Below are 264,655 nucleotides of genomic sequence, written 5' to 3' on the forward strand. Positions count from 1 at the left end.
CCAGCAGACCCTTTGCTTGGAAATTAAACAAAGGGTCTGCTGGTTTCTCTTTAAGGTTTCCAAACTCAAAAGAGAGCAGGGCAATTAAAGGCACAGAAGTCATGTCCTCTATTGAGTCTGGCAACCCTATGTGGGCACCCTATCAAATGACAGGGCAGGAGCTACACGGAGCAGGGCCTTTTCACTGGTGGTGCCCATTGTATGCCTCACTCTTCCCAGACCTGTTCTCTTTTGGCCTGTATTTTGGAGCTTTATAATTTAGGAAGACTTTAGAAGAACTGGTTGACAAGTCTTATCAGTCGCTGACGTATGAGTGGATTTTATTTGCTGCTATTCTGGGCTTCTGGTGCACCAGGGTTTACACCAGTGTGAAAGAGTTGACCAGGATGCCAGAAGGGATACAGTTTACGAGCTTTCTCCATCATCTGCACAGCAGGGGTGTTCAGTCAACAGTGCAAAGGCTGAGCTGAAGCGTTTCCTGCTGGTTACCTGCTTTCAGCAATAGGGGTCACTGTTTGGTAGTACCCAGTTGGTTAGCTGTCAGATTCTAGAGCTCCCTATTGGTGGCTCTTAGATAATTCACAAAATACAGAGTCCATTCATAAAACACAGTGTTCATTCCTAAAGCAGTAACATAAATCTCCATTGCTACATATTGGGTGTATATTTCAACGGTTGAACATACAGGTTTGTGGCCATGCTGTAGTGTAGTGCTTATGCGACTGTGAATAAAAAGTGACTGGGCTCATTGTCTCAGGGTTTGGGGGGGGGGGAAGGTGACAAAACTGATTTCCAATAAGTGTCCCCCTCCTTTATTTCCATAACAATTCCTTGAGTCCGTAGTCTGAATAGTGACACCAGTGACCTAGAAGGTGCAGGGTTTGTCAGTCCAACCCCTGCACAGTCTCATCAGGGCTGACCTTAAGGGAACTGGAGCAATTGGGCCAAATTGGGCCCCCGGGCTGCCCCTAAGGGGGCCCCCACACCAGGGCAATCTAGATGGATTTTATTTATATCTATAAGATTTTGCAGGCTTTGGGTGTGAACTGGGGTCCTGGGGGGATTCAAGTTGCGCCCCACTGCTTCAAATTGGGCCCTACTGGCTAGCCCTGAGTCTCATAGTTGCTGGGCCTGAGTTGCCCTGCCCTTGCATGAAGTCTTGGGTTTACAATTTTGGGAAAGGGCAGACAGCGGCACTGGGGAGAGGGCAGGCTGGGGAGGCCCCCTAGATGTAGAAGCCCAAGTTGTCCTGCCCTCACATGAAGTATTGGGTTTGTGATTTTGGGAGAGGGGAGGTTGCCTGCTGGGGAGTGGGCGGGCTGGCAAGGCCCTAGGCTTCAGCCTACTTAGCCTATACATAAATCCGGCACTGGGAGAGGGCATTCTCTGTGGTGGCTCCTGGGTTGTGGAATTCCTTCCCAACAGAGGTGAGTCTGCCACCTTCCTTATACAGCTTTTGTCATATGCTGTCATATGCTGAAGATGCACCTCTCTGTCCTTGTTGTGAGGGACATGCTCGTGAGGGGCAGGTAATAAATGTAATCATCATCACCTTCACATCTCTAGTCCAACTTTTCTCCGCAGAGCTCAGCGTGGGGTAGATGGTTATAGAAGATTGGTAGGATGAAGGACAGTGAGTGGCTGGAGGTCAGTCAGTGAGCTTTATGGATTTGATTGCTTATTTTAAGGCTATGTTTTATTATCATATTTTTGTATTGCATTAGATTGTTATAAGGTTGTTTTGTATTTCATTAGATTCTGTTTCTTCAGCTTGTAAACCGCTTTGAGTATTGTATGATAGAAAGGCGGTATACAAATTAAAAGTGATGATGATGATGATGGATGAGTAGAGATTTGAACCCTGGTGTCCTAGGTCTTAGTCCCAAACTCTAACCACTACACCACAAAGTCTCTCAGTTAAAATTCATTTATTCACTGTGCCGTTGAGTAGGTGAATTGTTTCTTTTAATGCTTCTTATGCAGCCTTTTCAGGTTATTTACGGTAAATGAACTTGTTGTTTATTTATTTAAAAGGTTCATACCCCACCTTTCTGTTTGTAAAACCTCGGTGCCTCTTGCAACACGATTAAAACATCAGGAAAAATAATAATGAGAACAAATTCAATAGACAAAAGCAAGTGAGAAGAGTCAATGAATAAAAATCAGAAGCTAATATGCTAGGAAGACTGAAACCATCAACAATTCAGCTGAAAAAAGGAAAGCTCTTCACATAGCAAAAGAAGGCCATCAAACAAGGGGCAATGCAAGCTTGTCCAGGTAAGGAGAACCGAAGCCCGGCATAGCCACCGAGAGGAACCTTTCTCCCAAATCCAAACCAATCACAATTTCCTTGGGCATGGGAAGTGAGGGAGAACTTCTCCAGAGGATTTTATGTATCATTATGAGATCAGGCTTGGACAGCAGAGGGTTAATGGACCTGAAACAGATTTGACTCAACATATTCTTTGTTAGGTAAAATATAGGCAATGTGTTGTCATGGAAACTAAAATTATTAGCCATCAGCAGGTGATATGTTGCCATGGGAGCTAAGAAGGCCCAAGAAGGCTAGGTGATGGTTGGAGAAGATGACTCTGGAAAATTCCCCCCTCTAGCCAGAGGGAGGGGGCAAAGCATCACTCTGTAATGGCGAGGGGAGGGGACAATAGTCTGCAGTCAGAGTTGAAGCAAGTCACAGAGAGCTGGAATTTTTGGGCACTGTAAATTGACAACCATATCGGCTGGCTGGCTCCCTCGAATCTGATGTCAGTGCAACGGATTGTGGGTATCTGTTGGAGTGTTGGAACTGTGTGTTTCCACCTACACTCAACCTGAACACTTGCAAATAAATGCAAGTATTACAAAATGCCAAGAAGGAAACAACATGGGAAGATACTGGAACCTCTCACTACTTGAAGAATTGGGATGAGCATAACAACATGTTGCTCTCTGATACTATTATATCTTGCTTTACTGAATTAAGCAGCATTGAGCATCACTATAAGAAAGAGGAGTAAGAAGTTTAAATATTGGGAGCATGTGACTTCTTGGTTTGTTTCTAAGAACAATTCAGAGTGCTGGGCCAGGTAACCCGAAATGCCATCCTCTCCAAAATGGAATCCTCTCCAGTGCCAGTGGGCAAACTCTGACAAACTACAGAACACCCAGCAGCTGCATCACCATGCAATAACCACCAGTGCTATTGCAGTTGAGTACATGGCTTAGGGCAATAGTATCCCAAGAGTCACCTTCTGCCGCAAGGATCTGCCCAAGAATTATGATCCACCTCTGAGGCCCTTTTCCAAGGCCCGCTTCTGTTGGATAGAGCAACTGAAAGTCTATGCCAGTGTTTCTCAACCTTTTTGGGCCACGGCACACTTGTTCCGTGAAAAAAATCACAAGGCACACCACCATTAAAAAAGTTAAAAAATTTAACTCTGTGCCGCCCTATATTATAATTATGACTGTAAGAAACACTTGCCAAATATTGCTTTCCGGCGGGTCAGTGTTGTTTATTGGCGGCCGCCAGGCACGTGACAATGCAAATCGCCCTTCTCGTCGCCGCACGTCGCGGCACACCAGCCAGCGTCTCGCGGCACACTAGTGTGCCGCGGAACAGTGGTTGAGAAACGCTGGTCTATGCAACCGAAGTTGTTATGAAACTGAAGTTGCCTTTCTATACTGTAGGTGTCCAACTGGCAACCAATTCTATCATTCTTTGGGGATGGTGTCGGTTACCAGTTGGGTACTTGTAATGTGAAATGATATATTCAGTTGCACAGATTGCACTATCCCACTGAACAGACAGGTCCACCCCTCTGTTACGGACAGCCATCCAGATTCAAAGGAGGGGTGAAGCTGCAAATAAACACAGGATAATATACTGTATCATATTAGTATTGCCTAAATATATTGCATCTCTTTTGGGTATGTCTATTAAGAGTTGCAATTTTCCAGCATTTTAGAGTTTGAGTGACCATGTTGTTGTTTAGTCGTTTAGTCGTGTCCGACTCTTCGTGACCCCATGGACCATAGCACGCCAGGCACTCCTGTCTTGCACTGCCTCCCGTAGTTTGGTCAAACTCATGTTCGTAGCTTCGAGAACACTGTCCAACCATCTTGTCCTCTGTCGTCCCCTTCTCCTAGTGCCCTCAATCTTTCCCAACATCAGGGTCTTTTCCAAGGATTCTTCTCTTCTCATGAGGTGGCCAAAGTATTGGAGCCTCAGCTTCACGATCTGTCCTTCCAGGGAGCACTCAGGGCTGATTTCCTTAAGAATGGATAGGTTTGATCTTCTAGCAGTCCATGGGACTCTCAAGAGTCTCCTCCAGCACCATAATTCAAAAGCATCAATTCTTCGGCGATCAGCCTTCTTTATGGTCCAGCTCTCACTTCCATACATCACTACTGGGAAAACCATAGCTTTAACTATACGGACCTTTGTCGGCAAGGTGATATCTCTGCTTTTTAAGATGCTGTCTAGGTTTGTCATTGCTTTTCTCCCAAGAAGCAGGCGTCTTTTAATTTCGTGACTGCTGTCACCATCTGCAGTGATCAAGGAGCCCAAGAAAGTAAAATCTCTCACTGCCTCCATTTCTTCCCCTTCTATTTGCCAGGAGGTGATGGGACCAGTGGCCATGATCTTGGTTTTTTGATGTTGAGCTTCAGACCATATTTTGCGCTCTCCTCTTTCACCCTCATTAAAAGGTTCTTTAATTCCTCCTCGCTTTCTGCCATCAAGGTTGTGTCATCTGCATATCTGAGGTTGTTGATATTTCAACAATATCAGTGAGTGACCAAGGAACCCCTTAATGCAACCAAGGTTTTTGTTGTTGTTAATTAATTATAAAGTTGCATTGTTTGGAGAAAGTGGGCATTAAATGAAGCTGGGAGTTAGAAGATTTAGGACAGACCAAAAGACATGTAAACAATGGAATTGGTTCCCACAAGATGTAGTGATGGCACCAACTAGAATGGGTTCAGACAAAATCATGGGTGATCAGACTATGGCTACAAGCCATAGTGGCTGTGCTCCATTTTTTTTGTCTGAGGCGGTATGCCTTTGAGTACCAGCTGATGGGTATCGCAAGTAGGAAGGGTGCTGTTCCACTCAGGTTCGCAGTATGGGTTTCCCGTAGGCATTTAGATGACCACATTGAGAACAGGATGCTGGACTAGCCTAGCCTTTAGCCTCATCCAAATATAGAAAGGTGGATGGGGGTTTTTTTAGAAAAAGAAAAAGAAAAACCAAAGAAATAAACTAACAAATAATTGTGAGTACACACAACAAAGAGGAGAGGACTCATAAAAGCACAATAATTCTATACTGAGTGCATTCAAAGTGAAGCAAAGCTAAATCCCATGGAATTGCTTTTAGACTCTTGCAGATCTTTTGGAGAGTTCCATGTTCTCTGGGCTTTTGAAATATTGAACAAACAAACAAACAAAATAAGACAGAGCAAAAGCATTCCTGCTAAATCACCTTAGCGACATCCCACCAATCTGGCACCCCTGCCATGGAAGCGAGGTGGCCACTCACTCCATACTCACGTACTGCATGAGTAGGTTTATGGTTTGAGGAACAAAGCTGTGTGGAATTTGAATGAAATGTTTAGCGCTTTGGGGGAGTGTTGTGGAAACCAAACACCACACATATTTGAGCAAGCTGCCACCTGCCGGTCAGCTCTGGCATTTTATGAGGGGTGGCAGAGAAAAACAAAGCAGCAGACCAGAGCTAAAACGTTTGCTAGGCAGATTTGTGGAAAACCTTTCCCACCGGAACTACCGAAAGCCAAAACTAAATGTGCAACTTGATCAGCTTGGATCATGCTCCTATCAAATGGGATTCAAACAACAGTGGTGGCTACTTTAAAAGTGACTTGACAGATTTGTGGAGGATGAGGCATCCATCAGGGCTTTTAGGGGCTCTGTGCCACAGAAGTGTGAGTGAGCACTGTGGCCAATATCAGACTACGTGGACTTTTGGTTTGTCCCAGCAGGGCTCTTCTTAGGATCTAGGTCAGGGATGGGGAACCTGTGACTCTCCAGGTGTTGATGGACACCAGCTTCTATCAGCTCCGGAGAGCATGGCCAATGGCCAGGAGTGATGGGGGTTGGAGTGCAGGCCTTTTGCTAATTAAACAATTTATGGCCTTTTAAACCGGGGGGGGTGGGGTGGGAGTGGCTATTGTTTTTGTTGGTTACTATGTTGCGTATTTTTGTGTTTTTATATTGTCATCTGCCCTGTGATCTTCAGGTGAAGGGCAGTATAGAAATTTAATAAACAAATCAATACAATGGGTGGGGTGGGGTGCAGGACATCCCCATCCCTGATCTGCAGCCAGACATGAGCTGTGGATCAGAAAGATGTTGTGCTGCAGGAATGAGTTATGGACATTTAGCAATTTCTGGCTGCCCATGAGAACAGGCAAAAGCCCACCCTTTAATATTTTGCCATGGCTAAACCCAAAAAAGGAAAAGGAAAGAAAGTGGTGAGCAGATTTTTTGAATCATAGCAATTATACTTTTGCAGCTCCTGAACTGGAGCGTGTTCTTGGCGCAAGACCTAAGGATATTGCTATTTCTAGCTACATATGAGAGTTCTGTATGTGTACCTTATATTGCTTTGCTATGCCTGAAATGGAGAAAAACGGAGCAGACACATCTGAGATCTGTAGAAATCTGGGTTTTTAGAAAGGTAAACAATTATCATATTTTGCAATGCCTGGGGTACAAAGGCAGATAGTGTTCCAGCTATGAGATCCTGACCTGTCTCTTGTTGGCATCTGTCTGTCTCAGAAGACAATGGAGTGCGCCTCCAGGGGGAAAGCCAAATTGCTGCATTAGCAGCACGAAAGTGACCTTCCCAGGGCACAAGCCTGGGCAATGCACATGGGGGTGGGGGGTCCTGAGCTGCCCAGACAAGAAGACCCCCCCCTCTTGGCCGCACTGATGTGGTCCAAAGGAAAGCAGAGCAATATGTCTGGCACCAGCTTGGCTGTAGGAGTTGCTGGAAGGAGGCATACAAGGCACCATCCAACTGTCTTAGGGACTCCACTCCAGATTTGTGTAGGATTTACTCCTTAGCATTTTCTTCTCCCAATGATATCTCCCAAGGCAGCAGAGGTTTAGGATCAGTTTTCCTTCCCCATGTGCCCCTCACTTCCTTCTACAGCATGCACAGAAACCACCTTCTCGAAGCATGGACACACTATTGGTCTCATCCACTCAACCTACATGGGCCTGTTTTTGCATGCAGTGGAAGTCTGTAACTCACCGAGGGTTTAAGACCCATGGGCTATTTTCACCTGGTTTAGCCAGCCGGTTAAAACCATTTCCTAGGGTGTGGCCACTGTTTCATGCTGACAACTTCTAGGAGCTGAGTATGGCTTGGGGACCAGAAGGTGGACAAGCTGCTCTAGACGGAGCACAACCTTTATCAATCTCTAACTGTCCATGAGACTGTCATAAGCCCACCATGCATCATTTTGTCCCTCCAGAAGAGGAGAATGAGTTTGTGTCCATTGTCATCCCTTCCACAGGTACTGATTCTCTATTACCTCCAGCAAAGATATTGCTAGCCTGCTACTAGGAATTGTTCACCTGCACATACAGGAGACAGAATCTGCAATGCCACACATATAACATGAGTGCTGTAGTCCTTCCACCCCCATCGTTGCTCACCAACTCACTTCAAGAGATCGATAATGCTGAAGAGTTCCATGTTCAGATCCTCCCATGTCTCAGCTAAACTCTTGAGTGCTTTTCAGCAATTGTCTGAAAAGATCGTTAGCGTTCACCCAACATAGACCTTTCCTATTTGTTCAATTTTTCGATCCACTACATCTTCAAAAGCAGCTGCCTCAAATAGATTCCCTTTTAACCTCAGAATCCATACACTTGCCTGTAAAGCAAATAAGTGGTAAACTGTTCAATGTCCACATTAAATGGAGCCTGGCCTTTACTACTTCTCTCTCTCTCTCTCTCTCTCTCTCTCTCTCTCTCTCTCTCTCTCTCTCTCTCTCTCTCTCTCTATATATATATATATATATATATATATATATATGCCACCCCCTTTAGGCTTATTTTCCTACTCACCACCAGGATAATTCAGAACATTTATCACAAGGTTTACATTGTAATTTAGGCTCACAGAACTGCACTATTTCAGAGTGGTTTAGTGGTTTAATGGTTCTTCCTGGGAAACTCTGGGAATTGTAGGCTCTCAAGGGGGGAAAGAGGCATCCTAATAACTCTCAGAACCCCCAATAAACTACAGTTTCCAGGATTCTTGGGGGGAAGCCATGACTTCTTAAAGTGGTATAATAGTGCTTTAAATGTATGGTGTGTAGAGTGTAGAACATACGAGTATGGTGCAGTAAAACAGCTAAGCTGCACAATGGAAGATGGAAATGGAAAAACAGACTTGTAAAATATGCTGTTCCCCAGTGATCTGTTGGTAGGGTGACACTGGCTGGATCTACACTGACCTGCTTAACGTTATTAGAATGATATTAGATATATTGTTCTAAAATGTCATCACAGGGCATACTTATAAAATAAAGTATTTCTTACCTCTGTTTGTTGTTGTTGTTTGTTAAAATGGCTATCTCCTTACTGCTGGCCGCCCTGTGGTGTCACATTTCAATAACGCATTATGAACATTAAAAGTAGAACATCATGCGTCTCTCCATGTTATGAAAACCATTCCTTAACCCTTCCTTAACCCTTCCTTACTGTTAAATGCCATGAGTGCAGATCTGCCCCAAATTTCCTAATTTGCAGAGGGCAGTCCTATACTTTGGTCAAGCAGAGATCATTCCTCTGTTTTTTGTTGGGAATATGCAACCTAGTATGCCCACAGTCAGCAGAGGACAGGGTTGAGACTAATAGACAGGGGAAATGACACTTCCTTGTTTCCTACTAACCTCTTAAGCTCCGCCCCCTCCTCCAGCTTTTGTTCCTTTATCTCTCTCCTGCATGAGGCAGCCATAATAAATTTGCTTCCATCATGTAGGCTTAGACTCCAAAACCCATAGCTGCCAAGTTTTCCCTTTTCTCGCGAGGAAGCCTATTCAGCATAAGGGAAAATCCCTTAAAATAAGGGATAACTTGGCAGCTATGCAAAACCATCATTGTAAATATGAAGAAATTATAACTAGAGAACCTTTATTTTTCTTCACCAATGGGACATGTGTGTGTTTTGTTTACCTTTATTTAAGCAATGCTAGTGATGTGTGAATGAGACAGAGTGGGTAATGGGACCACAATAGTTATGGAGGTCAATTTTTCATCACCATGAGCCATTTCATTTGGTATCCGTGAAACCTTCTGTTTAGCAGCATCCTTCTTGAGTTAGCAAACAGGATGGGGTTTTTCTCCTACCTTTTGACGATCTCTGGGAGTGTTGAGGCATTGGAGGCAGAGTGGATTGCCTCAAACTGCACACTCAGGATTCTCTTAAGAATTACAGCATAATCATCTTCTGACAGATGCTCACGAAACCTGCAGCCATTATCACCCATGAGCAAGGGCCCATTAAATTTGTAGCAAACTTCAGCAAAGAAAAAGAAAAGCACAAATGGAAGGACTTTAAAAAAAAAAAAGCCAACTCAATAGAATCAGTGCACAAAACCTCAGCCATGCATACTGAGGTCATATATCACAGGACAAAATTAAGTGGCATTATAGTTTTGCAGTCATATAGCTTTATGAAGCACTGGTGTAATTCTTCTTTAAAAGTAAGTCATCCATGACAATAGAGGAAATCGTCCTGATCCCAGTCAACTCGTCGGTGTTCTCTCTGATAACTTTAGGGAAACAATGTGGACAAGGCAGGATTTGATTCTAGCAATTATCTCCCTTCAGACTTGTGCAAAGGAGATATTCAGACTTCTAAAACTGGCTTCAGTCTGCCTAGAGCAGCCTTATAAATGTCCTCCAGATGTTTTGGACTACAACTCCCGCCATCCCTGGCTCAGGCTATGGCTATGGCTGGCTATAGCTAAATGAAGTTGGAGCCCAAAACATCTGAAAGGTACCAAACTGGGATAAGATGACTGAGTGAGAATAGGAACCCCTAAATGACTTGGAAGCAGCTCATCTTGGGCCAGGTGAAGTGAAGATCTCAATGTTTTATTTGGAATGTCAGGGCTTTGGTTTTCTTTTTCAGTTCTCTGTAAGGCACAATTTCCCCAACCTGGTGGCCTCCAGATGTTTGCTGAACTATGGCCATGCTGGCAGTCAGACTCCAACAATATCTAGAGGGCATCAGGTTGGGGAAGGCTGATTAAATGAGTTATCTTAGGGCTTAGGCCAAGTGGCTTGATGTAAGAGAGCAGATTTTCTGGTTCAGGGATTTTGTTTTGTTCTTTTCTGTTAATAGGGCCAGCCTACATCCATCAGGCAGAGCCAAGGTCTTCCCATTGTCTTAACAGATGTTAAGAACACAAGAGGACCCCTGATGGATCAGGGCAAAGGCCCATCTAGTCCTCCATTCTCAAAACAGCCAACCAGATGTCTGTTGGAAGCTTGCAAGCAGGACCTGATTGCAACAGCACTCTGCCCACTTGTGATTCCCCGCAATGGGCGTCCAAGACACACGGCGACCAGAAGGGGAAGGAGAACATTGTTGCAACATGCTAGTATGTGCTACTAAGCTCCACCCCTGACTCGCTCCAAGCCCAAAGGGCAATTTTGCAGCCAGCCTACCCAAGCACATGGTGGTCAGGGGCTCACATGGCAAACACAGGATAATCCCCCATTCCAGGTTTGTTGATTTCCTGGGTTGTGTTTGTGAAGTGACTCTCCTATGTAGAAAAGTTGCAGCGTCGGGGACTTTTCAGTTTAGAGAAAAGGTGGTTAAGAGCTGGCATGATAGAAGTTTATAAAATGGTGCATGGCAGGGTGAAAATGGGTGGAGTTTTCCTCCCTCTCATAACACTAGAACTTGGGAACATCCAATGAAGCTGAACTTTGGAAGAATCAGGACGGGGTAAAGAAAGCACTTCTTCATGCACTGACATAAGTTAAACTGTGGAACTCGGTGCCACAGGAAGCAGTGATGGCCACCATTATGTATGACTATGAAAGGGAATTGGACAAATTCATGGAGGACGAGGCTATCATGGTGAAGGATATGCTCTCCCTGCATGGTCAGAGGCAGCAATGCTTCTGAAGGCCAGTTGCTGGAAACCACAGGAGGAGAAAGGGCTCTTGTGCTTGGGTCCTGCTTATGAGTTCCCACAGGCATCTGATTGGCCACTGGGAGAACAAAATGCTGGAGCAGGTGGGCCATTGGCCTGATCCAGCAGGATCTTCTTCTGTCCTTGTGTTTGCACTACAATATGCAGGTTGTTTGTTGTACCAAGCATACCAAGATCCTTGTATATTGCAGTACTACACCCACACTAGAGCCCAGGATGTTGGGCGTCATTGATAAAGTTTCTAAGGCAAGAAGGATACCAGTTGTGTCAATATTTCCCAAGGTGCTGTAACACATATTCATCTTGTCATATCACTGAATAAATAGATGGGGAGCTGAAGCAACATGAGAAGCACCGAGTAGGTAAAGGTGATACATGGCATTTCTTGTACTTCAATTACCTTCTTTGTATAATGTCAGGAGGTAAAAGCTAACAAACCATAACTTTTCCTGACATTTCCTCCCTCTGGTGACCAGTGATGGATTTGCCTTGAGAAGCATTCATCATTTTGCAGTGTTGGGAAGCCTTTTATGAAAAAAAGAATGAAAGAAAGAAGATGAAGAGGAGGAGGAGGAGAGAAAATGAGGTTTAAAATTTGACATCTCACTTTTAATCTACAAAAATATCAAACATGCCTTTAAAAGTCATTTAATGTGTGTTCAAGGCAGGGCTAGCTAACATGCTGGCCTCTTTGTTTTGTTGAACTACATTTCCCATCACCCCTGAATATTGGCTGTGGGGGTAATGAAAGTTGGAAGCCCAACAACATCTAAAGGGCACCAGTTTGTTTGTTTTCATCACACACATCTGATTGGCTGCTGTCAATTCCCATAGTTCCCTGGGAAGGGAGATTGACTGTTAAACCACCCTGGAAACTGAGCTTTGGGAGGAAATTTGGAATCTGCTAACAACTCTCAGCACCCTTGAAAAACTTCCATTCCTAGGGTTCTTTGAGGGAAGCCATGGCTGTTTAAAGTGGTATCACAGTGCTCTAAATGCATAGTACAAATGGGATCTACAATTCAACTACTAGGCTGGTTGGCTTCTGTATGTGGAATTGGCCGGGGGGGGGGGGACGTACCTGCACTTCACTTCAGACAGTAAACTCTCCTGGGCCAATCCTGGGATTAGTGTGTGACAAGGAGGGATAGTGTTTATTTGTTTCATGTCTGATCATTCCAGCCTACGTTTCAACATAATCTACAACAGTGGTTCCCAAACTCCACCCCCCCAATGAACCACTTGAAAATTACCAGTGGTCTTAAAGGTAAAGGGACCCCTGACCATTAGGTCCAGTCGTGACCGACTCTGGGGTTGCGCGCTCATCTCGCATTATTGGCCGAGGGAGCCAGCATACAGCTTCCAGGTCATATGGCCAGCATGACAAAGCCACTTCTGGCGAACCAGAGCAGCCCACAGAAATGCCGTTTACCTTCCCGCTGTAGCGGTTCCTATTTATCTACTTGCATTTTGACACGCTTTTGAACTGCTAGGTTGGCAGGAACTGGGACTGAGCAACGGGAGCTCACCCCGTCACAGGGATTCGAACCGCTGACCTTCTGATCAGCAAGCCCTAGGCTCAGTGGTTTAACCCACAGCGCCACCTGGGTCCCACCAGTGGTCTTAGTAGACCACCTAAAGAGTCTTTTGCCCATTGTAGCAGTTGCAATGCACCATGATAGATGCTGTATGGTTTCAAGTTGCATTTTCACTGCTTCTTTCATTTCTCATGCTGTATTTTATTGTATTACAGTTTGCATTCCATAGAATTCAAATAGCAATAGAATAAAGTATAATAAATAAAAGAGTCAATCGTATTTTAATTAAAGATTGATATAAATATTCTATGTGGACATGCTGTGGACCACCTGGATAAAGCTCATGGACCAAGGGGACTGCAGTTTGGGAATCCCAACAATTAAAATCCTTCAACTCAGCTCTTGCTGGCTTTCCTCATCCTGGTGCCCTCCAGATATTCTGGAATCTAACTCCTATCAACTCTGACAATTGACCATGCTAGCTGGGGCTGGTGGACGTTGTATTCTGGAGAGTACCAGGTTCGGAAAGGCTGTTGTAGGCTACTGTGTGAATTCTGAGACACAAGGCGCTTTAAATATTCTGTGCTTGCAAGAGATCATTAGTAAAGGTGTTAGAGAAGGAACGTCTATTTCCTTTGCAATCTGACAGATCTACAAAAGGACTCCATGGAGAGTTGGGAGTTACACAGAAAGTGAACTGAGGTGCCAATTCAGTGTTCTGTACTCTCACTTCTGAAAAGTCCATTAGAGGTGTCCCAGAGCTTTCTAGGGGATTTCCTATGGTTTAATGCATCATAACATCTCGCTCAAAGTTTCAACTCTCATGTAAATTTCACAAGATGGAAGTCTGGAAATTAACAAGAAGTTACAAAGCCTGCCCACTGATACACAGACGTCTCCTCTCTGCCTTCAGAAGGAACAGGACAGGGCTGGCTTCTTGAAAGCCTGGAGCAAGAAAGTCTCCTGAGAGGATAGACTGGAAATAGATGAGGGGTTGAATGTGCTGTGGAGAGAAATGTTCAGATCTCTAATGCAGAAACGGGAAATGGTTCAACTCCCTGCCTTCTCACCATGGTCCTGATCCTTACACACACACACACACACACACACACACACACACACCATGCCCCTGCTGTTTAGTAAGGTAAAGGTAAAGGGACCCCTGACCATTAGGTCTAGTCATGACTGACTGGGGTTGCGGCGCTCATCTCGCGTTATTGGCCGAGGGAGCCGGCGTACAGCTTCCAGGTCATGTGGTCAGCATGACTAAGGCTGTTTAGTAGATATGTAGAAAAATAATCAAGTGTGGAAAACTTATGGCCCTTCAGATGCTGCTGAACTAAAACTCCCATCAGTCCTAACCATTGACCATGCTTCCTGGGGATGATGGGAGTTGCAGTTTCAGCAACATTTGCAGGGCCAAAGCTTTCCCATACCTGATGTATACGAACATATATACTAACATATATGGTGGGGGCTTCCCATAGGCATCCCATTGGCTGCTGGGAGATCAGGTTGTGGGACTAGTCAGGTCATTGGCCTGACCCAGCACTATATTCTTATGTTTAATTTCACATGTATAATTTGGCCTTAAATCTGACCTCCACAAGCCATGCTGCAAATTCTACATGTAAGGCGTTTGTTTTATGCACCAAGCATGACATTTAAATCAGGACTCCGTTTCGAAAGCAGTTTGCCCTGTGGAATGGAGGCCTTAGGCTTGACATTAAATTGACATTAAAACAACAGTGCAGTCCCATGTGTATGTACTCAGAAGTGAGTGCCATTGAACTAAATGGGGCTTCTCTCCAGCTGTAATAAGTCTAACCATTGCTGGCTAGATAGGTGTTGCTGTTGTCCAGGGTGCTGAATAAAGATGGTTGCTGGTTCCTGCCTTCTTGTGGAAGATGCAGTTTAGTATTTAGGATGCAGTTTAGTATTTAGGATGCCAGAGGTCCAATCCTTAGCATATCTATTTTAAAAAGTCTTCGGGTGAAAGGTAAAACACTTTATGCTTGTGAACTTTGGGAGCTGCTGCCCAACAGCATAGACCAAGGATGGGGAACTTGTGGCTTCCAGATGTTGTTGGACTGCAGCTCCCATCATCCCTGATCCATGGCCATGCTGGATGAGAGTCTGTTCCACTCAGAGAGATTAAATTCCCAGAGTTCCCTGGGGAAAGGGACTGTTTGTTAAACCACTCTGAGAATGGTAGCTTCTGTGAGGGTGAAATGGGTCTCCTAAGAACTCTCAGCACCCTTAACAAATAACAGTCCCCAGGATTTGTTGGGGGATGCCATAACTGTTTAAAGTGTTATGGTACTGCTTTAAATGTATAGCACATATAGGCCTAAGCAAAGCTTTGCAACCAGCCACTTTTAATTAATAAAAAGATAAGGGTGATTAATAAAAAAAGATAAGTATTTGGGGAGAAGAGTCCCAGAAATGTTGGCAATTTTATGAAGCATTATGGGTTTTTTTTAATCATTATTATAATCCCTCCCACCCACAACTGGATTTAGAATTAATGCTCTTTTGGAAAGAAAAATCCAAACAGGGGAGCCAGGAGAAAATTAGATCTTAGATCTACAGACTGCAATACACTTCTGCAGAATCTGGTATTGAAGAAACATTTTTACTCTTGCCTCTGCCGCCTCTTTTCATGTCTCCAGAAAGGACTCTGCCTACCACAAGTATCAGTTAGATAAAAATACAGACTTAGAAAATAGTTTAAAACTCTTCTCGGAGGCAGAAGTGCCAGAGAAATGATATATTTGAATTTCACCAGCTGAAAACAAGACTGGAGTTCTCTATATTGATAATTGTGGGATAAACTTAGACATTTCATTAGCGGTTGCTTGTTCCCAAATATTGTGTATGTGTGAATTATTATTATTATTATTATTATTATTATTATTATTATTATTATTTGTACTCTTTTCATCTGACAGGGTTGCCCCAGCCACTCTGGGCAGCTTCCAACTGCCTTCAGATGTCTACGGAAGGCCATATAATTGTTTGTCTCTTTGACATCTGATGGGAGGGCATTCCCACAAGGAGGGCACCACTGCCAAGAAGGCCCTCTGCCTGGTTCCCTGTAACTTCACTTCTTGCAATGAGGGAACCACCAGAAGGCCCTCGGACCTGGACCTCAGTGTCCAAGCTGAATGATACGTATAGAGACGCTCCTTCAGGTATACAGGGCTGAAGCCCTTTAGGGCTTTAAAGGTCAACACCAACACTTTGAATTGTGCTCGGAATATTATTGTCCTTGAGAATACTGAAAGGAGAAATGCCCAGGATGGTTTGGGACAAATTTTCCTGTCCCAACAAAATGAATAATCCTCCTATTCTCTTAAACAGGGATTTCTGAAAAAAGCAATGCAGGACAGAAAACAAGTGATAATGCTTGGTGCCACCATTTCCGGTGTTATTAACATTTTTTCTGCAGAAAACAACACTCTTACCTAAGCTGCAGAAAACCATTTCAGATTCTATCTGTGCCCAACGCAGGAGGACACAGTTAAGATGTACATGTTTTTCTATAAGGTTTGTTTGTGCCTGGAGATAAATAGGGGGCACTGGGGCACTGAAGCTTGAGCTCCTGTACACCCCTTTTGCTTTCATGTGAGACGTGAGAAGCCAATTGCTTCTGAATGTCGGAATCCAGCAAAATGTGTTTTAGGAATTTAGCAAGTGCTATGATGCAGGCCCATCACTACAGCTGCCCTTTGTTTCTTCCTGCATAAAAGCTAGCCATGACATTCCCACAAATGCCCCCTCCTCTCAATTTGGCAGTTTTTAAAAAGCAGTTTCCACAGCAATGCTTGCTTCTTCTTCTTCTTCTTAAAAAGAAAAAAAGAAAAACTCTCCACATGTCTCTTCAACTCGCCATGCCGTAAGCATAACCAATCACAAAAGGTTTAGTTCCCATGACAGTTTGAGAGAGGCAGACCTCTACTCTATCTTTCTTGGATTTAATTAAGCCTGCTGGAGTGGAAAAAGCCAATAGAAAAGGGGGCCAAATTCTCTTTTCTCCCTCCCCCCACTCCTTTGCAATAAAAGTTGCCCTGGATTTATACCAGACAAACTGAAGCCCACGAGGAAAAAAAGTAGGGGGGGGGGAGATTATTGGGGAATGGCAGGAGAGGAGAGGAGAGGAGCTTCGAAGACAGTGTTATTTAGTAATAAAGTGCTGCTTTATTTTAATTAATCCCCAGGAAGCAGTACTGTTTTGTAAAATAAGTAAATGAAAACAATAAATACACCAGATATTATTTATTTAGTTATTTTGTAAGATTTATAAGGCGCTCAATTGCAATAAAGAATTTTATATACCGCTTAATAAACAGAAATAAGAAAACCATAAAATTATCAGTAAAAATATAAATATAAATTTGAAACCACTATTTGAAACATTTGAAAAATTGTTATAATCAACAATAAGCTAAAAACCAGGTTAAAACACATCTCAACATTTTACATGCCTGGAAAGGTTTTTAGCAGGTTCTGAAAAGTGTATAGTAAAGCTGCCTAACGCCAATAGGCAAGGAAGTCTAAGAGATCACAATGTAATAGCACATTCAGCCACATACTAATTAGGAGAGGGATTTCCACTAAAAGCAGATGTTAGGACTGGGTCTTTTAAAGGGTATTGGTGTTGAATGGACAACATACTTGGCAATAGGTATGCCTCTGATAAGGCCACTGTAATGAGATGCATTGCATTTCTATTTAAATTGTTGCCATTTTAATTCTTGTTATCTATACGTGAAAATTAGCATATGAAAATTTTATGAAATTGGATGATCTATTTGTTTTAGTTTTGGGAGAATAGTTTCCTCTTTCTTTCTTTCTTTCTTTCTTTCTTTCTTTCTTTTGGCAAAATAAGTGGTTACTTTAACTGCATAGGCAGCTGTGCAGTGTAAAGAAAGTGAGTTGGCCTGTAATTTCTCAGAAAACAGTATTAGCATATTTTTGGGAGGCTCCACCCAAGCTGTTGGGCAATTCTAGTGCCCATCCCTGAATACATTATGGAAAAACCACCTAGAGAATTTGGGGAGGTCATTTTTTTTTTGCTCAGCTCTAAAAGACAGTGACATCATAAGGTACAAGCACTCTCCAGCCCGCCCCGAGCATTCTAATGCCAAGTGTTAGTCGAGGCATAAATGCTGCTCCTTTACCTTCTGATTGTCTTCGGCGCAGGTGTATTCGCGTGTGCATGAGTGCACTTGAATTCAAATTGCATTGTGATAACATTAAACACTTCTATGTTGTGATAAGATTAAACATTTGGCAAAACAAGCATAAGCTGTAATGATTTAACCAAGGCTTTGTTGGAGAACATGAAACAGGGAAAAAAAAGTCTCACTGGGTGATCATCCCCAGGCACGCTCGCTTATAATAATGCGGCAGTTAACGCTGTGCAAACATCATTGGGGGAGGACAGCATCCCTGCAAAATCCTGCTTTCAGGGTATACAGGACCATTATTATACCTCCCCCTCTGTGATTGTTCTTAATTGAAAATGTGTGCTGTCGTCACCCCTTGCTCTGAAAACTTGGGGCACCAGACGCCTGTGGGAAACCAGTAAGCAGGACAGAAGCACAAGAGCACTCTCTCCTCCTGTGGTTTTCAGAAACTGGCATTCAGAAGCATTGCTGCCTCTGACTCTAGAGGCAGAACGTAGCCATCATGGCTAGCAGCCCTAAGTAGCTGTCTCCTTCATGAACTTTTCAATCCATCCAGGTTGGTGGCCATCACTGCCTCACCTGGGAGCAAGTTCCATAGTTTGACTATGGCCTATGCCCTGCGTGAAGGAGTGCTTTCTTTTACCTGTCCTGAATCTTCCAGCGTTCAGCTTCATTGGAAGTCCATGAGTTCCTTCTTGCCTGTTGCCTGACCCCACAAGATCAATGTCTCTGCTCCACAGCTGTTGAGCAGAGGCATCGATCCTGTGAAGGACGGGTGAAGCTACACAAGTGACTTGCCTGCAGGAGAGCTGCTTGCAAAGCAGCGCCATGCAATACTGGATCCTCCCATTTAACAGCTGGTAAGCAGTACGGTCCGATCCTGCATGGTTCCAGTCGCTGCTCCTTTGTGAGTGGATCCAATTTTGGAGGGTACGGTGCACACACACTCTACACACTTTTTAAAGACTCAGTTTGAACTATATGCTAAAATAGGCTCCCAAAACCCTTAGCCCTAACCCTAAATTCTTTCAGGGACAGATCTCGGATGGGGTGAGTGGTCCCAAAGAAGGCAGCAGGTGAACCACCCTGATCTGGGGGCCACAGATTGGGACCACGGGGCAGATCAAGGGGTCTGTGTGCAACCCTCTCAATTACCTCCCATGTTGGGAATTAGCTCTTTTCTCTGTTTTTCTTTAGCTATTTCATATACTCCCCGCCCCCCCAAAAAGCAGCCCTGTGTAATTTCTATTTGTCTGCCTTTTGAATCCTCATGGTCTAAAAAGACTCCAGCCAGGAATGTTTAACGTTCAGTTTCTCCTTTCATTATGGCTGACAGTTCTCTTGCAATGCTATTTTAAGTTTCTGCCTATGCTTTCATTAAGTTTTAAAGAAGTGTTTCTTTTAAAAAAACCCAACAAAAAACAGTACATGCATTTGCTTTTTGTTCTGAAATGGAAAATGAGTCTGGAGCATAGCTTTCTGGAAAACATGGTCAATGTTTTGTCTGTTGTGCTGAAATGCCATCATATTGCCATGGGAGGCTTTATATCGTTCTAGTTTACTTCATAAAAGTTAGTGAGGGGTGAATGACTTTGGCTCAACTCATACTGAAGTTCCAGCTCAACATTAGCGGCATATCTGGAGAGCGTTTTATTCCACGCATTATTGCTTCAGGCCAACACATTATTGCTTCCGTTTGGCATATATCCTTTCATAAATGTGCCACGTTTCTTTTAGTGGGGACCTGAATGTATTGTGCATGCAATATAGTACAAGATTGCACATGTCCCCAAAGGCTGGATAGATTTTAATATATATAAATGACTATGTTTATGCGGCTGGTCCCTTTTACTATTATTATGTGGTGACTAAGGATGGGCTCAGTGGTCAATTTCAGTTTCTCTCTGTTTCTTGTTTCTCCAGTTGTAAATTCCATTCTCCACATTTCAACATCTGTTCATGATTTTCTTTTTCATTCAAAGATCCTCCTGCAAGCCCACCAACATTTTCGTGCAAATTTCTCCTAAAATGCAAATGTTTGCATGCAATGTTGCCTCTGCCTAATGTACACATTTTGGCAAAGCAATTTTCCTGGATGTGATGCATTTTGTTTGCTATTTTCACTAACGTATGCATTTTATGTGCACTTAACCCGCATTATGTACATTTTTGTATACTGTACATTACTTTGCTGGAGAACAGCAAGGCTAAATGCATGGCTGTGTTTTAGAAAGTGAAAATTAGGTAGGTTTGTGTTTAAATGCCAACCACATTGAACTTCTCCCCCAATCCTGAATAGCAGTAGCCAGGAAGAAAAGATAATTGAGAGGTGACATTTGAAGCGCCATCACATAGATTATCAGGCAAGTTTATTCTCTGTTGCTCCAGAGTGTAGGATCTGAACCAGTGGGGGCAAGTTAGAAGAAATGGGATTCCCAACTCAGCTTTAGGAAGTACTCCTGGTGGTTGTGCTGAACCAAAGGTGAACTGTTCCAGAAGCTCTGCAAACGTCATCTTGGTAATCAGGATAACCCCACAATTAATTGGTAATTGTTACAGCAATGAGATATTCACTTGCTTTGATATAGGCTAATTGGCTTGCTTTGACACTATCTTTATCTGTGGGCTTGGGGTGCTGGGCTCTGAGCCCAGAAAGGGGGTCTATCTGTAAGATTTGGGTAATTGCCACCTATAGTGGACTGCAGAAATTTTATATTTATTTATTGCATTTAAATCCCACCTTTTTTTCTTCAAGGAGCTCAATGTGGCAAACATGGTCCCCCCCCCTCATTTAATCACCACAACAACCCTGTGAGGTAGGCCAGGCTTAGAGGCAGTGACTGGCCAAGGTCACCAAGGCTGGATCTATATTCACTCTAACCATTCTTAGAATGGTGTTTTTGATATCGTTCTAAAACATAAAAGCATTTGGTTTATCCCTTTCTGTTTTACATGGGCTACCCACTTATTTGATGGGGAGAGCTCTACAGTGCCCTCTGGTGTCACATTTTAATAACACATTATTAACGTTTAAAAAAACGTCATATGCCTGTATGATTATCATAGCCCTTTTAAAACTGATTTTTAGCGTTAAAAACCATGAGTGTAGATGAGTTCCCAGGCCCTAGTCTGACACACTACATCACACTGGCTCTGAAGCCTTAAGAAGAGAAATGTCGAAACCGCCGTCCACCTGCCCATTTGTTTGTGTCTCTTGTTACTGAGCATTAAATTAACTTCCATTTGATCCAAGTATACCAGTAGCTTTATGGAAATGGTTGCTCCAAAACTTCCAAACAAAAGAAGTCGCACAAGCACACACAAACTTTGCATAAGCTAAGATCCTGTATCATAAAGGAAAACAGCTGGTTCCTTTTACTTTACAGCATTTAGCTAGGTTTATGGAGTGCTGTTCTGGTTCCACCCCTCCCTCCATTTCTATAATCATTTTTAGGCACATTTTCCTCCAATTATTGCAACAAAAGCACCTTTCAGGCTCTAGAAAATGATGCTATTTTCTTACAGGAGCTAGCACCTTTCTGTCGGAAAAGGGGGGAAAGTAACAGTGATGCTAAACATTGTCGACGATTGTTATGGAAATCCATTCCTCCGTATGCTGTTGTCATGGCAGCTGAAGATCAAGACGACGCATGTCACATACAGTAATTTATACTGATTTGAAAGAATGTTTTGGGGAAAACATTTAAATACACTACCAATTTTATTTCAAAGCCTTATCCCGATTCATCTTAATGTTGTTGTTGTTTTTAAATAAAGTAAGATGCATCATCTGGTTTGATCCAGGTGTACTCTATTATTGATGCTCATTGAATTGCTTTAATGGCCAATGTACTGGGCAATTTTATTACTTAGACATTCAGAATCTGCTTGTAGGAGGAGTTGTTTTTGTTCTTTTCCTGCTGCCCCCAGTTTAATTTTAGCCATGTTCCTGTCCACATCAAAGGATGGCATGATGTCACATAGTTTTCCCCCCAAGTAGTACAGATTACAGGGATGCAAAATTACTTTCTTGTACTGAATCCCCTTTGATTCATAACAGGGATGGGGTAGAAGATTAGATTCTCCCCGTCAAGGCACATGGAACCCATCTTTAAGCTCTGAGCAAATTAAATGCATTTTGTCAGCAATCTCTGTTTACATAACCACCATTGACAGCAAAGCAAATGCTATGTTTAAAAAATATTTTCAGGCAACATTGCCTTGTAGTGGTGTGGGGGTGGGTGGGTGGGTGTGTTTGCATTGCTTTTCTAATTGTAGCAGAGTTTTATCCATCTCTATGCTCAGCTGTTGTTGGAGCAATGGATGTTGTTGTGGGGAGCACCCAACACTGTTCAGCATTCTGGAAATTTCAAAATTAGGATCCTATCCTATGCTCTCTGCTTGGTGCCTGCATAAAGATGCTGCAGAAGATAAAAATGCAGAATTTTGGCTGTTTCATGCTTCAGGGTTTGTTTGTGTTTACTTGAGAGGTGGAGTGGTTTTTAACAGAGGTTTTAACATTTAGTCAATTTGTCGGTTAGATGACTCCATGATTTAAAACATTTTTTAATTCACCCTTTAAATGCTCAGCATTTATAATAATGTATTGTGGATGTGGCAGTCCAGCAGCAGCAGCAGCAATAAGTAAGTAAGTAAGAACTGGGCTGAGGTCTGAGCTGTGGCTCAACCCCAGCAAATCATGAGCTCTGGAACTTCGACCCCCAAAGCAGGACCTCCAAATCTGTGCCTTCTGAATGTGGGCCCCCTAAGGAATCCCCAGACTGACCCCCCTCCATGTTAGAGACCCACATCCCTAAGTTGCCATGTTAAGAGAGGGAGTATGCAGGGCCGGCCCTAAGGCAAGGCTGGGTGGCGCAATGCGCCAGGGCGCCGGGCCGCCAGGGGGCGCCGCGCTGTGCCCGCCAGACAGCCCGGCCGCCCTCCCTACTCCTTGCCTCCCGCCCGCCGCGGGTTCGAGTCCCGGCCTCAGCCTGGCAGGTCGGGTCAGGGGAATGAGGAGGACAAGAGGCCAGGTGCTGTGCGGCACCGCCCCCCCCCCAGCAGAGGCCTCCACACAGGAGGAGCCGGCACCGGTGCCCCGGAGGACAACCAGGCAGCCCGGCCCACCCGCTGCGGTGCCCCTGAGCCCAGCCCACCCTCAGCATCCAGCTCGCACATACCATGTCCCTCCTCTGCGTCCGCGGTGAGTTGGGGGGGGCAGTGGCAGAGGGACCTTTGTGCCACGGCACTCGATGTGGTTAAGAAGGGCCTGGGAGTATGCACTCCCACAGGCAACCTGCAATCTCTGCCCTTGGTGAGGCCCTCAGTGCTGATTTCAGCCACACTTGTGTACATTTGGGGTGAGATCTCACCCGAAATTGTCATGATCTTGCTTGAAATCACCACCATTCAGCAGCAATGACAGACCATGCAACGGAAGTAGCAGGTCTAGTGGTGGCAGCAGCAGCAGGGTAGGCAAAATGGGATGCGCCGCCTCGCCATTACTATAGAAACTGGGAAGGGTGGGCAAGGGAAACTGGGGGCACTGTGGCATCAACATGCCAGCATCGCTTCCTGACAGAGGATGTGGGATGCAGGGTTCAAGGGAAGGATATGGGACGTGGTCCCAAAGCTCCCCCTATAAGGCACTGAGAAACTCTGCACACTGATGGGAGTGGCAGGCAATGCTTGGTTATACCTCAGAGTAGCACGTCAAAATCAGTCATTGGCATCACTTAAAACTGTGGTTACTCCAATAGAGGCTTATCCAGAACTTGTCTTCGAACAGCATATCCCAAAGAGGAGAATTAAAACGGAGAGGTTACTGTAACCTCAAACAATAATGGTATCTTAATAGCATTCTAATGAGGAGATCATAAATGAACATTAACATCATTTTGGCATTTTCTAATTCAGGCTGTAATGGCTTGCAAATGATAATTCAATGGGTGCCACTCTGCCCACCATTTAGCTGAAATTGTTTTGGCATTGTGATATCATAGCCTAAATGCACAGTAATTGGATCATATTATATTCTCCATAATCCTTTGCTGAGATTCTTCTGCTATTATGATTTCACATAGAGGGGGACATCCTCAAGTGGCTTCCTTGGGAAGAAAAGGCACACAGCCCAGTTAAGAAAGTGGTCAGAAGACATCCATAGTAAAATGCTGGGGATGGGGGAGAAAATCAGTTTGGTTAACGAGCCCTGCCTAACTTGTGCTTCCTGACCCAGGCCATGAACCATAACACAGCTGCCCTTCAAAACTGACATACCTCTGAATTTTGCAATGTGGTTCTCCCACAAACAAATATAGAATCATACAATCATAGGAACCATAGAGCAGGGGTCATTTGCCCAATGTGGAGCTTGAACCCATGACCCTGAGATTGAGAGTTGCATGCTCTACTGACTGAGCTATCCCAGATGTGTATATCAGGAGGAAGCATGCATAAAAAGGCACAAGACCAGATTCAGCACCCTTTCCCATTCTGGCGTGCCTTCTTATGACTCTGGACTAGGTGATCCTTGTGGTCACTACCAGGTCTGCAATTCTATGTATCCACCCAGGTGGCGCTGTGGGTTAAACCACAGAGTCTAGGGCTTGCTGATCAGAAGGTCAGCGGTTCGAATCCCTGCAACGGGGTGAGCTCCCGTTGCTCGGTCCCAGCTCCTGCCCACCTAGCAGTTCAAAAGCACATCACAGTGCAAGTAGATAAATAGGGACCGCTCCAGCGGGAAGGTAAACGGCGTTTCCGTGCGCTGCTCTGGTTCGCCAGAAGCAGCTTTGTCATGCTGGCCACATGACCCGGAAGCTGTCTGCGGACAAACGCCAGCTCCCTCGGCCTACAGAGCGAGATGAGCGCCGCAACCCCAGAGTCGGACACGACTGGACCTGATGGTCAGGGGCCCCTTTACCTTTACCTTTTACCCTTACCCTGATAGCAGCCATTTCTCCATTCAGTCTGCACACTTAGTCTCCTATGCACACTTAGCTGGGAGTAAGTGCTATTGAATTCGATGGAGCTTTCTTCTAAGTAGACACTACTAAGATTGCCCTAGAAACACCCTTTCCCTGGAGCTTGTGATTGCATGAGGTTTCATTGCAAAGTGCATGGGGAAGGATAAAGGAAACATAATTATTAGTGGTGAAACACAAGTCATAAATGAGAATAGTGATGTGTTCTGCATCTTTCAAAGACAGTAACATTACTTTGGGGAGTGGGGAGGTTCATTCCCCAAAGTATTGATTAAATAACTATATGCATTTATTAAATTATTGAATGAGCTCCATTAGAGTTTTTTCCCTGGGTTTGATGTCAGTCCCCACCACCACCACCTTCATCCCAATTAACTCAAGCGTTCAGATTAATTTTGTTTGGTTAGTCAAAGGGAAGATCTGCAGCACCTTCATTTATATAACAGCAGACGGTTGTTGAAATTGTTCCATTTAACAGCAGGGATACCAATTCACTTATGTCAATATTATAACAGGTATGACTGATGCAGCACATTAAGAGGATTGTTTTAGAAAGAAATGAGTTTTGTGGGGAAGCCCTAACCTGGTCATCACATACTAACACTTTCTAAACTCACAGAAGCTTTACATGGGGTGGAGGACTGGATGCCATTTCAGACATTCTCCTAACCCTTGGCAACTTATGCCAAAGTATGCCTTTCCATGATAAAGAACTTTGAACAATTTAATTCAGTAGCCAAATCTGGGAACTATAGGAAGCAAACAGCCTTATGCAATGACAGACCAGTGTCAGATCTTGCTCAGGAATGTCTTCAATCCACTGTAGGCTCTTCAGGTTTCAGCCTGGAGTTTTCCCTGCACCTGGAGAAGCCAGTGATTGAACCCGGGACTTTCTGCAGGCAAAGCAGGGGCTGTCCCACAGAGCTGCAGCCCTTCCCCTAACAGTTCAATCTGTTTTTTTTTTCATCCAGTGCTACACACTTCACATACAGGAGGTACCGTCTGAAATATGTTGTGATGAAGCCCAGATTAGATCTGACCTTCATGCAGGTTCCTCAAATTAAATAAGCCTCTTCAGCAGAATATGTGCTCTGGCAGACTCCATCCATATGCATATTGGAGATAAATGTTATTATTGCTCTGAGATTGCCTATTATACACATATCCAAGCTGTATACCTCCTTCATCCCTTATCTGCTAAAATGAATTATTACCCTTGGTTCCTCTTGTTTGAATAGGTAGCCACCTGTTGTCAACAAAATAATTCAAGTGAGAACTGGAAAATTAAGCTGCTTTCCCCCTTCCAAACATGATCAGCCCTCTCCATTCATGAAGTTACTGGAAATAATGCATTGTGGGGTGTTATTTTTTTGCTTGCCACTTCATGCTCTTTGATGGTTACTGGGCCCTTGGGTGACTGAGAAGATGCAAATTAATACCGTGCCACATCCTTGCTTTGAGTATAATGCCAGGTGGGCAACAGAATAGTCTCTCCTTATCGTTTAAATGGCAGAAATGTTAAGGACTTAACAGAAATATGAAATCTAAAGCTTTGCTAAGTCACCCTGTACATGCTGACAATCCCACTGTTCCAACACAGAAAACCTGTGGCTTTCCATGTTCTTGGAAGTGTCTGTCTGTCTGTCTGTCTGTATGTCTGTTTCCAAGAATCATAAAATCAAATGGTCCTGAGGGGTAGCTCAGCTGGTAGAGCATGGAACTCTTCATCTCAGGGTTGTGAGTTCAAGCCCCATGTTGGGCAAAAGAGTCCTGCATTTCAGGGACTTGTACTAGATGATCCTCATGGCCCTTTCCAATTCCTACAAATCTATGATTCTATAAAATGCCATTTTTGTAAGCGATCAGACCCAGCATAATATATAGCTTCTGGGATCCTTCAAAGGTCCACCACTGATTCCTGTCTTGACCATAGACATTGCTAAGTACTTGGGACACAGGCCCAGGACACAACTCTGCATAAAATTTCCATATGCTAATTTATATTTCTATCTCTACATATTTCTGAGCAAATCAAGAAAGCAGTTAGCTTGGGTCTCTCCACCGCTGCATATTGCTGTCCTGTAAACCGGGGACAGGGAGCCCATGGCATTCCTGGCATTGTTAGATTCCAACTCCCATCTGTGCCTTCCAGTGGGAAGGAAATAACAACAACAACAACAACAACAACAACAACACAACAACAGCTAGTTCACAAGGAACTGCTAGCTCTGCTGCTGCCCCCAGCCAGGCTCAAAATCACAAAATATTTGAAGTCTGCATTGCATCTCTCTAAGGATGGATGGTTTGAGAGGATATAGAGAATTGCCTTCTCTGAGCATTTAAGAGAGGCTACAAAACAAGGCCATTTTGATGCTGCATGGTTTTCGTTTATATGCTTTATGAATAAAAATAGAGCACTGTATAGGCCCCCAACAACACATGTCTCTATGTGGCAGAGCAACCTTGTCAATATATATGACTCTGGCTTCCAAAATGTCCCTTTGAGGAAGCTATTTTATTATGATGCCTGTAAGCATGTCCTGAGCCTTCTGTTTATTTTAATCCAACTGCAGTATTGCGCACACGAGCCATTGTTCTTTGTTTCTTTATTGTTTGAATATCTTTTTTATTTTTAAAAAAGTGTATTTGCTGGACACTTTATGCAAAAGAAGTCTCAAAAGTGGCTTAACTGGATAAAATACAAACACATAAGATCAATTAAAAGCCAAAGGAAAAGGAAAAGCAACAATATGCAAAACAAAAAATTCTAAAGTGCGCATAGAACCAAAGGCAGATTTGAGGGAGTGCAGCTATGACATCCAAGGGAAGGTGAAAGGGAGAGAAGGGAGTCGGATTTTGGCATCACACAGGGCACGACTGAGACGTCAAGGTCCGCCACTGCCTAGAACCAATACAGGCTGTCCTAGCTGAGGCTGATGGGAGTTGTAGTCCAAAATGTCTGGAGGGCACCCAGCTGCCGAAGACTGTTTCAGCATAGGAGGCAACAGATTATTGCTGTTGCTGTCTTACAAGTTTTTCTTTCTATTTTAGTTGCTTTCATTCAGTCCTGGAAGGACTGTCTTCATGTTACGCTCTTCTTCTTCTTCTCTGATCCAAATAAGACTATTACAGATGCTGCAGCTAAATTCCTGTTGAGAGCCATGAAGACACGAGCTGAAATCTTATCCAAATAAATGTAACAGCATTTTCCTACCTGCCAATAGATTTATTTGATCTAGTGTCTCGTTTTAAAATGCGAACAGGAGTCTCATTGTGAGACCTGTCGCCTAGTGTGATAAAGCAATTGAACTGGATAGTGTTTAAGAAGAGTTGTCATACACATTTTTTTATTTAAAAAAAAGCATTTATTTCTCAATATCAGGAAAACGTTTATTTTTATTTTATTCTATACACTCCACAATTTATGCTACTGAGGTTGAATTGCCCACAAGGAGTCTTGTGATGCTGAAGCTAAAATATACATGAAACTGAGGACCATAGCTTCCCTCTCAGGCTTAACATTCAGCCTAGGGCTGCTTGCTCTCTCCTGTTGGGAGCTGCCCAGAGTGGCTGGGGCAACCCATTCCAAAGGGCAGCATATCAGCAATGAAACTATTATTACTGAAATTATTATTACAGACGTGGTTCACCAGGTAAGGCAGAGCCACTACGCTACCTTCTTGGCAAGTAGGTCACTGACCTCCCTGTGAACTTGCCTCTACCTTTCTTGCTCCTGCCAATCCAGGAAGCCAGCGTATTGTCTGCGCCTCACCTAGTAAGCCGCCTTGCAGGATTGTTGTGTTCTTTTGTCTGTTGTTGTTGTTGAGTCGTTTAGTCATGTCCGACTCTTCGTGACCCCATGGACCAGAGCAGGCCAGGCACTCCTGTCTTCCACTGCCTCCCGCAGTTTGGACAGACTCATGTTCGTAGCTTCTTCAAGAACACTGTCCAACCATCTCGTCCTCTGTCGTCCCCTTCTCCTTGTGCCCTCAATCTTTCCCAACATCAGGGTCTTTTCCAGGGATTCTTCTCTTCTCATGAGGTGGCCAAAGTATTGGAGCCTCAGCTTCACGATCTGTCCTTCCAGTGAGCACTCAGGGCTGATTTCTTTTGTCTAGTGAACATCTTATACTACTATTATGTAAACTACTTAGAGGTTTGTTTATTTCTTGTTAAGCAGTATATTTTATAACCCTTGCTAAATTTAAATTAATACCTTCTCTTGTAGGGAGAAATTTGAAATTCACAAATAAGGAGTAATACTTGCATTTGTATTATTATTATTTTTTTACACGCAGCTTCAACTATTTTTAAGCATGGCCAATGTGTGAACCTGCAACCATGATATGGTCCAGGCAGGGAAGGAGTGGCTGTGTGAATATTAGCCTTAGACCAATTTATAAGTCCAGTGGGGGGTGTCTCTTTCAAAATGCTAACATTCAGAAGGTTTGTAAAAAAATAAAACATTGACAGCCATTATATATTTTTTCACTGCAATTGTCATGCAGCCTAATAAATCATTATGCAAAGTATTACACATCCGCTTGTATTCCTGAAGCTAGCTGATCTGAAGGACTGCTAAATTAAGCAGCCCCAATTCATCTCTGCTCTTTAGAGAACCAAATAAAGGGCAGCCTCAAAAGGGAGGGGCACAGAGGCCAGACAGAGGCAGATGATAAATTATTGTCGAATAAAGCTGTCCCCTCCAGGATTCAAAGTTCCCAAGATGTTTTGAAGGTTTGTGTGATTTTTCTCAACATGCTGAGACCTGATCCACAAAGGAGGTGGTCGCTAGGAGGCACTATAAATGGAGAGAAAGTGAGATGGATCAGGCCAGTGGCCCATCTAGTCCAGCATCCTCTTCTCACAGTGGCCACCCAGACTCCTTAATAGGAAGCCTGCAAGCAGCAGCTTAGTGCAACAGCCCTCTGCTGTTCTGTGGTTCTGATATTCAGAAGCAGAGGTGGAACACAGCTATCACAGTTCGTAGCCATGAGAAAAGTTGCTTGGATGGGCCAGGAAGTTGCTTCACATCTTCATGATACATTTTGAATTCACTTCTTCTTACATTGCTCAGATGCATCTAGACATCTAGCTCAGTGGTAGAGTTCATCCTTTGCATGCAAAAGGTTCCAGGATGGACCAGGTCAAACTCTTTGACTGCTTATCCCAGAACCTTCTGTTGATGGGGAAGGGTCACAGCTCAGTGGTAGAACGCAAGCTTTGTATGCAGAAGGTCTGCATTCTTGAACTTTGAGGTGGCGCGGCTCAGAGCACCCTCAAGTGGACCACCTCCTCCATCAAAAAATGCCCAGGTCTTCATGTTAAGGCTGAATTCTCTACAGTTAGACAATGGCAGGAATCTCCAGCTCAGTCTGGATTTTATATGGCCACTTTAAGGCTAACAGCAGCAAGCAAAGGATAACAGGGGGCTGTTTAAATGGTCAAGTCTTATTGTCTCTAGAGATGGTAAGAAGAAGAACTAATAAGTTTACACCAACTCATTGGTGGGGGGAGAAAAAAATCTGTTAATGATCATTTGCCATCTTTGCCATAGTTTAGCATCTTAAGCCTCACTAGAGTAGATAAATGAGATCATTGGGGCTGGGGGAATCTTGCTAATGACCGAAGAAGTTGAATGTGCTTTTAATTCATGGCCTCAGCCTTTGCGTGTTTAGACCTTTAAACCTCCCCCTTAAATAAATTCACATAAGCCCCAAATTTTGGTTTGGTTTTTGGCAGAATTTAGGCCACAACTTTATTGATTACAGCAAGTGAGTGGTTGCAAAGGCTCTGGTTCGACTAGCTTCCTGCACCATTGCAAGTAGCGCTAACCCAGAGCTCCATCATAGGTCAGCCTAGGGTGAACACCTGGAATGGCAGAAAGCCGGGGACATGCTATGTCCACCACCGAGATGTCCCCCTAGACTCAGGCATGGGCACAACCCCTTGCAGGGTTGTCCAAACCATTGAGTCCCTGGATTCCTTTAACGGAATACCCTTCACATAGGGATGGCGAGAGCGTTCCCCCATCCCTATCACCTGAACTAGAGCCTATCCGCAACCTTACAAGTTGTGACGATTTGCTACACGGCAGGCGAAACCCAAATGGCACCAGCCAATTAGCCAAGTGGGGACAATTCCTGCCTTGCCCCTGTCCCAACGACACACGACAGCATAGCAAGGTCAAGCATGCAAGCCCTAAATATCGGGAGAGGTGGGCGGGTATTCTGGTGCACTGACCAAGAAAGAAAGCTCAGGGTCATGTGCATTGGCATATATAGGTCCCTTGATCCATTTTGACTAGTGTCCCATTGGTCAGTTTAAACCCGGCATCAAGGGACCTACCAATCGGGTGTTGTGGCTATTCGATCGTACCCCCCCCCCCCAGAACACAAGGGTTTAGTTGCCAGGTCTCACCGCAACACGTGCCCTCTTTGAGGGAGGACACGATCTAACAGTATTGAGCACATGTCATTTTAAATGATGTTCCCTCGGCACATGTGGACATGCTACAATCATAGGAGGCTCAAGGATTCTGCTGGATCAGGCCCAAGGAGGCTCATCTAGTCCAGCATCCTGTTCTCACATTGCCCCCCGCCAGGTGCCTGTTGGAAACCCACAAGCAGGACCTGAGCACAAGAGCCCTCTCCCCTGCGGTGGTTCCCATCAACTGGTATTGTCAGTTACTGTCTCTAACTGTGGAGGCAGAGCATAACCTTTGTGGCTAGTAGCCATTGATGGCTTTATACGCCATGAATTTGTTGGTCGCCATCACTGCCTCCTCTGGGAGTGAGTTCCAAAGTTTATGCACTGTGTGAAGAAGTGCTTTCTTCAATGGATGTCAAGGTAATTAACCAAAGACTGCATTAAAACTAGTCTATTTGAGGAATCCCAAAACCCTTCTATTCCTTGTGGCTTTTGGAGCAGCAGAAGTAACCTGAAACAGTAAGGGTCATTTCTCATGTTTGTGTTTGTGTGTTTACACATACGGAATCAAGACGTTAGGAGGTTGTAAAAATACTTATTTGTTCAGTGCCTTGCCTGTGCAATGGTCATCTGACCAGCTTGCTTGAAGAAACAGCATCTTGCATAAACCAAACCTCTTCTAGTCAGTCTATCAGTCCACATCCTTCTGAATCATGACCGGGAAAAGTATTGTCAGAAACTTAAAAGTACCGTAATACATGATTGTGTTGCAAGGCCTACAATCTTTCACTTCGTAGTGAGCTCTCCCCAGGTTCCAAAACACACATAGGAACTGCATAGGAATAGGTTGGCCTACTCATGCTGTAGAGAGTGATCAGTGCCCCTGTGACATCAGCAGCCATTACTGAAATCCCCATCCTCACTTCAGATCTATTTGCATGCTTAGCAACCAACAAACTTCATGCTAAATAAAGACGCAAAACGGTTGGCAGGTTTGAAAACAAAGCACAAAAGGGTGAATGTGGCATACAATTACCAGCACAGTTGCTTTCTAGAAACACAATTGTGTGACAGCAGGGGAAACAAGGGACACAGCTGACAGTGTCAGTGAATAAAGAGAGAGAGGAAAAGAAGAGAAGGGGAGAGAAAAGAAGAGAAAGCGGAGCATAGTCACCTGGGAAGAGCAACTATGGTTTGCTCTCATCTACCAAGTTCCGCTTCCATAAACATCCCCACATTTGATGGGCATTCTAACAGGTGTTTCTCATAGCTACACATAATCCACACTTCCATTTGTTAAACACCTATACGCAGAGCCGGCCTGCCCCTGACACAGAGTAAAGCACCCACCTCAGGCGGCAAAAGTGCAAGAGTTGGTACTCTGCCCACCACACCACTTCTGCCGCTGAGAGGGAGGCATTTCAATGTATGGCGTTGGCACTCATCTTACCCGCTCCCAGGTAGAGAAGCTGGGTGAGCAGCAACAATGAGGAGTGCCCTACCTCCCACTGAGTTTGACAAGAGAATGTGGTTTTCAATGCTGCCTTACAAAAAACACCCTGGAAGTAGAAAACTAGCTTGGCAGACAGAGGACTGGGCTACATCCTTTCTCCCTGATGTCCTAGATGTCTACTAACAGAGATTTTACTATGCATTCCTTTAAAAACTTGTCCACTGACTTGCAGCCTGAAGTGGTCCTATCCACAACCATGTGAAGGACTTCACCATCTCATTCTGCTACATGTGTAGATCTGGCCCACTGCAAGTGGGGGGGGGAACCACAGCAAAAGTTTGTGTTGCATTCTTATTTTTACCTTCCACCAAGTTTTCTGTAATTCCTGCCCCTCGGTGACCTCATTTAGCAAGGTGGAAGTCAAATTTTCCTGGTCTATTAAGACTTCAATAAAACCACCCATTCACAGTTAACCAAAATTGTACTCACATTTAGAGCAGAATATTAATTGTCTGATAATGAGAAGATAAAGCTGCTTCTCTCTGCAGGTGCACCAATCAATTGTAGTAAAAATGGGGAAAGTTGGGGGGGTGAATTTTTTTCTCTTATTGCATGTGAAATTAAAAAGTGATTTATATTTTCTAATAAAGTGCTTTTTCATTGATCCCCTTCTGAAAATGTATGGTTTCATTTGCACTCTTTTAAATTACAACAGTTTCGGATTGTATAAGAATGATTTTTCCAGTATAATTTTTTTGGCCTCCAATTGATTATTAGCTCTAATGTGACTTCAGAAGATGTTAGGGGGGGGGGGGACACGGAAGAATTCTTTACTTTTAATAAACTTTGAAATACACGATCAGCAGAATGATTCAGCTAATACACAAATCAGCCCAGATGGCTCTTTTGAAGAAAAGTCTTTATTGACTCCATAGACTTTTTCATTGGCGTACAGTGGTACCTCTGGTTATGAACTTAATTCGTTCCGGAGGTCCGTTCATAACCTGAAACCGTTCTTAACCTGAGACACCACTTTAGCTAATGAGGCCTCCTGCTGCCACCGCATCGCTGGGGTGCAATTTCTGTTCTCATCTTGAGGTAAAGTTCTCAACCCAAGGCACTACTTCTGGGTTAGCAGAGTCTGTAACCCAAAGTGTTTGTAACCCAAGGTACCACTATACAGTTTTACTTTGCTATGACTCTTCCTCAAGAAAATAAATTATTTGCTTGAATACAAAGAAATACATAAACTTTCTTAAGATTTTTAAATTAGGTAAAACAAATGTAATAGACTGCAAGAGGTTCCCGGTGATTCCATTTGATGCTGGCTTGTTTTGTAACGGCCTGGGTTTTGTCAGCTGCAGATCTCAGTCTGAAGTGCTAATTAGAAGAATAAATCTATTCTGTAGTTCAGATTAACTCCGAAAGTTGTCCAAGCAACTTTGAAAGCGACTTCAGCAGGCTGTACTACGCAAAAATGCTGTCACTACTTCTCCTTCCAGCTCTGCCTCAAACCCCAGGTTTTTGTGCTGTTTAGTACGGGACAGTGAAAAATACAATGGTACCTCTGGTTATGAACTTAATTCGCTCAGGAGGTCCGTTCTTAACCTGAAACTGTTCTTAACCTGAGGTACCACTTTGGCTAAAGGGGCCTCCCGCTGCCGCCGCCGCACCACCGCGCCATTTCTGTTCTCATCCTGAGGTAAAGTTCTTAACCCGAGGTACTACAGGTTACCGGAGTCTGTAACCCGAAGTGTTTGTAACCCAAGGTGTTTGTAACCCGAGGTGTTTGTAACCCAAGCACTGTAAAACAAAGTAAATATCATAATATTAAATTAAAATATTGCAGGACAGCAAAGCATATTTCTAATATATTTTATGTCCTATAATCCAGAGCTTCCAGTCCAAGCCATGGGCTCCAGACAGAAGCACACAGTTTTAGGACAGAGCTGCCTCCTACATGAAACTGAGTCAAACCACCAAGTATAGCAATGAACACATATCACAATGAACATGCGTATCATAATGGCATCAGAACACTGGTCAAACTTAACTAGACCAAGGGTAGCCAATGCAATGCAATGCAGATGTTGTGGACCTCAACTATCATCATCCCTGACCATTGACCATGCTGGCTGGGGCTGGTGGAAGTCCAATCCCATCTTTAGGGCACCATGCTGTCTACCATTGAATTAGATGCTGCAGAGGAGCGGAATGGGGGATGGAAGTGAAACCTGTTAGGTTTTTCCTTCAAGACTGATGTGGTCAATGGTGCTACACAGAGATGTGTGTTTGTAACCTTCTTCTGAATGTTTAACACACCTGTGAGCTTTTGCTAATTTGAATAATTGAAGGTAGAGTTTGCCTACTGTAATGTGATTGGGTAATTGACTATTTTGAATTCTGTATTTAAGCTACCCAAATGGTTCATGGGTGTGGTGGTGGTGGTGATGTATTGTGAAATGAGAGGAAAGGAGTAGAGGAGTGTGGTGTATATAATTGTAAATAAAAGCAAGCAAAGATACTGAAGACGACTTTGTTATTTCGTCGACCCTGCCGCTGTTGCCACTCGGTTGGTGCGTATTTTGCCCAACATCCGGTTATGGGCCCAGAAACTGCGCATGGGTGTTTGAACTGCTTGCTAAGAGGGCTGCGAAGCTGAGCTGTCTGCCAGTCGAAAAGGAGCCAGAAGTATATCCAGGATGGATGACGGCGAAAAGACGGCGCTTACCTTTCCTCAACTAACTGATGGTAATTATAGTCTTTGGTCCTTTAGAATGAGGGGATTACTCGAATGTAAGGACCTGTTTAACTACGCCACAGACACCCCTCTTCAGCCACTTACCCCTGAATGGATACGGGGGGATAACAAAGCCAAAGAGAGTTTGGCTGCGGCCCATTTGAGAAAAGAGTCCGCATCAGCCTTGGCTTTTTACCGCCAGCTTTATCAGGCAAAGCTGCAACCTGGCGGTGACTTGGCAGCTCACCTGAGACATTTACAGGAAATCAGGTTGGAGCTTTTGAGAAGAGACGTTGTGGTTCCTGTTAATCAATTTTGTTTTATAATCCTCTGCTCATTAAACAAAGAGTATGACGCAGTCGCAAGCCAGCTCGCTTTGGTCCCTCCTGACCAGCTGAGTATTGAAGGCGTGACTGCAAAACTGATGGCGGAGCTGGACAGGCGAGATGCCTCTGTTATGCCAGTTCCCAAAGAGCAGAATGTTCATTCAAATGACAATAGGGATGTTGTAGCTTTAAGAGCCAACAAGAAATGTTTTGCCTGTGGCCTTTTGGGACATTTTGCTTCGGAATGCAGAGCAAAGAGTAAAAAGACTTCCTCTAGGTCGCAAAAGGGACACACAGCCACTCAGGCGTGGAAGCCTTCACAGCGACCGCAGCGAGGTAGTCGACCCGAGCCGAAAGCATTCTTTGCAGAACCACAGCCTTGTGAGGTTAAAAGAGGTAATTGGGACTCTTTCATCATCGATAGTGGCGCATCGCAGCATTTGAGCAGCAATCGCAGTCTCTTCATAACTTACACACCAGAGACTGGAAATGTGCATTTAGCGAATGGAATAGTTTTGCCCTCACTTGGAAAGGGTACTATAAAACTGCATAGTTTGAATATTACTATATCAGATGTTGTTTATTGCCCTGAACTGTGTGGGAACTTATTATCGGTTTATCAGTTTGCACGTCAAGGTGTTAGAGCTAAATTTACTGAAAAAATGTGCCGGTTTTATCGGTCCAACAAGCAGGTTCTCTATGCAAAACAGACTCATGGGCTTTACAGGCTCAAGTTTCACTCCTCTTCAGGAGGAAGCAATAGCTGTTGTGGTGTAGCCAATAGGAGCAGGCAGGGGTTGGCAAATTGCCAGCCACATAAAAACTGCTTACATGAAGCTCACCGCAAGCTTTGTCATAAAAACTTTGCAGATGTTTTGAAAACACGGGATATAGTGCATGGTCTAGAGATTAAACCGTGTAAATTTTACATGAACTGTCTGTCATGCTGCAAACATAAAATTAAGGTGGCACGAAAGGGCAAAAGCACTATGAGAGAAGTAGCAGAGCCTTTTGAAAGGGTTCACTGTGATCTAGTAGGACCATTGCCAGAATCACTTGGAGGGTCCCGATTCTGGCTAACACTTGTGGACCAGAAAACCAGATATGTTTGGACATATGCAATCTCTAAGAAGTCTCAAGCACTAGAAATGTATAAAAAGTTTTGCAATTGGGTTAAGACTCATTTTGGTAAAAATATACAAAATCTGTACTCTGATCTTGGAGGTGAATTTATGTCGCAGGATTTTGAAGAGTTCCTAAATGCGCAGGGAACAGTACACCAAGTGTCCTCACCCAGGAGTCCCTGGCAGAATGGGATTGCTGAGGTTGTTAACAAAAACCTACAATCTGGGATAAAAACAATGCTCCATGATGCTCAACTTCCTGATAGCTTCTGGGCTGAATGTTTGAGCTGTTACACGCATACAAAGAATCGATCCTATCATTCTGCATTAACAGTAACACCTTATGAAATGCTTTTTGGAAAGCGTCCCAATCTAAAGTATTTGTGTGTTTGGGGCAGTGATGTTATGATGCATTACCCAGCTAAAGGGAAGCTGCAGGAAAGAGGTGTCCCAGGTAAATTTATGGGATATCAACAAGGGAATTATCGCATTTATTTACCAGACACAAAAAAGTTTCACCTTACCCGTAGCATTATACCATCAGTACACTGGGATGGTGTAGCTGAGTTTCAAGATAGTGATGGTCTTAAAGAAATATCCCCAAAGAGTACAGCTGATGCTAACGAGCAGCCAGTTGATACCGATCCTGACAGTAATCAGTCAGAGATTGGAGAATGTGAGTTTAAGGGGAACAAGAGGCAATGGACAACTCAGACCATACTTTAAGTCCAAAGCCCTCTACTAGCCATATTTCTGAAGTTTCAGAAGGAAATTTAAAAGCTGACAGTGAAAGTTTACCAGAGCTTAGGCGCTCCAGTAGGATAACTAGACAGCCTCAACGTTACATCAATGAACAACAGCTACAAAGGCAGAAACGACAGGAGCAGTTGTTTAAACGTAGAAATATTGCTACTGTTGATGAGGAAAGAGAGGAAGTTGCAAACAATGTATATTGTAACCAAGTTAATTTTGAACCAAAAAGTTTTAAAGAGATACACACCATGCCAAAGTCACAAGCTCAACAATGGATGAAAGCGATAGACTCTGAGCTTGCGTCTCTAAATCAAAATAACACCTGGACTTTTGTGAAGCAAACACCTGATATGCGGGTCATAGACTCAAGATGGGTGTTCAAAGTAAAACTTAATGATAAAAATAAAGTAATGAGATATAAAGCTAGGTTAGTAGCAAGGGGTTACCAACAATTGGAAGGCATTGATTATGAGAATGTGTTTTCTCCGAGTGTGAAGTTTGAAAGTATAAAGTTGATGATGCTAGATGCTGTTAAAAATGGGTGTGAATTGTACCATTGTGATATTTCCACAGCTTATCTTAATGCTGATTTGCATGAAGACATATACATGAAAGTTCCGGATGGTGTAGATGCTGCACCTGGAGTAGTTTGTAAATTAAACAAATCTCTGTATGGCCTGCATCAAAGTGGCAGGAATTGGCACGAAACTTTAAAACAAACCTTGATTGAATTTGGGTTTGTGCAGGGGAAAGCTGATAATTGCATTTTTACCAAACAATGTGATAATTCTGTTGTCAAATTGGCCGTTTATGTTGATGATTTATTATTTTCATGTAAACATTTAAAGGAATACCAGTTGTTTATTTCTCAACTTGGTAAACGTTTTGATGTAAAAGATTTGGGGAAAGTTAAGAATTACCTGTCCATGCAAATAGACAGGGCTGCAGATGGTTTTTTTGCTGTACATCAAACTGCAAAAATTAAGGATTTAATAGAAGTGCTAAATTTGGAGAATGCAAAAGGAAAAGAAACCCCATTAACATGTGGATTTACTTTTACTAAAGAGGATGCACCTTTTCATGACAAAACACTTTACCGGTCGATATTAGGAAAGCTGAACTTTATTCAGCGCGTGTCCAGACCAGACATATCTTTCAGTTTTAATTTTCTTTCCACATTTGTGGAGAATCCAACCAAGCAGTGTTTTCGAGCGTTAAAAAGAGTGGTGCTTTATCTTAAACACACGCTGCATTACAGGTTACATTTTAAGGCGCATAATGATACAGGGTTCGATATTTTTTGTGATGCATCTCATGCGTCTGAACATTTCAAATATAAAGGTGTGTCTGGTTTTGTTTACAGATACAATGAATGTCCATTTGAATGGAGAACGCGCAGACAGCATATAATTTGTATGTCAACCACAGAAAGTGAACTTTGTGCATGTTCTGAAGCCATAAGGGACATTGAATGGTTTTTGCAGTTGTTTGCAGACCTAAAAATACAAGTAAAATTACCAATACCTGTGCACATTGATTCCCAAAGTGGAATAGCCATTTTGATGTCAGAAGGCAATACCCAACGTACCAGAACGTTACGATTACGTTTGGAGTTTGAAAAACAAATGATTAATGAAAAAATTATTACTTTTGAATACGTAGCTGGACTAGAGCAAATAGCAGATATTTTCACAAAAGCTTTGCCAACAGCTACGCATCTTAAACATACACAGAAGATGCTGAATGTTACTGCTACGCATCATTGACCAGCAGGGGGTTGTTAGGTTTTTCCTTCAAGACTGATGTGGTCAATGGTGCTACACAGAGATGTGTGTTTGTAACCTTCTTCTGAATGTTTAACACACCTGTGAGCTTTTGCTAATTTGAATAATTGAAGGTAGAGTTTGCCTACTGTAATGTGATTGGGTAATTGACTATTTTGAATTCTGTATTTAAGCTACCCAAATGGTTCATGGGTGTGGTGGTGGTGGTGATGTATTGTGAAATGAGAGGAAAGGAGTAGAGGAGTGTGGTGTATATAATTGTAAATAAAAGCAAGCAAAGATACTGAAGACGACTTTGTTATTTCGTCGACCCTGCCGCTGTTGCCACTCGGTTGGTGCGTATTTTGCCCAACAAAACCTACCTGTATCGAATCAAACCACAGAGTCCAGTTTCTACTCCAGAGATGAAGAACCCATGGTCCTCCAGTTGCTGTTGGTCATGCTGCCTGGGGCTGATGGAAGTTAGAGTCCAACAACATCTAGAGGACCACAGGCTCCCCACCTCTGGTTTACACCAACTAGAAGTTGGTCTGCAAGAAACCTTGCCCAGTCTTACAATCTGGTAGCTTTTTAACTGAAGGACCAGCGACCCTTTGCTTGCATTTATTTTATTTATTTTTTGCTATAGGCCCCCACCTTGACACTGTGTGTGTGTGTGTGTAATCAGAGAGAGAGAGAGAGACCGAGAGACATAGAAAGGGAGAGATAGGACTTTCTTTTTTAATTCAATATGCTTGAAAATGATTAAAACTTCTTTTCTTATGGCCAAAATATACCTCTGTCTTTGAAGGTTAGTGACTTTGCTAGAGATCTCTAACTGTGCTTTAAAAATACTTATGAATAAGTCATCAGCATTTTTTCCCCTCCTCTGTGGTATAAATCTATTTCATACGAGGAATTTTTAGCTTCTTAATGATATAGTCTAGCCATACCATATTATTGCACATTTAGAAGTAATTAGTTTTCCAACTGCAGTAGAGGAGAGTAATGCATTTAAATTAAAATTGATTTTTTAAAAACGTACTCAATGTTTCTAATGGTGGGGAGGGCATCAAGCTTTATTTTACAAGCTAAAAAGAGAAAGTATCTTTTTTCCATACTAATCTTTTTGAGCCATATGCCATACCCTCCCTTCCCCCTCCCATTAACGGGTGCAGGGGCACAAAATTTCATGAAGCTGCTTATGTACCTGTCCCATCATTTTAATTAAGTAGCCCATCCCTTGTCTGTGATTGTACCCAGATCTAAGGTATACTGTACTTGGCTTTCATGATAAGCAATCCTTGCACATCTTTTAGCAGGTATAGAAATGAGCTGTACTGTGCTGGTGGAATGGCTAATGAATCCCCTAAATGTTCAGCCTAGGACGAGATGGGTAAAATATATAAGAAGCAGGGAAATGCTTGACCAACAATGACTAGCACACATCCAGTATCTGCAGAAGCACCAACAAAACCCACCATAATGGATTTCTTTAAGAACTGAAAAAGCCTGTCACTATGACAGAGTAATGTTATCTGTGCAAGAGTTGCAAATAAGTATGTGGAACTCACATAGGTGCAAAAACTACCACAAAAGCACAAGTGCATGTAAGAATGAGGTGTCTCCATTGTAGCTAATGGGTAGCCTGTGTGTGCCTGCAGAGCTCTGCATTGGAGACACAGACTTCATGAGCATAGATTCCATTCTGTTGAAACCATTGTCAATGCCTCTTTGATGTGCTGAAGCATTAGTAAGACATTATCCAGGCTCAGCTACTGAAACTGTTGCATTGTTAATGAAATTGGTTTTTATTTAAGCTCCTTTAATTCACTGCTTCTTCTCACATTTCTGCCTGAAGGAGGGAGAAATCTTCGGTTTTAGAACTTGTGTTCTATCGTTGCAAACAGACGTTGAACCTTTTGCTGTATGCATGTGTACCGAAACCTAGAGGTGCACTATTTATTTGGCAGATTGGTTAGATTAATTGATTAAAAACAATGGGTTGAACTGAAAATATGCCTCGGATAGTAAGGAGGGCCCATAATAGAGGCTCTTGGGATGGGTGGCTTTCATGTTAAGGAGAAAGACAAGTTAACCAGTTCTGGATGGGAGTGGACTCCCTCTGAAGGAGCAAGTGCATGGCTTGGGGGTACTCTTGGCATGGAAGTATCCTCTGTGCCTTTTACCAGCTACATCAGGTTCACCAGCTACAGCCACTCCTGGACATGTATCTTAAGCACCAACTTGAGCAAGGTAGGGGGGGCACCCACCGCTCCTGCACACACTCCCCCCTTCTGTAGAGTGCATCTTGCTCTGCCACACACAACTGGGTACAGGCCTTCCCTTCTACCCCGCCCGCTTGCCTGTTGCTCCCCTTCCCCCTGCCCACACACAAGAAGTTTCTGCCCACTCATCCACTTCTCCCACCCCGCCCTTTCACCTGCCCGCCTCTCCTACCAGTCTACCTGCCCATCTGCCTCTCCCCAGCTGCTATAGCTCAGATGCACTTGGAAATGGTACCTAAAGCTGGGCAGCAAGCCGGGAAAAGAGGGTGTTGCCTGGCTGGGGGGCGGGGGAGGTGGCTGCCCAAGGGAAGTAAGTACCACTGAACCCAAGTTTAGGATTTCACCCTTGTTTTTATTTAATTTCCTGAAACGATAGTGATACACATATTGTTTTTCATTGAGAGATGTATTTGTTTGTATAGGGGGGGGGAGTGTCGAGGGGGTAGATGAAGAGGGAACTACCCCAGACTGGGATTTTTACATTACCCTTTTAGTTGCAGTAATGGGTAATGTTAGAGTTAAATATTGACTCTGATTATTATTATTATTGGATGGAGCTAAAACTCCTCCCTTTAGCTTGTTCTTGTAGTCGCTTTCATTTTGTTATGCAGTTGTGAATTAACCTGTTTTTCAGCAAACAACCTCTTGTTCTTGGCCTGCAAAGTGACTGACCCCCTGTCTTGTAGTAAATAAGCGCTTAACGCCAGTGAATTCTAAGGGAGCCATGGATGCAGTTCTGAAAAATCGCCCATCTTTTTTGCAGCAGGGCGAGGGGTTGGTTGATAACGCAGGAGAATGATCCTGCTGTATTGCATCAGTGCATAGACATCTCTCTCACTGGAGGGCTCTTAATTCCTTTTACACCAGTGCCATCTAGTGTCTCCTCATTCAAAAGTGCCAAGGACCATATTTGAGAGCAGACGGCGCGTCGTTTAGCTCCAGTGAGTTAGAACATTGCCAATGGACTTTCAAGTCTTTGATAGCTTTGCATTCAACAGATATTCCATGGCTGGGGGGTGGGGGGGGAGATAAAGAGTGTTCAGATGGTTAGCTGCCTGCACGTAACAACATGTTTACTTGGCAGATTAGCTAATTATGATCTTAAAAAACCACACAAAACAGATTATTGAGATGTGGCACGTTGACTTTGCCTCACAATCCAAACGTGTTATTTTTTTTAGATTGATTGGTTTCACTCGTTAATCACATGAACCTCAGGTGTAAGTCGAAGAGGGATTCTAGTTTTACATTAAACCCCCCTCCTCGTTTCTGAAGCTGGAACTAAAAAGCAGGATGCTATCCCAGGCCTTTGGTCTGATCTAGCAGGGCTCTTATATTTTGCTTCTACTGTGATTCAGCACATTAAACCTGACCTGGCCTAATCCTCCTTGGTACCGTTCTTTCTCCACTCAATCTTGCAGGATCCACATCTGACACAATGAACCATAGGTGCCAACTCCCAGATTGAAAAATCCGGGACCGGCACTGGAAGTCGCGCTGCGGCCATTTTGGAACTGGGCAGAGCAGCACTGGAAAGTTGCTTCTACGCATGCTCTGCCCATTTCCAAAATGGCCGCAGCGCCAGAAATCGCTTCTGCGCATGTCCAGAGACTCCAGACATGTGCAGAAGGAGCCTCCCCGGGCCGGTAAGAATCCGGGGGATTTACGGGGGGGGAGGTTTAAATCCGGGCTGCCAGTGGGAAATGGCTGGAAAAACGGGGGTTTCCCGGGGAATACGGGAGACTTGGCAGCTATGCAATGAACATAAAAAGAGCCTTGCTGGATCAGGCCAATGGCCCATCTAGTCCAGCATCCTTATCTCACAGTGGCCAACCGGATGCCTGTGGGAAACCCACAAGCAGGAACTGAGCCCAAGAGCCCTCTCCCGTCCTGCAGTTTCCAGCAACTCCTATTTAGAAGTGTGGCTGCCTCTTATCATGGAAGCAGAGCACCCAAGGGTCTTATTGTGCAGCGCGTAAGCCCCTCCACCCCCTGTGCACCATAGATGCAATACCAAGTTTAACTCTTAAGTTTCTACCTTGTGTATGCTGTCATGCAAAGAGTTAATAACGCCTTTCTACAGTCCCTGGCATGAGTAAGCATTCAGTGTTTTAGTTACAATGCAAAACTAATGTTGGAGGCAAGTTAAAACTTGCACAGTTGGCACAAGGAGAGGCCTGACAAAGGAGTTGAAATTAAGAGCTTGGAAGGTCTAGGTGCATCCTTGTGCCATTTTAATTAGTCAGCCAACTTACCCCCTGCTAAGCACATTGTTAAAAAGGAACTCTGGCGTGGGTAGACTTTGAAACAAATTGCGCATGATGTGCTCACTCTCATTTCTTGGGCTGTGTGCACACCCTACATCCAGAGCACAGTCAATTCACATTTAGTGCACATGACTTCTCCCAAAGACTCCTGGGAACTGTAATTCGTTAAGGGTGTTGGGAGTTGTAGCCTTGTGAAAAGTAAACTAGGGTTGCCAGGATTCTTGGGGGAGAGTCATGTGATTTAATTGCATTGTGTGTAAAGGTAAAGGACCCCTGGACCAGGGCCATCTTAAACATATCGGTCACCCTGGCGCCGTGGTGCGAAGATCACTCCGGCGGCCCCCCCCCCCTGCCCCATTTCCCACTGCAGCTGTCTGGTGGGCGCAGCTGCGTGGCGCCCCCTGGCAGCCCAGCGCCCTGGTGCCCTGCGCCCCCCCCAGCCTTGCCTTAGAGCCAGCCCTGCCCTGGACAGTTAAGTCCAGTCGAATTCAACTATGGGGTGTGGTGCTCATCTCTGCTTTCAGGCCAAGGGAGCTGGTGTTTGTCTGCAGACAGATTTTCCAGGTCATGTGAGTAGCATAACTAAACGCCACACAGAACACTGTGAGGAGTACCATAGCGCACAGAAACACCATTTACCTTCCTGCCGCAGTGGTACCTGTTTATCTACTCGCGCTGGTATGCTTTCGAACTGCTAGGTTGGCAGGACCTGGGACAAAGCAATGGGAGTTCACCTCGTTGCGCGGATTCGAACTGCCAACCTTCTGATCGGCAAGCCCAAGAGGCTCAATGGTTTGTGGGTTTGTGTGTACACAGCCTTGGTCACATATAAAGCAGGGAATGGGGAGATCTATTTTTTACATTAAAAGACGCACGTTTTACATCAAAAGTTTGTGTTCTAACAACAAACAGCCTCTTGTTCTAAGTGAAAAGATGCTCAGGGTGGTATTCAACTCAGAGTAGAGCTGTTGAAATGAATGAACATGGCTAAGTTAGATCCATTCATTTCAGTGGACGCACTGAAACTTGAATATCACCCTTGGTGTGAAATGCATGGAGACAGTTCCAGGTTCAATCCTTCAGTTGAGAAGAATGTAGCTGACAGGGCCGGCTCTAAGGCAAGGCTTGGTGGCGCAATGTGCCAGGGCGCCGGGCCACCAGGGGGCATCGCGTGGCTGTGCCTGCGGCAGCCACGCTACACACTGCACCCACCAGACAGCCGCGCTGGGAAACAGGGCAGGGGGCGCCGGAGGGATCTTCGCACCAGGGCGCCAGATACGCTTAAGACGGCCCTGGTAGCCAACACACAGTTTGGAAAGCTCTGCCTCACAGAATTTGGAGCCTAATCCCTAGTATGCCTACCAATGAATTCTTAGGGATAGCTGTTGGTTCAGGGGCATATACCAGTTTGCACAGGGTGCCTGAGCAGGCTTGGTGAGTCTTGAGGCCACATTATGTGAACTCAATCAATTTATTACAATCAATAGACCAAGAATAAAAAGCATGCAGTACACAAGAATCTCAGAGCAAAACAGATGGTGAAATACAGCATGAAAACAATCATACAAAACTACAATCATCTCAGGTTAGTTCCTGAATATAGTTCTTCCAGTTTTAAGTGGCGAGTTGTTGTCTTGTTAACTCTGCTGCCAATAGAAACTTAGCCACTACCAATGACACATTTGAGGGTTTTTATCTTCCATTAGATAGTCAAGATAATAGTAGTTATCTGGTAGTTTGGTCAGCAAAGGGCCAATTGTAATGCTGCCAAACTCCAGACTCCAGCAAAGAAATTACAGACCAGAAGGACATTTTCTATAGATTCTACTGCCTGGTGGCAAACCTTAAGGAAAGAGAGTTGCCAGCACACCTGCCCCAAAATGCTTGAGATGGAAGAATGTTAAATCTAGCCAGAATAAAAACTCTGCAATGTTTTTATTTTTAACCACTTGCAGTTTCCTAAAGTAGGCAGCTAACTAGAATGTATCATCATAAGAGATATCCTTGTGTGAACTGAGCATACTCTCTCAATGAAGCCTATGGCTAAGTGCTCTTCCAGAAGACCTACTTATTAAGCATTCGTTCTGATTTCTTTCTGCAAAGCTTACATGGAGGTTATATTATATCTGATCTTTACTGAGCATTCATTCTGATTTGTCTGCAGGGAGGTTATACAACTGTGAGCATTAATCCTGAATTCATCCTGACTTGCTTGTGCAATAGTTACACATTTCTCCATCCCTTCCCTAAAAAGTCAATTTGTTTGTTTGTTTGTTTGTTTGTTTGTTTTTCAAAAGTGGCTTTGTTGCACTAGGGTGACAAAATGCTTTAATCCACTTTAATTGCCCAGACCTACATTTCCCAGTATACCCTTCAGTCCCTCCCACAAAGTACTGACCGTCAGAAGTGTCCTAAGACATGGTGAAGAAAGCTGTTGTTCGCTACTACAGCAGTTCTTACCGAGAAGATTCTGAAAAGCCCCAGGGTTACCCAGAGCACAGTTTGAAAACCACAGAAAACCAATATAAGAATAGCCCTCGTCAGACATTTGGTATGCATGGGTACAGATTGCATGAAGTGACTGTTGAAAAGGTGCAAGCTAGTCCTGTCCCTCTAGAAGCTGGTACATGAACTGACAACAGGGGAGATTATGCATCTAGGGCTTCCTCCAAGGAATCAGAAACTTTGATTGACTGTTTCCATGAATGAACTTGTCCTAAGTGTACTCACACTTAGGTTGACCCTGACCAGACAACGACCAAGAGTCGTGGCTAAGGTGTACATTGGTTTCTAGATACCCATGGGTACCAAATGTGAACAGAGCAAACATCATATGCAGTTGTTTTTAAATGCAAAAACATTACAGTACATAATACCGAGGAAGCTATATTAAAGAGAAAAAGAGAGATCAGGTATAACAAATGTTGATCACAACTCATAACCTGAATCCCTTCAACCGTTTGCCATTTAGATCCAAGATCTTGAGCAATCAAGTCCAATTCATGGCTGTTAATTTGAACATAGGGTTGGAATTTCATCGACTGTATTCACACATGATACTGAAGATTAGAAGACGTGATCATATACAACTCTACTGCAAGGTAAGCCCTATTAAGCCCAAAGAGACTTACTCAGAGGTAAGAATGTATACGATTGAACCCATCATGACTATCTGGCCTTCAGCAGTCATGTAAACCTAAATATAGAAAATAAGATGGATAGTATGGTGATTTATATTTATATTTCATTTGCTTTCCTTGAAGTTAATTGTCTCACTTCAAACCTGGCCCAAAATGTTCAGAGAAAGTACTTTAAAGGTATGCAGTGCCTTCCCTTTCCTGAGCATTTTTGCTACTTGTGTTAAAACTACTTCTCTTGAAGTTCCTTAGATTCTTTTTAATTTCATGTGAAATCCTGTGGCAAACAAAACCATGGATAGTTTTAATTCTCTTGCACGAGATTTTGATTCTCGTGGACGTCCTTCAATCTTCTGGCCAAGTAGGAACCTTCAGAATCATTTAGAATTTTACTTTTGGCGAAAAAAAATCAGTGGCAACTCAAGTGGAATTGCAGCAAAAATGAGTCTGCCCGTAGGAGCAGCCAAATCACCTTTGGATTTCAATGTGGAGGAACCCCCAGTCTGACATCCAGGTGGAATATGAAATTGCTCCTTCCAGAAGGATCCCTTGAGCAGTCTTTAAGGAATGTGTAATTCATGAAAGAGTTTCTCCTTTCTTCCCACAGTCCTGATTGGGCAAGTAATGAAAATGAACCTCTTTGTTCATCTCACAGGCAAAGAAGAAAGACCAAATTGATTAAGTTCATTTGCTCAATCATAACAGGCTATTTTGGGAGGGGGCACCTCCTTTGCTTCAGCTTTTGCAGGTACCTTCTTTGGCAGAGGAGTTCTGTATGGAATCTGCCTTTGTTTCGGAGTTGGCATCCTGGTTATCTTCTTCTCCCTGAGGTGGGTCACCAGGCTTTTCAGCTACCTCCACGACTGTCGTTCTCTTACTGGCGGTGCAGCCCATCGTGGTCGTCAGTGGCAAAATCAGCCAAGGCCAAGGCTTCACGAAGGAGAGAATCTGAAGGCTGTGAGCATCTGAGTGGTTTCCGTACGTGTTCAGAGCTAAATAGCTCTTCCCACTAGAAAACACAGAACTAAAAGATGTTTGGGTTCCTTTGACAACCTATAGATGCTGCCACTCAAATCCTCCTTCATAAAGGCCAATAGTTCATTCTTTCACCTCTCCCACAAAGCAGCCTTGCAAACTAAGAAAAGAAGCTGACTTTCTGACAGCGCAGTGTTCTAGCCCACTGACTCACAAAGATCACACCCCAAAGAATTCTGTTTAATTTTAACTCTGAAAAAGCCCTGAAGCCTAGCTACCCAACAAACACTTCTGGTTACGGTAAAGGAGCCCTTGTTGTTATGGCAACACATTGTCTGGCCTGGTAAATATTTGCTGTATTCTACCCTGATACGATCTCTAGCATGACAGAGATATTTCTGTTATAAAAGCACACATATAATCAGGCAAGGGCTTGTAGTTTAGCAGGATTAGTCCCCCACAAGGGGCAAAGAATATACCACTATTGAATCTTATATTTATTTATTTATTGCATTTTTTGCTCTGTCGTTCCTTCAAGGAGCTCAGAGTTGCATGTAAGGTTCCCTATTTCATATTATCCTCAAAGGGACCCTGTGATGTAGGACAAGTTGAGAGGCAGAGTCTGGTCCCCCAGTGAGTGGGCCTGAATCAGGACTTGAATCCAAAATCCTCCAGTCCTGGTCTAGCATTCTAACCACTACAACACACTAGCTTACTATATAGTGATAATTACTTATACAGAAGTATTCTACCCCCAAATGGAGTTGACACTCTTTCATGGGGTTGTAGCCAACTAACTTTTATTCAGAGCTGGTCCACTGAAATTAATAAACGTGTTTGCTTTTTTAAGATTTCTTACCCACCCTTGACCCTAAAGTCAGTGCTTTTTTTCTATTAAAAAAAATGTTGAGGGGTACTCTCATTTTCCTACTCAAATTGAAGTACTGCCCCTCAGTGAGGCGAAACTTAGATTCACAAAATGTTTAGGGGTATGCGTACCCCTGCGTCCCTCCAGAAAAAAGCACTGCCTACAGTTATAACAATAGAAAGCATAATAATAATAATAATAATAATAATAATAATAATAATAATAATAATTTATTATTTATACCCAGCCCATCTGGCTGGGTTTCCCCAGCCACTCTGGGCGGCTTCCAACAGAAAAACGAAACAAAATAATCCATTAAACATCAAAAGCCTCCCTAAACAGGGCTGCCTTCAGAGGTCTTCTTTCTCTTTGACATCTGATGGGAGGGCGTTCGACAGGGCGGGCGCCACCACCGAGAAGACCCTCTGCTTGGTTCCCTGCAACTTGGCTTCTTGCAACGAGGGAACCGGCAGAAGGCCCTCGGTACTGGACCTCAGTGTCCGGGCAGAACGATGGGGGTGGAGACGCTCCTTCAGGTATACTGGACCGAGGTCAATGATGAAAACAAGGTAAGATAGAGTTGCCATACGTCCGGGATTTCCTGGATATACCGGTATCCAGACATATCGGCAGCAGAGTCTGGGCGGAAATCTCAAAAATGTCTGGGAAAATCTGGACGTATAGCAGCCCATGTTGGCCGTTTTTGCCGATTTCCCATAAAAATAGCTTTACAACGGCCAAACGACTTTGCCTTCAAAAAAATAGCAACCCTAAGATAAGATCACTCCAATACATAAAACTATTCCAATTGGAACAGAAGAAGAAAAATATGTTAATCATGCCCATAAATTTCAATGGGTCTAAAATGCAGGTTGTTTCATTGGTAGAACACATAGACCGTTTTCACACCATACATTTAATGCAGCGTCATACCGCTTTAAACAGTCAAGGCTTCCACCAAAGTATTATGGGAGCTGTAGTTTGATAGAGGTGCAGAGAGTGGTTAGGAGACCCCCACACACACACTTCCTCTCCCGGAGCTGCAGTTCCCAGGGCAGCTTAACACAATCAATCTGTCTCCCCAGAGAACTTTGGGAATTCTAGTCCCATAAGGATTCTGCTTTAAATGTATACTGCGGGGGGGGGGGCTGAGTTGTATCCAGCCCCGTGGTAACCTTAATAAAGTCTGTCCTTAATTTTCCAGGGACGATCTCCCAACCACACAATTGGATACAATCCTTTGTGTCACATTTCCTCTTCTCCCACCCTGCCCCGCTCCCCACACTCTACTGCTCTTGCTATGTCTTATTTATGTTTATACCTGAGAAACAGCCTTTTGTGTACTGATGTGTTACAAACATTTCGCATAGCATCAGCACCGGTGCGGGCTGGCTCCAGCCAACCCCGTCTCCATAGCAACACAACTCGTTCTCCCTACCCCGCCCCCCATCCTGAGTTTCCAGTTCTCAAAGGAGAGACGCATAATAGTCCAACAAATGAGAATGTATGTTGCATGGTCAGTCAACTTTTATTTTTTTATTTTTTTTTAGCAAAAAAAGAAATAAGGAACCTCTTCACTCCTGTGTGAATACAGAAAATAATAAAAATAAATAAATTCTGACACAAACATATTGTCTGTGCTTTATAAGAACCAAAGGAGACAAGAGTATGCATGGATGCATCTGATATTTTTCAGTTACTCTCATTTTTTCAATCTTAAGTTTGCCACATTAGCTTGCTTTTCTTTCTTTCTTTTTTTAAAAAAATAGCTCCTCATGAAAATTCAGCAGCAGCTTAGGGCGGGTTTTTTTCTTGTAAACAAATTTTTGTAAAGCAATTTCCCCGAATATAACACAATTCATCGCTGTTGTTTTTACTGGTGTATGCATTTTTTTTTACTCATTACTTGGCTGGAGAACTGCACTGCAAAGTCTAGAGGACCACACATTTCAAAGGATAGCTGTCTTTCAGTCTGCATATTGTTTTGGAAAGGGGAAATTTGGAAACTTTGCTTTTAAATGCAAACCGAATAGAATTTTGCTCCCAGTCCATTTTAGATTTACCACAGTTTGTGGTGGAATTTTAAACCTAGGCTGTGGTTAATTTTAACTGTATTTTGTTGCAAACCAGTGGTTGGTTGGTTGGTTTGTTTTTAATTTTAAAAAGGTGCCAGTACGCACTATGAAGTTGCTACAATAAGTGCCACACTTTTAACATGGGGGAGGGAAAGGTGCCGGTACTGTTTTCCCTTGAGTACTCCCAGAAAAAGCACTGGCTAAGGTTAACCACAGTTTATTGGGTTTGGACAACATGGCAAGCTGTAGTTGGTTGATGTTAAAAAAATATTATTATTATTATTATTATTATTATTATTATTATTATTATTATTAATTTAATTTCTATACCACCCTATGGAACGCGGGTGGTGCTGTGGGTTAAACCACAGAGCCTAGGGCTTGCCGATCAGAAGGTCGGCGGTTCGAATCCCGGCAACGGAGTGAGCTCCCGTTGCTCAGTCCCAGCTCCTGCCAACCTAGCAGTTTGAAGGCACATCAAAGTGCAAGTAGATAAATAGGTACGGCTCCAGCATCTTTGAAGAGGGGAAATAATACCGTCTTTAATTACTCTGCTAACTTTTATGAATTTTTATTGGTTTACTATTTTTTAAACCACTTTTATGGACCTGAATGTAAATAAATGCATTGTTTAATGCGGATTATATGGCTGTAGCACCTTCACTTTTATGGATATGCAGTTCTCATTTTCTGCCGTTTTCAAAGGCAGAATATTAAAACCACCAGACACAAATCCTGTGTCTCCTTTATTAAATTCTCTCCACTATCTCTCAGAGGTCATATGGTTTCCATCTTTTTTAAACAAGCAACTTTTGACAAGTTTTATTCACCTTCTCAATAATCCCCTTTTCTCATTATATATTTTGGGCTTCTTAATTAGTTTTTACACTTTTCAAGCTCAGAATCTTCTTAATCCTTATTTATTTTCCCTGTGTTTTATAATGTTTCGCTCTACATGTAATATACCATCTCCGCTTAATAGCTTTCACAGTTTCTTTTAACAACTCACCTGCTTTGGTGTGTCACCCTCCTTTCTGATATTTTTTGCACAGTCTGAGCTTCATAGGAACTTCTATACCAGTAGAGGAGCCCATAACCCAATTTTGTTGTTGTTTAGTCGTTTAGTCGTGTCCGACTCTTCGTGACCCCATGGACCATAGCAGGCCAGCCACTCCTGTCTTCCACTGCCTCCCGCAGTTTGGTCAAACTCATGTTTGTAGCTTCGATAACACTGTCCAACCATCTCATCCTTTGTCATCCCCTGCTCCTTGTGCCCTCAATCTTTCCCAACATCAGGGTCTTTTCCAGGGAGTCTTCTCTTCTCATGAGGTGGCCAAAGTATTGGAGCCTCAGCTTCACGATCTGTCCTTCCAGTGAGCACTCAGGGCTGATTTCCTTAAGAATGGATAGGTTTGATCTTCTTGCAGTCCATGGTACTCTCAAGAGTCTCCTCCAGCACCATAATTCAAAAGCATCAATTCATCGGCGACCAGCTTTCTTTATGGTCCAGCTCTCACTTCCATACATCACTACTGGGAAAATCATAGCTTTAACTGTACGGACCTTTGTCGGCAAGGTGATGTCTCTGCTTTTTAAGATGCTGTCTAGGTTTGTCCTTGCTTTTCTCCCAAGAAGCAGGCGTCTTTTAATTTCGTGACTGCTGTCACCATCTGCAGTGATCAAGGAGCCCAAAAAAGTAAAATCTCTCACTGCCTCCATTTCTTCCCCTTCTGTTTGCCAGGAGGTGATGGGACCAGTGGCCATGATCTTGGTTTTTTTGATGTTGAGCTTCAGACCATATTTTGCGCTCTCCTCTTTCACCCTCATTAAAAGGTTCTTTAATTCGTCCTCACTTTCTGCCATCAAGGTTGTGTCATCTGCATACTATCTCAGGGCATTGACCAATGGAAAGTCCTTTAGGAGGTAATGTAAACGCTCCCGCTGGTGGTCAACAAGGGCATGGCTCGTGTACACAAGGAAACCATTTTTATTGCAATCCTGCTGATTTATGTAAATTCCATAAATAATGCAGATTCTGTTTGTATAATCATATGAGTGTGGATACAAAATATTTTTAGCACCAGCAGAAATAGTAGCAATTTCTCAGAGCCATCACAGAGACTGCAATCTTTTTCTCACTTTCCCAGGAGTAAGTCATCTCAACAAGTCTTACTTCTGAGTAAAGGTGCACAGGGCTGCACTGTTAAATACTGAGCCCCACCACCACTTAATATTTTAGATTTCCCATCCAGGTCCTTTGACCGAGCAATTTTGATTCATGCCAATTATTCCTTGCTTGGTGGTATAGAGAAATCCTACCTAATATCAGCCCATCTCATCAGTTACTCATAAGTCAAGCCTCAAGGCAGAAGAATGCTATTGAACGCAAAGCCAAACATGCCCCACAGCTGTTTACCATCCTTATTGGACACAAGAAAATGGTCACCCTAGAGGCTCACATTATTCTCAGCTTCATCCACCCTCCTATTCTGATGAACTGTCTGATGAATAGATGTATTGACTCTAATGGTGAATAGATTGATTGAAGATAAGGCTGGGGAAGAAATTCAAATCAGTTACATTTCACAGCGAGCTTATAAAGTTTGCACTTTCCAGAACGTGAACTGAAGCACAGCCATTCTTTGAACTTTGCACTTCTGTGAATTTTGCAAAGCAGTTAGTTCTCCACCCAAATATTGCAGATTGTAAAAGGTAAAGTTTGCATATATGTATGTGCATATATTAGTGTGAAGAACAAGAATATTGCCTTGCAGCAAATGTGTAATTAGGCCATATTGCATATCAAAATATGTATATTAGGAGAAATTCACACAAAAATGCTGATAAATTTTCACAGGGACTTACAAAAAACAATGCAAACTGATGTGGAAATTTGAAGAACAGAAGGAAGGAAGAATTGGAAACTGAGAGAAGCCAAAATTGGTTTCACATATACCTAACTGAAGATGGATGATAGATAGATAGATAGAGATAGATAAGATTAGATAAGAGACAGACAGACAGATCTATTGCCAAATCATGATCTTAATTTCATCTTCAGAAACACACATTAAGCATGTTAAAGTGCTTTGTATTAGAGGAGATACTTATTCACTGTACTGTGGATTATCAAGTTGGCTGATTATGATACTATTCAGTTACAAATAATAAATTCTGCAACTATCCCCTTGGTCAATTAAATTAGGCCAGACTGCAATTCAGATTACTGTTTCTTCCTGTGCCAATGTGCACCTGTGTTGTTTTGACTAATCCCAAAGAGGTATGGGGAACTTGTGGCACTCCAAATGTTGTTCAACCCCAACTTCTATCAGCCCCGACAAGGATGACCAGTGACCAAGGATAAAGGGATATGTAGTCCAGGGGCACAGGTTTCCCATCCCTGCTCTAGAGAACAGGATTTCTTTGATTTCAACATGTGAGAATTCAGAGGAAAAGGCAGTTTACTAAAGGACTTGTAGGAAGTTTTAGCAAGTTAGACTGTCTAGCTCCAAAGTGTCTACAGCAGAGGTGGGCAACCTTAAGCCGGGGGACAACTGTGGACCTTCAGGCCTTTATATCTGGCCCTCATAACTTTCCCTAGACATAACACCTCTCACTGGCCCAGCCCTGAATGTGTCTTGGCTGGAATGTGCCTGTCAGCTCTGATATCAGAACTATTCCATTTTAGTTTGAAGCTGGGGCTCCTCAGATCCAAGAAACTACTTTGCTCGCTTGACTGCACAAGCCTTTGTTGAGTTCAGATGCAAGGATCCAGCATTTTCACAGACAGAGTAGGCTGGTTTCAGAAGACTTCCTTTCCAGATTACTTGTGCTAGTGCAAATCATGAACTGTAGGATTGCCTTGGCAGCTAACGGCAGCTTCTCCCCTTGAAATGTGCACTGTGCAAATAGTAACAAACTTCTAACAGCAAAGTGCTTGCACTGGTCTAAAGTACACTTTAAAGGCATTCTGATAGCAAGTAAATTTCCATCGTTATCCAGGCGACATATTGTGCAGGGGAAATGTGCAGATGTCGGTGAAGATGTCATGCCAAGTTTTAAAAATATACAGACATACCACAAGGGGGCATCAAGACCTCAGAGCTGAGAGCTTTCCCAGCAAACTGGACTTGGTTTCATTTTGAGGCACACAGACATCACAGCTTCTCCATGGAACACGATGGGCTTGTGCTATAGCTTTGTTCAAGCAGAAACCAGGGGGGAATACCACTTACAGCAAACAAGTTTTGACCAACAATGGCATTAGCAACATTTAACTTACAGTTGCGGGTCGTTTCACATTTTTACATGCACAGTACGTTGGAGGATGGCTGTTGTATTTAAAATATAAATTGTGAATGAATTCAATAGGAGTTTGCATGTACCTTATATGTGGAAATACTGGGCTGGCAACCAGGATTAGCTGAATAGCAAGTATACATACCTGGTTGGTGGTTGTGTCATGTGGGAAGGAGCAAGGTGACACTACTGCAACGTGGTCCTGTTAGTGCCACTTACACTGGTGCCACTACTCTTGTGCCGGGGTACCCTGAGCCCATCTAGCCATAGAAGCAGTGCCGGATTTATGTATAAGCTAAGCAAGCTACAGCTTAGGGCCCCACTCTCGGGGGGGGGCTAAAAAGTTTAAAGGGGGGGAAACTGGATGTACATTTCCAAAATATAAGATAAAAAAACAAATAAAATAAAACCTACATACAGTTGGAGCTTGATAATGATTTCACTATTAATATACTTCTTCTTAATTGTATTTCACTATTAATGAAGCTGAGGCTCCAATACTTTGGCTACCTCATGAGAAGAGAAGACTCCCTGGAAAAGACCCTGATGTTGGGAAAGATGGAGGGCACAAGGAGAAGGGGATGACAGAGGACGAGATGGTTGGACAGTGTTCTCGAAGCTACGAACATGAGTCTGACCAAACTGCGGGAGGCAGTGGAAGACAGGAGTGCCTGGCGTGCTCTGGTCCATGGGGTCACGAAGAGTCGGACACGACTAAAGAACAAAGTAATATACTTCTTCTTAATTGTATTTCAGTTCAACAATTACTTTGTTAAAATACATATTTTGTTAGTGCAAATGCTTTAGATACCTATTAGGTCCATAAATTACCATGTAGCATATATTCAACACAGAAAAGAGCGACAATTTGTTGTTGACAAAGGACAGCTGGACATATAAAGGGCCCCATTACCTTCAGTAGCTTAGGGCCTCATCAAACCTAAATCTGGCCCTGCATAGAAGGCAGGTGTTGGATAGTTAATTCTTTATTGACAAAACTGCACATATACAGCAGCTCCTAATGTGCCAGGATACACACCCCAAACACATGCTTCTAGCATCAAGGCAGCTATTCCCAGGTCCATGCCATGTGGAGCAGTTGCAGCAACAGTAGGAACACACACACACACGCACACACACACACACACACCAGCTTATGTACCATCCTCTGACAGGGTGTGCTTATACAACCTGAGGCTTCTTCTACCCAGAAGCCATCATTGTTCTTCCCTCTCCAAGCCTCTTTTGGTCCTAGAAGACATCAGGTCAGGGGATGGTGGGGATTTGACTAATTCTGCCACCGCCACCCTCACCTGGAGAGCCTCTTCCTCTGCTTCTGACACATCCTGCACCCTCCGCTCTGCCTCTGACCCATCCTCGTTCCTGCTCTCTGGCTCCTGCCTTACGAGAGGCACCAAACCCCATCATGGCGAATAGTCATTGACAGACTTATTCTCCATGAATTTCCCCGATCCTTTTTTAAAGCCATTCAAAAGAGAAAATGTGCCCTCGAGGTGCTTTATTTATTTATTTATAATTAAGCAGTGTGTGTTTTTTTAATGAAATACAAAAAATACAAAAAAAATAAATGTGCCTTGAGAAAAAAATCACAACCATATTTTTAAACATACAAAAGTTTAAAATACTAAAAGGGATTAAAAAGCATGTAAAAATGCATCTTGTTTCCCAGGATGGAGAGATGTGTGGATAGAAACCTCTTGACTTTTGCATGGCTGGACTGTAGCCTACTGTACAAAGGAAGGTGCCGTTTGTGTTGCGCCGCCCACTTTTGCCTCTGGACCCGCCCGCCACTGACATGTCTCCCCTCCCTTTCGCTCACCCTGGAAGGGAAGGTTACCCATGAGGCAATGCGGCTCTCCGGCTGAAAATGTTTGGAGCACGTTATAATATATATGCGAAGCACTGGATAGTGAACATTTAAAATTTGCTTTTGTTTGAACACATAGTTTCCCACCCCACCTGCCAATCCTGGTCTTTTGAACTTGCTGTACCAAGAATCAGTGCAGGAAGATTATGAGGCAAATGTCATATGTTTCTAGGAAGCTAAACGGCCATGGGTTGCCCATCCCTAACCAGGTCAGAATGTGATGTTGTACTTAAGGTTCATGAAACTACCGGTAGGGAGGAAAGGATCTGCCCTTTTCGGTCCTCTCAGTTTCACATTTATTGAATCTTAAATTCAGCTCTCTGTATTTCTGCTGCAATTTGCTTTAAAAAAAAGAAGAAGAAATAAACCTTATTAAAATTCTTCAGCATCTTAGTGTGAATTTCTCCTAACACATTTTTGTTTATAGTTTTAAATAATATGCAGGTTTTTCTTGCAATTTCTCCTAATACATATAATGCATTTTGCATGTTGTTTTCAGTAGCGTATTTTATGCATATTTTCACCTATATATGAACTTTCGTAAACATCGTTTGGTTCAAGAATTGTATCACAAAATTGAGAAAAGTGTGCAATTTCGAAGGATGGCCATGTTTTAAATCTCATATTGTTTCAGAAATATGAAACAATAGGTGATAAACTCAGTTTTATGTAATGTGAGGCCCTTCTCTATGTCCCCTCTCCCTGAGAGGTTTGGACAGTGACAACAACATGAGAATTTTCTATTGTGGCTCCCCATATGTGGAATGCTTTCCCCAGAGAGGCTTGCCATTAAGTAATCTATGGCCTGTTAAAAATGGGGGGCCTGTTATTATGATTATTTTTGATTGTTTTTGTTGTTTAGTCATTTAGTCATATCCGACTCTTCGTGACCCCATGGACCAGAGCACACCAGGTACTCCTGTCTTCCACTGCCTTCCGCAGTTTGGTCAGACTTATGTTGGTAGCTTCAAGAACACTATCCAACCATCTCGTCCTCTGTCGTCCCCTTCTTCTTGTGCCCTCAATCTTTCCCAGTAGAGGAGCCCATAACCCAATTTTGTTGTTGTTTAGTCGTTTAGTCATGTCCGACTCTTCGTGACCCCATGGACCATAGCACGCCAGGCACTCCTGTCTTCCACTGCCTCCCACAGTTTGGTCAAACTCATGTTTGTAGCTTCGAGAACACTGTCCAACCATCTCATCCTCTGTCGTCCCCTTCTCCTTGTGCCCTCAATCTTTCCCAACATCAGGGTCTTTTCCAGGGAGTCTTTTCTTCTCACAAGGTGGCCAAAGTACTGGAGCCTCAGCTTCAGGATCTGTCCTTCCAGTGAGCACTCAGGGCTGATTTCCTTCAGAATGGATAGATCTTCTTGCAGTCCATGGGACTCTCAAGAGTCTCCTCCAGCACCATAATTCAAAAGCATCAATTCTTCGGCGACCAGCCTTCTTTATGGTCCAGCTCTCACCTCCATACATCACTACTGGGAAAACCATAGCTTTAACTGTACGGACCTTTGTCAGCAAGGTGATGTCTCTGCTTTTTAAGATGCTGTCTAGGTTTGTCATTGCTTTTCTCCCAAGAAGCAGGCGTCTTTTAATTTCGTGACTGCTGTCACCATCTGCAGTGATCAAGGAGCCCAAGAAAGGAAAATCTCTCACTGCCTCCATTTCTTCCCCTTCTATTTGCCAGGAGGTGACGGGACCAGTGGCCATGATCTTGGTTTTTTTGATGTTGAGCTTCAGAGCATATTTTGCGCTCTCCTCTTTCACCCTCATTAAAAGGTTCTTTAATTCCTCCTCACTTTCTGCCATCAAGGTTGTGTCATCAGCATATCTGAGGTTGTTGATATATCTTCCGGCAATATCAATTCCGGCTTGGGATTCATCATACCTGCCAAGTTCCTCTCTGAAAAATAAGGGACTGGACCGAAAGTAGCATACCGGAAGTAGCGCGACGACCATTTTGGAACTGGGCGGAGCATGCTCAGAAGTGACTTTTGATACTGCTGTGCCCAGTTCCAAAATGGCCGCCGCACCAGAAGTCGTGCTGCAGCCATTTTGGAACTGGGCAAAGCAGCATCTAAAGTCGCTTCTGAGCATGCTCTACCCAGTTCCAAAATGGCCACCACGCCAGAATAAACCGGGGAAAACAAAAAAATCCGTTTTTTCGGCTGGGGATAGCTGGAAAAACAGGGGTTTCCCGGGGAAAACGGGAGACTTGGCAGCTATGGGATTCATCCAGTCCAGCCTTTCACATGATGAATTCTGCATATAAGTTAAATAAGCAGGGAGACAATATACAGCCTTGTTGTACTCCTTTCCCAATTTTGAACCAACCAGTAATCCCATATCCAGTTCTAAGTGTAGCTTCTTGTTCCACATAGAGATTTCTCAGGAGACAGATGAGGTGATCAGGCACTCCCATTTATTTACGAACTGGCCATAGTTTGCTGTGGTTCACATACTATTCTTTATTTTATGTTTTTATTATTATGTTCCATAAAATGCATTTTTAATGTTGTACACCTCCCTGAGATCTTTTGATAAAGGGCAAAACAAACAAACAAACAAACTGAACTTCTCCCCCACCCTTGCATGAGATACAAAATGGTAACTCTGTCTAGGTATACTCACCATCCAAAACAATGGCTTTTGTGTATCAAGTCACTAAGCCCATGATATGCATGCATTTGAGTGTTACACCAGAAGTGATCTCATTTCAGTCCAGACAATTGAATTAAATCCATATAATCTGCTCCTCAGTATTTACGCTTCAGGAAGCAAAAACATTCCTGAACTGGCTCTGTGCTAAATTATTTCCTGCCTAGTTTGAGCCATCTTTTCTGTGATTCATGGAACAATTACTGCAAAATGAAAAAAAAAAATCAGGTTTGGGACTGATAAGCAAAAGAACCATATGCTTATTGGTCCAAAAACAAAAGAAAGTGAAAACTGAAACAACAGAAAAATGGGTTCTTGTAGTGTGAGTTGGCTAAGTTTGAAGTGAATCCTACAATGTTCAAGGGGACTTACCCCAAATTAAGTATGGATAGGGAAACCACCTTCAGCTAATTATGCTAGTCTCCTGGAAAGAGGTAATTTAGATAATTACTTTAGGTTACAATCCTACACCAATTTACTTGGGAGTAAACCTCATTGAACTCAATCAGACTTTATTTATGGGCTACATAGTGAGTGAATTAATCAGCCCAATGACTGGAAGTATTATGATGTGTTTTAAGTGTTATCTCAATTAACTGGTCAGCATATTTATTAAAAACACATGTGCTTTTAAAAATGTCACCATCTTAAGAAGCATTCTCCCCCATAGAAAGAGGCAACTGGGCTCTTGCCACATTCCAGGGTCAAGAGGCATGAGTGAATGGGCAGTAAAATGGCAAATGCAATTCAACGAAAAAAAGTGTAAAGTTGGGGCAAAAATCCCTTAATTTCACATATGCACTCATGGGGTTTGAACTGGCAGTGTCTGATCAAACAGGAGTGGGCAACTGGATCTGGCCAGGTTTGGTACCCACCTGTCAGCCATCTGATATCACAATGATCACCAGGTGACTTTTTATATCCCTGAGGATAACATACCCGAAATTCAGTACATTACAGAAAATGGCTACTCTGGCTGGAGCTGATGGAAGTTACAGACTAAAACGTCTGTTGCTGAAAGCTGTCCTAAGCGTTTAGCCAGCACTAAGCAAACAGTTGAATGGGAAGTTCAGTGTCCACAAACAAAACTAGCTGTACTCTCGATTGCCTTCAAAGTGTCAAATGAAGAGTCATCTGCACTGAAGAGTTTGTTGCCTTTATGAACATGGCTGCAGCCATTATATCAGGCTGTATCATGGGAACGAAGACCCAGGGCCTCTCCCATCAACACAGCTGAGAGGCCAGCAACTTTTGCTTGCATTAGAGGACGTTGGACTAAATGACCCTTTGGGATCCCTCCCAACTCCACAAGTCTGATTCTTCTCGATTTCCCTCCATCCCGGCGGGCTATTATAACAACTTGTAGCTAAGAGCTTGAACCTAATTTTGCTTATTTCCTCCTCCTTTCCACCCCATTCTCCTTTTGAGTCCTTTATTTTTAGATTGCAAACCTGAGGGCACGGACTGTCTGTTTTAATTATTTGTAAGCTGCTCTGGGAACCTTTCTTTTTTTTTGCTGAAGAGTGGGATTAAACAATTCTGTACAGAAATAAAGTAAAAATAGAATTTCCTCTGCGTGGGAGACACAGCAATTTGCTTAGCGCTCAACACATGATTTTCGCATATTTCACAGTGGAGGTGTGGCTGTGGGTACTTGAGTGCTGTTCACCCTCAATTGTGAAGATGGAGTCAGACTTTTGAGATGTGAGCTCCTCTTCTCTGGTGAGATTATCCCATTGCTTACCTGAGAGGGGCAACTTCTCCATGCAGCCCCACCTGTTGCAGTGGAATTGAGGTGGGTGTTTGTGCCAGAAGTCCTGAAGCAGGTTACCTGTGTGTACTCTTAAGAAGAGACACCCATTTGCCCTGCCTGCTGCTAGCCTTGGCTGTTGGCTGATTGTGCAAAGTGTTCCCTTTGGACAAAGTATGTTTTTATCAAGTTCTCCTTCAGCAAAGTCCACATGTGTGTCCAGGTTTACAAACCCGGGGACAAAGTGATGTTGCCCCGAGTTGTGTGTGTTGTTGTATGAGCTTTGTTCTTTGGCTGGAGCTTATATGCCTCTGTTGGTGTGCCATGATTGGCTCTATAGTCAGAATCCTATCTTCTGATCTGGCTGTGGGACAGAGGAAGTGAAGGCCATCCACTACAATGGGACCGTTTTTACTTAGTCATAAGAACATAAGAGCCGTCTGGACCAGGCCAATGGCCCCTCTAGTCCAGCATCCTGTTCTCACAGTGGCCGACTAGATGCCTGTGGAGAAACCTACAAGTACCACCCAGGAACAAGAGCATTCTCCCTTCCTGTGATTTCTGGCAACTGGGATTCAAAAACATTACTGACTCCAGCTGTGGAGGCACAGCATAGTCATCATGGCTGGTAGCCATTGATAGCCTTTTCATCCATGAATTTGTCCAATCCAGTTCCGGTTTCCGCCTGCAGGAATGGCTGACCTGTTTTCCATCCCTCCGACCTTCATAAGGAATTTGGCGGTTGCAAGGGGAGTAAATGGCAACCCCCCTACCTCTCCGGGGGTTACGGAGAGGGGCTGCTGGCCCGCGATGCTCTCTAACCCACTCCGACTGTTAAAGGAGTGGGGGGGGCTTGGGCTGAAGCACTTATGAGGAATGTCGGAACTCCCGGACGCTAACCTGCATGGCGGGGATTTCCATGATTAAAGAAGATAATTAGGCTTAAATCCATGGACATACTTCAGAAGGAGGGGCAGAAGCTCTGTTTACTGCCGAGGAATTTACGCTGCTGAGGGTGAGGAGTTAAAGGCTGTATTTTATCTGGAAGGAAGATTGATGGGGACGGAATGCAAGGGAAGTGAGTCTTTTTTTAATTTTTTGCATATGAGTTACTTCGTACCTTCCCAGACGTGATGTCCTGGCTTGTTTGGAACGAAAGAGAAATAAAAGATATCTGCGTGAGTTGAACTTTATAAACTGTTGATACTGAGTATATTTTTTGAAGATGTGGAGTTGCTGACGAGAGAAGCCCCCCTCTAGCTGGATGGGAGGAGTGCCTGGAAAGCGTTCGGAGGATTTATGAGATGTGACGCACTTTGAATTTGAACAGCGACCTGAAGCTAAGTTCAGCTATAGGGCAAGGAGAGCCACTAATTTATCAAGAGTCTATGCATAATGTGATGGCTGGATCTTCTGCCTGGAAAAGCTGTAAATTTCATAAAGATCGTTAATCTACATAGTTATGAGAAGAAAACGAAACTGATTTGAGTTTTCTAAGATGGCGCTGCTTCGTGTTGAAAGACCGACGCAACAGGGACGCTCCGGACCAAGAAGATTTATGGGGAGGCTGGACTGATTAACTCACACAGGAGAAAGAACATATGTAAAACCTTGTTTGATATTTATCTCAGCAGCTGGGAAAAAATCAGTGAAAGAGGAAAACATCTATGTGACTGTAAGGGAAAGATCGGGATTATTATAGACTTTGAGTGATGATTTGGACTTTAGAAAAAAGACGGCAGTGGGCAGTTGCGAGGAATCCCCAATTTCTTGAAGCATGGGAACCCCGAAAATTTTAGATGATTTGGCATAATATTCGGTTTGATTGATATGTATTTGTATAATTTGAAATAATGGATGTGATATAATTGTTTTTAATTGGAAAATTAATAAAAATATATTATAAAAAAAAGAATTTGTCCAATCCTCTTTTAAAGCCATCCAAGTTGGTGGCCATCACTGCCTCCTGTGGGAGAGAGTTCCACAGTTTAACTATGTGCTGCATGAAGTCTCTTTTTTCCCCTCGCACTGGGGACAGGACTGACCTCCAATCCTCAGTCTACAGGAATCCACACCGTAACATTTCCAGTCCTCTTCATCCTCCTCTATAGTCCCAACTTCACCCAGTAAATCCACTATGTAATGTTTTGTTCCTCTGGCACAAAGATATTTGAGACCCTATCTCTGTCCAGTTGGCATAATACAGGGATATCCGATAACCAGTAAATCACTAACAAAACTATAGACACAGAATTAGGGTTGCCATATTTTGAAGAGGAAAAAAGAGGGCACATTTGCCAACTTCTACTTTTAACTATGGATCACTAAGATGAATCTACCCATGAAAAAGAGGGTGTGTCCTGCAAAAAGAGGACATATGACAAACCTACACAGAATTCTGTTGTTCCTTTAGGAGATTCTTTGCTTGCTGGTATCAGGGAACAGTCTTTCCCACCCCACCCCCCTCAAATAAGGTTTGGATTTTCCTTTGGAAAATTCCCGAGTTAAGTTCTGCCTCCTGGCAGAGTTTCAGCATGTGGTCTCTATTTTAGCTTACAGTCTCCACACCTCTCACTGTCATAAAGTTGCACTGCACTGGAAAACACACACACACACACACACACACACACACACACACACACACACACCTCCCCCCCCTTTACCGTATTTGTGCTAGGCAAACTCTGGTTCTGTAGCAGGTTGTAGATCCCTATTTGCCCCTCACCCAACTTGAAGCTCTCCAAAAAGTCCTCCTGTTCCTACCTTCTAACAACACACTGAGCAGAAAATAGTGACAAGCAGTTTAAAGTAGGATTTTCTGGGGGAGGTGGTGTTCCCCTCCCCACAACGCAGCCACTGCCAGCACCTTCATCAGTTCCTGTTGCAGCACCTTCTTCCACCATAACACCAAGGCAGCTTTTTAGCTGCAAGCAACATGAATTAATCTCTGCAAACAATACTGAAACATCAGCAGAATGAACCAGGGACTAGTAGAGAAAATGTATTACTAATACATCCTGCAGCTCTTTTAAGCATCAGAGTGTTATGCAATATCTCTCTCTCATTTACCTACACAGCAGCCATGCTATAAATTGAGTCATTAATACTGCAATCTTGTGCACGTTTTCTTGGCAGAAAATCCCCCTGGACTTTGGAGGACTTACTTCTTAGTAAGCATAGGCAGGATTGGCCTGTAAGCCTGTCTTCTCTAACAAAGAGACGGGGGTTTCCTTACAACTAAGGAACTGTAACTTTGCTGGTTTATACATGCCTTGTCCTTTGCAGAATGCACGGTCTAAAGACAAATATCACATAGGGCTTAGAAATGGGGGAAGATCAAGGGACAGGGGAACCACTAGGACCTGGATAACTTACACAGGGACCCTGTGCTGATGTGGAAGACAGATCCGAATGCTGGTTCAAAATAAGAAGGCCTAACCTACCTCACCTGGTTGTTGCAAGGATAAAAATGGAGAACCAAGTACACCACCTTGAGCTCCTTGGAAGAAAGGTAGAGTATCAATGTAATAATGATGGCACCCCCACCCCCCATCTTGTAGTGCAATAGAAGACCACAATGGATGCTTAAGCTTCCTCTCTGGGCATGAATCATGCCCATTGTGCATCCAACCTTCCTGGGTTTCTCAAACCAGTGAGAGAATGTGCACTTTGGAGGTACTTCTGCACAGTCATCTCCTTTGCCAGATGATGAGGGCATCCGTTCTTACAAGAAATCACAAACAGTATTTTGCATGTTAGCTAAACCATTTATTTTTCATTCTGGCAGCTCAATTATGTGGAAATAAGCTCTAATTAAGCTAATTGAGCTTTACTTCCAAATAAATTAGTTTCAGATTGGGAGGTGCCAGTGGTGGTTTTTTTTTTGTTATTTTTGCCAAGCTTGTTATGTATTGCAGCACAATCCTATTTGTTACTTGTAAGTAAGTCCCATTGAGCTCAATAGGGCTTACTTCCAAGTAAGTACTGTACACATAGAATGAAACCATGCAGGGTGACTTAAGTCTAATTAAGTTTAATGGAATTACCAAGTCTGGTTTGGTGCAGCCATGAAGTGCAACCAAATGCAGGTCTGCTGGAAAGTAAGCCCCACCGAGTTCACTGAGACTTACCCCAAGTAAACACATGTAAAACTGCAGCCCTTTTCAGGGATTGTTACTCCGGGATTGATCTACCCACCTTCGTGTCTTTGTACGGCGTGTAAACATGTGCATATTAAATGTCAGGTGGCTCACAGGTTACACATTAAAACTTACTCATTCAAATACAATTAGGCAGATTGCAAACTTTTTTATTCCAAGCAAAATTCAGTTGGGTTGGTTCCATTGTATGTAAGCACATGGCTGCAGTAGCACTGCAATCTTAACCATATTTATTGGAAATCATGACCCACTGTTCAGTGGGGCTTCAGAGTACACATATTTAGAATCGGGCTGTAAGGGGATATCATCACTAACAACTTAAAGTGGTTCAACAGTCTTCTCACCTTCCCAGAGGACCCTGAGAATTGTTGATTTGAGGCTTCAGATGTCTGACAGAATTCTGAGCATCTCATAAAAATAAAATTCCCACATTAGGCTAAGACAAATGAAGGCTGACAGGCTAAATATTTCAGTCTGATATTCTGAACTTACTGATGATGGTATCATTCATTTCCATGTTTATCATTTTTTCCTTTGAGGCAGCAACTGGGAGCCTGGACTCCTCCAGATGGCACTGGACTCCAACTTCCATCAGCCCTGGTCAGAATGGACAGGAATGACAGGCCCAGCAACATCTGGTTTGTAGACTGACCTTAAATTGAAGGCTGTTAGCTGGGGCAAGAGGCACCACACAGCTGCTGTTTTATTATTAAAGCAAGAAAGGACGTCAGATAAGTATGCAAAACTCTGTAATAATTTTGCTAACATGAAAGGCAGGCCTTTTGATTTTTTTTTTAAGTGAGGGGCAATTGTATAACAGGGAGATGAGAAGGCGACAGCTATCTCCCCTCAAACCCGGGGCACATGCAGAGGATCAACATATTTCCCTTCAAGAGAGAACCTAGAAGGTGATCTCTTTACTCGCCCTCCCACTAAGCTGTCACAGCTGGAAATGCATCCTGCGAGAGGAAGAGCATCCACCATAGCTAATAAGGCAGCAGGAATTGTAGTCTGTGTCAGTATGAGAAAAAGAAGGAATGCTGTCGTTGGTGTGTTTGTCAGGAAGCAGGGAGGGAGCGAGCAGCAGGGCTGCCAATTGTCTGCTAGAGGGAGCCACAGGCAACCAGAGCCTGATCTCTCCACCAGCATCAGTACAATTTTGCCATAGCACGCCTGTATAAACTTTCCCATCTGAAGCTCTCAGCCACCGCTGGAACACACACATACCTTACATACCGTGTTTCTCCAAAAATAAGACACCGTCTTATATTTATTTTTCCTCCAAAACAAAACACGGTGGCTTATTTTCAGGGGATGTCTTATTTTTTACTACATGTCCAGCCTAGCCTCTTCCTTGGTGCCCTCCAGAACTGCGCCTATCACTATGTCTTATTTTCGGGGTATGGCTTATATTGCGCAAATGCTTAGAAATCCTGCTACGGCTTATTTTATGGGTATGTCTTATTTTCAGAGAAACAGGGTAGCTAATTATAAATACTCTAGTTCTGGCCTTGGTTACACTTCTTTTCAGATTTGAGACGTTATTTGTATTGTCCTCGTTAGTTCTTCATTCTCTTAGAACAGAGCTATGTTCTTATAAAAGGGAATTAGATGATTTCATGGAGGAAGATAGATCATTTCCAGACCCTCCAAGTGTTCCTATCTTCCAGGGAAAGTCCTGGATTTACAGAAGCCGTCCCAGTTTCTGATTTGATCCTGATATGTTCCACTTTTCCTTAGGATGTATCTATTTTCAGCAGAGAAATTTTGGAGGCTATGGAGTTATGCGACCCCTGAGATAAGTAACTATACAACCTTTAGAAGACATCTGAAGGCAACTCTGTATAGGGAAGTTCTTTTTTATGTTTAATTCTTTATTGTGTTTTTATATATGTTGGAAGCTGCCCAGAGTAGCTGGGGAAACCCAGTCAGATGAGTGGGGTATAAACAAGAAAAGAAAATAATAAAAGGGGGGTTGGACTAGATGACCCTCAGGGTCACTTCCAACTCAACAATTCTATGATTCTAAGCGCAAGGGAAGCCCCATAGAGAGTTTTGTTTTTGTTACCATGTTGTGTATTTTTGTGTTTTTATATTGTAAACTACCCTGTGATTCTCTGGTGAAGGGCAGTGTAGAAATTTAATGGACAAATAAAAATAATACAAGTAACCAATGCATGAATTACCAAAATGTAAACATATACATAGATGTATAAGCTCCCCCACCCAGGCTCATTTCTCCCACAGATGTCTATGCTCCCTCCCCCGCCTATTCATTTAAATTAAAATGATATTAATAAAAATATTTTTTTTCTTATATTTATATTATTAATGCATTATTTCTTGAGTTGTAGCAGCACTAGCAGGATTTCCTGAGCCTCTCCTGCCAAGTCCCCTGCCCCGCCCACTCCCCCCCACGCAAAAAAATGGGGCGGGCAAAAGTCTTCCCCTTTTTCAACTCTCCCCCCGCTGCCAACCACCCACTGACTCCACCGCTCACCCTGTCTTCTGACCAATCAGCGAGCGCGTGACAAATATGCAAATACAACCTCCCTCCTCTCTTACCTTATACCACCCGTAACCAACCACCACCTCCCAACCGCCAACAGACATACACGCGAGCCCTCCTTCTCCTCCCTCCCCCGAAAAAAAAGAAGAAGAAAAAGAATTAAGTGTCCCCTCCCCGGGTTGGCTGGGGTCACAGAGCAGGCGGTTGGCGGCGCGCGCGCGGCTTCCCTCTCCCTCTCTGCCCCTGTCACTTCCCCTAGTGAGAGGGAAGGCGCTCGCGAACTAGAGAGAGAGTCCGTGAGGAGAGAGGAGAGGGAGGGAGGGGGGGAGAGGGAGGCGAGGGCGGCTCCTCCAATAGGCTATTGGCGGACGACGACGGGAAAGGGAAAGGGGAGGGGACGGGGGAGTCTCGGGGTGAGCAGGGAGAGGGCGGGGGCAGGGAGCGAATCACGCCGCGTCGCGCCCCGCCCCCCTTCCCCTCAGCCGCCGCCGCCGCGCCACCTCCTTGCCTCAGGCAGGGCCTTTGCCAGCCTGCCAGCCACCCGCCCTCCTCCTCAGGCTCAGCCACCGCCACCGGGTAAGCACTTCCTTCTCTTGCCCTCCCTCAGGCAAGGAGGCGCTGAGGGAAGGAGAAAGCCCGGGTGGGCGGGAAAAATTAGGCGGGGTGGGGTGGGGGGTTGGTGGTGGGGTGTGTGGGGGAGAGAGAAACGGGGGGATTCCCTGAGGAAGAGGGGAGTGGCCGCCTCCTCGCCCACTGCTGCTGCTGCTGCCGCCGCCTTCTTCTCCCTTATGCCACCCTTAACCACATGGAGGAGGAGGACCGCGAGTCCTCTCAGGCGGTGGCCGCCGCCGGGGTCGAACTGTCATGCCGAGGCGGGCGTGGGGCATCGCCTCAGACGCCACCTCTTCCACACACACACACGCGCGCGCAAAAGGGAGGGAGAGGGCGAGGGAGGCTGCCCTGGCGGGCTTGGTGAGTACGTGAGAAGCCGAGGCCCTGTCGTGCCTTGCCCTTCCCACACGCTCACCCTCACCCATCTCCAGGGACGCTGCCAGCCTGAGCTCCCACTCTGCGTTCACACGAGGAGAAGGAAAGGCGCAGCTTGGGCCTTGCTGCTGCTGCCGCCGCCGCCGCCGCCTCTCTGTCACACCTTCTCTAAGCTGTCTTTCCCTCACTCTCTCTTCCACCTTTTTCTTTTTTCCCCCTTTCCCCGCGTCCTTTCTTTGCTCCTCCCTCCTACCAACCCCCTTTTGCCTTCAGTGCTTTCTTCCTTCACCAGTTTTTAGCCCAAGACGGTTTAGGGAAGGAAGTCCTTTTACTTGTTTGAAGGGGGGGATTAATGAGCAATGATTGCAACCCTCTTATGCCACACATACACTCCATTCTTCTTTGAGTTATCCCTGGCTTTACCTCCCCATATATATATGAGAGAGTCAGGTGTATATTGCCTACAGCAGGAATCAGCAACCTTTTTCAGCTGGGGGCCGGTCCACCATCCCTCAGACCATGTGGTGGGCCGGACTATATTGGGGGGGGGGGGTGAACAAATTCCTATACTCCACAAATAACCCAGAGATGCATTTTAAATAAAAAGGCACAATCTACCCATGTAAAAATATGCTGATTGTCGAACCGTCCGCGGGCCGGATTGAGAAGGCGATTGGGCCACATCCGGCCCACGGGCCTTAGGTTGCCTACTCCTGGCCTACAGCATAATATAGAGGCTGCATACCTATCTAGTGCTATATAGTGCTATTGTAGCAGTATCCCTCCCGAATACCAGTTGCTGGGGATCAGGAGCTAGAAAATGTTATTGCCCTTATGTGCTGCTTGTGAACTTCCTGTGGCCACCATGAGAACAGAGTGCTGGTCTAGATGCAAGGCTAAATAAGGCCTCTGGTCTGATCCAGCAGGGTACTTTTTACCTGTGTATGAGGTGTATAGGGTAGTAATGAGCACCACCTCCCACCCAATATGCGTGTGTCACACACACAGAGAGGTGGTGTAATAAATGGTGGACATGTGCTTCACATCAAATTTGGTGAGGACACAGAACGTCCAAGTTAAAAGGTAGAATGCCGCTATATCACAGCTGCTGGGAGGAAGAGAGGGCTGTTACTTTAATGCCCTGTTTGTGGGCTTCTTGGAGGAATCTGATTAGCCACTGTGGGAAACAGGTGCTGGTCTAGATGGGCTACTTTAATGTTTCTGCAGGGATATGTTTTGCATGTTGAGGAGGTCATTAGAGTGGTTTGAAGTAGCTTCCTAATCACCACCCCACTTTACAACAGGTTTGGGGGCAAGGTATACTTCTTCTCTGGTGGCGTGGATGTAGTTGGCTGCCTGCTACATTGGTTGGCAAAAATTATCCTCTGGTCATATCTCCAGATCAGAAACTCACATATGCATTTTACATACTCTCACATGGTCTTTGGTGCCTTCTTCTACTACTGGTAAATTGGCAACTCTTCTCCATAAAATGTATTTACTATCTTCCACTTGTCAGGAACTGGGAGTCACCTGGTACTCCAGTCTGTAGCACAAGACCCACTTCCAAGTACCCATGCAGTCAAGAGGAGGGGCTGACTGATAAAGGGGCAGAGCTCATACTTAAGGGTTGAAGCCATGCACCCCAGGAGGAAATGGAATGTTAAGGGAAATGCTGTGTTTAAGGTGTGCTTTTGAATCCTCTGCCACCAAGCAGTTGGAAGAACTCATCCCAGCAGCTTCACTTTACACATTGTGCTCCATGACCTGTTCACCTACCTTCTTCCTTGCCAACCCAGCACTTTGATGTCAGTGTACAAAGGAGGAGACAAGCACCTGGAGAGTCTCTGCCTAGTACTGGTGGGCTGTGCAGCTATTGCTACCCCCATTCTCCTTTCTCTCATGGCTTGGAGCCAAGCATAGGAATATGGGGATACAGCCTCAGAACAAATGGGAAGAGCCCTTTGGACATGTACATTGTGTCACACTCAGGCTTGCAATGTGTGAAGGGACAGTAGAGCTGCATAGGGAGACACAGCTACCAAATATACTCATTGGAGTTACATTTTAGCTTAAAAGTGGTCACTCCCTCTTACGTCTCTTTTCCTTCTGAGTGTGTGCTGTTCCATCCACTGTATTCTCTCCCTGCAGACAAATAATTGAAGGAGGAACAGCTTTTCAGTAGCGCATGCTCCAATTTCAAGTAGGAGGAGGCTGCTTCTCTTCACAAAACAAAACAGCAGTGGCATCTCTGCCAGGACCACCCTGTGATTGGACCTCTAGCCCTGAGCCACCTGTTGAAGACCAGAGCACTGTTGTAATAGAAAGGTGGTCAAAAGGTGGAAAAGTTACTTACAGCTTGCTGGAAAGTTGGGATAAATACATGTTGATTTCAGTTGTTGGGAAAACAGAAGTGTAGAAATTTAGTATTGGATCACAATATAGCAAGTAGGGTTGAGACCAGTGTGGTTGGGAATGTTAACAGAAAGTTATAAGAAACTTCTCAAAATGAAAGTAGCAGCCCTAGTGCTCATTTTTATTTTGAAAATTGTACTGGAATTGCTTTAGCACTAGATGGTAGATGTAGTGCAAGTAGATGAGTGCATAATAACTTTTGGATAAAATCATGTACAGTACTGTAAAAACATGTTAATTTATATATTTAACAGTGCTTTATCATATTTTTATTCAATATGACCATAGTCTGATAAGATTGGATCATTATTTTTACAGATGGGAAAAGCTGGTGTGACCTGGCATTTCTGAACTGAAATTTGAATTCAGGCCTAGGTGCAGCACATTGCTCCATGGATCATCTAATCAGATAAAAAGTTGAAGGAGTATGTGGGAGTAAAGAGTAATAACATATTGTAAACTGTTTGGATGACACTGTCTTCTGCTAATGAGGAAGTAGGGATAATGAAGTTGCTTATGTCATTTGATAAAGGTCTGTTATGTAGACCAAATAAAAGGATGAGGTATAGACTCTTCATCATATAGACATTTCTGTTGATGGAGGTTATTTAATTGGAGTAATGTAGGGATTCCAAGCTGTAATCCTCATGTGCTAGATACTGACTAAATTTAAAGGGCTTGGAATATGAGTGGTTTTCCATCAGTAGTATTAGTGTAGTGAAAGTAAAAGTAGTTGGCTGGTATTTATTGGCCAATATTTGAAAAGTCTGAAAGGTGATTGTCCTTGAGAAAGGTTGGTGACTATTGAATACATTTTCTAGAGTTTCAAAATTCATGGCAGTCATGTTTATCTTTCTCAAGAGCCTTCTTGTATTGCTGCTTTGTAGCTCCACTTGTTGCCTCATGTGTCTTTTTCTTCATTATCTTAGGTTATAGGGTTTACAGACAGTTAAACATTGATATTTCTGATGCTATGTCTTGTGTATTTTCTGTAAGTGGTAGATTAAACTTTTGCATGTGATTACAATATCACAAATAATATCTCAATCAGATGCATCCATCCAAAAGAGGGACTGGAATTTTCTTTCTGGTCAACATGTAATAACCTTCCAGTAATAACCACATTGATACTGATACTCTTTCTCATTTTAAATATGTGGAAAGTACAGAAATGATCATTCTCATGAAATTAATAGGAAATGAAAATACACATTGACAAAAACTCTGTTTAGAAACTTAGTTTGTGACTATTGGCCTGCCATTTGTACTGATATCTCATAAATGAAAGAACTATCAGTAGTGTACAGTGGTACCTCGACAACCGAACGCTTCGACTTCCGAAGGTTTCTACTTCCGAAGTCGACAACCCCGGAAGTCTTTTTGACGTGCGCGCCCCGCGCCTGTGCAAAGCGGCATGCGCAATCGGCGCATGCGCAGAAGCGGCGCTTCGACAACCAAAGACTTCAACTTACGAAGACGGCCGCGGAACAGATCGTCTTCGTAAGTCGAGGTACCACTGTATATTGCATGTTGTTACATTAATGCTTGGTATAAAGAGGAAAACTAGACAGATTCACACATTTTTGAAATATAGTATTCAGTAACTTTTTTGTACAAAATAGTGTAATAGACTGTTTTATTGCTGTTAATCAACATAGAAGTGAGACCTTGCAACTAAAGGGCCTCCCTGTGCTGTCTTCCGTTCAGTGTGCCATTGAACCTCAAATAGGAACCTTGTAGTTCAGGTCTCTCAAGGGTGGATGATTTTCTTTCAGTCAAACTTCAGCATTTCATTGCTATATAGGTGGTAGGGTTTTGTAGAGTGGAAAAGGGAATAAATGCCATTTCCCTATTTCCTGCCCTCTCCAAGATACGTGCAATAAGCTGTCAGGGGCTTGAGCAGGCTAGTTTCTTCTCCTGCCCTTCAGTCCATCTGTCCATTCCCCCTGCCCCACCCCCCACCTGGCCCATATTCAACTGAAACCCTAATACTTAAGTGTCTCAACTGCTATCTGCCATAGACTTTACTGAAACTCACATTTTTGCTTGGCCTCTGGTTTCTGGCCCCTGGACAGAAATAAAAGCTGCCTATAGAAAGCAGTGGTGAAATCTACGATTTTGGGGCAGCACTATGTGTCTGCTTTCTCCAAACAAATAAAATGTGGTAGCCAAGACAGGAATTCCTATGTTTGCCATATAGTGTGAATCTGCAGACAAGGTATTGACTTACTCTAGTATTTCTAACATATATAGGCCAAGCTATCATCAACATACAGTGGTACCTCAGGTTACAGACGCTTCGGGTTACAAACTCCGCTAACCAGGAAGTGGTTGCTCCAGGTTAAGAACTGTGCCCCAGGATAAGAATGGAAATTGTGTGCCAGAGGCGCAGCGGCAGCAAGAGGCCCCATTAGCAAAAGCACGCCTCATGTTAAGAACCGTTTCAGGTTAAGAACAGACCTCTGGAATGAATTAAGTTCTTAACCCGAGGTACCACTGTACCTGAAAGCTCATGGGTTCTTGCTGGTCAGGTTTGGGTAGTTGTTGATGATTTAAAGCATTTTAATTTATATTTGCAAATTTTCAGACTTTGGTGATGGTAGAGAGATCACCAAGAACCCCATTACCTTATTACTGAGTGGCCATGCTTGATTTCAAACGGATAACACTCAGCAACCCAAGTTCACTATTAGTGGGAATGATACACATACAGAACTCTGCATAAACCAGGAAATGCTGGGTCTACAGTAAAATTTATAGTTCACTATACTTCCTTTTTGTTGCTTTTGTGGCACTGACCTGGTTCTTACATTGTAAACCAAACAATTGCTGAACATGAATGTGCAGGCTTCTGGACTGCTTTGCTTCTCACTAGTTGTTTTGCTGCTGTGTTGTACTGAACTAAGCCAAACCATGGTATCTTAGCTTGTTATCCAAATCTGGACTCCTGATTTAGCTCTCTCCAGACTAACCACAAGCTGTAACCAAGGTTTGTTCTTTGTTTACAGCTCTTGATTACTCTGGAGAGAGCTAAACTACAAACTTGGGTTCAGACAAGATGATAGGCCAATCCATGTCTTAGTTCAGTGTGGTGCAGCAGCAAAACCATCAGGGGAAGCAAAGTGGTGGCAATCTCCTCCCTGGGAGCTGCAATGTTCTCATGTTTATGCTAATCCATGGGTCTAAATGAATAGCCTACTTCTTATTGTCAGTTTAAGTTTTAAGTTCTTTTAGATGTTTAAATGTTTTAATTTTTGTATGGATAAATGTTTATTTCTGACTGACGGTCGAATAAAATCTGATTGATTGATTGATTGATTATGCTAATTCATGGTTTGGCTTAGCATGACTTGCAAACCATGCCATTGTAATGTAGATAAAACCACTGATTTGAAGTCAAAGGAATGTATGTGTAATTTAACTCTCATTATTGTCAAGGACTTTTGTTGTTTCTGAAAATTGCATCAAGTTACTTAATGGATGAGGTTTAAAAAGGTAAAGGTAAAGGACCCCTGACAGCTAAGTCAAGTCACAGACGACTCTGGGGTTGCAGCGCTCATGTCACTTTACAGGCGGAGGGAGTTGGCGTTTGTCCACAGAGTTTTTCAGGGTCATGTGGCCAGCATGACTAAGCTGCTTCTGGAGCAATGGAACACCGAAACCAGAGCATCGCACGGAAACAAAGTTTACCTTCCCGCCAGAGTGGTACCTATTTATCTACTTGCACTTTTTGGCGTGCTTTCAAACTGCTAGGTTGGCAGGAGCTAGGACCAAGCAACGGAAGCTCACCCCGCCGCGGGGATTCGAACTGTTGACCTTCTGATCGGCAAGTCCAAAAGTCTCAGTGGTTTAGACCACAGTGCTAATTAGGAGGGGAAGGCTATTGCTTGAACTTGAGTTTGTAGAATATTTATCTTTCTGATACCTGAAAAACTGAAGAAAGAAAACTTGGAGTGATGTATTTCTGTGATGTAATTATGTTCAAGTCTTAGGATTGCACCCTTAGTGAATCTGCCCTTTGATATGAGGGTGGTTCTTAATAAAAGTCTGTTCATGTTTTGTAAAGTAAGTAGCACACTGCACATGCTATTTTAAATACACAAATTTTCAATGACTTACTTTTCGTTGCTTGTTATGAAATACTTCCATCTCTATATCCCTGTTTTTGTAAAAGGTCTTAAGAAAACATATCTGTTTTTTTAGACCTTGGGTCAGATTGTATAGAAGACAGGTGGGTGCCATCAATTTCTCAGTCTTTTAGGAGTTGGATTGCATTATGTTTTCCTCTTTTTAAAAACGCTTTTTATTCTCAATTGACATATGTTTGAATACAGTACGAGAATTCTGAGTGATTTCTTAAGGGTTTATCAACTGCCTTGGTTTTGGAATCAAAGTTGAAGTGAGTGTAGAGCCTGCCATTTCCCCCCATCCAGGAGTCATTAAAATCTCCTGACTTTCCACAACAGAAGCCTAATTTTTCTGTTGGTGGCAGTAATGCTAGGATACTTTGCTAATGGTCAGTTCATGTGCACTTGAAATAATACTTGGTAGGTGGAAATAATTTGAACCATTGGAAACCTTTACCTAGCATTCTTATTGTGTGCTAGAATATTAGTCTGCAACTTGTTTAGCTTTTCTGTAGCTAATTTTGCATTGGAGGTAACATTCATGTTGAAGAACCAGTACTCACTGGCTTACAATGTAAATTGTAACTAATTATACCATAAGCAACATGTTAAATAAATGCATCTCCTATTCCGCTTGGAAGCTTTACATTTAAGTGTGGTAAGAAAATGATTTTATAACCTGTATGTAATTAGCATGTAGTATATGAATTATTAGGGACCCAGGTGGCACTGTGGTTAAACCACTGAGCCTAGGACTTGCTGATCAGAAGGTCGGCGGTTCGAATCCCTGTGACGGGGTGAGCTCCCGTTGCTTGGTCCCAGCTCCTGCCAACCTAGCAGTTCGAAAGCACGTCAAAATGCAAGTAGATAAATAGGAACCGCTACAGCGGGAAGGTAAACAGCGTTTCCATGTGCTGCTCTGGTTTGCCAGAAGCGGCTTTGTCATGCCGGCCACATGACCTGGAAGCTATACGCTGGCTCCCTCGGCCAATAATGCGAGATGAGCGCGCAACCCCAGAGTCGGTCACGACTGGACCTAATGGTCAGGGGTCCCTTTACCTTTACCTTTATATGAATTATTATAATGAGTGAATGTGCCTGGTTTGGAAGTACCCTAATAGAGAGGAAACATACATGAGGAATAGCTCAGTTGGTAGATTGTGAGACTCTTAATCTCAGTGTCATATGTTAAAGCCCCACATTGGGAGAAAATTCTTGCATTACAGGGGGTTGGACTACAAGATCCTCATGGAACCAAGGTCTAGGATTCTCAAATGGATTACAGGGCTAAACTGCCCACCCAGCAGATTCCATGGGGGTCAATTATAATTTCCCCCAAGTATTCCAATTGTAAAATCATCATTTTAGTCCACAATTAGTGTTATGTCCTATTAAAAGTGAATATTGATGTGTTTCCTTTTTTTCATATTTTGGGAAAAGTTGACCAGAAAAAAATGTAGACTCTCTTACTGTTTATCTGACTTAACTGCCAGATAATTGGAATGTGAGTGAAGCAGGAAGAATGTTTCTTTGCTACAACAGCTTCCAAACTGGCACAGTAAAAGCTGATGGGATGGGCCTGTTGTTGTCACATGATGACAGGAAGGCTAGCTCTGGGTCCAATGGATTTTGCACTGGCCCAGGTCCATCTGTCTGCTCTGGAGGATACCTCTACTGTATCTGCCAGCAGAAGCTTCCCACTAGCCAGGTGCACTGGAGCATTCTGATATAGCCAGACAGAGGGGAACCTCTATCTCATTCAAACCCCCTTCAGCATGGTAGATCCAGGGTTTAGAATGCTAAGTAAGAACCTTCCAAAATTACTAGAAAATAAAAGTTTGTATGAAAACTTTTAGCCACAGCTTGTGGAAATAAAGGAAGAAAGCTGGCTCTTTACATTTTAGAACACCATATGTGTTTACAAGCCTTTCTGTTTTATTCTGGAAATGCTACAAACAATATTTCATGCAATAACAAATGAGGTAACAATATTTCTTTACCAGTAAGCGTGCAAGTATAATGTTATAGAAACCCTTGTTGTCTTGGTTTCTGAAAATATGTAATTTAAGAAAATACCTTCTGGGTCAGATCTCTGGTCAGTTTGTTTCTACTTGTAGCTGTAGCCTTAGATTAAGTTTCTAACATTGCAAGACACTTTGAATATTTTTATCTCAACTGACAGCTAATGTTGGGAGAGTCATTGAGGTTCCTTTCATCAGTTAATTTCTTAAAGTTTTAAACATCTAATGTTGTCAATGTATCAGCAGAGTGAGTCTCACATTCCTGTATTTTCCACTGGAGGTGGAAATAGAAGCAATGTTGATTTACGAAACTGCCTTAGGAATCAGAAACCTTACAAAATTTGGGTGAAAAAATAATTATAAAAATACTACCAATATAATCATTAAACTTAGTAAAACAGTAAAAAAGCCTATATCCAGTTGTTATTCATTTAAAGCTTGAACCAATAAAAAACAGTTAAGCAAAGCAGAAGAAAGCATTCCAGGACCAGGGTACTGCTCCAGAAAATGCTGTTTTGTCGGTTTTGAAGGCACAAGAATCTCTCTCTCTCTCTCTCTCTCTCTCTCTCTCTCTCTCTCTCTCTCTCTGCCTTTATTCAGTAAATACTTAACATTGCAAAATATTGATTTCACAGAATTGAAAAATATTGTTAACACCAGAAACTAATAGCCAGTTTTATTTTCTTGCTATCGTATGTAGACAGTACATCCTGAGTATTTTGAGGACTAAGCATTTGACTTAGTATTACTAAGTATGGTGTGTGTCTTGGAGAAATTTTGTTCAAAGCACTTGTATTCATGCATGTAATTATTATGTATCTCTTGTATTTTGTGGAGGGAAGAGGAGAGGAAAATTTGGCCTCTGAATTTCCAAATATTTTATAATTTCTTGTTTTTTTAAAGAAGTGTTCATATTGGTTATTATTTCTGAGTGTGTTCAAATAATTGTCTATGATCCTTGCTTAGTTAAGAAACGTTTCTCACTCTTCTCAGACACAAATGGGGGAAATAATGGGTCCTAATTAAAGAGCTTGAAATTAGAGGACAGCTTGAGGCATATAATGAATGTCATGTTAAAATATTTACAGATAAATATAGATCATAGTATAAGCAGGAATGAAAATTGTATATATATTTTTGTGAGAACTTGAAATAAATATTCCTGAGGTTGTTATGCATGATCAATGTTTGTTATTAAATATATGTGTATACACACACATTTATCTGACTACCATGTTATGTATTTTGCATACCACCTCAGAAATACTTATTTAAAAGGCTACAAAGTTATTTGCAGACTGTTAGCTGTTTTTGTCTTGCAGTTTGGTTATGTGATGGCTCTATCTTAACCTTCATAATAATCTGGGTTTTCCCCTTTTTTCTTTCCCAGTTCTTCTGCTGTACTGACAGTATTGCTACAAGGAAGTATTTGTGATTGACCACAATGTGACACAGTGTGACCCACCAAAGGGAACCAATTTTTACAGTACTTCAAATGGTATGGTGATTGTTCTGAAGCTAGAATGTATTTATCAAGCATCTGTCTTAGAATCATTCAACAAAATGTATTAATTGCTGAGGTGATTGCAGATCTATATTTTAACTCTAGTAATGTTGAATAGCGTGTGCCACATCTAGGTGGTTATTTTTATTTGCTAAATGACAAGAGGGAGTAGTTTTGAACTGACTGTCTTGGAGATTTATGGGTTTAGTTGCCTCTGCCTAAGCAGGTAACTAAACAGGGTCTCACAGGAACATATATGATAGAACATATAAATACTGCATCCCTGACATAAACCAAGGCTTATGCACATGAGGTCATCTTGTGAACCTTGCAGCTGAAATGACATGTCTTCCTTGATTACAAGAAGAGGCTCTGGGACAGTATTTCCCTGTAATTTCTGATAAAGGTATGAGTTGGACAGAATATATGCTAAAAAATTGTAGTTTGATTAATTCATATTTTATTATTTTATATGTTATATTGGCTTAACAACAAATCTGTTATTGTGCATGTTACTACTATGGAAATTCCAAATCTGTGGTTCTACAGCTCCTACAGTATTTTGGAAATAAGTTGTTTGCTGTCAATATTGTTTAAAAATAAATAAATAAATAATTTAAAAAAAATAAAAACAAAGTAGTTTAATTAGTTGCTACTTTGTATGACCCTGCTGCATGAGGACAGCCAAGATCCCTAAGTGTTTCTATTAAAATAAATTGTCATCAAGGCTGTGAAACATAGGGCTTAGAAGGAAGGATGAATCCTGAGAAGTGCAAGCAGGGCCTTTACTCTTGCAGTGTGGCTTCCCAACTCCCTCTTCTCCACTGTAGTTATCTGCAACTCTGAAAATTCATTCATGAGGTTTGGGAGACTCTCTTCACTCTCCCCACCCACCCTGGCTCCAATCCCTTTACAGAAGGGGAATCTGTAGTGCTCCATATATTGTTGGACTCCAGTGTCCTTACTGGCTGGAACTGATGGAAGTTCAGCAACATATGGAGGGTCAGATGTTTCTCCTCCCTGGTTTACAGCATTGACCATGGTATAGTGTTATTTGGCATTAATGCTAACCATGATTAATTTTAACCAGAACGTGCAAACTTTAATCTTTCTTTAAAATTCACGGGAGGAAGTTCATAAAACCAAAGGGTACTCTCAATCTCATAAACACTCCTATTTTTTATTTTATTTAAATATTGGTTAATTTTGTAACCTCATTGTTACAAATACAGTGGAACCTCTACTTACAGACATAATCAGTTCCAGAAGTCTGTCTATAAGTCGATCCGGGTCGCTGGTAGAAGCACCATTGTGCGCAGGTGCATTTGGCGGCAGCACACTTCTGCACATGTGCAGCCGCTTCTGCCCAGGCACAAACGGCAGGAGCCACTTCTGTGCATGCACGAACCACGGCAAACCTGGTATTTACTTCCGGGTTTGCCATGGTCACAACTTGGATCGGGCCCAAGTAGAGGCGGTCGTAAGTAGAGGTTCTACTGTATGGATTTTTCAGGAGACTGCATTTTTTAAAATTAAAATTTAAGTACAGTGGGACCTCGACTTACGAACTACTGTACTCAACATCCGACGTTTTTGACTTACGAGCGGAAAAAGTGGCCGCGCGCTTACGATTTTTTCGACATCCGAACGTAAAACCCATTCACAGCTAGATGCGGTTTCCTCGACTTGCGAATTTTTAGATGTGGTTTCCTCGACTTACAAATTTTTCCATTTCCAATGCATTCCTATAGGAAACCGCTTTTCCTATGGGAAACTCGACTTACGAAGTTGTCAACTTTTGAGTGTGCATTCGGAACAGATTAAATTTGTAAGTCGAGGTCCCACTGTATTTACTTATTTGAGGTTTGTGGTGACAGGACATGTGCCATGAATGAGACCGACTGAAGTACAGCTGTTCAACCAGTGCAATAATGATAAAATGTGATGATGCACTAGCACACAAGTTCTTGTTTTGTTTTGTTTTGATCTGAGTGAGTCTGTTGTCAGTTCCAGTTTATATTTGTACTTGTGGAATGTTTAGTTTGGGCATCCAATTTTTCTACTTTTAGGCTGTGAAGCATTTCAGATAGCATTCCTAAGCAAATATATGGTATTTGAAGTCAACTGAAGCAAGCAATTATTTTGAAATTTTGTGGTTTTCTTCAATACAGTACTGTAATTTGTCTTTCAGATCACTAATACTAATGAATTATCTTTTGGGGATCAAGGATTTCCTAGGATTATGTAAGACATTTGCAATGGAAATGCACTTCATATTAATGGGTAAGGATTATTTTGATTATTTTACCAAATTTAACAGCAAATGAAAGACCAACAAATTCTAACCTATCTGAGCTCTAAGCATTGTATACAACTTATGTCCAGTTATATTGTGGTTCTGCCAGTTTAATTGTCATCTAAACAGATGGTTTCGAATTACCTATTTTTCTACCATGTCATTGAATTACAAAGATGACATATATAGATTCCCCTGGGTAATAGATAATTTGTGTTCCTGGCCTTCATTATTTTCCAGGGACGATTGGCAAGAATAGGAGTCGATGTTGTATGGTCTCTTTTATGCAGTTCAGTTCACCAGGAATTCCAGAATGGAGTAAACTAAGGAACTGACTTTTTATCTTGCATTCTTTGCACTGAAAGGTGTGGATATTTTCTCAAATTTCTTGTTTCAGGAAACTTTCAGATCTGTCAGTGCAGTGGATGTAAGTTGAATGAATTGATGCTAATACACTTACCAAATGAAAACATGATTTTTTAAAAAGGCGTAATCATACTTCCTGAATTTCAATGCCTTTTGGGAAATACGCATGCTCAAGCAATTATTATCACTGTTGGACATTAAAAGAGTGTATATGGTTAACTGATAATCCTCAGAATAGTATGGTTTACACTGTCTTCTTAAAATTCAGGTTTCTAAGACTCCTGTGCAGATGCTCAGGCAGTTCCAGTCTCTCTTTCTTACACACACACACACACACACACACACACACACACACACACACACTCTGCAGATTTTCCATGGCTTTTCATGCTGCATGTGTTGTGAAAAGGGGCACAATGGCTGCAGTGGGAAGGAGTAGCCCCTGAACTCCATTGAATTTGCAGAAAATCTTCCTGCATCTCATTGAAGTTTCAGCTGAAGTAAATGTCAGTGATTTTAAATAAAACTTGATTCTTAAAGTTTGTTCTGTGTTACTTGGAAGTAAGCTACATTTGAAATTCCAGGAAAGTTATTTAGGATAATAATGCATACTTGTGTAGACTGAAATGTTAAGCAATTTAATCTTGGATAGAATTCTCAGGGATGTTGGAGCAGATGACACTGATAAACCTTTAGTAATTTGGATTTTGTGGATCATTTTGTTGGTGGTGATTTAGCATTTTAAGTGGAGTTTCCAATCTGGACCTTGTATAAATCCTTGTAACATAGGAACTTCAATGATAAATTGTGTTAGCATTGATCTATATTTCTTGGAACAGTTTCATTGTTTTACATCTCTGCAAACAAAGTAGTATTTTCAGATAGTAAGTCCATACTGATATGCATGCCCAGTTTGCAGGTAGAGAAAAAATATAAACAGTGAGGTCAGATAGAAATGAAATGTAAAAAATACAGTGTTGTATTCCGTAAACTCGTTCAGTTAGTGCAAGGACATCTGAAGTTCCTCTCTGTCTCCTTTCCCCATGTGCCCCCTAAATCTGTTCCTGGGGCTCCCCCAAATCTCTGGAATAGATTTGGGTAGGGTGCTAGCAGGGAGGAAGGGGTACAGAGCCATTGTGCAAGTGGAAACTTCGTGTTAACAGAACAAATGCATTGGATACTATCCACAATTGGTGACAGTTATGTTAAAACTTAATTTTATTCAGTATAACTACAGTGGCAAGTCACAACAGCAGTAGCTTCCATTGGCTAGATATTTCTGGATTAAGCAGAAGTTGGATGACCATCTGTCATGGATGCCTTAACTGAGATTCCTGCCTTGCAGGGGGTTGGACTAGAGGACCCTTGGGGTTCCTTCCAACTCTAGAATTATATGATTCTATGATCTTGGACTTGCTTATTTGCTTTTTTACATATGGTTAACTGAAATGCCTTAAGTGACTGTACTGAAGTTAAGAGGTATTACTTTAGTCAAGAGCTATGGAATGGATATGCTGATATAGTTTGTGGTGGGTTTATGTAGGAACTACCATGGTAGCTAAATTAATTGATATGGTCAGTTTTTGTGTTGCTGCAACATAAATTATAATGCAGAAATGTTAGATAATGTGTAGAATGTATTATGACTCTACCTGAGGTGGAAGATTGAACAATAATAATGTTAAATGAGAGTATACATCCTCAAAATGTGAGTAGATGAACCTGATAAATTTTGAAGACCCCCCCCCCCCGGTAAAACTGCTTGAAAGTTCAGCAGCTTGGTAGGGATTAAACCCTCCACTTAAGATCAAAACAATGTCACAAAAATGTATCAAACCATAGTTTTCACAGTGCCAGCTCAACACCTATGGGAAGCCTGCAAGAACAGCATTCTGTATTTCCTTGTGATTTCCCACAACTGCCTTCAACAGTGATGGTAGTACATAGCCAGCCAGCCATGAATTTGTCTAATCCCCTTCTAATACTGAACTGAGTCATAACAGTAATGTCACTGACAAACAAAAACATAAATAGTAAAAATCCAGTATTGATCCACATTATCTTGGAGGTTTCATATCATTGCAAATAAAATAGATCAGGAATCCCTAAACTCGGCCCTCCAGATGTTTTGAGACTACAGTTCCCATCATCCCTTACCACTGGCCCTGTTAGCTAGGGATGATGGGAGTTGTGGTCCCAAAACACCTGGAGGGCCGAGTTTGGGGGTGCCTGAAATAGATTTACAGAAATTTGTTATAGCCCTTTTGATGACAAATCAACAAATTCCTTGAAAGAATACATTTTTAAAAAGTAAGAAGTTGTAATAAATCTTATTTTAAAAAGTAGCATGAGCTTCCTGAGCTAGGATTGTCATGACATTTACTGAGATGATGGGAGGGGACAGCCTGGAAATATAAATAAACTATGGTTGTAAGTATGATGTACCAAGGAGGAAATCAACAGATAGACACTTACATTCAGACATCATATTAAACCATAGTGTAACATAATAAAAAAAATTCCTTCCAGCAGCACCTTAGATACCAACTAAGTTTTTCATAGGTATGAGCTTTCGTGTGCATGCACACTTCTTCAGATACACACTTCTTCAGATAAACTGAAGTGTATCTGAAGAAGTGTGCATGCACATGAAAGCTCATACCTATGACAAACTTAGTTGGTCTCTAAGGTGCTGCTGGAAGGAATTTTTTATTTTATTTCGACTACGTCAGACCAACATGGCTACCTACCTGTAACTAGAATCATAGTGTAACATGATGTTAGTGATCCTATGCAAGCCCTTGGGTTCACATTTTCTCCCATCTGGTAGGAATTATGGGTTCCGGTCGGTTTAGCTTTTGCTTAACAAGTAGTTTTATCAGACCTGAAAAACTAGGTTTACAAACAAGCCACATGGTTAATTTGGCATCATTGTTTAGAAAGCTAGTTCAGATTAACCAAATGTTAGAATTCTGATCTAATGCTAAACTGTGGTTAAGTCAAATCAGAAGAGAAAACTTACAATCATGCAAATGCACTTAAAGAGGAGGGGGAGTGGCAGGGATGGTGATGGTGTGGGGGGGGGGGCATTTGAACCTTAAGTTCTTTCCCATCATGCTAAACCACATACAGTGGAACCTCTGTTTATGAACATCTTGGTTTATGAATTTTCAGTTTACGAACGCCGCGGACCCATTTGGAACAGATTAATTCACTTTCCATTACTTTCAATGGGAAAGTTCTCTTCAGTTTATGAACGCTTCAGTTTATGAACAGACTTCCGGAACCAATTACACCCATGCTTCGGGTTAAGTACGCTTCAGGTTGAGTACTCCGTAGACCCGTCTGGAACGGATTAATCCACTTTCCATTACTTTCAATGGGAAAGTTCGCTTCAGTTTATGAATGCTTCAGTTTAAGTACTCCACGGACCATCTGGAACAGATTAATCCACTTTCCATTACTTTCAGTGGGAAAGTTCGCTTCAGTTTATGAACAGACTTCCGGAACCAATTGTGTTCATAAACCGAGGTACCACTGTACTTCACATATATTGGTGCAATTTACAGCTCATTTATTTTAGAGCAGTCTTTTAAAAATCCATATTGACATGGTTGAAGATTGTTTTGCAATCACTGTGGAAGCCCTTATATGAAACTTATTATAACATAGCACTACATTCTATCAACTTGTGTCCCAATAAACCATGGTGAATAAAAATCAATATTTTTGAAGCTAGTTTTTTTAAAAAAATTGACAGATTTATTCAAATATAATCAAACATCAAAATCTACAACCATCTCTTAAAATTGAATCCATGATTGTTTGTCAAACATTTAATTAAAGACTCCTTTTCTATGTAAAAGAATGAAGTGGGGGCAAAATAAAGCTATGAAATCAAGTGTTATAGATATGACACAATTGATTGTTAACTGCATGTATTACCGTGTTTCTCCAAAAATAAGCCATACTCCGAAAATAAGCCATACCCCGAAAATAACAACAAAAAGGAGGCAACACGTCGACCAATTCCACGGGCGAAATATATCTGTTTTTATCTTTGCAAAATATAACAACATGCGAGACAGTGATCCAAGGTAATCATACTGTTTCGGTTTTTTAACTTAGCGTTTGTAAGCAATCTGCGGAACAGGGGTCATACACATATTTAACCCCTGCTGGGGTAAAAACAGATATATTTCGCCCATGGAATTGGTCGACATGTTGCCTCCTTTTTGTTGGTATTTTACTCAAGTCTGCAACACAGGGGTTGTTTCATTAGCATACCCCGAAAATAAGCCATAGTGATAGGCAGTTTAACCTTGTAGGTTAAACTGTACCATACATAAGAAGAAGAAGAAGAAGAAGAAGAAGAAGAAGAAGAAGAAGAAGAAGAAGAAGAAGAAGAAGAAGAAGAAGAAGAAGAAGAAGACATCCCCTGAAAATAAGCCACTGTGGTTGTTTTTTTAAGGAAAAATAAATATAAGACGGTGTCTTATTTTTTGAGAAACACGGTATTAGGCATACAAAGGGTAGTTACACTCTATTAACCAGATAGTTACTTTCAGTGTCATGGACAAACACAGGTTTTCCCAGTTTGATTGTTAACCAACCCTTCCTTCTGAAATGTTCTGGGCATTTAATTGAAGATTAAGTTATCCTGCTTAATGTCTTTGCTTTTGTATATGGAGGTGACTAGAACTCCTTTGCTCTAAGCAGATAAGATTACTGTGTAAAAGGCATGACCTGAGATTTCAGCTTGTGTTCCTATATAGTAAAAAGATTACGTGTCTAATGCAAACATATGTATTTTATAGCAATTGATTAGTGGCATGCATATTCAGGAAATATATCAGAAAGTTGGATATTTGGGTTCACATCAGTCCATCTGCAACAACATTTCTGTATTTTAAGTGCCACATGACAGGAGACCAAAACATGATTTGGGGGGCGGTGGTAATTTAAAATACAGCCCCAGACATTAACATTTTAAAGTAACTGCTTAATTGCTTTTTTCCCTCTTGCCTAGGGTATTTTAAACACTTCAAGACATTATTTCTTCAAATGTGCTAATGGATGTGGACATGGCTTAGATAAGGTGTTGACCACTGCAAATTCTCTGTTGCTGTGTGCTGCCGAAAGGCTAGCTGACTCCATTTGGAGTAGTGTCAAACTAGCACAGATATATCAAGATGACAGATCCTATGATGGACTTTTTTGATGATGCCAACCTCTTTAGTGATACCTTAGAAGGTTTGTCTGATGATGCTTTTGTACAAACTGGACCTGTTTCACTTGTTGATGAATTGAACTTGGGTGCAGAGTTTGAACCTTTACACATCGACTCGTTAAACCATGTGCAGGAAACTCAAACTCAACAAAAGATAAATGAATTTGGGCAGCTAAATCAGTATGATTCATTGAAACTTCAAGTAAACCAGTCCTTCAGCAGCCCAGCTGAAAATGTTTTATCACCACACACTGAGTTTAATTGCTCACCCATCCATCCCCAAAGCCAAACCAATGGGATGTTTCCTGATGTGGCAGATGGAAGCCCAATGTGGGGACACCAAACTTCTAGCAGTGTTTCAAATCAGAATGGATCCCCTTTTCACCAAGGTCGTTCACAATCTATGCAGCAGAACAAAAGCTTTGTAGCGCACCATGATTTTGCCTTATTTCAGGCCAGCGAACAGCACCATCCGTGTGCCTCATTGCAGTCGAAGCAAAACAGAAATGGCATCAATGCAGGAGAGGACACTCAAAGTCAGTCAGAAAACTTCATGGAGGTTAATGCGTCTGTTCCACATAGAACCAGTGTTTCTCATGCACCTCAAGGTGCTACTCTTTCAGACTCACAACAGTGTATCTCTGCTCAGCAATTTTCTCAGACTACAAGTAACTCACCTCACTTTTGTGGGAATCAAGAAGGAAACTTTGATGGACACTCTTCTACTATAACTCCATGCTCTGTTGTTAATACACAGTTTTCACCTCCTTATTCCTACTCTAGTAACCATGTCTCTCCTACCAGTCTTCTACAGTCTTCGACAGCTCTTTCTGTTAGTCAACAAACTCATTCTCTATCTGATTTTCCAGAGAGTGATGCCTTTGTTCCTCAGATAGGGACCAAGCAAGAAAATACAGATAACCTCCTTAACTCAAGTCCATCTTTAAATTCAAATAATTTCCATGTGTTGCATTCAGCACATCCTCGGGGCAGCTTCAGTAGTTCAAAGCTGTCTGCAGTGAACATTAACTTTTCTGCCCCTGCTGGCTCTGGTCCTCAGCTGAGCTATTTCAGTGATCCTATAGAAGGCAATGGTTTTTCGTCTTTGGATGAGAACTTGCTTCATCAAGTTGAATCTCAAGCTGAATCATTTACGGAACTTGATCCAGAAACTCTTCTTCAGGAAGATCTCCTTCCCCAGTTCAATGAATCTACATTCGTGCAGGACAGCTCAAGTAATGAGTTAGAACACCACCTAGAACATCATGTTACCCCACAAGTGACAGAGCCCTCCCACCTTGTTCGGACTCAGTCTCAAAATTGCAATCATCCCTGGTATCCTCCTAGTTCTAATCAACACCTGCAAGAGCGAAAGCGTGTAAATGTTCAAGGGCAGGTAGGTAATGCTTTTCTGGGAGGGTTATATTTTGCTATAGCTAGTACATTTTTACCTTGCTATTAGTCAAAAGTAGTTAGTAGTTCAACCAATATAAGGAGGCAGAACCATAATCCATTAGTAAGAAGAACTATCCTGAAGTATAGGATCCTGTTTAAAGGAGGGGGGTTGGAGAGGTTTTGATAACTTTTCAGCTGTTTGAGATGGAATACTAAATAGCATTTAAATCTTAGCTCTAAATGCGTTTTGCACACTTCACTTTAGAGTGTCTTCCATCTCAAAAAATACAGCATTCTGCCATATCTTCCAAAATTGAATACACATTTTCAGTTTGTTTCTGTGCGAATTGGCAGACTGTTATTTTTGCTTTCGTTACTGCCAACTGTTGAGTTTTGTGGTATAAACTGGAAGAAAAAAATACAAAAAAGTGTTGAGAAATAAGCTTTATAATGCTGCTTGCTTTGTTTTTCCCCCATCTCAAATTCATTGAAGTTATGAAACAACTTTATTGTCTTTTTAATAACCCATATAGGTATGACTCTAGCTTTGAACATTGTTGCCATGAAGAGTTGTATACATAACTATTAATGTTTAAATTAATAAGCAGAATTAAATATAAATACGGTAAATAACCAAAAATGTAACAATATTAGCTGTATATAATACATAGCTGCCAAGTTATCCCTTTTTTTAAGGGATTTTCCCTTATGCTGAATAGGCTTCCTCGCGAGAAAAGGGAAAACTTGGCAGCTATGATATAATATTGATGGAAATGCTGCATTCTGGTTTTTCTATTTATGTAGGTGGCTGTGGATTTTAATATTTTATTATGAGAACCTAGTATTTACTTTCAAAACATTTTGGAGTAAATTATGGTGTAATTTATAGTAAAGGTAAAGGTAAAGGGACCCCTGACCATTAGGTCCAGTCGTGACCGACTCTGGGGTTGCGCGCTCATCTCGCATTATTGGCCGAGGGAGCCGGCGCACAGCCTCCAGGTCATGTGGCCAGCATGACAAAGCCACTTCTGGCAAACCAGAGCAGCACATGGAAACGCTGTTTACCTTCCCGCTGTAGCAGTTCCTATTTATCTACTTGCATTTTGACGTGCTTTCGAACTGCTAGGTTGGCAGGAGCTGGGACCAAGCAACGGGAGCTCACCCCGTCACAGGGATTCGAACCGCCGACCTTCTGATCAGCAAGCCCTAGTCTCAGTGGTTTAGCCCACAGCACCACCTGGGTCCCTTGTAATTTATAGTAGTGAGCATAAAACACCCCTTTGATTTTAAATTTGTTATTAATAGTGACTGCTATTTGAGCATAAATTTTCCAAGAGAGTATACTTTTTGACATTTTGGCGTGACCAAATACTAGTGTAATATATTCTTTATATTTCATTTGACTTTCCTTTTGGGCTGTAAAATACTTTTTTCTTGCATGTTAAGCATAGCATGAATCTAGGAGAATGCATCTTTCTTTTCTTTGAAAGAGCAGGTCTTGCTTAACAGTAGTTAACTACATAACAGTTAGATGGCAGAGGTTCTTGATGTTGTCAAATCACGGAGTCTTTAAGGTCACAATGATTAATATGGTAGAATGTCTAGGGAACATAAATGATATTGCTTCTCATGAGCCCTAAATATGAGATCACTGAACATCTGAAATTTTGCACAATGGGTGACAAGATAATCATTTGTATGAACTGAAGTGATATGTCAAACACTAATTATTATGCTGGCCATCCTAATCTTCAATTTAAGCCAGGGTGTCTTAACTCACAGGCCATTTATTTTCATTTACAAATTTATAAACCACTTCATACCCTGAAGCCACTGACCATTTTTAGTAGCCAGCTAAGCATCAAGACTTCAGGTGCCTGCCTAATTTCAGCTGGTAATTGATTCTAGAGGGCTAGAGTCGCTACACAAAAGCCCAGTTTCAGGTGAACATCTGGGGCATGCAGAATTCTCAGCCATGCCCCTTCTGAGGAGCGCAATGGCTGGGCAGGGATATATGGGACGAGGCCATCCCTTGGGTAACCTGGCCCCAAGCTCTTGACCTTCAAAAGTCAACATGCAGAAACATGCACACCAGTTTTGTGAGGTCATGTTTAACTCTCTTTGCACTTCCCAGATGGCCCCTGTTGTGTCCATTCCATTCCCTGGCTGTTTTTGTCCCAAAACTGCATCCCTAAGCTGTTTGATCTTGCTGATATTTTGCACTTCGACATACTGGTAAACTTCCTGCTAATGTCAGGTGAACTGTGTTTTGCTGATTATGTTCTGGGGATAGCACGTAAATCAAATTTCATATGGTAAAAACACATTGTGTTCAATGGCAGGTGGGATTGCCAAAGTCTTTTTTCCTGGATGCCCGCCCCTTTTAAAAATGTTTTTATTTTTTATTGCCAAACATATAGCTGAATCCGCATGAATAAAATGTGTGTAAGTTGCTAGTTACCTGTACTGTATTACTAAAAAGATAATATCTAGCGTGCAGCTGAAGCATCTGCTCTTAGGGACAATCATGAGGTATTGTCACAGTGGCCGGAGCAGGCTACTTCAGAGAAACAACGCTACGCAGCTCTGCATTTTATTACTTTATTGGTGCTGCGTATTTACAGTGCTGAAGTCATTGCTATTTACACAGAACGATGGGGTCATTATGTTGCAGAACCTCCGAATGGCTTTTGGCGCGTCTTTCCCCAACACAAAAGCCTTGGAAGACCCATCCTCTTTCCCCTCCTCTTTCTGCGTAATTCCGGAGTTGGGGGGATGGGTCTCCCCCCCTTATTTGCCCCTTCCTGTCCCACCTGGGACCCTGGCTCCGCTACCTTGCCTGAGCCTCGGACACGACTTCCTGCTTCCTCACTGGAATCGGAGCTCCCTCTGCTTTCCCCTGTGCTCGGGGATGGGCTTGAACTCAGGAGGGGAGGGACTTCGCGATATCCCCTGTCCCTCACATCCACCCCCCTCCCAAGCTCTCCTTCTCCCCTCCCCAAGTCCCCTCCAGGTGTCGGTGACGACTCGAAGCCTAAGAACTCAGTACTTTCCGAACCCGTTGGTGTGAACACCTCCCCCCAGTCCTGCGAGCCCCCCCCTTCCGCCTGGGAGGACTGGAATCCCAAAAAGTCCGTGGCGTCCGAGCTAGTGCGGGTAAAAATGTGCTGCCAATCGGCTTCTTCCTCTGACTGGGTGGATCTCGGTGACACCCATACCTCGTCTTCTGGTTCCTCAAACTCCGCTTCCCAGCGCCATGGTGAACTGCTCTCCCGTGCTTCCCCCTCCTCCCCCTCCCTTTCCATGTGCCAGGGCTTGGGTCTGTGGGGAAAGAGGGCGTGAAATTCTTCCACCAAGAATTCCTCCTGTATCTGAGTGGCTGGGACCCATTCATTCTGAGACGGTGGAGCGTCCTCCCATGCCATGAGGTACTCCAGGCCCCCCACCCCTCTCCGTGAATCAAGGATGGCCGTGGCCTCATTGAGTTGCTCCCTGCCTCCCCTCTCCTCCCCTCCCTCGGGGGTTTGTTCGCTGCCTCTGAGCCTGCTGCTTTCCCTGTACGGCGACAGCAGCGATCTATGAAACACTGGGTGCACCCTCATTTCCTCTGGCAGTGCCAGTCTGAAGGCCACTGGGTTGACCTGTTGCGTGACCGTGAAGGGGCCCAACCGTCTGGGCGCCAGCTTTTTGCACCTCCCTCTGATGGGAAGGCCCTCCGAGGACAACCAAACCTTGTCCCCCACCCTGATGACCTCCCCTTGTCGCCTGTGGCGATCTGCCCCCTTCTTGTACGCTTCCTTGGCTCTCTCCAAGTGTTCTCTGAGCTGCTGGTGCACCGTCTCCAGTTCCTCTGCCCAATCCTCAGCCTGCGGGCCCCCCTCCTCCTCCTCCCCCTCCCTCTCTGGGAAAGATCGGAGGTCCCGCCCATAATTGGCCTTAAAGGGCGACACCCCTGTGGAGACGTGCACTGCATTATTGTAGGCAAATTCTGCCAGTGGCAGGCGATCCACCCAGTCTGTTTGCCTCTGGCTGACGTAGCATCTCAGGTACTGCTGCAGAATGGCGTTGACCCTCTCCGCCTGTCCATTGGTCTGCGGGTGTCTAGCCGTCGACAAGCTGACCTCCACCTGCAGGAGGTTCATGAGCCGCCGCCAGAACCTGGAAACAAATTGGCGGCCTCTATCCGAAATAACTCGTAAAGGTAATCCATGCAGTCTGAAGACGTGGTCAACAAACAGTTTGGCTGTCTCTTCTGCAGAGACCGCTCTGGCACACGGTATAAAGTGGCACATTTTGGACATAAGGTCCACCACCACCAACACTGCGGTCTTGCCTCTGGAAGAAGGCAGATCTGTGATGAAGTCCATGGACACCACTTCCCACGGCCTGTGTGGTGTGGCTAAGGGCTCCAGCAATCCTGCTGGCGCTGCTCTGACCACCTTTGCCCGCTGGCAGGTGTCACAGCCCCGTACATAGTCTCGAACATCTTCCCGCACCCCTGGCCACCAGAAGTGTCTCATGACCAGGTGAGCGGTTTTGTCCCTTCCAAAATGACCCGCCGTTGGGTTGTCGTGCAGCTGCTGGAGGACCTTACGTCTAAGCTGGGTGGTGGGCAGGTACAGTGCACCCTTGTAGAAAAGCAGCCCCCTGCGTTCTGCAAAGTCTTTTGCCTGCTCCCTCCCCCCTCTCAGTTCTCTGAAGATGCGGTTGGCAAATTCATCCGCTGCCGTTAGTGCTGTGAGTTCTGCCTCGCTCACCACTGCTGCTCCGCAGGACCATGCTGACGGGGGGAAAATGTGCCTGGGTGCCGGTGGCGCCTCCTCCTCCATGTACTCCGGTTTGCGGGAGAGGGCATCCGCCCTGACATTCTGCTCCCCCGGGATGTAGTGGATGGAGAAGTTGAAGTTCGAGAAGAACTCTGCCCACCGTATCTGCCGCTGGTTGAGCACCCTGGCAGTTCTCCAGAACTCCAGGTTCTTGTGGTCTGTGCACACCTGGATGGGGTGCTTGGCGCCCACCAGGAAGTGTCTCCAATGCTGGAACGCAGCGTGGATCGCAAGAAGTTCCCTATGAAACACCGTGTAGTTGCGCTCTGGCTGGGTCAGCTTCCTGGAGAAGAAGGCACAGGGTCTCCACTCTCTGTTGGCGTCCAGTTGCAACAAAATGGCGCCCACAGCTCTATCTGAAGCATCTGTCTCAACGCGTAGGGGCGCATCCTGTACCACGTGGAACAGGTTCTGGTCTGAGGCGAACACCCTCTTGAGGCTTTCAAACGCTGCTTGCGCCTCAGGTGTCCACCTGAACTTCTGCTTGCCTCTCAGGCAGTCAGTGATGGGAGCCGTAACGCGAGAGAAGTTCTTGATGAACTTCCTGTAGAAGTTGGCGAAGCCTAGTAGGCGTTGGGCATCTTTGCGCGTCCTGGGGCTGTGCCAGTCCAGGATGGCCTGCACCTTGTCCTTGTCCATCGCCAGCCCCTTGTCTGACAGCTTGTAGCCCAGGAAGTCCACCTCTTTGGTGTGAAACTTGCACTTCTCCAGCTTCACATACAGGTGGTTCTCCTTCAGGCGCTGCAACACCTCCCTGACATCTTTCACATGCTGCACTGGGTCATTGGAATAGATAAGGATGTCATCTAGGAAGACCAAGCAGTTCTTGAAGAGGAGGGACCCCAGGACGTGGTGCATGAAGGCCTGGAAGCATGCTGAGCCCCCTTGCAACCCGAAGGGCATCACCAGATATTCAAAAGAGCCCAGAGGCGTGAACATCGTGGTTTTCCATTCATCGCCTTCCCGGATCCTGATCAAGTTGTACGCCCCCCTCAGGTCTAGCTTGGTGAAAACCTTGCCCCTGCGCGCCGCTGTCAGTAGATCATCCACTCTGGGCATGGGGAAAGCCACTGGCTCTGTTACTGAATTCAGCTGTCTAAAATCCACCACAAGACGGCGCTGTTGCGTGTCTTTCTTGTCCACCCAGAAGACCGGGCTGCCCCCTGCTGCCTTGCTTTCTCTGAGGAACCCCCGCTTGAGGTTCTTGTCGATGAAAGCGCGCAGATCCTCCAGTTCCTGATCTGACATGGCGTACAGCTTGGCTGGGGGTATAGTTGCCCCTGGCACCAGGTTGATCTGGCAGTCAAAAGGCCTGTGAGGGGGTAGGTGGTCGGACTCCGCTTCGCTGAAGACCTCCTGCAGGTCCCAGTACGGCTTGGGGATCGCCTCACCCCCTTTGACGTGCATGGTGGCCACCGTGGCTATCGGAGGCCCCTCCCCTGGTTGGTGCTGCATGCAGTGTTCTAGACAAAAGTCTGATCCAAACGTGATGCATCTCTGGTGCCAACTGATGGAGGGGTCGTGGCGCGCCAGCCAGCTCATGCCCAAGACGATGGGGGGGGGTCTGAGATGGTGGTGACGTTGAATGCCAGTGTCTCTGAGTGCCTTCCCACCGTCATTCTCATGGGGGGGGGTTTTTGATGAGTGATGGCCCCTCCCAGCAACTCTCTGCCGTCAATGGTGGCTACGTGCAGGGGAAAATCCAGCTGCAGAAGCTGGATCTGGTGCTCTTCTGCAAAGTTTCTCGAGAAGAAGTTGGCTGAGGCACCACTGTCAATTAGGGCGAGGACCGTCAGGGGATAGCCATTTGGGAGCGTTAGCGTCACTTCTAGAACCACTCCTGCTCTGGGAGGGGTGGGCTGGCTCTGCTCCTCGCTGCGCGGGTGGGTGGGCTGGGGCTGTTGTCTGCTGACTGCGCCTGGCTGCTGCCCCTTGTCTCCTGCAGCCAGGCTTTCTCGTTTCCCTGTTGTGGTGCTGCGTCAGTGGGGGAGGGCACTACCGTTCCCGCCTTTCCTTGCCACTCCCTGCGATGTGGGCAGTCTCTGACGAGATGCTGGGGGGAGTTGCAGAGAAAGCAATTCCCGCCCCTTCCCTCCTTGCGTCTTGGCGCCGCTGGGGTTTGAAAAGCCCCCCCGCGCGCGCTATCAATCTGCATGGGTTCCTGGTCCTGGCTGGCCCCAGGCGTGGCTTGAAAGGGTTGTTGGGGGAGTGGCTTCTCCTGCGACCGTGGGAACCAAGCCCGCTTTGCGCGCGTTGCTTGCTTGTCGCTCCACCGGGATTCCTGTCTCACCCCCACCGCCAGAGCCGCTTTGCTCAGCTGATCCATATTACTGGGCTTTGGACCTCTCGAGAGCTCATCCTTCACCTCCTCATGCAAGCCCAAGTAGAACGCCGCTTGCATTGGGGCTGACTCAAGTTCCCACCCCAGTCTGTGCACCAGCATGGTGAATTTCGCCCAATATTCGTGAACTGTCATTTTTCCTTGGCGTAAATTATGAAGTTCCTCCTTAGTCTGGTCCATATGACTATCGGACGAATACATAGTTTGCAAAGCTTCTAGAAATAGTTTGACATTTTTCATGCAAGGATTCTTTGTTGCGATTAACGGTCTTAGCCACTCCCTGGCTGCCCCGGTAAGGTGCTCCACAATAAACGCTACCCTGTGCTCATCATCCGGGAAGTCAGCATGGTGCAGCTCAAGAGCATACACAATCTCAGTCTCAAAGCCCTGATATTCCCTCGGGTCTCCATTGAACTTGCTTACTAGGGTCCCTGCTCTCCTTCCTGGCAGCACTTGGACTTGGGGGGCCCCTCCCGCCTTGTTTTTCTCTGCATCCAGCTTGTTTTGGAGGTCTACCGCCACCGCCCTTAATTGCTGCTCTCTTTCCTGAAGCGCTCTCACCTGTTCCGCAAGTTGTAGCCGGTCGTCCTGGACCTTCTTGGTTTCTTCTTTAGCTGCCTTTAGTTCCCCCTGCGCCTGCTGCGCCAGCTGCTGCAGGTCTTGCTGGGCTTTCTCCGCGATCTGCCGCCATTTCTCCGCCTCTGACACACTCATCCCGGCAACTCCAAAGTAGCCCAAAAAAAAGATTCGGAGGTTGCTGTCACAGTGGCCGGAGCAGGCTACTTCAGAGAAACGACGCTACGCAGCTCTGCATTTTATTACTTTATTGGTGCTGCGTATTTACAGTGCTGAAGTCATTGCTATTTACACGGAACGATGGGGTCATTATGTTGCAGAACCTCCGAATGGCTTTTGGCGCGTCTTTCCCCAACACAAAAGCCTTGGAAGACCCATCCTCTTTCCCCTCCTCTTTCTGCGTAATTCCGGAGTTGGGGGGATGGGTCTCCCCCCCTTATTTGCCCCTTCCTGTCCCACCTGGGACCCTGGCTCCGCTACCTTGCCTGAGCCTCGGACACGACTTCCTGCTTCCTCACTGGAACCGGAGCTCCCTCTGCTTTCCCCTGTGCTCGGGGATGGGCTTGAACTCAGGAGGGGAGGGAGTTCGCGATATCCCCTGTCCCTCACAGGTATCATCTCTTCAGAAGACCTCAGTGGGAGCCAAAAGAAGCAAGCATCTCAAAGTAACTGAGATTTGTGATAAGGGCTGAATGAAGCCAGCTGAGCTGAATGATAGTGTATTTTATCGTCAGGGAAATCCTGGTGTAGGATATCCTCCACTACCAGTGCTGCCCTGAGAAAGAAAAATGCTGAATGAGTATGTGTCTACTGAAACAATCCCCCACCCCCCACCCCGTTCTGACTGCTTGCTTGCATGTTTGCAGACTGCTCATCCACCCCCCTTCTCTGATGAGCATGTGGATTGGTGTGTGGCATGTGGCAGTTTAGGTGTGGTCAATCCTCACTGTATCCCTCAGGCCCAAAAAAGTTCGTGCGCCTAAGTTAAACCCCTGATTTAGTTGCTTACGTCCTAAATAGTTTTACTTTCCCACCTGCAAACACATATCTACATTTGTTTATGTTTTACCTGAAAGACAAGAAAAAGCAACTCTTCCAAAAAACTTCCCTGGATGTAATTCTTAATTGTCAGTGCTGACCAGGTGAGTACTGGTAGTTATTTTAGAAGTTTTGAGTTGCAGAGCTTGCTGTTCCTAGAAAGTCTGTTAGGAAGTACAGTACACCATTAGGAGAGGTGAAATCAGTGTTTTGCCAGTAACCTCATCAGCCTTGAAAATAAATTATTAGCCTGCAAAAAAACCCAAAAAAGGTACTCTGCCTGCTAGAGGATGACAGAGTGAATAGTGGAGAGCCCTGTTGGGTTCAGAGGAAGGAACTTCCTTTCTCTAGTAGCCCTTTTGGTTTCTGTGCTTGGTGCAGAAGAGAGATGAAGCATTTCATTCACTTGCATGGAAACCTGTGCACTCACCTGTATGCTATTTTTTTCAGCTATGACTACCAAGCTAGTGCTAAAATGCAAAGCTAAAGCTGGTGAAGGCTGCTAGTGAAGCAAATTTTAGCATAGAGAAATTAAAATGTGGTGACATTGACATTGCTTGAAATATTACTGACTTAGTGCTTTTAGATGTTGGCTTATGTTATAAAGCTCTGATGAAAAATTAAGCAAGATACATTTCCAGTTATGTGGATGCATCTATGGGTGCTACAAAATGACATGGATATGTAAATGAGACCTTATGAAGAAGGTTGATGGGTGCTACGATGGTTAATAGGTGTCAGTTAAAAGTCAGAAATTGCTAACAATATTTTGAAAGTTATAAATGCAGGTGCAAGTTTCAAAAAAGCCTACAGTTTTTCATAAGCTGCACCTAAAATGTCAACACCTAATTTTTCTCATTAATATCAGTGCAGAGAGGATGATAACATTTGCTAAATATGTTAAGAAATCAGTGACATTTAATTTGTCCTCTTTTATTATTCAAAATAATAAAATTACTCCATGACACCATGTACTGTTGCCCATTTTTTTATTTGTTGCTTTAAATTTCGGTCTGCACAAATTAAATCCTGCATATAATAATTTAACATACTTAAAAGCAAGCAGATACAAATTCTTCCTATTAATGTTCTTTACAAATTGGGGTATGGGGTATGGACAAATTTTTAAGTTGTCAGGTCAGCTTTTACACTGTAAGTATATTACAAAAATGTTTTATCCATTTTTAATAATATAATGTTTCTAAAGTCACAGGTTAGACCTTGGTGGTTGTTTGTTGTCTTTTTTGTCAATTCTTTCTTAGTATGAGTCCTCCGTGTCCTGGATTTGCATGGAATGACTGCCAGCAGTGAAATACGATCCTAGCTATTGCTTGGTGTACTGCACTGCACAGGCTGACTAGCACTCTGCCAGGAAACTAAGTAACAGAAAGCAGAGTTGTTAACAGTAGCTTTCATCCTATTGGCCTCCTCTGTGCATACTCAAAGCAGAGTACAAACAGGAAGTGGATTCCAGGAAGGAGAGGGTAGGCTGGAATTTATGGATCATTCCAGTGTATAAGGAGGATGTGGGTAGGATCAAAGCCAAACTAAACCGTATGTTTAATTTCTCTGGAACTGGAAGATATTAAACACTGTACTCAAATCTTTTGCAAAGTTTAAGATTTAAAATAATCCAGTAAAAAATAATATTCAGAAACAACTGTAAAATAAACACTCATTTTGGGGATCATGATAAATCATGGTTTACTGTAATGGGAACAAGCCACAATGAGTCTTACGCACACTTGTGTTTTGCTCCCCTTATGTCTAAATCACCTTTATAACCCATGGTTTGAAGTTGATTTGTTAGAAACAAACCGAAGTTAAGATTAATCACAATTCATCAATGACAAGTTGAAATTAATTGGGGGGGGGGGGAATAGATGTAAAAGCTTCCAATATCCTCATGGCTATGCTGGAGCAATAGAAGAGAGGGGGAATACACAAGCTCAAGGTTCACTGCCAGTTTATTCAACCAACTCACAATCATATGTCTCTTACTTAGCAAAGTAGAACTGATTCTTGACCGTTCTTCCTGTTAATATTCCTGAGAAGTGAAACTTAACTGAAGTGTTTCAAAATGCATAGCTTATGTTATCTGAAGGAATATACGGTAGCAGAAGTTTTCAAACTGTGGTTTTTTGAAAGGTGGATCAAACTCAATATCTGCACTTGACCCTAAAATTAATTTATTTTCTTTCTTCTGGAAATAAAGATAAAAGCACTTTTGACCAAGGCCAGATTAAGGAGTATGCTAACAAGGCCCTGGTTTAGAGCCTGTAATTTTCATAATATGGTGTTGGTGTGAGCTGAGATTTTCACCTCTTGCTGCTCTGAAATCCAAATGCAGAAGCAGGTTGAATGCCAAACTTGACTTGAGGGTAAAGTAAATTTAACATCCAATTTTTCAGAAATTTGTGGTTACAAAAACAGGCACATCCATCACATTAGAGAAGCCAGATTGCGGTTTATAAAATACAGTCATACCTTGGGTTAAGAATGCTTCAGGTTGAGTACTTTCAAATTAAGTACTCTGCTGACCCATCTGGAACAGATTAATCCACTTTCCATTACTTTCAATGGGAAAGTTCGCTTCAGGTTAAGTACTCTTCAGGTTAAGTACGGACTTCCGGAACCAATTAAGTACAGTGGTACCTCGACTTACGAACGACACGACAACCGAATTTTTCGACTTACGAGTGGGGCAAATGGCCGCATGCTTACGAATTTCTTGACATCCGAACGGAAACAGCGGCGGTTTTACGAATTTTTAGATGGGATTGCTTCGACTTATGGATTTTTCCGTTTCCAATGCATTCCTATGGGAAATCGCGTTTCCAATGGCGCTTTTTGACTTACGAATTTTTCGGCCTACGAAGGTGCCTTCGGAATGGATTAAATTCGTAAGTCGAGGCACCACTGTACTTAACCTGAGGTACCACTGTATCACTTATTTTATCACGTGCTTTGATTTTTAAACATAAAATAAGTGGTCCAAGACCCCAGCAATGTTTAATTGGTCTGCAGAGGGAGAAATTAAAGAACTTCTTGTATCTAGTATATAACATACATATATGACTTAATTTTCTTCCAAATAATTTTCTTCCAAATAATTTTCTTCCAAAATAAATTTAACAGATGTAATAAGAGGAAAAACAAAGCTTTATATTATGACTACAATCCAAAATACAGTCATAAAGGAGTAAGTCTCATTAAATTAAGTAGGAATTGCTTCTGAGTAAAGAGGCTTGTGATTGCATTGCATGTGTTTAATTGCAGATTTATCAAGAAAGCTGTGAAATAATATAAAATCCATATTTTGAGTATAGGTGGGATAATAAAGATATTTTCTGGTAGTTTTTTTATTTTAACAATATACAAGTTTAAATTTCAAACACAATGTTTCACCCAAATCTGACATGAAATGGCACATGTAAAGTTCTTTAAATGGTCATGTGATTCATGCCAATTCAGGTAACATTAGTTGCTCTTGTTAAGAACAATGTAAATTTTGCAGACAATAAATTGCTCTGATATAACTGAAATCCCATCACATTTTTGTCTCTTGAACCCTGTAGTGAAAATGCATTCTATTGCAGTGTTAGAAATTAGCCAGGCAGCAGGCGCATTTTGCGACTGGCGCAGGTCCAATTGTGATCACATGGAGATCTATGGACACCAGGTTGGCAACTGGGGAAAGCAAAATGTCACTTAGAGAAGGATTGAAATATTTTCATTGAAGATTGAATTTGCTTTATTCTAGATTGTTTTATTTGATGTTTGTTGTAATTTGTTGTAAACCACTTTGATATTTGTTATTTAATATATAAAGCAGTATAGAAATGAAATGAATAATAATGACAATAATAATTATCACCTCCCCCAGTGGCACCTAGACATTCCATTGTGGCGACCGTAACCTAGGTTTAAGGTGCCATTTGATGATTAGATTATATATTTGAATTTCTAACACTGTGCTGACAGTTTAGGAATCCTTAACAATCTGTTTTGTGTGTTTTGCAGAAGTTCATTCTTTGCATTAGATTATGGTATCCTCTCTTTTGTAGCACTACTGTTCATTGTTTTTCTTTCACAACTCTCATGATTTTATATTTGATCTATGTGTTTTTTTCTAATGTAGGATACTGTGAACATGCATTTTTTTGTGAGAAAGTATCCTGGAAAATGAGTGGTGGTAGTGATGATGATTTCATTTATTGAATTTGTATACTGCCCTCCATCCTTAGCTCCCAGGGCAGTTCACAACATAAAATTACAAAATAAGAACCACAAAAAATAGTAAAAATAAGATCAACAGCAAACCAAAAATGTGAAAGATATGCATTGAGGAAATCTATCCAGTGTTTTAAGCAAGTACATGCCCTGGTACAGCTGTTATGGCATGAATGTGAGAGCTTTGATGCATGCTGGGAGTTCTGCATGATCAGAGGTTTTCCTATTCACTTCAGTAGTCTAATAATGCTCCATCCTCATAATCCTTTTATGGAGAGCATCCTCTAACAGTAAAGTCTGTGGGGAACTCCTTGTTATATGAGCTCTATACTGACAATGAAGTTCTGTATAGATTTGAATTGAAACTAAACCTCGATATTCTCTTGTATTGTTTATACGATATAAAAATATAGTTTAGCATTTGAAATTTATACTATAGTTTCTTATATCGTGTTTATCGTGGGACTCCCATTTGTTTAATTACATGTGGCCTACACTTCTTGAAACTACAGCATCTTCCAACGATTACAACAGAAATAATAAAAATAGTTTATTATTTTAAAATAATAAAACCACACATCTAACCAGTCAGAATCTTGCAACATTTAGTTAAAAACTTGCATATACAAAAATGAGTTCACTTTCATGTGTTACAAGGAATTGGAATCAACCCATTAAAGTTCCCAGCTAGTAGGAGATTGGATCAGGGGCTCTCTTCCCTGATCTTATCAGGTTTAAGCCCAAGTTTTTATTGTACCAGGAAGGTAGTTGGAAGCCAGTGCCATTAGCTATAAGTTTGCCTATCTGGCATACCATTCCAGTTAAAAGATGGGCAGCTGTATTTTTGCACATTTTTACATTAACTTCGTAGTAACAAAAGCATTGGCAGTGAATGAAATCTATTCCCAGACTGTCCATGGGCCGGATTGAGAAGGTGATTGGGCCACATCCGGCCCACGAGCCTTAGGTTGTCTACCCCTGACTTAGGACCTCTGAGGTTAGTGAGTCTGAGCAGCTGAATCTTACTCAGTGAATGATGATGCCAAATGTGCTGGAAGTTAGCAGTTCACATCCAACAGCTCTCACTGAGCACCTCTGAGGCAAGGGAGTGAAGCTGAGTTGCTGGAAGTCACTTAGCCCATTATGAAAGAAAGAGCTCCCACTGAGGACCTCTGAAGCCAAGTCTTGATAATAATGTAAGAACTGTGTCCATCCTGGTACATGCAGGAAATACACAGGCAGGATATGAGGCAGCAGCCCTCTCCTCTATGGGTTCCCCAATCTGGTGTTCAGATTATATCATAGAATCTTAGAACTGGAAGGGACCCCAGGGTCATCTACTCTAACCCCCTGCAATGCAGGAATATCAACTAAAGGATCCATGACAGATGGCCATCCAACCTCTGCTTAAAAACCTCCAAGGAAGGAGAGTCCACAACCTCCCGAGGGAGACTGTTCCACTATCAAAAATTTCTTACAAAATAAAAAAAATTCCTTCCAGTAGCACCTTAGAGACCAACTAAGTTTGTCATTGGTATGAGCTTTTGTGTGCATGCACACTTCTTCAGATACACTGAAACAGAAGTCACCAGACCCTTATATATAGTGAGAGGGTGGGGAGGGGTATTACTCGGAAGCCTGGTGGGAATGGGTGATTGGCTGATAGGTGTGGTAAACCTGTGGATGACTGTTAACTACTGTAACTGGTCTTACAGGAAAAAGCAAGGGGTGAGATGGCTAAAAATAGCTTTATCATGTATAATGAAATAAGAATCCAATGTCTCTATTCAGACCAGGTCTCTCCATTGTTTTAAGTTTGGTAATAGGTTGCAATTCAGCAACTTCTCTTTCCGGTCTATTTCTGAAATTCTTTTGTAATAGGACAGTTACTTTGATATCTTGAATAGAATATCCTGGCAGATTGAAGTGTTCTCCTACCGGTTTCTCTGTCTTGTGATTCCTGATGTCAGATTTATGTCCATTTATCCTTTGGTGTAGCGTTTGGCCTGTTTGTCCAATATAGAGAGCTGAAGGGCACAAAAAATAAAAGGCACAAAATGTGTAGAAAATATATATATATACAGTATAAGAAAAAAACATCCTCACCCATACATTCTTTTCAGCAAGTACCTGCTTGAGACACCAGCTCAAAGACTGAATTGTAGGATCCAAATTGAAATGATTATTAGTATATTAAAACTATTTTTCAAACTCATTATTGTGTGTAGCACTTTGACATCTGGTTGTGATCTTTAGGTGCTTGACCCATGAGTAGGGTTAGGTATATTCCAATCCAATTATCAGTGAACTAATTTCACTGGACACATTTCTTCACCATTCTGGGACAATCTTCTGCCATGCACGCTTAAGTTGTCTCCCCTGTTCTCTTAGCTCTTTCAATCGTCCAGTAAATCCAGGCATGCAGCCCTGCTATGACATGGAAAGAATGCATGGTGCTGCTGTATTTATGCCCAAGGTCAGTCTTCATTGCAGAGGCGAGTAAGACCAACTGCACATAAGTTTATTAAATCTCTCAGAATTTTGGAAAACAATTAGATATATAGGTCTCCAGGGATAGGCAAACCTAGCTCACTTCCCACTCGGGGACCACAAATTCTGTGTGGCCTTGGTATCTACCGGTAATCATTTTCTACAAGTCAGCCGTGAAGTACCGTATATTCCTTCTGTGAATGATATGGTGCACATTTTCAAAACAGATACAGTTTTCATCAGATTGAATAAAGCTGTATATTAATAACTTTGACTTTTATAAAGATTAATACTTCTTAAACTTTTATTTTCAGTCTGTTATCCATTTTATGGCTTTTGACCATTTCCTCTATTTATAATATTTAAGGCTGGCCTCCTCCTCCTCCTCCTCCTCCTCCTCCTCCTCATGCAACTGTATTACAGAATTATTATTATAATAAACAATAATACTTTTTGTGGTGTGGATGTCAGATTTCGGTGTGTTACTTGAGTGTGGTGTGGAATGCATAGGTATTATTTTCAACTACTGTAGCAGCTGGAAGAGTAAGAGTTAACTACTGTACCACATGTAGGGAAGAGCAGTCTATTGAGGGTTAAATTACAGAGTCTAATGGAATAATAACTGGTAGCACCATCTGCTGGCCTACTTCCGCAGAAGGAGTCAGTATTTTTAACGACATCTCTAATATTCATGCTGATGCATTTTGATGCTTTGTGCATTCATTTCTTACTGTGTTTTGTTGGAACCTGGATATCTACTTACAGCTATTGTTGAAATTCTGCCGTTCCATGGAGGTTGACGGTTTCTCATACGGTAGATAAACAGAGGACTCTTGCTTGTCAAGGAAGGAATATGTTGATAAATCACAATGTGTATTTGTGGAAGGTTGTGTCTATCCTGGCTTTCGGCTTACTAAATAGGCCATTTAGCAATCTTCTTTCAATGCTTTTCTCTTGAGCACTACCTCGGGTGGTGAAAAATCAGAGGGCAAGCCTTTGTCTAATGCCAAAAATGTCTTCAGTGAAGAGGCCAAGAGGAAGGGTAAGTGAAAGCTTGAATGAGTGGGAGGAGGAGGGGTTCTTTGGGCTAAAAGGCTAATGGGATTGAATAACCTTCCTTATTACTGGCTGCTGCTGCGGGAGTCGTGCTGCATCGCCATCTTGAGCTTGTTGCTGTTTTCTCGAGTCTTGGTGATTTGTTGTAGCCTGCAGGCCTTGAGGTGGCATTTTACTTAGCTATCATAAACCCTGCTTTCTTCTTCGTGCTGCAGCACTGCTGTTAAGCTTTGATGAGGCACGTATAGAAAAATGTATCCAGTAAAGCGAACTGGATCTGGCCTGAAAATGTGTTTGGAAATTCCTGGCTTTCCCCTATGCTGTAGTCAGAGGCACATTTATGGGTGAGAACATAGCAGAATTGTTATCTGCTTTTTTTGTCTGTTTGGATAGGAAATTCTTTCCATTCCTTTCTTACGTTTGTTTTTTTAAAAGCTGTCCTCCATCAGATCTTCGAGAGGCTGCTATAATTACCGTATTTGTGCTAGAAACAGGAGTTTCTGTGTGCGTACATTTAGAAACAACAACCAAACAAAGGAGCTGTTTAACTGTTTCCTGTGATCAGTTCTACATGAATTTCTAAACAAAGGGTATTTTTTTTAACTAATTGACTGAAATTGTTTTAGCATTATATGCCTAGTTTACCTGTGAAAGCTAATTCGGCTTAAATATATTGCAACTGAATGTTGAACATTGTATTATGTACAGATTTTGTTATGACGTTAACTTTTATGTTATGTAAGTTTTTATAAATTTGCTTTTGCTTCATCAGTATGTGGTTTCTGTATCTGGCTAGACATTCAAGATTCGTAAAACAGTATTTTTCATGTATAAACATTATTTTTACATGGGAGTTGTATTTGGCTTATCCTGAATATTTTTTTAATCAGTGTGCCATAAATAAAATGTTTTATTACATTTAAAATACAACTTAAATGGCCACCAAAAATGGTAAATGTATGATGAAAATTCTTTTAAATTATGTTTATATTTTTATTCACACTGGTGTGAGGGTGAGTAGGTTGTGAATGTAGATTAATTTTCAACTGAAATGAGATGCCACAGAAAATATGGACGTAAAAAAGATGGTAAACAGTAAAATGGAGAATGTGAATAAATACAGTTGGAACAGGAGTTGTATTACAGCCCACCCTCATCAGTGCATGAAGACTATAAACTGGACCTTCCCCAGGCACAGATGCTAATTTAGTGGACACCCCCTTTTTTACAAGGTTGTGAACAATTCAGCCTATGAATAGAGAACAATTCAGCTTATGAATAGAGAATTTTCACACTAGACAAAAGTTTCTAGAATTTAGAAGTTACAATTTTTAAAGATTTATAACTTCAAACTACACCATTTTTACCTTTTACTTTTCTATAGTACAGCTGCCAGCTCTATTAAAATGAGAGAGAAAACTTAGAATACTTCTTTGAGTTTAACATTTAGATGTCGGTTTCCCACATGCAAAGACCTGGTCTAATACACAGTAATGTAGTAATTTTACTTAACTTAAAGCTACAGTATCCCCTCGATTTTTCTTAATACAGGTATTGGCTGTGACAAATAATGCAGATAAAAAGTTGGATAGCTCCCACCCACCCACCCACTCAGGAATACTATAGCTTTAACAGATGGTGTTTTTATACTGACTTCTGTATGATTTTATGATAGAATTTAAATGTTTTATTTTTATTGCATTTGCATGAAATATCTAAGTATATTATATGTGATTAGGGTTGCAATCTGCAGCCCACTTATCAGTAAGCCTTAAAGAACACAGTAAGTCTTATTTTAAGTAAACATGTGTAGGATTGTGCTGCATGACTGCAGTTAGAACAAGCACTGGGACCTTCTCCTGACTAAACATGTATAAGCCTGCACTGCAAATGTACAGTATAAGACAACACATTTGTCTTAGATGAATAACCTATATATTTTTTTTCTTGCAGCCTCCTTCCTCCAAGAAAACAGATGGTTCTGGGACATATGCTAAGTTGCAGAATACCCAGGTGAAATCTATGTCTGAGAAAAAACAGAAAAAAAAGGTGGAATCTGAAAGTAAGCAGGAGAAAGCTAATCGCATAATATCGGAGGCAATAGCAAAAGCAAAAGAGAGAGGGGAGCGAAACATTCCACGAGTAATGAGTCCAGAAAACTTCCCAAGTGTTTCAGCAGAAGTAAGAGAGGAAAAGAAGGGCAGGAAAGTTAAATCAAAACCAAAAGACAAAGAAAGCAAAAAACCCAAAACTGGCTCTTCATCCAAAACTAAAGAGAGAGCAAAAATTGGGTAAGTGGGCTAACATTCTGTTGTCTGACAGTTTAACATCCCAACCATAGCCAACATTTATGTGGAACTTTATTTCAGCAGGGCTTATATAAAATAAAACATGCATAATATTGCAGCCTGGGGGTATTTGAAAGAGTTGAGATAGCACAGAGTGGATTTTTTTTACAAGGGTTGAGGAAGTAGTTAGATAAGTTGTGAGAGTCTAGTTTTTCCTGGGTCATTGTATATCAGTGCATGAAAGCAAAATGCGCCAGGAACTCTTAAGCTACTGCAGAAAGTGTTGCAACTGCTAAATGGCATATCTGCTGCTGATTTTTAGTCCAGTTCCAGTCCTTATCCTTAGTATGAGAGATAATACAATATTTGATGTATGTATTCATTCTTAAGTGAAGTTTGCATGAAGCAGAATCCTAGGCTCTGTGGTATTTGCAGTCTCTGCAACTCAGACTGGGCAGGAAGATACCCTGCCAACAATTTATTTCAGGTCCCCTTTGTTTTCATACATAAAATCCTAGCCTTAATCAAAACCAATTTTGGGCTGGCTGGCTTTGTATATAATATGCAGGATGTCTCTCTGTGTGTCCCTTACTGCTAAGAGCTTTTGTTACTACAGTATGTTGAATTCAATTGTTAGAACTAGGGTATTCTAATATAGTGTATTAATTTTAAAACTTTCTCTTATTTAATAATTGTGCTGTGGGATAATTTTGTAAGCATTTTGGCCATGTGTTATGATCAAGTGCTATAGTTCTTAGCATTTCTCATAGCAGTATTCTTGTAACAATTGGCTTCTACACCAAATATGTATTGTACTTTGCAGTCCTTTTTCCATTGCTGTTGTGCACCTATGTGTGCAGATACTGTATAGATATATACTGTATAATGTACAGTGGTGCCTCTACTTACGAATAACTCTACTTATGAATGTTTCTACTTACGAATGGCGCTCCGTCCGCCATCTTGGATGTGGTTTAGATAGGATTTTTTCTACTTATGAATTTTTAGATAGGGTTGCTTCGACTTACGAATTTTTTCTCCCAATGCATTCCTATGAGATTCGACTTACAATTTTTTTCAACTTGCAAATGTGTGTTTGGAACACATTAAATTCATAAGTAGAGGTACCACTGTATTTGGGTTTTGTGAGGTTACCTGCACAGCTTGGAATGACTGTTGATGCAGAACTTTTAAACAATCAGATGGGTTGATGTTTGTCTTCTCCCTGGGACCTGCAGGGTTCCATTTCATCAGTGCTTGTGTTCAAAATGGAATTGAGGATGCTACATAAACTCTTGGAATGAGGGGCCACAATGTCATTGATGGGTTTCATCCTCAGATCAAGCTTCCACGTTTGAGTGCTTATGTATTTTTTGCATTGACTGAAATGTCATATAGCAGAAGTGGACAGATATGCTTTCCATCTGGTATGAATTCCGCAGTCCTTTCATTTACATTCCTTTTCAACAGACATAGCTGTTTTTTTTGTAACTACACTGAAAGAAAGAATATAGTGAAATAATTTTTTAACCAAATAGATTTAAATTTGAAGTGTTTATAATATTATGTATGTTTTTTTAAAAAAAAATCAACATTGAGCATTGAATTTTAGAATAGTGTAAGCGTTTTAATATATACTTTGTTGCATAGTTCTACACAGGTTATCCTTAGGGAGAGTAATATTTCTGACTTTTAACAGGGAAATACTTATTGTTACTATTTAGTGTGTATTTAAGTATATTGAGTTGTATCCAACTAAATCACACTCAGGTAGTACTCCTGAAAGCATTGGACTTGATTTAGCCATGACTTGAACTCACCATGTTGTCTTCAAAATTGTACATACTAATACAATGTTAGGAAGAATGAAAGTCTAGACATTTTAATTGGTTGTGGAATATCCAATGTATAGTCCTGCCTTTGTCTTCTTCCATTCTACTTGTATATATTTTGCCATATTTCTTATTTTGCCTGGATTAGCCTTCTCATCTGCTTTTATCAAGCACACCCCTCTTATTTAAGTTTATTTATACAGTGCCATCTATGTACATGGTACTTTTCAAAGAACAGGTTTGACAGATAACAATCTCAAAGGGCTTACAGTTTAAAAATAGATAAGAGGGAAATGGAGACAGGGTAAACAGGGAAAATACGTAACTATTTGGGTTAGACTTTGTTAAAGTACATAAGATAGTATGCCTAAATTCTTTGTCATGACCTGCTTATGCAGCAAAGCTTTCTTTTAACTAATCTGAAGTCCCTTAACTATATATTCATTGCATTTCCAGAACCCACTAACACATAGCTGTTGCCAGATAGTTCTCTCCTTTCACTTATAAATTGTTGATCTAATGCAGGTTGGAAGCTTTTCCTTCCATTTTGTATTAACCATTGTTTTAGCATTTCATATGAATTTGGACAAAGCGGTTTGCTAAAACCAACTTCAAACTTTGATCTGTGAAGCACAATTCTTTTCAATACATTTATTTGATAAACTTCATCCAAAAATGGATTTCAGGGTGGTATGCACTGAATTTAAAATCTACAAATACAATATAAAATGTAACCAATAATCCATCAAAATTTAAAGTAATAAAAGCTATCTAGTTGGCAAAAAAAAAACTCTATTTAAAAATGCCTGGGGAAATAGAAATGTTTTCCCCTGACATTGGAAAGAAAGCAGCATCTGTGCCAGGAAGGCATTCCACACTCAGGGTACAAATAAGGACCCCTTCTGATTATCTTAATGCATCTGTAGGTTGGTTCCAGAGGAGGCCCTCCTTCAAATATTTGCACCCCAAGTTGTTTAGGGCTTTAAAGGTAAGCACCAGTACCTTTAATTGGGTTTTGTAGTGAAAATGGAAGAAATGAGAGTTCTTTTAGAATTGATTTAACTTGCCTCTGCATAAATCAACCAGAACCCTAGTAGCCAAATTTTTTTATAGTTGAAGCGTCTGAACTGTGTTCAAGGACAGCCCTACATATAATGCATTACAGTAATCAAACTTGGAATTTAACAGAGCATGGATCAGCATGGTCAGGTTGTTTTAGTCTAGGAAAGGCCAAAGCAGATGAACTTATCACATTTTAGGATTTAGACAAAACACCAACCTGTGGTTAATTGAAAATAGAAGCAAAAGTTTCTGCTTTACTATGACACAGGCAGGCCTGCCCACACACCTCTCCAGAAAAAAGGGGGAAATGGTAACTTATTTCAAAATTCCCCATAGGAGAATCTTGTTCCATTGAAACTGGAAACACCTAATCAATAAGGGGAAATTATTTACTGCAATTTGTATGAAGTGATTTGTTCCAGACTGATGCCTGCACCCAATTCACTGCAAGAACTTAATACCATTTCCCTCACCATAGTGGTGTCCCTAGACCAATCAGAATTCAGTCAGGATGCTTTCAACAATAATGTTGTTGCTGCAGTACTGTTCTGAGAGAGAAGCTTAGCTAACACATCGTTTTGGAGACTGGATTGAAGTAGCAGAAGGAACAGGCAGATTGTGTTGTGTTGGTTGAAAGCAGAGGCAGAGAACTACTACAAGATAGGAGGACTGCACTTTCTGTAGAATAGAAAGTTCTCCCCCTACACCTTTGTTTTCCATTCCCCCCCCCCTCCAATCCCTAGACATGCTCTCTCTTCACCCTACTTCATCCTCACTGTTTCTTGCCACTCCTGGACTCTTCCCCTACTTCAAACTCTCTCCCTCTCTCCCAGCCCCCTTAAACTCTCTCGTGTTTTTGTCTCTATTCCGACTGTTCTCTGTTGTGGCCTTCACCTTCACCAGCTGTTTGCTGACTTGCCCTGCCTTTTGCTCCATAAGCCGCCATGAGTAGTTGTATGAACAGAGAGAAATTAAAGATAATACTAGAATGGGAGATTGAAGTGTGGAGTATGACTATGTCTGCTTCAAGAAAGTCATTCTTATCATTACACACACACACGGCACTCCTTACTCAATATAGTCTTAGGCAAACTGTGCAGTGTTGGGGCAGGTGCTTCATTGTGAAGTTGAGATAGCAAACATTAGTGAGCAGCCTCATAGTACTAACAACTGAGCTAATTTACAGGGCATATAACCCAAATGACATGCTGGGACAGATACAGGAATTAGAAGGGTGAGGAAGCCAAAGGGAATCCTGGATAGAGCCATAGGCAAGGTAAGGCACAAGCAAACAGACAGGTGTGAAGAATAGTGTTATTGGAAGCAACACAGAGTTGTACAGAGCTTGTAACAAGAGGAAGTTTATATATGGACAAGGGTAAACCTTGGTTAACTAATATAATGAGATAGAGCAAGATAGGGGTTCTGATAAGAGGTTACAGTGGTGCCTCGCTAGACGAATTTAATTCGTTCCACGGGTCTTTTCTTATAACGAAAAATTCGTCTAGCGAATCCCATAGGAATGCATTGAAATTTTTTTGCCCATAGGAACGCATTCATTGAATTTCAATGCATTCCTATGGGAAACCGCGATTTGCTAGACAAATTTTTCGTAAAATGAATTCGTCTAGCGAGGCAACCTCCACTAGAATAAACCTTTCATTAAGCGAAAATTTCGTTAAGCAGGGCATTCGTTAAGCGAGGCACCACTGTACATCAGTGAAGTAACTGCTGTGGTGGGAAGGTAAATGGTGTTTCTGTGCGCTCTGGTTTCTGTCACGGTGTTCCATTGTGCTAGAAGCAGTTTAGTCATGCTGGCCACATGACCCGGAAAGCTGGCTGTGGACAAATGCTGGCTCCCTCGGCCTCAAAGCGAAATGAGCGCTGCAACCCCATAGTCGCCTTTGACTGGACTTAACCATCCAGGGGTCCTTTACATTTTTTTACCCTTACTTCAGTGATGTAGGCCATTGAGGAGGAACAGATTTCCTTGTCCCCAGAACTCATTGAAACCTTTGTTGTCAAAGACCTTGTAGAGAACAAAACTGATTTACCAAGTTTCCAAAAGAAAATATTGATAGTGTGCAGATCCCCACTTCATAATACTCATGTCTATAGTTATAATTTGTGTTGCTGTGGGAGAAAGGATGCATTCCACATGTCTAAGGCACCACAAAAAAACAAGATTCTTTATGTATTCTTATTTATTTATTTATTGACTTTCTTTTGCACCTTTCCTCCCCAAATGAGCTTGGGGCAGCAGTCACCAATGTGGTAATGCAATACAAAATTCAATAGTATCTTTCAGCCATCAATTGCCTGGGAAATAGGAATATTTTTAAATACCACATCCACCAGAAAGTTAATAATGAGGTAAACAATGAGGGCATTCCACGAACAGAGAATCACCCTTGAAGAGACCCTGTCAGGGGTCAACACCAACTTGACAGCTTCCACTTTTAGTTGTTACCCCTACACAGCCTACCTAATATTTACTGCTTCTGATGTACAGCCTTAACATATTCATGATTAACCCTGAAAAAGATGTGTAATGGTGTAGTTAAAATCAATAGTAACTGTGAAGGGAAATGTTAGTACTAATGGCTTATCATATGCAGTGCCCTGTGCTCTGTTGTCCTTAATGAAGCATACCTTTGGACATTTAGAGATTGGTTTGGATTTTATGGTCTTCAGGTACATTTCAGAATTATGAGTCATAAAGTTGGAAAGATGAATCATGTGCAAGGTCTGTCTGCAGCAGCTGTGTAATGAGAAAAGGAAAAAATTCTTTTTAAATGGGGGTTGGGGAGTACAGAGGATGATGGGGCTATCTGCTGTTTGGTGCATATTTTCAAGTTGGGGTTGTTTGCTGCTTACCTGTTTGCTTTGTTACTTAATGGATTTTGTGGTATGATTATTAATGCAACTTAGTGTGAGTACGGATTTTTACGGTTTATTATTTATATGCATGCCTTGGAAAGGGTGTGTGTGTGTGTGTGTGTGTTCTCAAATGCCAGGCTTTTGACTTGTTTTTTTATGTGTATAATGTTTTGATTTGATGTTCAGTAGCAGTGGTGTCCAAAATATTTTTCTCCTGAGGGACCTTGTCTGGCTCAGGATAGGAGCTAGATTATAGTTCTTGAGTGAATTCATCAAAGGCTAGGAACAAACATAAAAGTATGTTCTGTATGTAGTCATTGTACTGCTAATTGTCATTTTAAAAATAATAATAAAATATCCTGCAATCTGAGTTTATATACTGTGGATATGAATTCAAGCAGAGGTAGAGAAGCAAGGTGGTCTTAATGTGCCATGTTGCACATTTAAATTTTGGTTTTATGGAGTTGCATAATTTTACAGTAGTAAGTTGGTGACATTAGCAAACAATTTTCTTCAAGGCTTTTATGATCACATTAATCAGAGATCTAATTAGGTTTTCCATGGCTTTTGCCTAGAGTTGTCATACATCTGCTATGATTCCTTCAGAACAAAAATTAATTTTTTTTTGTTTAATTTGAAGAAAAGCACTAAATTAGTCAATCAGATTCTTTTCAGTAACCTTGGGGCTGCTATTTGGGTTAAAGGGACTGTTATCACAAAAAACTTTACTGTGGGTTTCCTTAACTGAATAACATTAATACAATAGTAAGTCTTCAGACTCATTGGTAACAAAAACTAGGCTTCTGTCATAAAAAGAAATGTAATGGGCTTCCTGGATTGCTATTCATTCTTAAAAATGATTTGACGTTTATAAGTGATCAATCATCTCAGCCATATGTGACTTGTAATGTAAAAAGCTAATGAAAACTAGTGGCGTTGCTCTGCTGAAATAAGATCAGGGTGCTTTTGCTAAGAACCTGAATGTTTAAAGGGATCCAGATATTCTTCCTTATTTCTGTAATTGCTTCTAGCAAATTAGATGTTTTGTACATGCGCCATCTACAAATAAGATTTTATGTTATTAACTTTTAAATTTCATAAGCTCAGTAAATTGCTGAGTAATTATAATGGGTGCCATCTGATCTAAATTGTCCCCAAAGTAGAATGTAACTTGGGCAGGTACCACTATTTGCATATATAGGGATTGGTGAACCATTTGTTTAAACCAGCTTCATTTATTCAATTCTTTCTTTTAAATATGATACAGTTGAAAATGATTGAGTTGCCCCATTTTCACTGCTTTGAATTATCTTCCAGTGGCCAGTCATGTTTACTGTTTTTGATGAATAGTAACTGCAGCAAATTAATAAAGGCCAATGCTTTTTTATAAAAGGGATGGGAAAAGTTCTGTGAAGCAGCGTAAATTTCTATAGTAAAACAATTATGTCATTGCTACATAGTATGTAATTATCAAATCTACATTATGTAAAGCGTGCATCTAAGGACATCTCTTTATCTGAATTTGGGTTTGATTGTAATCACATTGTGATTATTTTGAGAATGCATTGAAAAGCAGCACTTGTCAGATTTTAAATATGGAAAATTATATGTATTTGCAGCCCTCTGATTAAAACCAGATGGAATGATATTAATATTGTTCCTTTTTCTGTAACCCTTTGAATGTAAACTCAGAAATAATTAGCACTGTTGCATTAGGGCTATAATTTCCCCTGCAATTCTGTAGTCATTATCAGTTGTTGCTAATGAAATGGTTTCTGTACTTACAATGTTTCAAAATTTCAAACTGTCAACTTGAATATATTTTTTAGTGTGCTTACTCTGGATTATGTATGAAAATACTTTAGACTGATGCATTGTGTACCTTTTATATCAATAACTTTTTTGTTTTATGTGTTAATAATAAGCACTTCCAGGCAATATGTATAGATATTACTCTACAGTTGTCCATTCTTCTTTTTTTCTGGAGAGAAAAATTGAAATCTCCTCCTCCGGCTAGCACCACATCAGGATTAGGAGGAAATATGTTGCAGCTTGACAGTGCATCTTTGATGTTAAATAAAGAAAACATTTAGTATCTTAAATTTTATGACCAGGCTTAACTTTGTATTTTGTTTCAAAACAGCAAGATTATTATTACTTTGGGGAAAAAGCAAAAGAGAAAAAATGAGTCTTCAGATGAAATGTCTGATGCTAAGCAGACAACTCAGCAGTCATTCAAAGACGAGATTTCTCAGGTATTCAAAAATTAGCACTTTTATTTTGAAAATATGCTTAAAACATTAACTCAGTCCCCAACCCCTAACAGTTTGGTCAAAACTGTTTGGTCAATATTTGCAATTCCATTGTAGAAGAGAAGATCAAATCGACAAATTAAAAGGAAGAAGTATGCAGAAGAAGGTGAAGGAAAACAATCTGAGGAAGAAACCAAAGTTTCTGTCAAAATAAAAAAGAATTCTGTCCCTTTACCTGCTGAGCAGCCTTTACAATTATTTGTAGTAAGTGAAACTCATTATTTATGGGGTTTACCTCTTGCAGTTCTGTAGTTATTTTCAAAGGCTGCATACACTCAAACATGTTCATTGCACAAAATTTTTTCTTAATCCAGAATATTTCATACTAATTCTCAACATGCTGCTTTCAGTCTAGATTGATTATAGATCCTGCAGTCTACAAGAGTGGGTGTGATTACTTTATATGCATTTGAAAACCCACTCCTTGCTTAGGTTTTCCAAACCTTTTCTTCCCTGCACATGCCCCAGGTGAGGGAAGAAAGAAGTAATGATTTGAATCTTTGTATATGCCCACCCCACAACATAATTGGGCAGGTGTAAATACCCCTCCCCCCCAAAAAAAATATATATCCTGTGCTGCACAGTACAGCCAATCTATGATGTGGAAGACCAATCAACCCCTGTTGTCTTACAATAGGCAGAGCAATATAAACAGTGTGTATTTTAGGAGTGGGACCACTGCCACCTTTGCCACCATGAGCCCAGCAGAGAAAACAAGTCTTTAAAATACTTTGATTTATACTACCCATTTTGCCAGTATAACGTTTACCAGGTTGCTAGGCCACATGACAAATCACATGACTGAACCAGAATGGAGGGAGACTTTGAGACTTTGCCTGAGCCAGGGTGAGGGAATGCAACCAGTAGCCCAGAGTCAGACAGTGATCCACCTATTCCAAACTTGGGGTTTGGATTGCTCCTAGAAATGTGAACTAATAAAGCAGCAGTCCATCAAATTATGTTGCTTGTATTCCTTACTGAAACAGTAGCTACATGGGAATAGTGCATTATGCATTGCACCATATACTCCCTCTCAGATAAGTTTGCCTCTGTGGAGAGATTCCTTGTATGGGTGGGAACTCCTATGCATGCGTATAGGTCTTACACCCATAAGAAATTTCAATGGAATCGGTACTATTTTTGTGTGCCCAGAATAGTGCATGGGCAAAGCTACCCACTTTGTGGAATGAAAGGGTCTATTTACCCTAAAGTGCACATGGGATCTGCATCAATTAGCTTATGTGCACTATGTACTGAATAATACTAATAATATATATCGGTGCTATTAGTAAATCTAAATGTGTTTGTTTGTTTTGTGAAATATTAGTCCTAAGAACAAAGTAGTTTCTGTTCTAAAATTGTAAGAATTAATAGATCCATAATAATAACAACTGTAGAGAGAGATTGAATATATTGAGTTTTATTCATTTGATTTTTTTACACATTTATGTATAATCCTTCTCTGCTAATATCTGCACTCAGGACTGCTTTTAAATGGAATATAGCCTGTTTTGTTTTTGTTTCTTTGCACCTGATTAGGAGAATCCAAGTGAAGAAGATGCAGCAATTGTAGATAAAATTTTATCTTCCAGAATCATAAAGAAAGAAGTGAGTACATATGGGGATATGGGTTTTGGTTCATAGTTTTTAAAATACTTTTATATAAATGAATCTTAAACAGAACACTGTGTACTCTTTCAGATTCCTGGGGGAGCGACAGTGGAAGCCGAGGAATTTTTTGTTAAATACAAAAACTAGTAAGTATTGCAGTTATGTTATTTAAGTTAAATTACAAGTTTGAGACCATCAGGCTGGCTGACAGTTTCAAGGGCTAGGTGGAAGAGATCTGCACATAGTGTTTATTCCCCCCCCCCTCATTTTCCATTATAGCAGCATGGGTTCCTTGCAAAGCAGGGACCCCCTTCTACAAAGAGTAAATATTAATTAGAACTAGGTAGTTACACCCCTGCTTGTAAATTAAGACTGTATTCTGCTTTTTGCTTAAATTTTTTTTACTGTTGAATATGGTTCTAAAATAAGAGAATGCAATTGTATGCAGGTACTTTGACACTGTGGTTTTATTTTAAAGTTCAGGCACAGAGAAATAATCATGGAGCATAGTGTATTAAAAATATGACCATCATTTCTCTTCGAAGGATTTATCTAATATTGCTAAGGGCATGTGTTGGAAGAAATATAACAAACTGCTTGCAGCAGTGTGCTAACATACTGTTATGCCATTCTAGCTCCTACCTCCATTGTGAATGGGCTACTGAACAACAGCTTTTAAAAGATAAAAGAATCCAGCAGAAAATCAAACGTTTCAAGCTGAGGCAAGCACAAAGAGCCCATTTTTTTGCAGATGTGAGTATGCGGGAGGGAAACAAAAAACTACAAAGCTAATTAAATACTTGATTATCAGAAGCCTACACATATTTTGCTGTTTAGTATTTTGTTACATTCATGTGTGTGTGTGTTCTCCTAATTTTAATTATAGACATTAAACAGTATAAATGGGTTTTATATTAAAAATAATGAAAATGCAATATTTTCTTGGGTAATTTTAGCACATAATGCTGATCAATAACTTTTCTGTACTTTATAGTTGGATATTAACAGCAAACCTCAAGCCACTATTTATATACTTCAGTGCAATTTACAGTGTTCTGGAATTGAACCATGCTATGCTGTTAACTAGATCAATTAATTCATTATAAAATATACTCAATTTCAGATGGAGGAAGAACCTTTTAATCCTGATTATATTGAAGTAGATCGTGTGTTAGAAGTGTCCTTTTGTGAAGATAAGGACACTGGAGAGGTATGGATATAACCAAAAAGAATCGTATATAATCTAGGGCACACATTTCACAGCATCTATCATGATAATTTTTAGAGTAGTGTGTGCACTCACATATATATGTATGACCTGTGCTGTATGTATCTGTGAACATGTTCAAATCGTAAGCATCCTTAAGCCATAACAATAGGATAGAGTAAAAAGATAAAAGGGAATAATTAAATAACCTCTATAATATAGGCATGGTGAACCTCTGACCTGCATGCCAAATTTGGCCTGATACAAACTCCTATTTGGCTACAAGGCCATTTCCCCAAATCACACACATGTGCCCCGAATCAAAGCCCCCACACAGGGAACTTTGAGACATGGGTTATCTGGCTGACATTCTGACACCAATTGATTGGCCTATGGAGATGGGGACAGATAAAAATCTGGCAAAAAAAATGTTCCCCATCTGTTGTCTAATGTTTATTCAAGCTTACAGTGTGGAAGGCATATAAAAATAATTAACCAGGGGGGGGGGGACAAGGGGAAAGCAAATATGTGAAATGTGTTGAAACATCTTACTAAATTGAGGCAGCATATATTCTTCTCTAGTATTTTGTTAAGTCCGACTAATCATTTTCACCACTACAGCCTGTTACTTACTACTTGGTAAAATGGTGCTCATTGCCATATGAGGACAGCACATGGGAGCTGAAAGAAGATGTAGACCAAGGAAAAATAGAAGAGTTTGAACAGCTGCAAGCTTTAAGACCTGATTCAAGGCGGTTGGTAAGGATAAATCATTTATCTCAGGTGTGGTTTGTTGTTGGTAAGCAGAGGTGTCAACTTGCACAGAAGGTGATGAGGAGCAAGGGATGGAGCCCAACGCAGCAGTGTGGCTTCAATGGCCAGCGGATCCTCCTCTCTCATGCTCGGCCTCCTCCTCATCTTGCTGCTGCCACCACCACTGGCCAGGGGCTCCTTCACCTCTGCGGCATGAGGAGGAAGAGCTGGCCCCCGAACTGCACTGCGCTCTGCTCCACACTCAGCCTCCTTCACCCCCTGATTGTTCTGAACATTGGGGGAGGCCCCCACCAAAAAATTATTGCGGCCCAAAAGAGCTGGGCACCTACGTAGGAGTTGGCGCCTATGTCAGGAAGAATTTCCACTCCCATTTGCATGTTTTGAGCCAATCCATCCTCAACTCTTTCAGTCTGTGCAATATACGGGACTGTGTGCATAACCCCTGAAAGAATGTTTCACTCCAGTTTCTTTTTTCAGGTGAATAGAGAGACAAAAATGTCATTTATGCTATGCTTTATTCCTAAGGATCGACCTCCTTCTAATTCATGGAAGAAGATAGAGCTGTCCAGGGAATATAAAAATGGCAACCAACTCAGGGAATACCAGTTAGAAGGGCTCAACTGGCTACTTTTCAACTGGTATAATAGGTATGTGTTCTGAATTAATCGAATCAATTTTTATGTTAGTATTGCTTCAAAAGAGGCATATTTAAATAGAAACAATGAAGCTAGGAAACATTTGTATTTGAAATTTGTGTCAATTAGCAGTCTAGTTTTCGTTCCTTTTGGCATGTGTTACTTATTTAATGAACTTCTATTTATGTGTGACTTGGAGCATTTGTACCCCACTCTTCAGCCAAAAAAGGCTCCCACAGTGGCTTACATACCGTCAGTTTAAAAACACAGTCCCCACTGCACAGGCTTACAATCTAAAAAACAGCACGCAAAGAAAAATGACAGAGAAGAAATGCAATGGTAATGTATTACTAGCATATTGTTTTTAAGTGAATACAAGTCTTTCTTGCTGGAAGCGTAATAACACAATAATAATAGATGTGGAAGAGAGATAAGAGTAAGACAATATTTAATCTATTCCCATGCAGAAATACAGTACCTATAGGCAGCATACAAAATTCAAGGAATCAGGTGCTAAATCACTACTCATTCTTTGCCCTGGGAAACAATGCAAAGAGACGCTTCAAATCTTTCTTATACTTAAACATTGACAGCCATCCTGAATGTGTGTTCTTCTAACCCTGCTAACAATGTTCTTGTGTTTTCAGACAAAACTGCATTTTAGCAGATGAAATGGGTCTTGGTAAAACCATCCAGTCAATAACATTCCTCTATGAAATCCTCCGGACTGGTATAAGAGGGCCTTTCTTGATCATAGCTCCACTTTCCACCATAGCCAACTGGGAAAGAGAGTTCCGCACGTGGACAGATCTTAATGTTGTGGTATATCATGGAAGTATGGTTAGCAGGCAGATGATACAACAGTATGAGATGTATTTCAGAGATTCACAGGTAACATTCTATTTTGCCTTATAGCTAGTAAACCAGTTTGATTTCTGTACATAGTGTTATCATTTATTTTTTTGATTTATGTGGTTTTTATTTAATTGAGAATCTGTTTAGACCATCAACTTAATGTACTAAAAATGTTAGTGGTATATGTAGGCATAAAATTATTCTGTTTCTGTATATCCTGTCATAGCAAAATATGTGGATGGTAATTTGGCAACCTGAGACTGCCATTATGATGGTTGTGCATGGGTGGAGATAATTGTGGCCTTATATTCACCCTTTGAATTATTGTTTCGCTAGTTTATTATATATTGTTTCAGAATGTGCAGCTTTGGCTTTTCTTTTCTTTTTAGGCTTGGACACCCAGCTTTCCCCCACATTTTAAAGAACATCCCAGTTATGCAAGCACAATTTCCCCCTCCAGAAGCAATGGAAAGGTTCTAGATAATATCATAATTGTATTCTGTTCATTCACTCTTCCTAGGGTCGCATCATTAGAGGTACATACAAGTTCCAGGCTATCATTACCACATTTGAAATGATTCTTGGTGGCTGTCCAGAACTCAATGCCATTGAATGGCGCTGTGTTATTATTGATGAGGCACACAGATTGAAGAATAAAAACTGCAAACTTCTAGAGGGGCTCAAACTCATGAATCTTGTGAGTGTTTACTTTTCATTTGCGCGCGCGCGCACACACACACAATCTATATCTGAATGTTAAACAGGAAAACTGTTTTCCAAAATTACAGATTTGATCATTGGTTTGAGTAAATGTGTTACACATGTTCAGTCTGCAGTTCACCCCTTTCCCTTAAATCTGTAGGGCTTATGGAGGCCAAGTTCTCAATAGTTTCTCCAACTTCTTGACCTTCAAAAGATGTATAAATATTTTATTCTTCTAAATCAGGGAGTTGTATGCTCCTACTTTCACAAAGTTAATGTTGTTTTACTACTGTTTCTGCATGACTGTAATCATGATTGGGCATGGAATCATGTGTTTGCAAATACAAGCTAGTTTCCCCAGCGCTATAAACCCTTCAAGCTATCTACCTTGTATATAGCATGTCATTTGTTTTATTGTTTATTCTTACCTTGTTGCACTACGATGTAAATGTCTTTTTTTAAATGTAATTTGTATTGCTGAAAAATATAAATAAAAATTATAAAATAAATCACACTTACAATAACATACCATATTTTCACTAGATCATCTGCTATTTTTAAAATGTGAAATTCAGTTGCAAGCATTAAATCACTGAAAGTTTGAAAATTCCTTATAGCAGGAAAATTTCAAAGCAATTTATAAAATGTGCACAGACTTAAAATACATTTACCTACATGCTAAAAAAAACCCATATTTTTGGTATAATATTGACAGTGCATCTTCTCTACACTAAGTACCAGGGGTGGGGAGAAATACTTCAGTTTAAAAGAATGGTTGATTAAATTACGTAGCTTACAAGTTTTGAATAAAATTACATAGGGTGGAATTTAGTGCCACACTCTTCCCATCGTTCTGCCTGCAAAGCATTTCAGTTTGCCACACAAAATGACTCTCCATCTCCTCCTGTGCACTGTTCTGGAGATTCTCCCCACCGCTGCTGCCAATTGTGGGGGGTGGGGAGAACCGAGGAAAGCCTTGCTGCACAAGTAGAAGTCCTTGTTCAAGGTTTCCATTGACTAGATTTGTTAGGTGACTCCCACCCATAGATTTTCTGGGTGAAGCAGGAAAATAAAAGACCAAACAATTCGAGGGAGAATGGAAGACATTTAGGAAATAACAAAATTATTTACAGTGTGTGACAGACAAGAATCCCTTTCCATAATGATCTAATTCAAATAATGTAAATATTGTAATAAAGCTTAGTGTGTATGTGTTATTATTTTTCCTTTGTACTGCATGCTTTAAATAATAGTTCTATTTTGGGGTCAAAAGGAATAGAATATTGTAACAGCTTACTAATATTAAGATATTCATTAAAATCCACAATGCATGAAAACAGCTCTGACTAGTCCAGTTTCACCAGCAATCCTTACAATCTTTATAAATGATGTAATGTATTAAAGGCAGAAAAGTTATTACAATGCTTGTTTATCATAGGTTATTTTATTTATAAATTAACGTATGTGTATTGGCTGTATACTTCCTCTCAAAGATTCAAGATTATGCATAACATACCCAGCTATATTTTAGACATTCATGCAAAATATGCATCTTCTATAGGAGCACAAGGTGCTATTGACAGGCACACCACTGCAAAACACAGTAGAAGAACTTTTCAGCCTTCTTCACTTCCTTGAGCCTTTGCGCTTCCCAGCAGAATCAACATTCATGCAAGAGTTTGGAGACCTTAAAACAGAGGAGCAGGTATTTAAAACTTTTTATTATGTTACAATCACACACAGGCCTTGTTCACATGTCACAGTAAGTAATACTTTGTCTTAAATCTTGGTTTAATCATGAATGTGTCTTGCCCTTTTTGCGTGCATGCATGCACAGCTTCTCTTCCCTCTAATGACTCAAACAAGCCATAGTATGATTTGTTGGATCACAACTCCAGAATGTCATTTGTTCCATGGTCTAGGTTTGGATGGAACATTGGCAGGGGGGGGGGGTTATATGTTAGGGGAGCAGCTGGGCAGTGACACAGTGGGGAGGCACATTGATGTGGTTTGTTGTGATGTATGAACCAGAATACATTCAAAAATTAGAATTTAATGGGCTGTTTGTCCAGTAATGACTATCAGCTCAACCGTAACAGTAAATCCACCTCTCCCATCTTTATCACCATTTGAACTAATGATAAGTAAATTGAAAAATATTGTGATCAGCCATAGTATTGCTACAATTCATGGTGGGTGCAAGAAAATATGCAGAAATAATATGAATTTGAATCTATACATTGTGTGCATTCTTACATGTGTAGAATCTGCATTCTTAGCTAATTAATGGAGGATAAAAACAGGAAATCACATTTTATTAGAATTCAAACCCAGAGCATAAGGCAAAAATCATATACTGTATAGCCTAAATTACCTCCCCAGTCTGGCTGCAAGGTACCACTACTTGTGTGCAGCACCTTCTGCAGTCCCTGCAGGAATTGGATCAATGGAGGAGGGAAAGAGGCTTTCCTGCCTTCTCAGTGCTAGTTACTGGCTACTGGGTGGCAAGGGTAGGGAAGTCTTTCCTGTGTCTCCACTGCCTCCCCCCACTTCTCCATGAGTGGAACTGACCAGCGGAAGAGATGGATACAGAGCTAAATGAAGGCTGAGAAGAGAGAAAGCTAGAATGTAGCCACTTTTGCAGGTGCTGCAGCTAAGCACCTATAATCGAGTCTCTGTAACTTAAATGGGTGTGTGATGTGATTGGCTATATATTAGTTAGGCTCTGAAGTGCTACTTAGTTGCCCAAAATAATTTGAGCAAGGCTAGAAGAATTTTTTTTACTGTAATTCTTTTGATGTAAAACATGATCAAAGTTAGAAAAGAGTTTTAGAATTTTTCTGCTTGCCAATCACCTTGTGGAACTGTTGATAAGAACTGTAGGACTGAAGACTCCTTTAGTGGAAACCATGTTCTGTGCTTCAAATACAGCTCCTTGGATTATTATAAAGAGAGCTAGTTAGGAATCTGGCAAAATGCAATGATAATGTTAAAATGAAATTAAGCTGCTTTCTTAGCTATGAATCACACCACCACTTCAACAACTCAATCCATGTGTCTTGTTTAGGACTAAGCTGGTTCACATTTATACATACGGAACAATCCTAAAGCTGGCCAATGTCAGGTGAGAAGGCACTGGCAACAGTGTAAGTGCTGCTCCCTTGGCAGAGAGGAAGTCCCCCATATACCTGTGGAAAGCGTTTGAAAGGGGCACGTTGGGGGCAGATTGTGGGAGACTTTCGATCCATGGGATCCACAGCCCCTTCATTCTCCCAACCAATGTGCCCCAGAATAATGCAGAAAAAACTGCTAGCTCTGGAACTGCTGTAATGATTTTCGCTCACTTTATAAGCTTATGGAATGTAGCAATTTATATAGGGTTTCCGCTAATTTTTATTTCATATAGGTGCAAAAGTTGCAAGCTATCCTGAAACCAATGATGCTAAGAAGACTGAAGGAAGATGTAGAGAAGAAGCTGGCACCAAAGCAGGAAACTATTATTGAAGTGGAATTAACGAATATCCAAAAGAAATATTATCGAGCCATTTTAGAGAAAAACTTCGCATTTTTGTCAAAAGGTGCAGGCCAAGCCAATGTACCCAACTTGGTTAACACTATGATGGAACTCAGGAAATGCTGCAATCATCCATATCTTATCAAAGGTAAATGTAAAAACGTTAAATTTTACTTACTTTAGGCATTTTTCTTGTGATGTAAAGTAATGTTTCCCTTGGAGTTATAATTTGGATATGTTGCCATATTTCAAACAGTGAAAATCCGGACTTCTCTGCTGAGCTTTTTTTTGACAAAGTGGTTGAACTTTGTTGGCAAATTTTCCATAAAATTAGAGCTATTTTTAAGGGAAATGACACTGCTGACATGGGTTGCCATACGTCTGGATTTTCCCAGGCATTTTAGTGATTTCTGCCTGGACACTGCTTTCGAATGCAATATTCCAGTTGTGTCCAGGAAATTCCGGACATATGGTAACCCTGAATTAGGATGAGTGCTATAAGGGTGGCCATAGTGAACTGCCTTGAGACCTGTAGGTATAGGGCGGTATACAAATTATAATTAGAACAACAGTAACAATTCAATTATTAATCTGTTGTATCATATTTTACTGGAGGAACAGGGGAACTTTGTATTTTTAAAAATTGTGTATAAGTGCTTTTGAATTTAGTTGCATATGCTATAGTTTTGAAGGTGAAATGTAAATAGCTACTATGAGAATCAAGTGTTACTGTGAGCAGTGTCAAGGGATGGGGACTGAAAAATGAAAGACAATGTGATCATAAATACTGTTATGAAATGTGTGGAGTATGCACTCACAGTATTATGATGTACACTTTGTATCAAAGCTATATGAAAATGTCAATATCTTTTAGAAGAAGCAAATCATACCTACTTTATGTGACAGGTGCTGAGGAAAAAATCTTAGGAGAGTTTAGGGAGACCTATAATCCAACTGCTCCTGATTTCCACCTGCAAGCAATGATCCAGTCTGCTGGAAAACTGGTCCTCATTGACAAACTTCTTCCAAAAATGAAAGCAGGGGGCCATAAGGTGCTTATTTTCTCTCAGATGGTTCGCTGTCTTGATATCCTTGAAGATTATCTGATACATAAAAGGTATGATACTATTCATAGTGCAAATAGCCATACTAATGGTATATTAAACAGTTTTGAATGGACTTGGTTCATTCATCTTTGAGTCATCATACTGAGATATCAAATGATAATTTGCCTTTAAATTACCAGTCATGCACTTCCTTGCACTACAGTTTCTGGCCTGATCTTGCACAGCAGGAGAGGGAAACTTTTTTCCTGTTGATGACCACGTGGGACTAATCTGTTGGGGACCATATGCCTATGGTGGCATGAATATGGTATTAATGGTGTATCTATAAGTGACTGTGGAGGCCAATTCTGGATCCACATGTCCTTTCACAGTGGGGACATAGGTTTCTGGGCAGGAGTTGATCACGGTGAGGATTTGCCTTCCTCTTAGCTCGCTTCTCCTTTTGGTCCTGAGTTCGTGCTTCTTCAAAATCCATGACACCTTTGGTAGAGGCTATTCCAATTGGAGTGCTGTCCCTGCTATACCCCAAGGCACCAGCACAACAGAGCCATAGGTTTATGTATTAGATAATACATATAATTACCTGATTTTTATTTTATATAGAAGACAAATATAAACACAATGTTATGTCAGCTTCTCATAAGAAAGAGGCTAAAAATAACCTCTCTTTTTGCTCCAGCAGAGGTTCCTTTCATCATAGAGAATTTTAGAACTCCAAGTCAGTGTGGTTCAGACTCTACAATTTAATGGCATGTCCCAGATTTCCTCCACCTAGCCCCCATAGGCAAAGGGACCAGAGAACAGTTCTGACTCAAGGCCTCCTCTGGTTCTTTTTTCTTACTTGGACAGTCTTGGCCAAGGATGCCTAGGAACATAATACCCTTAAGAACAACCTAGTCATAGAATTTCTGTTTCCGTCCCCCAATTCTGAGTCTTGAAGTCTACTGAAAAACTATTATTTGGCAGACTATTCACTACTTATTAGAAATAGGGAACAGAGATTCAGTTCCCCAGAAAAGAAATTATCCGCTGTCTGCTCTGTGTTCTTCATTGTCTTCAGTAAAGGATGGAAATTAAATTCTGGATTTGAAATATGAAAACAAGCATATAACAAGAGGATAAGGAGAAGGGGACGACAGAGGACGAGATGGTTGGACAGTGTTCTTGAAGCTATGAACATGAGTTTGACCAAGCTGCAGGAGGCAGTGGAAGACAGGAGTGCCTGGTGTGCTCTGGTCCATGGGGTCACGAAGAGTCGGACACGACTAAACAACAACAACAATATAACATAGGTTCAGGATGGAATCCTCCACCAAGGCAATTAAAATTGGGAACACTGCCAAATGCAGCCATGACTGAACTTTAGGGTTACCTCATGCCATTGAATTTTCAACAAACACTGCTTTCAAGGCACCTTATTTGGATGACCTCTTTGGGTCCTCATCTGGAGACAGAACAAACAAAGATTTGTTCCAAGCTAACCTCCCTCCAAGACTATGGCTTTTTTATCAATTGGCAAAGGAACAATCAAGTTCCTTCAAGGAGGCTCCAATGCCTTGAAGTAGTGTTCTTATCTTATGATATCTGAATAAAGTTTTTCAAGTTTCTATAATGAAAATACCATATTTTTCAGTGTATAAGGTGCTCCCATATATAAGACTATTTGGGGGGACTCCAAATTAAGAAAACACCTCAGCACTACCCGTGTATAAGACGAGACCCAATTTTAAACCTATTTTTTTGGTAAAAAAAACAAAAACCCTAGTCTTATACAAGGAAAAATACGGTATATGTGAATATATATTAAATGCCCCAAGAAAATTATTGTTGAATGCTTATGGGGATGGAAGTTCACATACTTGTTAAGAATTCTATTATTCAAAGCATCTGATGAGTGAAAATAACATTATTATGTTTTACTGGTTCACCTGAATATGGATCGGATGCATTTTAACACACTTTCAAGATGGTGTGTAATAAAAAACCTGACCAAAAAAATTACAGCTTCTGCTTGCAGTGTAGGCTCATTTGATTAGGACAGTAGGACAGTAGTATTCAGAAGTGCATATGGTTATACTTGTATTCTGATTTGCAATTACAGCCTTTCTTTAATGGCTTTTTCCTCCTTCACTTCAAAGGTACCTGTATGAGCGAATCGATGGAAGAGTAAGAGGGAACTTACGTCAGGCTGCCATTGATCGATTTAGCAAGCCAGACTCTGATCGGTTTGTTTTCCTTCTCTGTACCAGAGCTGGTGGATTAGGCATTAATTTAACTGCAGCGGATACTTGCATAATTTTTGATTCTGACTGGAATCCTCAGAATGATTTGCAGGTAAATATATTTGGGCAGCTTAGCCTTCTGCCATAGGGCTAAATACCTAAGAAACACCTACAAATGAACCTACTTCATCTGATCCACAAAGAGAGCAAGTGTGAACAAGCAGGATTGCTTGCAGGTGCTTGCTAACTAGCTAGGTCATATGAGGAGAGACATTCTTAAATCTGCAGTGCGTTCAGACCATTGTATGTACTCTCAAATATATTTAAGCAAACCATCTATCAGCAGGATCTAGGCAGCCCTTGTTGGCTGCCAATACCATATACCTTCTTCAAGGAAGGGAGTCTTGTCCTGAACTTGGCATTGTGCCTCTAAAACACAAATTGGAGGTAAGAGGATGTGAAAACAAGCCGTTTCCCCCTCTAGGTCTTAGCTAGTCATAAGGAGTCAGAAGCTTTCAGTCTTGTCTCTGCACTTGCTGGATTCTTCAAATACCTAGCAACAGCAGAGACAAAAGAAGCTTCCAGTTCCAAGCTGCAAGGTATGGATGGTATGGTGAGGGCTTTTCTCTGGTTGTTAGGTGCTCCAAACTCCTGAAAAGTCCAAACTGAAACAAGTCCTAAGCTTTCTCTGAATTTTAGAATGTGGGTCAGAGGGATCATCCCACCTCCTCTGTAGCTCCAGGTTTCAGTGGCAACTTGAGCCATGCCAAACTAGTCAGACACTATCTGAGCACTTGCGATGGGGAGCAAACTTGTGAATCCCTGCCACACAAGGTAGAGAAAAAATTCTATAATACACAAAGCTAAAGTCTGTTTGTATTGACCTTAATTTTATTTTTTATTGTTTTCATTTACAGCTTCAATTTAATTGTATTTTGTTTTAACAATGTCAATTCAAGTAATTTTATATTTAAGTAATAATATATCGTTATATTACATTTCTACTTGACAATGCGTACCTTTTTCTCAGGCCCAAGCTCGTTGTCATAGGATTGGTCAGAACAAAGCAGTGAAGGTCTACAGACTAATAACTCGGAACTCTTACGAAAGAGAGATGTTTGACAGAGCAAGTCTGAAGCTTGGCCTGGATAAGGCTGTCTTACAGAGCATGAGTGGAAGAGAAAATAGTGTTGGTGGTGTATGTACCCATTTCCCCCTCTTTCCTCTCCCCCCCCCCAAAAGGAATTTGAAATGGGTTTTTATTTTTGTAACTGTATCATTTACTCAAGAGAACAGGGGAACAGTTCAAAACTTAGTCTGAATGAGATCTTAAAGCTTTGCACCATTTCCTAGCTCTCTTCTTTTCTATTACCCCCACATAAAGTCCTGTTGCTTTTGTAACCAATATATAACCAAAGATTGGCCATGTTGGAGAGAGAATTCTATTGTTTGACACTTTAGACTCTGTTGTTGGATGGACGACCTTAAGGAACAAGTAGGCAAAGTATAGGTTGGGAATCCTTGAAATAGTTTACAGTGTATACAATAATAAGATTTTGATGCTGTAAGAGACTTTTAAAAAGATAACAAAAATAATACACATAAGGTAATTATGTATTGGCTGTAGTTACATACTTTGGAAAGGACAACCAATTTCTGTCAGTAACAGGCAAGATTTACTGTAAAACTATTTTTTTAGATATCCAGTGGAACTATTTCAAAATATAACAATTATAATATTTGAGCATTTTTATGTATCCAGCTGCATTAATATCATAAGACTTACCAGTTTCTCTTTTACATAGATCCAACAACTTTCTAAAAAAGAAATTGAGGATTTGCTTCGAAGAGGTGCATATGGTGCCATTATGGATGAAGAGGATGAGGGTTCTAAATTCTGTGAAGAAGATATTGATCAAATCTTGCAGCGTCGCACGAAAACAATTACAATTGAATCTGAAGGGAGGGGCTCCACATTTGCTAAGGTAGTTACAAGCTCTTCTGGTGTCCTTTTCACAGAACACAGAGAAAAGTATAAGCATTCAGAACAGTCCTCTTAGAAGTTAACAGATTGTGACTGACTTAACTGTTAGGTTAAAATACCTAATTGGTAGGCTTCACTTGAACGTAGCTGGTGTTTTTCCTTCCTTGAGAGTATGTGATACCTAATCTGTGATACTTGAAATTGAACAAATATGCTGGTGACATTTTATCTTGTGCCATTACAGGCTAGCTTTGTTGCATCTGGAAATAGGACAGATATTTCATTAGATGATCCCAACTTCTGGCAGAAGTGGGCCAAAAAAGCAGAAATAGACATAGACACCATCAGTGGTAGAGTAAGTATTTATTTATTTATTTATTTATTCATTCATTCATTCATTCATTTTTGCACTGAACTTACAAGCTTGAGTGTTCTTTTAATTGTCCTATTCAGTTACTTTGCTTTTTAAGTTGAGGCTTATTGTAGCAGTTTTGATTAAATCACTATTGGAGAACTAAGTTAAGTTCTTTGGACGGCAGTATCCTAACTAAAAACATTTCCTACACTAAAATAGTATATGTAGACCTACAGTATGCTTAGAACCGTATATTCCGCATATAAGACAACCCCCAACTTTTCCAGTTAAAATATAGAGTTTGGGATATACTCGCCATATAAGACTACCCCTCTTCCAACGCACACCAAATAAAAATTAAAAAAACATCAGATTTGATTTCAATATGGTAATCCCTGGAGCGCTGCTGCCAGTCAGTGCAGACAGCACTAAGTGAGATGGAACAATGGCCTTGCTTGGTCTTTAAGGCAACTCCATATTCTCCTGTGGGGAGAACTGGGTTTCATTGAAACTTAATGGCCTTTTCTCCACATCCTTTCCTGGGAGAGTTGCCCTTTCGCTATGGCTTCTCCTCACCCCCCCCCCAAAAAAATCACTAGGGAAAGTCTAAAATGCAATGAATATAAAACCATAAAAACACACACGGGCAGAAGGGGTTCAGATCTGAAGCTACAGTGGGAGAAAAATTAAAGCCTAATTCATGGAGTTGTGTATTGGGGATTGAAGATTAAAAACAACTCAACCCAGAGTAGTCTCTTCTACTCCAGTTCCTTCCACACTTTTGGTCAGTTTATATGCCATAGAATTAAATTGCAAAGCTTGTCTTGGACTATATTACATGTTTAAATACCACCTCATCTTTTTTTAAAAAAACAAACCTCTCATCATACAAAGCGAGTGCATCAAGGAAAACAGTTCAGCCCAGCCTTCCTCCTCAATGTCCTTTTTTATGTTCAGGGAGATTTTCTTGTGGGATAGCATTCAAACATTCAATTTATCCAACTGCAGCCTGAAATGATACTGTCCAGGTAGAGTTTTACAGCTTATATGACTGAATGAATAAACTGACTCTTTTTGAGGCTTTCTCTGGAACAACAAACACTGAAATAATGGCTAATGCTGCCAATTTCTACAAAAGTCCAATACAATACAAGCAGCACGCAAGATTCAATCAAGTTCCAATCAAGTATTATTAGTACAAAAAGAAAACAATAAGAGAACCATGTACAAGTGCTGACACAGAAACCAAAACCAAACGTCAAACAGATAGCATATACAAATAAATACTGAAAGGCAAACCAGTCTTTATGGTCTTTGAGGTTATATAACGGTCAGCTAGGTGGCAGCAGGTCGAACGAGGTGTCAATGGTAGACAGGCTGCCGGCGTTTTTCGCCTCTTTCGCCCATATGACGGGCTTCTTCAGTAGTTTCTCCTTCTGCTTTCAGTTATGTTTAAAGCATTCAAAATCGTATGAAACCACTTATCTTGGCTTAGGCCACAATGCTCAAGTTCTTTTACACAAGGTTCTCTCATGCGGCTTTGATACATTTACATATTCAATTTCTTATATTCAGAGTTTTCTTAGTTTGAGCATGTATTGACTAAGCCATGTCAGGAGGGGGCAATTTGCAGTAAAAAGGGGTAGGTAGAGAGTATGTTTCCCCACCCAGTTAGGGTTTCAGGTGCATGCTTATAATAAGATACTTTTGTTTTTGTAAAGTGAATGCAAGAGTTATGGAAGCACTACTTAGAGTCAACTGTATATAAACTACAGTACCGGTATATGTTTAATGCCCATACTAGAGGCTACTGCCCTGCCCTGACTGAAGCATTTGGTAAACAGTGCTCTTCATTCACTTTGTGGAAGAGGGAGTAAAAAAGCTTCTCACCCCCATTGTTTTGGGGGCATTTCCACTCACCCCAGTGACCCCACAGTTCCTTTTCCCTGGTAGGATTCCAGAGGGCTGAATTGCTCCTTCCGCCCACCTACACAGGAGCGCTCGCTCGTGCAGGCGCTCCTCGACCGTGGCTGTCAAAGCAGCAACGCGCGGGGAGAGAGAGAGAGACGGAGAGATCAGGCAGGGAGAGTCAGCGATCAAAGCAGCAATGCGGGGGGAGAGAGACATGGAGAGATCAGGCAGGGAGAGTCAGCGATCGAAGCAGCAACGCGGGGATAGAGAGACACGGAGAAATCAGGCAGGGAGAGTCAGCAATCGAAGCAGCAACGCGGGGAGAGAGAGAGAGACACGGAGAGATCAGGCAGGGAGAGTCAGCGATCGAAGCAGCAACGTGGGGGGAGAGAGAGAGAGATCAAGGCAGGCAGAGGCAGCAAGAAGGAAAAGGAGCCAGAGAGAGGAGAGTGGGGACACCAGCGAAGAGGCTCCACTCGTTCCCTGGGCGTTCATACGGTCACCGTATACGGCGGGGATGCGGCCACGGCCGTTTTTGAGCTCTCCTGACCATACGCGACGACCACAGATTCTCCTGTCCGGTCTTATATCCGGCGTATAAGATGACCCCCGAGTTTTGAGATGATTTTCTGGGGTTAAAAAGTCGTCTTATATGCCAGAATATACAGTATTTTGTTTACTCGAAGAACTAAACCCCCCCCCCCCAATCAAACTTGCCTTATTTTGATCCTTGGAGATAATCTGGAACTAGATTCTGTCAAAAGGAAAATGTATGTTTAAATAGACCACAAACTTGATCTATGAAAGCTTCATTACCACAAGGATACAAATTTTGTACTATAATTAAAATATCTGTTTTTCTTGTTGTGTCATGAGCTTTAAGTGTACTTTTCATTACTTGAGAGAAAATATTTTCGAAAAGGGCAGTAATGTGTCCTGTCTACCTGATCTTTGCTGGATGTTTCCTTACCAATTCACAGAATTGGGAGTGGGAAGCGACAGAAATGTTCTCTCTAACTCAGCAATTATTGACTATTCTTTTTTTCTTTTTCTTTTAAAATCATTTTTATTGATTTTTCAATAAAAACAGCCAATTAACATATCCATCAAATCATAATCATAATCCAATTAAAAACAATAAAATAAAATAAAAAAGAACCAAATTACAATCCAATTTTTAATTATTAATTTTCCCAGGCTTCCCATAGTATGGACCTCTGAAGTATATCTCCAATATCTTCATTCCTGCCTTCATCTTCTTGTTCTCATATTTTCCACATTCCGATCTTAACGCTTTAAAGTTATCCGTCCATGGCTATGTGATTCTCAATCATGTCAGAAATCATATATCCTATCATCCATCAAGTACAGCTTTATTTGTGTACTATATAGAAGGGGGGTTGCTAGACATCCATTTAGCCTTCTCTCTCGCTCATAATGAAGAAATTCTGCAAACAGATGCACTGTCTGTTATCCCAAATCATTGTCTTAAATCATTATAAAGTCAGCTAGCAAGTATTTCCCACTTACCTAAAAAATGGGAGGAATTCTCATTTTTCCGTGCTGCATCATATTAACAAGTGCCATCTTGTTTCTTCTTTTATCTTTATCAAGTCTTTCAGATCTAAGTAAAGCTGCGCAATTGAATACTTAATTATAAATAGAAGTCCATCTGTACTTTTAAAAAAAAGGTTTCTTAAAGAGGCTTGGGATAGAAAAGCAATTGTAGGTATTGAGAAGAAGAAAAAATAACGTACCAATCACCTCTGTAATCCAAACACCATGATGAGTATCTGTTTGAAGTCCGAGCTTAAATACCAGGGACTGTGCAGTTCTGCAGGTTTTTTCTCAGTCTTCTTCGGTCCAGACTATGTCTCTTTATTGTCCAAATTTAATAATTTTATCAAACAAATATTTCCAGCTATGAGAATGACTTCGGAGAGTGCCAGCTGTGTCGTGCTCAGGGACCCAGCGTCCTGCCGCTTGCACCTTGATGCAAGCTGGCAATATTGGACGGTCTACGGGTCTACGAGACAGCCCTCCCCCACCCTGGCAAGTCTGCCAGGGCTAATTACCCCCATATCAGTCCTGAATTACCGGCACGGCTGAGGTCCGATCATGTGGGAGTCAGTCAGCCATTTCTCACTGCCAGAAACAGGAAGCAATTATTGACTATTCTGATCATGAATCAGGAATACCATATCATCCTATGCTGTATTTGAGTGTTCGTAGTATTATTGAAATGCTACCCATACCTAGTTCAACATGCTTTTGTTGATATAGTCAGTTGAAGCCAGTATTAATTCTACTCAGAATAGATCCATTGAAATTAATGGACATGGTTAATGTTGGTTGATTAATTTTAGTGGGTCTTCTCTCAGTATAATTATGTTTGATGTAGTGAAGACACCCTTTTGACAGTGTCACATTTGCCAGGGATTTTATATATGGCAACCTCAGAGAGGATATTCTCGATAGACACTCAGATTGTGGAACTGTCTTGCCCCTCAAATATGGTTGAACCATGTCTTACAAGCTCTAGACACCAAGCGAAGACCTACTTGTTCACCCAGGCTGTTAGTTGAATATCTTGATATTGCACTATGTAAATGGTTATTTGTCAGTGTACATGCTGATTTTCTATCTTACTGTTTATTGGGAAATAGATGCTAAGATTTGTTGTGTTTTAAAATCTTGTGTTTGGAATATTTTAAAATGAAAAGCTGATTGCAAAGTTTATAAAAACAAGTAAAATAATAAATAAAATATCAGACAAGGATGTTTTGATGAATTTTTATCATTTTGTATTTTGAAAATGCTCACTTCTGTTGACTCAGAATATTGTTACATTTTACAGAATAGCTTGGTTATTGACACGCCTAGAATTAGGAAGCAAACAAGGCCTTTCAGTTCTACAAAGGATGAACTTGCTGAGCTATCTGACATTGAAAGTGAAGGGGATGATAAACCAAAACTTCGGAGGCCTTGTGACCGCTCCAATGGATATGGAAGAACAGAATGTTTTAGGGTGGAAAAAAACCTGCTAGTTTATGGGTAAGAATGTTTTTTGTTTCTTTGGTGTAAAGAGAGGCAAAAATATACAATAATAAAATTATTATTGTTGTTGTTTCTTAAATTTCTTTTTCTGTATGGATGGTGTCCCACTTTACACTTGTTATTGTACCAGATTCCAGCAGTGTAGTAGTGATGCTGCAGTACAGTTACAGTGTAGTATGTTGTGGCAATAGACATAATGACTAAAATGCTTACTTATTGATTCAGCAGACCTTAGGATCAGGCCATGTTGCTTTTTTCTATTGCAGAGTGTAACACACACACACATAATGTTACTATAGTTCTTCTCATAAAGAACTGTAGTAACAAAATGTGCCATAATATTTGGGTAATAGAATAGTAGTTATAATAAGCAAAGAGAAAATCTACCTGTGGATATGTTTAAATTATTTATAGATGCAGAAAAAGCTGTGAGAGACCAAACTAATGCTCACAGTCTCACAGATTTGCATAAAACTAGTAGCTTTCCCTATTAGTTTGCAGGATGATAAGGGGAGAAAACCTTAGATTCTCAAAGCAACACCAAAGGGGAAAGTGTTAATGTGTTAGAAATATAAAATTTATCTTTACCTCTTTGCAGCAAAACATTCTACAAGTACAGTAGTCTTAAAGATGCCATTTTTGTTTAAAATATTGATCCAGTGTTAAACTCTAAACAGGTGGGGCCGTTGGAGAGAGATTTTGTCACATGGGCGATTCAAGAGACAATTGAACGAACAGGATGTAGAGATAATCTGCCGAGCCCTTCTAGCATATTGCCTTGTCCATTACAGAGGAGATGAAAAAATAAAAAGTTTTATATGGGACCTTATTACACCAACAGAGGATGGGCAAACTCGAGAGCTACAGAATCACTTAGGTAAGAATCTGTAAGGGTACTATTTTTTGACATGCTTGTGATGAAATTAAAGACTCCTCAAAAGTACTGAAGCATGATACACCTTGTGAAATAAAATGGGGAAAGATGTATTAGAAGATGCGTGTATTCTTCTAATTTCCTATTTTGTGGCTTTGGGGAGAAAAACAGCTGGTGGAGACCATTCTGAATGCACTAATGTATGGGGAGGGTTAAATGACCCCTTCCACTCCATCTGAAACCGCAGCTGCTTTACCTCGGGGAATGTTGAGAGTAATCATGGTATTTTATTACATGTAGGTCTACCCTCTTTTGACGTTTAGCATTACTGTTTGAATTGTCTACACTTGCAATGTTAAGGGAAAACAGGTAGTATTCTCGCTCTTCCTGAAACAAGCAAGTTCTGTCATACCATGCAGTTGTTACATTGTATTTTTCTATGTTGCATAGGTTTGTCAGCTCCTGTACCCAGGGGCAGAAAAGGAAAAAAAGTTAAAACTCAGGCCAGCACTTTTGATATTCATAAAGCAGAATGGCTTCGAAAGTATAATCCAGAGCATTTGTTGCAAGATGATGGATATAAAAAACATATAAAACACCACTGCAACAAGTAAGTAGCAATATAAACACATGATTTAAAGTTTGTCTCCTTGATGTACAAGTAAAACCTTCATACTAAATGCTAATAATCTTTATTAATGTTAACAAGTGAGTTGCTATGGATTACAAAACTAGCATAATTGTAGTAGCCATGTTGTAAACTAGTCTCTATATTTGTACAGTGGTTACACCTTGTGCAGATGCCAAAAGTTGGAAGGGAGGAGGAGCAGACAGGAGGAGAGAACCTGTACATTTTGGCAGGAACTCTCCCTACTCCTGCAAAACAAAAAGTTGTGTGGCATTTGCAGGGAATGTCACCCTCCAAATCACAAATAGTGTGAGCCTGACAGATGTGCATACGAATTGTTCTCATGTTGCCAGAAACTGTTGGCAGCAAACAAGCTTAGTTAGCTGGGACTAAGCATTAGGCCCAAAGCATCAAGGTCATTAGGTATGGAGAAGGTGTGGGGGACTACTTTTATGGACTCATAACCATTAAAATGTTACAGGTGTGTGGAGTGATGAAACTGGCCTCAAAATACACTTGGGAAATTTAAGGTTTTGTCTTAAATTTGTTGATAATATTGCTGAGCATGTTTCCTATATATTTCAAAATAGTAGCTTGTTGAACTAAAATACACTCTGCCCGTGGCTGAAGAATTAATTGTCTTCTATGTGTTTATGTTTAGGGTCTTACTTCGAGTAAGAATGTTGTATTACTTGAAGCAAGAAGTCATTGGTAATGAGTGCTCAAAAGTTTTTGATGGAGTTGAAGCCAGGTACACCATGTTGAGGCTCTTTCCTTTTTCCTCCTTAACTGTAAATAAAGTTGTTTCTCAGAATTCTTTAATTGAGTTGACTTAACACCAGCTTTCTGGGTAACTATTTCAGTGAAATTGACATTTGGGTCCCTGAGCCAGATCATTCTGAAGTGCCAGCGGAATGGTGGGATACAGAAGCAGATAAATCTCTCTTAATAGGAGTTTTTAAGCATGGTAAGTGATAGGGATACTACTTGTTTCTTTTTCACATACAGGTTGCTTGTCTTTTGAATTAATATTAATAAATATCTGTTTCTCAGGTTATGAAAAGTATAACACAATTAGAGCAGATGCAGCTCTCTGCTTCTTGGAAAGAGTGGGAAAACCTGATGACAAGGCAGTCGCTGCAGAACAGAGAGCCAATGACTATATTGATGGGTATGATTTTTTTAAAAAATCACTATTTAAAGTGAATCACCCTCCTTCATTGAGCATGCAAACAAGATAAAGGGTGAGAATCAGCCAGAGCTAAGCCCTTTTAGCGGTGACTTTAAATGCAATTAACAATCGTAAAAAGAAAGCTACGCACTTCTCATTGAATTGAGTATGAGAGAGTTAAATGTATTTTACAGTCCCATTGGTTTTAGTAGGAAAATAAAATGCTTTGTTGTCTGGATTGCGTCCAAAGGTTATACTAGGGTTTGTTTGTTTGTTTGTTTGTTTTACAATAAATGTACAAAATGCTTTTACCCCAAACCAGTCAAATGTGGTCATAGCCCCAAAGGGTCATAGGGCATAGCTGTCATATTTTCCCTTTTCTCGTGAGGAAGCCTATTCAGCATAAGGGAATTTCCCTTAATAAAAAAAAAGGGAGAACTTGACAGCTATGTCAGAGGGCATGAGCTTACAGGCCATGGGAATGAGAGAACTCTTTGTATGCCTCTCATATGCCCATATGGTCCTTTCTCTGAGCATAACATACATGTAACAACAGTGATTCTGCAGTACAGAAATTTGAGGTTATTAGAACACTTGCAAGGTTAAATCTGGGATGAGGAACCTGTTGCCCTACAACTCCCATGAACCCCTGCCAGTACGGCCAGTGATCAGGCATGATGGGAATTGCAGGCCTGCAACATTTGGAGGGCCAGATTGTCCTCCAGATGATAATTATCAGGATACATAGAACAAAACTTTAAATAAAAATGTCCAAGTAGTTAAAACCATAATATATATTCTTTGTAGCAGGTTTTCCCCCCACAAAATAATTTAAAGTTTTCCAGTAGTTAAAACAATTGTATGAAAAAACACATACTTTACAAGCCTGTGCTGAATGTGTATTTTTCAGAGATGTAGAAGACCCAGAATATAAACCAGCCCCAGCAATGTTTAAAGATGACATGGAGGTAATGTGTTGTCAGTATTCTTTTTTCAGTTACACCAAAACTTAAGAGCTGATGAGACACTCATATTTGCTATTGATTGTAAAAATTTATATTGGTTAAAACAGTAATTTTTTAAATTAGTTTCTTGGCAACCTTTCAGTTAAACTATATGCAGATATTTTTGTTTTCTATGGAGAGATTTTGAGCCTCTTAATTTAAAAATGAAGTTAAAATAATCCATATTAAGATGAGTTATTACTATTCTTAGTCAGTCATCTGCAAGATGTGTGACTTGTGCTGTGTCTGAATCATGCCTCTGTTCATTCTGCTTTTTTAATTTAAAAAATCTTTTTTAGGATGATATATCATCACCGGGGGATCTTATAATAACAGATGGAGGTAAAAAAAACACCTCATGATCTTAATATACTACAGTGAATTATTATTTGTATTACATTAGAGCAAAAAACAGAGAATTACCAGCAAATTCTTATGTTCCTTAATTATAGATGGTCAGATGATTGAAGGGGACAAGCTTTATTGGCCAACTCAGTCTGCCTTAACTACACGCTTGCGCCGCCTAATAACAGCATACCAGCGTACTAGTAAGAACAGGCAAACCCAACAGATACAACCTGCATTTCCAGTCCAGGCCTGTGTGATGCAGAATCCATATGAAGAAGCTGCTCTAAATCCAAAAATGGCTGCCAAAATTGAAAGACAACAAAGGTCTGTACATGCTAGGTTTACCAGGTTTAAAAAGCTGATCACAAAAAACATTTTGACTACTTTCTAGTCTATCTTTCTTTGTGCTTTTGGGGGAAAGTTGTTGTTGTTGTTTAGTCGTTTAGTCGTGTCCGACTCTTTGTGACCCCATGGACCAGAGCACGCCAGGCACGCAGGGAAAGTTACTTAATTGGAATTATATTTCTTCTTGCTTTTCAATCTAGATGGACAAGAAGAGAAGAAGCTGATTTCTACAGAGTAGTTTCAACTTTTGGTGTAGTGTTTGATCCTGACAGAGGCCAATTTGACTGGACGAAGTTTCGAGCCATGGCTAGACTACATAAGAAAACGGATGAAAGTTTAGAAAAATACTTGTATGCATTTATGGCTATGTGCAGGAGAGTCTGTCGCCTGCCTTCAAAAGATGGTGGGTTACTTGCTTATTTTTTTCCTTTATGAAAAATAAACAGGCAGCAAAGGCTACAACAACTGTTTTATTGAAAAATGCTAAACCAAACTGTTCTTTGCATGAAGCAGGAGCAACAATATATATAAACAGTTTCCCCCAGCATGTAAGAATAGCAGTCTTTATGTGGACAGAACTCTATTGTATAAGGTGATATTGACTAGACAAAAATCCATCAGACTACAGTATTTTTATTGCATTTTTATATTAGGTAGTCAAAATGCTCAGCACAATTTCCTCAAGCAGAAGGCAGCATATACATGTCTGTGGAGAAGGAATTCTGCAGCTTAGTGACTGCCACAGAAAATGCCTTCTCCTGGTGCTGAAGGTATTTACGATTTTAAATGTTAATGTGAGTACCTTGAATTGATCCTGGAAACTAACTGGCAACTAGTGACACTGTTTTAGAACAGGGGTTATGTGAGTTCTAAATGGACCCTCAGTCAGTATTTCGGCTGCAACTCTTTGAACCAGTTGAAGTTTCCCAGTCATCTTCAAGGTCAGACCCAATTAGAGTATGTTACAATAATCAAATCTGGTAGTGAACAGAGCATGGGATATAGTTTCCAAGTCATCTCTGACCTAAAAAGGTAGTAGCTGATCAACCAAAATTTAAATTAACACTTAATATTACGTTAGACGTTCTAACCTCCTAATCATTACCTTAATTTATCAAGAGAAGAGGAAAGAGTGCTGTTATTTTAAAAGTTAAATTATAATTCCTGTTCTGAGAGTTGTTGATTCTTGTGTGTGTTTCCTGTGCAGAACTTGTGGATCCCAATATTTTTATCCAGCCAATTACAGAAGAGCGTGCCTCTCGAACCTTGTATCGCATTGAACTTCTCAGGAAGGTGCGAGAACAAGCTGTCCGTCATCCACAGATATTTGAGCGATTAAAACTTTGTCAGCTTAATCCAGATTTGCCAGTTTGGTGGGAATGTGGGACTCATGACTGGGATTTACTGATTGGAGCTGCAAAGCATGGGGTTAGCCGAACAGACTACCACATCCTTCGTGATCCTGAACTTTCATTTATGTCAGCCCAGAGGAACTACAGTCAAAGTAAAGTAGCACTTCCAATAACTCCTACACCACTTTTGCATCAGTATCAGATGGTGGTGTCTGCATCTCCTCTTGCACCTCAGGCAAGGCTGCTAGATATCAAAGGGAACACACTTGAGGATACAAAAGTTAAGAATGAAAACCATAAAGAAGATCCACATTCTTCTGGAGAGGAGTCCATATATACTGAGGATATGCGAACAGGAGTAAAGACTGAACCTTTGAGCCCAAATAATGGCACACCATCTCATGCCACAGACCAGAAACCTGTTGTAAAGGCAGACAGTGACAGGCGTATGGTTGCTGCAAGGACAGAGCCCCTAACTCCTAACATTGCTTCCAAAAAACAGAGACCTAACAAGAGGGGATCAGAATCCAGCTCCGATTCAGACTCTGATTCAGATAGATCAACCTGTTCTTCCAGATCATCTTCATCTTCATCCTCCTCTTCATCCTCTTGCTCACGTTCCAGATCAGGATCCAGTTCCTCATCTTCTTCATCTTGTTCTTCAGCGTCATCGTCATCTTCATCATCCTCTTCATCCTCATCGTCATCCTCATCCTCTTCGTCAGAAGAAAGCGACAGTGATGAAGAAGAATCACAAAAGAGGCGTAAGTGCTGTTTCGCTCATTTTCACACTCAGAAGGCTAATTAAGGGCTAATTTGCTTTAAACTTTTGCTGGGAGAAGGTTGACATAAGCCCCTTTCCCCTTAATATAGCATGTAAAGAAATATTTTGAATTGTAGGAAACTCGGGACTATGGGGGTGCCATATAATTCTGTAATCACAAACAGGCTGGAAAAAATATTGTTCTTGCTTTGTGAAAAGTAGAAATGTGGCTTCATGAATTGCAACAGCTGTTGCTGAAAGTTAAATTAGAACTTATTTTTTGCTTTTTCCCCATATTTGATTTCTTTTTTAAAAAAAATTAGGAATGCAACGACAAGAATGCTGCCTAGCCATTCATATTTGATTTTATGTAAATACATAATATGTATTTGATATGTTAACTTCCTTTGCTGTGCATAAAATTAATTTGCAAGAGAGTCTTTTTTGGGGGGGGGAAATACTTAATATTGGTATAAGAGCTCAGTAAAAGTATGGTTTATGCTTTTCTAAAGAGGATATATAGTATATACACTTTGGGCTTTATGATTGAATTATTACACTAAACCTCTAAAGTATTTTGGCAAAGTCAGACTTCTCAGCTCTTCAAAGTAAAATTCCCCATGTATTTTTTAAACAACATCAAGATTATGGATGTAGTTGCTGTTATAGGAATTCTAAGGTCTCATATATATAAATCATATATTCATAAATTTACAAGGCAAACACATACGGTACATAAGTATATAAACCACGTGTCTGAAATAGTACAGGAGAACAATCCTGAAACCATTTTGACTCTCCCAAATTAACCTCAAATATTTCTCTGCAGTGAGGAAGGAAATGGGAAAGCCCTCCCCATTCTCTCTTTGCTCAAATCCTGTTTTAAGGGCATATTTGTGTATGAATAGGGTGAGCCTGTGACCTGTATTTAGGAACTAAGTATTTACCATCACAAAAGAATGGCCAAGCTGTCCAGGTAGAAGAATCAGTGGCCATTATCAAGTATCCTTACAAACAGGAATTTTGTTGGAGACCGCCTCCTTCTGTGATGTATGTATGATGTTTTAGGGGTGGTCTCAGGCTACAGGGTGGGCAACTTCAAAAGTTTATATAAGGGCTTGAGCCCCATTGTTCTGGCTCCCTCCTCCTCCTGCATGTGGTAGTGAACACCCTGTTGCAATAGTTAATAAAGATCAAGCTTACTTGCTGCCTTGCTTCTCAATATTCTCTGGTTGGCCTCTGTTATTTTCTCCTTCCAATAGGACTTTATACTTAAAGACTCTATATGGGCTCTTGGATACCCCATAAGGGAAAAGGAGGAGTTTTTATTTCTTATAACACTGCATTTGCCATGTTCTGGAGTGGTGAATGAAACCAACTTTTGCTAGCATTCACTACTACAGTGTTGAGGCTAAAAAATGTAAGACAGGATTCAGAGACTATAAGGCCTATTCAGAAATTATTTCTTCCTATGGTTATCTCCAGAGAAGGGCTGGACTTAGAAATTCAGGCCAAGCAGTTATTAGCTTGATATCATGCTTTGCAGCCTAGAATGAAGCACTAGGTAACTGATAGAATCAGTTTATTTTGTTCTCTTGGGTTTCTAGCTTTCCATTGTTCCTGTGCTAGTTGCTGTGCACTTGGTTTATCAATTTCTCAGGGGTTAAAATTATTACCCATCAAATTTACCTAGTTATGATATTTTCTGTCTAAGGTTATAGCAGTAAATTGTTCATACCATGATAATCTCATGTCTTGATTTTCAGTGGAATGGCACTTGAGGACTGTTTTGGAACTACTGCCGTAGCAGTTCTCAGCAGTTCTGTTCCTCAGTCTTGAAATGATGGTTTGTAAAGAGCAACTTGTACACCAGTCCTCCTGTGTCTCATGCACAGTTGTCCCACAATGGCATCTGATTCATGCTGTACTGTTTGTGTACAATCCAAAATGTGAGAGCAGTGGGCAATGGTGGTGCTAAGAAGTAATTTCTATTAGAAGATACGATCTAGAATGTTTGATTTTTTTATTAAAAAATCTTTATTTTACTATTTTAGATGTTTGCATACTTGCATAGTATTCAAGGCTCCTGATTAAGATGTCTCAGTTTCCTTCCTTTTTGACATCCAGAAGGACTGGCTGATAAAATACCCTCTTTTGTCCATAGAAGCAATCCAAATTTTATCGGGATAAAAGCTATCAAGTGATATCAAATGTTAGTCATACGGAGAGTAGACCTATCGAAATCACTTGGGTCTACCCTGAATATGACTAACGTTTAATATCACCATTCGTATATCAAATCATTCTGTGTTGCAGAAATAGGGTATCCATTATTGGAAGTTTTATGTTCTAATAACTAAAATTGTTTCCCTCAGCAGAAGGAACGCCTCTTTTGAAAGCATATGATGAAGAGAGTGTAGCTTCCCTAAGCACTGTGCAGGATGAAACCCAGGACAGTTTTCAAATGAATAATGGAACACCAAATTCTAACTGTATCTTACAAGGTGGATATATGTTGGCTGCTTCCTACTGGCCAAAGGTAAGTTAGTAAGCCTGGATCTAAACACATCAAAGAAGTGTTTCAGTTTAAAACGTAAATTTAAACAGGGAAAAAGTGGGCTCCACATCGCCATCTGGTGGACAACATTATATTGCATAGACATGGCATATAAATCACTTTTTCTTTACCAGTCTAGCTGAGTCCTAAGACTGCATGTGTATAAATCTAGATAAATTTCCTTCCAAAAAATATTGAACTTGCTAATTCATTTTCTTCAAACTTCTGAATTTGAGAAGTATATAAATTTGGGCTTCAGTTGCTTCCTGACATGGCTGGGAAGAAGAATTAGTTATTTTATCATTCAGTGTCAGAGATGCCCACTGTACTCCTTTCACTGGCACTACTGCATTTTTTCTATAATTGGAAGCATTAGTACTACTGTGTTCTTGCCTCTTGAACTGGCCACCTCATCTATAATTTCTCCAGCATATGGTGATTCTTTTAGAAGATATGTGATATGGGAATAAATATTCCCCTCAGTCACATGCTGGTGACACCCTGCTCTTTGCCCAGCCACTCAGTTATGCCAGAGATCCCGTTGTCTGCCACCAAATGTTCACTTTCACTATCCATATTACTTCATTTTAGAAGCTACAGTCAATTTTCCTTCCTAAAAGGAAAGGGGTAAGGAGACACAAGAATCTGTTATTGCATCCTGTTCAGAAAAACCCTTCTGACTATTGGCCTGTTCAGACCTGTTTTTTCCCCCCAAGCACTGCCCCCAGCATTTCTGTTCTCTGGAAGTAACTATTAACACTTGGCTGTGGACAAGCTTCCATCCCCGTAACCCCCGTCCCCAAACAGTCACACCAATCCTAAACAGTGATGCTAGCCTGAGTGGAATTTAAAACACAGTTTGTGCATCAGTAGAGAAGGAAGGAAGTATTATTACCCTTCTTATGTACAATGGTACCTCGGTTTATGACAACGAGCCGGTCGCTCCCCGAGTTTGTCGCTCGCCGAAGGCACGCTTCTGCGCATGTGAAAAACATCGATAGAGCACTTCTGCACGCGCACTGCACAGATTGCTTCTGCGCATCTGTGCGCGGGGAACCTGGATGTAAATACTTTGGGTCTGCGGCGGTCGCTCTCCGAGTTCGTCGTAAATGGAGGCAGTCACAAACTGAGGTTCCACTGTACAAAGCAAGAGAAGTCATAATGCCAAATTATGTCCACAATCAGAAGAAAATATTTGTTAAGTGATAGATCAAAACTCTCCTGATGATCCTGCAGCCTTGCCACATTTTGTTGGTTGTTTATTAATTACTCAGATTAATTTAGCAAGTTGTTTAACTGTTGAGATAGAAAAGTAGGCTATTAACTGCCTTCTTTCTATTCCTTCTAGGATCGGGTTATGATTAACCGTCTGGATAGTATTTGTCAAACAATATTGAAAGGTAAATGGCCTTCAGCACGGAGAAGTTACGACAGCAATACCGTGGCTTCATTTTATACCACCAAGCTTTTAGACAGCCCGGGTGCCGCTGCAGAGCCCAGTGAGCCCAGTGTACCAGCACCTCCAAGTGCAGATGTTAAAGAAGAAAATGATCAGTCACCACAGATGTCAAAGGTGAAGAAGCATGTACGGGAAAAGGAGTTTACAGTGAAAATCAATGACGTATGTTTATTTTTATCGCCCTAGGACCTGATTGCGATTGCGGTGTGCAGCATGCTTTACCTACAAGTGGCTGCCTGCTCTCAATCTTATTTCCTTCACACACACATTTATGGGTGTTTTTGGATAAATTTCTATGGGGCATCCCCCCTTTAAAAAAAAAAGAATTCAGAATTGATCAACAAATGACAACAATTCTTGGACTTTTGAAGCCTTGCTGGTGGGATGCTTTCTCATATAGCCTTTTTTTTTTGCTGTCTTTAGTACTGAAGGTGCTTTCCAGAGTGTCTAGCTCTTCTGAACTCAGTCTTGAATGTCTGAAAACAGGAACTTCCAGATATCCAGTTTTTAAATGCCCTTGGTGAACAAATCAGAACAATTATTCACATACTCAGAATTCCTTAGGCTCATATGCTAAAGGTCAATAGTAATGCATACTAATGAATACAAATCATTTATAATAATTAACTTGATATTCACAAATTTATGTTTTAATACATACTTATTTATAAAAGTATTCAGTTGCAGTCATTACTGACTAAAGGCTGCCAGTTACTTAGATGTGTGTGAGAGAGAAGATCAATTCTTCCTGAAAGAAATTGCAAATGAAGATCTTCAGCTATTTCATTGGTTTGTTCTTCCCAAAGAAATGTGCTAACCCTCATGTTTGTTTAACAGGAAGGAGGTTTGAAATTAATTTTTCAGAAGCAGGGGCTTTCTCAGAAAAGACCATTTGAAAGTGAAGATGGTACATTAGGACAGCAGCAATACCTTGCCAGGCTACAGGAACTCCAGAATGCTTCAGAGACCAGCCTTGCCAATTTCCCAAAGTCTTTGCCAGAGTTGGGTAAGCATTGTGTGAAAGCCAGTGTTTAATGCCAAAAGGTTTGCTACTTAGATATTGTATTAATAAATTTTTGGATTGCCATTCCAAGCTGTTTAACTGTCTGTCACCTAGTTTTACTAATGTGATAAGCTTGGTTCTGTGCTGTGACACTTCATACTGCAGGTGGGTGCTCAGCTGGATGCTATGTCGTACACAAAAGTGTTCCCTGCACATATTAAACTGGTATGTCAGAGAGAGAGAGAAGACCAGACTAGAATCTCTCTCCATGGCTCGCTAACAAGGAATGTTATGAAGTACCATTCAATCGCATCCCCGTTTGCAGTATGATGTGGTACAGTTTGAAGAGATTGTTTTGTAGCTCCTTACAACCATTTCTGTTCTTAACTTCCCTGAACAATTTAGTGTTATCAGTAAATGTGGCCACCTCACTTGCTTGTCCCTAACTCTGGAACATTTATGAACAAGTGTATTCTATTACTGCCATTGATGATTGCGTAAGTGAAAAAATGCATACACTTCAAATAATTTGGATAATGTTCTAGCTAGAACCTAACTGGAATAAGTAAGAATGTTACAGCTTTACAGGCTGAATGGCAACTCTTTTTGAAGGAAGAGCTGTAGCATAAAGTAATGGTGATAAGTGAGCTGAGAAAATGCTGAGGTTTTCTTTGGCCTTGACAAGATACACTAGGCTACAATCTGTATGTTTGCATGCCAGTTATTCCCCTGGTGTCAGGTTGTAATTGTGGAGAGAAAATAATATAGAGCCTATTGAAGTTGGGTACTTTGACATCAATATTGATAAGTATGCCACATAATCCTGGAGTAGTACAGCGGCGGGGCATATGCCCGCGCTGCCCAGGGTGGACGCGCTTCCGAGGGGGGGCGGGGCACGAAGGGTGCCCTCCCAGGTACTGGATAGCCACTCACGTGCACAGAGTGGTGCGCACACCCTGCAGCCAGGGGCGGAGCGAGCTGCCCATGGCAGACATTCGGCCCATCACCCGCCCATGACTCCCAACCCTCCCCCAAGCTGTCAAAGGGAAGGGGGAAGGGGAGAATGCCGCCAGCAAAGTGGTGCAGCTCCCCCCTTCCCCCGACGGCTCAGGGTAGGCTTGGGAGTCGCAGGCGGGCGGCGCTCCAAATGTCACCTCCCTCAGCAAAGACACCCGGGGCAGTCCGCCTCCACCGCACACCCCTTCCTCCTCCCTTGGGATGGTATTCAACTAACTTTTCTTCAGTGCATACCCAGATAAATTAATGAACCTTAGTCATGTTCTTAATTTGAATGGGCCTACTCAGATTAAAACTCTGTCTCATAGATACGCTAGAACCTTTTTCTATAAATTCATTCTACTTTCAATGACTTTTTTTGTTGCTGCTTTTTCAGTTGTTCATATTTATTTGGGGGGGAGTCTTTTGTTGCTAATTTTATGCAACTGATAATTTGATTAGGAACTTCCAGTCAATCAACAGCTACTGCAAATGGAATAATAGTTGATGACCAGCCTGTAATGAAAAAGAGGAGAGGAAGGAGGAAGAATGTGGAAGGAGTAGATATCCTGTTTATAAATAGAAACAAAGCACCTAACCACGTAAGCCAATGTGAATTGATATTTTAAGTATACATGCTGTTCTGATGTAAATGTTATTAATTTTGAAAGCTTTCATGTCTTTATATTGGCCAAATAGAAGCTGTCCTGCCAGCCTGCGTCAGTAGATTTCCTGTATTGTACTACTGGTATTAGCTTTGACATTGATATTACAAAAGGCATTGACATTCCCATCCAGCATCTTATTTAATCAGGTTCATGTATTTTTGCAAGACAAAACTTTTTTTAGCAGGGTTGACATCTTGAATATGTAAATGTGATGTTTGCTTTCCATTAAATATCTATCTCTAGGTTTTCTTAATAGAATTATAGAATTGTAGGGTTGGAAGGGACCCCAAGGGCCATGCAGTCCAACGCTTTGTAATGTAGGAATCTCAACTAGATTGTACATGACAGGTGGTCATCCAAACTCTGCTTAAAAACTTCCAGTGAAGGAGAGTCCACTACCTTCTGAGAGAGTTCATTCCACTGTCAAACAGGTCTTACTGTCAGAAAGTTCTTCCTCATGTTTAATCAGAATGTAGTTTCTTGTAACTTAAAGCCATTGGTTCAAGTCCTATCCTCTGGAGCAGGAGAAAACAAGCTTGCTCAATCTTCCTTTAGATCAGGCACCCCCAAACTTCGGCCCTCCAGATGTTTTAGACTACAATTCCCATCTTCCCCGACCACTGGTCCTGTTAGCTAGGGATCATGGGAGTTGTAGGCCAAAACATCTGGAGGACCGCAGTTTGGGGATGCCTGCTTTAGATACTTGAAGGTCACTATCATCTCTTCTCTCAGTCTCCTTTTATCCAAGCCAAACATACTCAACCATTCCTCATAAGGCTTGGTTTCCAGATAGTTTATAATTCTGGTTGCCCTCCTCTGCACTTGTTCCAGCTTGTCAATATCATTCTTAAATGGTGGTGCCCGGAACAGGACACATTACCCCTGGTGTGGTCTGACCAAGGCAGAATAGAGTAGTGCTATTACTTCCTTTGATTTGGACACTATACTTCTGTGATGCAGCTCAAGAGAGAGCTCTCAGACTGCAATCGGCAATCTCCAATCAACTAAGTCAGGCATAGGCAAACTCAGCCCTCCAGATGTTTTGAGACTACAATTCCCATCATCCCTGACCACTGGGCCTGTTAGCTAGGGAACATGGGAGTTGTAGTTCCAAAACATCTGGAGGGCCGAGTTTGCCTATGCCTGAACTAAGTAGAACAGTACTCATAACACTTTGTATTTCTGCAGGTTTGCCATAGCATTAATGTCCCTCAGGTTGCTCCAGGAATAAACCCAGCACTTCCATATGTACCATCCCACGGCGTGTGTGATGCAGAAAGCCCAGTTCCAGTTATTAACTTGAAAGATGGAACAAGACTTGCGGGTGATGATGCCCCTAAAAGAAAAGATTTGGAGAAATGGTTTAATGAACATCCTGGCTATGTTGAAGATTTAGGAGCTTTTATTCCTGTAAGTATTTCCATTCATTCCAACTGTGCTGTGATATTTGAATATAGCAAGCAAATTCTGTGTAATATTCATCTTTTAAAAAAGGATTGTAATTTTGAACACACTATGAGTACATATATGATAATTTAAGCATGGTTTGAGGCCAATTTAAAAAGTTGTGCTTAATATAAAACTCACTGTGCAGCATATTTAAGAAGTAGAACCTTTGTTAAGTAGGTCCTTAAGCATAAATATGTTATTCATAAGCAGCTTGAATAGTAGTGAGGACTCATATATATATAAATATATATATATATTTTTAATTCTGCTACCACAGAAAATGCAGCTTCATGAAGGAAGACCCAAACAAAAAAGGCACCGTTGTCGCAATCCTAATAAGCTGGATATTAATAGCCTTACTGGGGAAGAACGTGTTCAACTAATCAATAGAAGGAATGCTAGAAAGGTATTTCTTTAATTTTTGTCATCCAGACATTCCAGCTTGGTGCCCTACCTCAAGGACCGCCTCTCCCTATATAAACCGTCACAGACTTGCTTTCATCATCAGAGGCCCTTCTTTGTGTGCCTCCTCCAGAGGGTGGCAACACGAGAACGGGCCTTTTCTTTAGTGGCTCCCCGTTTGTGGAATGCTCTCCCAAGGTAAAAACATTCCTCTTCAACCAGGCCTTTGGCTGATTAATATTCTACTGCCTTTAAATGTGTCTGTGGGAAGGAAAGGTTATTATTTTGCTGTTTTGTTTCAGTTATTTACTTGTTTTTATCCTGTATTTTATTCTGTGAACTGCCCTTAGATCTTATGATGAAGGGTGGTGTATTATTATTATTATTATTATTATTGTTATTATTAATAATAATAATAATGTGTCACCATAACTATTCTAGAACAGACAGAAACAAAATAGCTTGTTAAGCTATGAGTGCAAACTGAGTGTTGGATCCATGAAGTATACTGATAAATGTTTGATCCATTTTTGATCCTTACATTTCAGGTAGGAGGTGCTTTTGCTCCACCACTGAAGGACCTGTGCAGATTCCTGAAAGAGAATTCTGAATATGGAGTAGCTCCTGAATGGGCAGATGTTGTAAAACAATCTGTGAGTACTGGAGGGGGTGTCATAATTTTGTAGCTTTACTTACCAAAGAAAGCAGGTTAGCCTTAAAGCAGTGTGATCCCTGTTTTAAGCAGTTTGGAAACAACTAGGAAAATTTTCAATCTTGAGACCACTCTTGCTTATTTGTATTGTTATGTGCCATGTACATTGAAGGCACTATATGAAGTAAAGTTCAAAAGCTGTAAAAGGCAGCTTTTGCAAATGACTTCATTTAAATTATTTTTCTGGCTTCCAGCTAACATTCGTAACTATGCTATATCTATTCTACCATATTATCGGCAGATTGCTATGTTTGAAATTGATTTTAATACTTATTTTCTCAATTTAGCTACACCATATTTTTAAGATGCAGAAATAGGTAGCTGCGTTAAAGAATGCAATAACACAAGTTTCATTTTTCCCCTCTTAGGGATTTCTTCCTGAAAGCATGTTTGACCGTATTCTCACAGGGCCTGTTGTGCGAGAGGAAGTAAGCAGGAGAGGGAGAAGACCTAAAAGCGAGATTGCTAAGGCAGCTGCTGCTGCAGCAACAGCAACAGCAAGCATACCGGTCAACCCTTTGTTAGCCAATGGGCTGCTGCCAGGGGTGGATCTATCTACTCTCCATGCCTTACAGCAAAATCTGCAAAATTTTCAGTCACTGCAAGTGACAGCAGGCTTAATGGGAATGCCAACTAGTTTGAACACTGCTGGGGAGGCGAAAAACATGGCTGCTGTGTTTCCTATGCTGCTTTCAGGAATGGCTGGCTTACCAAATTTGCTAGGAATGGGAGGACTCCTCACAAAATCTACAGAATCTGTTTCCGAGGAAAAAAAGGGAAATGACTCAAGAGAGCCCGACGGGAAAAAAGAAAGGACAGAGAGCCAAAATGCACATAATGGTGGAGAAAACTCTGTGTCGGGTTCTCCTTCCACATCATCTGCTGCTGCTGCAGCCGCCAGCCCCCTTGCTCTTAACCCCTTACTGTTGTCCAATATACTTTATCCAGGGATGCTTCTCACTCCAGGCCTTAATCTCCATATCCCAGCTTTGTCCCAATCTAATATTTTTGATGTACAGAACAATGAAAACAATGGCACAGGCACAGCCAAGCAAACAGAAGAAAAGGAGGAAAATTCTAGGGTTAAAGATCAAGAGGACAAAAGGGGAGCAGAGCCTAGCTCTCGCAATGAAAACAGCACAGATGAGGGTTCAGAGAAAGCCGATGCTTCCTCTGGGTCAGACAGTACATCGTCCTCGTCTGAGGATTCAGATTCTAGTGATGAAGACTGACCCCAAACTCTGCACTTAAATTATAAACTGATTTTGAATTTATTCTTGAATTATTTTGTTGTAAATAACCAGTGTTGAGTGAGTGCATCAATAATTTAATGAACGAACATTTCAGTATTTGTTTAGAAGTGCAAACTGCTTTCAAAGACGTTTTGCATGTAATATTTCTTGAAGTTCATAAGTTTCTGAACTTGTATGTACTATCAAATACACAATTGTGTAAAAAAAAGAATTACAGCAAAAGGCATTATAATTTTGTTTGGGGGGTTAATTTTTAAAAAAATGCTTAGTAAGAGCTGTATATTTAATATATTTGTAGTGAACACAAAATTCTTTATGCGCATTATTGATTTAATTTGAATATAGTTTTACAGCCTCCTTGACACCTATAATTTACAGATCAAAACTCAGCAATAATTTGGGCAGCTAATGAATGTCATGAAAGCTGTAGAAACTACATCACCATCCATTGTTTTAATTACAAGAAAATGCTCTAGTGTTGTGATGCACTGCTGATGTTTCCGATTCAGGTACAACTCTGTTTTAAAAGAAAAGTTTCCCATTCAGCCAATTAGATTGGCTACTTGTTACCTCAGCTGAGTTAGTTTAGGAAGTTTACATTGGTTTCTCTACTTGTTTTCATATTCTGCTTTGCTTTTTAAAGGCATCCTGTGTATGTTAATTTTGCAAGGGAAATTACCATTACCATTTGCACTCTTGTAATAATAGTCACAAAAATCCCTTTCTTACTTTCTTCGACACCATGGATACCTTTTTAATGTTAAGATTTTGCTCCTTCTACAGCCTTCATGTTGTTGAGGAGCTGTATCCACAAGCTGAAATAATTCAAAGTGCCACTTCAACACTGCATACTTCATGTTATAAGGATAAGGATTAGATCCTTGTGAAAATGGCTTGTTTGTTTTGTTTGTTTTTCTTTTGTGTATGTTTGTCATGTAAACTCCTGTAGTTACCAGTTAATAATGGTAAGAGGAAATGTAGTCATGTTTAAAAATACTCATATTTCTCTACAGGTTTGAATTTGACTATGTAGAATAATGTTACCCAAAATCAAAATTTAGGGTATCATCTATCTGTTAGTTGTAATAATGCTTAGTTGCCCAATAACCTAACTTTAAAAAAGCACTTTCAACAATGATGTGAGAAATGTGTTCCATGAAACCATGGTATGACAGTGCTTATAAAGCATCTGTTTGAATACAGATCCTTAGAACCTTACTGCATAAAATCAGATATGTGATAGGATTCCTTGTTCTGCTGAAGCTGCTATTACTCTGACATGGTAGAACCACAGATTCACACCATACAGTAGAACTGAGGTGAAAAGGTGTGAGCTTGTATTAATTTCACTTGTGGTCCAAGAATAGGCAAGTTGAGTGAATGGGTAAAAAAATACTGATGATATAGTAAGTGAGAAATCTTTTCAAAAGGAAATAATTTAGTATTTTGATAGTTCTGTTGCTTGCTTGTACAGTAAACAAGACTGTGTTGTTTTTTACCAAGATCTTTACCAATAAAAAATAAAGTTTGTACATGCAAAATTATTAACCCCTTTGACTAGAAAGCAGTATTACATGTAATTACAGTTATAAAAGTATCATTTGGATTGTGCTGGTTTACTGTATTTTCCCTCCCCAGAATAGTATGACTTGTTTGGCCCTTCAGTGTCTTAGCAATAGTCAAAACATGCCACAAGAAAAGGGGTAGCAATTATTCATCATGAAAGGATGTATTACATATTTAATATTTTGCCCTTTGTAATATAGCACTTTTATTTATCTTGTATGTATCCATGATATAGCCAAAGTTTTCCAAACACGGTTGTTGACTTAGTCAATGGAGTATTTCAACAATATCACTTTGCACCATACCCCTACGTACCTCCCCCCAAAAGAAATCCTAAACATAATTTTTAATAAATTTATGAAAGAAAGTATTTTCCTAATTATGGTCAAGTGAATTTTACTTACCATTCTAGTGATATCTCTCTGTAATAAGGCAATTTTACAGTTTCAATGTGTGACTGAAAGATTTGAATATGAAGTAAAGGTGTGGTTTTTTTAATCAGCATCAGTTGAAAGGTGAGAAATATGTAGCTCTGTCGGCTAAACAATATGCAAGTGTGACTGCATAAAGTCAAGGGTTGTAAAGGAGCCTTTTATTAGAATTACATTAATACTGAAATTTCAGTACAAAAGATATCCAATATGGTGAAGAAGTGTATGTTGGTAGTGACTAAAAAGAAATTTAGCTCTTATTGCCTTGTATTTCTATCCCTTGTTTCAGGCTTCATGATCCGTCTTAGTCCTGTTTTTCTTTTGGACATTTTGCAATATTTGCCAGTTGTGTTCTGTGTAGTCTGAATTTGCTTTCTTGTAGTTGAAAAAGCGTCTTAAAGTCATTTGTAATTTATTGATTTACTTTCTATGATGTTCTATAGAGCAAATGGAAGTTTAATTATTTTTTATTAAACATATTCTTTGACAACCCATGATGTTGGCCTCAATACATTAAAAATGCCTTTTAGTTATCACACAATGTAGTTAAGCTTGAGCAAAAAGTAAACAGTTATTACAGCAATATTGGAGGAGCTAAATATCTGAAGCTATTCAGTTTACAGAATTTGTGGTATCAATTTTCTGCAATTCATATGAGCGGCTTATACTGAATGTGCCGGTAATATGAGTTGTCAAAATAGTTTTGTCTTGCCAGAGGTATTATATGGTAAGGTTTTGTATTAAAACATCAAGAAATACTTTAAAGGCTATAGTTTAGAGACCAGGTGAATGCTGAATACTAGAAAATGTTCTGCATCCTGCACTTGTCTTGGCAATTAGTGGTGGAATGTGCTTCCCTAAGATTCATTCAGTTATACTTCATCATTAGAGTATAATTTGAAAAACATTGTAGGATTGATGCAATACACAACTGCACCTTGGCATTTGCCAGTTACCTGAAAATGCATAATCAAACTGATTTCATGGAACTAAAATGTGTGCATTAGGTCCTATCTGTGTTACGGCACATCATTAATTTTGGAACCTCATAAATTGGAGGACAATGTTAGCTAATTTAAAATGGTTCTTAGGTTTATATGATTAAAATATAAGAGAGTTAATCCAGCAGGTTGGGAATTGTTTGCATATAAATTTTCCATACTTTCATCTGCACTACATCAAACTGGTTTTGGGATTACCCTAAATTTCAGAAGCAACTTGGTGTAGGTGAAAAGAACTGATATCAACTAAAAGTATAACGCTGTATGGCTAGATGCTTCCTTGAGATCTTTGCCAACATACTGAGGCATCTAACTTAGACTCATGGCATGCATTTTTGTGATAATAGCAGCGTGAAGCATCTAACTTAGACTCATGGCATGCATTTTTGTGATAATAGCAGCGTGAAGTTCTTTCCTTCAGCCAACGCTGGTTTTGCTACAATACCATGTTAGAAATGTCATATGGATGGTTACTGCATGCTTTCAACCTCTGGAGTGAACTTTGTTTTGTTACCATATCAGATAGTGAATAATTTTATATGAAATATATTCTGCCATTTTCTATGGAAGTTATAAAAATACAAATTAAGTAGTGCAGTGGGGATTCTGGTAGTATGTATGCTAACACCCATGGTAGATTACTTTTAGCTAGGGGGTGCAATGCAAAAAGAATCTCATAACTGCAGAGTTGAAAGCGATCCCAGAGGTCATCTTCAAACCTCTTGCAATGCAGGAATTGCAGCCAAATAATCCCTGGCGGAGGTCATCCAACAACTGTTTAAAAACCTCAGATGAAGGAGAATTCACCACCTTCCATGGTAATCTGTTCCACTATTGAACAGCTCTTACCATCAGAAAGTTTTTTATCGTTTAGTCAGAATTTCCTTCCTTGCAATTTGAATCCTTCGGTTCAGGTCCTATCCTCCGGAGCTGCAGAAAATAAGCTTGAGTCAAGCCTTTCAGATATTTACAAACCATGGATACAGTTGGTAGGCATGTGCTTATAGAATTGTATAACATTTCTCATTTGTCTGAATGTAAACATGGCAAATACTTTTAAATTTATAAACAAGGGCTTTTGTTGATTATGGGCATGCTACAGATTAGAAAACATGACAAGAATGGAAACAACACTATGAGCCTGGTTCGAACTGTATGCTGATCAGTGGTTCTAGAGGGGGACCCTGTATCGCAAACCAATTTTTCTGTGGATGCATTTCAGTCCAAATTTTAATTGCTACTCGGCTTCTTGCAGTCCACACCAGCATACAATACTTGGTGTATCTGGGGTGTGTTTTTCTATCCCATTCCCTTGAATCGCTGCTCCCACTCACCACACTACTACCTTTATCCATGATGGGCATCCGCACCATTTTTATTTTTAAAAAAACAGGAAATATGAAAAAGCAAACCACCGGTTTTATCCAGTCATTTTCTATATTTTTTACAGGGGACAAAATTGAGGCCTGTGTCTTGTTGAGTGTGGGTGTGTCGATTTCGTTTTTTAAAAGACCTCACCGTGAAACTTAGAAAGAAAAAGCCTCATGTGATGTAATTAAACAAAGTTCGTGTCGAATGTGTAAGATCCTATCATTTCTGAGGCAGTTGGCGATCAGTGCTTTCTTTCCTTTGGTATTGATAGGGAGGAGGAAAATGACACATTACAGTATACGTTTCCCGCTTCGCCCCGCCCCTCACTGAGGCTGACGCTTTATGGGAATTGTAGTTCCCAGAAGAACTGAACCCTGCCACTTCCGCTCCGCTCCCCGCCGCTCTTGACTTTTAAATCTCTTACGCAGACGGCAGCACGCTGATTGGCTCCGCGTGGGCGCGCCCTTACCCAATGAGCAGAGCGGTGAGGGGCGGGGCCGTGGGGGCGGGGAGACGAGGTGTTTAGATTCGAACGCCGCGGCAGTGGAAAAGGAAAGGTCCAGCTCGGCATCGGCCTCTCTTTCCACCCAACCTCTTCAAACGCACGAAAACAATCCGCTGCGCAGGCGCAGTCTGCCCCTGTGCGCGAGCCGCGGCGCTCGAGTTCGCCGGCGTTGTTGCGCGCGATCCTCGCCGCCGCCGCCTTCCGCTCTCCTCATCCTCTCCACGCCCGTCAGTGGCGATGCTGAGCGGAGACGAAGGAGAAGAGGAAGCAGCCGCATCTGCGTCTGCCTCCGCCTCCGCAGGCGGGGGTGCTCCTTCGCCGACCCCCGTCGCCTCACCCCGAGCGACGACAGCGGCCGCAGAGGAAGCGGGGGCCGCCATAACCGACGTCCCCGTCCAAGAAGAAGGAGCAGCGGACGGCGATGAGGAGAAAAAGGACGACGACGAAGAGGAGGAGGAGGAGGAAGCGGCGGCGGCGGCGGCGGCAGCTGAGGCGGAGCGAGACACCCGGCAGCGCTACGAGGACCTGTGCAGCAGTCTCAACATGGACGAGCGCGCCCGAGCTGAGGCCTGGCTGAGCTACCAGAGCATGAGGCGGAATTACACCCTGGAGGTAGGGGGAGGGGCGCCGCGAAGGGGCGCTGCTTGGTGGGAGGGGCTTCGGTGAAAGGCCTTTGCGGGAGGAGCGTGGTCACAAAGTAGAACTTCATCTTGGCAGCAGGGGGCGTTTTGAGCAGGAACGCGGGGGAACTGAATCCCCTTACCTTTATTAAATTAAATAACTTGGGGGTGAGGGGGCTAGAACGGATATACACCCAATGCCTGAGCCAAAAATCCACCGATAGCTACAATCAGTTGTTGCCGTTTCCAGTCCAGATCATTGTCTGCTTGAGTTTGTCTTACATTTAGCCACTGCCCTGGATGGCGGGTGGGGAGTGGCACTGTGACTGGGCCCACAATAAACTAACTTCCCCCACCTTATTTTCCAAGAAAAAAGCACTGCTTGGCAGAAAGAGCTTTGGCAGTGGGCGGGGCTTGTGGTGGAGAGGATTGGCCTTGACTTTGTAGAGGGGCAGAGTCATGAGGCAGAAGTAAATCTAGATAGGCTAAGCTTAGACAGAGTTGGTGGGGCTTATGGTAGAGGCAGTGAATTAGAAATAAACCTTGATTGGAGGGGCTTTGAGGGAAGGGTGTGTGTGTCCTTAGCTTGGATAGTGGGGTGGAGGCAACGAGGAACAATTATATATCCCACCAGAAAGGGGCTTTGACAGAGGTAGAAGTTACCAAACGGTGTGGACACTATGGCCCTCCAACTTTGATCAGATCCAGCCAAAATGGCAGATGATTAGGGATGGTGAAATTTATAGCTCGCCAGTATCTCAAGGGCTGCAGGTTGTCTATTCCTGTTCCATTTACCACATGGCTGTATGCCTGCTGTAATAATTTACCAGTCAAAATAGTTGTCTATAGTCAACCTTTTGGTTTTTTATTTCTAATCTTCTTTTCCTCTCCATCCCAGTCTCATGTAACATACATGAATATGACACTTTTGTACCCTGTGTTAATTAATCCAGATGTTTTATGAATTGCTCTGTAGAATCAGAGTAAAGGACCCCTAGATGGTTAAATCCTGTAAAAGGTGACTGGGTGTGGTGCTCATCTTGCTTTTCAGGCCAAAGGAGTACTGCTCTGCAGAAGGTGTATTTTGAAGTGGATTGAAAGGGATGTGAAAGTGTAATAGTATAGCACTTAATATCCTTTGGAAACACACTTAAGGAATTATAAATGAAAACACATTTTCAGAATGATAAATGAAATTACATTAAGAAAATAAACAGAAATTTAACTTTGAAGTTGTTATTTGCAGAACTACTTTCTATAAATCTAATGCTTTCTCTGAAAAGATTATTACTTTTGGATAATGTGATTAATTCAAAAGTAGCCCCGTATTTCCCGCAACTGCTTTTATTTTAAAGTTCTATTCTCTGGTCTTTTCCTCACCTATATATCGTTACAAAGCTAGGCCAGATTTAAACCAGAACAACATGCAGCTGACACTGCCTCGGCCAGTGAGGGCCGTCTTTGCCAAACTAAGGAGACTCTGTATACAAGAAATGTTGAAAAAGCTTTCTTTGTGCTTTAAAATGTTTTACTTATTTAAAGCTTGTTTAATTATCAGTGATAGGATAGTACCTGTTAACAGGTTTACACTCTGAAAGAGACAACACAAAAGGAAAAGGGATTGGAAGGGAGGAGTGAAAAATAAAACTCAAGCAATTGGTTAAAGAATTACTGTAATGACCAGCAAAAATAGAAAGATTTAAAGGGAAGGAGGTGCCAGAAAAATGCATTTCAGCAGAGCTGATGGAGATGCCCTGCAGTCCTACCTCTCTCCCTCTACTGATGGAAAGGCTGCTCTTGCAAATATAGACTTATATTTGCTTTAATCTCTGACCCTGTTAAATATTTTCTGTGTCCAGTTGCCTCTTAGCAATTTCATTTCAGTGAATGCTACTTCTCTTACGTGGTTTGTTACTTCACACCCTCTGCTTTATAAGACTTTACTAACATATAAACTGGGATTCAAAATAACTGTGCAATAGGTTGTGTGTGCCCAAGGGGGATTTCAGCTTGTGTTTCTCCAATGCAGCACCTCCTCTGCCCCACACTGGATGGCAAATTGTATTTTAAACTGAAGGAACTTCCAAGAGGTACATAGAGAATCCATATTATGCTACCGTGTTTCTCATATTTTAAGGCATCCCCAAAAAATAAGCCATGACAGGATTTCAAAGGGTTGGTGAAAAATAAGACATACCCCGAAAATAAGCACTATCGCAAAGCCCCGACCGAGCGAGAGGCGAAGCCGCGGGACCCAGCAGGAGCTCCCTGCCTGCTTCCCCGAGCTGTAGCGCATCGGGGGACAGAGCCGAAGATCGGCGGGCGCTCCTTGCTGGGCTTGACAAGCCCGGGAAACAGCGCCCGCCGATCTTCGGACCTGTGCTGTGTGACAGGCGGGGGTGGGGGGGAAGCGGAGATCGTTCTCCGCTCTCCCCCCACCCCCGCCTGTCACCGAAGATCGGCGGGCACTGTTTGCTGGGCTTGACAAGCCCGGCACACAGCGCCCGCCGATCTTCGGCCCTGTGCTGTGTGACAGGCGGGGGTGGGGGGGAAGCGGAGATCGTTCTCCGCTCTCCCCCCACCCCCGCCTGTCACCGAAGATCGGCGGGCGCTCCTTGCTGGGCTTGACAAGCCCGGGAAACAGCGCCCGCCGATCTTCGGCCCTGTGCTGTGTGACGGGCGGGGTGGGGGGGAAAGCGGAGATCGTTCTCCGCTCTCCCCCCACCCCCGCCTGTCACCGAAGATCGGCGGGCGCTGTTTGCTGGGCTTGACAAGCCCGGCAAACAGCGCCCGCGTGCACTTTATTAAAAAATAAGACATCCCTTGAAAATAAGCCATGTTGGGTTTTTTTGAGGAAAAAATTAATATAAGACATGTCTTATAATATGAGAAACACGGTAATAAGTATAAATAATTTTAAAAAGCTGCTTGTGATAGGGCATTGATGCTTTCTGTTCAGAGTAGTTTAACATGTCATGATGTAGCTCTTTGAAACATCATTCCACTCCCTGATCATTCATCTTATCTGTAGTTCAGGAGTGGCTAACGTGTAGCGCTTCTAATGTTAGCACTCCAACTCTCAACAGCTCAAGTGAACATTTAGTGTAATCTAGCAACAGTTGGAGGGCATAGGTTAGTAACGCCTGCTGTAACAAAATTAAGCCTTTCTGTTTTAGACATATGAGTTAGAGAGGAGTCAACTTCTGCTTCTGCTTCTTTTAATGTAACAGGGAAATGATCTACATTGGCTAGCATGTTCTTTATACGTGGCTTGCAGAAAAGCTGTCCCAACAGTGAGCAGAGGAACCGTTGAAGGAAACTATGTGTCTTTAATAAGAATATTGCGCTGCTCAGGACAAAGGTAACTTCTATTTTAACAAATCAGAAAGTTTTAGAATTGATACTAATGTGTGAATTGCTATAGTAAGTAACTAGTGAGACTGTTATCATGACTTAGGCATGCTCTCTTGTAGTTAGCTGTACGGGGATCAGGGATAACCTTGCTAAATATAATATTTCAAGTGACTTTAATCAATTTGACTTGTTAAAACTGCTCTTGCTGGTTTGATCCTTTGTAACAACAGTATGTTTATATTTATTTCCTGTCAGAGATATTTGTTTAACATTTAAGTGCAGTATATCAACTAATAATACAAACATGCATCAACGACTTAAATGTTGGCATGAATAATTTTTGTAACGAAAAAGTGGTTCACTTCCATCAGGATTGTTGTTCAGCACAGCTTGTCCCCAAAGTTCTGTTTTCTGTACCATTTCAGACTTATGATTGAGGTGGAAAGTTTTACAGCAGAGGAAAAAAAGAGAGAGATGCATTGAGTTAATCAACATGACTAATTTTCTGGAGGTCCATTAATTTCACTGTAGGACTAGAATAACATGTGCATGGTCACATACATGAACATAGTTGTCTGATCATGGATACTTAGATTAATTATAGATAGAAAGAGGTGATATAATGGGGACACAGTGACAAAACATGTGGTAGACCTGAGGCGGCCACATTCTGGGAGGAAGCATTCAAATCAAATTAGAGAGATAGCTGAACAAAATATAGTCAGAGGCCCGAGTTAGCTTCACTTAATCTTTACCTAGGGGACAATACAAATCTGCATTTTAAGCATCTTATTTGCCAACTTTCATTAGCAGCCAAGCTAGTAACAGCTAGGTTTTGGAAATTCTTAGAGGATGCGTCATTGACCACATGGTATAAAGAAGGCTGATAATAAGCTCTGAGAGAAAAAATAAGCAGTAAACTAAAAATAGCAAAGGGAATGAAACAAAAAGACACTTTTTCAGTGTACTGGCATGCTTTTACGATGTACAGTGTGAAAGAGGAAAGCATGGGACCACCTCCATATTGTAAATGAATGATGCGTTAACTGGAATTGCCGTGCAAAAGCAATACAACAATTTAAGGGATGTGAACTCTGTTGTAATGTGACCTCATGTCTTCGAAAATGATGAGAGGGTAGATTTTGTTCCAATACTGTTTCTAGTTGTCTTGTAATGCAAGAATATACAGTGGAACCTCTACTTACGAACGACTCTACATACGAAATTTTCCACTTACGAAGGGGGGAAATGACCGCATGTTTACGAATTTCTTCGACTTACGCTGCCCGGCGCTCGCCACCGCCGCTGCTCTGCCGGCCTTCTGCCGGCCTTGCGCGATCGGCTGCTGCTGCTGCTGTGTGCGCAGTCTGGCTCTCCTCACCACCTCCGTCACTGCAAGGCCTCGGGGGGATCGGGCTTGCAATCGGCCGCCGCGCACGCGATTGGGCTCTCCCCACTGCAGATTGGGCCCGCAATTGGATGCCGCCAGCGCGCTCGTGATCGGCTTCTCGCCGCCACAGATCGGGCCCGCGATTGGTCGCCGCCATGCACAATCGGGCTCTCCCCGCCGCGGATCGGGCCCGCGTTTGGCTGTGGCTGCGTGCGCGATCGCGCTCTCCCCGCCGTGGATCAGGCCCGCAATCGGCTGCCGCTGCACGCACAATCGCACTCTCCCCGCCGTCTCTGCCGCTCGCGGGATTGCCCCCCGCTGCTGCAAGGCCGGATTGGGCTCTCCCCGCCGCCTCTGCCGCTGTGGGATCGGGCCCTCCCCGCCGCTGCCGCCCTCCCGCCGCCCACACTACCTGCCATAGGGCTGCATCGGGCCCTCGCCACCGCTGCCCCTGGCCACCCGCTGCCCATACTACCTGCCGGTCCAGCCCTATGCCCGGATCAGGCCCTCGCCACCACCACCACTCAGCCTGCCTCCTCTTGCCCTGCGCTTGCTGCCCCTCGCAGGCCTCCTGCCTGTCTTTAAAGTGCCGTTTCCAATGCATACTTTAAAGTATCCGTTTTCAATGCATTCCTATGGGAAACATCGTTTCTACTTACAAATGTTTCTACTTACGAATGTGCATTTGGAACGGATTAAATTCGTAAGTAGAGGTTCCACTGTATATATGTATAAAGAAAATCATTGGATTGGCATAGAGATCATAGGTAAAAGCAATTAGAATAAGCAGAAATGACTAATACTTTGGTAAGATTTTTTAATAGAAAGTTGATGAGAAAACAGGTCTTCAGTAGCAAATATGCTTAAACAGATTTCAGCATTAATATACTAAGCTCAAGACAGTTTGACCAAAAAAGGGAAGGGCAGGAGGCATGGCCAAATTTGCTTAGCTTTTCTGGAACATTCGGGGTAAAGAACTAGGTGAGAGATTATCACTGAGGGGAAGAAAGAAAGAAAAAACTCAGAAGATTGTAAAAGGGGATAAAAGACTATGGACTAGCTGCATGAGAAAAGGAAAGAGAGTAACTAAGTAAACGCAGGTGGAATGACTGGCTCTCAGGTGAGACCTAATACTTAGGGCAGTCTGGGGTCACTTATGCTTGCAATTTAAGATACTTTCATGCATTGGAATCAATATCTCTATATGTGTTGCTTTTTCTTTGGTGTGTGCTTTAGTTGTAATTATTGCTTTTAAATCCTGCTAACTTGTCTTATCTATCATTGCTTTGTTCAGATGGTGGGAGGTACTCCAGTGGACTCCAGGTGTACATACCTTTAAATAGGGTAGTATGATCCCTGTTGGGGTCTTATTATAAGATATCTCCCAAAAATTATACAACCCTATGCCGTATGAGGCAATATACTATTTCGCCTAGGAAGCATTTTTATAGCAAATTTCCTCAAAGTAGCCTTAGAGCTATAGGATGTTGCATAGTCTGTCACAGGATTGGCTAAGAAGAAATCACAAAATATGTGACTGCACCATAATTGAAGAGAGGCTACAATAGAGTTGAAAATGGAAACATCAGGGGTAACATTGAATAAATATTGTTCTACTTAGGTGGGGGCAGGGAACATTCAGAGGAATAGACAGCAGTGACACACAGGTAGTCATAGCTACTTGAATTTTAATATAGAAAAGAGGCTGTCCTAATTTATTATTAAAGAGTTTGAAAATTAAGATTCCTTGCATATTTTCTATTATAGTCATGCAAAGTTACATAAATTACAATCAGTTTTCAGAAAGATAATTCATAAGACTACATTTCTGATAATCTAAATGTCTTCAGTTTGATAGAATTTTTTAACAAGATGAAGAAATGGGAAGATATGGCAAATCTACCCTCCCAGTTCAGAGAACGTACCACAAGATTAGAAAGAAACTTTACAGTTTCTGCTGTAATTTTTAAGAAGTATGAACCCATTTTTCAGGATATTTTCAAGTACCCCCAAGATGACCAACCACGCCAGCAGAGAGGAAGAAAACAAAGGTATGGATTTCTTATATTAATTAAGGTATTAATACATTGTTGTTTAAAAAAACTAAGATTTGTATTCTGACCCCATTTAATTAGAAGTAAGTTGCGTGTTAGTTTCATTGTAACCTAAGTAAATATGTTTAGTCCCTTTTGTTAGCTATCTTCTTAGGAAATGCCCACCCCAATCCTTGCTTCGCTCACCTGCAGTAGTTCACCTGTCCCCTTTCTCTGTCCCCCCCCCATCAATTACTCTCCTGCTTCTAAGTGTCTTTCCAGGCTTCTGACTGATAGGCAGAATTAGATGGTCATGCATTCTCTCTGTATCCTTGCCCTGTTTAACGAAACAAAGAACTATGAAGGCTGTGAGTGCTGCACAATCTCCCTCCTAGCCTGAACGCTCCTGAGCTGTCAGTCTAGAAGGGAAATAATAAGGAAATCTATGTGTGCAGCATTCAAATACAGTCATACCTCAGGTTGTGTCCGCTGCGGGTTGCGTTTTTCCGGGTTGTGAACACGGCGGACCTGGAAGTGTTTACTTCCGGGTTCCGCCATGTGTGCATGCGCAGAAGTGCTCTATCATGCTTTCATGCATGCGCTCTATTGCCGCTTGGGTTGTGGACTTTTTGGGGTGCGAATGGCACCCCAGAACGGATTGGGTCCGCAACCCGAGGTACCACTGTACAGCCCGGAGTGTGTCTGACTTTTCTATAGGAGTGGTATATTTTTGAGATCCTTCATTGTATAAATGAAAATATAATAATTTGTTTCTTTTTATGGTGTCATTACTAAAAAGGAGACAGCCTTGCACAGTCTCTGAAGTTTTTCAGTTTTCCTGGGTGCTGTTTGTTTATGCAAAAGGTAAGAACTGATGTTTATTATTGTGTTCCATAGCCTTCATGATGCTATCTTTTAACAGGTGTGATGGTGGCAGTGCACATTAATAATTGCTCCAAATCTATGGAATGGTCTTTCTTTCATAACTGCCTCCTTTTTCTTTTGGATTTTGACTTGGTTAGCTAGTCTTCTGGTTTTCCTCTTTAAAAAAAGGTGTAATTGATATGGCCATGCTTCCCTTACATAGTTAGTGAGGGGTGCTGTCCCTGTTTTGATGGTGTTGGTTTGTCTTTCTTTATTCAATTTGTACCCCTCCCCTCCTCACAAAGGAACCCATAGTGTTAAACACATCAGTAATAAGATTATTTGTTTAGTATTCAAAAACAAAAACAAAACGCATCATTGTCTCAAACAGTGATTTCAGGGTTTCCAAGAATAGTATCTTTCCATCCATCAAATATCTGGGTAAAGAGGGATGTTTTTCAGTTCCTCTTGAAAGCTATTAAAAAGGAAGACTCTCACCTCACCAGGGAAAGCATTCCACAAATTGGGAACCACTACTGAAAAGGCCATTTTATTACGATTTTCATTGTGTTTTGTTTCTCTTAAGCTTATTGATTTCAGTCAACCTTGCTCCCAGTTAAGTATGCACAGGATTGTATCTTCAATACAGTCTTGCTTGTACTGATGTTGGGGTATCTGAAAATTGGCTGAAAGCTCTCCCTTTCAAATCTTGATGGGAAATAGCATAGCCATTCTTCTTGTTCTCTTTAACAAGCTTGGAATTATGGGTGTGGGCTGTTAAATGAGACACTGCTGTTTTAACCTTGTGTATAGATTTATCTTGAGTGTCTGTAATTTGTCTGAAGGCATGAAGTGTCTACGGTATATAATTTGTGGAAGAGGCTTTGGTTTACACCCATTATAGACTGTTGACAATTCTTACACTCCTGATGGCTTAATTCAACTATAATACAAGTACAAAAAAGTTGTTGTCTAAACTGAGTATTTCTATTGGCTTTAAACATCTAGTCCTACTTTATGTGCTGCTTTATTTGTAGTGATGACTGTTGTATATTTACTCAGTCAACCTTTTGACAACATTCTTAATCTGTTGTTACAATGTAAGAAAATAATATGAGCATCACAGCTCATTGAAATGGAATACAGTTCCTAGAATGTGTTCTATTTCAAAACCCACCATTAATTTGTTTTCAAAGGGAAAAAAACTGTTATGTTCTTGCTAAGATTCCTACCAGTTGCGCAGGGGTGGGCAGATGTTACTGTATATTGATATCTACTGGTATATCTCTGGATGATTTGAAGTAGATTGGCAAGTATTTCTGACTCCCTGTAGTTTAACAGCTCCCTGTGAGCTGAATTCTGATACTCAAAACAAATTTCTTGACTCATAATTCTTTTCTTCTATGCCTTTTGTACCTGGCTGTGGATAGTGAATCTTGGGTTTCAAAACCAAAGTAGATATTGCAACCCTGAAATCTGCCCACTTCTGCAAGTAAAGTACAGAATAATTGATTGGACAATGAATCTAAAAAGCAAATTGACTAGGATTATAGGGGTTAGTGTCAGAAACTACAGGACTTTTTGTCTATCTTTTTTGATTAACCTTTTTATTTTTAAGTATTAAAGACTTGCAATTTAATGAGCACTATTAATGAGCTGCTGTTTTCTAGCTGATTATTCAGTCAATGAGAACAAATTGTTTTTTTGTTGTTGCAAGAATGGCAGATACCTCCCATGAAATACTTAAGACTTTCAAATGGGATGATGTAGCTTGCAAACTGTGAAACGGAGTTTCACATGCACAGGGTTCATTTGCTTTTGACAAATAGCCATGGGACCTTGTTTGCACTGTTTTTGAGGGTTTCTTCTGCGTTTATCATAGCAACCACATTTCAAGGACAAGTTTGGGCTTGCCTGTGTGGCCAGCTTTGCTTAAAGATAAGCACTTGCAACTTCCTTTCTCTGCACAGAAAGTAATATAGATTTATTGCTTACTACTTCTGGTGCAGATGAATTAGCCTCTTGCGTGTGTTGTAAGGGAAGTGTTAAGGTACTGTAGGTTTGTTTGTGGTTTGTTGGTGGTTTGTTGTCTGTGGTTTGTTTAAGGTGGAAATGTTCTTTATTTGAGGCAGCAATTAAACAGTAGCAGTATTCTCACTTTTTTGCTATTTAATTTTTTAAAAGGAAAATAGCAAATAAGAAATTAGAGAGTAATAAGGCTGAACTTGGAAATAACAGTTGTCCTAACACTCCTGCTTTGGAAGTTATTATATGTACAGTTTTTAGTTTATAGTATTACAGTATTAATATAAATTATCTGTAATTTACATGACAACAGTTTTAAATATGATGTCAGTAGATGTCGTGCATGTACATTTATAATGTATTTACATACCTGTTCCAGTATTGCATATGCACACGGTTTAATGAATACTGTTGATGCTAAGCTGGTGCTCTTTAGATGTTGTTGGAGTACAACTCCTATTTAATTCTGACCACCACTCATGCTGACTGAGGCTGTTGGAAGCTGGAGTCCAAAACATCTAGAGGGCAGCAGGTTGGAGAAGTCTAGTTTATTCTATGAGAAATTTTCTAAGGATTGCACTCATCTTGTTAAAGTTAGGAGCACTTTTTAATCATCTTTTCTTTATAATATGTTGAAGGATTTCATAACACAAATTGATTTCTAAACAGTGAGAACTCAAGTACAGTAAGAAAGGAGTAATATTTTTACATTAAGTTTGAAACCTCTAAAAAGGAGCATGTAATAGTTCAGAATGCATTTACCCAGAGGGAATACTGAACATTTTCCCTTGCTTTATTTTTCAGTCAAATCTTTTTTGATAGTAACAATGAACGATGTATGTATTTTTAAAAGATTCATGGGTAAGGGACTGTAAGATAATATTGTTAACTGTCCAATCTTAAAATTCACAGTCATTTGCATTTTTCTGAGAATTCTGAAATCTAAATGTAATTCAAATCTTGTTTGTAATCTCTCAGGCAATTTCCCTATGATCAGTGATGACTTAGTCAATTCCTACCATCTATTATTATGTGTCCTCGATCTAGTCTATGGAAATGCTCTCCAGTGCCCAAATCGTAAGGAGCTTCTGAATCCTAGTTTTAAAGGTACATTTAAAAATATTTTTATAATCTGCTCATGGTATGCCATGAAAAGAAAAAAAACTTGCTTTTTTATTTTGGCTTTGAGTGTAGTGAACCAAATATTGCACTGAAAGATTAGGTGCGCCACACTGGGTGGAACTCTAAAAAGGATTAGATATAATGCAGGTTGTTCACACTTTTGCTTTATCTGCACATTTAATTGTTCTCTAACTTTGCCATAGAAAAATACAGCAGGCCAAAGAACATATTGTTTATCTATACAGTGGTACCTCGACTTATGAAGGCGATCCGTTCCGCGGTGCTCTTCGGAAGTCAAAGCGTCCATTTTGCGCATGCGCAAAGTGCAATTTTGCTTTTGTGCATGCGCAGGCCGCATGCACCGTTTCTGCGCATGCGCAGAACGCGCACGTGGTGAAAATACTTCCTGGTTAGCGGACTTCAGAAGTCGAGGCATTCGTAATTCGAGGTACCACTGTACACAGGGCTGGATTGATGAAAAGTGAAGGGAGAGAGCATGGTTTGTATCATAGTCTTCAAGAAACAAAAATTCCTTCATAAAACCGGGAATTGATTCACACAAAAAAGCCCAAATGTTTGCCACGGTGACAGTGATTGGTGAATGAATACTGATTTTAAACTCTGAATCATAGATTTTAGTTGAGAAAGTGTTATTTTTAATATAAATAAGTACAGTATATAGGGAATTTTCAATTTTGCCTACTGCGTCTGCTGCTTGGTGCTGATGTAGTACCTGTTGCTGATGTTATTTCTGTTGTCTGGTCTTTGACCACAATAAAGATTGATTGAGTGTTGGATTTTTTTTTTCATATTAAAATTTAGTAAACCCGGAACATGCAAAATACTTTTACTCCTCTCTTCCCCTCCCTACCCCCGATGCTACTTGGTATCATAGGGCTGCCTGAAGACTTCCATAGTAAAGATTTTAAGGTAGTGTCTGAAACTCCTTGCATCATTGAAAAGCTCTGCTCCTTACATGATGGCTTAGTATTGGAAGCCAAGGGCATAAAAGAACATTTTTGGAAGCCCTATGTGAGGAAACTTTTTGAGAAAAAGGTATGTAACTAATTTTAAAACTTTATGCTTTATTAATGATTTTTTCATTATTCCATTGCTTGCACTTAGCTCTAGTTCTGTTTTCTTGTAGATTCTAAAGGGAAAGGAAGAAAATCTGATGGGCTTTCTAGATCCTGGAAACTTCGGAGAAAGCTTGTGAGTTTTGTAGAACATTGGTATTGGTGGTCACAGAATTTGCTGGATACAGAGGTTCCATTAGTTTGCTCTCAATCTATCACAACATCCCTCACCACTTAGAGCTAAGTTTTGAAGCCCATTACCCACTGGTAATGGTATGAAATTTGCTCCTGTAAATCACCATATTTTGAACCACTCAGTTTTAGTTACTTGTGAAATCCTGGGCTATAATTTTTTAGCTTCCTCAAATGCATTTGTACCTTTTAAAGGTATCTTAAACAGGAGCATCCTTGACAAATTGCCTAAGTGTGTGTGTGTGTGTGTGTGTGTGTGTGTGTGTGTGTGTACACAGTGGTTCCTTGGTTTAAGAACAGTCCTGTTTATGAACAATTCGGTTTACGAACTCTGCAAAACGGGAAGTAGTGTCCCGGTTTGCAAACTTTACCTCAGTCTAAGAATGGAATCCGAATGGTGGAAAGGCACCGGTGGCAGGAGGCCTCATCAGAGAAAATGCACCTCAGTTTAAGAACGGTTTCAGTTTAAGAATGGACTTCTGGAATGGATTAAGTTCGTAAACTGAGGTACCCCTGTCTATATATGTTTATTAAATTTCTATCCCACCCCTTCTTCCAATCATCCATTTGCCTTTGAATGTGCACCAAAGTCCCAGGTTGGTTGAGTTTCCCTAGCTCTCTTTTGACCTTGAAATATTAAAAGTCAGTGGTTGGATCCTAGTTTTTTTTCTGTCTCCCCTTTTTCCTTTAACCCCCCAAAATCTGCTTCTAGGGGTTGGGAGATTTGGGGAGGTGATGTGGTGAGGAGGGTTGCAGATATCTCCTCCCCACCCCCTTCCTCTAGATTAACAAATGAGCAACTTAAGATCCAAATCATTTCCCATGTTTGCATTATCATAACTTGCTTCAAGATGAAGCTGGGGGATGCACAAGTGTTTTGTCCAAACATATAGCTGCTGGACCCTGGCTTAATATCTTTGCTTCAGTTACATTTAATGGTTTTGATTGCTTGCCTGGGGAAGCAAGGAACAACACATCTGCATATGTACATGAAAGGTTAATCCAGGCATCCCCAAACTTCGGCCCTCCAGATGTTTTAGACTACAATTCCCATCATCCCTGACCACTGGTCCTCTTAGCTAGGGATCATGGGAGTTGTGGGCCAAAACATCTGGAGGGCCGCAGTTTGGGGATGCCTGGGTTAATCCATGTCTTGGCTTCATAAACTGGAGAGGTGATTATCTGAGCAGAGCAGTTCTGTCAGCAGTTTGATCATATACAGTTAGATATCAGTTGGTTACTTTATTACATTTTGATAGTACTCAGCAGGGCTTTTTTCAACTGGAACTCACCAGAACCCAGTTCTGGCACCCCTCAGGTGGGCACCATTGTCATTATAAGAGAAAAAGGAGGGGTGTTCATGGCACCTCTTTTTCTAGAAAAATCTTAATGATCCTCACTATTTAGATTGATGCCACAACAAAAGTCTCATTTTTAATTATTATTTTGAAGAAATAAATGTTGGCTTAGTAGTTACGCTTTGTAAAAGTTATCATAGAAGGAATCAAAAATCCAATAGTTTTCTGTGGTAACACTTTGTAGAAATTCTAACCCTGTTTGACTTTTCTCATGACAGAAGAGAAAAGGCCTAGGAAGACCTTTTTCACTGAAACGCTTCCCTCTGTTCTGTTGCAGTCACTTATATTTTGAGTACTCAGCACTGTTTTTATCTCTCTCCCCCCACCCCCAAATATTATAGCAAAGCCATCAACAAGACCTATGAGGAGTACATATTGTCAGTTGGAAATCTAGATGAGCGAATATTTCTTGGAGATGATGCAGATGAAGAAATAGGAACTTTGCGAAGATGCTTAAATACAGCCTCAGGCATGGAAACAGCCAAAAGAGTTCAAGTGAAATATAATCTGCAAGAGCATTTTGAACGAGTGAGTATACTGTGTTCTATCATGTGTTCTATTGGTGAGTTGTTGTCTGTCCTTAGAACAGTCATAGTAGCATATTGCCCATGGTCAGTAGGTGACAGAATTACATGTCTGGGTGTATTTGTCTCTGGTGCATTTCCAAGCCCAAATCAAAGTAAAGGTTTTAAGCTTTGCAGTAATAACTTTTAAGATCTGCTTCAGAAGATCTTCTGCTGTGCTCACCCTCAGGTTGGCAAGGTGGGTTGCCAGGATGGAAATGCACTTCTTTATGGTGGCCCCACAGCCATGCTGGCCCTTCCATTGGGCCAGCACCAAATCTCTATGTTGCAGACTTCGGGGAAGGCCCTGAAGACGTACCTTTTCCAGACATGATGCTTGTTAACCAAGTGAGAGTCTAACTGAATTACATTCTCTCCAGTTTTGTTAAGTGTTGATTTGTAGCATTTTGAAGTTTTAGTTTTGTACTACCTTTGTCTCTTATTTTGCTTGTAAGCTTTTTGGATGGGCTTTTACCCAGAAAAGCGGCCTAAAATATTTTAAATCATGAAATAATTAATTTTTATGTAATCATTGTAGTAACTTCAGATCTTAATTTTTTTTCATGTTGCTGCTGTTTAGGCAAAATCCTTTAGAATAGCAACACCTCTTACTGGTCGAAAGTATATAAAGGAGAGCGACCCGTGTACAAGTCCCATTTCCATAGCCACATACAGCTTGACTCGACTTCATACAATGCTGACAGGCCTGAAAAATGCCCCTAGTGAAAATCTTGAGCAGATTCTCAGGTTAGTAGAATCACTGCTTTGAAATGGAATATTATGGACCAGAAAGCCAAATACAGAAAACAATAATTTTTAGATTACTTGAAGGAGTTTGATATTATAGTACTTCAGGGTACATAGTATTGTGATCACAGATGCGTGAACAACTTTATCATTCCCCCCCCACACACACACACACCCCTCCATTTGTGCAGAGATACAGTTCTCTGGAGTAATTACCTTTTAAGATTACATGTAGCCTCTTTGTGTATAAGAAAACATACAGTGTGTTCTTCTTATGCTCCCCTGTTCTTGGATGAAATAACGACAACTGTTTTTATAACTGGCATTTAACAGTATTGCATTACCATGGTAAATCAGTTTATTTGTTGGTAATGCAACACAACAAAATGTAATAAAAAACCATATCACCCCTTCTTAATTTACATTTTTTTAAAAAATAAATAAATCATTTTTTCTGGCCAGGGCTTGTTCCAGGGATCCTTCTTTGTCAATTGCCAACAGGGTGAAAGAAATGCATGACATTTATTGTCAGAGAACACCATCACAGGGAGAACCTGGTAACTTTTCTAAAGGTAAGGCCATACTATGCTCTTATATAAAGCAACTTCCATTGTGTTCTGATATTTTCAGTGATTCCTGTACACAGTGCAGCTAGTATTTGAAAGCTGCCTGGCCTTTGGGCATGTGTTCTGTCCGAAAATTGATCCATCTGGAAATAGTGCAGTATAGCCTTATACTAACATGTTTGTAATTTCTATTTGTTTCAAGGAATTTAAAAGTAATTATTGTTGTTTGGAAGCATTCCCCTCCCCCATTATGATTCTTTTTAATGGCAGCTGACAAAATCTAGCCCCAAGTCTAGGTCTTCAATTTCTTTTCTTAATATGCAGAAATTGTTGGAAAACACTTTCGTCTTGCTGAGGTCCTTTATTATAAAGTATTGGAGTCTGTCATTGAGCAAGAAAAGAGAAGACTAGGAGATGCTGATTTATCTGTAAGTAAGTCAGAATAGTTCGCATAAATTTTCAACATCTTTTATTTCAAAAGAAACTAATACAAAATGAAATACTTAGCTACAATAAGAATTAATGGTAATCAGTCCATAAGCTGGCACCAATTTAGTCATTGTTAGTCTTTAAGATTGCCTAACCTCGTAGTTTGTGTAAACATAATGTTAAACTCTAATTAAATTTCTGTTGCCTAGAGATCAAAGCAGTTTACCCTCTTCTATACAATATTATAACTTCTGCTCCAGAGAAATTGCTATGTAAGTTGCAGTCTCCCTGACAGTGAATAAAATGGTCATTTTTAAATGGTCATATACATAAACCTTGGCAGTATTAAAAGCATTTAATATTGTTGACAGGTGTTGTTATCCCAGTTTTCCCAAAAATAACCAACAAACACTGGCTGCATGATAAGTCCATTGCCCAGAAGGGAATCTGTCTTTATAAGTGGATGAGACCTGTGAGATGTCCATATTCCCCAACAAAGAAATGCTGCCTTCCTAAATTGAAATTAAATGAGTTTGTGTGTGCAAGAGAGTCATGAACATGGGTCTTCCTATCCTAGTGATTGGCCATAACCATGAGGTTTAGGAACCAAGTGATGGAGACACATAACTCAGACATTTTCCTTTGCCTGCTCAGTGTCAACTTCCACCTTACTGGTGCAAATTAGCTAGTAGCAAATTATATCGTGCTAGATTTTTGAAAGGACTTGCTTGAATGAAGAAATGCTATTTGCGTTTTTATGCTGAACTGATTGAATTCTTCACTGTACTAATACCTTTTCTATCCTAGGGGATCCTGGAGCATGATGTGTTTCACAGATCTCTCATGGCTTGCTGCCTTGAGATAATTATTTATTCTTACAAAGCAACTGATAGTTTCCCATTCATCGCTGATATATTTGATGTTCCTGCCTTTCACTTTTATAAGGTGAATTCTTTTTTACCATTTGCTCTGACTTCTAAAAGTCAGCAAGGAAAATGTTATAATTTACTAAGAAGTTAACACCTTTTAATTTTTAAAAATGCTATTGAATTTCATAGAATTAATAGAATTTCAAGACTTAATGATGTATGTTTGTTTAAATTTGCAATATTTGTTATAGGTGATAGAGATTCTGATTAGAGCAGAAGATGGCCTTTGCAGAGAGGTAGTGAAGCACCTCAATCATATCGAAGAGCAGATTTTAGAAAGTCTGGCGTGGAAAGTGGAATCGCCGTTGTGGGACAAAATAAAAGAAAATGAAAATAAAGTTCCCACATGTGAGGAGGTAAAATATGGGGCTTATCTGCTGTGTGTGTATATACTTCTTTATTTAGTACTTGGGAATTTATTCTGCCTGTTTAACCAAAATGGGAAGGATTTAGCCCTCGTTCATCAGCTGAGAAGCCAACTTAACCCTAAACCAGCACTATCCAACCTATTACCCTATGGAAGTTTCAGGCTACAACTCCCATCATCCTTGATGATTGGCTATTCTGGTTGGGGCTGATGAGAGCTGTGGTCAGCACTCATTGCCCCTCTCCTCAACCCCATTCCTCTACTGAGGCAGCTCCTTAAAAACTGTCTGCGGTGTCTGCCAGCAGTGCTTTTTCTTGTAGTCAGTGAAGCTATTTAGGATGCATGGATTCAGGTGTTCAACCAATTCTACATTAAAACTGCCAGCAGCTTGGCCTCTGAGAATATAATGGGCACAGCCATCCCTTGAGTCTTCATGCCCTGCTATTGGTCAGCAATGGGTCCTCCTTTCCTTTAGACATCAGTTGATTGTTTAGTATCTCATTTTCTTTACCCAGTGAGAGCAAGAGGGTGAGTGTAATGGGGGGAGACTATTTGCCAGCAGGCTCATCATACAGGTTTAAGCAGACTTTTTTGCAGATCCAGCTCGTTGTCCCTCACTACTTTCCTCAAGAAAACACTGAACCAGCAATTTTTAAGAAAATATAAAGATGTACATTAAGTAAAGAAGAACTATTTCCCTCCAATGTGCCCAACTGATCTAGTTCTATTAAAATGTCATTGAAATCTGTCATAGCAGACCAGTATTATTACTGGAGTTTCTGGCTCCTGCATGAAGTATCTAGAAAACAGATTAATCGTGTTTATTTAACTGGTACTGTAGCTGTAGTCTTATACCACCTTCCTGTGAGTAAGTACCCTTGAATTAAATGGGACTTGCTTCTGAGTAGACATGTATAGATCACACAGTAAGGCACAGTTCAGATGTCATGTTTCTAGATATCTCAACCATGCTATGAGATTGTGTGCTTCCCTGTTCCTACATGTTTGTTTATTTAAATGTATGTTCTCTTAAAAAAAAAAACCAGTTCACATTAAAATCCCCCTTCCCAGTTTGCTTATAACTGGAATTTTCTATTATATTTAGATCCCAACTTACTATTGTTACAGCTTCCTAGGGTTTTCCAAATCTGTTGTTCAAATCTTGGGTTGTAGGCAAGGCTGGGACATCATTAACCATAGTTTGCACTAGATTAAAACCATGATTTGGAGCAATTTTGGTGAATGGTAAATGTTTTGGACATAAATGCTAAATGTTTTGGACATAACAGTGGAGGTTGAAAAATCAACAAGAAGCAACAGGGAGAAAAAACTCTAAAAGGCCTCAAAATGTTCCTGTAATGCAGGGGTCCCCAAACTTACCCGGCAAGCACGCAAACGTTATTTCCGGTGCACTTCCGGGTCGGGAGAGGCCCATGCGCATGCGCACAAACAATTATCAGTTGTCGCGGGCCGGATAAAAGAGGCCTTTGGGCCGTATGCAGCCTGCGGGCGTTAGTCTAGGGACCCCTGCTCTAATGGCTGAACTGGACTACAGAGAGCAACATTTTTAAAAGAGGTTTTGCAAGGATAAAAAATGCATGAATCTTATGTTTTCAGGTAATGCCATCTCAGTATTTTGAAAAATCAAATGGGAACAGTGTGGCAGGTTCCCCTTTAACCCCAAGGAGACCGAATGAGATTCGTGCTGAAACTGGAACACTGGGAAAGGGTAAGATTTACTCAGTTTATCACAGTTTATCTTGTCTCAGTGTTTGCACATGACGAATATTACTACTTAAAACCACCTCTTATTGGGCAGGGCATGATCATATTGGGAGAAAGGCCTGTGGATGATGATAATCAGATGTGACTTGTGTTGGCCTATTCACAAGGAGCATTCTCTTCCATGAAATTTACATAGTAAAATAATCTGACAACCTTGCCACATCCAAAATGTACATGAATCCTTAATCTGATGTTTTTTGAGTGGGATTAAACTTTAAACAAGAAGCCATTGGATTACGTGCAATTCTTCCCCCCCCCCACCACACAAACACTTTTTCTTTGTCAATCTGCAGGTCTTTCATCTTCTCCAACCACGCTTTATGAGAGATACAACTCTCCAACAAGTAATCCTACGAGGAGAAGGCTCTTTGTTGATAATGACCCCCCTACTGAGGCCACTCGGACTCCTGTGAGGGTCTCCCAGCAGCCCGTGATCAGTACAATGTCTGTTCAGAACGTCTCCACAGAAACAATACCTGTCACTCCTGTGCCTGGGCAGACTTTAGTTACTGTAGCAACTGCAACTGTGACTGCAAATAATGGACAGACAGTTACAATACCGGTACAAGGTAAGGAGGATGCATGGTCTTTGCAAGATGTAAGAAATAACCACTACGGTGGCTCCCAGTGCCATCTTTGGCGTGAGGATTGTAGTGAAGTGGGTGAATCATATAATTGAAGAGTTTGAAAGTACCCCTTCTCAGTAGGTACCCTCTTAGGAGTTCCTGCACCTGCAGAAGGGGGGGGGCGAGTGGGAGCCCAGAAGAGAGCATACTCTGTGGCAGCCCCTAAATAGTGGAATTCCCTCCCCACGAAAGTATGTTTACACCTTCTGCAATAACCTTCTGCCATATAATGAAGGTACAACTCTTAACCCTGACCTTTGACACTTGAGATATCTATATTTTTAGACCAGGGTGAGAGGGTATGTAGGGTAGAAGTAAGGGAGTAAATAATGTCCTCAAAATTCAGACTTTCCAGTACGGAAGCTTTTAATCTTTAAGAAATTTTAATATTTCTGTTGGAAGCCGCCCAGAGTGGCTGGGAAAACCCAGCCAGTTGGGCAGGGTATAAATAATAATAATAATAATAATAATAATAATAATAATAATAATAATAATAATAATTTATTATTTATTATTTCAGCCCCAGAAGCAAATTGGCTTCCCCCTTTTTCTCAAAGTTCAGTATGTACATATTCATATACTTCCCTAAGTAGTAGGTAGTTTTTGTTAAAAATGTTTCTGGATTTTCTCCCAGCTGTCCCTTTGCAGCATTTATTTGCTCTTCCTTTTACAGGCATTGCCAATGAAAATGGAGGAATAACTTTCATTCCAGTCCAGGTCAACGTAAGTGGGCAGGCCCAACCACTGCCCAGTGCCATCCAGCCTCTCAGTGCCCAGACCCTTGCTGGGACTCTCAGTACTCAACAAATGACTGGCCCAGCCCTTCAGATACAAGGCCAGTTCCAGCAGATTGCCCTTCCCGGAGAGCGACAAAAGCAGCAAATGGGCAGTAGCAGTGTTAAGTCCAGGAAGGCCGGCTCACTCTCACTCTTCTTTAGAAAGGTACATCCAGCGTAGAAAATCACATGTGTCACTACAGTGCTGACTTGGCTGGAAACACAAGCTTTCTTTCTTAGGGTAAGAACATCCTCAGACAGGAAGATGTGTATGATAAACTCAGACCATTTTTTTCTAATTCCACTCATAAATAAGAGTTCAAAATCCACATTGTTCTAGCTGATTTTATTGCAACAGTCCTCAGACATATCAGTTTGAACTTCATGCAATCGCTTATCTTTTATGATGGTGATTTAGAACAGCGTGACCCGCGTCGTGACCCGGCCGGCTTCCTTTCCGGCGGGTCAGAGTTGTTTATTGGCAGCCGCCAGGCACGTGACAATGCAAATCGCCCTTCTCGTCGCCGCACGTCGCGGCAAAATTTAGACAAACTAAACTAAAATTTAGACAAACTTAAAGAAGCTGGCTGGATGAGCTCAACCTGAAACTTGCTGAGCAAAGGATTGTGCTGGCAGAGAAATCAGCGGCTTGTGAAGCCTTATTACAGGAGATTGCAACCAAAACAGCAATTGGCAAGTGTTTCTTACAGTCATAATTATATAGTCAATATAGGGCGGCACAGAGTTAATTTTTTTAACTTTTTAAATGGTGGTGTGCCTCGTGATTTTTTTCATGGAACAAGTGTGCCTTGGCCCAAAAAAGGTTGAGAAACACTGATTTAGAAGAGGTTGTTGTGCCTCTCACATTTATACAGAGTACCACCCTATAACTGCTTCTGATTGATTGATTGATTGATTGATTGAATCTGCAAAGGGCATTTTTGGCTGCCAGCCAACCAGATGTTCTCCCAGAAAGCGATCTCTCTTTTCATCCTTCCCAACCCATTTTCCACCCCCATAGCATTCCCTGGCTTTGCATTCCTGTTAAATAGGGGACTTTGTTCTTCCTTGCTTGCTTTCCAGCTACCTTTTTGGAAAAAAAAATAGTTGAAGTGAAATTTTGTTGATAAAATTGGGTATATAAGCTTAAGGAATACAACTCACATGTTAGGTTTGTGACCATAGTAGAGCATTGTTTTTATAATAGGCATCAACATTTTTTGTATCAGTTCAAATGTTCATCACAGTCTATTGACTAAGAAACAAAAGTACTAAATACCAGCCTCAGTAGAACCCGTTATTAACACTACTCACTCCTGAACAGGCTGGCTATTGCTCGGGCAGGTCAACTTTAGACAATTGCTTTATGCTCAAGCATATTATTGATAAATATTTAGCTGGAATTGTAAGACATGTTTATGTGGCTTTCATTGATTTGAAAGCTGCTTTCAATTCTATATTTCGGGAGCAAACTATAATCAAATGCATAATGGTGCTCTATTCTGGCACATCTTTGCGAGTTAGAATAAATGGAGGGCATCTATCTGACACTGTTCCAGTTATAAAAGGAGTAAGACAAGGATTTATAAATGATGTACCGGTAGCTGAGTTTCTAAGAGGTGAGCACTGTTTTCCAGTAAAAATCAGAAATATTTAGTCCTCCTTTACGCAGATGATGCAATCCTGATTTCCTGCACCCAGTTGGGCTTGCGCAGACTGCTGAATTGTTTCAGCTTGTATTGCAAGAATGAGCATCTTACTATAAATAACCCAAAAACACAAGTTATGTATGGTATTTGGCAAATCCAAGAAAACTCACAATTGGTCACTCGATGGAAATACACTGGAGCAAGTATCTCAGTGTGGTCTTTCAGTGGACAGGGAACTGGTCTGCACAGGTCCACTCAAGCACCCTATTAGCTGGTAGAACTTGAAATGGACTATTACAATTCCACCGTACAAAACGGGGCAACTTGGTTTAGCCTACTTTAGAACTTTGTAAGACCAGGGTGTTACCAAAGTTGTTATATGGAGCACCACTGTGGGCCATGACTAATTTAGATCACTGCAGATAGCGCAAAACAAATTTTTACAAACTCTTAGGAACTCCTTTATGTTGGCTCATCCAATCCACTAATGGAAGGACATTTAGTCTTGTCTGTGTAAAGGATATCATTTTAAATTTGGTAAATCTACCTTGGCAGGGATGGATACAATGGAATTTTTTTTAAAAAAAATTGTTAGATCCCAGAAGGGAAGGTCATCTTTTGCAAAGACTTGTTTTTTGTTGTCTGATGTAGATAGGTATTTATTCTTTAGAAGATCCACATTTATTGCCATGGCTTTAAAAATTTGTGTAATAAAACTTAAAGGGGGAATGGGAAATGATTTATCTTCTAAAGGTCGGGAAGTAAAAATGTAAACCACTATTAGTAGCAGTATTCTTGTTATTATCATTTTTATGTGTGTAATGGCTATTTGCTAAACACAATAAACCAAACTGACTTAACAGGGACTAACAGTCATAGCAGTTCTGAGAAGAAAATGACAACATTCAGACATTTTGCCACTTGTTTAGTAATGATTTATTATCCCTTTCAAGGAAGATACTTCAAAAGGGTCTCTTTGAATTGACCAATAAACTTCCTCTTAAGAATTATGCATTTTCTTAACTCCATTATAAAATCCACAGTAATAGAACAAACAACAGACTGTTTCTGTCTCTGAATGTTTACAGCACCTATCCTTGATAGGATCATGGGAGGGTAAAACATTAAAACAGAACAACAAAATGTTCTCTTACAGTTTGGTATAGTTAGAAAATTTAGATATGGCATACGTTTGTTAAAAATACCAAGTTAGGACCAGTGACTTTAGTGTACATGACTCATTAACAGATATGAAACACAGAATTCTATAAACACCTAATATAGGGTAATTCTGACAGTCTCCTCTCTCTATTAGGTATTCCACTTAGCAAGCATCCGTCTGCGGGATCTCTGTCTTAAACTGGATATTTCAGATGAGCTGAGGAAGAAAATATGGACATGTTTTGAGTTTTCACTGGTACAGTGCTCTGAACTCATGATGGACCGGCATTTAGACCAGCTCTTAATGTGTGCCATTTATGTAATAGCAAAGGTAAAGCTTCACAAAAAGTACATTTTGAGGGGGGTGCTAAATAACTTGAAAGAAGAGAGATCTAGTTATGGCACCAAATCCCCCTCTTGTGTTTTAGGTTACAAAAGAAGACACGTCATTTCAGAACATCATGCGCTGCTATAGGACCCAGCCACAAGCTAAGAGCCAAGTAAGCAGGTTTTTCGTTTGTTGGTTGGTTTTAAACCAGTATGCATTAATGATCTTTTTTTCCTTCTCATTTCACCATTTAAAGATTTGCTAAATATAAATCAAATAAAACACGATAAATCAGATCCCAGTCAACTTGGATTACTTGGAGGTTTTGAATAAACATCCACAATTTATTAGTAGAACATAGGATAGATAAGGCAATGATGTGTACAACTTTATAACATGCAGAGAATAACGTGTAAACAAATCAGAAGGGGGAGCTGAGGGAAGTCTCTGGAGGGCATAAAAAGGGGGGGAATGTAATTGGTTATATTGATTGATAATGTGTTCTGTTAAATTTGTTCAATAAAAATATATAAAATAAAAAAGGAAAACTTTCCAGGTCCCTACCCTGCCTGCCCCCCAGGAAGTCCGCATCAGTGTAGAACACCCACTGAATGTAATAACCCTGTTAGTCATGTCCATTAATTTCAGTGAGTCTGACTATGTGCAGTGCATACAGAAATTGATCATTGCTCATTAGGAATGCCCCATTGGAATGAATGGTCCAGGTCCTGAGTGCACCAGTTTGTATAATTGAGCACATTTAGAGTTTTCCATAAAATAATTAACATTTATATATGAAGCCCCTGTTTATATGAGACAAGGGAGTAATCTTCTGTAATTCTTTTCTTTCATCTACCACAACTTTGGCTTTTGGAAGGTGTATCGAAGTGTCCTGATTAAAGGCAGAAGACGAAGACATTCAGGCAACAGTGACAGCAATAACCAGCAGAATTCCCCAACTGAAAGAAACAAGGATAGAAGTAAGTGGCTGTAATATGTCTAGGATTTTGATGAAAGATTTGGCCCCTGTGGTTGCCCTGCCCTACTCTAGTTGAAGGAATCCTGAAAAAGGATGCAGCCATACGTGCATTTGCTTGAGAACAAGCCCCATCAGGCACAGTAGGGCTTATTTCTTTGACCATGGAGAGGACTGAACTGCATGTGAATCCAGGATTGGAATACTCTAGAGCAGTGGTTCCCAACCTTTTTTGGCCATGCCCCACCTAAGCATCTCTAATATCCTGCTGCCCCCTCCCCCCCCGTGACATATAATTCTTATTATTCAAAATGTGAATTCCTATTCACGTGGAGGCAGCCTAAAAGGCCATTCACTGTTAACTCATTCTCGAATTGCCCCTCACGTTGGGAATCACGGCTCTAGAGTGTCCCAGGCTTCCTGTAAGCTTCTCTTAAGCTGCCTGCAAGACAGTTGTTGAGCAGAAAGAGCAGCACTTGGAAATCCTGGCATTCCAACAAAGACCATATGAAAAGCAGCTGGATAATCTGCACCTGCTTTAAAGTGTTATTGGCTGGGACTTTTTGATGATCATCCAGTAGCAAGAGGAAAATATTGATATGTATGTTTTGTTTAGCAAATTCTTTATAACTTGTTAAAAAACTTCCATTGTGCCTTCACAGCAAGCAGAGACTCCAGCCCAGTGATGAGATCTAGTAGCACCCTGCCAGTGCCACAGCCCAGCAGTGCTCCCCCTACTCCAACACGCTTGACTGGAGCAAACAGTGAAATTGAGGAAGAAGAGCGCGGAGACCTGATCCAGTTTTATAACAATGTCTATAGTGACCGGATTAAAGGCTTTGCCCTGAAGTACTCTTCATCCAATGGAGTAAGAACCCTTTCCTGCTTCATAATAAGTCCTATTAATGTAAAAAAAACCACCATGTTGTACAGTCTACTTTGTGGTCCTAGAAACAAGGGTCCATTGCTGCTTTTAAAATAGTACCATAGACAGCGGCAGCAATGCTTCTGAATACCAGTTGATGGAAACTGGGAGGGGAGAGGGCTCTTGTGCTTAGGTCCTGCTTGTGGGTTTCCCAGAAGCATCTGGTTGGCCACTGTGAGAACAGGATGCTGGACTAGAGGGGTCACTGGCCTGATCCAGCAGGTCTTTTATTATGTTCTTACTTGTGAAGAATACATTTTGTTTTTGTGTGTTTACCTCAAAAGGACATTTGGGAGACAGGTACAAACTATATTTATACCACATCTACATTATTATAGTAAAAGGTCTATGTCCAGCTCTGGAAATTGCACTGCTAGTAGGACTTATGTACTCTGCACATAGACATAGTCTGTTGTGCTAGGGTTAAGTCTCAAGCAGCAAAGCTTTGGCAATGTTTGCTTTCAAGTTAAATATTGAAGGGGTTTCAAAAATGCATCTCTAGATGTAAAATAGTGTTGCATGGGTGTACAGAGTAACATGAAACAAGACTTCTTGAACTGAATTACCCAGAATGGTTTTAAAACTAGTTACCATGTCTTGTTCTCTATAGGTTTGTCACTTGAACATGTATCTATCTCAGCCTTACTGGTGCAAAAACAAAAGTATACTCGTGAGTCATTTCATGGTGTGGATCACCATGCAATGACTCAAATGCATAACATCCTGATTTCTCTGTTGTGTGGATAACTGCAGATTATTTTTGCTATCTTTGTATGACAGGCTGAAGCTCCTCCCCTGTCTCCATATCCTTTTGTAAGAAGTGGCTCTCCCCGCAGAATACAGCTTTCTCAGAATCACTCGATTTACATCTCCCCTCACAAAAACGAGTCTGCACTTTCTCCACGTGAGAAAATATTCTATTACTTTAGCAGCAGCCCATCAAAGGTAAATGTTTACTGTTGATCTCCAAACTCTTCCATTAGCTTATAAGTTAATTTAGCAAAACATTTATATATACCATTTTCTTTGTAATGTCATAGCTTTTTGAGACTGGTGTTTGTTTTTTTATGTATGTAACACATGAATCAGATTCAGAAAATCAAAATTCCCTATTTGACTTGAATGAGTGGTAGACAGCATTCAATTGTTCTTATTTGTGGTATGTTTCAGAGGCTTCAAGAGATCAACAGTATGATTAGAACTGGGGAGACTTCAACAAAAAAGCGTGGCATTGTCCTGGAGGAGGGGGCTGAATCACCCGCCAAGCGCATCTGCCCAGAAAATCACACGGCCCTCCTGAGGAGGCTACAAGATGTGGCAAATGACAGAGGTTCTCACTGACCTGGAGTTTTATTTCTTCTTTTCCATCTGTTTTGTTGCCAGTAGTGACAGAGCTTGCAATCCTAATATCTTTGAGGCACTTTCCATGGGGAAATGAAGTATTTGAGCCCTTTCCTAGGATGTGCTGCTTCTAGTACCAGGTGCACTGCAACTCTTGAAGAGGCTTCAGTCTACCATACACCAGAGGACTGCAGCACTATAATCCTGCTGAGCTAGGAAGAAGTGGAGACCGTTTCCTCCAATAGTCTTGATGCTGGGACAGAAAAGGTCACACCATCTCTTAACTTAGGTTATGCGAGTGGCAATGGCTACAGTTAAAACCACAGCTGTTTAAATTTATTGACTGAAGTGACTGAAAATAAGTCAAGTAGAACACCTGCTGATAACTATTTTTCCTACTAAATTGAGAACATTAATTTTTTGTGCTATTTGGTAAGCCTATCGGTGTAATGCTTGGAATCAGGAGGGAAAGGGTAATTCAGAAGGTGATGATGGGACCGGTACTGTGACCTTGGCTACCTATTTCAGGAAACTGGCAGTACTGATGGCTCCAGCACACATAGCAGGCTGTAGTTAAGACTACACTGGAGCTAGACTAGAAATGGTATTTTAGGCAGTCTTTTAGTCTTTTTAATGTGCTCTTCCAGTAATTAAGATAATGGGGGGCACTTTATGTATATACAACACTTTGGATTTTAGCTGTGCAATGTTTTAAATGAATTCCTACCCAGAGTAACTCCTAAACAACTCTAAAGCATTCTTTCGAAATGTGGATTAGAGGTGTGGCTACTTCACAATGGCACTTTTTAAACAAAATTAAATAGCCAAACCATAATATACAAGTAGTGCTGAATTGCCTAAATTGTATTTATTCTCAAAGTGCACACTCGTAATGCTCAGCTTCTATATGAAGATTTTCTAGGGTGTGATTACCACTTGAGCAGCTTTTGACATTAAATTATGCCTTTTGCAGAAATGGCTTACCATTATGTTACAACAATGCAGGGATCCAAGTGCACTGCAATGCTTAACCTATAGACTGTTTTTACAAATTAGCACTTTTAAGAAGAAAATGGTGACATGGACTTGCCAGCATTCAGTTTGCACAAGTCAAAGCAGCTGAAATTTGTCATGAGTGAAACAAGCAAAAGGAGGCAGTGAAAAACGGTGCACAATCGGCCATCAAATGGGTGAGTTTTAGAGTAGTGAGATTACTCTTTTGTTAACTACCAGTGTTTCTGAGCAGTGGCCATATTGTGTTTCAATGGTAGTGTACAAATGTTTGCAGCAAATCTACAGCAGTTTCATCCCTTTCTAAGATAAAATCAAAACTGTTAAAGCCTGCAGCGTTTTACTTCTGATTTGTTAGGTGACCAGCTCTATATATATATATATATATATATATATATATATATATATATATATATACACATACATACACACTAGTAGTTTATAGAACTTCCACCAGCATTTATCTTAGGATATTGATTTATTGTGTGAGTAATAGTATACCCTTGTAACTGCAGCTTCCTTGTACCAAAGAATGAATATGAAAGAGGTATAGTATGCAAAGACATCTCTATACATACAAGGTGGAATCACCCTAAACATACATGACTTTTGAAGTGGTATTTCTAGAACATGCTTAATTTTTATTAGGCTAGGCCTATGCCCTTTAGGGATATTTTTTAAAAAAATCACTGCTGCAAAAACAAACTTACCTTTTTTCTTTAAGTAGACCAGTAATCTGTCACCAACGAACTGCTGTCTCAGGCTGTACCCAACAGGTATGAACCTCTGTATACCTGCATACTTGGTCGTGCTAGAAGCCAAGCCTGTCACATAGCACAGGAGTCTTGGGACAACCTATGTTTACTAACCATAGTGATTAGACTGAAATTTTAAGGCGGCCTTTCTATCTAACGTTGAAGTTGATGAACTGAAACATTTCCAAGGAACGAGTGACAAGACACATTTTACCACGATTGGTCTTTTATTTTAAGATGCCACTCTTAACACATTAGTCATGTCAGTCTCCAACCCTAGCTCTCCTTACAGATTTTATTAAATCAACAAATGTGCACAATGAAGAGCACAGATTTTTCTTCTAGTGGTAAAAAGCTCAATGCGCTACAGTCCTGACTAATGTGCAAATTAAGGCTGCCTCTAACATTACTTTGACACATCTTAAGGCCACTGGTATAAGATGCCTGCAAACCACATGAAGAAAAGGGTTATACATATATTTTCTTGAAAATCCTTTGAGATTTGCTAGCTGCATCCGTTTAACTTTTCTACCATATGATGCTTACAGGCAATTGGGTTGTAGGTCTAAAGATTGTTGAACAAGTTATGTTATAAGCAGCCTGTAGTGACAATATCTATTTGGGGGAGGAAGGAAAATTAGATACACATCATACATGCCAATCTCAGCCTCACTGCCCCTAAAAGGGCTAGAAGGAATCAGAACCAACTATTTACAAATTCCATATCCTAATGTATTTACAATAGAAACCAATGCATTTAAAAGTTTTAAATATAGTATTTTACTCTGCTATATTAGTTTACATAAACACAGATTACCTCTGGAAAGTGTTTTTCCCACCTGCTCTTTACATTTTTTAAAAAAAAAACCTACCCCTGGAAGGAAAATTTTAAAAGCTTTTAAAAGTAACCCGATGAAGAACCTCAGATATTAGACCCCTGAGGCTTCCATTACCCACCAGGGTGGACTTCACTAACTGGAGTCCAGCCTTGTTAAGAGCAACTTCCAACCTGCAGTTAAAACATATGTAAAATACCAAGAGTCTGAGCAATCCCATTGAGCAGGTTTACTTGAGTCATTGCTACCATTTAACTCTTTACTAATCCAAGTCAAGAAGGAAAGCCACTGCTTTGCTGTCTGGCTCTCCATTACATTCCCTCTTGCAGAAAGTGTTGAGTGCTTCGTCATTCACAGGAACTAGGTAGGTAGAGTCTTTTCCTCTTTGCTGAAAGGCTGAACCGAGCCAGGCTTCACCCATGAGAGGCCAGACACCTGCATGCTTTTGCACTGTTGATCCTCTGCCTTCTTCTAGGAAGAAGAAAGAGCGCCATTAAGATGAACTCAATACTCGCAAAACAATGGCATTCATATTGAATTGAAAGGGCTGCTTCACATCAGCCATACTTGAAAAGAAGCCCCACACACGCAACTGTACATGCACAATTCTGTTTCCTCATGCACCATGTTGCTGATTCTTAAAAAGATCTTTGGGGGGGGGGAGGCATGATTCAGCAAGAATCCCCATTCACAGCATGTTTGCTAGTATGTACAGGTCATGGGAATATGCCCAACCTTAGGTGAGGTCAAGATGTGCCTTCCTACAAAAGCAACAGGCAGGTAAGTCTCTAAAAAGAGAGACCCTAGGCAAACCACACATCTTGAAGGGAGCTGTTTGCAAGAGCATGTGATAAGCAGTCAGCAAACTTCCTTTGCTGCTGCAGGATCAGCGGAGACTGAGCTCCACCTTCTCTCAAGTACATGTGAGCCACAGAGGAAGCAGCAGCAAACTGCTTCAATAGTTATTTCTCCCCCCTCCCCTGTTTCAATGGCATGTTATTTTCATTGAATAGGGTTGTACATTGTCCAGGGCTATCATTGACCCTCCTTTGGGAAAAGCCTCAATCAGCTTCAGAGCAAGAAAAATGCTTTAAAATAAAGTGCCAGTAAGTAAAAATGTATAAGAGTGTCAAACACCCTACAGATTTCATATATCAAAAAAAAAAATCCACATGCACCTCAAACACTGCCAGGAAGAGGGCAGTCTGGGCTCTTACCTGAACTATAATATGTGCATCCACCAGTCTGAATGAGTAAGTGAGTAGGGTCCAGCCTTTGAGGGTGGAAGCAGCTCTGCTGAGGGCTTTGGGAAATAAGACCTTCCCAGCCCCAGAGAGAATTCCAGAACTCTAAAGACATACATGTAACCCTAGCAATGATAAACACGAATGTTAATAACTTGACTGGTGGATGAGCCTATTTAAGAAGATGGGGTGGTGGCAGTATGGAGAGAAGCTAAAAACCCAATCCTTCAGCTTTAGTCCAGATAAACATCTGAATTCTAGCCAGCAGAAGGGCTTCTAGGTGCAGAAGGTAGCAGGAAATGTGGTTTTTTAAAAACCCAGCATAGTACCCTTAAGGTAAGGTAAAGGGACCCCTGACCATTAGGTCCAGTCGTGACCGACTCTGGGGTTGCGCGCTCATCTCGCATTATTGGCCGAGGGAGCCGGCGTATAGCTTCCAGGTCATGTGGCCAGCATGACAAAGCCGCTTCTGGTGAACCAGAGCAGCACATGGAAACGCCGTTTACCTTCCCGCTGTAGCGGTTCCTATTTATCTACTTGCACTTTGACGTGCTTTCGAACTGCTAGGTTGGCAGGAGCTGGGACCAAGCAACGGGAGCTCACCCCGTCGCAGGGATTCGAACCGCCGACCTTCTGATCAGCAAGCCCTAGGCTCAGTGGTTTAACCACAGCGCCACCTGGGTCCTATAGTACCCTTAACCAGTGCTATTTTTCTAGAAAAAGGTGCCGGAACTCACCATGAAAGCCTCCTTTGTTATCTTGAAAATGCACCCACCTGAGGGGTGCCAGATCAGAGTTTTGGTGGGTTCTGGCTGAAAAAAAGCCCTGCCTTTATCGCAATAAACTTTGACATACCAACTTTCTGCGCCCAGATCAAAAATGCTCCTTTAAGGAAGATGTTTATTTTTTTAAAGCTTGTTAATTTCTTCCTCAGTCACTTCTACATTACCATATGAGATTAGCCAGCTTAGTGCCGATCGCAGGAGTTACCGAGCCCTTGAGCAAAATGCTCCTAGAGACTCCCTCCTCACCACTTCTGTTGACACTTTCCTCTCTAAATCACAACAATATCCAAGAGAGGAGAAATACCAAAGGCTTGTGGAGGTTACTGCAATCTTCCCCTAACTGCTTGCTCACACAGAAGGAGCATGTGAAAAAGCCAGCAAAGAGAACCAATAAGACAAGAAGACTCTAGGAGCTGGCAGGGAGCCTCTTTGAGGAACATGGGTCTTGGCAGTCACCCAACAGTGCCAACCACCAACACTGAGCCAAGGCACCCTGAAGAAAGTCTTCTGGGCAAAGGAGGTATGTGGGAGGATTAAGCTCCTCCTGGAGGGAAACCCAAGCATGTCTAAAATGTTGCCACCCCCCAGCCTGCCAGCTAAACACAAATACCACTTCCTTCCCAAGTGCAGGATGTACGTTGTAGGGCCAGCACAACCACATTTACAAGACACAACTAACTCTTTAGGGCTACAATACTGCCAATGTACGTCTGAGATGAGGTTTTACAGAAACATTTCATTCGCATAGAACTTTTATCAGTTGTGCTTCATACCAAATCAATATGTCTTGCTTGTTTTCAAATCCAACTACTTTGAGCAAGCTCAATCCCTCTTACGTACCTTCTGGGTCAACATCTTCTCTCTAGCTTCATCATGTATAGCTGGATTCCAGGGTGAAAAACTGTTAACACATAAGAACATGAGCCTGTAACTGATCTCCAAAACTGAAATAAAATGTATCCATTGTATGATACAAATATCTTTAAAGAGACATGCAATAAGTCTGAAAGTAGTACACATGAGAATGAAAATGGCCACTTTTCTAAGTACAGTACAGTGGTACTCTACTTATGAATTTAATGTGTTCCGAACACACATTTGTAAGTCGAAAAAAATTGTAAGTCGAATCCAATAGGAATGCATTGGGAGAAAAAATTCATAAGTCGAAGCAACCCTATCTAAAAATTCATAAGTAGAAAAAATCCTTTCTAAACCGCATCCAAGATGGCAGACGGAGCTCCATTCGTAAGTAGAAAAATTCATAAGTAGAGGTACCACTGTATATCAATGGGACACCACAAGTATTTGTGCTTGCTTACACACTTCAAACAACAAAATTGGCAAAGTAATTATTCACTCTACAGTAGCTTTCCCAGCCTGCTGCCCTCTAGACATTTTGGACTACAACTCCCATACTTCCTGACCACTGACAATGCTGGCTAGAGATGATAGGAGTAGTATTAGTCTAACACAATCTAGGAGGGTGTTCTCGAAGCTATGAACATGAGTTTGACCAAACTGCGGGAGGCAGTGGAAGACAGGAGTGCCTGGTGTGCTCTGGTCCATGGGGTCACGAAGAGTTGGACACGACTAAACGACTAAACAACAACATCATCTAGGAGGGTACCAGGTTGAGGAATGCTGCTGTACAGATAATCTCTGTAAATTTACTTCAGCTACAAAATGTATTCTATTTATGCTAAGAGGATTAATTTATAACAGTGTTTGAAGGTTGGGCTGCTGTGACGGTGAAGTCATCCCAGCTGAAAGGTGAAGGGAAAGAGAGAACACAATTTGGAAGCAAGCACAACACAAGAGACGGGAACGCATTGCAGGCCCGGCAGCATTGGAGCCAGTGGCAAGGTGAAAGCACATGTGGCCATGCAACAGAAGAGAGGGCAACATTGTTGGAATGAAAGAAGGTCTTAATTCTATTGATTACAGATTGCAGATGTAGGCATTAGATATGTCTCCAAAGATCAACCAGTCAGTCTACTGGTTGGTGGTAAAACGGTGTTGACTAAGGCTAAGGGTATCCCTGCAATGTGCATCATATCCAGGCAACCTGCCAAGATCACCAATGGGCTATGGCGCATCCACTCCTGAGCGAAATATCTGGACATAAAACGACTCCCCAGACTCCTTTAGGAGGATACCCAGGACAGCAGAGCAGGGGGGCTTCATGGACTAAGGATCCAACCAAATGCCTTTTCCACCAAGAAGTCGCGACAATTGCCATGAGGTAGGCAAAACTCGTAGACAGGCCCAATTGCTCTGCAATGAACATTCATCCCTGGCCCCAAATACATTGACCAAGGTAATCCATAGCAAAGTCCAGGAAGGGTATGCCTCCTAAAATTCAGGCAAATCATACTCCCTGAAAAGGAGGGAGGGGAATCCAGTGCTGACTACTGTCTGGGCTCCCGGCCGGCCGGCTTTATATGCCCAGGGAGTAGGTAGGAAGGAAAAAGTTCTCTCTTGGCTCTGCTCCCAAGCTCTACCCCCTCACTATGCCTTTGATTAGCCACACAGGTGAGTCCTTGGGAATTGGCACAGCAAGAAGAGATGGAAGTGCCTTTTCCTGCCATGCCAAAGCCAAGGGAGGATGGGGATGTCCAGCCCCTGCCAGGGCCACAGCAGAGCTGCAACAGCCTCTCCCAGTGAGGCACGGCAGGAACAGATGTTTGTTGCTTACATGTTGCAGAAGTGAACAGGGGCACCGTAACTTTCATTTTTTTTTTGATGCACAAATACCTTAAAAACACTGCTAATATGCCACATGACAACTGTAGTACAATTTCCTACCTAATTGCATAGGGATCCTCTATTTTTGGTGGATCAAATAAGTGACTGCTGCATAATTTCACACTGTCAACCACCTTACTCTTGAAAAGTTGAATATCCTTCTCATACCTAAGAGAGAGACAAAGACAAAAAAGGAGACACATTAGATGAAATCAGTAGCCACAATGCCAAGGCTAAGACAGGAGAAAGGCCCAGACAAAATGCCATTTCCACCCAACTGGCATAATCAGGCTAAACTGTGAGCCTCCTATTCTACAGCAAGCCTTCTCCAACCTGGTGCCCTTTATCAGCTCTTATTTGTACTCCAAGCTATCTGCAGGCACTAGATTGAGGAAAGCTGCCACAGCCAATGCAAAATAGAGAAATGCCACATACCTACAACCTATCAGCTATCGGGAAAGCACAAGGCTCTTTGCCCAAATGTGTGATGTTAGTTACAGGGCAGGACACATCGCATCACAAGTGCAGAGGAAGAGTAAATTGCCATGTACCTGCACCACACTAAAAATCTTCCTATCCAGGTTGGCCCCTCACATATGTGTGTCTAAATGTCAGAAGCCAATTCTAGGAACATGCAGCTAAAAATCAATTCTGGTACCAATGCATATAGGAATATCCATGACATTTGGTAAGATGCATGTACTTGTGAGAAAACCTGGAGTAGTACTAGAAAGTTCAACCCTGATAGTAACTCACAGCACAGCAGCCTCAGGATTCAAAGGACTGGTTGTGTCAATCTTGTAGAAGACCCTTCGAGCGTACATCAGTATTTGCCATATATGGTTATGGTTTCGCCTTTAGGAGAAGCACAAGAAAGCCACAGCAGCACATTTAGTGAAGCACCCAGACATAACTTCTGTTCAATACTTGCATTCTAGAGCATCACACTGACCTCCACTTGGTGAATGCTCTTTTCACATCCAGTTCACCTGAGGTGGGATCTACTAGTGGGTGGAAGATGGGCAGATCAAAAACCAAGCGCTGAAAGACAAAACCAAGCTGATAAGCAACCTTACAGATTAGCTGATGGGCTATTAACCTCTCTGCCTATTATACATGCAGAACTAACCTTTTGCATTAAAAATGCTTCCCTCTTTGGTCAGTGGAGAGGTTGTTATGTAGCTCAGCCAACTGACTAGTTACAAACCTAGAACAATATTCTGATAACATATTTTGATAACATGCAGCATGAAAGGATGCCTATTTACTCTTATATGCCACCTTGCAAGGTAAAGCCTTCCCAAGGCAGCTTAAAAAGTATACCTGAAGGAACGTCTCTTCCCCCATTGTTCACTGAGATCTTCCTCCAGGGGTCTTCTGCTGGTTCCCTCACTGCAAGAAGCAAGGTTACAGGGAACCCGGCAGAGGGCCTTCTTGGTGGTGGCGCCCTCCCTGTGGAACACCCTCCCTGAAGATGTCAGGGAAATAAACAACTACAGTGGTACCTCTGGTTACAAACTTAACTCATTCCGGAGGTCCGTTCTTAACCCCAAACCGTTCTTAACCTGAGGTACCACTTTAGCTAATGAGGCCTCCTGCTGCCACCACACTATTTCTGCTCTCATCCTGAGGTAAAGTTCTTAACCCAAGGTACTATTTCTGGGTTAGCGGAGTCTGTAACCCAAAGTGTTTGTAACCCGCGGTACCACTGTATCTGACTTAGAAGACGTCTGAAGGCAGCCCTGTATCGAGAAGTTTTTTATGTTTGATGTTTTTGTATGTTCTTATATGTGCTGTGAGCCACCCAGAGTGGCTGGGGAAATCCAGCCAAATGGGTGGGGTATGAATAAAATTATTTATTATTTATTTTTATTTTTATTATTATTAGAAAGGGGGGAAAGCTTCATATACATGAGAATGTTAGGTGTATGTTAGGTATCCAAGCACAATACAGGAGATATTTCTACATGTAACTAAATTGCTGCTTTTGATGGCTTCAGCAAATGTGGTAGGTAGCTAGAGAAAAGACAGCTCTGGCTGGCACTGTATTAATGAATTAAAGGACATGGGTAGGCAGGGAGCAGAGATGTACCTTCAGAGAATGCAAGCCCTCAAAAGGCACAATTCTCTCTGAGCACACTGAATTCCAGGTGAGAGATGGAGGCTGGTAAAGAGCCAGTCTCAGCTGCACCTTCTCTTCCCCTCCCCAGTCCCCTGACAAAGTGACCAATCATCTGTCCTATGTGAATGAGCCTGTAATGCTTTACTAAACTGTAGTTTAATATTTTGTGCTAAGGTATTGCAGGAGGTTTTTTATCCTGAAAGGTGGGATACAAAGGACTAAAATAAATTGACTATTGCATTGCATTTCCTGGGAAACCAGAACTATTTCTAGTTTGTACACCACTTTTCAGCTACAATTTGTTCTGAAAGCAGCTTACAATTATATCCATAGAAAGGGGCAATACAAGTAGGAATTTGGGTAGGGCATGCAACTAATCTAAAAGCATTTGCAATTGGCTAAAATGTGTTGCTGGTGGATCATAGGGATGTGGATTGGCTTGGTGGAGGGGTGCGGGGAGCAAGTAACTATGAGAATCAGGCTTCTTTTTATTCAGTGAAGCCCAGAACACTTAATTACAGAACCAAGTGGAATTAGAGCACAGAGCAACTCAGGAACAGACCTCAATAAAAAAATTTAATGCAGTGACACAGTTAAGAGAAACTTTGTTGACCATGCACACTCCTAGTAGATACCATGTTAAATATTTAAATACCTTTTAAATTTAAGCACTGTTAATTTCTTAAAGTAGCCTCTACCGTTAGAAGCTTAGTGCCCACTGTGTTCTGCCAAAAACTGCTCTGCCCATTGCCATAAAAACGTCCAAGCTTGGCTGACTCTCTTGCCTTTTGAAATCTGCCAGAGCCAACAGAGGAAACCGAAGTTGGTAAACAAGAACGTTCTGCTGCTTGATCCAAGGAGTCTGATTTTAAGAGCAGATCTCCAAAAGCAATAAAAACATAACTGTGGATAGCAGATGTGGCCAGATCATTTAACTAAGAGAACAAAGCTATGGCAGGCAAATGTTTCTACAGATAACTAAATATCATCATAGCTGAATCTCAAACAATCTCACTTGCTAGGAACAGCTAAGACTTACTACCACCAGAGAAAGTAAGAAATTACCCTCTGCTGACAATAAATGGAAGCGTCAAGAGTTGGCATCATATAAATAGCTAAGAGAATGGTTCAAATCTCTCCTGCCACAAATGCACTAGGTGGCCTTAGGCTAACTATTATATGTATTTTAGCATCCACCCCATTCTCCTTAAAATATTTTAATACTGGCTTTTAAATTGTTGTAACCTTCCCTAAGACCTTATGGTGAATGCACAGTAACCAACAAACAAACAAAAAAACAATAATATCTCACACCAGCAATATGGAGATATACTGACCTACCTTAAAAGCTGCAACAATAACATATGTGAAGCACTCCTGAATGTTTTAAAAGAGCTCTACAGTGGTACCTTGGGTTGAGTACCCAATCCGTTCCAGGGTGCCGTTCGCACCCCGAAAAGTACTCAACCCGAGCGCAATAGAGCGTGTGCGTGAAGCACCAATAGAGCACTTCTGCGCACGTGCGAAGCGCGCAGAACACTTCTGCGCATGCGCGCACAGCAGACCCCGGAAGTAAACACTTCCGGGTCTGCTGAGTACACAACCTGAAAGTACGCAACCCGTAGCATACTCAAACTGAGGTATGATTTTATAAATGCAAAGTGTTATGTAAGCCAGAATTGCCAGTTCCTCCATGGTCTAGCTTGCTGAGCAAAGCCCTGTCCTAGAAGAGAAACATCACATGCCCCACAGCCAACTAAGCAAGTCCACAAATGATGGACGTTTCAGCCTACTGATACTTACTGGGCAGTCACCATCTGGGTAGTTGTCAGGGATGTAGACTGTAAATTTAAACACACCATCCTGGTACAATCCGTGCCTTATGAATATTACTCCAAACCACACTGCAAAAGAAAAAAAGAAAGATGATGAGATGTAAAAAGTAAATAAATAGCTTTGCTATAGGAAGAAAAACACAGAGATATACTTACTTAACGCTGATTGGTAAGAAGGTTGCACATAGACACCTGGCAGCTTCTGCTTCACAACCAACGTGCTGTAAGGAAATGTAATCCACCTAGTTAGGTTTAAAGTGGCATACACAAACCCCTATTCAAAGACTCTCAATTAGAGTACACCGTGAATTTCCCCATAATCTTTTTACTTAAGCAGCTAAGGATGTTTCTTCCTCACGACCAAAAACGCTTCTGTTTCAAGTGTATCTGAAAAAGTGTGCATGCACACGAAAGCTCATACCAAAATAAAAACTTAGTTGGTCTTTAAGGTGCTACTGAAGGAATTTTTGTTATTTTGTTCAGAAGCCAGACAGCCTACCTGCAACAAGAAGACACTGACTTGAAAGCCTCTCCCCTTCCACATGTGCACAGCCAAAGTGCACTCCAATTTATCTAGAGGAGTTGCCTGTGAATCTCAGGACTGAACCAGCAGGCAGTACAAGTCAAGGCTTTGCAAGAAGGTTCTTTCTGACATCAGAGAAGCCGAATCAATGTCATCCACACTCAACTCACTTGCAAGAGCAACAGAAATGCACTTTAAATATCAGACAGGCCTTTGCAAGCTTGTAATAAACCAAAACAGTTAGCTATTTTATTGGCTTTAGGGACTCACTTGGACAGAGTAAAAGACAGGCACGGAAATGGGAGCAGGCATCAAGGCAGAAGCCAGCAATGAGAACAAGCCATAAATGCAAGTGTGGGGAGGGGGCAGGGCTATGGTTTCTGAAGGCAGGCAATGCAGCAACCTTGATGAAGCTAAGCAGGTCTGAATCTGGTCAGCGTCTGAAAGGGAGACTGGGAATCCCCATATATGCCACATGGAGTTCTATGATAGAATGAAAGCAGGATATAAATGCAACAAAGCAAGCATACTCCATAAGGCTAAAGTCAATCTCTTTCCATCACTCAGATACACAGAGAAGCTACCTAGTGGATGAGGCTTTTGATGTAACTGATGCATTTGGGGAGGGGTATATTGGGCAATTTAATTTCTGTCCCTGCATATTTTATTTTTAAACAAAGTGCATTTGTTTCAATCTTGTTTGATTTTGGTTTAGACTGTGTATGTTTCCACTTCAGGTAAAGGGTAGATAAATAAAACTGCTTTCTAGTCCTGCATCAGATAAGTAAAACAGAAGCTTGTCCCTTTGTGCTCTCCTTTGCTGTTGCAGTCAAAGTTCACACATGTTTGGAGGATGACTTCTGATCATTCCCCCCCCCCCCCAGTTTCTGGTATACATTATATAACATGACCAGATTACAGTCCTAAGGGAAGAGATCCAAGGCTTCACTTCTGCTGAAAGACAACTGCGAAAACTGCGAGTTGTGTTCTCAACACCACAGCATTAATGAATGGAATTTTACCCAGCCACCCTATGACAGCAAAGCAATGGCCATGGGCGGCATTTTGCCAAGTGTGCCTCAAATAAGCTTTCATAAACAAGCTTTTCAGTAGCTGAAGCATGCAAGCCTGTTTAATTGAACAAAGCTTGCCCACAGAACAATAATGCGCCCCGTCACCAGCTGTGCCCCCAGCAAAGCCTGAATCACAGAAAATAATTTAAACTCTCATTTATAACACTCATTTTCTGTTCCTGGTTCAGTTTCTACAGCCGAATGAGGAAAGCATTCTCGTTTACTAAGCTGGCTTGTTTCCCCTTCTAAAGGCAGGCTCACAACTATAGCCACTAGACCTGGCAATTTTTGCCAAGGAGATCCACATGGGAGCTGTACAACTTATGTAAGGACTCCACACATTCAGCTGTAGGCCAGCAAGGCAGAAGGCAGCCTTAATCCAACTTGCCCTTTTGCTATGTCCCAGCTTACAACAAACGACTTTACAAAATCAAAATGTACTACAGGATAACAAGAGTTCACACACAGTGGAAGAGAGAATCACACAGATCCACTCTTACTCATATAGTGCTGTCCATCTCATGTATTGAAATACACTGCTATTAACTCCATCTCTTTTTCAACAATTTTGCTAATGAACTACCAGTTATGATGTGCAACTGGGCCAGATAAAAGGAGACTTTGGTGACATAATACATATATGAGAGTGCTCTGCACACAGCAATGTATTGTTCTCCACTGAGAGGCCCCTGCAGTGAGTGCCTGGGCCCTTACTGCCAGGGGCATGTTTTGCCCTCCTTGAACTGTGCCCTACATTGTGGCCTGTTGACTTAGTCCCATAGAACTGAATGAGAATCACCCAAGTAAAGCCTATGTGTCATAGTGTCACCCCTTCATTTGCCTAGTCCTACTCCAGATCCCTTGGGCACAATGCAGTGTGAAAAAGACTGGGCCTAATGACTTTTTAAAAGCATCTTGCTCTAATAAAGACAGCAGGACAAACGGTTCCCCAAACCTTGAAAAATGGAAGGGAATGTGCATTCTATTAAGCAAGCACATTTGGTTACTTTGCTTCAGGTACCTCTTCTGTTTACACAGGCTTTTTCTGACCTATAGCTTAACTTTTGGCTATTGTGTATCACTACTGAGATACTGACTAAGTATGTTTACACTGCTTTATGAATGTGTTACTTTCACCACCTAGATACTTTGTTTACTGTGCAGTATATTGAGTCTATAAATAAATAACTAGCCTCAAAAGATACTACATATTAACAATTGGCCAATTGCAGCGCTGCACACTTTCAAGGAGCATTTGAAAACAAATGTCACATAATTCCAGCTGCTCAAAGAATCCCTCTTCAGCTCCTGCACAGAAGAAAACAGGAAAATGCCTCACTTCACTTGCCACCAAAGTGAATGCAGCATGGAAAATCAGCTAACACATTATTTTATACATTGCTTTTTGGCCTCAATAGAATATTCTAACCAAAAATAAGCGTTGATAAGGAACTCCTCTATAAAGCACGAAGTAGTGAATTTCTGAACTGAAACCACACACAAAGAAACATACAATTCTGCCAGGAGAGAGTATTCTAGGTAGAAAGGTCCGTAGGAGGCATGTGTCCCATTTGTAGACTGCGCTGAAAGGGCGGGTGAAGCAGGCTTGGTCATTGGCACAGCATTTTTGGGAATCGAAGGCAGCTGCTTTTTTTGAGTGGTGCGTGGAGGACTGTTCTTCAGCTCACCAACCAGAGCCTTTTCTTCTGTTTCAGATCTCTGTTAGAAAATGTAAAACATTTGGGGGGGGGGGTAATTGTTCCAGTTGTATCCAATGGTTAACACTCCAATTCATATTCACTAACACTCCAGTTCGGGTACTGAACTGAAGATATCCTGCCAGTCCAAACAGTTATGATATATCCAGTTGCTTAGCTGAATTTGGCAATTGTATAAAATTGGCTACTGTCAACTATGGAACTGGCTGAGATCTGGCCACAAGTAACGTAACGCACCCAAGTCTGCTTTTAAAATTGTCCACATATATATTTGTCTCACCAAATGATCTGTTTAAACTACTACCCAAAATCTCTTGTAAGCAATGCCCACTTCTGGAGAAAATGTAATCGGAAAGATCATCCTGAGAAGGCCTGTGATTATAGTTCAACTGAAACATTAAGCTGAGCTTTCTTGCATTCAAGATTGCTTTCTAATGGATCCCATGATGATAATTTTTAATCCACATCAGGTTTCCGATTAGCATATATTATTTAAAGATCCTTTGGATACTCTTTCAGAGTATAATAAAACCCAAGGGGGAGGGGAGAGAGTCATATAGCACACATTTCATCAACTGAAAATGGCCTGCCTTGCAGTCAGCCACACCCCACCTTGCGTGTAGAACTTGTAGACATGCTCCAGAAAGGGTTCATAACGTGTATTCCGAGTAGAGGGTGGTAAATCTTCTATGCCACCCAAATAGCCAGCTTTCTGGGATTACCTTCTGCCCTAGAAACAAAAAAAGTGAAGTTACCAATTCAATGTCATATTGTGATTCCACCCAAATATTAAGAGACACCCCAAACATGTTATACAACCTAAACCACTTATCAATAGTCCCTCCCAATTCTTTTTCAAGATTGCAGCACAGTTTTGTGGCCAATAAACAGGTTGTTTTACCTGTGCTATTTTACTGGAGCTGAGCAAGAGGACTAGCATGGCATCTATCTTTGTGAAGCACACGAGAATATTTTGTTCAAAGCGAGTAGGACCTAATCAAGTAACCTCACCTTTGTTTTCACAGACACCACTAATTATGCAACGGCCCTTCCCAGGCTATCCAGATAAAACCCGTATAACCAAGGGCTTTTTAGAGGCTACCATGAGTCAAACCACCGGCAAAGCTCTTTCAGCAAAGCTCTGGCAGAGAAATGAACTTTTGGTTGTTTTAGTTTTTGTTGTTATGTGTGCAATTTCAGCATTCAAGTTATACAATTTTGCTCAGGGTCACCCACAGATAGTTCGATTCTCAGATATAGTATGAATTTATTGCACTCAGCTGGGCTTCCACCTTAGGAAACATATTTTCAAACGATTGTTTGGCGAGATGACAAAAATGTAGGGGCGGAGCACTTGCAAGGGAAGATCAGAGGCCACAGGAACAGGGGGTGCAGCCTGCCCCCCCCAACTTATTTCTGGTTTAAGAACATGGAAGGAGGGAGAGGGAGTCAAATGATGTGCAGCAGTCTGGAAAAGCAACACTGGCAGATCAGATGTAGCAGGTGGGGAAGAATTAAAGACCACCCCCTCTCACAAATGCCCCACATCGCATTATGGTGTGGACTTGGGAACCTCGTGTTTTAATTGCAACATGTAGTTGCACCCACAGGAAAATAAGCAGTAGAGGCCAAGTAACATTTTTATTGTCAGTGGGAACAACTCATGAATCATTAAATAAAACTTCTCCCTTAAAAGATTATCAAAGTAATCTACTATACTATGACTCACTGCAACTCCGGCTTCAAAGAAACAATAAAAGACATGAGTGTCACCTTATTGTACATCTCTTTCTAGTCCCATCTAACAAACCCTTGGTTACTTGAAGGGTTTTAGGACAAATTCATTGCACTCATAAGAAAGTGAGAATGGTGTAGATGTTACCACTCTTCTACCGGTAACTTCCTGCATAGTTAGCATTACGAAAATGAGATTTCAGCCGCTGAATATAGCATGTCCTGTCATTGCTGCATGCTACTCTTCTAGTAATCTTCTGTCTCTTTAATTAAGAAGTATACTTAGAAGATAAACCTATTACATCAGCACTTGGAGTTAACATTTCCTGTGTCACAGAGCTCACAGAGTGGATGAGGCCTCACATACATTAGCCAATCTTGTTGGAACTGAGTATTCTTTATGTTGTTTGAGCAAGTTGGCCCACTGTACTTATTGCTGTTGATACACACTCCGTGATGAACTAAAGTTTTGTGTTGATCAACCATAAACATCATGCTTTCAAGACAGTCACCAAACAACAATGGCAATTTCAGATACCCCCTTCTTAAAATATATGCTATCACTTTAGAATCTCCCAGCTGATATGCAAATGTGTTTGCATCCCATGAAGCCTTTACTGTGGAAAAACTATATTCTTACCACAACAGTTCATACATCTCCCATGAAAACTCCAATATAATTTTGACTTGATCAGCTAATAGGTGTGGAACCCAGTTTCCCCATTTCCCAGGGGAAGCAGCAGCAGAAGCACAGGGCTAATCCTAATCTATATATCAACACCAATGTGAATTGTTAAAAATGTAAACGCCAAGTTATTCATAACTGATGGGGCATATATACATGTCAATCCTAAAGTTGATCTATAAACTGAATATGCCTCTACCAGATACATTACAGAAGATTTTTGTACGCAAATGCAGAAGAACGAATTCGATCACTTCTCAACAAAATCTTTTTTTGTTTTATAGCCAACTTTTTAAAGGAAATCTTCTACAAAAGCAGCTTGCATCAGGTTTAAAATATACATGCAAACCATAAAAAGCTACTTAAAATGCACAACCAAACATTAACAACAGAATCAATGTGGGCAAAAGGACCACAATAAAACTATCCACGTTCCAATAAGCAGGTATTCACTCTGATACCATGTTTAAAGCTCTGGAAGTTACACAGGACGTGGTCTCTAGCCTCTTCAGGAATTGAATTCCATAAGTTTAGGACCACCATTGAAAAAGTCCAGTTCAGAGTTTCTGCCAGCCGGTTTGCCTTCACTAGCAGACACTGAATGTATATCTCAATATATGAGCAGCAATGCAGGGCTGTAGGCAGTCCTTCAAGTAACCCAGCCTCGGGTCACTGAGGGCTTTAAAGGTCATAACCAGGACTTTGGACTGGGCCCAGAAATACACTGGCAACCAGTGCAACAGATACAAAAATCAGCGTCACATGTTCTGGCCACCTGTCACCCACCCAAAAAGTAGGCAGTCATATTTGGTACTAGCTGAAGTTTCCAAACTTGAAAGGCAGCCCCACAAAAAGCATGTTAAAGCCACCCAATCTGAATTTAACAAGGGTGGGGATAACTGAGGTGAGATCATATAAACAAATTTCTTACACACCTTGTCATGCAAGAGCATTCAACACTACAGGATCTTAAGCAGAGTAGAAATGATGGCCATTCCCACACCCTGGATGTTTCCAAAATGGCTGAGAGACCAGATCTCCATGTGCTTTTACATTTTGTACATCCTGTTTTATGTGGCTTTATTCAACCACAAAGGCTCTGTGGTTTACAATATGACCTTAACTACTTCTCCCTTTCTCAGAGCATTAGAACTCATGGCTATCAAGTGAAACTGAATGTTCAGGCCAGAGAAAATAAACTATGCACGGTGTGAAGAAGTACTAATTGTGGAACTCATTCCCACAGGTGGCAACGATGGCCACCAACTTGGATGGTTTTAAAAGAGGTTTTGGCAAATTTATAGAGGATAAGGCTATCAATGGCTACTAGCCATTATAGCTTTGTTCAACCTCCTCTGTCAGAGACAGTATGCCTCTGAACATCAGTTGCTGGGAATCACAGGTGGGCAGAGAGCTGTTCTACTCAGGTCCTGCTTGCAGGTTGCCCACAGGCATCAGGCTGGCCACCGTGAGAGCAGGATGCTGGTCTAGATGTCCATTGACCTGATCCACCGAGCTCTTCTTATGTTAACTACCATCAGTCCCAGTCAGCACCATTCCCAGTTGACACAAGTTAGCCAAGGGTATAGTTAACTTCGCATTTCTGCAAAAAGAAGGAGCGCAGCTTAGGGAATAGATTTTGAGCTCAGAGTTTGCAACCTCTGCTAGACCTGTTATAAAAGAGAAATGTCTATAACCTGACTTCAGCATCCACTGCTTTTTCTTAGTCCTGGAATAAAGTATACAATACTTCCAAGGGAATCTCAACAAGCCCCAGATATATGAATGCTGCTCTCAAGCTACGGTATCATGTTCTATAATATGCAACAAGATAAATTCAGTAATATAGTCAAAGAAGGTTGACAAGCTCTTGAACACCAGCCACTCAACAACTTCCACTTTTATTTCAAGTGTCCTCTTATAAATTGCAGCCCTTAACTCACTCTTGTATGTTCTTTAGCCTCAATGATTTTGAGGCAAGTTACAAGAACTCAGTTAGGTTCAAGGATGGAGCAGATTTAGAATAAAAATATGGGGGGGGGAGGAATTCTCAACCAGTATTTACCAAGAATTTCACAAAACAATCTGTTTTGAAATTTCTCTATACAGGGTTTAAATCACTACTATCTCTTCAAGAGGCAAAAATTGTTTTGTTTCTGCCACTGGATGATTAAAACATACCAAATGAATATCCAGCTGTATCTTCCTCCTTAGGTCTATTAATTATCCAACCTGTTATCATCATAGATCTGCACACACACACACCCCAATGCAGCTTTAATTCATATAGCTACCCATGCCATATATGAACTACAACTAAAGGAACACCGTATGTGTGCTTCCCATGGCACTAGCTTAAGGTTTTAATGCTAAACGAGGGAGTGTGAAGCAGTTCCTGAACAAATAAATATGGTTACCCAAAAGCGCATATACTAACATGCTCTTTCTCTGCATGGACCACACAGCAAATTAACTGTGCACATGCTACAGCTGAAGGGCAAACTCTAGCTAAGGGCACTGTATGTTTCACAGGAGAAGGAAGGGGGACTAACAAGCACATCCAACCATGAAACCCCTTGAATTTTGAACAATGCAGTCAGTATTTGCTGTTGTAGAGTCTCTCTTCATTTCAGAGGGACTTGAGCAGGGCTCATAATAGATTCCCCCCCCCCAAAAAAATAGCAGATTCTCCAGTGTTTTCCCCTCTTTGTCGTGTATTCATGAGTCACTTCTTTGTACATTTTAGCAAGTTTTATTCATGACCCACTCTATGGCTCTCCTCTCCTTTCCTTTCCTCTGAGTTTATATATACTCTTTGCAAGCCATCTTCAAAGAGGCATGAGCTCACCTTATGAGCATGCAACATAAAAATAGGCTAGTTGAGAAATAGCAACAGGTTAAACTCGTCTGCCAGGTCCATTAAAATGCTGTCATACCTCCCCACCCCACGCCTCTTAATAATCTGCTATAGCAACCCTTCTTATATGTCAGATTCTGGACACCTATATTTGCCCACCTAATTGATTTGGTTGCAATATGCAAGGGTATGCACCAAGGCAGATGAACTCCGTACTGATGAAGAGAGGAGCACAAATAGGTCAGATGAAATGGTGCTGCCTTAACATTTAGTTCAGGCATCCCCAAACTTCGGCCCTCCAGATGTTTCGGACTACAATTCCCATCTTCCCTGACCACTGGTCCTGTTAGCTAGGGATCATGGGAGTTGAAGGCAAAAACATCTGGAGGGCCGCAGTTTGGGGATGCCTGATTTAGTTCAACCATTTCACAGGCAGAAAAACCCCAGAGAGCTGAGGGGAGAAAAGGCGAAGAGTTCAAAATAAGCAAAACAAAAACAAAAAACGGTGGGGTGAGAAAGCTTGCAGTTAAAAAACCACATACTGTACATCTTTGATAGCAGGCTTAGTGGTAGGGATCTCTCTATTTCAACCCAGACTGTGTTACCAATATACTCATGTGACTTAATTTACTTACTGATTAAGAACATTAGCTGGAACAAACCAGAGGTCTACCTCATCCAGCACAGCAGCTAGCCAGGTGCTTATGTGAAGCCCCACAGGTGCACCCTTGATCAGCAAGGAAACAACACAACCTCCCAAGAGGCATTCACAGAGAATTAGCACAGTACTCTTAGGAACAATAGCTCCTTGTGTAAAAGACAGTCACAGAATGGGTGGCTGCAACAAAGCAGCACAGAATTTGAAGCTCAAATCTATCTTCACTCACCAGAAGTGAGGTTCTCCAACAAAGGCCACATAAATCCAACAACGTAAGTCCCTAACCCAGCTAACTTCCTAGCTTTTCTTCAACATGTTGTCTCTCCATCATTTGGAGAGCATTCCTGTACCCAATCATATTACAACCCAGCATTAAACATAGCCCTTTTCCCTACTAACCCCTAAACCAGAAATGAACTCTCCATTTCTCCCTTATGAGTTGACTCTCCTCAGCCTCCAGAAATAACCATTCCCCAGCAATGTTTACACACAACCCCTTTACCTCCAATTCCTTCTCCACCTATGCCTCACTGCCTGCCAGAGGCAGAGCTTCCCATCCCCAGAGGGTGACACTACTGTACTTTACTCAGACCCCTTCTACTCATGAGTCACTCACCCCATTTAACTTCCCAGAACATACAACACCTTTTGGACCAGAACTCCTCTTGCACCTCTTACCCCACCCCTCCACCTCCATCACCCAGATGGTGGATACCTTCTCTTTTGGCTCGCAAGGAAATCCACTGGTCCATCAAGTGCTCCTCACCAACATCTTTTCCAATTCCACAAAAGAGGCACCACTCAGGTACATTTGGCTTCAAATGACTAGCCTCTTCTCACCTTCCACATTCTTTCCCTTGCTCTGAATATGTCACCTTTTGTTTTGTGCCAACGTCTCATGTCTATAAGCTTTCTTTTGGGGGGGGAGGGAGAGGGAGAAGAGATGTAGGTTTCACCAACTGAAGTTCAAATACTATTATTAATAAGAGAGACATAGTAACAAGAGGTAAAATTAAAAAGTATTGCATCTATTTTAAAAAAAGTTAATTTTCTCTCATTGAGATATAACAATCTTTTTTCACCTTTTACTCTAGCACAGTGTTTCCCAAACTTGGGTCTCCGGCTGTTTTAGAACTACAGTTCCCATCATCCCTGACCATTGGTGCTGCTGGCTAGGGATGGTGGGAGTTGTAGTCCAAAAACAGCTGGAGACCCAAGTTTGGGAAACACTGCTCTAGCATACCACTTTTAAAAGGCAGGCTGTCGGGATCTTCACAAACACTCACCTGCTTACCTTTCTTCCATTGTGTTAATTTTAATCACCAAGCCAGGGAAGCTTCACCTGCTGAGCCACTTGTCAAACGACCAGCCAAGGCTGGTACCCTGAATGGCCCTGCACCTTTGTACCAGCAGTATGGCAACCAAGTCCTCAACACATGAAGCTTCTTCCCCGCCCCCGCCCCTCACAGGGACAGAGAGATGAAAAAGAGCTTCACCCACTTTTTAAGAAAAGTGGCTTTGCTCCTGCGAGCCACCAGCCTGTCAAGCAGAAGTTCAGCAGGTGAAGCCTTTGCTCACTTTGTTTTAATTTTTAGTTACTCCTTTGCCAGAAAAGGAGGAAAAAACGAGGGACTTTGAATTTCTGCTTGTTAAGCTACTAGCTCAAAAGGCACAGGAAAGCTAGCAGAAGTTCAGCGGGTGAACGTCCGTCGCCGCGCCCCCCCCCATCTAATTTCTAATCCCCTCGCTGGCAATATGGGGTGGGGCTGGGGGGGGTGCTCTACCTGCTGTACTTCGGCTCGTCATGGTGCCGCTGGCTCAAAGTGCAGGCGCCAGGCCAGGTGAACCGAGAGGCACCACGAAACCATTTCCCTCCTCCCTTATCCAAGGCAACAGCCCTGCCAGGTGAGACCCGTCATACCTGCCTCCAGAGCCCCCAAACCTCTTGGGTACCCACCTTCTTTCCCCTCCATCCCCACCCCCGTTCGGCGTCCCCTCCCCACTCAGCAGACCTTCAGCTTCGAAGGCGGAAACCTCCCGCGCCCGCCACCGCCCTCGAGCGCAGGCCGGGCTGTCAGCTCGAACAAACGCGTTCCTGAGGGAGGGGGTGATGGGCGGGGGGGGAAGAGAAGTCTGGTCCTCCTCAGCCACCGTCGCAAAGGCCGCACCGGCAGCGCACATGCGCACTCTTCGCCCTCGCGCCCATCCTTCCACCGACTTCACGGCGGGCGGGCCGCGACGCCAGATAACGCAAGAGCACCCCTCCACGCGCACCCCCTGCCTTCTACCAGCTCACCGAGATCGGCTCGCCTGCCCCAGCCGCTGCTCCGCCTCCCAGCTTGCACCCATCGGGGCTAGGTACTCATCCTTTTGACCGTGGATTTCCGGCGGAGGTTGGGCACTCCGATTGGTCCGTACGCGGGCCAATCACAGGACAAAGCCCCTCCCCGCCACCCCGGCAGCCTTTTGTGACTACCATAGTAACGCCTCGACGCCCCCTTGTGAGGCGAAGAGGGAAACGTGAAGCCGCCTCGGCCTGTTAACCCGGCGACGCCCAGTGCGTGGATCGTGATTGGACAGTGGACCTGTCCACCTCAAGGGGAGGCGGGCAGGAAAAAGAGGTGGGTGCGTTCAGGATTGACGGGCGGGACAGCCAATTAATGAACGCAGATTGGTTGACGGGCGCGGAAGCTACCAATGGACAAATGTGCGACGGGAGGAGAAAGGCACTCATAGGTGAGGCAGGAGAGGGTGGGACTAGAGAGTCGTGAGGCGGGGCCTGAAGTGTAGCCAAAGGGCTTGGTTCTCCTTCGCTATTCTGTTTTTCAGTACAGATTCAAGCGAATGAAAGCAGCTAATCGGTTGTTATGAACAGTAGCAGTTAATAACAACAAAATTATCATTAATCATTAATATTTCTAATTAACTATTGCTGATTATATTGCTTGGTGCCTCATTGCTTTTTATTAAAGAATTAACAATATTTGTTGTCTTTTTTTGCTCTAATTAAAAAATAACGAAGTTAATGTGCTTATTGTCTTTTATTGGTTTTGATTAAGTAAATAAAGAATAACATTGCTTATTGTATTCTACTTGTTTTTAAATTAAATAATTAACACTGTTATAGTGGCTGTTGTATTCTATTGTTTTTAACTTACTGCAAACTGATGCTGGAAACAATGATGAAGGCCAGTATAAAAATCTTGGCAATTAAACAATAAATGCAAAGAGTACTGTATTCATCCTTTCATTATTTTTGATTATGTAGTACCTGGACTCCTAAGGCAAACTACCAGAAGAAGGAATTGAGGAAATTCTTTGCTTTTCTCCCTGTTCTGAACTCAGCCAAGTGCTCCACACCAAGAGCTCCCAAATTGTGGGCCATGGACCACATGTGGTCCACAAACTTCGTGTAGGTGTGGACCACGAAAAGTCCGCATTAAATATCTGTATTAATTTTTAATTGTATTTTTATTGCTTCTTTTATTTCTTGTATTTTATTGTATTACACATTGTACTCTGTATGCAAATTGTAGTACAACAAAATACAATATACCATAAGAAAAGTAGCAATAAAAATACAATCAAGAATCAACAAAGCACACAGAGTGGCTGTGACAACCCACAGGGTATAAATAAAAATTATTACTATTATTATTATTACTACTACTACTACAATAAATGCTACAGCAAGCAGAAATGTAATTAAGTGGTCCATGGGGGAGTTTTGGGAAACCATTACTCTCAGGGTCCCACAGATTCCACAAGCGAGTCTCACTTATCTTGGATTTTTCTCCTGTTAGAATTGTGTTTACCTCCTGGCTTCAGCCACCCCGTGTCAGAAAATCTCATTTTACAACCCTTTATTTAAAAATACCCAGTAATGGATTAGTCCTCAGGTTGCTCACAAAAAATTAAAATAATATATAAAATATCAAAAATAAAATATGAAACAATCAGAGCAGCATACAGAATAAAACTTGTCTCATAATAAATGGGTAAGTAATAAGCTTATTACTATTTATTTTTAAAAGTTGTTTAAAAGCAGTTTGTGGATAAAAAGGTATTCACCTGGCACTGTATGGCATAGCAGATCAAGTGCTGGACTAAGGCGTGGGAAACCAAGATTCAAATTCCTGCTCAGACAAGAAACTTAGTGTCACAGTTTCTCAGCCTAGCCTACCTCACAGGAGAGTTGTGAGGATAAAATGGGGAGGAAGAGCTATGTACGCCACCTTGAGCTCCTTGGAGGAAAAATGGTATATGAATGCAACAAATAAAATAAGGACAGAACAAGGTGAGCTTCTCTGAGGAGGTAGTTCCCAAGTGGTAGTTTCCTCTCCTTCACAACCACTTGCCCCATTCCATCTGATATTCTTGATATACAATGTCTAATAGTACATTACTGGCCCTAAACTGATAGTTGGCCCATCTGCTTGCTGTATAATACTGGAGCTTGCATCAGGTTCCCACAAAAGTAGAAATAAGTATCCCACCTAATAAAGCGCGCAACCCCAGAGTCGGTCACAACTGGACCTAATGGTCAGGGGTCCCTTTACCTTTTTAAAAGTAACATATTTGTGTTTTGGGGGAAAAGGCATGAAGCACAGCAGGTCTTCACAGTTCATCTGCTACCGGTAAGTATACTGGAATTTGCATAGATTGTTCTCTTCAAGATGAAATAAGAAGGTTAAGGATAAAATCAGAAAGAATTGACAGTCCAGAACAAATAAGATTGTTGACTGCATCTTGGCAGTCAGTATAGCAAACCCAGCTGGTTATGTCGATGGCACCACATCCATAAGGAATAATTTCAATAAATGCCATCCAAGGAAGAAAGGAAGGATTTTATTGTTTCACTACAATATGCTTGCAATTTATTTTCAAATACAGTACCATACATTTTCTACTCACTTGTCGCCCCCATATGGACAAATGGATACCTAGCAAGGAAAATCTGGAATTGCAGAAAGTACTATTGTGAGCTCAAGAGATGGAGATTTCCAAACATGAGGGTTAAATGTGTTTGGGTATAAAACATAACTAAACACTATAATACAGGTAGAAGCCGCAGAGATCTTAGGGCAGAGATAAAATTATAGATTTTATTTTGTTTATGCATTCAGCTCCACATTTATCACTTCATGCTTGGCACAAAGACTTTTGGATGTCACCTCTCAAAACAGCAATGTTTGAAATTTCATACATTACAGGGAGCAAAACTGGGTATGCCACACAGTGTACACACAACAGGTTGCCACAGGCAGTCCTTTCTGGAGAGCGTAATTGTGTGATATATTTACTTATTTCTTCTATATACCACCTTCTTCAAGTTCTCCATGTTCTCCTCACAACATCCCTGTGATGTAGGTTAGGCTGAGAGGCAGTGATTGGCCCATGTTCACCCCAGTAACCTTCATGGCTAAGTAGGGATTCAAATCCTCATCTCCCAGGTCATACATAGTTCAGCACTCAAACCATCACACTGATGGTGCTACAATGACTTACAGGTCACGTTTTTGGTCATTTTGGGGTCGCAATTTTGGCCATTTTCTGACTTCCTGGCCCATGCATCACAATTGGCTCCTGACCAGTGGGGTCAGGTCTCTAAAAAAAATGGGCAAGAACGTGACCTGTGAGGTAAAGGTAAAGGGGCCCCTGACCATCAGGTCCAGTCGTGTCCGACTCTGGGGTTGCGGCGCTCATCTCACTCTATAGGCCGAGGGAGCCGGCGTTTGTCTGCAGACAGCTTCCGGGTCATGTGGCCAGCATGACAAAGCTACTTCTGGCAAACCAGAGCAGCACACGGAAACACCGTTTACCTTCCCTATTTATCTACTGCTAGGTGGGCACGAGCAATGGGAGCTCACCCCATTGCAGGGATTCGAACCGCCGACCTTCTGATCAGCAAGCCCTAGACTCTGTGGTTTAACCCACAGCGCCACCTAGGAGTGAAAAAATGAGCCAAAACATGATATGTGGGTCAGGACGACTTCTTTTTTAAAAAAAAAAATTAAGCACAAAGTTACTTGCATATGAGGAGCCAAAAAAATAGTGAAAATGTGACCCACAGTTCAAGAGCCAAAATATGAACAAAAATACCTCCCACGAGAAAGCAAGAATGAGCAAAAACGTGGCCTGTGGGTCAGGAATCCAAAAAATAAGCCAAAACATGATTCAGGGGTCAGAAGGTCCCTTCCCCCCCAAAAAAAAATAGGGTGGGTCAGGTGTCAGAAATGAATTCTGGTTGAGCAGGGATTTGAAGTCTAGTCTCCCAGGTCCTAGCCCAAAACTCTAAGTACACTACGTTGGATCCTTGCTCAGTCCCTTTTCTTCTACTCCTTGCTGGCACACTTCCACCAATGTGGTCCTAACATGCAAATTATTAGGGAAGATAGCAACAAAGCATTGGCTGAGAGCTGTCACAATGGCAGTATACAGTTAGTGAGATGACATGATCCTATCCTGGAGTCATAAAACTTTGGTGTGTTGACTATACAGGAATCTCTACCCAAGCCAAAAGGAGCACGGTAGGGGTGGGCAGATGTCTGACACCAAAAGAGCTGAGATCTAATTTAGACCTTAGTGGGTCAATCTGGTTACAAGTTTCTTGAGTCTCCAAAGCTCATTTGTTATTCCCAAGGGATACTGGACCTAGCATCAATAACTCAAAACAAATGAGGACATCTAAGTGCTTGAACTGCTTCCAGGAGACTATCATCTGCTGCCTTTGCTGTTTTAGGGCAAGAAGAAGGTACCAGATCTGCTTTCTGTTCCAGGGCTTGCTTATAGGGTGTTTTAAGACAGCATCAACTTGAGGCGCTCCTATGAAAATTTACTTAGCTATGTCAATGGTGCCTCTGCAGTCATGATTCAACAATTTCCTTTTAGCATTGTGGCATCAGTGTCTTACCCTATTCAGTGTGGGATAACCAGCGTCATATAACCAACATGCTTAAATCTAATTAATACATGAAGGGGTTAAGACCATAGAGTAAGCTGTTCTGCCAGGCTTAGATCACCTTGGTATGGACTAAGTAATCAAGACTTTGTTTCCCTCCAATCAACCTGAGTAGCTCAGCCAATGAAGAGGTTTGAGCTGGTTGCTCCAGCTCAGATTGCATGGTTCTCATCAACCATTTTTGAGTTCATATACCAATCATTTAGGAACTTTCACCACTGTAACTAAACCAACATTCAGGTGCTTTGTACTTTGTACTTACTAAATGCGTAATGGGGTTCCTTAGAACATGCAGGCTAGACATGCCCCCCTAGACAGCAACACATGTGTCCACTGTAGATGCTGGTAGACCACAGAACTCCCTTTGTGGGGTTGGGAACCCTGTTCTATTTCCAGGTGCTTTGGGAGGGTTACAAGCATAGGCCCCATCTGCACCATACATCTGAAGTGCTAGGAAAACACTTTAAGCAGTTAAAAGAATTATGGGAGCTGTATATTGTTGAGGATGCTGTGAATTTGTAGGAGGCACCCATTCTCTCACATAACTGCAATTCTTGTTAAATTGGGATTTGTAGCTCTTTGAGGGGAATATATATCTCCTAACAACTTTCAGTGTCCTTAACAAACTACAGCTCCCATAATTCTTTTGGGGGAATGTGTGGCTGTTTCAAGTGCTTTCAATGTATGGTGTGAGCGTGGCAGTAAGGCACAGGAGCTAGATGGCAACATTATGCCCAACGGCTTCATGGAAAAGATAGCTGTAATGAGAGCAGGAACTAAAGTGATTTAGAAATGGTTACATGGTGGGAATCAGTTCTAGAAGACACCAGTAGGGAAAGGAAGCCAATGAGATCTGACTCACTGGCGGAGGAACAGGGGGCGGGGGAGCCCACTGCCCCTGCCACCATTGGGGAGGGGGATACCATCGCGGCTGCCCTCCAAAACCCGCCATGCACCGTGCCAGGTGCCACGCCCCTAGGACACACACCACACCCCCGCGGGGCGATGTGCGCTCACAGCTAAAGAAAGTTTTTTCCTTCTAATTCAGTCTCTGTGGCTCATTTGTAATCTTGCAAATACAGCAAGATGCTGAGGTGGAATCTGAGAGGGGGGAGGAGAGAGGTGGCATCATGTAGGTGTTCTGGGACAGTGGTTCCCAACAGGTGGTCCGCGGAGCTATGCCAGAGGGGTCCGCAAGATGCTATTAGAATAAAAAATATATTAAATATATTTCGTATGATAACAGATTTTTTGTTTTGGCCGCTTCCTGCATGAGCAGAGTCTAGCGCAAAACTAGAATTAGATAGAGGCAGTAGTTCTGCTGTATGCCGTTAGGTGGCACTTTACAAACACTACTGTTTTGCAAAGAGGCAGCGCGCACATTCTACTAACGCTCACCTCCCCAAGATGCTTTGCGTGCGTCGGCTTCATTTGTGCGCTACCGCGCAGGCACCCTGTCTTCTCCATTCCCCTCCCTCCTCCCTGGCGCGCGCTGCCTCTTTGCAAAACAGTAGTGTTTGTAAACAAAGCGTTGTTTTTCACGGAAGCTACAGTTCGCGTAGTTAAAAATGGACCGTTGGTTTAAAAGTGGTTCATCTCATTAAGAACTGAAAATTAAAACTAACTGTATACTGATGGAGTACTCTGTTGTAACTGTAAAAAACGTATAAATATAAAATATAAAAAGACTCTTAATTTGGCTCTCACTTTTTAATTTTAGGATTAGGAATTAATGGGGGTCCTTGTCACAATAGCGGCTCGATGAGGGGTCCTCGAGAAAATTTTGTTGGGAACCCCTGTTCTAGGAGGTTGTTGGGATAAAAGACAAGAAGGGAGGGAAAAGTGGGAAGATTGACAGAGCTGAGTGTGGTGGAACTGGAACAGTGAAGGCTATAGCAGCTGATGTTCATTGGAACTGGTGTGGCAGAAGGCATGGAGGCCAATGGTAGCTGGAACCTGAAAGTCAAAGACAGACAGGGCCTACTAACTCTAAGTTTGCCCCAAACCTCCTTTCTGCTGAATTTCACAAGGGAAACTGAGACTGAGAAGCAGGAAGCTGACAGCCTGGGCTACTGCCCTTGGGCTAGTTATAAATAAGGAAGTAGGTAGGTGAGAACAAGTTTAAGGTACTCACCTTAATGGACCAACCACCATTGAGTGAGGGTCATGGACAAGGATGTATTGGCACATACGAGCAGAGAGATAAGGGAGGCCATGGCCACAGCAAGCTTTAAATGTTATGATTCCATAGAAAGTGAAGCTAGCTCACCCAGCAAAGTAGTCTGTCCTTTTCCATGCAGATCTCTATCTGATGATCAATTTGGTTCCTCTGCAGTTCAGTGAAAAGGATGCTTGACTTTTCTGGAACCAAGTGGAACACACAAGGTGTGGAGCCAGTGATAGTCCACGACATCTTATCCAATGACATTCCAGATCTCAGGGACAGCAACAGTTTAGAGATTGCTGCTATGATGCACGGGACAAAGAGCGATGAGGATCTGCTGGACAGTGCTTCTGAGCTGTGTCTAGAACACAACATGGAACAGACAGATGTTCTGGTAAAGCTACATGTGGAAGAGTGGAAGGGCTATGACACACTAGCCAGCAATGAAGCAGAAGCATGTGGCACAACAGAGAAGCCAACAGAGCAGGAAATTAAGAAGAAAGACCCTGATGATGCCTGTATGGGTGAAGAAGAAGAAAAGAGTCATTCTGGACCAGCAGGAGAAGACTGAGAGAGTGCTGCTTTCCATAAAGACAAAGCCTTCACTGAAGGAAGCATCGATCCAGGATCTGACAAAGGAGATTTTGCATAGATGGGATGTTGCTCTGGCTCTTGCGGAGGAGCTGCTGACTGGGAATGGACAACTTCCTTCATAGCCTGGAATAGCCAAGTTGGTTAGTCAGCCACATATTCTCTTGCAGGGTGGAATCTGGGGTGAATCTTTGGCCCACTTAGTATCCATGGCTGGATACACACCATACATTTAAAGCATGTGACTTTGCCCAAAGAACCCTGGGTACTGCAGTTTGTTAAGGGAGCTGGGAATTCTTTGATTCTTTGGGGGAAATTGCATGCTTTGAAATGTGTGGTGTGTACACAACCTCTGTTTCTTATGCATTACATGGGCTCATACATTTCCCATATCCTCTCCTTTAATTGTCAAGTCTGGAAGTGTGTATCAGTTGTCTTTCACTGGTCCTGAATTTCTTCCATTTCACAGAGCCTCTGGAAAGATTTCATATTTCTTAAAAGCATTTTTCCAAAAGTGACACTCAAAGCAGCTGACGACAAAATGAAAACACAAAAGCTTACTAAAAGTTAGGCCATTATTATTCTTAGGTTATTTTATTCATTTATTCAATAGTATGCATATTGGCCAGCCCTGAGCACAGCTCCCAAAGAGAGTCCATCAATTGGTCCATCTAGCTCAACATTGTCTACAATGACTGGCAGTGGCTCTCCAGGATTCCAGTCAGGGTGCTTTCCCACCCCTACCCAGAGTTGCTGGGGATTGACCCTGGGGCCTTCTGCATGCAAAGCAGATGCTCTCTCACTAAGCAAGACCAATGCTATACCAATGAGATGCTGAAATGGAGCTATGGTTAAGACTTCTGGGATTCAGTGAGGTTGTGCTATTCTGTTGCTTCATGTGCACATTTCTTATTTTCACATCTCTAGGGTACTTTGGCATTCTTGATGTACCAAAGAGGAACTTACATACAGCATGTCAAAGACAGAGAGCCAAAGCTGAATCACAAAGAGTCCCAAAGACGCTGGCCAGAGGCTGTTTCCTAAAATATTTCCAACCCAACTTTTTTGTCCAGTATGCTACATTCTTTCTAGTTTCATCTGCCTCTTCAGCTAAAAACTCTATCCATGGAGAGACATCAAAGAAACATCCCACTGGCATATTGGCAATGACTGAGATACTTCTCCCCACCCCCTCAACTCTAGATGAGAGGGAACATTAAATCATTAAATGCATTTCAGTATTGTTTGTTTGCAAGAGCACGTTCTTCATAGCTGACTCCTTTAAGTATCTACTTGTATATTAGAAGGGGAGGGAGCATGTACTTGCTGCTTCCATATATGAGACTGGGTTTGAAGACAAGTTTGTATACAGAAGTACTGTTTTGGGGAGACAGGGGGCGGGCAGGTGTGGAGGACTCCCTGGTCCTGAATGGGGTAACTGTGCCCCTGAAGGACCAGGTACGCAGCCTGGGAGTCATTTTGGACTCACAGCTGTCCATGGAGGCACAGGTTAATTCTGTGTCCAGGGCTCCATCTGGTATGCAGGCTGAGACCCTACCTGCCCGCAAACTGTCTCGCCAGAGTGGTGCATGCTCTGGTTATCTCCCGCTTGGACTACTGCAATGCGCTCTACGTGGGGCTACCTTTGAAGGTGATCCAGAAACTGCAATTAATCCAGAATGCGGCAGCTAGACTAGTGACTGGGAGTGGCCGCCGGGACCACATAACACCGGTCCTGAGAGATCTACACTGGCTCCCTGTACGTTTCCGAGCACAATTCAAAGTGTTGGTACTGACCTTTAAAGCCCTAAACGGCCTCGGTCCTGTATACCTGAAGGAGCGTCTCCACCCCCACCATTCAGCCCGGACACTGAGATCCAGCACCGAGGGCCTTCTGGCGGTTCCCTCATTGCGAGAAGTGAGGTTACAGGGAACCAGACAGAGGGCCTTCTCGGTAGTGGCACCCGCCCTGTGGAACGCCCTCCCAGCAGCTGTCAAGGCAATAAACAACTATTTTACATTTAGAAGACAACTGAAGGCGGCCCTGTTTAGGGAAGTTTTTAATGTTTGATGCTGTACTGTTTTTAATATTTGGTTGGAAGCCGCCCAGAGTGGCTGGGGAAACCCAGCCAGATGGGCGGGGTATAAATAATAAGTTATTATTATTATTACTATTATTACTATTATTTCCTTGTCGAAAGATGGACTTGCTTACTGCTCTTTGTATAGAGTCAAGTCACAATCTTGCTTTTGTTAAATATGGCAAATGGGGCTCTGCCTGGCTGATCTTTGACAGCATAGCTGATTGTGATGGTGAATCTGCTCATTTAGCCTTGTTGCCTTTTCTGGTTAACATGTGAACATGAGAAGAGCCATGTTGGATCTGATCTGGTTCAGCAACCTGAACCAGTGGCCAACTAGATGCCTATGAGAAGCTCACAAGCAGGTCCTGAGCAGCATTCTTCCCATTTACAATTCCCATTTACACACACACACACACACACACACACACACACACACACACACACACACTGTTGCAGTCAAATGCAGAGCCGGGCATGGAGTGGTGTCAGGACGTAGTGCAACTTCGTGTGCGCAACGTCAAGACGTCACATCAGGGCCCCTCAATGCTCTTCAGAAGACGGTTCCTGTGAATCTCAGCAACTGATAGTCGGAGACAAAATATTAACAGCAAACCCATTGAAAAGAATACATCTCAGTTTGTCATATGTTGATGTGCACTAATTTCAGTGCACCTGCTGAGTAGGACTAGACTAGCATAGGATGCAACAACCCAGAATCTTTTAAAGTCACCTGAGTTGGTGGCCAGCAACTCTAGCTTGTGGTTTTCATGTTGCTTTGAGACACCATAACTGGTTTCTAGCACTTAAATTGCTCACTATTGCAGGGCACCTTCTGTAATAAGGCTTCTCTATTTAATATTGCATTGTGTTAAGATGGTATGAGCAACATTAGCAGAACAGGGAGGAAATACAGCCAAAAATAAGTGTGAAATAGTGGCAGTGACAATCAGACTAGGACTTGACCAACAATGCCTGAGATTTTCTTTATTTAACGTGCCCTTTTACAATATATTGTGCTAGAAATTGAAGCATTGATACAATACCTAAAACACAGTGGGATGGCTCAATTAAATTCTATTCAGAGTATAAATATTTATAAATGTCAGACAAGGACCCGGGGGAGCAGGTTTCAGCCATGAAACTCACTGGGTGGCCTTGGTCCAGTCACAGTCTCTCAGCCTAACCTACCTCACAGGGTTGTTGTGAAGATAAAATGGAGAAGAAGAATGCCACTTTGTGTGCCATTCTGTTTGCCACTTTGAGCTCTTCAGAAAAAAATGTTTTTACATATGTGGGGAGCGCGGTCGTCCCATAATCTTTCTAAGCAAGTATCTGGGGAACTGCTTAAACATGCTTTAAGCGATGGCCACTTACAAAAAAAAGCATCCACTTTTTGAAATTTGAAAATATGGTTTATATTGTACATACTATATAAACAAAGGTCTTGAAGGAAATTAATTTTTCATAAATCTGAACAGAAAATTGGTACTCATCAGCCTTCTGTTATTACACTAACCCATTTCTAATCCACATTTTCTTTCACCGATCGACCTCATTGTGGATGTGATCATCGAGAAGATTTTTACCACCCCTTTTTGTGGTTTTTGACAGGAAGCCGTTTGAAAATTATATTTATAGTTGAGGAACTGTCTGCTCACACATCTGTAGAGCTTATTTTAACAGTGACCTGCTTATCAGGCAATAACCAAGCCATTGAGCCTTCAAATTGCTGAGTACAGTGAAAAGAAGAAAAAGGAGATTCTTTGCTCCTCCGTTTCCTTTTGCTTTAGAGAGATCAAGGGGGCTTTGTGCAGCCTGGAAATATTCCTTCTTGGTTACATATCCATTGGCAGATTTAGGATAAGTTTCAGATGGCATGCCACCGGCACGCTCGTTGAGTGGCAAACAGCAAGCAGGATCAAACATAAAACTCCCGACGAAGAACTCCAAGGAGGAGGAAAGGAAAATAAATAAATTCTGTGTTAAGTTTGGCCTTTAGTCTGGGTCTAGTACTCTAGGGCTGCACACATCCTAGAGAAAACTCCACTGAACTAAGAGTTACATCTGTGTAAACATTTATTTATGTTGAAATAAGCATGGATTTCAGAGGGGTGGTGGCAATAATAATAATAATAATAATAATAATAATAATAATAATAATAATTATGAATCACTTCCCATGAAGCACCCCAATGTGATTTACGATATAATAACATATTTTCAAAAAAAACTGTTACATATATGCAGTTAAAACAACTGCATATATAAAATCATATTTTTAAAAAAACTATTGAAATATAAAAACCAGTTTAGAACAATAACACATACATACAACAATTTAAATCCAAGTCAGATGTCAACTGAGATCATATAGATATAGATATAGATATAGATATATAGATGTTCCCACTGCGTGCGCGGATGTAACACCCATCCTCTGTAACCGCTGAACCAAATTGCATCAAATTGGGACAAAGCGTACCTTGCACATCAGGGAGGGATCTAGCATAAAAAAGCACACCTTTCATACCTAAAATAATGATACACAAAAAAGTGGTGCCCAAATCAGACATCACCAGCAGAAGCTCTGAAGACTCCAGCAGCATCCAACAGAAAGGCAGATCGCAGGCTGTCACCAGCAAAACCTCTGAAGGGCAGCACCAAATAATGACATCATCAACCGAGCAACTGAAACCACCAAGGCAGCCATTACCAGACAACCCACAGAGTCAGGCTGGGGCCAAGGAATGGAGATACAGGACGGAGGCCTCGGCTCGCATTTAAATACTAGCCCAAGCCAAGGCCGACAGACTAGGCCTCGCCTCTACTTTAAAGCCTACAAACTAGGCCTTGGCTCTACTTTGCAGACTAGGCCTCGGCTCTACTTTACAGCCTACAGACTGGGCCTCGGCTCCACTTTACAGACTAGGCCTCAGCTCTACAGCCTACAAACTAGGCCTCTACTCTACTTTAAAGTGGAGCCCTGGGTGGGGGTGGGGGGAGGAGCCTGAATAGGTCATGGGCTGACGTAGGGTGGGAGAGCCACAGGGTGGGGGGAGGGGGACGGGATATCATGGGTCGCTACAGGATGGGAGTAATCACAGGGATGAGACACAACAACTGGGGGGGGGAGAGGAAAAACACATAGTCCAGGGGAGAATGGACACATCCTCCCCCTTTCCTGGCAAACAAGGACCCTGAGTCAGGCACAGCAAACAATCATAAGAAAACAAAAATAATTAAAACAACAAATCCAAGGACAAAGTTCATACATCCGGAAAAGCATATTACATCAAAACACTAACCAAAAACAAGTTATGCAACCATTACCATTCAAAACACAAATGACATCAATACTCCCCCCCCCAAAAAAAATCCCCACAGCAACACGTGGCCGGGTCAGCTAGTACTATATAAAAATACCACATATCAATACAATATTAAGGAATACAATAATAAAAATCAAACCACAATAAATTCCAAACAGCGATACACTCAGGGGCTTCTTACCCCTAGAGGCCAGTGGCACGAGGCGGCCAGCTGAGCCTCTTCCTTGTCGGAGGAGCTGCCCTCCAGCCACTGCTCACCTCCTCCAGCCCCGCAAAGCTGGGCGCGTCTCCGGCAGCGCCGTCCTCCCTAAAAAAGGTCAGGAACTCTGGGAAACGGGGGGGGGGGCAGAGGGATATTTGCCCCATGGCACCAGATAGGCTTAAGACAACCCTGGATATACTAAGGGTGTGTCCAGGCAACTTGTTTATTAAGCATACATATTAATCATTCATGGTTCACCTGGGGCCTTCGTTATGTATCTTTAGGCACCAGGTGAAAATGTTTCTCTATAACCAGGACTTTGGCTGATTACAAATTCTATGGGCTTTTAAATGTGTTTGAGGGAGGGGGATTATTGGTTTGTTTTTGTTTTATTATGTATTTTCTGTTCTTATTTTGTATTTTTATGCTGCGAACTGCCCTTTAATCTTCGGGTAAAGGGAGGTATACAAATTTAATGAATAATAATTTAGTAGTAATAATAATTTGTTTGCACAAAATTTGCAGAAGCTTGTAAGACACTGGTAATTAGTGAGCATGCATCAAGCAATCATTATCCCACACCTTCCAGTGCATATTCTGACCCTTTCCACACCAGAAAAAGGACCCCCCCCCAAAAAAAGTAGGTTTGTTGCATAAGCGTGCCAAACCCATTTTAATTATGCAACCTCAATTTGACATTATGCGATTGAATCCTGCTCACACAAAATAGCAACAGTGCAGAAGTGGTCCAAAACTGTTCAGCCGGCTCAAATAATATGGAAAATGTTTTTTTAAAAAACCCAGGCAAATAAAATCAATTGGTGCAAAATAAAATAAAATTCAATGTTAAGGGCCACCACTGAAAAGGTCCTCTCCTTCATGGATGCATAATGCCTCTGGTCTTATAGAACATTCTTACAATTGCACTGTATAAGGCTTAAAGGAGGAGCAGGGAATCTCAGGCCTGGAGGTCAGAAGCATCCCTGCAGCGTCCTGAAACTGCTCCTTGGAGCTCTCCTTAGGCCACACCCCTTCCCTCCAGGCCACACCCCTCACCTGCCCTTGCTTCATACCTTGAGTGCTTTTGCCTGGCTGGAATCCATCCATGCATATACTTTGAGAATGCCTTTTGCTTGTCTGGATGGAGGGCAGACAGAGGAATGTGAAAGTATGGAGAAACTCACTTTTCTCTCTGGCCCCACGAATCCCTGGCACATGGCCCTCAGAAAGTTGCCCAGAAGGGAAAGTGGCCCCCAAAGTAAAAAAAGTTTCCCATTTCCTGCTTTTATGTATTTAATTGGGCTCTGTGGATTGTAGTGCTATTTGCTTGCATAGTTTTCACGTGACAGACCATGTTTGGCTCATCATATTAATTAATGTAATTAGCAGGGAAACTAATTGTGCTAATAGAGACAGAACAGGGGGAGGGGCACACTAGTCCCCTATTCCTACACAAAGCAGGAAAACAGGCACCATATCTCTTAAACACAGAATACTGTATGTCAGTGATGGGCAACCATTTGAGCGTGGTGTGTCAAAATTCGCCAAAAAACCGAGCATAACTCAGGTGGTGTGTCACTTCTAGAAAAAAACCATAATTTCATGATATTTATAGTTTAAATAACAAAAATGTATAATTGTAATATATTACTGTATTTAATAAACCAAAAACTAATTATTTAACCAAACCAAACCAAAAAACCCTTATTTATCACAAAGTGCTGTTGCTGAGCTTTTTAGGGGGAGCTGCTGACCAAAGTTTTGGAGGTTTTTTGGGGGGGTGCAAAAGTTGCTTTTTAATACCTTCGCTGGAACTAACAAGCAGCACCGACATAGTCTGCCAAAGCGCCAAAAAATGCAGCACAGAATGGGTTAAAAATGAATGCTGTTACACCCAATCATCGTCTGCCAAAGCGCCAGAAAAAACATCACAGAAAGGGTTAAAAAGCCAATCTCTGGCTACCAGCAACAACCAAAAAAATGATCCTGGTTTTAACAGCTTGTAGCTTGAGGAGGGGAGAACAAATGGGGGGGGGGACAACAATAGCGCGAATGGGCTGATATGGCGCGTGCAAGCAGTGAGGGCTCTGTGTGTCACGTCTGACACGTGTGTCATAGGTTTGCCATCACTGCTGTATGTGGAACAGCACACACTGAAGTTCTCTCCTGGTTTCATAACTGCAGCAAGCACCTTCTCAACAAAGAGCAAATAAACTGAACCAGGAAGTCCTAACACAGCTTCCTTCTTTGGTACAGTAAAAAAGAGAAGTTGGCTGATGAGATGTAAAGTGAAACTTGGTACTTTGGACATTTTGAGAAAGCAGAAAGGCAGCTGCCATGAAGTTCTGGAGACTCTAAAAACCAATGCCAAGGAAACAATTTCTAGATTATTAACCAGGTCAGTATTTTATGTCTGTGATCTGTGGGTGGCCAGGTAGCGGTTAGTAAAATTAGTTAGGTATTTGTTACAGAAATGTGATATATATATATGGGGAGAGGGGTGTGGGTGGGTGTGTTTCTGCCTTTTATTAATTCCTTTGTTAGCTAGATCACTGAATAATTGCTGATAGGAAGTGGGACCTGCAACAAAATATTGCAGTGCATCTTCATTTTCTAAAAGGAATGCATTTGCTCAGGCAGGGCCAGCGTCAAGACCCAGCATGGTTGGGAACCTGGCCCAGCAGGGGACCCATTGACAAGCCCCATGCAGCTGCTCCTCCCTTTCATCATTGCAACCCACTTGCTCATTTGACTCTCACTCTGGCAAGTAGTGGCTAGAAAAAGACTTAACAGTAGTAGCTGCCACCAATCCTTGCTTGCTCTCTGGCCATGTCTGGGAAGAGCAAGATGGCAGAAACAGTGTGGCAGAGGAGGAGAGCAACTAGACACAGTGGCAATGAAGGGGCAAACTGACTCAAAAAGGGCCCCCTGAAGGTGCCCCTCCCCCCAAAAAACAGAACTTTTAACCAGCTCTGTGTTCAGGGTTCCTGCAAACCATTGGCAGTAAAAAGCTCAAGCAGGGGCTTTCCAGAAATGTCTGGCTGTCCTCTGCTGGAAAGCAGGATAATGGGCAATGTAGAACCTTGCATGGGTGTAACCAAGCTTTATTTTAATGGGGGCAGGCTTTATGTTATGGAGGACAGAACTGAGTTATCCGTGATGCAACCGATCAGTTAATTAAGTATTTTTTAATTTACTTACTTGATTTAGGGGGGCAGCTGCCCACACCCACAGAACCATGGAGTCTGATCCAGAACTCTAGAATGTGAGGCTACACTAGGATACATAGATTACTTTAGAGATGATTGCAAGTGTGAACATTAATGAGCAGGAGGTGGGAGGAGAGGGGGAGAGAAAAAAGGTCCCCAAGTTAGTAGGCTAACTGCTCTATTTTTCACATCTTAAAGGAGAAATACTTGTTAATGACCATTTGTGGAAGCTGCTGCTTTTGCAAGTTTAAAGCTGATTGTTTGCATTGATTTCCCCTCCCTCCATTCATGTGCCACCTATGCCAAAATGACAGGCTCTTTATTCATGCTGCTTTTGAACACCTTTGGAAACGTGGGCTTAGCTATTTGAACTATTGCAATTACTAGCATGTCACCGGTTCGGCGGCCGACTGTGGCTATGAAAGGTTGAAGGCTCGAACGTGAAACCTACTTTTAAAAATGGCTCGTTTTTCATCTGAAGTGGCTTTGGGGGGGGAGGGGACCTGGTCCCAGTTTGCTTAGTTAACTCACAATGACAGTTTGATGTTGTGTTACATGTCAGGGGAAGAGACGTAGGTGGCTGTCTCTGCGTTCCACCCTACGGAGACACATTTATAACAACAAGCTGTCATGATCCGCACACCGAGGGGAGGGGAGGGGTGCCACCCTCTCCCTCACCTTTCTGTATGTCTGAATAGAGTCTTTGCTGGGTTTACTCATAGAGGCAGGGATCTGCCTCCACTCTCTATACGCCAGGATAGGGAACCCTTTTTCAAATCAGGGGCTGAGTTACCTTGTGGGCCACATGCTAGTGACAGACTTACGTTTGGTAGCTACATTCGTCCAGCTGCTATTTTTCTTTTCTTCTCTGTACAATTACTAAGCTCTGTTTTCCTTGTTTGGGTATCTTTTGCTACTTGAAATATAAAATCACTTTTAAAAATGAAATGATGACAGTTCAGTTCCTTGCCTGCCCTTCGCCAGCAAGTCCCATGGGGGGGTTGCAACAATCTGAAAATCAGAATTTAAAAGTTAAAGAGTACAGTAACAGGAGTAGGGTGGGCCCTGAAAACAAGTGTCAAAAGAGCTCCCTTTGCTTGCTTGCACTTAAGATAGTATATGTAGAGACTCATTTTTAGGGAAGATTTTTATGGGGTCCAGAGACATGGGGTAGGGCACAGACAAGTGGGAAAGTACACATGATTTGCCTGAACCCTTATATCCCAGCTCCATCACTGAAATAATCTGCAGGAGCATCATTGATCATTTCTCAAGCTGGCGAGATTCGTTTGACAACAACCAGAAACTGTGTTTTTAGGGTCATCAGTCCAGTAATGTGGAATACTCTGCAAACAGAGATTCAGCATACACCTTCGGTTTTAAGTTTTAAATGCCTGCTGAAAACTTTTCTACTCCATCAGGCCTATGCAGGCAATTAAGAGGGTATCTTCCCACAATGGTTAATTGATGTCCGCTTTAATTTTTTAATATGTTTTATATGTTTCTACTGTGTGGTTTTCCCCTTCTCCTTGTGCACAAGGAGAAGGGGACGACAGAGGACGAGATGGTTGGACAGTTTGACCAAACTGCGGGAGGCAGTGGAAGACAGAAGTGCCTGGCAGGCTCTGGTCCATGGGGTTACAAAGTGTCGGACATGACTAAACGACTAAACAACAACTGTATGGTTTTATGTATTTTTGTTGTAAACGACTTTGATTTTTTTAAAAAAATGAAATAGCAGCAATGGAGGAGGGCCAACCTTGCTTACAAGACCATCAAAAGGAAGTCCAAGGGGTTATAGTCGAGTCTGCTGAAGATGCCCATTCAGATGAAGGAGATGGCTATGAAACCCTAACTTCATTTCAGCCAACCCAGGAGCAGAAAGAACCCACTGATATCTCAGGTAAGACCTGGACAGGTAACTGCAAGTCAGGGGTGAGGAAACCTCAGGTCCAGAGACCAATTGTGACCCTCCTAGCAGCCAATAAAATAAATGAGGGGGCCAGCCCCTAAAAAAAGTTAATGGGCAATGCCATTCAAATGGTGTGCATGCACCATGTCATGTGATTATGTAAGGCAGGGCTTACCTGCCCCCCCCATATTTATTCAAGTTAGCAACCTTGGGGTCCCTACAGACCACTCTGGACCTTGTGACCCTCCCCAGGCCACATTCTTCCCCGAAAAACCTGGGAACTGTAGTCTGTTACTGGTGCTGAGAGTTGTTAAGAGACCCTTATTCCTCTCACAGAGCTCTCACTATTCCCAGAGTGATTTAACAATCAATCCCTCTTTTAGAGGAACTCTGGTGTAGCCCTATAATGTTCTACTTTTGGTTATCTAAAAGTAGATAACCAAACAGTTATCTATGGGAATAGTTTCATATTGGAAGAGTCATCAAATTAAGGGAAAGGTTTCTATTATGTCTGAAAACAGGACCCATACCTAAACAATTTGCCATAGATCTATCTGTCTACGTGCAGTTGCATACACACTTCAGAGCACCTTAGAACATATTCCCCAATAAATATATACATTATTTTAGGTGACAAAAGAGCCCAAAGTCCCAACTCTTCCATGACAACTAAGGAACTCCAAGAATACTGGCGGAATGAGAAGCGCAGTTGCAGAGAAGTCAAGGTCCTTTTCGAAATCCCGTCAGCCAAAATTGTAGAGAAGCCCTTCTCTAAATATGTGGTAAGCAAATGTAAGCCTGTACGGGTGAAAACATTTGGAGACATTTTGGCCAAACCACACCACATGTGATGTCACACGATGTCAGGTACGAGGCATGGCTCAGCCAAAAGGGGTTTGGCAGGCACCACCAATCCACCCTATGCAAAGTAATGCGCACAGAGCTTTGGGTGAACCAATGATCAGCTTGCAAAGTGCTCTGAAAAACCATCACTCTAAAAAAATAGTCCTCTGCAGGGGGCTTCAGAATACCATTGGAAAGCATTCTGCAATGTAACGCTCCCTGGCCACCTGTCAAACATGGCCTGCGATGCAGGGGGGGAGGACATAATGGTCTAGCGGCTCCAGCCCATCAGCCAAATCCAGTTTCCTACCTCAGGCTTAGACAAATTCATGGAGAATAAGGTTATCACCAGCTGCGAACCACCATGGCTATGTTGTACGTTATACCTAAATTGTTGGAGGCAGTAAGTCCCTGAGCACCAGTTGCTGGGAATCCTAGTGGGCAGAGTGCTGTTGCATTCAGGACTGCTTGCTGGCTTCCCACAGGTATCTGGTTGGCCACTGTGAGAACAGGATGCTAGACTAGATGGGCCTTTTCCAAAAAGGGATATTTATGATCTTTTCTGCAGTTAGCAGAGCTCAGAATCTGGACTGAATGGGGCACCACAACTACCCGTCCTTAAGACTATTTCAAAATGTGTTAAGGCAGCCCTACTGCGTCTGCTGAGTGGGGGCCTAGACGTCTGCTCCAAAGACCTTGTCCTGATGGCTGCTGGTTGCAGTAGTGCCAGCCTTCTGCCTGAGCCACCAAAGCTTTTCTCAATTGTTTCATTTGTGTGTTGCCCGCTAGATGTACCAGATTCTCGTCATCCAGACGGGAAGCTTTGACAGCAACAGATCAGTGATTGAGCGTCGGTATTCAGATTTCGAAAAGCTGCACATGAATCTTCTGAAGGAGTTTTATGATGAAATGGAGGATATTGCATTTCCCAAGAAGTGTATGACGGGGAACTTCACAGACGAAATCATCATCGAGAGGAAGTTAGCCTTCCAAGATTACTTGCGGCTTCTGTATTCCATGGAATACACCCGGACATCTAGAATATTTATTGACTTCTTAGTGAGACCGGAACTGGAGGAGGCCTACAGTTGCCTCCGGGGAGGACAGTTTACCAAAGCTTTGGAGGTTCTTCTGGAAGTTATAGCTCTGCAAGAGAAACTTGTCAAGCATCGGCCCACCCTATTGGTCCCAACTCTCTGTGCCATAGTCGTCTGTCACAAAGATCTGGAAAACTCAAGAGGTGCCTACGAATTTGGAGAGAAAGCTTTGCTACGCCTTGAGAAGCATCCTGGTCACAGGTACTACATGCCCCTGCTGGAAACAATGATTTCCTTAGCATACGAACTTGGCAAGGACTTTCTATATTTCCAAGAGAAGATGGAGGAGAGGAAGGCCAAAAAACGGCTAACTAAAATGGTGTCCCTAAAAGAACTTGCAGTTCAAGAGTACATAGACTGAGAGAAGCTGGGATAGGTGCAGAAAAGGCGTAAAGTCAATAATTAAGCAATTGGCACACCTTCTAGAAGGATGAAAGGCAAAAGCCTGTTTGGGACTTTTTTGTTTAGGCCAGAGTCAGGGAGCCTTCTTCAGCCCAAGGGCCATATTTCCTGATTGGCAACTTTCTGGGAGCCAAACGTATTTCATTTATTTAATACAATTTATATCCCACTTGATTGTAAAAAAACACACAACAACAACCTCAAAGCAGTTCATAAAAAGAAAAAGAAAACCTATTAGATTATCAGCAGCAACAGTTAAAAACAACTTTTTAAGACATTCAAGAAATAATAAAAATCAGTAGAAAGCTAAAAATTAAAATTAAAGCACATGTCAGCATTCTGCATTTCTGGATAGGCTTGCCTGAACATAAATGTTTTTTGCAGACACTGAGAAGAATACACTGAAGGGACCTGTCTAATGTCAATAGGCAGGGAGTTCCAAAGTGTGGCCACAAAAAAAAACACTGATCTCTTACAGATGTGGAACAGGTATTATGTGGCACCTGTAACATGCCACTGGCAGGTGGGGCTAGAGAGGCAAAGGTGTGTGATGAAACAGATGTGACTCTTACCTTTGTGCAGTATAAGGCAGAGGTTTCTACATAAAATGTACCCACATTAACTATAATATCCACATACCCTTGTTTGCATCTGGCTCCATCCACCACCATCATGTGGCCCCTAAATGGTTGCCCAGGAGGGAATGTGGCCCTGGGGTTGATAAAGGTTTCCCATCCCTATTATACGTGACTAATATTTGCTGGTTTCCTTTTCTATGAATTATCGATAATTGTTTTGTATTGTTTTATGTACCTCCCCTTAGAAGCTGGTTGGTTGGTTTTTATTAAGCAATTTAGACATTTTTCTAAATGAATAAATAACATCCATATTGACCACACTGGTTGGGGCTGCAGAGAGTTTGAGTCCAGCAATATCTGGAGGGCCGCAGGTCCCCCAGACTGAGGAGAAAAGCAGTTTAACAGCCAGCATTTTCCCCAAGAACACTTGGGATTTGTAGTTTGGTGAGATTTCTGCATTAGGGCTCCTGGGCAGAGAACTACAGTACCCAGAATTCCCTTTTCTCATACCAATTTACGTCTGAGATGAAGATAACCTTCTGTCTGGCTTTTGCGGGGGGGGGGGGGATGTTTGCACCACCTGGAGCCTCAGCTATGATGGCTCTCTCTTGACATATTAATAATCATCGGTATCAGTCAGAACACCAGTCTGGAGCCGTTTCATCTCAAAAGAAATAGGAGAAGGCTAACATCTGTCTCGTGTTCTTTGCAAGCCTCAGAAAAGCACATTACAAACAAACCGCCACGGCTACACACACCCCACTCCCCAAAAAGTAAATTTAAATAAAATCTGGGCAGACAGTTTTGAACAGCCTCTGGGATTTCAACTACAAGCAACTTAGTTTGGGCCTATCTCCATATCAATTATTACATCATTTGGGCCATTAAGTAGATAATAGTACAGGCATCTCTCTCTCAAACAGCAGATGATGTCCCTGAGGCAGCTTCTGAAACACTAGCAGGCAAGTTATTCCATGCACAAGGTATCATTTCACATACACAGGCTCCTGCACTCTTCCCCACTTTTGCCTTCCAAACAGTGCTCATTAGCTGGTTATTCATTTTGGTCTCCCCCCGCCCGCCCAGCCCTTCTCACTGTTTGCTGAAGAATGCTAATGAGTTTCACTCACTAGAGTCATCTGGAACTATTGCTGTGCCTGGCAATCGATACGCTGTCCATAACACATTGATCTCTGGACCTGTTTGCTAGGGGAATCACTTGCTAGGTTGAAAACCAGGTGCAGGGGACCATGTAATTTCCCCAAGACCCCCAGCAACTGCAAGACTGGGTTGGGAAATTTTCCCAGGGTTCCTTGCGACAAACTATGCAAACCAAGCTCCTAGATCAGGCATCCCCAAACTGCGGCCCTCCAGATGTTTTGGCCTACAACTCCCATGATCCCTAGCTAACAGCACCAGTGGTCGGGGAAGATGGGAAATGTAGTCCAAAACATCTGGAGGGCCGAAGTTTGGGAATGCCTGTCCTAGATGCTTTCCTAGATGTACCAATGTCTCCCATTCCTAGATGCAATGTGACACTTTATATCTCCAATAGATGGAGCTGTGTCAAACATTTTTTACAAGAAGGCAAATTAAGAATTAATGCTAGTTAAATCCACCTACCCCAATTCATTCTTGCTCTTGTTTCCAATAAATCAGCAATTCCAAAACTACCAGCTAGGCAGGGCTGAACCGTGGGCAGAAGTCTGGAGTGAGCCAGAACTAGGAGTCATGAAACTGGCCGATAGAACTGAAGAGTAGACCTGATCCGAAGGACAAACTAGGCACTGGGAAAGAAAAGCAAGTCAAGGATCAAGACTGGTGAATAACCATGAGTGCAAGAACACACCAGAACAAACTCAGTTGTCACAGGAAGCCCTTTTATGTTCCTCCTTGTCTAAGAAGTTCCAATGGCCAGCCTGGGTGGGTGGAGTCAGTCTAGGACCTGAAGGTAAAAGGTAAAGGGACCCCTGACCATTAGGTCCAGTCGTGACCGACTCTGGGAATGTGGCGCTCATCTTGCATTATTGGCCGAGGGAGCCGGCGTACAGCTTCCAGGTCATGTGGTCAGCATGACAAAACCGCTTCTGGCGAACCAGAGCAGCGCACGGAAACGCCGTTTACCTTCCCGCTGTAGCGGTACCTATTTATCTACTTGCACTTTGACATGCTTTCAAACTGCTAGGTTGGCAGGAGCTGGGACCGAGCAACGGGAGGTCACCCCGTCGCGGGGATTCGAACCACCAACCTTCTGATCGGCAAGCCCTAGGCTCCGAGGTTTAACCCACAGCGCCACCCGCATCCTCCTGAAGGTTGTTGTTGTTTAGTCGTTTAGTCGTGTCCGACTCTTCGTGACCCCATGGACCAGAGCACGCCAGGCACTCCTGTCTTGCACCGCCTCCCGCAGTTTGGTCAGACTCATGTTGGTAGCTTCGAGAACACTGTCCAACCATCTCGTCCTCTGTCGTCCCCTTCTCCTAGTGCCCTCAATCTTTCCCAACATCAGGGTCTTTTCCAGGGAGTCTTCTCTTCTCATGATGTGGCCAAAGTATTGGAGCCTCAGCTTCACGATCTGTCCTGAAGGTATTTCACTGCAAACCAGCCACCTGCAGTTCAATGGCTCACCACAAGGGGGAGCTGAACATAGACCCAGTAGTTCCTGGTTCATAGATCATAGAAGGGACCCTGAGAGTCTTCTAGTCCAACCCCTTGCAATGCAAGACTATGCACCTTGGCATTATCAGCAGCACACTCTAACCAACTGAGTTGTTTCAGGACACCCACCTACTTCCAAAGTAAATGGAAGAGGGTGCCCACTGTGCCTCAGGATGATTCATTACTAAAGGTTGGTCTCCTTCACACCAAATACGGAGAGACATCCTCAGAGAAATCACACCCAGAACAGTTACTCACACTGAAACACAGCGGGTGAACTCTTCGGCGACAGTTCTTACTTGTGTTAATGTGTTAAAGTAAAACATTTTCTAGCATCAGCATGGAGCGTGCCTCCACTATAATTCCAAAAAGCAATTGTGCCCCATGATCGGGAGTTTGGAAAATGTCACAGTAATAAACAGTTCACACCTATGATTAACACTTATACCACTAGAGGGCACTGTCGCACTGACTGAACCCGTGGCTGTAGGCATGCACCACAAACTTAGCACTTTTTTAAAAAAAACTTTTTTAGAAGGTAGAATATTGGAAAGAAAGAATTTCTACTCCAAAAGACTAACATTTAAATTTTTAATGTACGTAATTTTTTTATTTTTTTTTAATCAATTCCATTGTGAGTTTTGGATGGGAAAGCTTACCTTTCTAGTCGTCCTTAAGGACAATTTAACATATCCCTTTATCAGGAAGTTGTATGAGCCAGGCTAGAAAGCTGAAAGGGAAAATATTCTTGCAGGCTTTTAGACCTGGTGAGTTCAAAGCCAGAGACACTGCAGCGCTTCGGCTCCAGCACTGCCGTTTCCTTCTGATCAAAAGCAGCCAAAGTAAAACTTGCAACTCTTTAAAGAACTATCAAATAATGAGGGGAGGAGAGGAGCAAAAGTAAACGAACTCTTTTCTGCACGGTTGAAGGGAAAGTGGAGAACCAGCGTTTTCTCTAGCTAACATGTTAGCCGGGGTTAATAAGTCACCTGTCACCCTCGCAGACAGACTTCCATTAAAAATGGCAAACTCTTACCAGGACACCTGCAAAGGGTCTAATTTGGGCCAAGATTCAGCCTCTCAACTTGTTTTCATGGCTGAGGATTCTAATGCGAGTAGTGCCACAAAGTTGTATGCAAAGTGCTTTCCCCTCCTCACCACTGCAGGACTGAAATGGGTTATCTGTCAGACACCCACCCACCCCTCTGAAATAAAAATCTGTCAGGACTTACAAATCACAACCACTGGTGTGGTTAGAGGTTGGAGTGTTGGACTAGGGCAGGCATGTCAAACCTGTGGCCTTCCAGATGTTTTGGTCTACAACTCCCATGATCCCTAGCTAGCAGGATCAGTGGTTGGGGAAGATGGGAATTGTAGTCCAAAACATCTGGAGGGCCGCAGGTTTGACATGCCTGGACTAGGGCCTGGGAGACCAGGGTTCAAATCCTCACTCAGCCATGAACCTGGAGAAGGTTTACTGGACAATATCTCCTAATCAACTATAATTATGCAACCTGTTTTTGCTGGCATGAGACCGAATTTCATCTGAACATTGTGAAAATCTGGAAGGGCCCAATATATCTTCTTCTTGCATAACACTAGAGTTCATGGATGGAAGAAAGAACTTCTTCACACTGCACATTGTTAATCTACAGAATTCGCTCCCACAGGAGGCAGGGGTAAGCCACAAACTTGGACGGCTTTAAAAGATTACAGCTATTTCTTGCTTTCATGGTTGGACGCGGTGTGCCTCTGAATGCCAGCTGCTGGAAATCACAAGTGGGGAGAGCTGCTATTTTGCTCAGGTCCTATTTGTGGCCACTGTGAGAACAGCATGCTGGACTAGATGAGCCATTTGCCTGATCTAGCAGCCTCTTCTTATTTCCTTAAAACCCCATCTAGTTCCAGTTTTTTTCCCAATAGCCATGAGCTTGATATCTCAGGGAGCTCCATAAATGAAGAGAGGTGCACCTATCCTAATATTTTTTTATTTGTTTCATCTATATTCCACCTTTTTTATCCAAGGAGCTCAAGGAAGAATACATGCCCGCTCATTTAATCCTCTCAACAACCCTGTGATGTAGGTTAGGCTGGAAGAAAGTGACTGGTCACCCAGTAAGTTTCATGGCTGAGTGGGGACTTGAACCCTGGTCTCTCAGGTCTTCATCAAACACTTTGCAGCACTAGAAACACAACACTAGAAACATAATGAAAGTGAATTAACTCTTACTTTTTAATAAGTGCCTTCTAAGCTGGACTGCACATGCAGACATCAGCAGTGACACTGTTGGGAGAAGATGCTCTTTTCAAGTACAGTACCTAGGAAAAAGTAAGAAGCTGTTATGCTTCACCACCACCAACCAAGTACAAATTTCGAATTCCAGAGAGTAGCAGCTTTCTTTAAAAAAGAAAAAGAAAAAAGATGTTTCTAAATGCAATGGGATGAAGGCTCTTACGTTCTTAGCATTGGCAGGGGGGTTGATGCTGCAGTGGCAGATATGAGTCATGTGATCTCAAAGAATCAATGACTTACTGGAACGGTATTGCTACTTGATGAATTAATGATGGCGGCACGTTCTTCGACATGTTCGGCAGTGGAATTTGCTGCCAAGGAGTGTGGTGGAGTCTCCTTCTTTGGAGGTCTTTAAGTGGAGGCTTGACGGTCATATGTCAGGAATGCTTTGGTGGTGTTTCCTGCTTGGCAGGGGGTTGGACTGGATGGCACTTGTGGTCTCTTCCAACTCTATGATTCTTTGATTCTTCATGGGGAAACCACAGGGTCTGGAAACCACAGGGTCCCCAGTTGCACGTAAGGAGCACAAAACTGAGGGTTTGCACAACAGCAGCTTAAGGGTTGTCCATGTAATAGCCATCAACAGGTCATGAGTGTGTCACATTCTTCAAGGGCAAATCATTATGGAGCCAACAGGCACCATCCCAGCTCAAGAGGAAGCTACAGTATCAGTAGGCATGGGGGGACCCCAAAGTTTGCAGAAGTACAAGAAAAACCTGCAGAAAAAGTTGGATGAAAGTCAGAAATACAGTTTGATTTGGACTTTAATACTAACCCACTGAATTTGCACTTTCCAAAACACCAGTATTCTTCAAAGTTTGTACTTCTCTGAATTTTGTGGCACAGTTCTCTAACCAAATAACACGTACAAAGGTGTGCTTATTAGGCAAAAGTGAGCAAAAATGCATATATTAGTGAAAATTGCACTATAGTGGGGAAAACTGAGTGCATATTAAGAGAAAATTGCATCGAAGTGCTTGGGAATTTTCACAAGGCCTGTATTGCAGGGTGTGTGTGTAGTGTGTGTGTAGTTTTTCTATACAGACATGTATAGAAATGAACTTAAAGACTGAAAAACCAGAACCTGAAACTGAAATGGACAAATCTTTCCATCCCTAGCATGGGAGAACAGCCACACAAACCTGCTTCCTGGGTGGACTGCATCCCATCGGTGTTAAATCTGACTGCCTGATAATGATAATTTTATTATTTGTACCCTGCTCATCTGACTAGTTGCCCTAGCCACTCTGGGCAGCTTCTAACAAGATATTAAAAATATAAATACTGTATATAAAAACACAGCGAAACATGTGTACTCTAGCACACTTAATGCCACACAACGATCCCATTCTTGCAGCAGAGACCTCACTTTGTGTCATGGTGACATGGCTACTGAGCTTCTTCAGGGCCCATTTTGTCCAATCAGTGAGTCGTAAAAAGCTTATCTGACGCCTGCCAGGCATCTGGGACTAGCTGCCATTGAAATTTCCCACCATACCCCTGATGTAGTATTGCTCTTGGGCATTGTGGGGGATTTCAATAGCAGACTGACCACCTAGTGCTGTTCACAGAACTGGGCTGGAGAACAAAATTAAAGGGGAGGCAAAGGAGGGAGATGTCGGTAGTGGACCTTGCCAAGGTACTGGGGCCAAAGCAACTGCCCAAGGATGCCAGTTGCTGATGCTGGCCCTGCACTGATGCCTCCAATATCAGAGCTAATGGTGTGGGTGTGGGTATGTCCACTACGCTATCGGTGATAAATCAGCTCAGCGAAACGATCATTTCCCTAGATAGCAACACTTTATTCTCACCTGCAATACTGAGAAGAGACAAGCCTTTCTCTCTGGGTCCCTTTGAGCGTTGAGGGCCCTTGTGCTCAGGAAGGATAACGACAAGATGTTCCCATTTTTGCAGACATTTCTCCCCTGCTAACACCCAATAAAATGAAACAAGAATCCTACCTTTCTCTCAAAGGAAAAAGAACCTTGAAGGCATTCAGGCCCAGCTCTCCCATGAGAACTCAATCGTGCACTACTTTCCTAGCCTTATTTTTGTTTTTCAACCATTTCCCCACCAAAAACCCGCAAATCCCTTTGAGACGACCCATCTTTCAAGGTATCTTTTTTTCCTCCCTCACTCCCATTGATATCACCTGCCCTCACCGCTGAAGAGCGCTTGTTTGCCTGTTTAAAGAAAGAAAAGAAAAGAAAGTGGGGGGGGGGATAAAGGATGCACACATAGGATGCGGCATCATTAACAATTCTTTAATACATACAAGCAAATCTGGCAACTTTAAATCATGTTTCTTTCTTTGAAACACGCTACAGACTGTCTTTCCCACTTTCTACTTAGCAAATCTTCATAGAGTTTTTAATACTCTTTCTCCTTTTGCCATGATCAAAGGAATCGCTCTCCGTTTGCTTGTTCCTCTGATAAGTGATAAAAGATGTCAGTGAGACTAATGAGAACTCCCTCCAGCTCCCTTCATAAAGCCCCTGTAGAAAAGGAAAATCACAATGCATCATCAAACCTTTTAGGGAAGGGAGGGGGGAGAGGGAAATGCTAGGTACAAAGGCAACAGGAAGCAGAGTATTTTTGGGTGGGGGCTTTTGCAAAAGGGGGGGATAACAGTGAAAAGGAACTAAAACTCTGACCAAGAAGCTCAATTTAGATTTTAAAAAAAATGTGGGAAGGGGGGAACCAACAGGATCCTTGGCTAGACTGTTCATAGGCCAGTTAGTTGTCTTAAAACAAAATGCCCCTATGTTGCTTTTTTATTTTATAAATGCAGTAAGATAAGGTCAAAGGCTTTGACTGTGTTGACCACAGCAAACTATGCCATGTTCTTAAAGAAATGGGAGTGCCTGATCACCTCATCTGTCTCCTGAGAAATCTCTTTGTGGAACAAGAAGCTACAGTTAGAACTGGATATGGAACAACTGATTGGTTCAAAATTGGGAAAGGAGTACGACAAGGCTGTATATTGTCTCCCTGCTTATTTAACTTATATGCAGAATTCATCATGCAAAAGGCTGGACTGGATGAATCCCAAGCCAGATTGCCGGCAGACATATCATCAACCTCAGATATGCAGATGACACAACTTTGGTGGTAGAAAGTGAGAAGGAATTAAAGAACCTTTTAATGAGGGTGAAAGAGGAGAGTGCTAAATATGGTCTGAAGCTCAGCATCAAAAAAACCAAGATCATGGCCACTGGTCCCATCACCTCCTGGCAAATAGAAGGGGAAGAAATAGAGGCAGTGAGAGATTTTACTTTCTTGGGCTCCATGATCACTGCAGATGGTGACAGCAGACACGAAATTAAAAGACCCCTGCTTCTTGGGAGAAAAGCAAAGACAAACCTAGACAGCATCTTAAAAAGCAGAGACATCACCTTGCCGACAAAGGTCCGTATAGTTAAAGCTATGGTTTTCCCAGTAGTGATGTATGGAAGGGAGAATGGGACCATTAAGAAGGCTGATCACCGAAGAATTGATGCTTTTGAATTATGGTGCTGGAGGAGACTCTTGAGAGTCCCATGGACTGCAAGAAGATCAAACCTATCCATTCCAAAGGAAATCAGCCCTGAGTACTCACTCACTGGAAGGACAGATTCTGAAGCTGAGGCTCCAATACTGTACTTTGGCCACCTCATGAGAAGAAAAGACTTCCTGGAAAAGACCCTGATGTTGGGAAAGATTGAGGGCACTAGGAGAAGGGGACGACAGAGGACGAGATGGTTGGACCGTGTTCTCAAAGCTACCAACATGAGTTTGACCAAACTGCGGGAGGCAGTGGAAGACAGAAGTGCCTGGCGTGCTCTGGTCCATGGGTCACAAAGAGTCAGACATGACTAAACAACAACAAAGATAAGGTGGTTTTCAGCGCTAGCCCTACTCAGGGTAGAGCCCATGAAGTTAATTACTGGGCAGTACCGGTAACTTAGGTGCATTCATTTCAATGGGTCTACTCTGAGTAGGACTTAGTTCAATACGGTTCAAAGCTTGCTAATGAATCAGGGTGATGATGTCACTGGCTTATGCCAGTACAAAAGAAAAAGCCCTCAGGTAACCAAAAGTGGCATCTGAAAAGAGAGAAAATGCTAGATCAGGGATGGGGAAGCTGTGGTCCTCCAGATTCTTGGGTTTTATACCGGTAATATATATAGTTGTTTGGTTTATAGCTTGGAAGATGAATCTACCCAGTCCCTCCACCACCCATTCTGTCTCATTCACACACCATTACCGGTAGCATTGCTTTAAAAGAGTAAATAAAAGGCACAGATTCTTTGCTTACAGTTTCTTCATATTTACAAGGATGGCTTTAGTTTCTAAAGCCTACAAGGCAAGAGGTGGTTTCATGACTGCCTCGTGCAGGAAGGAGGGAGCAGGCAAAGGGACAAGATGAAGGGGCAGAGCTTGACGGATTAGTAGGAAACCACAAAGTGTAATTTCTCCCATTTATCTATTAGTCTCAACACTACCCTCTAGTGACCGGAGGCATGCAAGGTTGCTTATAGCCAACACAGATATCATTGAACTATCACACCCATCATGCCTGAAAATTGGAAGGGTTGGCCGACGCTGCTGGGAGTTGGAGTCCAACAATGTCTGGATGGTCACAGGTTCCCAACCATTGCTTTCGATTATGCTTGGCTCCATCCATGAATTGCCATATCCAACCTAGACCCTGGCCCATGCCCTGAAACATACATTTAGAACTGAGTTGAACTTAAGTCAAATACAACCCTATAATTTAAGCAGAACTATTGGGAAACTGTGTGAAACCTCCAGATGTTGTTGGACTCCAAATCCCAGCAGCCTCAGCCATCATGGCCAATTGTCAGGAATGAAGAGAGATCAACAATATCTGGAGTTCACCACACTTGCTACCCCTTTTCTAGACCCTTTCAAGCTCCTTGCTGGCTTTACCTGGAACAGGCCCACCTAGGCAACCATCACCACCATTTTAGCTAGGAAAACAAGAGCAGAAATGGCCCCAGGTCTCTAGTTCTTTTTTGTAGAATACTGTATTTCTTTGACCTCAGATGACATCTGAGCAACACAAAGAATCAATGTAATGGCCAAACCAGACATTCGACTGCTAAGCTAAACACCAGACAGGGCTGGTGAAAGTGGAGGAAGCAGTCTCTTCCTTCAGCAGAGGTCTGTAATGCATATATACGGCAGGGGAAACAGTTCACCACAACACATACCGTAGTTAATCTATGGAGGCTGCTCCGACAAAATGATGTGATGGCCACCAATGTGGTTGGTTTAAACCAAGGCCAGCCCAGGATGTTTTGCAGCTTGAGGCCTCCATGGGGCTCACAGAGCTCCTTTAATGTCCTTGGAGAGAAAGCAGACCGGAGCTATGCACTGTTCTGCCCGAGGTGTCTTCTATTGGTAAGTATGGATTGGCAGCTAACTAGAGGCTGTTACCAGGTCTGGGGAATCTCAGGGTCTCCAGAGGTGGGGAATCAGAACCAACCTTATCTGGTCCTTGGGACTCTCCAGGCCACTCCTTCCTTAGCCGCACCTTCTCTCTCCAGGACAAACCCCTTGCCAACCTTATTTCACATCCTTCTTCAAATGTTTTGCCTGGCTGGAACATGTCCCTGACAACCCACTTTTGCCACTGGCCCAACCCGCCACTCACATGTGGCCCCCATAAGGTTTCCCAGAAGGGAATGTGGCCCTCAGGCTGGAAAAGGTCCCCCACCCCTAATCTACGGTACGTATACTTACCTCCAAGCCACAGAAAGCTTAGCAAGCTCATTTCTGCTGATCAATACTGTGGTGCAGGGTGCAAGAGCAGGCCACACCCTGGTCACCTGGCAGCTCTGGGTTGCCTGCATGCTTCTTGTCTCCTCCTTGTCCCTGACCCCAGCTGATGTCCTTCCTTCATTCTGGTAATTTTTCCATGGCTGGACCAAATTACCCAGGTAGAGAGGGGAATGGCAGGAGGGCAGGGGTAGAGATCTGCAGTATGAATAGGGTGGGAAAGCTGGCGATTCCAACAATGTCCTTTAAAAGGATGTATTAAACTCAAATTCTTTGGGAAAAATTAATACGCCACATACGGTGCGGTGAGAAACTTGAAGCAATTTGGAGCAAGGAGGGCCATTAGAGGCTTTAAGCTCATTATACAAAGCAAAGCATCTTTGGGGGGATTTTTATAAGGAAACCTATTATACTCACAGAGGAGAGCAAATTATTAAGGATTGGGAACAGATGTGGGGGAGGAGAGGCTCCCAACTGTGGGCACGTTTAATGCTTCCATTTTTGCAGTTGGCTTGGAAGAACAGAGCATGCCAAAAAGGGCAACGGCAAATGAAGAACAGGGCAACCAAAATTATCGTGGAGTCAGAGCCATTCCCTTACAAAGGACTTTTTAGTTTAGCGAGAAAAAGAAGGGAAGAGGTGATATAATAGAAGGATATTTTATAAATGCATGGTGTAGAGAAAGTTGATGGAGAAATTTTTTTTCTCCCTCTTTCGTAACACTAGAATTCGTGGACATCCAGTGAAGATGAATGTTGGAAGATTCAGGAGAGATAAAAGAAAGAACTTCTTCACACAACACATACTCAAACTATGGAACTTGTTCCCACAGGAAACAGCCATGGCCACTAAATGGGATGACTCTAAAAGTGGATTGGACAAATTCATGAAGGAGAGGGCTATCAATGGCTACTAGCCAGAATGGCTCTGCTCTGCCTCCAAAGCTGAAGGCAGAAATGCTTCTGAATACCAGCTGCTGGAAACCACAGGAGGGGAGAGTGCTCTTGTGCTTGGGTCTTGCTTGTGGGTTTCCCACAGGCATCTTGTCAGGGGCGTAGTAAGGGGGGAGTGGAGGGGGTGACCCGCTCCCAGCTCCATATTTTGGGGGCCAGTGCGGGCGGGGGCGGCACCCGCTATGTAGCATGCATGTGCAGCGTCATAGCGATGCATGTGTTGTAAATAGCGATGCTGCGCACGAGCACTACGTAGCAACGCCCTGCCTCCAGGTGTGCGTCATGTTTGCTGCTCTGGGTGCCCAAGCGGCTTCCTACGCCGCTGCATCTGGTGTAGGCCACTGTGAGAACAGGATGCTGGACTAGAGGTGCCATTGGACTGATCCAGAAGGCTCATCTGATGTTCTTATCCCTATGTTCAGAAAGTTGCAACTCTTTGGTCATACTGAAAATACTCTGCCCATGCTCAAAAGCCCTGCTATTTGCATTCCTCTATCTGGCACATTCCAGAACTGAGTCCCAGTCCTGAAACAAGGTACTGGAGGTTCTAAATGCTCAAATCCAGCTAAAACCCTTTCTAGTCTCACTTTCTTGATTTCCCCCTCCTCAATCTCTTCATTTCTCAAGCGAGAATGATGACATTTCTGTTTCTTTCTCTACATCTACCCCCTTTTTTTCCTTCCTTGATTCTTCTTCCTCTTCTCTTTAAAAGGGAAGAGCTGGCCTCTTCCTGCCTGCTCTCTTCCCCCATTCCTCTTCTCATTTCTATATGATTTGACTCTTATATATTTTATAGTACCCGAGGCAGTCACTTTGCAGGCCTCCTGCTGAGTAAATCGCCCTTCACAGAGAAAGATCTTCCTGTCAATGACAGACGAGAGGTGCCAGCAGCGGCTGAGGAGGCTTTAAAAACCCATGAGTTGGCAAAATCAGCAGGTATCTGTGTGCTGTTCTGGGTCCGCCCCTAGAATTAGTTCCTATATTGTATCAAAGGAGCTTTCCTTCTTTTCTTTTTTTAAAAAAAGTAAAAGTACAAAAAGGAATGGTGGGGCCTAGAGGCTGTGTTTCAGGTTAAAAGACAAGTGCGTGGTATTTGCCATCCTTTAAGAAATCGCTTTTTTATATAAAATAAAAAATAAAAAATTACTAACACCAGCAGTTTGCTCTTTTACTTATTTTGTTTTTCTTGTTCACTAAAAAAAAAAATCCTGAGAGATTGCCGAGGCAACAAGTTTGCTGAAGCTTCACTCATGCTAGGCCATGTCCGCATGAAACATCTAAAACAGAATCACACAGCTTTAAACAGCCATGGCTTCCCCCAAAGATGCAAAATGCAACCCTCCAGACCTCTCTGATTGGCCCTTGGGATGCTGCCCAGGCCACACCCTCTCCTGAAACCAGCGGCGTAGCTGGCCACCTGGCCGCCCGGGACAGCAAACCCATCGCACGTCATGACGCACAACGCATGCGCACACAGGAGGGATATGACGCGGCGACACAGCAGGCAGCGGCGTGCGGCATCCAGCAGGCCTCCCCCTCTCCCTTTAGCTCTCCCTCCGCCCATCCGTACCACGCTCAAGGCGGTTCTCCTCACAGCCAGTTTGTACTGGCTCCGTAGAGACTGGTCCTGCTCGCCCGCCGCCTGGCTTTCTTCAGGGCCATTGTGGAGGCGGGAGAGGGTTGCGCTGCTAGCAGAGGGCGGCTCCTCCGGCAGGGAGGAGACGCTGTGGAGGAGCCGGGCTCGGAAGCCTCCACGTGGGCGGCAAGGGGCGCTCGCAGCAGCAGCGGCCGTCGGAGGTGGTCACCCCCATCCAGCCTGCTGCCCCCCACCCAGCCTGCCGCCCGGGGCGGCACGCCCCCCTGCCCCCCATTACGCCACTGCCTGTAACCACACTTCAGATTCGTTTGTCCATTCTCAAATTATGATCATGCCTCTTGCTTGCCTGGAGAGACAGATTTGTGTATTACAGCAAGCATGGAAACATCTGGCTGAATGAGGGCCGTCTTAAGCATATCTGGCGCCCTGGCGCCGTGGTGCGAAGATTCCTCCGGCGCCCCCCACCCCGTTTCCCAGCGCGGCTGTCTGGCATGGCAGCCCGGCGCCCTGGCGCCTTGCGCCACCCAGCCTTGCCTTAGAGCCAGCCCTGTAGCTTTCCATACAAAGGTAAGAGTTGTTTTTTGCTCCACCTACTTTGGCCACTGGCTCCACCCACCAGTGGCATGGTGCCCCCAGAAGGGAATGTATGGTCCTCAGGTCCTAAAATATTCCACACACCCTGCCTATGTGCAGTGGAAAGAAGATGGTCACTGTTTGCTTATAGAAGGTGTATGTATGGTGTTCAACACTGTAATACTGAGCCACAAGATACTTCCTCTCAGTCAACCCACAAACACCTGGAATGGGCATTTCAGATGTGAGCAACTCCAAGAAGTGAGGCTATGGGGTTGGCAAGGCAGGAGGCTGAAGAGGCAATGCTATTAGCCATTTGGACAGTGTACAGTTCTGCTTGCCTCGCTTCTAAAAGGATATGGCAGAGCTGGAAAAGTGTAGACTGATGAGATTTGGTCTGCAGGAGGCCCTCACCTGCAGAGCACATGTTCAGCTGGGAATATAAGGAGTGAGATTATATTTTAGGTCTCCCGGTCCTGAGATGTATAGGACTTTGTACACCAAAACCAGGCAACTAATTGTTAGACAGTACAATTCTTTCAACAGTAACATGTTTGTGATATCCTGCCTCAGTGAGCAGCACAGCCATCACATTTTACACCAGTTGCAGCTTCCAGACCAACCTTAAAGGCAGTCCCACATATAACATATGGCAGTAGTCCAGCCTGGAGGTTACCAGTGCATGCACAGTAAAGGCCAGGCTATCCTGGTCCAGAAATGGCTATAGCTGTCTTGCCAGCCAAAGCTGGTAAAAGAAGCTCCTATGTGCTGTTGTTGTTATAAACAAGAGTTATCCAAAATGGCTACTCTGCTAGGTTTCTATCCCTTGCTCGGTGCTCCCTAGCAATGCTTCCTTCCACAACCACCTATAGAACGTTTTGGTTCCTACCTACGTTTTGGTTCACTGTCACTTCAGACAGGATCAAGCTACTAATCTAAGTGAATCCTGCAGTTCATGGCCCTAGGGCGGATGTAAAAGATCAAACAAAAAGAAATACACACACACACACACACACACAAACCCTTTGCAGAGGCTGTGAAGAAAATTTTGCTCTTTTCTGGCTGGACTGCATTACAATTACTCAGCACATTTTGGTGAGGGAGGAAATCAATGTAAAAGGATGTGATTTTATAGGCAACTTAGGTTGATCAGTTTAGAGAGAGGATGGATTCTTTTGCCCGGGCAATCATGCTGTCTCCAGCACCCGTCTGCAAACTCGTAGAAACTGTTTCAGCCGGAGAATGTGAAATTTCATACAACTGCAGCTGTATGCCAGTTCTTTAAACAATCGTCAAGCATTACAGCCAAAAGGGCCTCTGAAGTTCTAAATCAGCCGGGGGAGAAAATATTACGGAGGGATGTGGGATTAATATCAGCTAACTTGTTAAAATTAGTCACGGACATAATTAAGAGCATGCTCGAGAGTGTCCATGGGAAAGCAAGGGTTTTGGAGAAATATTTCTAGAGGTAAAATTATACATTGATCCCCAGTGATAATGGGATAATGCTGTGAGTTTGCTGGCAGTGATATTGGGCTTTTGAACCTGGCAAAACTAACAGACCAGAAGCTAACAGGGAAAGCTAATCAGTTCCAGGCAATGCTGGAGTGTTTTTTCCCCTCTTTCGTTCTAGGGCAGGTGGGGAACATTTAACAACAAATACAAATAAGCAATTCAAAAGGCTTGAAGGTCCAGTAGGAAAGTTTGCTGCTGTAGACTGACTACAGTGTACCTTAGCTAATACAATCAGCTGAACCCATATGCTCACCCTGAGGATTCCAAAGTTGGGGGACAAATTTAGGAGCAAAATGTGACATTAAATTACTGGAACTAGTGATCAAGCCCTTGGTTGCTGATGGGAGCCATTTCTTAGACCCACAAGGCATCCAGAGTGAGGGAAAGAAGCAATAAATGGCATATCCTCCAATGTTACAAAATTACCTTATTCAGTGGATTTTTGTTGAGTACCTGTACCAAGGAAATTGTAGTCAACTGAATGTACAGTTTTAAATGCAATGGACAAAACAAAAAAACGAGCCCCAAAATGTTCTCAAACGTTACTTGTCCATCTGAAAAGTGCAGCTGATGCTATCTGACAACAGGAATGTAAGAAGACAGCACTTTCCATTCTGCTCTGTATTCACCACAATCGACACTGTTTATGTTCCACTGCATTTCAGCTTCTGCCAAATACTGCAGTATTAGTTTCACTGCCCACTACCTTTCATAAGTTATGTAACTTACATGCATTTTAATGTGAGGGAAATGTCAAAATGATCTAGAAAAATGTCATTAATTACTTATTGTTTGAGGACTTAAGAACAACAACTATGTGAGCAAATACTAATCGTCCCAATCGAAGATCCCAGGTTCAATCCCTGGCGTCACCAGATAGGGCTTGCCATGTCTACTATCTAAAACCCTGGAGAGACATTGCTAGTTAGCACTGACAATACCAATCTAAATGCACTAGTGGTCTGACTCAATATGAGGCAGCTTCCCAAAGTTATTGGCTAAGAAGAGCTATCACTAGGTTTTACAAACAGGTACATGAATCAAGGAAATGCCAGCATTCAAATATTTTAAAAGCAGTCCATACACAGCATCATTAAGGTGCTCACAGCTTCAATTCCTTGCTTGATCTGAACAGGAGGCAAGCTACCATTAGCCCCACTCACCTCCCACAAAATTCCTTGGAGAGTTATATCCAGGCACCTAATAGCAATTTTTGTAGGACTGTTTGGAATCATGGAATCCGCACATAGGGAGAAAGGTGTCAATCGCCACCTCCTTCCTTACTCCTGCTGGTCTGATATGATCTCCCACAAACTGGTGCTTTTGGGTGAGAAAGGAAAACAAGAGATCTGATCACAAAATCTCCTATATCTTCTCTGTTCCATCCCTCCTTTCTATGACAAGGCTAGAGTTTTGTTTGCAGGAGTACAGCTTTCTTCCTCCCCCTCTCCTTCCTTTTGCAGGAGACATGATTGCAAATGCATTGATGTTCCACTTCACACATTGGGAGGTTGAGCCCTGACTCCAATTAAGTGCCTGTTTGAAAGCCTTATTTCAGCTGTCACATAAGAAAACTATGTTGGTTTTAAGAAGGGGGAAAAATAACTGTCAAAAATAAAATTTAAAGGGGGGGAAATGCCCACCTGAGTGACAGCTGTATCCACAAGTAGAATGTCACACCATGTCAAAGCTGTCAAGAACTCAGAGAGGCTTGGGGAATAGGTGGCTGCCTGAATTTGCAAGAGGGAGTGCTTCATTGAAAAGCAGGGTTGAATTAAGTGAACCATTGTGCAGGGCCTCAGCATAACCAGAGCCTCTGCTGAAGTCTGCTTCTATGACAATCCCGCTGAATGGAGAAGGTATTTAAACTAGACCCGCAATTAGAAATGCCTGTGCTTAGAATGAACTAGTTGGGTTTCACAAAGTTTCCTGAATTACTCCAATATCTGAAAGACCAGCCTCCTTTGCTACAGACATTCTTGGGTGCTACTATCAGAGAAGGAGCCCTGGAATTCCACTGCAAACCTGTAAGGTGCTCAAAAAGATGGTGGTGGTCCAACTTCAGGCATACTTGGAGGAAACTGATCACTTGGATCTATTGCCAAAACCTCCAACCCGCCACAAAGATTTAGGCAGGCCCGTCTCAGTGAGAGTCACAGTCTTGGGTGTCAGTGATGTAAGGTGGGGGAAACTCCAGAAAATTTCCCACTGCCTTCCTTTTCCATGGAAGTTTTTCCATATTGTAAGTTTATTCATAACAGGGAACAGGTGCTGATTCCAAATAAACATTAGGCAAGATTAACAACTTTTTTTAAAAAAAGAAGGCGCAAGCTTTGCTTACCACATACAAGTAAAATAAACAGGCTAAAGTACTCTTGAGGGTGGGCATGGAGAAACTGTAGCCTTCCAGATTATTTATTTATTTATTCAATTTAGATTCCCTTGTTCCTCCCAAAGAAGTTCAGGGTGACAAACACATCAATATATATGAAAACGGTTGAAAACATTATACAAGCAGTGGTTTCAGGGGCCTGGAACAGTGTCTTTCAGCCATCAAATGCCTGGATGAAAAGAAATGCTATTACATTCCTCCCAAAAGTTAATAATGAGGGAGACAGACACACCTCACCAGGGAGGGCATTCCACAGACATGGGCCAATGCCAACTGGGCAGCCCCCATGGCTGGCATCACCAGCATGGCCAACAATGGATGTTGTTGGATTCCAACTCGCATCATCTCTGAGCATTGGCCAATGTGGCTGGTGAGAGTCCAACAAAAGCTGGGAAACCATGTGTTCTCCATCCCTGCTCCAGACACACTGCACTGCCTCTCTTTGACAAAATCTATTGTGCAATCAATTTTAAACAAACAAAAACAAAACAGAAGTCCCTTGAAATGAGTTGACAACAACTCGCTCAAAAACGCCCTGAGCTCTTTACTTCCACCTGATCAGAAGCTGACCTATTTCTCTAGTGCTTCTGTCCATCTGTTTTCTAAAGAACCAATAACAAATGCTCTGCTCAGAAGGAAAAAAATGTCAATGATCTTCATACTGAAATGTCTTTTGGCCCTTGCTATGTGTTTTCCAATGGACATAAATCCAGACTTGTCTTCCAGCTTGCTCACTCTTAAAAGGAGGGGGAAGAATAAGGGGTGGTGAGGGAGAGGATTGGACTTTCAGAGAGGTCAGTTTTCACATCAACAAGCCTGCAAGATCTAGATGAGTATCTGAAACCACACTTCCTCCAAAACAATCCTCCTCTGTTTTAATAATGACGCTGTCCTTACATCCCAGGGCTTGCTTCCAGGTCACAATAAACATACAACATGGTTTATAGCTCCCCTCCCCACCCTCTCTCTCTTAAAAAAAAAAAGAACAATAATTTAAGGGGGATCTTTTTCAACAGTTTATGTCCCAGTGAGCTCCCTGGAATCCAAGCTTCTCTCTGCAAAGGCCATTATTCTCAAATTACAAGCAGCCCTTGGATATATCCCGCTCCCCCTCCCCCCCCCCGCACATTGTGCTACAATCCGCACACTGGTTAGAAAACTAGGATTACAACAGAAAAGAACACATGTCTTCAGTCATGGAAGAATCAACATGAAGCACTTCAGATGTGCAACTCGACATCCAGTGTTTGCGGTGGGGGGGGCACTGTTACGGTAGAAGCAGAGTTTGTGGAAGAATTCCAGCATTTCTTCCATGACCTAGAACAAGGGTGGCCAAGATAAAGCCCCAGTGATCAGAAGTGGCCCCTCTGGGCTTCTTTTCCTGGCCCTCAGAACTCTCCAATGCATAACTGAACTCTGCTAATGCCTGTGAATGTAAGGAGAGCCCTGCTAGATCAGGCCAATGTCCCATCTAGTCCAGCATCCTGTTCTCCCAGTGGCCAACCTGATGCCTCAATGGGAAGCCTGCAAGCAGCATACCCTCCAACATTTGTCCAATCAAAATAGGGACATCCTAAGGAAAAGTGGGACATTCCAGGATCAAATCAGAAACCAGCATGGCTTCTCTAAATCACGGATGTCCCTGAAAAATAGGGACACTTGGGGGGCCTGAAGCAGGACCTGAGCACAAGAGCACTCTCCCTTCCTGTGGTTTACAGAAGCTGATATATTGACTGTCTTTGCCTGGACAAAGAATAGAGAGGGGTGTGCAAGTGTGTATAGAAACTAGAAAACACAAAAGTAAAAACAAATAAAGAAATTATATGTGTTGTTCATTTTGTTCTGATTTCTGCAGAGGCAGAGGTACCAGCAAGTTCCTATAGCCCCCACAGTTGTCCCAACAGTGCCTGCAGTAGAGTATTTCCAAGTTTTGCCTATGTGCCATGCACACAGGGGTAAGCTACCATCTCTGAAGGACCGGCATGGAATCCTCTCTGACACGCCACTTGGAAATGGAGTATTCCCCACCTTGAAACATAGACTGGTTGCAGCCCTACCCATCCCTGTTCTCCACTTAATAAAAAAAGACATTTGCTGCCCAGTTCTTCGAAAGGAGACTCTCTTTCTTCCCCCACCCCTTGCAAAACTCCAAATGCTTTTATTTGTACATCAGAGAGAAGGGGCCCACAGAAAACAGATTGATTAACATTTGGAGGCATTTTGCTTTTTGCAGAATCAAAGCCCAGAGATTCCAAAGGGAAGGATGGGGGAAAACGTCCCAAATGTTAATCAGTCTATTTGCAGCTTCTCCTCTGATGTTTGAAATAAAGAGTGAGTTTGGGGAGGAGAAGGAGGAGAAAGATTTTCTTTTTTAAAAAATGCTACAATTGCATTTTGCTTGGCCGGCTGCCAAGAGATACCTCCTTCAGGAGATGGTCGCTAGCTGCACCTTAACTGTCTCATCCTTTTGTGCTGCACTCCAAACTGTGCATGTGATTCTTACATGTTTCACTGGCTCCTTTTTTTTTTTTTAGAAACAAAGAAAGAAAAGGAGGAAAGGGAAGGAGGAGAACAATGAGCCAGGTGGCTGCAGGCACAAACTTGCAAGCAGCAGAAGCATACAGAAAGGTGCAGGAGGCTTCATTTCATTCGGCAATGCCCTAAAATTGTCACAACGTATTCCAGGCACCTGCCACATCCTGTTTTTATTTTGGATTTTGGTACATCTGTTGCAGTGGCAGTTTAACAGTCAATTCCTATTCACAGGGAATTCTGGGCATCATAACTCTGAGGGGGAAATAGGGGTCTCCTAACAACTCTCAGCACCCTTAACAAACTAGGGTTCTCAGAATTCTTTGGGGGAAGCCATGCAATACCTGAGCACTGTAAAGGGATGATGTGAATGTGGCCTAAACGTGGTCCATTTCTCCAGCATCCTATTATCACTGTGGCCAACTAGACACAGGTGCGGAACATGCAAGCAGGACCTGAGAACTCTCCCCCATTGGTTCATTTTTGTCCAATCTTCCAGGATTTAAAAACACAATTGCGTTTTCTAGAATGCTTAATTTTGATTCTAAGATTTGTTGTTGGGATCCTCTGTCAGAATTGAAATGGATGCAGATTTGGAAGAACAGCCCTTCCCCCCCCCCATGGGAAAGCTGCTCCATCCGTTGTTTTGTTTTTGTTTATAGTCCCTCTGTGTATTTCATCTTCTCCTGCTGGAACCACTGCTCTGATGCATGCTAGGCATTAGCAACTGTCGCACTAAATTAGGAAAGAAAAAAGGAGAAGGAGAAAACGCCCCATGGCCTTTAATGGAGAAAGTCCTATACGGGTGCCTAAGTAACATCTCTGGGGAAATCATGTATCTTATTAAGAACCACCCAATTTCACAAAAAGAGCCATACATTTATTTATTTATTTAAAAGGGGAGGAATTCCATTTTTGAGAGGCTTAATTCTCCTTATGTGAAAAGAATCCAAACTCTGAAAGAGCTAATGGCCTCCAAAGATTCAGCCACTCCAAAAAGCATTCTCAAACAGATGAAATTTCTTTAATGATATTTTGCTTCTTGAGTTAGCCTGATTAGCCACAACATGTTTGTCAAACAAGAGTATATACATTCATATTACCACTTACTCAACATCCAGTGCACTTCCCACTGCTAGTTTTTCAAGCTGCATTCACACAATGTTAGACACGACCTATACCTTCCAACAGGACACACTTCCGTGCAAGTCACATTATTTGTGCAAGATTCCGGCCCCATAAAAAGTGCTTTTTGGATACATCACCCCAAAATGTGCATTTTGGGGTGCCATGCCACCCCAAAGGTGCAGCCTGAACTCGCGCAAGATTGCAGGAGTCATGTACGAAGCTGAAATTGCCTTCCATTGCTCCACCTGCTACTGGAACATTCCCCAGGCCCTCGAGCTGAAAAGCTTCAGCACTCTGGAATTAGACCCTTGTCAGTACTTACACCCCTGAAAACACACACACCCCGCAATTCAATTCCTAGAGGAGACCTTGGAGAAGGTGCTGGAAATGTCTTGAAGTGCAATTCTTGTATATGAAAAGGTTGTTAAGTTTGGGACGTGTCCCGTCCCCCCGTCCCCCCGGCACCAGCCAAAGTATTTCCCCGTCAAAGTAAGCGAGGTGAGAAAATCCAGTTATTTGTTCAAGCCGGAAGTATTAAGTAAATGTATTTTCCAACACTGTCAAAGTTGCCCACAGACTGCACACCTTCAAGGGACATCTTTGCAGGCTCTTCCTTCTCTCAAAAGCTCTTCCTCGCCGGCAGCCCTGAACCACAGACTCAGATGTTGTTAAAAAGCTTACAGTATCAGCAGGGCCACGGCAGCCTCCATTAGAAACATGATACTAAGATGCTGATTAATACCAGGAGGGGGCTTTAATCAGCCAAAGCCATATGCTATTTAACTTAAGATGAAAGTGCAAATGATAATCATTATTTCAGAAAGGATGTATTTAAAAGGAGAGCAGAACAGCAAGTGGCATCTTTTTATCATTAGAGTTCTTCATGCAGGCGCTCACTCTTTTTTTTTTTAAAAAAAAAGCTTTATAAGCTTTTATGAACATCTGGACCATTTTCTTCATTATATGGGCTTCCAATGGCATTATGTTTGATGTTGGGTGTGTGTGTTTTTTTTCTTTTAGCAGAGCTATGCTAAATTTCTAAATAAACAATTAATTCCTATTAATTATAGTTTTCAAACTGGCAAAATTATCCTTCATTAACTTAATCACTTCTATTTTATCTGCAAATTGTATTCACTCTTTCATAATCCCCTACATCTAAAGACTCCCCCCCACCCACTTCTCCATGCCAGGCTTCTTCTGATACCATGCATGCTGTTTGTAGCAAAGGGGTTTTTTTTTTTTTTTAAGCAGCCATTTCTCATTCTCTTGCAGAACATTAGATGTGAACCACAGCCTCCCACCCGCTCCCCAGTTTCAAAAGGCAGCCTAATGCAATCTCGTTGTTTTTAACCAAGCAGTGCTCAAAGGAATGTTCCCTCTGCCCCCAGCTCAATGGTGAAATTGGATCTACAAAGAGTCAGGACTTGATTGTCACTGATGAAACTTCAGTGTTATCATGAGGTTTGTCTGGGGTGAGGAGAAATGCCAGCCAGCATGAATAGGCAAGGCAAGTTGAAAGTAATTCATAAGCTCACATTCTATGGGATTCTAAATCATTATAAATGCAGGGGTGAGATTAATAAACTCTCACTTTCAAAATAACCGTTGCTTAGTGAGTTAGGGGCATCCTCAGAGAAGGTCCAGAAATGTGTTGTTAAATTTCTCATGCATATGATTATAATTTTATTTTGATAATTTATATGCCACTTAATTACAGTTGCCTCCAAGCAGTGCACTGGAGACTCAACTAAAAATAAGTTAACATTCTAAACTCAGAATTCAATTAAAATGCATGCTGGAGCAAAACAGACTTCAGTAAGTACCAGAGATCTGAGGTCTTGTCTGACCTCAACTGAAAGGGAATATTCATAAAATTGGGCCCACGATGCTGAATGAATGGGGATATGAGCCAAGCATCAAAGCCGTGGGGGACCACTAACAGTGATTCTGTCCAAGACCTGAGTGGGGTATCCTGAGGAATTCTGGACCCAAGTTGTTAAGGGCCTTGTAGATTAACACAAGAATCTTGAACCTGACCCAGTAGTTTATAGCAGCCAGTGCGAGCTTTTGAGCACCAGAGTTATGTTCTGGCAATAGTTCCAGCAACAGTTTAGCTGCAGCGTTCTGCATGAGCCAGAGCAAAATGCATTGCAATAGCTGAGTTTTAAGATTATGTGGTTTAGTGCAGGGAACAAAAGAAAAATGGTCATCCACCAGTGTTAACATCTACCACTGGCTGGTTACTGGGATTCTTGGATCCTGCTCTCCACATACCAAAATACTTTTTATACTCTAAAGGAGGAATGGCGGTTCCCTCACTGCGAGAAGCAAAGTTACAGAGGGCCTTCTCGGTAGTGGCACCCGCCCTGTGGAACGCCCTCCCACCAGATGTCAAAGAGAAAAACAACTATCAGACTTTTAGAAGACATCTGAAGCAGTCCTGTGTAGGGAAGCTTTTAATGTTTGATGGACTATTGTATTTTAATATTTTGTTGGAAGCCATCCAGAGTGGCTGGGGAAAGCCAGCCAGATGGGCGGGGTATAAATAATAAATTATATTATTGTTATTATTATTATTATTATACATCTGGAGGGCCACAGGCTCCCCATCTCTGTTCCAAAGCATACAGTTCACTCTCAGAATAGGAGAGATTTGTTGTCACGGAGTCACAATCCCCAGAGTTCCCTGGGAAGAGGGATTGCTTGCTAAACCACTCTGTTGATTGTAGCTCTGTGAGGGGAGTAAGGGTCTCCTAACAACTCCCAACACCCTTTACAAATTACAGTTCCCATAATTCTTTGGAGGAAGATATGGCCCTTTAATGTGGTATAGCAGTGCTTTAAAAGTATGGGTGCAGTTGTGGCCCCTGAGCAGTAATGCCAACTCCGAGGGGCCGAGCTCTTTTGCCCCCCCCCAGTATTCTTTGGGAGGGGGCTAGGGCCCCCCAATGTTTAAAAGAGGTTGAGGAGGCTGAGCGCAGCTTCAAAGACTGGCTCCTTCTCCTCCTCCTACCATGGAGAAGAAGGAGCAGGGAAGCGGCCCCCTGCCGGTGGCGGTAGCAGGAGGAGGAGGAGCTGCCGGCCATTGAAGCCATACTGCTGCCACATTTAGCTCCAACCCTGGCTCCTCCTGACGTCCTGACATCATGTGTGCGATGTCATCCCTTTTCCCTCGGACGTTGGCACCTCTGCCCCTGAGATAGGTCCCACCCTACTACTGTATAAGGTAGAGCTAGATAGCTGCCTCAAACAGCTGATTCTGGGTGTCTTTAATTTTTTAAAACAACAACAACAGGGTATACATTCAAAAATAAATAAATGGTAACTGTAATAGTCAAGATGCTGTGACATTGTGCAGGAGCCTGCAAAACGCCCTTTTGCAGAGCACATGCCTGAAGCATTGGCCAGAAAGTGACAGATTCCTACACGGGCCACTCCACCTGCTGCCCCATACCATTCTCTGTAGAGAATGTCTGGTGTTTTCACAGCAGAATGGAATCCCCTTGGGAACCCTAGACCTGGTGCTCGTTGCAGTTGGCCTTAAACCACTGCTACATCAGGAGCAGTGGCAAATTAATCCATTAATTATCTTAACCATTCAAATGATGTCCATTTGCTAATAACCTTTTAGCCAAAAATGGTATCTTCATCTGACGGAGCTTAGGCATCAGAGGAGAAACCACAGTAAATGCCTTTACTTGGACAGTCAAACTCTTCCAGAGCAAGCTCTGGAAGTGTAAAAGTTTCCTGCTTTCAAAATCTCCAAAGAAGGCTGGTTTTTCTCCCCCCCCCGCCTCCTTTTTTTGGGCTTCTCTGTTACATTTTGATGTTGCTTCCTGCGAATATCCTTGTCAGACGATACTAACTCTCCACCTACTCTCCCTGTCAGGAGCATTCACTGAGCTGACATTCCAAAGACTCCCTATTTGAAAGTTGATCTTATTCAATGGTTATATTTTCCAGCAAATATTTGGAAACCTATTAGACAAGTAAAGAATCTGCGGCTGCCCCCTTTCCTCCCCACCCTCTTATTATTTTTTTAAAGCAACAATGTGAAGGATGATCAAAAAATTAAAGTAACTAATTAGGCTGGCAAATGGATTTCAGAGGAATGAACTGAAGCGAGCTTGACATGCACAGAAGACATTCTCCTACTGTAGACAGAAAAAAGGGGTGGGGGGGAATCAGCTAAAAAAACCGAAGGGAAAAAGTATTGGTTTGAAATACCAAGGAGGAGAGGGTTTGGGCTCTGCATAAATCCCAGATCAAAGAGTTTGGGAAGGGATGTTTATTTCAAACAAGATATTTGCTATTTGGGCTCTCAGAGAAGGGTCCATAAGTGGTCCATAAAGGACCATGTGCCTCTTGGGTTAAAAAATAAAATAAAATTGGTTTTATAGTTTATAGCAGTTTTTTTAAAAAAACAACAACAACTAGGAAGCTGGAGTTATCCAGTCCCACCATAATCCATTTCATTCACACATTATGAGCATTGTGTAAAAGGAGTAAGTGAAACACACTGTGGTCCCACTGGTAAAGTGGCGGGGGGGGGACGTCTTAGCTTTCAGTTTCTTCATATTTACAAGGATGGCTCCAGATTCTAAGCCTACATGGCTGGAGCAAGTTTCATGGCTGCCTCATGGAGGAAGGAGAAGGAGAGAGACCGCACACAAGAGTTAGGGGCAGAACTTAGGGTTTTTGTGGGAAACCACAAAGTGTACTTCCCCTGACTTATCTCTAAGTCTCAACCCTGTGCTCTGACTGAAGGCATGAAAGGAGGCTTATATGCAACTGCAGCAAGTTAGCAGGTGATGGAGAAAGACTCTTTTCTACATGACAACCTGAAGAACCACAGTCAGCCAGAGAAGACTATAATTGGCTGCAAGGTAAAAATAAAATAAAAAATAAAGGTCTAACCTGGTATAAGAGCTGAAGCCCAGGGGTAGGGCTCATCCTTTGTATGCAAAAGGTCTCTATTTTGGTCTGAGAAAGACCCCTGTTTGAGATCCTGGAGATCTGCTTCCAATCACCGTAGAAGACTCTGAGCTGGACCGACCAGTCATCTGGTTTGGTATAAGGGTTAGGAAGGAGAGGTAAGTGGATCTGACCAGCGGCCCCACCCACTGTAGGTCAGGGAATGCGTAGGATGGCTTATTTCTCTCTGGCCTACCTTCTCCAGGACCCAGTTGAAAGCAAGTAGCTGACATCTCCCCCTCCGCCTCCTTTTCTATGATTCTATGACATCTTATTTTTCCAGGATTTGTATTAGTTCGGCGTGTTTCCCTGCACCCCCAATTCTGGGGTCAGAAGAGAGATAATATAAAAGATGGGCTGTTTAAAGACATAAATGGCTTTCTGGACAGAATGGATGCATCCTCTACAGTTTTATTTTTATCAATTCACAGAACAGGTCTCACATCTAAGTATGAAAAGCAAAGAAGAAATGAAACCGATGTTCCTTTGCATTGGACTGAACGTCTTTCTTCCGTGACTCAGCATCTGAAGTTTCCAAGAAGAGATTCTTGAAAGTACAGCCTTTTCTTCTCTAGTATCATCTCCTTGCCAGGCGAGCAATCCATAAAGCTGTTACACACCTTCATCTTAGCTCTTATCCACCTCACAGTCCTTTGAACTCAGAAGGACTTGATTTAGGTTAAACATCAGGAAGAATTTCCTAACCATCAGAATAATTGGGCAATTGAACAAATTTGCCACGGGAAGATGCACAGTCCCCCATTATTCTGAAGTTATTAAACAGAGGTGAAACCTCCGTCGGTGATGATTTGTGAGGAGAATGGACAAAGCTGCAAAAATAATAGCCCCCAAGGCCTCAGGTTTGAGTCTCTATTAGTCTCGTTGTGGATAGCAATTTACAGTTCCACAAAGGGTTGAACTCTGAGGGCTTGCTCCCCTTGGACTGTAATGTGAAGTGGGTGGTGAGCATGCATGCCAGGGTTCCCAGGCTGGAAGCATCGCAACCCCTGAGATTTCACAGGCCCCAAACCTGAGATGAAGGGCGGGCCCTGGTGATATCATGGGAGTGGACTCTGGGGATAGAGATTAATTAGGAGAGGGGAGCGGAGGAGGGCAGACTCCACAGAGTGTCTATGCTTTAATTTGCAGCCAGCTCCCGCTGCAATGAGGCCTGCAAGCTGCATGCACAGTCTTTGTAATGTCTTTCCCCCCATAATTATTAAAGGCACACCTGGGGGTTCAAGCCCTCCACCTGCCACTTGGAGGGGGCCAGGGAAACCTGGAGACTTCAGGTCAGACCTAGAGATCAGGCAACTGTAGTGAATGGTCTTGTCACCATGGGAGGAAGAATGAGCAGAACTATAGGGGAAAAAAGGGGCCTTCAGACTGAACTGAATTTTGCACTCAACAATCACAGTGGGACCTTGGGTGTACCTTTTCAGGCAGTTAATGAAACAATAAGAGGTAGCAATACAGACATGTTTGGATACTTTGGAATGCCATTTTAAATCAAGATGACGGACTGAACCTTCCTAGCTACCGTATCTAATATACAATTGTTTTTCTATAAGAAACCTAAGAAAATATTATTTTAATCACTGATCTCAAAATTGAACTGATTTTTTTAGATTCCCAAGAATTGTGATATGAGGCTACTAGTTTACTGTATTTGCTGGCAGACCAATAACATTTATTCTCTGGGCTGCTCACAAAAAAGTTATTAAAAAACCCCCAGCAAAATTAAAAACGCAATGCAATACAAGATAAAAATAAAAGTGGCATGAAACATAGTTCTCTAAGACAGTTATACAACACAGGGGTGAACTTGGGCCATTCACAGCCTCTCAGTCTAACCTACCTCACATGACTGTTGTGAAGAGGGTGAGAGCAGAAAATCAAGCTATGCTGCCTTGAACTTATTGGAGGAAAGGATATAATGTATGCCATATCATTAAAAAATGTATTTGGTGTCTGAGACAGAACATCCTGCTGCCATGGTGGGGCCAAGTTAGATTCAATGGGCCTTTGGCCTGATCCAGTAGGGCTCTTCTTATGTTCTAACTCCACTGTCACAGAGGCAGTATACTTCTGAACACTGATTGCTGGGAATCTCAAGTGGGGAGAGTTGCTCAGATCCTGCTTGAGGGTTTCCGACAGGCATCTATCTACCGGTAGTTGGTCACTGCTGTTCTAAATGGGCCATTGGCCTGATCCAACAGTATATTATTATGTTCTTATGATGTTTGGTGCCAATGACCTGACTCAATATAAGGCAGTTTCCTATGTTCCTAAAAGAAATCAATTGGAAAATGTGCTTAGAATTGCCTTTTTTTAAAAAACAATATGGAATGAATTGCATAGCACTCCTTGCTTAGTTTTGTACTTGCTTTCATAAAAAAAACTTTTTTTAATCTCTTAAACTTGGACTAAGTAGAGTTTTAAGGTTTGCAGAGCTGTTCTCCAGCTGAGTCCTTTCCTTTTAGATATGCACACCTCCTCGTTGGACATTCATTATCAACCCTCGTGTTCGTCTTTTATCTACAAGTCCTCTTCAGTGTTCAGCATAAACTACATGGACACCTTGCAGATTGACATTTCTTCATTCATGCTTTACCTTAAACAGCATGCAAAGACATCAAAGAAATGGAGCTGGCTTTGATGTTACAAAATGAAAAACGCCTCATGATTTGCCAAGACCAGGGGAACTTCTAGTTTGCTCTCTCTCTCTCTCTCTCCTCCACCTTAAAGGTGGGGGGGAGATCCAACTTCCCTGTAGACATGTGAAAAATCTTTTCCTATTGTTCGTCCATTTACCCAATGTTGCTTCCCAGCTGAAACACAAACCAGGGTGGACAACCCTTTTCTCAATTAAGGGTCTCATTCCCTCATAAGTAATCAATCAAGGGCCAAGGGATAAAAATGTCCTAGATTAGCTAATCCAGACTAAAGAAGGGCCTGCTCCAACTTTCACCATGGTTACCTCAGGAGCAGAACCACCACCAGATAGGAGGATAAAATGAGAGTTGCTTAAAGCAAACCGTGGAGGGTGGAAATTGGAGGCTCCTGCTTTCGGGAGTTGCCTCTTTGGAAACTGGACAGTTTCAGAAGTCTCTGCTTGGGAATTTCAAGCAAAGTTGTAGGAGTTTCATTAGGTATTTTCTAGAAGGGTCACCTTTCGTGTCGCAAAACCAGCCAAGAAATTTGTGCTACCTGAAAAACTGAAAAAAATATGGTGGCATAAGCTTTCATGGACCAGAGTGCAGTTCATTAGATGCATGGGAGAGAGAGAGAGAGGTCTTTCACCAAACTAAGGCTTGTGATTTCCTTGCCAAAATGGAGAGTAAATTTGCAGTGTACATAGCTTCACTGTTTTGAACAAGTTCTGTCAGATGTGTTCATCATCATTATTATTATTTCTTGGAAAGTGCTTAAACGCTAATTTCGCTTTGGCTGTCTCTTTTTAATTAAAAACCAGAGGACGTCACAGGATAGGACCAAAAGCAGAGAGAATTAAGGGCTTGAAATGTAACTCTTGCTATTACTTCCCAGAAGCATGTCTGATGAAAGGCAAATGTCATGAGGGGAAACGCCTTGTGCAAATGAGCTGTTCCTTTGCCGAACAACCATGAGGCAGGGTGAGGCCACTTACCTCAGCTTGGGATGGGGAGAATTTAGATTCAGTTTGCAATTAAAGGGAAATCTACCTAATTTGCACTTTCTGAAACAATATGCAAATTGAAACACGGCCATCCTTTGAAATTTATATTTCTCCAAATTTTGCAATGCACTTCTCCAGCCCAGTGATGAGTACAAAAATGTATTTATTAAAGTATGCATATAAATGCATATATTAGTGAAAATAACATACAAAAACACACTGCTAAATGAAATTGCTTTGCAAAAATGTATATATTGGGCAGAATTGCAGGCAAAAAAGTACATATTAGAATTTTTCACTAAAATGTGGGTGGATTTTCATTTTGACTTTTTAAAAAAGCATGATGTGGAAAATGTGGGAGATTGCAGTCAAATACAACTAGCAAGCATAGGGCTAGTTGGTGCATGAAGCGGAAAGGACCACAAAGATGTATTGCAGATACTCAGCTAGGTCACACACCCTCTGCTCTGGAGAGGAAATGAAGCATTTCTACTTTCTCTCTCTCTCTTTGCATCATGTAAGCCACAAGAAGGACATTTCTGTGCTTGCTCCCAAGCACAGACTGTATGTTTGAAGCTACTTTGGTGTATTTTTAACCCAAGATTATTTTGCCTTGCTGTTGCATGGAACAATGCACGACTGACACCTTGAATCTGTAAGTAAAGTATTTTAAAATTACTTAACTGTTTGTGGTTTGCTATTTGCAAGAGGGGTAGAAAGAGGTCAGCTGCTGTGTGCAGCTGAACAGAATAAAAACAACCTGTATTCCTAACACTATACTGTTGCTTAACTTTTTGGGGTTTAAAACCTGCTACTGGGGCTCTGTGTGTGCAAGTCCTACGTTTTGAATTTATGCATCCAGGTGATTCTTTTGTTGTTCACCCACTCATGTGGGTCCATGGGAATTCATATATTTAATTTTCCTTCCACAGAAGTGTGGAGAACTTAAGTGAAGACTGGGAAAATGAGAATGCGAGAAACTTAACAAGATGGACCAGTGGACTGACTCAGTATAAGCATCTTCCTGTGTTCCTTCTCTGGGATGGTATATAATGTTGCACACAAACTGGGCACAAAAAAATCTAAGAACTCCACTTGCAGGCCTGGGAGAAGGAAAAGAGGTGCCTGACTAGGAATTGAATCCCCTGAGAAGATCACAAGTTTTTTTATTAAAAAAAAACAGCCACAACTAATTTCTCAACCCCTTCCAATATGTTCAGATTTGTCGCAAGCAATGTGTGGAAGCATGTGGTTGCTGATAAAACCGCCTGTTAATGCTCTTACTGCTACATGGGCTAGAAAAGTGATCATCTATATCCATGGTGATTTAGCCCTGTGTCACCTTTGCCTCTGAAGGTGATGTAAGGTTTGCAACTGATTAATGCGGCTATCGACTCCACTTTGCTGCCTACCTGTCCTGCAAGGGTGCATCTTATGAGTTGCTAATTAAGTGCACCTGCTGCTCTGTGGAAGATTTTAGGTTTGGGCTGGACCCCTGAAGCTTTTCCAGAACATAACCAGCTCCGGATCTGAGGGGGCCTTTGGTAACATGCAAGCTTCCCTAATGGCAACAGCAGGCAGCAGAGCTCCAGCAGAAATACACGCAACTATATTGAGTGAAAGCATAACAAAGACAACCATAGAAATATCAAAATTTTCAAAAGTAGGTGGTCCTTGACTTGGCTATTGAAAAACAAGGGGTCTGTAGTACTTAGCTCATTAGGAACCACTGCTGTAGTATGTTATAAGGGTGTTTAGTGTTGTTAGGATAAACCTATCCCCTCCACAGAGCTACAATTCCCATAGTTCCCTGGGAAGAGGGGATTGATGCTAAGAGACACTAAATTTGCCAGTATCTGGATGAATCCCTCCCAAAGAACAGTGACAGGGAAGGAATATTGGGTCCATGCATGTAAAAATAAATTTGGAAGGCTTTATTTAAATGGGGATCTGTGTTGGTGGCTGATAACCACTTACCAAAGGTGTCATGGGCTTTGAAGAAACTCTATCTCAGGACACAAGGGAGAAACGTGCTAAGAGGGGGGCACGCTTGGCAAATCCACACCCTGATCAACTCCCGCTTGGAAACCAATGTCCCCAGTGTGAAGGACGTGGATCCAGAATTGGCCTCCACAGTCACTTACGGACCCATTGTTAAAACCATGTTTATAGAAGACAATCTTACTCGGCCACGAGTGATCACCAAAGAAAAAGAAGCTTTAAAAGAGTCACGTACCCTTGGACCACTCTCTGGGTATCATCTGCAAAACTCATTCAGAGACAATTACTTGAGCTAAATCTATCTGGCCCATGGGGAAAAGATGTGCCAAAGCATTTTTTTTCTCGCGAGCATCCATAGGAATCATTCCCAAAAGCCATCCCAGGAATGTAAAGAACACAATGCTGGAAACAGTTGGAGACCAAAAGTTCAGATAAACATCTGTCAGGGACAATTTCTGTCTAGGGAATCCTGTCCAACCACATTGAGTGGGTTAGGAAACAGCAAGGCGGTCTAGGCCTTTGGTATCGCTTCCAGCTCCATGATTCTATCAACAGTAGTGGAAACTACTAAAGGGTGAAGATGGAAATTGTATTTTAAAGAGAGGGGGGGTGCTCCATTGGGGCTTCGGCCACTGTTTGGGCCCTGGTTGCGCACAGCTCTGCACTTTGAATGACAGCTGTGTAGGCCAATAAAATTGAATGCTGATTTAAGCTTTCCCCTCCCCATTACCACATTCTTCTGTCAGGCTGTACATCAAAGGACAAACACCTTTATTTTTAAAACACCACAACACACCACCCTGGGCTCCTTTGTAGGAAGGAGTGGGGCAGGGATGGCCAATTTGGAGGTTGGCTGAGGAGGATGGGAGACAGCCAAACCACACATAGAGCTCCCCCATCCACAAAAGCTTCTCCAAGAAGCTTTCTTGCATTTAAGTCCATTGCTGCACATCCTGCAAGCCTCTCCACTGAAGTGAATGGGGAAGGCATGAACATGCAAAAGAACCTAAGAAAATCCTGCTAGATTAGGCCAATGGCCCATGAGTCCTGTTTTCACAGTGACCAGCCAAATGCCTGTGGGAAACCTACAAGCAGGATTTTAGCACAAGAACACACACCCCTCCTGTGGTTTCCAGCAACTAGTATTCAGAAGCAATACTGCCTCTAACTATTACTATTTTATTATTATTTATTGAATCTATATACCGCCCTATACCTGGAAGTCTCAGGGCAGTTCACAGAATAAAATCAAAATATAAAACCACAAAAAATAATCAAAACAAAAACACCCCCCCAAAACCCCCCACATTTTTAAAGGGCATGGGATGAAGGCAGAGCATAGCCATTTTGGCTAGTAGCCATCAATAGCCCACTCCTTCATGAATTTGTCTAATCCTCTTTTAAAGCCATCTAAGTTGGTGCCCATCACTGTCTCCTGTGGGAGCAAATTCCATAATTTAACTATGCACTGCATGAAGACGTACTCTCTTTTTCCCCTTTTCTTTTTTTTACTTGCCCTGAATCTTCCAACATTCAGTTTCACTGAATGCTCAGAAGTTCTAGTGTTATGAGAGAGGGAGAAAAACTTTTCTCTATCCACTTTCTCCATGACTTGCACAAACTATTGTGATATTGGCTGGCCCTACCATGAGGCAGATAGTGCAGGATGGGAAGTGGACAGAGTTTTGTGTGCCACATGGTTGACCTGTGCCCCCTAAGATTGCCTGTTGCCCTCGAAGTAGGATTCAGAGGCCAACCCAGTTGGCTTCTGTACATGGAGTGCAGGGGGAGGTACCATACTGCGCTTCCCCTCAGGCAGCAAAATGTTTATTGCTGCTTCCAGTTATGAATTTCTCCCAAAGGGCATTTGCCAATTGTGTTCACCATAGCCTGATTTTTATACTGCACTTCCTCGCAGGTGATGGACCATTTCTCAGAAGGGTGTGATAAACGGCCCTGCTCCTCTGCTCTGGTTGCATGCCTGAACAATTTGAGAACCAATATGCCAGGCTTCTCTATTATAACTTGCGCTCTGTCAATACTTCTTGCCCCCTTCTTTATGGGAAATGAATTTGACGGCTGTGCTGTTCCTGTCAAGGAAAGGCAGAATTATGTGTGCATTTAAGCATGGTGGCAGTAAGGCTTGAATGACTGAGGAATGATGGATAGACCCAGTTGAGTCTTGCCAGTGTATGTTTGACTGATATTCTAACAGTAAGTCCTGCCAGTCTGGGGGGTGGAAGGAAGGAGAGTTGCAGTTTTTCTTCCCTACCCCACTTTCCTCCTCAATTCCTAACCTAGTCCAGAAGGGAATTTACCAATTCTGCCTGTGCTAAACACGGGTGGCGCTGTGGGTTAAACCACTGAGCCTAGGACTTGCCGATCAGAAGGTCGGCGGTTGGAATCCCCGTGACGGAGTGAGCTCCCGTTGCTCGGTCCCAGCTCCTGCCAACCTAGCAGTTCGAAAGCACCTCAAAGTGCATGTAGATAAATAGGTGGGAAGGTACAGTGGGAAGGTAAACGGCATTTCCATGTACTGCTCTGGTTTGCCAGAAGCGGCTTTGTCATGCTGGCCACACGACCTGGAAGCTCGGTCAATAATGTGAGATGAGTGCCGCAACCCCAGAGTCAGTCACGACTGGACCTAATGGTCAGGGGTCCCTTTACCTTTACCTTTACCCCACTTTCCTCCTCAATTCCTAACCTAGTCCAGAAGGAAATTTACCAATTTTGCCTGTGCTAAACTTTTCCTTCATCTGGCTATACCTTTGCCAAAAAGCAATTTGGAAAAAAGCAGGGTGGGGAAGGAGAATTACCAGTTTAGAAGTGGAACAGGCTGAAATGTCATTAGGCTTTCAACAAGAAAGTTACAAATTACAGTGTGCATAGTAAGTGACGTGTTTTGCCATGAAACACAAGTTGTGGTGACGGCCAGGCATTTGAAGGCTGTTGCTTACGAACATTTGTGACTGAATCCCAGTGCCGTCTTTGACAATGTAAAGTTGCACTGGTGAGGTGATATTTTAAGTGGAAAATCTATGAAGCAGGGAGGGGGAGGTTGCTTAACTCTTGCAGAGCAGATGCTCTACCACTGAGCTGCGGCCTGTCCTTCATGCTTGTGGGCTCCAGAGGGAAACAGAGTCGGCATACTACATTCAAGTGGACAAACAAGTATTTTTAATCTCTATAGGTACTCTGAGATAGTAATTTTCCCATGCTGGGAAAACTGAATAGAACCAGCAGTTTGCTTCACTTGTAGTGCACAAAAGCACAGAGCAGGCAAAACAAGAGCAGAAACTCTATGGAGGAGCTGAAAGTGGAGGGCAACAGTGACAGGAAGATATGAACACCAAGAGGCTCTAAGACACTCAAAAGTCTGAGTCATCCATGCACATTTTCCTGAATTTTTTTTAAAAAGGCACTATGGGGAGGGGGGACCTGCCAACCCTGTCAAAGATATCTGAACTTGAACAATAGTCTTCCAACCACTGTCATCCTTTTCAAAAGCCCATATGAAGAGAGAGAGAGAGAGAGAGAGAGAGAGAGAGAGAGAGAGAGAGAGAGAGAGAGAGAGAGAGAGAGAGAGATGGCAATTTCCACGACACTTGAAATACCTGCCAAAACCCCAATCTTGTTAAAATGATTGTGATTTCCAGTGGAGGGAAAGAGGACACCCAAGGCTTTGCCTTTCAAGCAATGTTTTATTCTAAGAAGTGGGAGTGGAGGGGTGCAGAAGGAGTCGAATAAGCTGCACATAAGGACACCGCGGGTCTAAGAGAAGAGAACTGGTTGGCACAGTGGTAGTGTTTTCAGTACTATATAGGACAGGCTGCCACTGCATTCAGATGTGAGTTCTGGAAAACAATAGCAGAGATGCACGTTTGCAGCAGGTTGCAGCACTGATTGGCTGGTATCTGTAATGTCACCCACCCCACCCTGCCTCCAGTCACCAAAGCAGTTTTGCACACACATTTGTTAATAATAATGCATGAACGAATGAATGGCTAAACGGGTAAATGCAGATTTATTTAATGTGTTT

General features: G+C 42.2%; 4 protein-coding genes across 28 annotated transcripts; 3 read left to right on the forward strand and 1 right to left on the reverse strand.

Moving 5' to 3' along the window:
- Nucleotides 1-68,847: 68,847 nt before the first annotated feature.
- On the forward strand, nucleotides 68,848-155,018 carry CHD9 (chromodomain helicase DNA binding protein 9). 13 transcript variants are annotated; one of them, XM_035121166.2, is made up of 42 exons: nucleotides 68,858-68,952; nucleotides 71,515-71,702; nucleotides 79,317-79,424; nucleotides 81,622-81,713; nucleotides 87,122-88,718; nucleotides 107,231-107,568; nucleotides 115,483-115,594; nucleotides 115,709-115,855; nucleotides 117,191-117,259; nucleotides 117,353-117,408; nucleotides 117,898-118,015; nucleotides 118,386-118,472; nucleotides 119,091-119,228; nucleotides 119,769-119,890; nucleotides 120,526-120,769; nucleotides 121,254-121,430; nucleotides 122,997-123,140; nucleotides 124,842-125,097; nucleotides 125,856-126,066; nucleotides 128,155-128,350; nucleotides 129,269-129,436; nucleotides 130,044-130,223; nucleotides 130,467-130,577; nucleotides 135,346-135,542; nucleotides 136,223-136,422; nucleotides 136,870-137,029; nucleotides 137,709-137,798; nucleotides 137,911-138,014; nucleotides 138,101-138,218; nucleotides 139,129-139,186; nucleotides 139,522-139,564; nucleotides 139,675-139,894; nucleotides 140,116-140,318; nucleotides 141,123-142,031; nucleotides 144,406-144,569; nucleotides 145,936-146,208; nucleotides 146,884-147,052; nucleotides 148,508-148,647; nucleotides 149,902-150,123; nucleotides 150,440-150,568; nucleotides 151,113-151,217; nucleotides 151,645-155,018. In XM_035121166.2, the coding sequence occupies exons 5-42, from the start codon at nucleotides 87,285-87,287 to the stop codon at nucleotides 152,506-152,508; spliced, it is 8,676 nt and encodes a 2,891-aa protein (XP_034977057.1). In that variant the 5' UTR covers nucleotides 68,858-68,952; nucleotides 71,515-71,702; nucleotides 79,317-79,424; nucleotides 81,622-81,713; nucleotides 87,122-87,284; the 3' UTR covers nucleotides 152,509-155,018. The 13 variants fall into 13 exon arrangements, with proteins under 13 accessions (XP_034977059.1, XP_034977057.1, XP_060132055.1 ...); XM_060276072.1 differs by having other exon boundaries at nucleotides 145,936-146,160; XM_060276071.1 differs by having other exon boundaries at nucleotides 144,409-144,569.
- Nucleotides 155,019-157,421: 2,403 nt separating this feature from the next.
- Nucleotides 157,422-188,417, forward strand: RBL2 (RB transcriptional corepressor like 2). The gene is made up of 22 exons (XM_035116844.2): nucleotides 157,422-158,015; nucleotides 161,254-161,384; nucleotides 164,618-164,818; nucleotides 165,600-165,664; nucleotides 168,668-168,796; nucleotides 169,707-169,867; nucleotides 169,959-170,023; nucleotides 171,779-171,965; nucleotides 172,581-172,747; nucleotides 173,210-173,319; nucleotides 173,638-173,741; nucleotides 174,550-174,687; nucleotides 174,863-175,027; nucleotides 176,656-176,767; nucleotides 177,117-177,392; nucleotides 178,123-178,391; nucleotides 181,190-181,366; nucleotides 181,464-181,535; nucleotides 182,241-182,343; nucleotides 183,002-183,207; nucleotides 184,045-184,209; nucleotides 184,435-188,417. The coding sequence occupies exons 1-22, from the start codon at nucleotides 157,641-157,643 to the stop codon at nucleotides 184,603-184,605; spliced, it is 3,549 nt and encodes a 1,182-aa protein (XP_034972735.1). The 5' UTR covers nucleotides 157,422-157,640; the 3' UTR covers nucleotides 184,606-188,417.
- Nucleotides 187,233-207,604, reverse strand: AKTIP (AKT interacting protein). Of its 13 annotated transcripts, none has more exons than XM_060276079.1 (12): nucleotides 207,483-207,562; nucleotides 205,902-206,099; nucleotides 199,865-199,982; nucleotides 199,048-199,253; nucleotides 196,095-196,159; nucleotides 195,907-196,007; nucleotides 192,934-193,022; nucleotides 192,738-192,836; nucleotides 192,042-192,149; nucleotides 190,077-190,137; nucleotides 188,425-188,576; nucleotides 187,233-187,678 (listed from the first exon to the last, which is right to left on the reverse strand). In XM_060276079.1, exons 3-11 carry the CDS (start codon nucleotides 199,904-199,906, stop codon nucleotides 188,430-188,432), a joined length of 918 nt encoding a protein of 305 aa, XP_060132062.1. In that variant the 5' UTR covers nucleotides 199,907-199,982; nucleotides 205,902-206,099; nucleotides 207,483-207,562; the 3' UTR covers nucleotides 187,233-187,678; nucleotides 188,425-188,429. The 13 variants fall into 13 exon arrangements, with proteins under 13 accessions (XP_060132062.1, XP_060132061.1, XP_060132064.1 ...); XM_060276078.1 differs by lacking the exon at nucleotides 207,483-207,562 and adding an exon at nucleotides 207,199-207,333; XM_060276081.1 differs by lacking the exon at nucleotides 205,902-206,099 and having other exon boundaries at nucleotides 199,865-199,977; nucleotides 207,483-207,604.
- A 15,233-nt stretch (nucleotides 207,605-222,837) lies between these two features.
- On the forward strand, nucleotides 222,838-228,903 carry SNX20 (sorting nexin 20). Its single transcript, XM_035119984.2, has 4 exons — nucleotides 222,838-222,915; nucleotides 225,468-225,629; nucleotides 226,269-226,420; nucleotides 227,271-228,903. The coding sequence occupies exons 2-4, from the start codon at nucleotides 225,470-225,472 to the stop codon at nucleotides 227,937-227,939; spliced, it is 981 nt and encodes a 326-aa protein (XP_034975875.1). The 5' UTR covers nucleotides 222,838-222,915; nucleotides 225,468-225,469; the 3' UTR covers nucleotides 227,940-228,903.
- Nucleotides 228,904-264,655: the final 35,752 nt, after the last annotated feature.

This window comes from Zootoca vivipara, chromosome 6, assembly GCF_963506605.1.
Source record: "Zootoca vivipara chromosome 6, rZooViv1.1, whole genome shotgun sequence".
NCBI lineage: Eukaryota > Metazoa > Chordata > Lepidosauria > Squamata > Lacertidae > Zootoca > Zootoca vivipara.

What these genes read in the sequence shown, in the direction of transcription:
- CHD9 (XM_035121168.2), top strand. Translation starts at nt 87,285, where the DNA reads ATGACAGATCCTATGATGGACTTTTTTGATGATGCCAACCTCTTTAGT. An exon ending in GACCTGATTCAAGGCGGTTG is followed by an intron (nt 119,229 to 119,768) that starts GTAAGGATAAAT and finishes TTTATTCCTAAG; the next exon opens with GATCGACCTCCTTCTAATTC. An exon ending in CTTTTCAACTGGTATAATAG is followed by an intron (nt 119,891 to 120,525) that starts GTATGTGTTCTG and finishes TTGTGTTTTCAG; the next exon opens with ACAAAACTGCATTTTAGCAG.
- RBL2 (XM_035116844.2), top strand. Translation starts at nt 157,641, where the DNA reads ATGCTGAGCGGAGACGAAGGAGAAGAGGAAGCAGCCGCATCTGCGTCT. An exon ending in TAGGAGATGCTGATTTATCT is followed by an intron (nt 173,742 to 174,549) that starts GTAAGTAAGTCA and finishes TTTCTATCCTAG; the next exon opens with GGGATCCTGGAGCATGATGT. An exon ending in TCTCACTCTTCTTTAGAAAG is followed by an intron (nt 178,392 to 181,189) that starts GTACATCCAGCG and finishes TCTCTCTATTAG; the next exon opens with GTATTCCACTTAGCAAGCAT.
- AKTIP (XM_060276081.1), bottom strand. Translation starts at nt 199,906, where the DNA reads ATGAACCCTTTCTGGAGCATGTCTACAAGTTCTACACGCAAG. An exon ending in ACCCAGATGGTGACTGCCCA is followed by an intron (nt 193,023 to 195,906) that starts GTAAGTATCAGT and finishes TTTGTCTTTCAG; the next exon opens with CGCTTGGTTTTTGATCTGCC. An exon ending in AGAGCATTCACCAAGTGGAG is followed by an intron (nt 192,837 to 192,933) that starts GTCAGTGTGATG and finishes CTTCTCCTAAAG; the next exon opens with GCGAAACCATAACCATATAT.
- SNX20 (XM_035119984.2), top strand. Translation starts at nt 225,470, where the DNA reads ATGGAGGAGGGCCAACCTTGCTTACAAGACCATCAAAAGGAAGTCCAA. An exon ending in AGAACCCACTGATATCTCAG is followed by an intron (nt 225,630 to 226,268) that starts GTAAGACCTGGA and finishes ACATTATTTTAG; the next exon opens with GTGACAAAAGAGCCCAAAGT. An exon ending in AGCCCTTCTCTAAATATGTG is followed by an intron (nt 226,421 to 227,270) that starts GTAAGCAAATGT and finishes GTTGCCCGCTAG; the next exon opens with ATGTACCAGATTCTCGTCAT.